This window comes from Antechinus flavipes, chromosome 3 (assembly GCF_016432865.1).
Source record: "Antechinus flavipes isolate AdamAnt ecotype Samford, QLD, Australia chromosome 3, AdamAnt_v2, whole genome shotgun sequence".
Lineage (NCBI taxonomy): Eukaryota > Metazoa > Chordata > Mammalia > Dasyuromorphia > Dasyuridae > Antechinus > Antechinus flavipes.
Genome location: NC_067400.1, coordinates 432,875,238 through 433,163,595, shown reverse-complemented (window position 1 = coordinate 433,163,595; position 288,358 = coordinate 432,875,238). Strand labels below are relative to the sequence as shown.

General features: G+C 33.9%; 1 protein-coding gene across 8 annotated transcripts; it reads left to right on the top strand.

The window, feature by feature from the left end:
• The first annotated feature begins 184,341 nt into the window (after nt 1–184,341).
• Nucleotides 184,342–269,917, top strand: TANK (TRAF family member associated NFKB activator). Of its 8 annotated transcripts, none has more exons than XM_051986284.1 (9): nt 184,342–184,457; nt 227,186–227,332; nt 242,283–242,394; nt 243,799–243,929; nt 256,488–256,553; nt 259,247–259,320; nt 259,930–260,081; nt 265,299–265,888; nt 269,652–269,917. In XM_051986284.1, exons 2-9 carry the CDS (start codon nt 227,234–227,236, stop codon nt 269,826–269,828), a joined length of 1,401 nt encoding a protein of 466 aa, XP_051842244.1. In that variant the 5' UTR covers nt 184,342–184,457; nt 227,186–227,233; the 3' UTR covers nt 269,829–269,917. The 8 variants fall into 8 exon arrangements, with proteins under 8 accessions (XP_051842244.1, XP_051842243.1, XP_051842236.1 ...); XM_051986283.1 differs by lacking the exon at nt 184,342–184,457 and adding an exon at nt 193,251–193,342; XM_051986276.1 differs by lacking the exon at nt 184,342–184,457 and adding an exon at nt 193,423–193,609.
• Nucleotides 269,918–288,358: the final 18,441 nt, after the last annotated feature.

Below are 288,358 nucleotides of genomic sequence, written 5' to 3'. Positions count from 1 at the left end.
TGTTTTCCTCAGTTTCCTCATCTGTAAAGTGAACTGGAAAAGGAAATGGCAAACCACTCCAGTTCTTGGCTAAGAAAACCTTAAATGGGATCACAGAGAGTCAGATATGACAGAAACAACTCATCAACAACAATGTTTATGCATAAATACTGCAAAAAAGAGGGAAATGGTTCAACATTTGATAAGGCAGAAGATACCATGGAATGTGAAAACATGGAGTGACAAGACATTGCTTCTAAGTGGGGCAAAAGAGAAATGAAAATTGCCCATAGAAATTATGGCCCACATATCAAAAATAATAAGCAAAAAAAATTGGGATCTACAATGGCAAGTGTCATCAAAGGAAAAAAAAGAATGTATGATATATTGGAATGAAAATATGCAAAAGTAAATAATAACTAAGAAGAAGAAAAGAACAAAAAACAATAATATCAAAAGACAATATATTCTCTATCCAAGAAAAACATGCCAATTTGGTTAAGTCACTTAACCACAACTGCCTCCAAAAAAAAACAAAACCCATGTGGAATACAGAGAACAGACAGTGAGTAGATGGTTTTAGGAAGCAGGTAGGTGGCACAGATGATAAAGTGTTGAGTCTGGAGTCAGAAGAACTAATTTTCCTAAGTTCAAATCTGGCATTAAATATTTATCAAGTATGTGACCCTAGGCAAATCACTTAACGCTGTTTGCCTCAGTTTCCTCATCTGTAAAATGAACTAGAAAAGGAAATGCTTATAGGTAAAATACTGGGGAGAAGGGAAAGGAGAAAAGGAAGGAGAAAAGTATAATTTGGAGAAAATAAATGGCAGGAATCCAGAATTAGTCGTTTTAACCATAAATGTGAATGGGGTGAACTCTTCCATAAAGCAGAAGTGGATAGCAGACTGGATGAAAAGCAAGAATCCCACAATATTTTGTTTACAAGAAACACTTTTAAAACAGAGTGATACATACAGAGTAAAGGTAAAAGGCTGAAGCAGAATCTATTATGCTTCAGGTGAAGTAAAACAACAAAAGCAGTAATAAGGGGAAATTTTATATCTCTAGATGCTTACTTGCATAAAATAGAGAAAGAGATCAATGAATTGGGCTTGCAACTAAAAAAGCTAGAAAAAGAACAAATTAAAAACCCCCAATAAAATATCAAATTTGAAATTCTAAAAGGAGAGATTAATAAAATTGAAAGTAAAAAAAAAAAAAACCTTTGAATTAATGAATAAAACTAAGTTGGTTTTATGGGGAAAATCAACAAGACAGATAAACCTTGTTAATTTAATTAGAAAAATGAAAGAGGAATATCAAAAATGAAAAGGGAGAACTTTCCACCAATAAAGAGAAAATTAGAGCAATAATTAGCAGTTATTTTTGCCCAACTTTATGCCAATAAATTTAATAACCTAACTGAAATAGAGTAATACCTACAAAAATATAGATGCCCAGATTAACAAAAGAGGAAATAAATTACTTAAATAGCCCGTTTTGGAAAAAGAAACAGAACAAGCTATTAATCAACTTCCAAGGAAAAAGTCTCCAGGGCCAGATGGATTTACATGTGAATTCTACCAAACATTTAAAGAACAATTAACTCCAGTACTATGTAAACATTTTGAAAAATAGAGAAAGAAGGACTCCTACCAAATTCATTTTATGACACAGACATAATACTGATATGTAAACCAGGTAGGATGAAAAAAGAGAAAGAAAATTATAGACCAATTTCCCTAATGATTATTGTTGTAAAAATCTTTTTTAAAATATTAGCAAAGATATAATAGAAAGTCATCCCCAGGATAATACATGATGACCAAGTAGGATTTATACCAGGAATACAGGGCTGGTTCAATATCAGGAAAACTATTAGCATAATTGACTATATCAATAACCATATTAACAAAAACCCTATGATAATCTCAATAGATGTAGAAAAAGCATTTGATAAAGTCCAACATCCATTCCTATTAAAAACAGTACAGAGTATAGGAATAAATGGACTTTTCCTTAAAATAATCAGTAGCATTTATTTCAAACCATCAGCAAGCATCATATGTAATGGGGATAGTAAAGTTGCCTACTATCACCATTACTATTCAATATTATATTAGAAATGCTAGCTTTGGCAATAAGAGAAGAGAAAGAGATTAAAGGAATTAGAGTAGGTGATGAGGAAACCAAATTATTACTCTTTGCAGATGATATGATGCTATACTTAGAGAATCAACTAAAAAACTATGAGAAATAATCCACAACTTTAAAAAAGTTGCAGAATACAAAACAAATACACATAAATCATTAGCATTTTTATACATCACTAACAATATCCAACAGCAAGAGATACAAAGAGAAATTCCATTTAAAATAACTGTTGATAGTATAAAATATTTGGGAATCTATCTGCCAAGGGAAAGTCAGAAAATATATGAGCAAACTACAAAACACTTTACATACAAATAGAGACAAAACTAAACAAATGGAAAATTTTAAGTGCTCTTTGGTAGGTCAAGCAGATATAATAAAGATGACAATACTCCTAAACTAATCTATTTATTTAGTGCTATACCAATCAAACTCCCAAGAAACTATTTTACTGACCTAAAAAAATAACAATAGAATTCATCTGGAAGAACTAAAGGTCAAGAATTTCAAGGAAATTAGTGAAGAGAAAAGCAACTGAAGGTGGCTAGCTGTACAAGATCTAAAACTAAATTATAAAGCAGCAGTCATCAAAACCATTTGGTACTGGCTAGTTGATCAGTGGAATAGGTTAGGTTCACAGAACAAAATAGTCAATGACTATAGTAATCTAGTGTTTGACAAACCCAAAGACCCTAGCTCTTAAGATAAGAATTTACTATTAGACAAAAACTGCTGGGAAAATTGAAAACTAGTATGACACAAACTAGGCATTGACCCACACCTAACACTGTTCACCAAGATAAGGTGGAAATTGATTCATAATCTAGACATAAAGAATGATATTATAAACAAATTAGAAGGAACATAGGATGGTTTACCTCTCAGATCAGTGGAGGAGGAAGGAATTTGTGACCAAAGAAGAATTTGAGATCATTATTGATCACAAAATAGATAATTTTGATTATATTGTTAAAAAGTTTTTGTACAAACAAAATTAATGCAAACAAGATTAGAAAAGAAGCAATACACTAGGGAAACATTTTTAAATTCAAAGGTTCTGATAAAGGCCTCATTTCTAAATATATAGAGAGAATTGACTCAGATTTATAAGAATTCAAGCCATTCTCCAATTGATAAATGGTCCAAGAATATGAACAGACAATTTTCAGATGAAGAAATTGAAACTATCTCTAGTCATATGAAAAGGTGCTCTAAATCACTATTGATCAGAGAAATGCAAATTAAGACAACTGTGAAACCACTACACACTTCTCAGATTGGCTAAGATGACAGGAAAAGATAATGACGAATGTTGGAGGGGATGTGGGGAGAATGGGACATTATTGGGGGAACTGCGAATGAATCTGACCATTCTGGAGAGCAGTTTGGAACTATGCTCAAAAAGTTATCAAACTGTGCATAGCCTTTGATCCAGCAGTGTTTCTACTGGGCTTATATCTCAAAGAGATCTTAAAGGAGCAAAATGTGCAAAAATGTAGTGGCAAGAAACTGGAAATTGAATGGTTGTCCATTAATTACAGACTGGCTGAATAAATTATGGTATTTGAATGTTATGTAATATTATTGTTCTGTAAGAAATGACCTGTAAGATTTCAGACAGTCCTGGAGAGACTTACATGAACTGATACTAAGTGAAATGAGCAGAACCAGGAGATCATTATACACAGCAACAACAAAATTATACAATGATCAATTCTGATGGATGTGGCTCTCTTCAACAATGAGATGATTCAAACCAGTTCTAATTGTTCAGTGATGAAGAGAGCCATCTACACCCAGAGAGAGGACTGTGGGAATTGAATGTGGTTCATAGAATTTTCACTTTTTTTGTTGTTGCTTGCATTTTATTTTGCTTTTTTTTTTTTTTACTGGTTTGACTTGATTTTTTTGTGCAGCAAAATAATTGTATAAATATATATGCATATATTAGATTTAACGTATATTTCTACCATATATAACATATATTGAACTAGTTGCCATTTAGGGGAGGGAAAGGGAAGGAAAATTGGAACACAAGGTTTTGCAAGGACTAATGTTGAAGAATTGTCTATGCATATGTTTTGAAAAATAAAAACTTTTAATAATAAAAAAGAGTTGGACACACTGACTGAACAAGATAAGTCATGAATCAGAAACGGAAGTCTAGAGTAGAAGAAAAAGGGGAAGGATAATTAAGAGAGTAAGAGAAATTCTTTCTGGAAATCTGTACCAAAAAACTTTTAAAAAACTTAATGAATTAAATGAAGGGGAAGAGAAAAAGGAGGAATCTCCTTGACTGAGAAGAAAAGGAGAGAAGAAATCTATAAGAGAGAAAATTTAACTAATGATCAAAATACCAAAGGGAAAGGGGTAAATGAGTGGATCAGGGATGAAAGGAAGAGGGCCTGGGGAAACAGTCACCTTTAAAAAGATTAAGATAAAGTAACTGAAGAAATATAGTAATGTGTTTCCATCAGAAGAGGGGGAAAAAACAGTATTAGAGACAGAAGAAAATATAAATCCCAGTTTCATAACTTTAAAAGTAAATAGGTTAAACAATACAATAAAATAGAAAAGTGTTAGACTGGATAAGAAAATAAAATACCACAATCTGTTGATTACAAGAAATACACATTAAAACTGAGCAGAAGGAAAAAATGTTTGCTGAGCATTAAGTGAGTCAAAACAACAGCAGGAATTATAATAATGCTTTTGACAAAGTAAAAACACTCAAAAAATTTTAAAAAGGAAAACAAGGAAATTATATTACATCAGAAGTAACCATAGTCAATAAATCAATGTCAGTAATAAGCATACATTCCAAATGTTTTTATATCGAAATTCATAAAAGAAACATCTGAGTTACAAGAAGACATAGACAATAACACAATAGTGACAGAAGATTTTATATCCCTCTTTCAGTTTCAGAGATGTCTATCAGAAAAATAAACAAAAGGAGAAATATGGAACTGAATAAATTGCTAGAAAAAGTAAAATTAAAAGATATCTTTTAAATAGGAAAGCAAAAGAATATTCTTAGTTCTTAGGAACATATGGAACTTGTTAAATTGAAAAACTCTTAGCTAATCTGATTTTTAAAAAGAAAAAAATCAAATCAATAAAATTGCAAATGACCAAAGTGAAATCACAGCAATTCCAGAAGAAATAAAAACAATGATTATGACATGCTATGTATCTATATGACAACAAAGCTGAGAACACAAAAGAATAGAGGAATGCTTTTAAAAATATAAAATACCCAAACTATCAGAAGATTAGATAGCATACATAACCTGATTTCAGAAAATTATATAACTCTAGCTGTAAATGAGTTAACAAAAGAAAAAAAAATTCTGGTAGTGAAGAATTCACAGGAGAATTCTATCAAATTAAAAATAATTGTTTCTGTATGTCACAAATTAATCTCAAAAAATGACAAAGAAAATGCTTTCTAGTTTTAACACTTAAATTATAGAAAGATAAATCCCCAAAAGAAAACTATAAATGATTATCATTAATGAATAATGATTCAAAAATTTTAAGTAAAATCCTGTCCAAAAGACTACAATCTTTTAATCCAAGAAATCATACATTATGACCTACTGAGGTTTATACAAGGACAGTTCAATATTAGGAAAACAAAATACCTAATCATATTAAAATCTAAAATATCAAAAACTACACCATCCTCTCAATTGATGCAAAAGAAGCTTTTGACCAAAAAAAAAAATTCTTTCATGCTAAAAACCATACAAAATATACCATAAAAAGCATTTAACTAAAACTAAAAGTAAACATCATATACAATGAGGAATCTTTTCCACTAAATATAGGAAAGCAAGCATGCCTATCCTTGATGTTATTACTTGATATAATTATGGAAATACTAGAAAGAGCAATAAAACAAAAGAAATAAGTCAAGGATACAAAAATGGGTAAAGAAATAAAACTATCCTGATTTACTGATGACATAGTAGCATACTTGGAAAATTTAAGAAAATCATTAAAGATACTAATTGATACAATAGCTTCAGAAAAATCACAGGCTCAAATAAACCCTCAAAGAACAATAGCATTTAGAAATCTCATTCTAAATAATTACATAATGCATGAAATATCCGGTTATCAATCAACCAAAGCTGGCAAAAGACATATAGATTCAATTAGAAAATGTTCCTTTAAAAAATTAAGAGCAACTTAAATAGCTGAAGAAATATGTTGGAATCCTTACTAACTGCTAACTAATTAGAGTTGATCTAATCTTACAAGAAGATGTTTTGGCCAGAACCTGAAACAAGGTACTAAGTAGAACTAATCAATACAAGGCTTGTGTTCACACCTTTACTCATTGGAGTCCACAAGAATGCTAGCTTCACAAAGTACACTTTCTAACTTCAAGGGAGTCCACACCTCCCTTAAAGCTCATTGGGCCAGAGAGCACTATGGGAGAAAACCCATAATCCCATTCTCTCAGAAGAGGCAGATAAAAGGCCAGCGATGAGGGATCTATGGCAGAATACATTTTTTCCTCTTGGCTGGCTGATCGCACTGGACTCGAGAGGAATGATTCTGGTGCAGAGAACACTTTGACGGATTTCAGTGGAGCTACGCCAGAAGCCCTCTCTCCGCGGCAAGTTGGTGGCTGGGCTCCCCAGAAGGAGATAAGAGAGACCTTCCATCTCTGTCTTGGTTGGAGGCAGAAGAAAGCAGAGTCAGAGGCTGAAGGACAGAACCTTTGGATTTGGAGACATCCGAAGGGCTCTAAGCCTCTAAACTGGCTTTGCCTTGAGAAGAACAGGAACTCCAAGATTTGAACTCATAACAGAAATATCTAGTGCTTATACCTAGACCATGCTGACATAATAAAAATGATAATACTACCAAAATTGATTTACACTTTTATACAATTCTGATCAAATTGCTAATAGCTCAATTTGAGAGAACCTGAGAAAATAATAACAAAATTCATTTGGAAAAACAAAAATTGTAGAATATCAAAATAAATGATGAAAAGTGGTAGGGACAAAAGGGGAACAGTACTTCTACCCTTCAAATTATATTATAAAACAGCAGTAATAAAAAACTATTTGGTACTGGTCAAAAACCAAAGATAGATCAATGGAACAGAATAGACAAAAGAGATTTCAAAATAATAAAACTCAATAACTCAGCGTTTGATGAAGGTAAAAAACCTAAATTATCTATGAAAAAGCTCCTTATAGGATTAAAAAAAACTTCTGAGAAAAAAGGAAAGCAGTCTGGCTAAAATTAAACTTAGTCAAACACACATCTTATTCCACAATACATTCTAAATGAGTACATGACCTTAATATTAATGATAATTATATTAAAAAGCAGAAGGGAAATAAATCATATTTTTCTCACACTCATGAGTAGGAGATGTATTCTGAAATAGTAGATAGATGCAATTACAAAAGATAAAATAGATGACTGATTATTTGAAACCTGAAAAGTTTCTGTACAGACAAAATTAATGTACTTGAGAGGTAGTAAAATGGTAAAAAAAAAAAAAAAATTCTTATATTAGAGTAGGGGTGTTACATGTGTTTGGGGAAGACTAAGTATCTTTGGTATGAGAACTACTTTCCATCTTTGGTATCAACTTGATCTACCTAACTTACCTATGGCTAAAAAAAAGTAGCATGCACAACAACCACAGCCTGGTAAACCATTTCAATAGCTGTGTTAAACCAGATTAAGGTTAACCCATCAGGCAGTTAGAAGGGTTTCTACCCCAGCATGTGAAAACTTCCCCTGCTGGAATGGGCAGATGAAAACAATTTATTCTAATAGCAATGCAGGCAGCTGAAGCAGCATTATGAAGTGCTTAGAATTTGGTTAGACATTGAAGACAACAAGGTTATCCACTGCATCTTGAGCCATTATCTGCTGTCTTGACTCTATCTCATGATTAGACTTTGATGGCTCTGGAAAACAGAGTGATACTGACAACTTCACACAACTCTGTCTCACTAAAATCCAATTTATTTATCAATCAAAAGACATCACCCATACCATTTTACCATTTTTACCTTTCTCAAAATTTTTAGGCAACAGGCAAATGAGGAAATAGTGGGCGCAGATACACTAGAAGCTACAGTTAAAAACCCTGTACACAAGTAGATCACAAGGTTGTCCCTCTCACTGGAAACAGTAGTGTGATTCAGTAAACTCCTAGATATCTGAATAGCCTTTTAAAAACTGCACTACTTATCTCCTGATGTGAGAAAGGGCTAGAAAAGATGTCCTAAAAATTGTCTGCTTAACCAACCCTACCCTGATTACCATAATTGGTAGGGATTTTAACCCTGAAGTTAAAACACACAAAAAAATGTATAAAAACTTCTGCAAAAAATTATTCCACTCACAATTGGTACATGGAATATGTGCACACTTACAGACAACAGAAAGATAAACAGCTCTTTTTTGTGAGAGAACTCAGCAGGTACTGCATGCAAATAAGCAGCCTTAAGAGAAACAAAGCTGGCAATGAAGGTCACTTTACTGAAGTTGGAGCTAGATACGTGTTTTTGTGGAGTGGCCTCAGTGAAAGAAAGCACCATGAAGCTGGTATAGGTTTTGAAATCAAAACTAATCTAGTCAACAAATTTACATGTCTAGCAAAAGCTCATGACAATGTGATGGCTATGAGAAGGAAATACCACACTACCATTATCAGTGCTTATGCTTCTACCATGACAAACTCTGAAGAGGTCAAAAAAATTTTTATGAAGACCTGCAGGCTTTTATCATCAATGTGACAAAAGAGGACAAGCTTAAAATTCTGGGTGATTTTAATGTTCAAGGAGGCTCAGACTACCAAACATGGCTAGGAGTCCTTGGGAGGAATGGAGTTGGAAATAGTGTTGTGCCACAGTTCTCTTTTATTGTCCTGACTCAGCTTCCCTAATTGTCCTGACTCAGTTTCCCTAATTATCCTGACTCAGTTTCCCTAATTGTCCTGATTCAGTTTCCCTAAATTGTCCCTGAATTGTTCTGCCTCAATTGTTCTACTCAATCCTGCAAAACTACCCCTCCCTCTTAATCATCAGAATATTTGATAAGGATAAAACATTTTATATTTTAGAATATAAGAATGCCCCCCCCAATGTATCAGAATATCAGATACCGTCTAATCAAGATGCCTCCCCCCAATCCTGTCAGAACCAGATCCATAGTCCTGTTCCCGCTCTCAGCACTCTGACTCCACTCCTGCCTCGATCTACCCCCTGTATCTGAGCCACGTGTATATATGTCATTGAGAACTCACATCGTTGGCTGGATTCTTGGAGACAATAGTCTCATTCACTCCTGGGACTAAACTGTAGATCCATGTGGTCCCAGTAAATCTCTCCCTTTCAAATAAAATATTAAATACTCTCTAATCTTTATTTTGCCTCAGTTTCTCTAGCATTACAATAGTAATGATCACTTACTACTGAAGACTTGTGCATCTCATGATTTTTTCATTACCAACATTGTCTATTGCTTACCTAAACACAACAAAACTTCATGGATGCACCCTCACAGCAAATCCAACATTTAACAGACTATGTGATTTTAAGGAGAAAAGACAGTGAGAGTGATAAAGGAAATGTATCAGGACTGATCACCTCTCCAAACTAAATATTTGCATTCAACAAAAGTGGAGACCCCAAGACAAAATGACCATTAGAAGAATTAAAATGGATAGATTAGAATGTTTCTCTGTATGAGCACAGTCTGTTGCTAACTTAGAGGAAGAGTAGAGCCAACACAGTTGGCAATAGTGCACAGGAATGGGCAGCTTTCAGAAATTTGATATACAGCACCTCATTTTCTCATCTGGATCAGAACTCTCACAAACATCAAGACCTGGTATAACAAAAATGATAAGGAAATTCAGAAGCTCTAAATGAAAAACAAGAACTCCACAAGGTTTACCAGCAGGATGTTCATTCATCTGGAAATAATATTTAATCTCATCAAAAGTAAAGAATAAAGTTTAGAGAGATGCAGGATCCTTGGCTCAGCAGGAAGGCAGATGAAATTCAGTTTTATGCTGCTAGTAAGAATCCAAAACACTTTTATGATGCCCTGAAGGCTATTTATAGATCATCATCAATCAGTGCTGAAGACACTGACCATTTACCTCAGGTTGAACTTGAAGTTTCAATTGAAGAATAGGTTTTGAATACCAATAACTTCCTTTTGTGAGGCAAAGCACTTGGTTAAGATTCTATTCCAGTTGAGATTTATTAAGTGGGGGATCCATTGAAATTTTCCTGGTTATATGGCAAAAGGAGATTTCCCCCAGGAGTTCAAAGATGTATCCATTAAGGATCTCTACAAAGGCAAAGGAAATAGATTGTCCTGTAACAATCACAATGAGAAGAGAGAGCACTCATTAATCCTGGTGAGATTCTTGTCAGAGTCCTCCTTAAGTGTCTGATTCTTCACCTAGAAGATAGTTATTTACCTGAAAGCCATTGTGGCTTCAGAAAAGCTTGAAGAATGGTTGATAAGCTGTTTGTTACCTGACATCTTCAGGAAAAATTTCAGGAGCAAAACAGAGGTCTGTATACACCATCTATAGATCTGATCAAAACCTTTGATACTGTCAATAATGCGGGCTTATGGGAAATTATATCAAAATCAAAAGAAGTTCAATAATATTGTACCTCAATTTCAGGATGGCATGCTTGCCCAAATTTTGGATAATGGACAATGTTTTTGCATTTTCCTAGTCACCAACCTAGTGAACCAAGACTCTGTGCTTGCTCCCTGCTTTTTAGTATGATGTTTTTAGCCATGTTGTCAAATGCATTCAATAAGGATGAACACAGCATCAAAGTCAGCTGCTGTACTGAAGGTAAATTCTTCAACTTAAAAAAAAGCTGAGATGCAGCAAAGTATGGATTGATTCTCACTGATTATGCTAATTTTGGCCTAACAATTAATACCAAGAAAACACAGGTGCTCCATTGTCCAGCACCATACCATCCATGTGGAACCACTGGTTACAGCAAATGGAGGAATTCTGAAACTGTGGACAAGTTCACTTACCTTAGCAATATACTTTCCAGGAATATATACATTAATAATGAGATTAACACACATATTACCAGAACTAACTTGGTGTTTGGGAGGCTCAGAAGGAAAGTGTGGGGGAGAAGAGAGGTATTAGACTATCAAATCAAAGGTCTACAGAGTCATTGGGCTGAAAATTGTATGCCTTGAAACCTGGACAGCATTTCAGTGCTATGCCAACTGAATCATTTGCATTTGACTTCTCTAAGGAAGGTTCTGAAGATCATTTGGCAGTACAGGATATCAGACACTGATATCCTTTCTGAAATTAAACTACCAAACATTCAAACTCTACTGCAAAGAGTATAGTTCCAATGGGGAGATCACATTATTCAAATGTCTAATGTAGTATTGCCAAGAAAACCCAAAAGAACTCACATAGGACAAGCTTTCACATGGTGGTCAGAAAACATGATGCAAGGGCATTTTCAAAGTCTGTCTTTGGACTATTTTATCCAATCTGTGGTAGAGCATTCTGAATTGTATTGGTCTAATCAGTCACAGATACACTGTAATTTGACTATAACATAGTGATGTCATTTTGGTACTTTTAAAGAACGAAGGACAACTACTAACCATGTATATGTGTGTGAGAATACATTATATATATATATATATATATATATATATATATATACACATATATACGTATATATGTATATATGTACATATATATAATAAATATGCATATATTTATTACAAATAGCCATAGAAAAATGATCAAAGTTTATCAACAAACAGTTCTCCTCAAAAATTTATACAACTTGAACAAATACTCAAAATCACTGGTCTTAAGAGAAAAGCACATCAAAATAAACCTGACGTTTCACCTTATACTAAGCAAATGATTTTTTTTTTAAATAGCAATAGTCAATGTTGTAGAGATTAGGGAATGACAGATTGTTTTCTTGGTGGAGCTGTGAAATGGTACAACCATTTTGGAAAGGTATTTAGAGTTATGCAAATAAAGTGTGTTTGAGAGAGAGATTCTTTTTGAATCAGAGATTGATTACCACTATTAAGTTGATACCTCAACAATGCCATAATAAGAAAAGTCCCCATATAATCCAAAACATTTATGGTAGCATTTTTTTCTGGTAGCTAAAATTGGAAACAAAGTAAATGTCCATCAATTGGGAATGGCTAAAAAAAAAAAAATAGTAGTACATGAATGTAATGGAATATCACTGTGTTAAAAGAAATTATGTGTGTTATTAATACAAAGGAGCATGGAATTATATAAATGAACTGATGCAGAATGAAATAAACAGTGATGAAAAATAATATACACAATCACTATAATAATGTAAATAAAAAGAAATACACACACAAACAACCAACAACCATGAATAACAAAATGATAAAAATCAGACAGGATTAGAATGAAAACCAGTAAGAGAATATTCTCAACCAGTAGAGCTAAGTAAGTCTACAGGGATTATACAATGTACATGTTTTTAGATTTATTCAGTGTGTTGATCAATTTTGCTGTTTTTTTTTCCTCTATAAAAAACATACTATTTGTCATATAGGATAGCTTTCTGAGAGGGGAAAGAGAGAGATAATTGGGATAACTGTTGATGTAAGAAACAGAAGCTACCAATAAAAACTTATTAAGAGAAAATATATAATTTTTGTTCTTTAGTAAAAATATTAGCAAAAGAAGTGGTCCATAGACTTTACCAGATTTCCAATAGGGTCCATGACATAAAAAGGGTTAAGAACGCCTTTAAAGTTCTAACATCTCTTCTCCCTCCCACTTCAATAATATCTTTCCTAATTAGAGTAATCTAAAAATCTAAAAATCAGAGATGGTAATGGCTTTGATTTCAGTGGGACAAAGCAATGGAATTTTGCAATGATTTTTAACAACACAGACTTAATGAAGCTACAGATGGTCAAACACTATATCCCCACTCAGTCTAAGCTTGACTGGAAAGAGGGATAAAGGCACTGTGATTACCTAAACCTCAGTTGGCCTACACTTGAATTACTCTATTCCTAGAAATATGATTAGCCCTTGGCAAAACTGTGAAGTTTGGGAATGGCGAAAGGTTTGGGAGAGGAGTGTCCATGTTTCCTTTCTAGACTCTTCACAAATAGTGAACAAAGATCAATATGGTCTCACATGCCCTGAAGAGGGGTTGGGTGTAGCTATGGAGGTTTTGGAGCTGTAATGGTTATGTCCAATTAATCTCCAAATTAGAATTTCTGAGATAATGAGTTCTTTTATACATACACACAAATTCACCCTGTCTTTCTTTCTCTCTGTCTCTGTCTCTTTCTCTACTCCTTTCTCTCTTTTTCTCCCTCTCTCTCCCTTTCTCTCCCTCTCTTTTTTTTCCTCCCTCCTTCACTCCCTCCCTCTTCAAACTTTCTTCTCTTCTTTTAATATAAATTCAAGCAATATTTGTTAAATAGCTACTATGTGTCTAGCACTGAGTTGTAGAAAAAATATAGCTCCTGCTTTAGGAATGTTCTACTTTGTAAAACGACACAAAACTAGCATCTATAGAATAGAGAATATGACATAACATACCATGAAGTGTTGAACTGAACTTCATTATTTCTTGTTGCTAATAGTTTCTTTTCCTATGTCAAAATGTATGCTAAGGAGGTGTTGTGGGTGGCTTGCCAAGGGTTTGATCAGTATTGAGCTAAATGATGAAAAATTTCCTGGTAAAGTTTGATTTGGACATCCAATGGGCCTAGGAGTAGGGGTAAGATCTGAAAAAATGGAAGGGGATTGGGGTAGAGATATTCCTGACAGATTTAAGAGGAAGGTGTTTTTCTCTCTTCTCTAATATCTTTAACAGGTATCTGGCTGCCCCCCTCTGGATCCTAAGTAAGGACTCAGTATTTACGCCATTTTTTCCTCTTAATCAGAACCTGATGGCCAGATGCTAAAAATGTGGAAAGTTAGTGGGTGGGTCTATCCATCTCGAGTCACAAGCCCATAGCTCTTAACCTCCCCTTTTTCTGCTTCATTCCACCTCCCCCACACTAAAGACATTCCAGATCAGGCTGTCCTGCTGCGTATGTGTTGTTACCCCTTTCCCAGCCTGCACCTCTTCAAAACGCTAACTTTGTCGGAAAAGAAAGAGTATTTTAGGAAATAGGGATGGTCAAGGGTCCAGTGCAAGCAAACACTCTGATCCTTGGCTCAAGCTTGACTACAGCAGAAAAGTTATGGCCCATGTCAGGGCCTCATGAAAATTAGCTTCTTTCTGAGCTTAGACGAGCACTTCCTGGTTAGCACTGATATGATCATGACCTTTTGCAATCTTTCCATTTCTGGTCCCTGCTGAAGTCAGGAAACGCTCAGGGAACAGTTCAAAACAAAAGCAAAGAACTAAAAGAGATAACCAGGGTCCCCTAGGGTTCACCAAGGGTGTGTGTTTAGTTTTAGGAAGACATGTTCACTAAGATTTGTTGGTTCCTTCCTTATTTTTTACTATTCCCATTTAAAAGGGGAGCATGCATGCTAAATTGCACACCAGTGCCATCTACTGGGAAAGCAGTGGAAGTTTCCAAGGGTCAGATAAATCAGCTCAGAAATGCCTCATTTAAATATAATCAGATGGTTAAAAATTTGACAGCAGACAGACTGGAACAGATTTTTCCTCTGTTTTCAGTGTTTGGGAAGTCAATAGACGCAGCTTTTTGTGGTGTATGCATATTTTTAAAAAATATTTGTAGATTGAAAAGCCATTTACAATAAATAGGAAAATTAAAATAGCTCATACTACATTGCCAAATGATGGAGTAACACAGTACAAACATATTGTTCTGAAAAAAATGCCTTAAAAAGAAAAGTATGAATTGATTCATTTACTAAAGTACTGTTTGAACAGATGGTGTGATTAACAACTAGTATGTTAGCCATCTCAGGAGCTTACAGAAAAGTAAACATGAAGGGGGAAAGGGGGAAAAAAATTACTTTATTCCTGCAAAGGTTTCTTTCATTCATTCTACCAGGAAAATTTGAAAGTCTATGTTTTGAGGGCTAGATTTCCTTGGGGAAAATTAGGAAGAAAGAGTGAGGAAAGTCTTTTTGGTGGGAAACCGTATCATCATAAGTATGAGCTCTTCTACTACTATATCTATGTTGGGATAAGGGCAGGAAAACCAGGAAGAAATGGAAAACTCATGATGATTAAAAAAAAAAGTTAGGTTCTCAAATATAGATACACATACATGTACATATGTAATTGTGGCAAAAGAAGGACTTAAAACATGTCTAAATAGATATACATAATAGCCAAACCAATCATTTGATACCAGGATAGAACGCCCAGTATGGAAACTATTTCCATCAATATGAATTGGCAATTCTCAATTCCTCCATAACTTATGTTCTAGTGCACTGAACATTTACATCACTTTCCACTGGTCACAGAGTTTGTCATGACATAGAATTTTTGTCCAAAGGTCTTATTTTTTTTTAAATAAAGAAATTGAAACTCAGGAAAATTCTAAAATTTATCCAAGGTTGCACAGATTATAAATGTCAGTGATGGATGTGAATCAAGGGTTTTTCCTATGGTAGCAAAGCCACATAAGACCGAGACAAGATGAATTCAGGTCTTCTGTACATCAAGGCTGTAATTCTTTATCCATTGCTCCAAAGAAAGCTATCTCTAGAACCAGTAAGACCTGAATTCAAGTCCTTTCTCTGATAGGAATTTATTCCATCAATTGGAAAATGTGAAAAAATTGGGAACTTGAAAAAAATGATATATGAATGAAATGAAATATTATTGAGACATGAGAAATCATAAACACAAGAAATTTAGATAAACATGAGAAGACATATGTATTGATACAGAATGAAGAAATCAAGACTGGAGACTGGAAAACAGATATAATGGCTATAATAATGTAAACAAAGATAACATTAAAAGACTACAGAAATCAAGATTGTATTCAGTGATTAATATTTGTCCCAAAGGAGATATGCTGGAGTACATTTCATACTAGCAAAGAAGTGTCTATGGGTGTGACACTTTGTATACCTTGTCAAATAAACTCTTTGTCACATATAGCTTCTTTTAGCTATTTTATTGTTAGTGCTCTCAGGCAGTGTTGTTTTATTTTTAATGCAGTAATATTGGTTTTTTTAATAATAAAAAATAAAGGAAATAAAAGAAAAGGGAAGAAGCATGCTCATTTCACTCACACTGGCAAGGTTCACTAATTGAGAATACTGAAATGAAATCATTCCTTTAGCTTTTTCTAGCAATTGTGGACCTCTACTAAGCTTACTTCATACTATGCTCTGTCAATGATTGTAGTGATCATTTTCACAGGCTTTCTACAATGTGTAAACATTGAGATAGTCCACATAAAGATGGAATCAGAAGTCTTAATATCTAAAGGGAAGAAATCCCTAGAAAAAGTCTCTATGGACCACAAATTGTTCTTTGACACTTTCCTCTTCTCTAATTATAACTCAGAATTTTGGCATTAAGGAAGGGGTAAAAAAATCTTTTGGAACACCCTTTGGGTCTGAAATCTCACTTCTTCATTTTTTTCAATGTAAATGATCATGATTAAGATTATACAGTAAAATGCCCATGCCTTAAAAGAAAAAGAAAAAAAGGAACCTCATTATGGCAAGTACCAAATAATATCATGAAACAAGTTAAATTACCATGTCTTAAGAGAAAAAAAATAACTGGTTTCTGATTTGGTAAACTTCCAAATAAATTATCTTCACTGTGAAATTATTAAAGCAAAGCTAGAAATCAACATCAAATTAGAAGAATAAATTAGATGTAGCATGCAATTAAAACAGTTCAAATCTGACTTTTTAAAATAAATAACACTGAAAAATGTGAAATGGATAAAGGAATAGACATCAACATGGACTATTTCTATATCCTACAGAAGCTTAATAAACATAAAATCATTACCATTAGTAAAGCCAAAAGATTATAGATACTACACAATTCAGCAAATATAATTTCAAGTAATTTCTCATTGGTCACCCTGACTTTCTAAAATAAAAATTGACAAAGGATTTTACAATCCCTAGTACTGATAAAATAATAAAAGAATATATACATACATACATACATACACATACACACACAAACACACACAAACACACAAGCACATACAAAATAAGAAGAGTTACCTGCCCACTTTCACACAGCTAATATATATATATATGTATGTATGTATGTATATATACCAGACTTAATATTTAAATTGAAGTTTCTCCTAATTCTAATTCCATCATTCTTTCCATCATATTATCAGTATATTACTATACTGAAAAAAATGCGGGATTGGAAAGTTAGAAGAACTAAATCCTAATTCTAATTCTATTATTAACTTAAAAAAAAAAAAAAGGACAGACTTCTCTATCTTTTTTTTTTTTTATCAGCAATTTCCCTCTCACTAGTGGTACCATCTCTCAAATTTACAAGTAAATACACTATGGCCTCTCCATACTAAAACTAAACAAATAATCAAAAAATACTTTCCCTTGACCTTGTCATCCTCTTAAGCAAAGTGGAGAACACTATTCCTTAATGCATGTTTTCAGCAAGGCCCCACGCCTTCATATGACTGAAGAGAACACTATCCAATATTACTACCAGACTATGCTTTGATTTCTACTCAGCAATATTTCAGTTGCAGTATCTGCCTTTACACCCTGGCCCTTCCCTCATTCGAACCTCCTATTGTGAGGAACAGTGAACTTTAACTTTGTCCAGTTAGTTATACATAGGTAGAGGAGGATAGAAATATATATTATTCATGGTAACTGTATTCTTCTTGAGAAGAAAAGAACAAAGGTATCTGGCCTTTAGCAGTTTTAGTCTATTTTCATTGTTTCCCTTTTGCCTACTTTTTAATTCTTTTCCCTTTACTGTTAAGTCCTCAGGAACTAGAGTTCAAATGATACCTCAGTCTTCTTCCACATTGGTAAATTCACTTATTATCAACCTCAGTTTCTGTTCCAAGTAATTTTTGAGGAGACAGAAATAGCCTCAATTGAATGGTAGTCCCATTTCCTTTGGGCTCCATACAGTCCCATATGCTAGTGCTCTGCCCAGATACCTCTGTTCTTTCCTTCTAGTATTCTCCACTGTTAATTAATAAATCCGTTACCTTTTTTGGCTAGTTGCTCTATTATGGAAGTTGGAATTGCTCTTCCTTTGATAGTGAATTGAGTGCAGTGAATTTTGATTTTTTTTATTAGAAGTTTAACAATAAATGCAAGAAGAGATATAGGATAGTTGCTTAACACTATTAGAAAGGGCCAAGAAGAATGAAACTTGAGAAAAGATTCATTGGTAACTTTAGGGAGAACAGTTTCAGTTGAATGGTGCGGTTAGAAACCAGACATTAGAGTAGAGGGAATCATGAGGAAAGAATGAGGATATACCAGTTGTAAACAGTCTTCTCAAGGAGTTTAGCCACAGAAGGGAGGAGATATATGTCATAAGAGCTAGCAGGGATAGATGGATCCATTTTTTAAAAAAATCTTTTCAAGGTACTGTTGAATTATTTTTGGCCACTTAATTTGTATCTTTTTGCATAATGTTCTTAACTTTTTATACCTGCCCAATCTTTTCATATTTAAACAAAATCTCTTTCCTTTATAGATGCTCGCATACCAATTCAAGTTTGGATGTTTTCCCCTACTTTTTCCTTTTAATGGGTAACATATAGTTAACATTCTTGAGTTTCTAGTGAGATATTCTTAAATAACCTATAGATTTTCTATAGTTTAATTAAACACTTCTTTTAATTCCTGTTTTTTTTTTAACTCATGCCCAAATCTTGTCAAAAACTGATGAACTCCTTTTCCCCACTCTGATAGAAGGTTAAATTTGCTATATATTGTGATCACAGAGGGATTCTCATTAGTTCATAGATATACCTTTGCACTACAAAGATCTAGGCTGAAGATAGATTGTTTATTGTATTGTTTTGTTGTGTTTTGTGTTATGTGTTCCAAAATTCATTCTACATGTAATTCGAAAGCCTGTACTCCACATCTCATCCTGAGGAGTTATTCCAACCATATATTTGTGGCTAGTTGAAGCCTCCATTATTTCTAGTTGGCCTACTTTTACAGTTTTTTGCTGTGAACTTATCCATATAATAGTAAAAACAACAACAATTCAATAACAGATTACAAAATCAGAGTAACAAGACATAGTCGGAAATATTAAATAAAATCATAACTATTATCAATAACAACAATCAATTATATTTATATACCTCTTAATAGTTAAAAAGTACTTTATATACATTGTCTTGTTTGATATAATCCTATTATATTTTTATTATTCAAGAATGGAATTTCCATTCACAGACATTCCATAGTATTTCCCTTGTCTAAGTTTTTTTTATACCATTACTATTCTCTGTTCACTTTATGTGTAGTACCCAAATAAAAGACTATGTTCTGATAATATGGTATCTTATTGATTATCCTTCTACCAAATTTCTAAGTCAAGTTTCTAAGTCAAGGTCCTCATATACCACATTCTAATTTATGATTTTATTTTTCAGGCTTCTGGCATTAAGGAAAAATATCTTGATATTTTAACCTGGCTTTCCAACTATTCCTCATAACTGTCAGTAGTCAACTTAGTTAGATTAGTCATCTTTCACATTCCCAAACACAATATCAAATTTACTCATGATCATTATAGAGCCGATTTTATTCTTAGTTTTGAACTCTTATGTTTTTCCAAAAATATAGTTTTAAAATTGTCTTAATCTTTAAAGATACAATTTTGTTTAGGCTTCCTTTATTAGTGACGCATGTTTCCCCAAGTCCCCTTGTTGCTAATGAACCTAGAATAATTGTTTCATCTACATATTAAGATCTTTTAACTCTGCTGGTCTTGTTAAATGCAGTCCCAGCCTTTTTCCCAGGAGTCTTAGAATTCACACTTATGTTTCCTTCTCTTCCTACAAGCCATGTAAATCTAATGAAGAAATAGAGCTGAGCAAGCCCAAGAATTTCCATAGTTTCTATTTTTTTCCTTGAATTCCCTTTTCAGGCCATCCTTTCAAGTTCTCAGGGTTTTCCCAATAGTTTTTTTTTTTTTTTTTTTTTTTTTTTTTTTTTCCCCCATCAAGAACCAGATTCCCTTTCCAAAGCTCTGTGTTATTCCTTGGGCTCATACCATTTATCCCTGCTTTCTAAATGAAGTTGTTTATTGATTTATTACTTTTTCAGTGTGGCAGCAAATCAATAAACCAGAAAGCAGTTTGTCAGATGACCCAAAGAATCCAGGGCAATTATTTTCTTGGGGAATGAATGCCAGCAATTCTTGCTTGAAGAACTCTGGGTGATCATAACTTTCCAGCTCTTCTTTTGTTCTAGAGAAGATAAAATTGATCTGATGATTACTTACATTACATTTCCAGCTTTGGAGTTCCCTGGGGCACTAACATTTTCTGGCACTCATAAAGATAATTCTCCTAGGGTTTAATTATAATTAATGTAACAGTTTGGGGCTAGCACCAAATTGAATTGTGGGTAAGGACATGGGGAGAAGGGAATCATTTATTTCAAGGCTGCATGTTTGAGAAACACAAAATTAATAACTTACATTTGGTGGCCTTTTTACTTCTGTTATTTGATTCTTGACAAGTAATTTTATTTATCACTTTCTGAATTAATCATGAAATCAAGTTGCTACTTGGCATCTCCTATGACTTCTTCAAATCATCTATCCAGCTACTGGCTGACAGTTCTGACATATACAGATAGCCATAGATTGTGAAATGCGAACCCAGGTTAATTTGAAATATTAGCATCATCTCCACTGACCCTTCAAATCTTGATGGCACCATATTCATTTTAGTATAAATTACTATTTCCTTAGCTACTTGAATTTTTTGTTTTGTCCCTCGAAGACTTTATCTTTTTTTCAGACCATCTTCCTAACAAGTGCCGCAGTTTTGAGACATTTTGAAATGTTACTATTGTATTAAAAAAAAAAAAAAAACACATCCAAACATACACCAGATCCTTTAACACAAATTCCTTAAAAATAGATTTATATCAAAGGTTGTTACCAAGTTAATCTTTAGCATACTCCTACTTCTGGAAAGAGCACTAAACTAGGATTTGGGAGATTTAGGTTCTAACTTCAACTGTCAATAGCTTTGCCATTGAGGAGTTTGAAACCTCTTAAAGTATTTTACTTGCTTTTAGGTTTTTCTTCTTTCCCTTTGAATTCTATTAGATTGCAATCCTCTGATATAAATTTATTTCACAAAATTATTTTCTATGCTCCTTGGATCTTTATTTTCTTTATGAATGTTGACCCTTTGTTCAAGGGTGAGAGTTTTCCCCCATCTTCTAGTTTGTAAAACAATTAGTTTTTCTAAACCAGTCTTCAAAGATCACAAAAATCTATCTACATATAAAATAGCTTGTCAGATTTTCAGCAACCTTTCTCCTGCCACAAGAAAAAGATGAATCCTTAGCAATAAGAATTAGTGAAAAAATGGAACAAGCTCTAATTTATTGAAATCCATCCTTAACAAAATGAGAAAGATGAGAAATTCTAAGAAGCTGGGAAATATTCAAAAGAACTGATACAGAGTGAAGTAAGCTGATTTAGGAGAACTATATATACAATTATTAAAATAACATAAAACATTAAAAACCAGCCACATGCTGATTGGTTTTTTTAATTTATTCATTTAGAATATTTAGAATATTCATTTAGAAAAAGATCTATGATTTCATTTATGTAGGGGGCTCCCAGTGAAAAATTCAGTTGTTCACCTTCTCTGTAATTTATAAATTACACCCTTAGCAAGCTGTCTGGGCACTAAGGTGTTTAAATGTGACTGGGGACACACAGACAATATGTGGTAGAGGTAGGAATTAAACCTAGGTCTTTCTCTTTTAAAAATAATTAATAATTAATTTTCCCCAATTACATTTTAAAACATTTATTTAACATTTGGGTGTTGTTGGGTTTTTTAAGTTTTGAGTTCCAAATTCTATTCTGACTTTTAAATTCAGCTCTTTGCCCTCTGCTTCACTGTGCTTCTCTGAACTCTCTGATTAATCATAAGGACTTATCTGAAGGCCAGAAAAGCAAAGAAAAAACTTCCCATTTCTTGGTAGAAAGGTTAAGTCCTACAAGTGTGAAATGTGTAAAGTATGATTGCTTGTCCCTTGGTTCTGCATAAGTATTTTTTTCTTTCTCAGAAAGTGGGATTCAACATGATGAGAGTTATATTAGGAAAAATTTATGGTCTTGTAACAAAAAAAAAAAAAAAACCACATGAAATTTTAAATAAAATAAAATTTACCTTTACCAACACTTTCACCCAATCACTGACAAATGTCTTAGATTCTAGAGACTTAGATAATCTTTACCATTCATTAGTCATCTAAAATATCTCAAAGGCAATGCAATGGATTGTGGTTTCTTCCCAATTTAAAGGAATATTGGAGATCAGTAGTCTTGATCTATATCTTGCCACTAGACAGAGAAGGCTCTGAAGGAGAAAAAGAGGCAGGTGATTTCCCTCACTTAAATCCAATTCACTTGCATACCATGGCATCATCTTTCTGATACCATGGTTCTTTTCAAGAATGAAAGACAAACAACAACAATTCCTAATTTCTCTTGTCTTTACACAGTACCTAGAACATAACAGATGCTTAATAAAACCTTGTTCTCCTTCCCTCCCCACTTTTTAAGATTTGCCACGTCTTTAGTTTTCAATAATCCATATTTATACAGTATTTAACCTAAATAAAAATTTAAGAATTCAGTCAAATCAGTCATCGAGGAGTTGTTCTAACACTCAATAAAACTTAACCTTTTAATTTTTGTGTCTACCAAAATAAAATATAATTTATATTCAACACCAATGATTTCAGGACAATTTAACAATGATTGCTTAGTAGCATCTCTCTAAGTAAAAATTTGTCTGAAAAATCAGGGTCATTTTTTGGGATGAAAACTCACCTTGTTTCTATTTTGGTTGGGATTTTAAAAGCACCCTAGCTTCTGTTTTTTTTTTAAGTTTATGTTTCTCATGTATAGGACTACCTGACATCTAGGGGAGGGGGTGGGGGGAATGAGGGGAAATTTTGGAACAGAAGGATTTGCAAGGGTCAATGTTGAAAAATTACCCATGTATATGTTTTGTAAATAAAAAGCTGTAATAAAAAATATAAGTTTGTTTCTTCACTCTGAATTTCATTATATAAGCCTCTGATTTGGATATGCTGAAGAAAACCATAGATGAGCCATATCTCATGATTTAGAGTCAAGATACTTTCAAATTTCACCTCCACAATTTGTGATGTGCCTTAGGCAAGTTCTTTAAGCTCTTTGAGCCTCAGTTTCTTTATCTGCAAATATAGAAATAATACTACCTATCTTGGTGACTTCATAGGATTGTAAAGGTCTAAGCAATGGATATGAAAGTACATTGTACACACAAGTTTTTTTTTTAAACTAATGCTAGTAATAAAAAGCTAATTGTTAATCAACTAACTAAAACAGTGAGAAAAACTGGTCACTTTTCCAAGTCTGAAAAATCTCAGGAGAGTCTGGTCTCATTGGTGATTTGGGGGTATAAAATTATAGTTTAAGCCAGTACATGCTTTCACTAAGGAAGCTGTCATGTCATTTCTTAAGAATTTTTCCTAAGGTGAAGGTCAGAAAGCTGTAATTAGGCGAACATATAGCCTAAAGAGGCAGTATCCACAGTGAGAGTGAGCCCTTTATAGCATAAAGATAGTAAGGATAGAGAACAAGCCATGAGGGAAACACATACAGTAGTATCCCAGAGCACACAGAGAGGTGGGAAACACAAGCTTTGGCAGCCTTCCAGTGTAGATGATTGAAATTGGCTGCAAGAATTCTTCAGAGACAGTACACCAAGTGCATCATTTCAGTTATCTTTAATAGCAATGAATTGGGACCAGTCCAGGACATGATGTATAACCACATCTCATGGTGGTATTAGAGTTATGGTCCTTTAATCATTGGGTATTAGTTGTATGGCTCACAGGTGGTCAGAGTATGGGAGAGGGAGAGGGTCAGTAAGATCAAATTTACACGAGAGAGAGTCCTGTGTTCACATTTTCTTGAAGGAAATGGTGCTCTGAGAAACTTCCCTAGTCATAATAATCCATGGATTGTAAGAGTGGCAGAATAATAGAGCCATTTACCATCAATAAAGAAACACCTGTGCTGAATGATTGATCCTAAATTCAGATGTATATCCTGTACCTGATAAGTCTTACTAACATATTTTCCCCCTCCTATTAAAAGGACAAGAGTAAGTTTATCCAACCATGAATGAATACTCTAAAGAGATTAATTAAATTATTTAATATGTCCACTAAAGCAATATTTAGTTTTCTACTATGCACACAGGTGCCAAATATCCAGCCATAACTAAAAAGCACAATTTTATTTTATTAGAACACAGACTAAGTCTCACAGTTAGGGCATACTGAAGGGCACTTAAACTGCTAATAAAATCATATGTCATACTAGACTTGGTGTGTGTGTGTGTGTGTAATTTGCCAAGAATTTGCCAAGTCCCTTTAAAGGATGCTTATTCAACTTTGGTATTAACCTGTCCCCCAACTTTCATCTATGGTTCTAATTACTTGTAGCATGTACAGCAGTCATAGCCCAGTAAAACTGTCTTAGTAGATGGGTTAAATCAGACTGAGAATAACCAATAGGCCTTAAACTCAGTCAGTGAAGTATGGGAAGACTTCCCTAAAATTGTGGGCAAATGAGAACAGTTTCTTCCAAAGGCCATGAAGTGCCTGAAGCAGGCACTGTGTGTACTTAGAGTGTAGTCAGACATCAAGATGCCAAGGACATTTACTGCATCTCAGGCCACCACCAGTCAGTTATCTTTTTTGTGGTGGTTGTTTTGCCACTGGACTTTGATGACTGGAAGAGAGAGTGTAACTCTACCTCACTTAAATCCAATTCACATATGAATCAAAATGTTATTGATCCTTTGAAAATGAAATATGATCAAATTATCAAATAGTTCTACCCACCTCACTGAGAGCAAGAATATGTTTACTTGTCAAAAATTCATACAAACTATAGTTGAACAAAACCAGGGTTAATATATTAGTGATACCTTAGTTTGTCTATGGTCCAAAAGAAGAAGGAGAGTATCAGAGTCATGATTTTAATTCCTGTCCAGGTCTTGCTCTGTTCTATGACCACAGATTTTATGCCATCTTTAGCTAACTCTTGAAAATTGATCATCAGAGAAACTGGGTAAAAGTATGCATGGGGCAACACATGTTTTTCACCACTACTCAATAGTTATAACAGCTACAATAGCTCATTAGTTATTATGTATATTCTACTTCTATATTAAAAAATGAATATTTTGGCTTTATCGCTTTTGCTACCCCTGCTCTAAAGTAACAGTATAAATATTTGCTTTTAAAAATCACTCTGTTTCAGAAGAGTACCTCCTTCCCTCCACTTCTCCCTTCTTCCCTCCCTTTTCTCTCTCTCTCTCTCTCTCTCTCTCTCTCTCTCTCTCTCTCTCTCTCTCTCTCTCTCTCTCTCTCTTTCTCTCCTTCTCTCTTCTCCCCCCTTCTCTCTCCCTCCCTCCCTGTTTCCCTCCATCCCTCTCTTTCTCTGTCTCTCTTTGTGTGTCTCTGTGTTCTCTCTTTCTCTGTCTCTCCCTCTCTGTCTGTCTCTGTGTGTGGGTGCATGTGCATGAGCACGTGTGTGTCTCTGTCTCTCTGTCACACAAACGCGTATACACACACACACACACACACACACACACACACACCCCTGAAGACAATCAGAACAAGCTGGAACATCTGTTTTGTCTAGGGATCCCAATGATTGAACTATGACTTCATTGTTAGGAAGTGGCAGAGTGAGAGTAGCACCCATTTTAATCTCATGGTGAAAGCTTCTCAAACTCTTGCTTGAATTTGACTATGTATAAAACATCCCCATTAAAAAGCTCCTTTTAGATAAACAAACCCAGTGAAATTCTACCTACCTTGAGACATAAGAGAAAATTCTTTAGAGAATGGAACCATTGTTTGGTTCAGTGATATCAGGGAAGGCATTGTTCATCTACTTGTCCAATGAACTATGTGTTATAAAACCTCATAACTTGAGATTCTTTATGACTTCCACCAAAAAAACTATTGATTTAATAGCCTATATCCAAAAGTAATAGAAATGGTGAGAAACAAATACTATATAAATGCTTGACCATCTATCTCAAATTTATCAGTTGATTTTTTTCCCCATTTCACTCATTTTAAATCAGTTGCAGTGGAAATTTTTTTTAAAGTAATGGCAATCAAGGAATTATTTTAAGTTTGATCTATATTGGTTTAATGTAGAATAAAAATTATATCCTGCCTCAGTTACAGCAGTACATAAACATTTACCCAAATACCTAAAGAAGTATCTAAGAAACCTTAACTAAGAGAACAGGATTTGAAAATGATTAATGTGGAGTATGAAAAATTCTATCTTAATATTTCACATCCTCCATGACTTTTCTGTTTTTCTATAAATCCTAGGTACAACCTCTCATTTCTCACTTATTTCATAGCATCTTTAAAAGTTCCATTTAATTTTCAGTGTTTTTAAAAAGTCCAGATTTATACTACTACTCTTTAATTAAAGCTTAGCCACAGTGGGTCTCAGAATCTAATGACCATCATCATCCCAGTGAAGGGAAAGTGATATGTAGGAAACAAGAAAATAAGCATTTATTAAGTGACTATGCTATGCATTTTACAAATATTATTTCATTTTATCTTCATAACAACTCTGAGACAGGTACTATTATTATTCCCATTTTTATATTTGAGGAAACTGAGACAAAGGTGAAAATTACTTAACCAGAGAGTCACACAGCTAGTAATTATCTGAGACTGGATTTGCTTAGGTCTTCCTGACTCCAGCCCAATGTTATTATCAATTGTTATCAATTGTTATTCTTAGCTCAATTCATGCAGTCTCGCAGAAAGAAAGCCCATTTGGGATTCAGATGACTTAGGTTAGTTTGCCACTAACTATCTTTGACATTGGGTAAGTCATACAATTGGCTTTAGTTTCTTCATCTATTTTACTTTTATTTGATGAGGCAATTAGGGTTAAGGGACTTGCCCAGGGTCACACAGCTAGAAAGTGAGAAGTGTCTAAGGCCATATTTGAACTCAAGTCCTCCTAACTTCAGGGCTGGTGTTCTATCCACTGCACTCTCTAGCTGCCCTAATTTCTTCATCTATATGTAACAGAAAGGGAGGGTACCTGATGCATGGAAGAGATTAGGGAGCCTGCTTCTAGAAAGGCATGATGATGTGTAAAGGAAACACCCTACTTATGCAGATATTCTATAACTAGACCAAGTAATGAAGAAGAACCTTCAAATTAGATGTGTAGCTGAGTACACTGTACAGGGACAGTCTTGTTTGTCTCTTCCTAGACTGACTGGTGTTGGAGAAGGCAAGAACTAAGTCCTTACTGGGAAGAGACATCTCAGGACTTTATCTCCCTATCATGCCATTGAACAAAGCTAAGAGTGCATGATGCTGCTTTTACTTCTTCTTTTGCTGTTGTGTCTATTATTCCTCATTTTAGGTGAAGGAGTTTGAAGATGGTTACAATTTTTGAACTTTGAAAGATCAGAAAAATAAACAATCACAAATCAGGAAGCCAGATTCTATAACTGGGATTTTCCCAGAAAACAAATAGCAAGAAATAAAGCCCCAGGTAACTGGCCAGCTTAGTCTAGCAATAGCAGACATATAGAATCATCAAGCCTTGTCAATGATGCATTTGGAAGTGAACTTGGTGGAAAAGTGCTATGTAGGAATGGTGTTAAGTCTGAACCCATTCTCCCCAGAAACCTAGGTGATATAGAGGAGAGTATACCACCAGATATATATGCTTCTTTTCTTGTTATATCTTTAGTTAATACTTTATAAAATATTATAAAGGCTTTATTTGTTTTTAGTTGATTAAATGGAATGAGGAATGGGGAGGGATGGGAACTTTAATTATTGGAAGTTAACAATGAACAAAAGACCACAAAATTGGGGACTTGAGCACATAGCATTGAAAAAAAAATTCCAATCCCTGGGATATAGCTAGCTCTGGGCTTTGATCTGGGAGTTTTGGATTAATAAGCCCTAGAATTAGCTATGAAGCACATCATAACATAATGTTTGAAATTGTTCAACCTAGGGTCTGAATATCTTCAAATAAAACAATGTCCCTAGATTCCTCTGGAAGAACAAGTCCAGGGTATGGCTCCATGAAAAATAAGGAAGTCTATATGACCTCTAATATCTCTTCCATGTCTAGATCTATGTTCCTATAAGCTTTCCTACTTCAAATCTGTTCAGTTAATCATTATGTGCCCCAAGCATCTCTCTAAAATTTTGTTGTTTGGTGGTTGTTGGTTGTTTTTTGCTGAGGAAATGGGGGTTAAGTGATTTGTCCAGGGTCACACAGCTAGGAAGTGTTAAGTGTCTGAGGCCAGATTTGAACTCAGGTTCTCCTGACTTCAGGACTGATGCTCTAGCCACTGTGCCACCTAGCTGCCTCCTTCTCTAAAATGTTAAGTTGTAAAACAGTTACCAGTCTGCTTTAATAGAAGGTATTTCCTCATTGGGGAGCTTTCTGCACCAGTGAAGTTACTCATTCCAGCAAAAATTTAAATTTAAAAAGACCCACCTACATTATAGCATTATAATGTGTAATGCAACAACAAGCTTTTAATGTTGATGTGTATGTGATGTGACTCTGTTATTGTTTTGTTGTTGTCGTCATTTTATCCAAAAGCACTAAATTCTCCATATCAACAAAAGTAAAAGTTATAATCCCTGGGGGGGAAGGGAATCTAGGGACATTGTCTTATTTGGAGATATTCAGACCCTAGGTTGAACAATTTCAAACATTATGTTATGATGTGCTTCATAGCTAATTCTAGGGCTTATTAATCCAAAACTCCCAGATCAAAGCCCAAGCAGGATCCATTTCCTTAATAATTTACTGCTACTCAAAAACCCTAGAACTTGTTGATGTCAGCCTAATTAATATCATAAAAATTATTTTATAAACAAAACTATTAACTGTGTGTAAAGAAAATGACATTTGTACAGAGAAATACTGCCCACAGACAATATCTAGTTATGTTATTAACTGGTTAAGACTCATTCATTTTGGATTTTGAATAAATTCAGAATTTTGACTTATGATTTTGGTGCCTCTTTTCATTGAACTCAGTTTCCTGAAGACTTGACATTTTCCCTAAGTGTTAATATGTTATTTATCTTAGTTCTTACTTCTAAAATGGACTCTTAAAACAAAAAAAAACCTACAACATATAAAGGCTTCATGAAAATTACACAAAAATATGGTAAGCAAACAGAAAGGTAAAGTAACATAAGGTAATGTTTTGGGGAAAGAGTCTGATAACATAAGGTAAACTTAAAAATGAACACAGAAGATACTTGGCAATGAATAGCATATGTTACATCAAACCTAAACCATCTGAAAAATCATTTCAGGCATTGAAGCTTGGCAGGACCAATTCTTCTCTAAGGGGCAGTTATTCTCAATTGTATAAAGAGGACCAATGTTTGGAATGAACTGGCATCTGGGAAAGTCTTAATAGCACCATACAATGAGCAGCACCATGAAAGGTCTAATTGTCCTGGCAACACTCAGATCCTCTTTTGGAAATTTATTTCTACAAAGAGGGATGAAAAGTTCTTTAAACAAAGGAATAGAAGTGAAAACTTCCACAGATAACATATATACATTCATGCTTTAGCATATTTTTAAGGGTAGTGTATCATATTGTAAAGTAAAGTTTTTGTTTGGGGAAATTGTTATGAGGTTTTCTGTTTGTCATGAGAATATAGACCCAAGACAGAATGACTTTCATAAGCAAAGGGAAGCTTCAGACAAATGATTTCATTGTTAATAACTTCCAAACCAAACTCAAAATAGCTTATCTTCAAAAGAATAATATCATAGTCTAATTCATTAAGAAACTTTCTAGAAAATTAAAATCAATGGATATTCACCAACTGTTTATTCAACGCAAAGCACTGTTCTATGAATTATAAGAAGTAATAGGGTGAATAATATAATTTCCTTCCCTCAAGGAGCTTATAATTTATTAGAAGAGATTAAACATTTGCACAAACAGCTATAATGCAAAATAGCATATGGTCAGCACATAAGAGAGGTACAGAGCTATGACTAGGAATTTTTGTATGTGGAGCACAGAACATATACCACATCTGGGGCAAGCATTGTAAAACATAATCTCATTGAGACAAACAGTTTTGGAACCATGGTGAGAAAAGAGACCCTATAATACTACAGTACTAGTTTAAAGTTTCACCAGAAGAGGGTGGTAGGAGATGGAGAGAAGCTTCTTGGTTCCCACCTGGGAGCTTCCTGTTTATTCTTCTTAACTGTATGTTAAGTTCTGTTGTTTCTAGCTATTAAAGAACTAATACTTAATTGAACACACTGAGGCAAAGCCCAAGCCACTCCGTAGATACCATCTTGGTTATAAACAGTGGTATGAGAGTTTAAATGAGAGAAAGATTCAACTTCTGACTTGGAGGTGAAGGAGAGATTTCATAATAGTATTCCAGGCACAGGAAAAAATCAACTAAGGCAAAAGCAAACATTATACTACAGGAGTGTTATGAAGGAAGATATAGAGATAAATGATTTAAAATATAAATACTTTAGAAATAATACAAAATAGTTTCTGTAAAAGAATATATGCTATCTTATTTCTATGGGGAAAAGGAAATCAACAAAATCCAGGGCAACGTAAGGTCGGGGAGAAAGAATTAATCCTTGGGAGTGGGAGAGAAGAGAAAGGAGAGTATTTGACTCTATAGAAAGGAAAGAAGGAAAAAAAGAAAGATGGGAAAGAGGGTAAAGAAAAAGGAAGAAGGAAGGGAAGAAGAAAGAAATGAAGGAAGAAAACAAAGAAGGAAAGAACTGAAAAAGGAAGAAGGAGGGGAGAAAGGAAAGAAGGCAATAAGCATTTAAGTGTTTGCTATGTGCCAGGCACTGTGAATGCTAAGTACTGAGAATACAAATATAAGTAAAAATAAAGAGATACTTTATTGCCAAGGAGCTTATATTCTAATGGAGGGAATACAACAATAACAACAACAAGAAGAAGAAGGAATTGAAGGGAAGTGGGGAAGGTCTCAAGACCAATCTGCACAGGTCAAAGCAAAGTACTATGAGAAATATGTGAAGGAAGAGATCATTTTCAGCTGTGGAAGTCAAAAAGGTATAATGGGGGGGGGGAGGGATAACACCAGGTTAGAGCCTTGATAGAAATAATAAATTTCAACTGAAAGAAATGAGTCTATTCTAGAAATGACAGGTCACATGAGTGACAAGAAAATGAGAGAGAGAAGAATGAGGACAGGGGTCACTGAATCAAATACTTTGGGTGAATTAGAGGAATATGAGATAAGGTTGGAAAAGTAGACTGGAGCTAGACTGCAGTCTCTGTAATGTTTTATTAAGCAGACAATAGAGATTTATTGAAATTTTTTGAGATAAAAAAAAAAAAAAGAAATTTTTTGAGATGACGGACATGACCAAAGAGATACATTTGGATGTTAAAATGGACAACAATATAAAAAATGGATTGCATAATGATAGATTGAAGGGTGGCATAAGAGTGATGTCATCATAATCGTCGAAGCAAAAAAAAAAAAAAGAAAGAAAGAACTTGAACTAGACAGAAAGGACAGTTTTGAGCAACACTACGAACACAACAACTTTGAGTTGATAGGGAAGGAAGAATCAAGAACATCTCTAAGGTTTTGAATTTAGATTATTTAGAAGATGATAGTGTCAACTTTCAGAAATAAAGATATGGGGAAGGGAAGAAGAAAAAGGATGAACAACTCAACAAACATTTATTAAGCACTACTACACAGCAAAGCACTGTGCTAACAGATAAAGGTTAAATAAAATTTGAAAATTAAGCAAAATAATAGTTTCACAAATAAAACACTTTCTCCTCTCTAGTCTTCTGTCCCATAGATTATATGCTGCTAGTCTAGGCACCTGCTTCAGTAAGATACTTATCCTTCCCGATTAATATATTCTTCTTTTTTTTTCACTAAGTTCCTTTTGCATCATATTATAACTACATACCCTTTAACAAGCTCTAGCTTGAGAAGGAATTTTTTTTGGCAGCTTTATACTACCTATCTCTCTTAAGCAGTAGTGCATTCAACTATTTTTACACTGTTCCAGCACCCAAATCATGCAGTCAGAGCAGTCCCACTAAGACATATTACAGTCCTCAGATGACTGCCTCCAGTCTTAAGAACAATGCGGCTTACTAGCTTTAAACTAGACTAGAAGACCTTTGCAAAGCATATTTCTACTATTAATTTCTTGAGAGGATATTTCAGAACTGAGACCTATAAGAACTGTTCAAGACTCCAGAAAAAAAAAAAAAAAAAGATAAAGTTATAATTCTTTCCTTGGATACTGGAGATGATATTTAGAGGGTAGTTGGGAAACATAAAACCAAAGAAAAAAATAGTCTCAGAAAAGTGTGTGTGTGTGTGTGTGTGTGTGTGTGTGTGTGTGTGTACAGGATGAAACAAAAATCACTATTCAAGCAAAAACCTTAACATAATAATGTGTTCAGTTCATGCCTACAGTTAAAAGAAATTACTTGTTTTATCCTTTCTATTTCAGTTTCTTTGTATTATTAATAGAAGTGGACAGCTATATAGTAATTTTTAGCTTACTCTGTGTGTGCCTGTGTCCATGAAAGGCTAAAATGTTATCCCATTAAAAATTCTGAAGGCAGCTCCCATACACTGCTCAGCATGAAAAAAGATTTTGTTTTCATAGCATACAAAACTTGCACGGTTAACCATCTATTTATGCTGGGTTTTTAATGTTATGCAAGACCTTTTCCTTCCTTTACTTACCACTGAGCAACTGTGCTGATTCAACACTTTATAGATGCATAAATTTTCCTTTAGAAGCTGTGCAGAGAATATGCGCCCCCCTGGGTCAGTTTCTTATTGAAATCAGATGAGACAGAATTTATAATCTCACATTCTAGTTATAGGCTGCCCCCTAGTGAAAATTCTCAGCCTCACCATCCATCTGAAAGCTTTGTTGTCATGAATACTTTAGAGACCTCTTTACATAAAGGAAAAATGCCTCATAGTAATAAAGGAACAATATATAGAATTTTGACATTTTAAGGATCATTTAGATATTTCTTTCCTACCTATTTCTCCTATTTCATTCAGTATCTGTTTATTTTTGCAGGATAATTTCAAGGTTTTCTGATTTTAAAATATTCATATTTATTATCTCCTGAGCCAGATGACACTAATATTGCTCTACAAAGACAGTATTTAAGATTATAAGGCTTAGAGCTGAAAGGGAGCTTAAGATCATTGAGTTACAGAAGCCCAATATCTCAAAGTTGAAAGGGAACTATTAAAAAAATTTGTCTAAACTTTGCCTGATCAACAATTCTTTTTACAAAGTTGTGGATATGGGGTAATACAATCTTTGCTTGAAGACCTTTACTCACTGGCAATCTAATATTTCTGAAGGCAGCCAATTCCACTGACAGACAGCTTTAATTGTTAGAATTTTATAGCAAGTCTCTTCATTTTACACATAAAGAACCTGAGGCTCAGAGAGATGAAAGGCATCCTATCAATTTGGTCTAAGAAATCATTATTTAGGTCATATATTCAATAAAGGAACACTAAATTTGGAATGAATTGTAGAGATCAACAAGTAAGTAGGGATCCACTAACTGTTGTTTTTAATATTTTGATGGTGTATTTCAATATGATTGGTTTCCTTTGTAATCCAATGAATTTCATCTTATAAATTTAAAAACAATTTTCTGAGAGTCACTAGTCTTGTGAAATTTTCACTCTTACCTAGAACGCTCTCCTTCTTCATCTCTGCCTTCTAGCATTCATGGACTTCTTCAAATCCCAGCTAAAATTCCACTTTTTACAGAAAATCTGTCCTAATCCCTCTTCACCTCCTTCTATTATTTCCTATTTATCCTGTATATGGCTTGTTTTTATATAGTGGTTTGTATGCTGTCTCCACTATCAGACTGTCTTTTACCTTTCTTTGCATTACCAATGCTTAGTAATGTCTGGCACATAGTAAGAGACTTAATTGTTATTGACTGGCTTACACAGATTACCAAAGGGATCCATTAAGCAAAAATGTTTAGAACTCTTGACTCCTAATCTAACCCCTTCATTTTACAAGTAAAGAAAATTATTTCATCAATTGTTAAATAGAAGTTTTATTAAAGCTTTTTGTGTGAAAACTAAGATTTGAATTGCTTATGTTTATTATTATTTTTAAATGGAAACAATACTTAGGATTACATATAAATGGTATTGTAAAGAAGTTCAAGTTATTTCAAAAACTTACTTTAGTAACCCCTTCCTCTCTCTTCTCTTTCCTATATGAAAAGGAATAGAATAGAAAATGGGCTATTGGCTTTATATCTCAAGTTGGCTTTTATCATACAACTTCGGAAGTTGAGCATGCCCTTGAGGGCAGTGAATTTTTTTTGCCCCTTTTTTTTTTTTTTTTTTTTTTGAATCCTTAAAGCTTAGCAGCTTAGCAGCTTGGCATCTATTAGATGATTTAAAATGCTTATTGGCTGACTACCCACAAAGTTTATTATAAGTAAAGAACCAAAAAATAGCAGCAGCCCAGAGTTTAGCCCAGTTATGCCCAGAATGAAAATTTGTGGAAAAGAGTAGAAAGAATGGAGAAATCATTCTGAAATCAGCTTGTTCATCATTTCTTATAGAACAATAATATTCCATTACTTTCATATAGTACAACATATTCAGCCATTCCCCAGTTGATGGGCATCCACTCAGTTTCCAGTTCCTTGCCACTACAAAAAGGACTGCTACAAATATTTTTGCACAGGTGGATCTTTTTTAAAGGTCTCTTTGGGATACAGACCCAGAAATGGCACTGCTGGATCAAAAGGTATGCAGAGTTTGATAGCTCTTTGGATATAGTTCCAAATTGCAAGGCACTAGTATTAAAGGAGATTGAAAAAGATTTCTTATAGAAGGTAGAATTTTAGTTGATAAAGTAAAAGGAAGCCAGGGAGAGCAGGAGTTAGAAATGAGGAGGGAGAGATTGTCAGGCATGAGGGACAGACAAAGAAAAAGTCTAGAGTTCCAAAATGGAGGAGTATCTTGTGAGGAAAATCAAGAGCACCAGGATAACTGGATTGAAGATTGTCTGAAAATGTGTAAGATGTAAGAAGATTGAAAATGTAGGATGTAACAGGTTTTAAAGGGCTTTAAAAACACCAAATACAGGATTTCATATTTGATAATTGAGGATGATGGGAAGCAGTCAGTGCTCTGACTTCAAATCTTGAGATCTTTCTAAAATATCAAATTCCCTCCATAATCTAATGTTTCTCTTTTTCTCCAATCTTACCTAACACTATTCCCCTCTCCTCTGCAATCTGTTATACTCAGGCAAACCAGATTACTTTGAATGAGGGGAATAGAGGGAATATTAGCAAAGCTTTTATTTATATATTTTGATTTTTATATAGCCTAGATTTTCCTTTGTTTTCATCCTCTCCCTTCCTATAGAGTCATTTCTTACAACAAACAAAAGAAGAAAAAAATTAAAAGAAAAAAAAAAAACAAGAAGGGGAAATTCAACAAAATTGATTGATACATAGAAAAAAAAATGTGATGTTGTATGTGATGTTTCATATCCTCAAATCTCTACAAAAAGGGAAATGGGGATTGGAGGAAAGTGTTTTTACATATATCTTCTTCATGACCAAGCAAATTAGGTAATATCTTCTCCCTCAAACTGGATTCATCATTTTTGCTCTTTTTTCTACCCCGCCATCTATCTCTCAAAATTCTAGCAGTCCCTAAATATCTAACTCAAAAACAACCTCTGAAAAAAAATGAACGAGATCCTTTTACTTGTACACCAACCTAACATTCTTTCCTCCAACCTAACATTTCAACTATTGTATTCTTTTGTGAATTCCATTCTATACTAGCTGTATTTTTTATTGCTATTTGACATTTTAGGCGTTTTTTCAAAACCTGTGATTTCATGAGCATACAATTTTTTCTGGTGCTTAACACAATGTTCAAGATGCCATTGAATAGTATGTAAGATTAAATATATAGAGAGAAAACAAATATTTCTGGAGGTATTAAAGGTTGCTCTTCACATTCTTAAATAGACTGATGAATTGGAGGAAAAGGAGGAAGAATGAATTTTTTGCCCATCACAATTAAATATCATGTAACAAATAGATTCTAGCTCACAGTCCTAGAGCCAGGAAGTTATATGTGCTCCTTAAGATGCTAGTGATAGCCTAAAGGCTTAAGAATGTGTCCATGTATGAAAAGATGCTCCAAATCATTATTAATCAAAGAAATGCACATTAAGATAACTCTGAGATACCACCACACACCTGTCAGATTGGCTAAGATGACAGGAAAAGAAAATGCGGAATGTTGACGGGGATGTGGGAAAACTGGGGCACTGATGCATTGTTGGTGGAGTTGTGAACGAATCCAACCATTCTGGAGAGCAATTTGGAACTATGCTCAAAAAGTTATCAAACTGTATATACCCTTTGATCCATTAGTGTTACTATTGGGCTTATACCCCAAAGAAATCTTAAAGAAGGGAAAGGGACCTGTATGTGCAAAAATGTTTGTGGCAATCCTTTTTGTATTGGCTAAAAACTAGAAATTGAATGGATGCCCATCAGTTGGAGAATGAATGAATAAGTTGTGGTATATGAATGTTATGGAATATTATTGTTCTGTAAGAAATGACCAGCAGAATGATTTCAGAAAGGCCTGGAGAGATGTACATTAATTGATGCTGAGTGAAATGAGCAGGACAAGGAGATCATTATATACTTCAACAACAATACTATATGAGGATCAATTCTGATGGACATGGCTCTCTTCAACAATGAGATGAACCAAATCAGTTCCATTTGTTTAATAATGAAGAGAATCAGCTATACCCAGCGAAAGAACTCTGGGAGATGAATATGAACCACAACATAGCATTTCTACTCCCTCTGTTTTTGTCCACTTACAATTTTTATTTCCTTCTCAGGTTATTTTTAGCTTATGTCTGAATCTGATTTTTTTTTTTTTTGTGCAGCAAAATAACTGTATGGACATGTGTGTGTGTGTATATATATATATATACACATATATATAATATTTAACATATACTTTAACATATTTAACATGTATGGGTCTGTCTGCCATCTAGGGGAGAAGGTGGGGAGAAGGAGGGGAAAAGTTGAAAAAGAGGATTTTGCAAGGATCAATGCTGAAAAATTACCCATGCACATATCTTGTAAGTAAAAAGCTATAATTTAAAAAAAAATAATGTTTCCAGTGCTATCAGCAAGAGCCTCAATCTGCAGTGTTCTCTTCATAGTTAGGGGCCAGTAACTAGCACCAAAGTTCTAAGTAACCACTTAATATCAATTATCTTTTACAAAGAGACATTTACTTTGTAGATATATCATAACAGAGATACTAATATCACCTTCTACACTTTGTAGATATACTTTTCCTTCATCCCTGGGGAGAGTGAATTTGCTCTAATCAATTTCTATATAACAATGGATTCACCAAAGTCTGTTTGGGTTTTCATCTCAACTGCCCCTGGGCTTGGTTCTGAATGACACTCTTGAAGGTTATTCCTTGACCAGCAGGAAATACAGAGAGGACTGGAGAGATTTACATGAACTGATGCTAAGTGAAATGAGCAGAACCAGGAGATCATTATATACCTCAACAATGAACTGTTTGAGGATGTATTCTGATGGAAGTGGATCTCTTCGATAAAGAGAGCTAATTCAGTTTCAATTGATCAAGGATGGACAGAAGCAGGTACACTCAAAGAAAGAACACTGGGAAATGAATATAAACTACTTGCATTTTTGTTTTTTTTTTCCCCAGGTTATTTATACCTTCTGAATCCAATTCTCCCTGTGCAACAAGAAAACTGTTCGGTTCTGCACACATATATTGTATCTAGAATATACTGTAACCTATTTAACATGTAAAGGACTGCTTGCCATCTGGGGGAGGGGGTGGAAGGAGGGAGGGGAAAAATCGGAACAGAAGTGAGTGCAAGGGATAATGCTGTAAAAAATTACCCTGGCATGAGTTCTGACAATAAAAAGTTATTTAAAAAAAAAAAAAAAGAAAAAAAGAAGGTTATTCCTTGCTTATCCTTTAGAATAGTGTTCCTGTACTGATTGTATAACCTGGATGGTAGAAAAGGAGGGAAACAAGCTAGGTCTGGATTCATGGGACCATATGGCCCCAGAGAGGAGAAGGCCAAAAGCTTCTTCCTTCACATTTCTCTCATTAAATTCTGTAAGTGAAGGAGTCAAACCAAAAGCTCATATTTTTTGAATGTCTTCATAGCCAATTAAACTGTCTCTTATTCACCACATGGTTAGCCAACTGAAACTAGTTACATCATGTCTATACATGTTCCCCAGTCTCTCCAAGGCATTTGCATTTTACATCATCAAGATTCCCCCAGGCAGGTTCTTCAGCCTTTCTACAAGGCAAGATACTATTAATGCAACCTCATTTTACAGAGGGGGAAACTGATATAAACAGAAAGTTTGCAACTTGCCCAGGTTAACACACAGCTGGTGAATGTCTGAGGTCAAATTTGAATTAAGGTTTGCCTGACTCCAGGCCCAACAGTCTGACTGCTGTACCACTCAACTATAGTTCAGTGGAAAAAAGCATTTTGACTAAGTATCAGATGTAAATTCTAATCCCAGATTACCATTAGCTACTTGTATAACACTGAGCAAGTCATTTCATCTCTCTCTCAGCCTTGGTTTCCCCATATGTAAATAAGATTATTATATTAGTCAAATATTAAGGTCTCCCTTCTAGCCCTAAAATTCTGTAGCCTTTGCACATTCTCTCTTTTCTACCAACTTATTCTTGATTAAAATATTCACAATCAAAATAATGCTTCTCTCCAACTTACATGTAATAATAAATTTTTATTATAGCTAACATTCATATAATGCTTACCTTGTATTAGGCATTATGCTAACTGTTTTACAATTATTATTTGATTTGATTTACTCTGGAAGATAGGTGCTATTATTATCCCAATTTTACATTTAAGGAAATTGAGACAGAGAGAGACTAAATGATTTGTCCAAGCTCAAGTGTGTAAGGCCAGTTTGGAACTCAGGTATTCCTGACTCTAAGCTCAGTTTAGGGTCTATATCCACCAAGCCACCTGGCTAAAGTACTCATCCCTATACCTACAATCTAGATAGTTCATAGACCTATAGAGTTGAAAACAATCTTGAAGACTATTTAATTTTATCTATCTTACTTTATAAATGAGAAAAGCAAGATCTAGAGAGAGGAACAGCCTACTCAAGGCTGTACAAGGAGTTAATAGTAGAACTGGAACTGGAACCCAGGTCTCTTGATTCTTAATTATAAATGTTAGCCTTGTGAAAAACTATCTCCTTACCTCTCTAGAGAGATGTCTAAAAGATGTCCTGAAAATGTTTAGGGTTATTCCCAAGACAAAAATGTAAAATTGACAAAGAAGAACACAAGAAACTTTTAGGATATCCTTTTGTTTATTGGATCCTATAAGCATATGCTGTTCTTTACTCATTTTCATAGAGAAAATTACTTTTGGAAGGAATGAAGGGCAATTAAGTACATAAGAATGTCATCGTTTTCCCACTAAGCCTGTTCAGATGTTTCAAATTAAGCAAAACTAGCCTGCTTGATCCTTGGAAATAGTGCATGAAAGCTAGCCCTGGAAAAGTGGCAGTACTAATGTCTCAATTCAACTATCTTCCTAAGTTTTTTCCCCATGAAAAAACTCTAAATGTGAAATTTGACAATCAGCTCAAGATATCACATCATATTGGAAGACAAGAGTACTTCATAGACACATTGCCACTAGTATATGGACTCATTCAAAAAATATCCTTAATGGTATTACTGTTTTGCAGAATTTTAAGGAAAACTTTCCCCTTGAATATTATCCATAATCTAATATTTAGAGTTGAGCCTAAAATGGCATAGTTAAAACTATATTGATAATATCCTTTTCTTCCCTAATTAACAGATGCTAGACTTTCTTGATTTTGTATCTATATTATTTAAAATGAAGATTTCTTTTTAGAAAAAATTATTTCCTTAAATGAAAATATTTAGGATCAGTTTACAGCATTAATAGTGATGATCCCTTTTGTAGCAACTCATGTTGGTTTATCAGAAAACTATACCACAATTAAGATACTTTTTGAGTTAGGATTTACACAAACTTCACTTGGTATGCCCCCAGAGATTTGTTTACTTTTATCAGTTAATCAGAGAACGTATTAGTGAAAAACAAAAGATTTTAGATCAATAATTGCAATAAAGTGACAAAAAGTTTTGTTACTCTCCTCTTCACCCCATACACATATGTAGCATAGTTTCTAGAACACCATTGGTGGAAGTATATAGTTAGAGAAAATGTGTGTCCAAGGAACATACGTGTAAGGAACAATGCGGCCAGATTATACCTGTTGTCAAATCAATCCATATCTCCAATATGGCAGGGATGTCGAATTTCTTGGGTAGTATCGTGAATATGCTTTCTTCTATTCTCCAATGTCTATATCATGTCTGAGCACATCTTCTGAATATATCATTTGTGTGAGAAGATGACTGAAGTACACTATATTTCTACTGAACATTATATTGTCTGTGTTGATTGTCTCCTTTGGTCATGTGGCCACAAAAGATGATCTACCCCTTTGGGGATTCAGTTACTCAGGGTCATTTGCTGAGATTTTGTGTTTCATCTGCTAATATTCAATTATCAAAAAAACTCTTTCCTGACAAAAAGATCAACAGTTCTTTAATTCATAGCCAAAACTATTAGCTACCATATTTAAGGGGATTATGAAACGTCCTACTGGGTGTATCCATATTTTGATTTAAAAATGATTATTTTCATTGCCTTTCTTGTTTTGATTCTAAGTTGTCTCAGACAACTATCTGACTTAGAGTTAGAAAATTCCCACTTAACTCAAAGAAAATCTTATACCTATTAAACTAATTTTGAAGGACTCTGTCAAATATATTGGAGTAGAATAGAGATGGGTTAAGAAGCCTACTTCAAGCCTCACATTTTATTTGATAAACATGCAAATAAAGTTGAACAAGAATGACAATCAAACAAAGAAGACAAAGTGTCATTCATTCTCCTGGCTTACATTACTGCTTTAATTAGGAAACTCCTCTAACAGTAACAAGATAGCTTGACCAAGGCAAAACCTTGTGGTTTCTCAATGTATAACGAGCCTAGACACCTAATGGAATTCTATCATTTAGGAATTCTATATCATTCCTTTTTTATAGTATACCTCATTCATCTAGTGATCATTTATCTGGCAACATCACACATTCTGAACATAAGTTAGAAATAGGAAGGCAACAAAATTTTAAAAGCCTCTTTGATGTCAAGGTTACACCCATATGCAAAAGCAAATATTCTTCTGATAAGAGAGCTCCTAAGCTCAGAACTTATTTACTTCTATTTTTAGACACCAATCTAACAAGCTATGATATAATGGGTAAGACATTAGGAACTATGAATCAGAAAACCTAGACTCTAGCTTTAGTTCTAACACTAATAACTATAATCTTGAGAAAGTTATTAAACCTCTCAGTCATATTCTGTAAAATTAATATTCTGGACTAGAATGTTCTTAAACTTTTTCTACTCATGATTGCTTTTCACCTGAGAAATTTTCCACAACTCTGGGTATGTAGGTATATAAAATAGGTATATAAATCAAATATTTGCTAATCATAAATCATAATTTCATGACCTTTACATTCACTTACACAACTCTATGCAGGGTTTGTGACCCACAGTTTAAGAAGTTTGGACTAGAGGATCTCTAACATTCCTTCCAGCTCTAAAACTCAATCATCTGTGATCTCCAAGATTATCAAGCTTCCCAATCCCAAGTAGATTCAATTCAATTCAACAAGCATTTTTTGAGTATCTAAAAAGAGCAAGGCACTTTTAGATCTTGGGGACCCAAAAACATAATGTGTGACCAGATGAATACAAAGAGATAGCTTTCTACAGATATCTATAAGTGTAAAGAATCATAAGTGTATATAAGAATTTCAAACAAAGAGATATTAAATCTAAGGTGGGGAGATTAATTCCTATCAAGAAGCAAAGAATACTTCCAATTAAAAAGTAGCAACTTAGAGGGGACAAGGACTCATCATTGTGTCATTATTATACTTACCTGTATATATGTTATTTCATTAATAGTAAGTTCATTGAGAGCATGTCACATTTTTTTGTCATATTTTATCCTTTCTTCTCCACTACCTAGTAAAACATTTTACACATACTAAATGTCCAATACATGACTGTTGAAATTAGTAATTATGTACTTAAAGAAGTCCTCAAGCATCACTGATTTTATACTGAGTATAATGATATATTTATGTGTATGTATGTGTATATACACATAAATATATATATATATATAAATATATATATATAATGATACAGTCATTAAGAGGATGTTATATTTGGTATATTTATTTTAAGAATACAAGAAAATGCATTATTTTTCAAATTTTTCATTAATTAGTTGTTTAAGTATTGGCACTTAAAGCGGTAAGCTTCAGGTATGGAGGAAATTTATTCATTTCATCAATCAATCATCAATCAAGATAGTTCTTGCCTTCAAGAAACTTATATCCAACTAAAGAGAAATAATATGTATATAGATTAGCAAATACAAATATGTATATATTAGTTATGAGAAGGAGAGAGAAACAGCAATGAGCAGGATCAGGATATGCTTCTTATAGCAGACAGCACCTGAGCTGAGACTGGAAAGGAACTAAGAGTTCCAAGATGTAAAATACAGGGAGGGATAACATTCTAGATATTCTGTTGATTTATATGGAACTCCTCATTTTCCAATGATGACAGAAAAATGAAGTACTGATCTATTTGTACTGTTGAAAGATGCTTTGCCCAGACCCAAGCAAGTCTATACTTAGAACTTCTTGGGTAGTTATTTATCCTGCTCTTTAAAAAATACAAAGATAATAACTTCCATTAGAATTATATTCAGAAATCTTATAACTTCTGTGAGCTCCAAACTTGAGAATATGATGACTCAAGTTACGGTATTACATTCTTCCTAAAGTTCCCTTTCATTTTTTTGTTAGAAAAATAAAAAACTATAGGTTAAGTTTATTTCTCTTCCATACCAGATGTCAGTGTGATTCAGTCAGGCTATTGTTTCCCACCTGTTTCTCTCTATCCTCCTGATATTAGAATGAAGTATCAGGAGTCAATTTTGCTTTTTATTATTCTGACTATGGTACATTAGCAACTATTAAACTTTTCCATTTCAGATATCTCTGAAGATTTCTGGAGAAAAAAATTATTTCCTACCTTAATTTCCCACTCCCAAAACAAGTCACTCAAAGCTTGTAGTTACTCTTTTAAAAAAAAATAGCTTTTAATTTTTCAAGTTACATGCAAAGATGGTTTTCACCATTCACCCTTGCAAAACCTTATGTTCCAAATTTTTTCTTCTCCCTTTTTCCCACTCCCCTAATCCAATATGGGTTAAAGATGTACAATTCATCTAAATATATTTCCATATTTGTCATGCTGTGCAAGAAAAATCAGATCAAAAAGGGAAAAAACATAAGAAAGGCAAAAATAAGCAAACAAACAATAACAACAATAAAAAGGTGAAAATACTATGATTTTTATCCACATTCAGTCTCCATAGTTCTCTCTCTGGATGCAGATGGCGCTCTCCATCACAAGTCTATTGGAATTTCCTTAAATCACTTAATTGTTGAAAAGAGTCAAGTCCATCACAGCTGGTCATGACATAATCTTGCTGTTCAATGTTCTCTTGGTTCTACTCATTTCACTTAGCATTAGTTTATTTAAGTCTTTTCAGGCCTTTCTGAAATCACCCTGCTCATCATTTCTTGTAGAACAATAATATTCCATTACATTTATATATCAAAACTTATTCAGCCATAACCCTTCTGATGGGCAGTTTTCAGTGACAGCTATTCTTTTAGGTGCTTCCATCAACAACAATGCTGGTCAGAGTTCCATGACTCCATTCTGGGAATCTTGGAATCACAGATGTCATTTTACTTGTCTGAGAAAGAGAACATACATTGAGTAAGAACAATGCTGTTAAGTTACTAAATAGTTGTGTCATACATGTATAAAGGAACACATATTTGTAAACATATGATAGTTTTCTGAGAGACATTGCCAAAAGAAAACCTTTCAAGAAAAGATAAATAAGATTATGAAAGACCTGGGAACCTAGAAACCATGTTCAATGAGGGCATGAGGCACAGATGAAGAAAGTAAGAAAGAATAATCTTTTCTGAAGAAGACTTTAACAAGGAGAGACAAGATTACCCTTCAGATTAAGGGCTGTTATTGGAAAAGGAATTAAACATATTCTGGATTGCTCCAAAGGACAAGATAAGAAATAGTTTTCCAACAAATAGAAGTATTAAAAAAAAAATAGAACATTTCCTGAAGTAGTGATCTCCCCTTATTAATGAAAGTGTTCAAAGACTAATGATATGACTGTTACATATGTTGTGATGAGATTTTCTTCCCTGGAGAAAAGATTGATTCAACTCTACATCTCCTTCCAAGTTTTAGATTCATCTTTTTGATTTGACACAGAAATCCTGTGATGCAGGTAGGACAGGATTATCACCATCATGTTCCAGATGGAGAAAATGAGACATAAAAGAGATGGAGAAAAATACTAATTCTTCTCATTCATATCATTCTCTATTCACATCTACCTGTGCCAGGATCATCACAACCTCCTGAGGATACCACCACTTGCAAAAAAACAACATCATAAATTGGTGACTCCAGCTTAAACTCTAAGGCATCCAATAAACATTTTGCAACAGGATTCTCCACATTTCTTTGTCCCCAGCAAAATTCTTACTTTTTATCTGGAAGAGATACATAGTACATAGAAAGAAACAAAGACCACATAATTTCAACTACTTGAAACTTCATTTTTATAATGAACATGAAAAAGTTCTTTTTAATGTCTTTGTATCTCAAAGTTGCAATCTTTAACCTTAAATATGAAATAGAAATCTCTAGATTTCTCTAGAGTCATCTCTAGAGAGGCCTTCTCGTCCTGAAATCCATAAGGCCAAGCATCTTTATATTAGTTTTAACATTTATACTAATTTATACTAATGAAATCAGACAGAATTTATATCATCTGGTTTGTGTCCTATGATGGCAGGTACAGCAGGGATATTTCAATACAAGCCATCATTTATGAGCAACACAAGGTTGGTTTTTTAATTTATAAAAAAAAAAAAATCCACACCTATATACTCATCTGTATGGGCAAAAAGGAGATGTGATTTGTACTGGGAAAATAATGGTTTATAGTATGAAAATGTCCCAGCAGCACATCTCTCTTCTAAGAGTATTGCTGACTCTGTAATCTTTAGCTGCTGAAGGGAGCTGATTCCATTCCTGGTGTGAGTTCATGCCTTTAACTTCCAACCCCATGCACTCTTTTAGGATAATCAGCAACTTTATATTCTAGTTATGGAGGCTTTCAGCTGCTCTGTCACACCCAAAGGCTGCTATTATACGGCTTTTCTCTCCATATGCAATTAATATTGAAGCTGTGAGAGCAGTAGATGACTGATTGTATTAAGCTTTTATGTTTTGGTCATGGACACAGTAAATAAATCACAAAATTTTCTGTTGCGCACTAAATCATAAGTCGTGTTAGGAGCTTCAGTCATCTAAAAATACATATATATATTTTGCAACAGCTGTTATATTTTACATGTTGCTTTTTTCTGCAAAGAGGAAAAAAACACTAGTGTGTCAGTAACAGAGTGAAATGAAAAACATATGTCCATGATTAATAGTATGCAAAAAGAACACTGCATAGCTCAAAAAAAAATTAAGATAACATAATCATTAATATTTGGCTTTATATGAATATTTTATCTCTAAAAGGTGTGAACTATGATTTAATAAAAAAGAAAGGAAAAACTTCTAGGAATGGTGTCCTCTTGCTTCTTAAAAAGTGTGAGAATCTAAACAGCTATTTATGTGTCATCTCTTATATTAACTACATTATGTTGCATACATATGCAGACCTAGTCTAGGTCTAGTCCAAGAACCCTAAATTCGCCTCTACCCACTTTCCTGCATGGATGGATAGATAACAGAATGTTAGTGCTGAAAGTTACCAAGTATTCTTAATCTTTATTTGTTTCATAGCTCCCTTTGATAATCTGGTAAAGCCTATAGACTTTATTAGATATAATATTTTTAGAATAATATTTTTAAATAATTGAAGGAAATAGAATAATATTTTAAATAATTGAAGTAAATGCTAAGTTTCAATTAGAAATTAGTGAAAATAAAAATATAATGTTTCCTCCAACATGAGTCCATGGATCCCCAGAAATGTAACCAGAGATCTTTTGGTGGGGACTCCATGGACCCTAATACAGTTCAATATTCTAATTTTATAAATAAGAAAACTGGGGTCAAAGCAATCCAAACAAATTTGCAATATGGCCTAGATCTGTTTGGGGATTGGACAGGAAAAGTAGAATTTTAAGAAATTGCTTAATAGGAAATAAAGCTGTATATGTCACAGAAGGATAATTTTCTTCTAGAATTAACCAAGAATGAAGTTTATATGTGTTCTGATTGAAAAGTAACTGAGACACTTTTTGGCAGCACCAGTTTGGTTTGGGTAAGAGACAATGGTATCAAAATTCTTAACATAGTAAAATTATCTGGACCAGAGATATTTTCACTTAAGATCAACTGGTCAACTTTATGCAACCATATAAAACTGCTAATTTTTCATCACTTTTTATTTAAATGTTAATTGTGCAGAGTGACCCCCATTTTCCCACAATAAAGAATTAATTTTCTCTAAAAGGCAACAAAGTTATCTCCTGGGTTTGATTGACCTGGATCTCCCTTAACATAATTTCTGGTCACCAGATGGCACAGAAAAGTCCCATCCACATGGATTGGGGCCACGTCAACTTGATCAGTATCATTAGCCTATAGAAATCATTGTGCCACCAACTTATAAGTAGGATTTGGTTCCATGTGGAGATACAGAAAATCATGTCTATAGAAGATAATCCCACTGTGTTCTTGTTGCATATCCTTATAGCATTTAAGGTAAAGTTACTCATGAGTGCCTCATGTCATCCAAATTCCAATCTAATTTAATGGCATAGACATATCTATAATAGCTATAATATCTAAAGAAATTAAGAAGTTTAAAAACTATTACTGGAAAGTGATTTCGAGCATACAATCTGATGTGTGAGAGATTTTATATAAACCCATTGCTCCAGATCAATCAGAAATTCACCAAATAAGCTAGAGGAAGAATTACATTATACTAAAAAGATTACAAAAAAGGAAATCCCAAAACAGAAGAAGGAGTAGGGATATTTTGAAAATAAGCAAGCAGAGAAAACTCTTTAATCTTTGTATTCTCTGTAATTATTAAAGGAAAAATCTCTTAAATATCTCCTAGCCCAACTAAGTAGAATGGCCACAAAGATGCCAAAATCTACTAGAAAGTGTAATAAAAGAATTGAAGAAATAGAGAAGACATGAAACAAGACTAAGTTAAAAGCAAAATTGATACCTAAAAGAGAAATTAGAAAAATTTGACAAAACAAGTCTAGAAAAAAGAATGGAGGAAGCAAAACTTAAAATTGTAAAACTACATCAAGAACTTATTAGAGCAAAATCAAAAGAAAGCAAAATTGAAAGAATGTAATAATAATTGATCTGGTAGCCAGGGTTCAGAGATTTAATCTAAGAACTACTTCTATACTTTATATAATCCTAATACTCAAATTAGGAAAATATAAAGCAGAAAAAGAAAATTATAGATCAATGTCTTTAGTGAATATTAATGCAAATATAATAAATAGAATATTGGCAAAAAGGGCACTGAAATATAGTGCAAAATTATTTATTATTACCAAATTGAATTTATAACAGGAATACAAAGATGATCCAATATTATAAAACTATAATTACAATCAATTATAAAAATGTAATCAGTACAAATTAGAGTACAGTGATAGAAATTGTAAAAGTTTTTAGTATTAATTTATGTTGAAAATACTAAAAAAAGGAATGAAATTATTTTTCCTTAAAAAAATCAATACACAAATATAGATATGTATATAATTTGTGTCTGTGTGTATACTTGAAGCTTAACATTATTTGTAATGGAAAAACACTGTAAGCTTTCCCAAAAAGAGCCGAAGGGAATATGATGATTTTTGTCTACTCTATAGTGCTACAAATACTAGTTATGACTATAAGACAATAAAAAAGGCAAAAATATCTAACTGAAGATAATGATAGTTTACTTAGAAAAACCTAGTGAATTAATAAGATTAAGCAAAAAAATTTTCAATGAAGTATTAGGATACCAAGAAAAAAATCCATGAAAAACATCATTAGCTTTGCTATGTACTACTAGAAAACACCCAAAAGCAGAAAAAGGATGAGAGACTATACTTAATGCATTAAATATTTGAGAATTAATTAACCAAGACATATGTTGAACTTACATAAATATGACTACAAAATAATTTTTGCAGAAGTTATTTAATTGGAAAGATATTTGACTTGCATAATAGGGCTATGCCAACAATGTTGAAATGATTCTACTGACTTAGTGCTATGCAAATTAAATGACTAAATAGATGGTTTAAAGAATTAGACTAAATAATAAAATTTATCTGAAGAAATTGGAATTCAGGAAAATAAAAAATATGTAATAAAAATAGAAAATACAAGAGGCGTGGTACCATCAAATCTCAAATTATACTTAAAAGTAGCAATTATTAAAACTATCTGGTACTGAGCAAAAATAGAAAAGCAAGTCAGTGTTTTAGACTAATAAATCAATGTCTACATGCAAATATACACAAAAGACAGTGTTTCTAAAACTCAAGAACACAAACTAATGGCTGAAAGAAATCTGTTAACAATTTCCAAATGGATAAATTATAAAACTTAAAAGATGATTCCATAAAAAAGAGAATAAAAAGTTACAGAAAAAAATTCACAATTAGAAATAAGAGAGAAGAGATGAGAAAGAACAAAATAGGTTAATATTGATTATATATTCTTTTTGAAATTTTGTACAAATAAAATACTGTAAAATCCAAAGAATAAATATGGAATGGTGTGAAGTCTTTAAATTAAACAGACTGATATATATATAAAATATGTAGGAAATTGAAGTAAATCTATCAAGATTAAGATCCAATTTGCTAATAGATATTTGTTAAAGAATATGAATAAACTTTTTCAAAAGAACATAAATTGAAAAATGTTTAAAATCAAAAATGCAAATTTTAAAACCCAGAAGCATTACATCATATCATCAAGATAAAAAAGATGCTAAAAGACTGGAAATTTATTATAGGAACTATGGTCAAAAAAGGCACACCAATTCAGTACTGTTAAGAATTGTCAATTGGTTCAGCTGTTTTAGGGAAGAAAGTGAAATTATGCAAAAAGTGATACAAAAATATTCATGTCTTTTGACTTAAAATTCCATTACTAGGACAATGTCCTAATAAGATCATTGGCATCATTGGCACAATAAAAAATCCATATGAATAAAAATATCCATAGCATTATCAGTTGTGATGGCAAAATGTTGGAAACAAAGCATGTTTCTAACAATTAAGCAATAACAATAAATTATATGAATGTAATATAATATTACTGTACCATATGGAATGACAAAAATGAAGAATTTAGACACATTCAAAGATTAGTATGAGGCAATGCAGAGTGAAGAAAGCTGAAACAAAAGAATAATATATATAATCACTGCAGCAATGCAAAGAATATCAGTATTAAAAGACAAAACCTCTAGTTTAATGTAGTCAATGTTAGCACCCATCATATTGTTAAAGTTGTTTTGGAGAAAATATACTACGTAGAGGTAGTTGATTATTTTAGAGAAATATCCATTATGTCAAAGCAAAAAATATAGCAATATATTTAAAAGAACAAAAAATAATAACTAAAAAAAATTGAAGTGGTCCCTCTTCACTTCTCTATTATTATCATTATTTATTTGTTTAACAAGGCAATTGGGATTAAGTGACTTGACTAGGGTCACACAATTAGGAGGTGTTAAATGTCTCAGGCCAGATTTGAAGTCTTGATTCCTATTGATTTCAGGACCAGTGCTCTATCTACTATGCCATCTAGCTGCCTCAATTACTTTTCTATAAAGACTATCTTAAAGCTGTCAATTTCTTCAACCTGATTCAATTGCTCAATTCATCATATATTTCATCTTAGCAATAAAAATAATATTTACATTTTCATATTTCTTCATAAATATTCTTTCTTCAGATAAATATCACAATGTGCTCCTCAAATTATCTTTCTGGTGTTGTCACCAATCAATCAATAAATATCAATTAAACAAACTCCTTTGTTCCTACACTAGGTGCTGGGCATGCAAAGACAAAAGCAAAACAGTTTTTACCTTTAAGGAGTGCCATTCTAAGTACCACCTTATTATTCTTCTCTAAATCCCATTGTTCCTCATTAAATCTCAATGAGATATTTGTCAACAGTATTACAGCTAGAAAAAAAATTGCAGCATAGGGAAAATTATTTTATTGAATCTATCTAAATTTCAATGTCCAGAATTTAAAAGAAAATGCTATATGTAATCTATTGTACACTTCTAAATGTACCAGGAGTCAAAGGACATGAACAGATGATGCAGAAAATACAACCTGTGAGATGAATAGCCATGTTGGCCAAGTAAAAAGAGGTATTATAGTCAGTCTTCCCCACAACTACTCCACAAATATCAAGAAAATACATCAGACTGAGAGTACTCAAGAAATCCAAGGAGAAAAAACAACAAATATTGGGTCATTTTTCCACCTTAAGATGACATAGAGAGACAGAGTAATGGTTCTACTGATACTGGAAATAGATCTATCCTTACAAGATCTCTCCTTTTTAGGGATTTTTCCTGTAGCACCAAAGAAAATAATAGATTTCAAATATGTCACAGAATAGCTTGACATTATTCTGGGAGTAATAATTGTTACCGGACAACTCTGTTATTTACTACACACTGCTGAATCACAAATCCAATATATTTTAACACAGGGAAAGACTTGTGTCTAGCTGGTTCAGATCAAAGAATAGCACAGGACATAAGCTGTGTACAGATAGAAAACCATGTAGAGAAGCAAGCAGTAGCTGTGTGACTCTGGCACTGGGAGCAAAGCCCCTAGTTGAATGTAATTCTACAAAAGAATAGACAGGGCTGGAAGCCCAGACCAATGGTAAGCCTACGTACATTCAATATGCAGAGGCTTCAAGCTGACAGAAAATGAATGACTCCAATAGCAATTGATTGGAGCTCTAACAAGGGGCAAAGCAATAGTTGAATTGCTCAGAACCAAAGATAAAAAATGTGCAGTGTTCAGATGAGGAAAGAAGTGCTCAAATTTCATTTTGGAACAGAGTGCTTTGGGCACCCAGAAAGCTTGTGTATACCCAACCTAAGGTGATTTTGAGATCCTGGAATAACACAACAATCAGTAGAATAAGAAAACAACAAGAGGATCCAAAAGACAGAAAACAGAACTGATCCCTAAAGAAATATTCCCTTAAGAAGAGTACTAAGTCAGAAATCATAAAGTTGTGCTGGAAGAATAAGTAAGCAAAAAGAGAATCCATAAAGAAAAGCTAATGTGATAACAACAATGCTCAAGACACAAACCAGAAAACAATGTCTCCAAAACATCTATAAGTAAATCCTTAAAGAAAAAAAAAACTTCTTTGGAATAAGTTCAACTAAAGTTCCTGGAAGAAATAAAACAAAACTTTTATTTTTAAAGGTAAAAAAGATTTTTATAAATGAAATGATAGCATATTTGAAAAAGAAACATGAATGCTAGTGGAGAAAAAATAGAGAAAAAATAAAAGATGTAGCCTGACTACCAAGACAAATCCAGGAACTATATAATTGAAATACAATATTACTGTCCTATAAGAAATAATGAGCAGGATAACTTCAAAAAACCCTGGAAAGATTTACACAAATTGTTGCAAAGTAAAATGAACAAAACCAGCATACTATACACAGTATCTGCAATATTGTAAGATGACTAATTATGATTGACTCATCTATTTTTAGCAATACAATAATCCAAAGGACTCCTTATGAAAAATACTATCCATATCCAATAAAGAACTAATGGAATCTGAATCTGAATCAAAGAAAGCATACTATTTTTCACTTTTGTTTTTATGTTTTCCCCCCTTGGTTTCTGACTTCTATTACAACATAATTAATATATAAATATGTTTTGCATGATTGCACATATATAATCTCTATCAAATTTCATACTGTCTTAAGAAAGAGGAGAGAAGGAAAAACTTAATGAATGTTAAAAATTGTTTTTACATGTATTTGGGAAAATAAAATATTTTAAAGTTGAAAAAAAGAATGAGAGCTATGAAAGAAAGAATTAGAAAAAAATTAATAGCTTGGCATCAGAAGCAAAAGAAACAAAATATTCTCCTTAAAAATTACTCTAGACCAAGGACAAGTTAATGAGTTTATGAGACAATAAGAAATGTTAAAACAAAAATAAAAGAAAGAATAAAGTATCTCATATCAAAAACAAATGACTTAGAAAAAAGATCAAGAAGAGATCAATTAAGAATAAGAATTACCTAAAAGTCAAAATCAACAAAAAGTGCCTACATTTAATATTTCAAGATTAAAAAAAAACACCATACAGTATCTTAGAACAGAGTGAAGAAAGAAAGACAAAAGTAAAAACAGAATGAATCCATTAGTCACTTCCTAAAAGAAAATCCAAAATAAAACTCCCAGAAATATTTCAATCAAAATATATCCTCCAGAAATTCTAGGGGAAAGAAAAATACTGAAAGCAAGTGGAAATTAAAAAAAAAGATTTAACTACCAAGGAGACAGTCAGATTCACACAATATTTAATAGCCACCAGATGGAAAGGGATAGCTTAGAATTTCAGAAAGCAAAAAATATTCTAATAAAAAATTATTGACCCAGAAAAACTTAGTATAATTCTATAGGAGGGAAAATGGAACTTTGATAGAATAAAGAACTTTTAAGTATTCATGATTAAAAGACCAGAGGTGCATAGAAACTTTGAAATAAAAATACAAAGATCAATATCATCTCTTGATATTCTGATAAAGGGAAATGATTTATGTATTTTCTTTGAATCTTATAATCAGGGTTCATGGAGAAAATCTAATGAGATGGAAGACCCAGAAGTAGTTTTGTTTTATTTTAATTATTTCAAGAGGAAAAATTAAGGGGAAATGGAATACATTGGGGGGACAAGTAGGAAGGAAAAGATGGGGGAAATTATCTTACATATTTGTATTGTGCAAATATATAATTATAAGCAAGGAGGGAGGAGTTGGGGAAGCAGGCAACATTAGAACCCCACTCTGGTGAACTAGTCAAAGGAGGGAAGAATGGAAATGTATAGAGGGGTTCAGAAGTATATTTCACTTAACAAGGAAACAAGAAGGAAGAGAAGGAAGAGGGAGAAAAAGAAAGTGGGTAGATTGAGGAAGGGATTAATCCTAAGTAAAAAAAAAAAAAATCTTATGTTGAAGAGTAGATTATGAAATAGCATTAAATAGAAGAAAAGGATAAAATAAGAAACTGTTCAGAAATTCTGGACAAGGGAAAGAGGAGATGGGCAGAGAAGCAAAAGTGGATTGAACTAAAGTAGAGGACTAATGCAGACCACATTTGTCTTTCACCATCCTCCTCTTCTGGATAAAGGAGAGAGGGGCCAAAAAAGAACTCTGGACATGATGTCAAGACAAGTTGAATGTATTTTGTACTAGAACAGGAAAAATGGAAAGGGATGAAGATAAAATTCAGGAATGGAAAAAATATGAGAAATAATCATTGTAATTCACTGCCCAGTGGAATTCTAAATTGATACAAACATCTGGGGAAACAAAATATCAACATGCAATAAAAATCACAAGGGAAGGGTGATTTCTGATCAAACATTTAGGCTCAGCTATTTTATTGCTACTATTCTATCCTGAAAACATCATAGAAAGGGAAAAAAAATCAGAGTTGCTATATTCTTACTACCAAGAAAAATCAGAAATAAAATCAGAAATAGTATGTATCTTATAAAAAAGAATGATAAAAATTATGGCATATTAATGCAAAGAAATTCAATGGTTCTATAACAAAAAAAGGATAAATATCAGAACAAAGAAAGAAACATTTAAAGGCTTTTATGAAGTGATGCTTAGTAAAATCAACAGAACCAGAATTTTACATACCAAGCACAATTAAATTAAAAAAGAATTTAAAAAAGGAAGAAATACAGGGCCAGAGATGGTAGAAATTTAATCTAGCCTAGAAGAAAACACACAAACACACAATTTGGCAATTATTTGTTATTTAGTTTGATTCTCCCTTGTTAAATACTAAAGCTTTTGATAATGATTTTGTCCTATTTTTTGGTGTGTTTGTTTGCTTGTTTGAGGTGATGATTTAAGTTTAAACTTTTTTTAAAAAATTCAAAGGAAAAAATAAAGGTAGATTGTGTTGAATTTCATAGTGAAACAGAACTGTCTCATTATGGCAGAGAACAAAATTTGTTTCCCTATTATGATCATCTCCCTAGGTTTCATTTTCAGTCCATCATTCAACCAAACCAAGTTGCTTCACAAGTATCTAGGTCACAAGCCTAAGGAAATGGGAGGATGATATTGCCTTTTATAATATCAAGAAAGGTAGGAGGTCTAAGAAGCTTCAAGGGAAAAGATAATGAATTGTTTTAGACAATTTTGAGTGTAAAATGTTTACTGGAAATCTAGCTTGAGATGTCTGAAAGGCAGTTGAAGATATGAGATTGAAAGTCAGGAGAGAGACTGGCACATATAAGGTAGATTTGAGAATCATCAACATAAAGATGGTAATGACATTTATGAAACTGATTGAGATCACCAAGAGAAGAAGTTCAGAAGTGGTATAGAACAGTGATATCAAAATCATTTAGGAAGAGTTCTCTCCAGGTAGCATGTTGACAGAAAAACCACAAATTCACTTTATCTGGGTTGTATTGAATTTTTTTTAATTAAAAAAAAAAAACATTTCCCAGTTATATTTTAACTTAGTTCAAGTTGTGATTTTAATAATTCTCTCCTAAAATATTATCCATACCACAAGACTGAGCTCTTAGGGACTTGATCATACATTATTATTGTTTGTCTCATATGTGTTGGTCATCTTTTGCCATGAGATGAAGAGCTTCACCAATACTGAAAACATAGCATATATTTTTGTGGACTCCACAGAACTGAACATAGCATGTACTCTCAACTTCTTTATCATTAATTGATATGCATTAGTAATGTTCAGGTAGGCTGAAACGCAAAAGATCATGAATCAAACCCCATCATTTTGCATACAAACTGAGATCCAATGAAGGCAAATGACTTGTCTAAGATCATTCAGGTAATAATAATAATTCCCATTTACATAAATGCTTTAAGGTTTGTAAGAAGCACAATCTAGTGAGGTACATTGTACAAGTATTACTGAGAAATTAAGTAACATGCTCATGATTGCACAATTTCTGATGTGGGTTTCAAACCCTGTTCTCCTGAATCCAACTCCAACATTGTTTCTATTAGATCAGAGATCATGTGTGTATTTACATGATAGTAAACATGTAATAATAAATATGTAAATTTTTTAAATAGTAAATAGTATAGATAGTAAAATATGAAATATTCTCCCTTGGGATAGTCTGAGAGTCAGAAAATCTGGATTTGAGCCCTACCTCAACTATTTATAATATTTATGACCTTGGAAAACAAGTCACTTAATCTCACTGAGCCTCGGTTTCTTTATCTATAAAATGGGATTTGAACTTATAACTTCACAGGGTTGTTGAGAGACTCAAATGAAATAATGTATACAAAAGCACTTTTAAAGTTCCTATAACAAAGATTAATTATCCATAATCCTTGAATCAGAAGTGCTCACATAATATGAAAAACAAGCCCATTCTTGGGTAAATTTTTCACCAACCCCAGTTTGTTGATCCAGCCCCCTAAATCTAGGATCCTCACAATGTGACACTCCTCTATGTGTTGTCACCAACCCATTTTACAAAGATAGAATTAGAAAAAGTTCATTTACTAATTCAAAAAAATCAACAAACTATTTATATTAATACCTAGAAAATACTGACTTTTACCAATGAGTAAGTGGCATCTAAAGATCTAAATTTCCCCCAACTGAATGAAGCCTGCCACCAATCCCAGCCATTAATGTGGGTTATCATCTCCCATATCCCTCATCCTTGATCCCCAATCATATAGTTCCTCTTCACTAGGCCTACAATTCTCATCAATTCTTGGCAATTGGTTGTCTAACATTTTATCCAGAATAAAAGCCTCTCTTTTATCAGGATTGTTTCATCGTGGCAGAGTATAGAATTTCAGTTTCCCTATCATAATAGAGCTGCTTGTCCAGAAGTCAGAAACACAAACTCAGTGTTCTTACCTTCATATATTTATCTGCTATAGACATTAAATTGGGTAAAGATAAGTTCACAGTCTTTCCCTTGCCTCCTGGAAAATATTTTTTCTCCTGTCAAAATGTTCCTATAAATATAGAGGCTTAGCCAACTATATCAGTTTTTTTCCACTTCTCTCTCTAGCCCAAAGAATCCACCTATGGGTAACTGGTTAAAGTTTTTCAAAATATCCAGGACTATTTTTCAATCCAGAGTTGGAGGATGATGGGGAAATACTGTTCACATAACTAAAATGTAGAAAAAAGAGAACAAAAACTATTAATTTCATCTCTTTTAGCCTATCCTATCTTTTCCATTGTACACTGTCTACAGGTGTCTGTCTACAAATCCACAAAGAAACCTAAGGAAGTAGAGGGAGAGGGATGATAAGGAGAGCTTTGTTATCTTTATGGGAGGAGGGGAGAAGGGAAGAAATCTGAACCTTGCCTCTTGCCAACTTTACTAATGCTGTGAGTTACTCCAGTGGTACAGATTCAAGGTGAATGGATAATATTTATTTAGCAGTCCTCCCAAAATATCTTAACCTTCAGAGAAAGGGAAAGGAGATCTATTTGTATGCTTTATGTCTCTATATTTGTTTATGGTCTCATGAGTTGTTCACACTCATGAATTTTCTGTAGTAGGTGGTATACAACTGTTCCATACCCAAAACTTATATTGTACATTAGTGAAGATTCTGTTATCCATATTTGGGGAAACAGACATAAGCCTTCAGGTAAAATAAAACCTTTGGAAAATGAAGATGCCACAAGAGATAACACAGAAAGTTGATGGTTCTAGAGATGCCAAGTAGATTGTGTGAAATTTACAATAAATCTTTCTGGTGACTCTATAGTTTGAATGTAATTTTTTAAAATCAAATTTCATAAAAATACAGAAATATAAATTTTGCCTAAGCTTTCTTTGGGAGAGGACATGATCCTGAATTAACTTAGTAGGGTTGGGGAGTGATGTGCCAAAGATAGGACCTGAACCTTTTTGGCTCAAGTATCCAGGATTGGATCCAAATCCAGAATCCTCTGAGGGGATTTGGACCATGAGTCACAAAGTTCAGTCATGTCCAACTCTTCATGACCTCATTTAGGATTTTATTGATAAAAATGCTGGAGTGGTTTGCCATTTCTTTTTCCAGCTCATTTTACAAATGAGGAAACTGAGACAAAAACCATTAAGCAAATTATCTAGGATCATATAGTTGTTAAGTGTCTGAGGCCAGAATTGAACTCAGCAAGATGAGCTTTTCTGACTCCAGGCCAGGTACTCTATCCACTGTACTACCTAGCTGCCCCATAAGTCACAAACAAAACTGATTGAAGTTATTGCCAAATATTTTGGTGCCTCAGTTGTGTAAAACCGCCTACTTAAAAAACAGAACGAGAGAGAAAGGGGGGGGGGGAGGGAACAGAAAGAGAGAGAGAGAAAGAGAGAGAGAGAGAGAGAGCAGAGAAAGTTTTTCTCTAGCTATCACTCAGATAAAATTTCCCGAGTCTCTTGAAATGATTGCCAGTGCTTCACTTCAAAACCTTCTGACATCTTAATGACCACTCTTCATTTCAGTCTCAAATAGATTGGACCCAATGCCCCTGAGATCCAAGGTTGCAGAGATTGCAGTGCAGTCATGTGTGTGGCATCTTTAGTGCCCAAGTACTGGGAAAGAGTTACAATGGGAATGCCATAATAAAGAATGTCTGGAGCAATTACCCAAATGAAACCTGAGAAGAATGTGAAACAAAGAAAACTAAGCCCTGCGCATTAGGCAAAAAGTTTTCTAAAATGCTTGTTCATTTGAACAACCAAAAAGGTTCATGAGTTGTTTAAAAGAGAAATGAGAAAGCACTGGCTTCAAAATCAACCAGTATTTATGAAGCACTTTTTTTTGTTTTTATTAAATCATTTCAGTCATACTAGACTCTTTGTGGGTCCAATTAGGGTTTTCTTGGCAAAGATACTTAAGAGTGGTTTGCCATTTTCTTCTCTAGCTCATTTTACAAATGAAATAGCTGAGGCAAATAGGGTTAAGTGACTTGCTCTGGATTATACAACTAGGAAGTATTTGAAGTCAAATTTGAATTCTGTCACTTTGCCTACTGAACCACCTAGCTGCTATTAAATACTTTACTATATATATTCCTAAAATTTTAGGATAAAAAAGTGCACAGAAAAAAAAGAAGCAAAATCATGCTATCTCTCAATGATATCAAATGCAAACTAGCAATAATATCTGTACAAGACAATTTAAAAGGAAGATGCCCTTTATAAGCCCAACTAATCTATGCATGTTCTAAACTCTTCAGTCTTTAGAGGTAAAAGCCACAATTCTACTATTTTGGAAACCATCCATTATTGTGAAGACATAAAGAAATGTGTTAATGAAACTAATCCAAGTTTTGTTTTCAGCCTCTATGTTAACAGGTTAAGTAATAAAAATTGGTATAGTATTTTTTAAATAAAGGAAGATGATTAAAAAAAAAGATGATAAATAAATAATACAGAAAGGGATCTAATCATATTTTTCTTCTGACTCAAACTTTTAATATATCTAAGAAAATACAAGGCTGACTGGCCCACCTAGCTACTACTTAGCAGTACAGCCATGAAGAGAGTAGAGTAAGTAACAAATTCCCTTAGAAACTTAGAGCAAATGATCTGGCTATCACTGGAACAAGAATGGAATAATTTAATTGATATTACTAAGGACTATTTTTCAGAGTAATACCAATTACAATGCTGGATGGGGCTGGGATAGGAAGTAAAGAAGGTTATTTGGAGAGATTGTTCAATGGATGGCAATGAGCATTGAACTAGACATCTAAAGTCATTTGATTTTTTTATGATTCGATAATATCATGCTCTATTATGTTTTCCTATACAATTATGTATAGAAGTCATTTTGTTGGTATTCTCTCTTCTACATTATGTGTTTCTTGAAAGCTAGGACTAAGTCTCATTTATCTTTTACCTCCCCAAGCATCTAGCACAGTGCTCTGCATATAAAAGATACATAATTAGCATTTGTTGAATTTAATTAAAGTGAAGTCATTTGTTTCTGGAGGTGTAGAATTTTGGCTAAAAGCTAAAAAGTCATGTGAGTCCTGCTAACTATGACCAATGAGTAGATGAGAGTCTTAAATCCTCTAGTGGTATAGTTAAACAGCTCTTAAGAATATCTTAGGGAGTAAACCCAACAGCAAACTGGGAAAGCACATGAACACCACACACTTTATTCATTTGGGGCAGTTAATGCCACCAATGTCTAATTAGGCTTGGAAGTGAACACCATATTAAAATGACTAAGGGGAGGTTGAGTTCTCCTTGGTACCATTTCACAACATTTGGCAATAGATTCAGCATGGTAATTAGTTGATAATATTCCATATCATTTCCTTTATATGAAACTAAAGAAACATAAGCCTTGCTAAATTTACATAAGAATGCTAATTTATTTTTTTTGTTCAATATTACTGGCATTGTTTTGGGGTTTGAGGTTTGGAGTTTTTTGTTGTTTTTTTTGTGGTGTGTGTGTGTGTGTGTGTGTGTGTGTGTGTGTGTGTATAAACTGAAAGTTCTCAAACATCTAATTGACTTTACTAACTAATCTGGTTAATGCCTGCCTCCCTCAATATACAATTAGGTTCCTTAGGTTTTAACATTGAGAATTAGCTTTCTATTAATCAAATATCTCATATTCAGGCTAGGGATTTAATTTCAGTACTGAACTAATTGTTGTGGGACAATAAGTCATGCCCCTACTGTTTAAGTTACTGCAATCATTAGCACTATGGTTTTGGGGCCTTTATTATGGAAAGATCATGTGTGCATTTGTTGTTGCTGTATTAGTTTCTCTAGCATTTTAATTGCTTCCAAAAGCAAAATTACTGACAATGCTTAACCTGCTCCAATTTTCTCACCTGCTATTTTCCATCACCACTCACTACTATAAACTTTGTGAAGATGACTTTATAATCATCTTTTGCCATCTGCCAAATTCTACATGGCATTTCCGATCATGCTAGGGTTTACTGAACCATTTATCACAACAGTTTTCTTTTGCTTTTCCTAAACTAAGCTCTGAAAAGATGGGGAAAACAGGATGATAAATAGGGATGATATTGTGACTGAATATCCCATGTACATTGCTTTTTTGGGGTGTCAGTCTATCAAGAAGCATTTACTGATAACCCCCCCAATAATAGTGGGTAGTATGAACCAACAACCCCACTGCAATGGACCAATGATCCATTTTTTTTTTCTTTCCTCCACCAGCATACATTGAAACCCCTCTGCACCTTGTTATCCTTCATGATTCTTGTTCATATCTTTCCTTAATTAAGTCCCCATTGAGGATCCAGTAAACCACTGAATACTTTCCTTTGATTCCATTTATATCTTGAGGGTATCAACAAGTCAAGAAGTTTCAGTCTTCCTTCTAATACAAATGCACTGTACTTCTTAATTGAACAATATTACTTTTTTGAATTTTCCATTCCCATGCATGTATATAATACATATATATACTTCTCAAAATTAAATAATCTGTGTATCAAGACTGACTGCTTTCTTCTGTGATTCATTTCCCCCTTTTCCATATGCTCTCTGCCTACATAAATACCTTTAGCCTGTTCATTAATTCCTTGATAAATGTATTCAAATCTTCCCTCTGTTCCTTTTTTCCAACACTCCAGTTGCTTTTTAGAAGTTTTAGCTCTAACCTTATGCTCTCTGTCTCTCTAGCCCTGCAGTGATTGTCACTATCTTTCTGTGTTTCTCCTTCCTCAAAGTCTTGTAAAATATAACATACTGCAAAGCAGTGGTGTTCCTGGGATTTAGCATTTGGGGTGGCAGATGGGGTGGTAAAGAATCTGCTTGTGGGGGTTGGGTACAGCCCCTAGTACTCTCAACCCATTGCATACATTTAGAGTCTTAAAAATATTAAGGATAATGGAATTGGAAACATTTTGAAATGACATTCAATCTATTTAGTATCGTATGAAAATAAATTATTTATTAATATTTATTATAATTTATGCAGCTATATTAAACAGGTATGACAAATTTTTTAAAAGCCTATTCTTTCTACCTAAGTGGAAAAGATAGAGATATCAGTAAGTATTATACCTAAAACTAAGAAAGTTCAGCTCAGTTGCCAAACATGTTTCAATTAAACTATCTTTTCACATCATCTTCATGAGTTCAAATCTAGCCTCAGAATCTTACTAGTTATAAGACCCTGGTAAGTCATTTAATCCCATTTGTCTCAGTTTCTCATCTGTAAAAGGACCTAGAGAAGAAAGTGGCAAACCATTCTAGTACCCAAAAAATCACAAATGAGGTCATGAAGAGTCAGAATGGACTGAAATGATTGAATATTATCTTCCCACATTCTCTTCATTCACCACTATTCTCTCTGAGACAAACTAGGAACAATTCCCAGAGAAAGTTGATACAAGATGTTCTGTTATTAGGGAAATAACCAAAGACAAATTCTTCTTACGATTAATTTTCAAGAACAATTTATGGTCTTAATAAAAATTATCCAGGATTCCAATATGATTTTGATCTTTATAAAGTGCTCAACAAATGTATTTTTATTGTGATATTATAAGATCATAGAAAAACAAGTGAAAATACAGAAAAGGTAAAGATATAGCTGCAGCTAAAAGTTAAATTGATAAAAAAATTCTTAGTGGCTAATGAAGACTTAGTAATAACAGCCATCTGTTGCTTAGCTCTCTAGTGTTTTTAAATACTAATGTCCACACCTAAAGAAATTGTGAATCAAAAGCAAAATTGATTATCAGTTATCATTTATTTAAGTGCTTCCTGAATACAGAACCCCGTGATTTATAACTATTACCAAGATTTGTGTCAGATGGGATTCACAACAGGACTCTGGTAATGGAAGGGTATGTCTTATATATATTAAAAAAAAAAAAGATATGATATAAACTGTTGGAAATGGAACTATATATTAAAAAGATACATAGCTACATAGAAATCTACAAAACCTGAGGATAAAAAGAGAAAATAAAATAAAGTAATGGATTATGGATATTATTATTATTATGGATTATTGGATAATAATCCATATTATGGATAATATTATTATGGATATGGATTATTATGGATAATAACTATCTATTCAAGTGGATAAAAATAAATGATAAATTCATGATATAGATTACAACACTGTTGTAGAAGCAATATAAATTATGATAAATGCCTTTTACTTGAGTTATTACTTGAAGATATCCAAAATATTTATTGGCAAAGTAATTTCATTAAAAGAAGAATGTTTGATAAATTCTTTGTGATGTGGTTCAGTGATTGTGGAAAGTAATTTGAAAAAATGTCCCAAAAGGCATTAAACAGAATTTCTTTTCACCTAGTGACACCAATAATAGTATTATATATAGTCTATATACATATATATGTATGTATGTGTGTGTTTGTGTGGGTATATATCTGTGTGTGTGTGTAGTAATAAAGTAATAAGTAATTTAAAAAGTAAAGTTATAATAATAAAGGATTTCAATGTACTCTTCCTCTTTCAGACTTAAATCTAACAACAAAAAAAAACAAAACCAAGAAAGAAGTTAACAACTTTAAAACATTTTTTTTAAATTAAATATGGTCAATCTCCGGCTAATTGCTAACCAGAATAAGAAAGAATAAGCATGTTCTCAGTACTGCATACCTCTTTAAAAAAAAAAAAAGAACTAACTATATAGTAAAACATAAAAAACTCACAAATGTAAGAAGCAAATTAAGTTTATCCTTATTAATCACAATAGAAAAAAATTTAATAAACATTAATTAGAGATTGAGTAACATAATCCTAAACAATCAATGGGTCCAAGAACAATCACAAGAGTAATAGATAGTTTCATCAAAAAAGAGGAAAATCAAACTATTAGTGTCAAAATGAAAAAAAGGAGAATTCACAACAAATAAAAAATAAATAAATTATTAGAAACTCTTTGCCCAACTATGTGCCAATAAAAATTCATAATGAAATTTGGTGGGTGATTTATAAAAATATAAAAATACCTATATTCACATGTTAAAACTCAGAAATATAATTTGAATAAATCATAAGTGAGCTCTGAGAGAAAAAAAATAGGTCCTAAAAGGATTTACACAATAATTCTATCAAATATTTGGAATAATTATCCATAATTTACATAAGGAATAATTATCAATAATTTACAAAAATCAGAAAAAATGAGATCCTATTAAATTCTATGATAGAAATGTAATCTTAATACCAAAATTAAGAAGAGAAAAAAAATCAAAGTTCAAAACAATATCCTTAATAATGATTGACACAAAATATAAATAAAAATTTGGCAAAGACTACATGTCAAAAATATCTTATACTATTACAAAGTTGGATCTATAGCAAGAATGATGTGGTTCAATGTTAGTAAGATTATAAACATAACAAACTACATCAATAACAAGAATTTAAAAATCATTATTATATGAACATATACAGGAAAAAAAAAGCTTTTCACAAATTCAAACATCCATTTGTAAGGGGTAAAAGGAGGCAGGTAAAGAAATAAATAGACTTTTCCTTAATTTCAGACTATTAAGTAACCCAGTAAGTAGAGCTCGCAGCCTGGTGTCAAATCCTGCCTCAGATACTGGCTGTGTGAACCTGGTGAAGTCACTTAATTTCTTTTGATTGTCTCCTCAACTGTGAAATGGGAATGGCAACATCATCTATCTCACCGATCTATTGTGAGGAACAAATAATATTATATTTGTAAAATGCTCAGCACAGTATCTGGCACAGAGCAGACACTATATACATACTTATTCTCTTCTCCATTTCAGAAATTCCATTTTTCAATGAATTAGTTTCTTTTTCCATTTCATCAAATCTATTTTGTAAGAAATTATATGCTTTTTTCATTTCTCTACAGCTATTTTTAAGGTAATTTTTTTCAGATAATTTCCATGTTTCTTTTTCAAACTCTTCTGCAAAGTTCTTTTTCTTTTCCCATTTTTCTTCTAACTTTTTTTTTTTTTTTTTTTGCTGAGGCAATTGGGGTTAAGTGACTTGACTAGGGTCACAGCTAGGAAGTGTTCAGTGTTTGAGATCAGATTTGAACTCAGGTTCTCCTGACTTCAGAGCAGGTGCTCTATCCACTGTGCCATCTAGCTGCCCCCAACCCCTTTTAAAAATCCTTTTTGAATTCTTCCAAGAAAGCCTTGTGTTATGGAGACCAACTTATATTACCCTTAGGGCTTTCATCTGAAGATGATTTGCCTTTAATATTCTCAGAATTTGAATCTATTCTTCTCTGTCGCCATAAAAGCTCTCTATGATCAGAGGGTTTTTTGCTTTTTTTGTTCATTTAAAGATTGAAGTCTGTTCTAGACAGTACACAAGATATGTCACTAACTGTAATCTGGCCAACTTAATCATTTATAGATAATAGTTGGCCATATATAAACATATATAGATTAAAGAGGTCCTTGAAGGGGCATCAAGTTCAAACAGAGGGTCTACAAAGTAAGAGGTAATCAATCAGAGGCTATATAATCATGTATAGGAATATTGCAGAAGGGACTATGTATGAACTAAAGAACTAGGTCAGTGGAACATCTAGATGTACTATGGATAGAGCACCAGCCCTGAAGTCAGCTTGATTAGAGTTCAAATTTGATTTCAGACATTTATTAGGTGTCTGAACTCAGGAAGGTCACTTAACCTCCAAAAGGTCTTAAAAATTAAAAATAAAAAAGAATTAGCCTAGCCAGAAATGGAGCTATGAACTTCCTTCCAACTCTGGTATCCCATCATCTACTTCTCTAAGGTACTGTAGGATTTAAAAAACATAAAAAACAGATTTTCTTTCAGATCCAGTGGAGTGGAGTTTATAGATTATTAAAAGTGGAGGAAAAAAACTGGAGGAAAAAATATGAGATCCTCTGGGACAACCTCATTTTGTAGATGAGGAAACAGAGACTTAGAAAAATGAATTAGCCCAAATGACAAAGTGCACACTAGAACTCATGTCTCAGAGGCCTCAGTTCAGTGCCTTTTCTTGTCTTCTTTTTCTTCATTTCAATTGCACACCATTCAACTTCCTAGAGAATGTTTCAGGTGCTCTATGTATATAGGAAGATGCTAAATGGCTCAATGAATAGAGTGCTACTCCCAGAGTCAGGAAGACCTGAGTTAAAATAGGACCCCAGATACTCCATAGCTGTGTGACAGTGGACAAGTCACTTAACCTCTGCTTTAATCCATTGGAAAAGGAAATGGCAAACCACTCCAGTATCTTTGCCAAAAAAAGCCCCATAAAGGATCATGAAGAATCAAATAGAATTGAACAACAGAATTTGTTCTCTTTAATTGAATTATCCCTTTTAAAAAATACCAAATACTAACATGTATTGGTCAACCTGCCATCTGGTGGAGGGGATGGGGGGAAAAAGGGGAAAAATTGGAACAAAAGGTTTAAATTGTCAATGCTGTAAAATTACCCATACATATAACTTGTAAATAAAAAGCTATAATAAAAAAAAGTAAGTCAAACCACATTTTTCCTTTCAAAATATTAAAAAATACCAAATACTTAGTTACATTAATTGCTTCTCTGGCTGGTTCTTCTCCAGCTCTTTACCACCACCATGCCTACAGATCTATTTCTTGGAGACTAGGCTCCCAACTTCAAGGCAGAGATCAGCCTATCTGTTTCAATAACTTCCCCCAGAATTATTCTAGGGATATTTTCTTCTCTTACCCTTGACATTTTACTCTAGTATGCACAACAGAGCTGGGCTGGGCTGCAAAGCTGGCCCCAGAATTTGCCAAGTGGGATTTAAGATGATTGTCCTTTCTATTGACTCTGATCAAAACCATCCTGTTTGAAGTAAGAATATCAATAAATAGACTGGAGATGAGTTTATAGAAAAGCTGCTCTTCCATCATCATAGATGATCATAAATGGGACCTTGACATCAATTTGGGCATGTTAAATATAAACAGGATAGGTAGTGCATGGCTGTGATATTCCTATGGTATTATATTTCCCCCAATAAGAAATTGAAGTTTTCTGTCATCTATTCAGCAACTACTGATAGGAACTTTGACTCAGAGTGATTGATTCTTTTTAATAGGCAGCATACAAGAAGATTGATGCTCATGTTGATTGGAAATATGGAGATAGTGTTATGGTTATTTCAATTACCTCTAAAGGGGAGGCCAAAAAACTCCTAAAGGCATCCTCACCAAAGAGCTCCTTTAACTTAGTTTACTAAAGCAATAACATGCTGGGATCTGGCTAGAGTTTCCTTGAAGATCTCTACTAGAATAGATACCAGCCTGCTAATTTCTTCTTCCCACATTAATTGTTAAAACAGGAGTCTTTGGACTGCTCTATTAATAGATTGATAAATGAAAAATGGCACTAACAGTCTCCTTGTATTTTTACTAGCATTTCACTTAGATCATTGAACTCTCTTGGGATTTTGTTGGCTATCATTGGGATAGCACTGTTTGGGACAAAAATCCTCGTGAGATCTGTTGCAGATCCATTATCAGCCAGCCAATCTACTACCATCAGCATTTGGGAAAGGGACTACTTAACACTGCAGGAGGACTTCTTTAATTGACCTAATAAACAAATCATCTTATTTTTCTGATTATCCACTTGAGGAAGGAGAAAATTAAACATCTAGTTTTGAGCTTCACCTCCCTAAGTTTATAACCCAAGAACTTGTAATAATTTAGATGTTTCAGATAGTTTTTTTTCCTCTCAAATGTTGAGTGTTTGAACCACAGTTAAGAAAAACTTGAAGACTCATCTTTTCAGGGAAGCAGAATACAACTTTAAAATATTTTGTTAAATTGAGCAAAAGAGCTTTCTAATTATGTTACGGTATGTGGTTGAGACTACAGAGAAACTACACAATACCTGCTAAAGATGTATAGAATGATGGAGGGTCACAATTATGGGTGCCTTTTTAAACACATCTTGTATTTAGACATAGAAAATTGTTCTTAAATGTTCATAATAAGATGAAACCATACATTAATATATAAGGAAGGAATAAAGATACTATTTCTTTACTACAAAATGTTGTCTGGGTAGTGAATAGTTTTCCATTTTCTGATATTTTGCCTTAAGGGGAGCCACAAAAAATGCTTTTGAAATTTGGGGGAGAAGGGGAAGAATATACAACCCTGCTGTCTCAACAAGATAAGTCTTTCATTAATAGAACTTTTCATTTTAACTAGTTACTTCTGAGTAATTTTTAAATAATAAAGGAAACAGGAAAAAAAATTCTATTATTGATGAAACAAGAAAAGGCATTTTTATTATACACTTTTCCTTTAAAGAAATCCCCCAAGGAATTTCTTCTAAAGTTGAGGCAAATAAGCACACACAAACACATCCATCTACAGTCTCCTTGGAAACTAGGCTTGCTGGCCAATTCAGACAGCAAGCAGCAAAATGTTTCCTCCAGGTTTACTTTTAGGAGGGAAAGAAATTGTGAAAAAATGCTACAGATTGATAGATATTGAGTTTCAGTATTTTCTCTACAATCTTGAAGAGGGGCTTCAGTTGTCTGGGCATCAGAAAGCCAGCTGGTTTATGTCATATTTGCATGGTGACATTCCAAAATGCAACAGCTAACATTTTGTTGGGATCCTTTTTTTTCTGTCTTCAATTTATTTTCATAGCATCTTTTGTTTTTAGTAGCACCTTTATTTATGAGTATATCCTTTCCCTTCAATTTCCTCAGAAAGCCATACCTTGTAACAAAGAATTAAAAAGATAAAGGGGAGTAGAAAAGCAGTTCAGCAAAACCATTCAACAATCAATTATCTGACAGTGCTGTGCAATATTCTATACCCATAGTCCCTTACCTCTGTGCAGAAGGCAAAAAGGTGTATTTACCAGGTTTGGTTGTTATAACTACACAGCATTTAGTTTTTCTTTGTTTTATTCTTACAATTTCTACTATTATATTCTTTATCTATTTAAGATATATATATATATATAATTACCCATGTAGATAATGTGAATTCTACATGGGTCTATCCATATAACATGGATTTTGTGTTCATATTTCTTCTGGCTCCTCCATCATTTTATATCAATTCATATAAGGCTTCCATGCTTCTCTGAAAGTTGCCTACTGTGTTTATTTAAATGTGTATCCCTTGGTTCACCACCCTTATAGCTGTGCCTTTAGGTAGACATTTCCATCAGTTTCAATAAACAAGATAAACTGGTCAACTTGGTTGGCATAAGTGAAATAAGCATAGAGAGAGGAAGCTGTCTTATTAAAATACCCCTCTTTGGAAAAATCAGTTTCTATCATCAGCTTCAGACCTTCCTTGGATACATTCAAGAAGGAAGTACAGCTCCTTTAAGGATTATGTCAGGACAATTTCCTTAAAGAAATGGAAAAATGCCTTTCCCTAAAAGTGCCCACAAACCTTAGAGGACATGTCTAGGAAGGAGGGCAAAAATAGTCTATCCTTGGCATCATCCTCACTCTGCCTACTCAGCAGTCTGCTGGAAAGGTATGGCTGTCCAGGTTATTCCTGTTCAGTTAAAAGTTAAATTAAAAGATTTCTCACTTCCATTCTAACTCTGAGATTGTGGGATCCCTAGGTTCTGAGGAAGGGTTCAAGGAAAGATATGTTAATGTATGGCAATAAGTAAAGCCATAATAATGCCAGTAAAATTAAGACATTACTTCAGGATTACTTTAGAGGGTGTTTTATAAAGCTTGTAATTCTTTAGTATCATGGAAACAATGAAGCTAAAATCTACTATAAAAAGTAAGAATTAGATAAAATATTAATCCATCAGACAGTGTGTTGGAATATTGGGGACATATTATGGGCTCTTCCCAATCAGCCATAAGATTACTTCTCAGAATTTCCCCAGATGCGAAGGGGGGGGGGGGAGCATTTGATGCCTCTTTCTTTTTTTCTTTCAATAGCACATGTATATTGTGGGTATATATATATATATATATATATATATATATATATATACACCTATGTATGAACATATACACATGTGTTGCATATTATAAGCGTGTATATGTGTGTATACATATCTATATATTTGCATGTATGTGTATACACACATATAGCACCTAACTACTTGGTTAATTACATTTCAGATAATGAGTTGCTTCCCAAGGCAAAACTGGGAGATTTCAGGGTATGATCCCAAATGAGATAAAGGGGGATTAAGGAACTGAAACACAGAAAAGGGGAAGGGAGATTGGGAAGCAACCAGTTTAGAGACAATAGTGAGTAAAGTGTCTTGAGAGGAACAAGGAACAACAATAGCCAAAACTGCTATGGGTACAACTGGTGTCTTTTAACTATTGTGACATTTTGCTCAAGAGAATACACTCCTCTCTGTCGTCTTTTTTAATAAAGAATTGTATTTTCACTGGTAGGGTTGTTGTCAGAGGTCTCAAGTGGGATGGGAGGAGAGCATCTGTGGTAATAATGTTTTTTTCCAAGGTAATGTTGAATGGTCACAACCACTTTGGGAAATAATTCCTGGTTGTTCCATATCTTTGATCTCCTGTGATTCATGTTTCACTTTCTAGATTAATCTGTATTATGGTATATGAAAGAATCAAGAAAAAGATGATTCTTTTTTGTCCTAATTCTAGATGGACAAGAAGCTGAAAACGAACACTGACACAGACATACAAATGGGAAGAGCAGATTTGTTTTGACAATCTATTATGCTACAAAAATATTTCTGAATGTAAGCTACATCAAAGTGTCTTGGCTTCCAAAGGTACACAGCCCACAGGCCACGGAGACTGGAGGAAGGTGCAAAGCATCTTCACTAAATGAAAATGCACTTGGACCAAAGGAAGGATCTAGAAAACTCTAATGACTCAATTTCCTATGAATTGTGCTTCTTCAAATGTACTCTTCACAAAAGGCTACTATTTTTTCACATCCACTGTTAAGTGACCACCCTTTATTTTGCAATCAGACAGTAGAGCTGGCAGAACTGGAGTGGCTTGGCAGCTGTAGAGATGAAACTGAGCTGAACAAACAGATTCATAAGTGATGCTTAGATGGAAGAACTTGGAAAAGATTCAGGTTTTTTTTTTAATCTATTTAAATGTGTGATTGAATCCTGCTTGTTATCGTCTCAGCAGCATATTATATGTTCTTCTTTATTATATAGCAGTGTTGAAAGTGAATAAGAAGAAAGATACAAAATTATCAACTCTCCTTGTTATAAAAGAGCAGCTTTGTTTGTGTCATAAACAATAGTCAATAAATGCGTATAACAAATTCAAACATTCACGGCAATGTACACCCAGAACTTGAGAACATACTGCTTCCTGCTTTGGTCCAAATTTTCAGAGGCAAATAATTCCTCTCTCATGAATTGGAATTTCTGTAGGGTAATCAGCCTGACAGTTTGAGAGCAGAGAGCTGGGTAGAAATCTATTATTGGAATTTCTAAAGACTGTGTCAAAATGTAACCTGTTGCTAGATAACTTTTCTACAATCCTATTTCCTCATATAACTTTGTATTTAATTTTTTGAAATTTACATAACATTTTATTTTCCTAAAATTTTGAGCTCCAAATTCTATCCTTTCCTGCCTCCCTCCCACCCCCAAGATGGTAAGCAATATGATTTAATTTATATTTGTGCAAGCATAGAAAATCAATTTCTATAATTTAATTTTTTAAAAGGAGGAAATTACCTAGTAGCTACCTACCACTAATTTCTTCTTGTCCTTACTGATGGCTTCTCAACCATCCCATGGCTATTTCTTTAAAATCCTACATTTAGAAGCCTCTAATGTCTCCTTATTACTTCTTGGATCACCTCCCAAATTCATTAGTCTAATATTTAAGACCTCCATAATCTGAAAGATGAAACTTTCACTCCAGATTCCATCAATGACGTGGTTGTTGCTTTTATCCACCCTGGTGCTTATGCTTGTGTTTTTCTTCCTACTCAATCTTCAGGTTATGGTTCAAGCTCTAAATCCTGAATGCCTTCTCTAACCAGCCCATTACATGCCGACTATTGCTTCTTGTACATCCTACAGAATTTAATCATACAATTCAAGGTTTAATTGAGTCCTAAAATGTAGATTTAGACAAGAATTAAAACAAGAATTTTGAGATTAAAATAAAATGCAAAAGAATAAATTTAAAGATCTTTTCATATGAGGTGATCCTACAGAACTTTAAATAACTAATAAATATTAGTCTTTTTACATGCATATGTATACATATATACATATATTGTATGTGTGTATGTTGAGATGATTAAGTATTGTAAAGTAACATGAGCAAATATATCATTAACTGGTTTTCCTTCTCTTTTTTTAGGTATATGATAGGACTAGCTTTTCCCAACTCCTTTATCCACATCTCTGAAAAGAACTTATGAATTGTTCTACTTTGTTGCAATTTTTTAATGTCTTTTAGACTTAATTTATAATAAGAATTTCAATCTGGATACTGTTCTTGCAACATAACTTCCGGTTTCATACTTTTCAAAAGTAATAACTGTAACATTTATAAAGAGCTTTACAATTTGTAAGGTGCTTTTTATATATTATCTCATTTGTTTCAAGACCACACAATCTGCAGAGCTCATCAACCTTTTATCTATATAAACCTGTCTTAAATTAAATAGTAATATTTGTAAAGAATTTTGTTATTTTAGTCACATTGTGTCAGTGACTATTAATATACTTGACCAATAATTCATGTTGTAATCCTATACCTGAGGTTGCTTTTCTGGACAATGACCTAAGAAATTATTTCATTAGTATCTGAGCTCTACAGATTTCCTTGGAGATAAATGTCAAGCATTTCTGAAAATATAAATAATCTGGATTAATAGGAGACACATAATATTTCAACATAAAATTGAATTTTTAATGCAAATGAAAGAAGTTAAAATAGATGAGTAAAATACACTGTCAAGTTCTAAATATAAAATTAGGTTATGTATGTGCACGAATGTTTGTGGCAGGTCTCTTTGTAGTGGCCATAAACTGGAAACTGAGTAGATGCCCATCAATTGGAGAATGGCTGAATAAATTGTGATATATGAATAATATGTAATATAATTGTTCAGTAAGAAATGACCAACAGGATGAATACAGAGAGGCTTGGAAAGACTTACATGAACTGATGCTAAGTGAAATGAGCAGGACCAAGAGATCATTATATACTTCAACAACAATACTATATGATGATCAATTCTGATGGATCTGACCATCTTCAGCAATAAGATGAACCAAATCAGTTCTAATGGAGCTGTAATGAACTGAACCAACTACACCCAGTGAAAGAACTCTGGGAGATAACTAAGAACCATTATATCAAATACCCAATCCCTATATTTTTGCCTGCCTACATTTTTTATTTCCTTCACAGGTTAACTGTACAACATTTCAGAGTATAATTCTTTTTGTACAGAAAAATAACGGTTTGGATATGTATACTTATTTTGTATTTAATTTATACTCTAATATATTTAATATGTATTGGTCATCCTGCCATCTAGGGGAGGTAGTGGGGGGAAGGAGGGGAAAATTTGGAACAAAAGGTTTGGCAATTGTCAATGCTGTAAAATTGCCCATGCATATAAATTGTAAATAAAAAACTATTAAAAAAGAAAAGAAAAGAAAAGAAATAAAATTAGGTTTGAGTTAAACTATTGATGAAAAGAAGGTATTACTTCTCCCCATATGAGACATCTTTCTTTTCATTTCTTTCTTCTTTTTCTTATTCACCATCCTTTCTCCCAAAATGAGAAAGTTGAATTCAATGACCTCTGAGATACCTTGCATCTTTGAAATCAAATAATCCTATTATCAATCTCAATTCCCTTAATCTCTTGCTTCCATGTTTCTCCCATGTTCCCAAAAGTATTAACTATTGCTAGTTTTTACCAGGACTAAAAAGATTATTGATCTATATCTTAGTCAAAAGTCTCGATTCCTTTCCCATCAAAATGTTCTCCCATCAAAGTGTTTTTTAAGATCAACAAAACTACTAAATTTAATAAAGTTGACAAGTTTCCAGCTTCTTATCTTTTTATTCTTCCCTTCCTTTGTGCCATTATACCTTAAACACTAATAAACAATAAATGACAAAAAAGATGACTAGCAAAAGGAAAAGTATTAAAAACGAAGGGCTTGAATCATTCAATCAACAAATATTTCTTGCTACATATAAGCCCATGTGAATATAAAAATAGATATTTAAGGTTTGTGGGATTTAAGTTGTTAGATATTTATACAAATTACCAAAATGAGGTAGCATGTGCTAATTGTCATATAAACCAAAAAGTGTCACATGAAATCAGAGTAATAGGAGTTCACATCTCTATGAATATAGATGGTTTCATCAAGGATATGGGATCTGTTCTGAATCTTAAAGACCACTAGGTCAGGAATATATCTAAAGATTAGGTGCAAAAAGAAATAAGATAGTTATTTCTAGTTAGATAATTCAAATTTTGTTTGTGATTTGGCTCCTGATTGCTTATGGCTCATTTATGGTATCAAAGATAATATCAGTTAAAAGTAGTTCAGGAGAATGTGCCAAGAAGCCTAGAAATTCACTTAATAAATTAAATCTTTCTTAGAAAAATCTAGTTACTAAATCCTCAGAATAGCAAGCCAAAATAGCAAAAGATTTACAGACTGAATAGAAAATATCAGTTAGCAACAGGAGTTAGCTAAAGGACCTATCAGAAAGAAGACAAGTTCTTTTTGCCTTTCTTCATATCTCCAGGACCTAGCACAGAGCTAGGAATAGGAACATATGGTATTTAATAAATGCTTCTTATGTTTACTTGTTGAATTGAAGAGCTGGCAAGAGAATGGTTTTTATTAATGAAGAGATTGTTTAGGGGGCAAAAAAAAAAAAAAAGTGTGCTGGATTTAGAGTCAGTGATCCTGAGGTCATATCCTGCGTCTGATATCTACTACCTATGGGAGCTTGTTTTTTTATTGTCATTTCTTTTAAAGTTAACCTCTACAAGTCTGTTTTTTCATGTATAAGATTAGAAAGCTAGACTGAATAATCTTTAGATCCCTTCCAATTCTATATTTCCTTTGGTAGAATCTGAACAGAATTTAGAATTGTGGGCCCTCAGGTAAGAGACAGGATATTCACAAAATGAGCTGCTAAAACATATATTTAACTGAAATCTTGCAATTCTAATAAAAAAAAAAACCTTTTAGAATCACAAGTAAGGGAAGAGAACAGGAAGAAAAAAATAGCCCACATAGAAATGACAAGCCAAAGGACCAGGAGATCATTATATACTTGAACAACAATACTATATGATGATCAATTCTGATGGACCTGGCCATCTTCAGGAATAAGATGAATCAAATTAGTTCCAGGGAATTCCCAATCCCTATATTTTTGCCTGCCTGTATTTTTTTTAATATTTTATTTTATTTTATTTAATAATAACTTTATATTGACAGAATCCATGCCAGGGTGATTTTTTTACAACATTATCCCTTGCACTCGTTTCTGTTCTGATTTTCCCCTCCCTCCCTCCACCCTTTCCCCTAGATGGCAAGCAGTACTATATAGATATGTTGCAGTATATCCTAGATACAATATATGTTTGCAGAACCGAACAGTTCTCTTGTTGCACAGGGAGAATTGGATTCAGAAGGTAAAAATAACCCGGGAAGAAAAACAAAAATGCAGATAGTTCACATTCGTTTCCCAGTGTTCTTTCTTTGGGTGTAGTGGCTTCTGTCCATTATTTATCAATTGAAACTGAGTTAGGTCTCTTTGTCAAAGAAATCCACTTCTATCAGAATACATCCTCATACAATATCGTTGTCGAAGTGTATAATGATCTCCTGGTTCTGCTCATTTCACTTAGCATCAGTTCATGTATGTCTCTCCAAGCTCTCTGTACTCATCCTGCTGGTCATTTCTTACAGAACAATAATATTCCATAACATTCATATACCGCAATTTACCCAGCCATTCTCCAATTGATGGGCATCCATTCAATTTCCAGTTTCTAGCCACTACAAACAGGACTGCCACAAACATTTTGGCACATACAGGTCCCTTTCCCTTCTTTAGTATTTCTTTGGGATATAAGCCCAATAGAAACACTGTTGGCTCAAAGAGTATGCACAATTTGATAACTTTTTGGGCATAATTCCAGATTGCTCTCGAGAATGGTTGGATTTGTTTACAACTCCACCAACCATTGCATCAGTGTCCCAGTTTTCCCTCATCCCCTCCAACATTCATCATTATTTTTTCCTGTCATCTTAGCCAATCTGACAGGTGTGTAGTGGTATCTCAGAGTTGTCTTAATTTGCCTTTCTCTGATCAATAATGATTTGGAACACTCTTTCATATGAGTGGTAATAGTTTCAATTTCATCCTCTGAAAATTGTTTGTTCATATCCTTTGACCATTTATCAATTGGAGAATGGCTTGATTTCTTATAGGTTAGAGTCAGTTCTCTATATATTTTGGAAATGAGGCCTTTATCAGAACCTTTAACTGTGAAGATGTTTTCCCAGTTTGTTGCTTCCCTTCTAATCTTGTTTGCATTAGTTTTGTTTGTACAAAGGCTTTTTAATTTGATGTAATCAAAATTTTCTATTTTGTGATCGGTAATGGTCTCTAGTTCATCTTTGGTCACAAATTTCTTTCTCCTCCATAAGTCTGAGAGATAAACTATCCTATGTTCCTCTAATTTATTTATAATCTCATTCTTTATGCCTAGGTCATGGACCCATTTTGATCTTATCTTGGTATATGGTGTTAAGTGTGGGTCCATGCCTAATTTCTGCCATACTAATTTCCAGTTATCCCAGAAGTTTTTATCAAATAATGAATTCTTATCCTAAAAGTTAGGATCTTTGGGTTTGTCAAACACTAGATTGCTATAGTTGACTATTCTGTTTTGTGAACCTAACCTTTTCCACTGATCAACTAATCTATTTCTTAGCCAATACCAAAGGGTTTTGGTGACTGCTGCTTTATAATATAATTTTAGATCAGGTACAGCAAGGCCACCTTCATTTGATTTTTTTTCCATTAATTCCCTTGAGATTCTCGACTTTTTATTGTTCCATATGAATTTTGTTGTTATTTTTTCTAGATCATTAAAATATTTGCTTGAAAGTCTGATTGGTATAGCACTAAATAAATAGATTAGTTTAGGGAGTATTGTCATCTTTATTATATTCGCTTGGCCTATCCAAGAGCACTTAATATTTTTCCAATTATTTGAGTCTGACTTTATTTGTGTGGAAACTTTTTTGTAATTTTGCTCATATAATTCATGACTTTCCTTTGGTAGATAGATTCCCAAATATTTTATGCTATCAACAGTTATTCTGAATAGAATTTCTCTTTGTATCTCTTGCTGTTGGATTTTGTTGGTGATGTATAAAAATGCTGAGGATTTATGGGGATTTATTTTGTATCCAGCTACTTTGCTAAAATTATGAATTATTTCTAGTAGTTTTATAGTAGAATCTCTGGGGTTCTCAAGGTATGCCATCATATCATCTGCAAAGAGAGATAGTTTGGTTTCCTCATTGCCTACTTTAATTCCTTTAATATCTTTCTTGACTCTTATTGCCGAGGCTAGTGTTTCTAATACGATATTGAATAATAATGGTGATAGTGGGCAACCTTGCTTCACTCCAGATCTTATTGGGAAAGGTTCCAGTTTTTCCCCATTGCATATGATGCTTACTGATGGTTTTAAATATATGCTCCTGACTATTTTAAGGAAAAGTCCATTTATTCCACTGCTCTCAAGTGTTTTTATTAGGAATGGATGTTGGATTTTATCAAATGCTTTTTCTGCATCTATTGAGATGATCATATGGTTTTTGTTTGTTTGGTTATTGATATAGTCAATTATGCTAATAGTTTTCCTAATATTGAACCAGCCCTGCATTCCTGGTATAAATCCTACTTGGTCATAGTGTATTATTCTGGGGATGATTTTCTGTAATCTTTTTGCTAATATTTTATTTAAGATTTTAGCATCAATATTCATTTGGGAGATTGGTCTATAATTTTCTTTCTCTGTTTTCAGCCTACCTGGTTTAGGTATCAGTACCATGTCTGTGTCATAAAAGGAGTTTGGTAGGACTCCTTCAATCCCTATTTTTTCAAATAGTTTATTTAGCACTGGAGTTAATTGTTCTTTAAATGTTTGATAGAATTTACATGTAAATCCATCTGGTCCTGGGGATTTTTTCTTAGGGAGTTGATTGATAGTTTGTTCTATTTCTTTTTCTGAGATGGGACTGTTTAAGATATTTGCTTCTTCCTCTGTTAGTTTGGGCAAGCTATATTTTTGGAGATATTCTTCTATTTCATTTAAGTTGTCGAATTTATTGGCATAAAGTTGGGCAAAGTAACTCCTAATTATTGCTCTAATTTCCTCTTCGTTAGTGGCAAGTTCTCCCTTTTCATTTTTAAGACTAACAATTTGATTTTCTTCTTTCCTTTTTTTAATCAGATTTACTAAGGGTTTGTCTGTTTTGTTGGTTTTTTCATAGAACCAACTCTTAGTTTTATTAATTAATTCAATAGTTTTTTTACTTTCAATTTTATTGATCTCTCCTTTTATTTTTAGAATTTCAAGTTTAGTGTTTGACTGGGGGGTTTTAATTTGTTCCTTTTCTAGCATTTTTAGTTGCAAGCCCAATTCATTGACCTTCTCTTTATTTTATACAAATAGGCCTCTAGAGATATGAAATTTCCCCTTATTACCACTTTGGCTGCATCCCATACATTTTGGTATGATGTCTCATTATTATTGTTTTCTTGGGTGAAATTATTAATTATGTCTATGATTTGCTGTTTCACCCAATCATTCTTTAGTATGAGATTATTTAGTTTCCAATTATTTTTTGGTCTACTTTCCCCTGGCTTTTTGTTGAATGTAATTTTCATTGCATCGTGGTCTGAAAAGGATGCATTTACTATTTCTGCCTTACTTCATTTGAGTTTGAGGTTTTTATGTCCTAATATATGGTCAATTTTTGTATAGGTTCCATGAACTGCTGAAAAGAAAGTGTACTCCTTTCTGTCTCTGTTACATTTTCTCCAGAGATCTATCATATCTAATTTTTCTAGTATTCTATTTACCTCTTTGACTTCTTTCTTATTTATTTTATGGTTTGATTTATCTAATTCTGAGAGTGCAATAATCTCCCACTATTATAGTTTTACTGTCTATTTCTTCTTGCAGCTCTCTTAATTTCTCTTTTAAGAATTTAGATGCTGCACCACTTGGTGCATATATGTTTAATATTGATATTGCTTCATTATCCATGCTACCCTTTAGCAAGATATAGGGCCCTTCATTATCTCTTTTAATTAGATCAATTTTTGCTTTAGCTTGATCTGAGATCAGGATGGCTACCCCTGCTTTTTTGACTTCACCTGAAGCATAGTAGATTTTGCTCCAACCTTTTACCTTTAACCTGCATGTATCTCCCTGCTTCAGGTGTGTTTTCTGTAAACAACATATTGTAGGATTCTGGCTTTTAATCCATTCTGCTAACCGCTTCCTCTTTATGGGGGAGTTTACCCCGTTCACATTTATGGTTAAAATGACCAATTCTGTATTACTTGCCATCTTGTTAACCCCAGTTTATGCTTTTCTCCCTTCTTTCCCCCTTACCCTCCTTCCCAGTATTAAGCTTGTGAGCACCACTTGCTTCTCACAGCCCTCCCTTTTTAGTATCCCTCCCCCTGCCTTAGAGTTCCTCCCCCTATCTTACCCCTTTCCCTCCCAGTTTCCGTATTCCTTTCCACTTAGCTTATTCCTTCCCTTTTCCCTTCTCACTTTTCAATGAGGTGGGAGAAGTTTCACCATAAATTGAATATGTCTAAAATTTTTCTCTTAAAGCCAATTCTGAAGGCAGTAAGATACCCACTATATTCATCCCCCTCCATTCTTTCTCTCGAATATAATAGGTTTCCTTTGCCTCTTCATGAGATGTAGTACCCCAACTTTACCCTTTTTCTGGTACAATGTCCTTTCCACATCTAGTTTCTAGAACAAGGTATACATGTATTCTTTATACATCTTTATAGCCAAAATATAGTTCCCAAGATTAATCTTTACCTTTTTAGATTTCTCTTGAGTTCTATATTTGTAGATCAAACGTTTTGTTAAGTTCTGGCTTTTTCATCAAAAATAGGTGAAATTCACTTACTTTGTTGAATGTCCATCTTCTTCCCTGGAAAAAGATGCTCATTCTAGCTGGGTAAGTTATTTTTGGTTGCATACCAAGTTCCTTAGCCTTTCGGAATATCATATTCCAGGCCCTTCGATCCTTTAACGTGGTTGCTGCTAGATCCTGGGTGATCCTTATTGTGGCTCCTTGATACTTGAATTGGGTTTTTCTAGCTGCTTGCAATATTTTTTCCTTTGTCTGAGGGTTCTGGCATTTGGCCACTATATTTCTTGGTGTTTTGATTTTAGGATCCCTTTCAGTAGGGGATCGATGAATTCTTTCAATGGCTATTTTACCCTCTGTTTCTATGACTTCTGGGCAGTTCTCTTTGATAATTTCCTGGAAAATAGTGTCCAGGCTCTTTTTTTCATCATACTTTTCTGGGAGTCCGATGATTCTCAGATTGTCTCTCCTGGATCTGTTTTCCAGGTCTGTTGTTTTCCCCAGAAGGTATTTCACATTCTTTTCCATTGTTTGATTTTTTTGGATTTGCTTGACTGATTCTTCTTGTCTCCTCGAGTCATTCAATTCCATTTGTTCGAACCTAATTTTCAATGAAGTATTTTCTTCACTCACTTTTTAAAAATCTTTTTCTAATTGTCCAATTGAATTCTTTTGTTCTATGGATTTTTTTTTTTCCATTTTGCCAATTTTGTTTTTTTAGAGAGCTATTTTCTGTTTCCAGTTCACTAATCCTATTTTTCAAGGATTTTATTTCTTTATCCACTCTGTCTTTAAATGAGTGTGATGACTTCTCTAGACTCTCTTGCCAAGCCTCCCTCTCCTTTTCCCATTTTTCTTCTAGCTCTCTTGTGAGAGTCTTTTTAATTTCTTCTATGAGATTCGTCTGTGCTGAGGAACAGATGATCTCCTCCTTTGAGGATTCACCTGGAGACAGTCTGTTTTTAGTCTCCTCAGGGTTTAGAGTCTGCTCTCTACCTGTATAGAAGCTGTCAAGGGTTAAAGTCCTCTTCAATTTTTTGCTCATTTTGTCAAAGAATCAAAGACAAACTAGCAAAGAAAAAAAAGAAAAAACCCTAAACGGAGTCTGCTTTTTTGGAGGGAGGGGCTGGATAGTGTTACCGAGCTTCCTCTACAGACTGCAGGGGTAGCAGCAAGGCACTAGCCAGACTGTGCTGCGCCTGCACTCTTGAGATCCGAGAGCATGCTGAGACACTGTGGGGGAGGGGTGGCCAGGTCCCGAGAGACTCCAGCTGTTTGGGGTTGTATTCTTCACCCCCGGTGTTTTTAGCTTCTTTGTTGGGCTGCTGGCTTGCTGCCAGGGCAAAGTCTCCAATCCTGTAGCAAAGCTCTCCCCACAGAGACTGCTGTGATCACATCCCATCCCCTCTCCATTCTGCTCCCATGCTCTTGCTGCCGCTGCCCTCAGCCTGCACCCAATCTAAAACCATCCCCACTCTCGAGCAAAAACAGACCTTCCTTGGCGAGTTTCAAGGATGTCTTCTCTTGGTAACTATTTGTGGGGTTTTTTCAGTCAAGCATTAATTCAGAGGCTTGTAATGAAATGGATAGTGAGAGAAAACACAGAGCTTACACAGCTGTGTGCCTCCTCTCCACCATCTTGGCTGGAAGTCCGCTTGCCTGTATTTTTGATTTCCTTCACAGGCTAATTGTACACTATTTCAGAGTCCGATTCTTTTTGTACAGCAAAATAACTGTATGGACATGTATACATATGTTGCATTTAATTTATACTTTAACATATTTAACATGTATTGGTCATCCTGCCATCTAGGGGAGGGGGTTGAGGGAAGGAGGGGAAAAATTGGAACAAAAGGTTTGGCAATTGTCAATGCTGAAAAATTACCCATGCATATATCTTAAAAAAAAAAAAAGAAATGACAAACCAATTACCATAAAGTAGCAGATATATCAATATAAGAAGAACAAAAGAAAAGAATTATGGTTTTTTGAAGACTATATCCAGAAAAAGAAGAGGGAAATCAGTGATCTCATAAATCTACTAATTAGGTGATAGATAAGCATTTATTAATATCCTCCTATGTCCAGGCATAGTAACAGGCACAAGAAATACACAAACAAAAATATAAAAGAATCCCTGACTTAAGGAACTTATATTTTAAGTATTACATTATTAACTAGTATCTTAATAAGAGTTTGATCGGTAAACAAAAAGCTACTGCACTTACTCCTCCATAGAGGATTTTAATCCATTCTTTTCACTCCTAAATCCACCCTAAAATGTTGTTGCTGTTATTTGTCCTTTATTCTAGAAGAGGATTGGTGATATCAGGGAAGTTATGCCATTATATGCAAATGAGTTGTATTTAAATGAGGAAAGACTATGCAGTCTCCAGTCTTACTTTTTCTTCCAGAGACATCTGAATCCAATGGCAAGATATAGATCAGGATGACTAAAAATGGCCCTGGATGCAGTGGGAGACCTTCACCTTTTTAAGTTAAGGTGTTTATCAGGTCTCAATTTCACTGTGTATCTTAATAAACGTTTAATAAGTAAACAAAATGATACTGCACTTTCTCTTCCACAGAAGACTTTAATCCATTCTCTTTATGTTAAAATTCACCCCAAAATTATATAGGATCAAAAATTATTTAAGGAGATTTCTGTAATATGGCTGAGGGAGTATTTGAGTCTAAACTCCTCACAATTTCTATAGAGAAAGAAATGTAAAATTAGTATGGCAGAAATTAGGCATGGACCCACACTTAACACCATATACCAAGATAAGATCAAAATGGGTCTATGACCTAGGCATAAAGAACGAGATTATAAATAAATTAGAGGAACATAGAATAGTTTATCTCTCAGACTTGTGGAGGAGAAAGAAATTTGTGACCAAAGATGAACTAGAGACCATTACTGATCACAAAATAGAAAATTTCGATTACATCAAATTAAAAAGCCTTTGTACAAATAAAACTAATGCAAACAAGATTAGAAGGGAAGCAACAAACTGGGAAAACATTTTCACAGTTAAAGGTTCTGATAAAGGCCTCATTTCCAAAATATATAGAGAACTGACTCAAATTTATAAGAAATCAAGCCATTCTCCAATTGATAAATGGTCAAAGGATATGAACAGACAATTTTCAGAGGATGAAATTGAAACTATTACCACTCATATGAAAGAGTGTTCCAAATCATTATTGATCAGAGAAATGCAAATTAAGACAACTCTGAGATACCACTACACACCTGTCAGATTGGCTAAGATGACAGGAAAAAATAATGATGAATGTTGGAGGGGATGCGGGAAAACTGGGACACTATTGCATTGTTGGTGGAGTTGTGAACGAATCCAACCATTCTGGAGAGCAATCTGGAATTATGCCCAAAAAATTATCAAATTGTGCATACCCTTTGATCCAGCAGTGTTTCTATTGGGCTTATATCCCAAAGAAATACTAAAGAAGGGAAAGGGACCTGTATGTGCCAAAATGTTTGTGGCAGCCCTGTTTGTAGTGGCTAGAAACTGGAAAATGAATGGATGCCCATCAATTGGAGAATGGCTGGGTAAATTATGGTATATGAATGTTATGGAATATTATTGTTCTGTAAGAAATGACCAGCAGGATGAATACAGAGAGGACTGGCGAGACTTACATGAACTGATGCTAAGTGAAATGAGCAGAACCAGGAGATCATTATACACTTCGACAACGATATTGTATGAGGACATATTTTGATGGAAGGGGATTTCTTTGACAAAGAGATCTGAGTTTCAATTGATAAATGACGGACAAAAGCAGCTACATCCAAAGAAAGAACACTGGGAAACGAATGTGAACTATCTGCATTTTTGTTTTTCTTCCCGGGTTATTTATACCTTCTGAATCCAATTCTCCCTATGCAACAAGAGAACTGTTCGGTTCTGCAAACATATATTGTATCTAGGATATACTGCAACATATCCAACATATAAAGGACTGCTTGCCATCTAGGGGAGGGGGTGGAGGGAGGGAGGGAAAAAAAATTGGAACAGAAATGAGTGTCAATATAAAGTAATTATTAAATAAAAATTAAAAAAAAAAAGAGAAAGAAATGTACCCTAATAGAGTAACCACTCTTCTCTTTTACCCCCTCCATTCACATATGAAGACTAGGAGGGCAACAGTTTCCCAAAAAGTAACTCCTACAGATGAAAACAACAGGAGAACATGTTGTTGGCTTACCATTCCTAGTTCTATACAATAGTCCTTTCTCATCTTTCATCACACCAAGCCGCCCCAAACTCCACAGAACTGTGGTGACATCTATCATTGCCTCTCATAATCTCCCCTCAGAAATGATCCAGTTGATTTCTCTCATCTTACCACAGTTTTTGTTGGCTAAGGTCCATGAATTTGCACAATTCCAGTGATTTTTGTTTAGAAAGAAGAAAAAGAAAAGTCATGGATGGGGGAGGGGTAATGCAGTTTAAGCTATATTGACATGATATTATTTGAAACAGAAAGGATATGGCTTTCAAGAAGGAGGACAATGAACAATTGGTTTTAAAAAAAAAACTATCCCATCCTTGGTAACCTCAAACAATAAAGATGATGTCATATAAACAAAGGGGGGGAGAGGGGGAGAATAACAGCAACAACTAAAGGAGGGAGAAGGAGGGATATTTCTGCCAAGATGGCTGAGTGAGGAGTCATGGTGAGTTCCAAATCTTCTCCATCATATTAAAAATAACAATAATTTCATCAAATAGAATAAAATAACAAGAAGAAACAACAAAAAAGGGATGAGGAAAGAAACTCACTACAGGAAAAAAAACTCATAGGAAAAATCAGTAGATTTTGAGCAAAAAAAAATTTTTTTGTAAATATTAGACTGAAATAAAACAATTCAAAAATCCATAATAAAAGATAAAGCACCACAGCAACTATCACAACCCTCCCCTCCCCCTGCAATGATGACAGAATAACTAATAAGAGTCTTCAGCATCATTTAGGAAAGAGAACCTAAAGAAATCCTAAAGAAAACCTAAAAATCAACCAATAGACACTTATTAAGATCCAGCTATGTACCTGGCATTGTATATGGAGAGCAGGGTAGAATTTAAAGCTCTTGAAGAAGAAATTCAAAGAACAAAAAAATAAAAATAAAAATAGAGTATTTTAAGCAGTTCACTGGAAAAACCTCTCTAAAACATAACATAATTTGTTTTTAAAAAAAAAAGAGCAACAGGCTTAGAATTTTATAATACAAAGGAGGAATGAAAAATGGCAAGACAAAAATCAAATAACAAAATTGGAAGAAATAGGACTTTTTTTAAACTGAGTTTAAAAATAAACTATGAAATGTTCATATGAATATTATAAATGTCCCAGAAAATCATGGTGAAATAAAAAGCCTAAAAAAAGCATGTAACAACTTGTACAGAAGTATTTGAAAGAGAAATCAGGGTCTTATACCCTGACATAGAGGAATTTGAAGTTTAATTTGATCAGTGCCTACCATAGAGTTAGTATTTTATAAATACATAGTCAATGAACAAAGATTATGTAAATATTTTATTTAAAAAGTAAAAAAGTGATCAAATTTCAATCTCTCTTCAATCTCTCTCTTAAAGAGAGAGAAATGAGGAAATTATACTGTGCTTAATGACATATCTTTAAGTAGTAAATAATTTTATTAAGTGTCTGTATACACACACACACACACACACACACACACACACACACAGACACACACACACTCATGTACCAAATAGCATAACTTCTATGTTCTTAAAAAGGCAAAGCCAAAACAAAAGATTATACGATGAATAACTCTCATGGATGTGGATCTCTTCAACAATGAGATGATTCAAACCAGTTCCAATTGTTCAGTAAAGAAGAAAATCAACTCACTCAGAGAGAGAACTATGGGAAATGAGTGTGGACCACAACATAGCATTTCTACTCTTTTTGTATTTCTTTACTTGCATTTTTATTTTCCTTCTCAGGTTTTTTCTTTCTTTCTAGATCCAATTTTTCTTGTGCAGCAAGATAACTGTATAAATATATTGGATTTGACATATACTTTAACATATTTAACATGTACTACCTGCCATATAAGGAGGGAGGGAAAAGTTGGAACAGAAGGTTTTTCAAGGGTAAATGTTGAAAAATTACCCCTGCATATGTTTTGTAAATAAAATATTTTGTATAATATATATTTGTTGTTATATAATTATGCATTATAATTATATTATAATATAATAATATATGTTTTGTATAATAATAAAATAAAAAAGGAATTTATGCCAATAAATTTGACAACTTAAGTGAAATGGAGGTATACCTACAAAAATATAGATTGCCCAGATTAACAGAAAAGGAAATACATTAGTTAGTCCCATTTTAGAAAAAGAATTAGAACAAGCTATTAATCAACTCCCTAAGAAAAAATCCCCAGGACCAGATGGATTTACATGTGAATTCTACCAAATATTTAAAGAACAATTTATTCCAATACCATATAAACTATTTGTAAAATAAGGAAGGACTCCTATCAAATTCCTTATATGACACAGACATGATACTGATACCTAAACTAGGTAGGATGAAAACAGGGAAAGAAAATGTAAAAATCTTAAATAAAATATTAGCAAAGAGATTACAGATAATCATCCCTAGGGTAATATACCACGACCAAGTAGGATTTATACCAGCAATGCAGGGCTGGTTCAATATTAGGAAAACTATTAACATAATTGACTATACCAATAACCAAATTAACACCTGCTATTCAATATTGTATTAGAAATGCTAGCCTTGATAATAAGAGAAGAAAAAGAGATTAAAGAAATTATCACTCTTTGCAGATGATATGATGGTATACTTAGAGAACTCCTGAGAATCAACTAAAAAACTATTAGAAATAATCCACAACTTGAGCAAAGTTGCAGGATACAAAATAAATCCAGCATTCTTATACATCACTAACAAAATCCAACAGCAGGAGATACAAAGAGAAATTCCATTTAAAATAATTGTAAATAATATAAAATACTTGGGAATTTATCTGCCAAGCTAAAGTTAAGAACTATATAAGCAAAATTACTTTCTAATTGGAAAAATATCAAGTGCTCATGGATAGGTGGAGCAAATATAATAAAGATGACAATACTCCCTAAATTAATCTGTTTATTTAGTGCTATCCCAATCAAACTCCCAAGAAATTATTTTACTGAACTAGAAAAAAATAACAACAAAATTCATCTAGAAGAACAATAGGTCAAGAATTTCAAAGGAATTAATGAAGAGAAGAGCAAATGAAGGTGGCCTAGCTGTACCAGATCTAAAACTATACTATAAAGCAGTAGTTATCAAAACCATTTGATACTGGCTAAGAAATAGACTAGCTGATCAGTGGAATAGGTTAGGTTCACAAAATAAAATAGCCAATGACTATAACAATCTAGTAGTTGAACAAATCGAAAGGCCCCACCTTTTGGGATAAGAACTCACTATTTGATAAAAATTGCTGGAAAAACTGGAAACTAGTATGGCAGAAAGTAGGTATAGACTACACTATATTCCAAGATAAGGTCAAAATGGGTTTATGATCTAGACATAAAGAATGATACTATAAATAAATTAGAAGAACATAGGATAGTTTACCCCTCAGATTTGTGGAAAAGGAAGGAATTTGTGACCAAAGAAGAACTAGGGTTCATTATTGATCATAAAATAGATAATTCTGATTATATTAAGTTAAAAAGGTTTTGTACAAACAAAACTAATACAGACAAAATTAAAAAGGAAGTAATAAACTGGGAAAAAACTTTTACATCCAAAGGATTTGATAAAGGCCTCATTTTAAAATATATAGAGAATTGACTCAAATTTATAATAGTTCAAACTATTCTCCAATTGATAAATAGTCAAAGGATATGAACAGACAATTTTCAGATGAAGAAATTGAAACTATTTTTAGCCACATGAAAAGGTCTCCAAATTACTATTGATCAAAGAAATGCAAATTAAGACAACTCTAAGATACCACTACCCACTCTCAGATTGGCTAAAATGACAGGAAAAGATAATGACAAATGTTGGAGGGAATGTGGGGAAAATGGGACACATACATCATTGGTATGAATGGATCCAACCATTCTGGAAAGCAATTTGGAACTATGTTTAAAGGATTATCAAACTGTGCATACCCTTTGATCCAGCAGTATTTTTACAGAGATTATATCCCAACAAGATCTTAAAGGAGGGAAAGGGACCCACATGTGCAAGAATGTTTGTGGCAGCCCTTTTTGTAGTAACTAGAAACTGGAAAGTGAGTGGATTCCCATCAATTGGAGAATGGCTGAATAAATTATAGCATATGAATGTTGTGGAATATTATTGTTCTGTAAGAAATGATCAGCAGAATGATTTCAGAGAGGCTTGGAGAAACCAACATGAACTGATGCAAAGTGAAATGAGCAAAACCAGGAAATCACTATACATGGCAACAACAGGACTATATGATGATCCATTCTGATGGACATGGCTTTCTTCAACATTGAGATGATTCAAACCACTTCCACTTGTCCAGTGATGAAGAGAGTCATCTACACCCAAAGAGAGAACGACTGGAACAGAGTGTGGAATACAACATAACATTCTCACTTTTTCTGTTGTTATTTGCTTGCATTCTGTTTTTTTTCCCTCAGTTTTTCTTTTTCTTCCTTCTTGATCTGATTTTTCTTATGCAACAAGATAACTGTATGAATATGTATATACATATTGGATTTAACATGTATTTCAACATATTTAATATGTATTAGACTATCTGTCAGCTAGGGGAGAGGGGAAGGGGAAGAATGGGAAAATTTGCAACAAAAGGTTATGCAAGGGTCAGTGTTGGAAAAATTACCCATGCATATGCTTTGTAAATTAAAAGCTTTAATAAAAAAAATTTTAAAAGAAAAAAAAGGAAAAGCTGAATTGCAAAAACATATTGATAACAATACAATGATTAAGTCTATTTTAATGTTCCTCTTTCAAAGCAAAATAAATCTAACAAAAAGAAATAAGAAAAATGGAGAGATCAATGACTTGTAGAAAAAATGAAATTATATTTAGAAGACCTAAAAGAAGTTTCCCAATGGGAATATTAAAGAGTAAACATATTTCTGGTCATGGTATTAAAATAAAAGTCATCAATAAAACTTTTTTTTAAAAGAACTCATCTAATTAAGGTGTTACCTCTAATCATTAGGCAACAGCTTTACTTTGGAGGAGGCGGAGAGTAATGAAGATGTGCTTATAATTTTTCAAAACAGTGATGCTCTTACTGAAGTAGATATATTAAACAGAAGAGAATAAGCTACCCAATATATCCCGTGGGTTCCTCTGGGGAGGACATGGCCAAGATTGGCATATGTTGTGGAAGCCTATTCAGCTACCATCTATACTACTGGACCAGCATGACCTACAATTTTGATTATTCTGAGCTGCAAGTATTCTATTATTTGAAATCCCATGACATCATGAGAAGAATATTGGTGTTCATAGTATTTTTATGAATATGACCTGTTTTAAGAAAATTGTCATGTAAGAGGAACCTCCCCTACTGAAATGATCTGGTCTATTCTAGTAAAGTTAAGTATTCGTAGAACCAAAGCATTTTTTTTCTAGATTATTAGCAATCAAGACAAGAATTCAAATTTCAGGGAGGAATGTCTCTTCAATGAAGGTATATAATTGTTCTTTTTCAATGCCTATGAGATTCTGGTATTACAACATATTACAGGCATCAAAACCACAAACAGTAGAATTGACAATATTAAAAGCAATATGAACATTTGAGATCCTGTAGTATTAATAATGGGAGGCGAGAGAGGAGGAAGATTTTAAATTAATAATGCATTTTCTTTGTGGAAATAATAACAGCTGGAGGAGAAGGAACAAATGGATCATTAATGTGCTTAATATCATTAGGGTCCACAGTGAAAGAGAGATCATGCAATTTTCTCAGTCCACACTTTTGCTAACAAGGTCTGTGAGGAAAGAAGTATCTTTCTAACAGAAGGAAGAGGAAAGTTTTAAGTCTGGTTTTTATTTTATTTCTTTTTGGGACTTGGGATTGTTTGTTTTTATTTTTTATTGTTTTATTTATTTATTTATTTATTTATTTTGTGGTGGTGGTTGTTTTTTGCAAGGAAGAAAGCACATGTTTTCTTCTCCACTATTTTAAAGCCTCTTTTTCATAAGTTGGGGAATATTCTTTTTTTTTTCATTTTTGAAGATTAGCCCCTCTCCCTCACGCCCCCCCCCCAAAAAAAAACAAACAAACAAAAAAAAAAAAAAAACAAGAGCTGAACATACAGATTTGGGAAGTATCTTTAAAAAGTACTGTCATGACAACAGCAATATTATACAATGATCAATTCTGATGAATATTGCTCTTGTCCACAATGAGATGAGTCAGACCATTTCCAATGGTCTTGTGATGAAGAGAGCTATATCCACCCAGAGAGAGGATTATGGGAATTGAGTGTCAATTACTAAATAGTATTTTCATTCTTTTTTTGTTATTTGCTTGCATTTTATTTTCTTTCTCATTTTTTTGATCTGATTTTTCTTGTGCAGCATGATAAATGTGAAAATATATATAAATTATTCATATAAATATATGTTGAATTACTTGCTATCTAGAGAAAGAAGTGGAGAAAAGGGAGGTAAAACTTTGGAACACAAGCTTTTGCAAAGGTGAATTTTAAAAATTATCTATGCATATGTTTTGAAAATAAAAAGCTTTAATAAAAAATATCTTTAAAAGTACTGTCAAATTTTAAAACCCTCCACTAAGATGTTTATTTTAGGAAAGTAAAAATTACAGGAGAAAAAATGTAGCCTCCCAAAAAAAGGAAGATTAACATAGCTTTAATCAGATTGAAACAAGTGACGCACAAGCCTCAGGCATGCAAACTTGAGAGGTAAGTAAAATAAAATATGAGGTATCAAGCATACTATGCTATTAGGATTTGCTGTCATTGTTCAATTGTATCCAACTCTTCATGCCCTCATTTGGGATATTTTTGCCAAAGATGCTGGAATGGTTATTTCCTTTTCCAGCCTCTTTTACAGATAAGGAAACTAAGGCAAAAAAAATCTCTTGCTCAGGGTCACATAACTAGTAAGGTTCTGAGGCCGGAGTCACAAAAATGAGTCTTTCTTACTCTAGGTCCTGCAATATATCATATTCACTGTGCCACTAAGTTGGCAGAGCCATTAGGATAGAAAATTTTGTATTCTTGACTAAAATTCAAAATTTGCTAGTAATGGTGGTGAAGTCAGGAAATTAAAATAAAGGTAGGAAAAAACACATAAACTCCTAAATCATCAAAATTAGAGAAATGAGAAAGATTTTTTTAAAAACGTAATGTAGTTGAATCCTGTTTTGGGTAATAAAAGAGGATCCTGGAAATAATACAAATTAATTTTAAAATAAAATCACATTTTAAATATATTCAGACCATAATATTAAAGGAATTTACGGTGAATCCTTTTATAAAGCAAAGAATCCAGCCTTTATTTGAATGTGTTATATTCTCTCTAACACTTATGTTATATACTAGAAACAGGAGGAAACATAGAGCTCTTTATTTCTCATCATCAACCACCATAGCTCATAATCTGATCATCTTGGAGTAGTCTCATGAATCCTTCCTCCCTCACATTCATAGACACTTACACAGCAATTATATAAGTAAGAGGCTCCACGTGTAAAGTGAGGCCCATATGTAGCAAAGGGCTGTCCTTGAAAAAAGGGAGAATAGACTTGTCTACTTTCTTTTTGCTCCATCTTTCTCTAAAGAAGATTTCATCCCTACCAAGAGAAGAAGCAGGAATATGGAAACATGACCACTCCACTGGCCTCAAAAATAAAAGGTACTAGGGCTAAAATTTTATCTGTTTGTTCTGTTAAATGTTGTTAATCTAAGAGATATATATATGATTGAGTTCCATTTAACTTTAAATCACTTTGTCACTGCTTGGGGGCTAAGATAATCCCAAGCCCTACACCAAGATTTGACTTCTTTCTCACCAAATATCACTTCCACAGTAAACACATATGTAAAGAACAAAAAAAAAAAAAAAAAAAAAAAAAAAAAAAAAAGTCAAATCACAACAGAAATCAGAGAAAGTATGCATGGAAGAATGTATGCCAGACAAGACAGAGTGAAGAAGCTCTCCCACTGGAGATGAGATAACTCAGCTCAACTAAGAGAGAGTCCTTGATCTCACCCTAAGAGAAACTCCCCAAAGTCTCCAGAGTGGCAAGGGGGATATGTGGACATAAAGGAGACTGCTAGATCCTCTCATGTTTTCCCAGAAACATTTCCTTCAACAATTTGAATTGGGGCTTACCTCTTCCATCTTCTCTCTCAAAACTAGAAGCCAGGTGTATTCAAAGCAACTGAAAAATTGAAAAAAACTTGAAGCTTGAAGAATCCCCCAAAGCGGGGCACTTGAAGCTCTGTCTTGAGCCAATAACTTCCTGGCTCATCACCTAGGGAAGGGCCTTCATCTCCATCAATAAGGAGAGAGTCCCATCCTAATGGATTTGGGGACAATGGTCATATGGAATTGTTGGCCTCCAGGAGCATGAGATATGAGTCCCTGTGTCATTGTTAAGGACTCCATTGTTAAGGATGGAGACATACAAATTCACACAAAGGACAAGATGAAAAAGAAATACCAGACCCATCAGAGATAGAATTCCTCAGAGTTCAAGGAAATACATTAAGCATTACATAGAGGTTTCCCCCTGCAATAATATTTCCCAGAAAGCTCAGAAAGGTGTATCTGGAGGCAAGAGCAGGGAGAGGAAAGGAATAGAGGGGAATATTTCCAGCATAAAAGGATTTTTTTTTTTTTTTTTTTTGGCTAAGGCAATTGGGATTAAGTGACTTGCCTAGGGTCACACAACTAGGAAGTGTTAAGTGTCTAAGGCCAGATTTGAACTCCAGTCCTCCTGACTTATAGCTGCTCCATAAAAGGATTTTTTAATGATGGTAAATACAGAACAAAACTGACTACTTCCATTGTAGGCAACTGTAGATGAAAATGGTTTGCTATCTGTGCCATATGTGAGACTAATCTAAAACAGCTGTATACTTGCATCTTTGTTCTAAAACTTACCCTAATGACACTGAACCTGCTAAAGTCTAGAAAGACCTACCTAGGAAAATTCTGTTTGGCTTCCCTTGTAAGGGAGGAACAGGATGAGAACCCTTTCTCTCTTTTTTAAGTTCACATATTCTGGCCAGATCAAGGGGTTTTTTTAAGGGTATCCATTTTCTTGGGAAATATATAGGCTAGTCAGGAATGTGTGCAAGTATTCTTACTTGTTATCAATATCATGGTGGAGCCTTCCTTTCCCAGGACAGAGACAATTGCCAGACTGACTTCCTAATGCACAGGTCTGATCTGACACCTCCTCAACTCAGTGAACTTCAGTGGTTCTCTATTAGGATCAAATAAAAACTCCTTGTTTGGCATTTAAAGCTCTTCGCAGCCTAACTTTAATTTTTCTTTCCCCTTCATTATTCTCCTTCATTCACTACAACCAAACTAACCTTCTTTTTCTTCCTCACACATATCCTTTATTTCTTCTCTATGTCTTCATATGGGCTGGTCCAAATTTGTAATGGACTCATTCACCATCTCTTAAAGCCCTAAGTTTTCCTTCAAAGTTCAATTCAAGCATCACTTTCTAGTGAGGCCTTTCCTGTTTCCCCAGCTGCTAATGCCTTAACCTGAAAATGATCTTCCATCTGTTTCATTCATATTTTATATACACATATAGGTGTGTGTGGATATATATATATATATATTAAATGCACATTTTCTCTCCCCCTCCCTATTCAAATGTAAGTGCCTCACTGGTGTCATTTGATTTTTTGCCTTTGTATCTTTAACAATTGATTGATACAAGAAGTGTTCAATACCCCTTTTATGTGATCACCAAATACTTAAACTGAAGTAAATAGCTAAATCTTCCTATCGATATCACATTACCACTCTGGGAAAGTTTATGGGGTGTTAGGCTTTTCTAGTAGCCCTATAGCAAGTTCTATGATCTGAGAAAACACATTTGCATTTCCCTTTCCTCTACATTCTCTTCTAAAATTCAGTGGCTCTAGCAACTTACTTGGGGCAACCAAGTGGTTTAGTGGATAGAGTACCAGATCTGGAGTCAGGAAGCCCTGATTTCACATCTGGCCTCAGACACTTAATAGCTGAGTCACTCTGGACAAGTCGCTTAATCCCTGTTAGCCCCAGTTTCCTTATCTGTAAAATGAGCTAGAGAAGGAAATGGCAAATCACTCTAATATCTTTGCCAAGAAAACCCTGAATAGGTTCCCAAAACATCAGACATAATAAAACAACAACAAAAACAATTTTTTTGCCTTCATGGAGAAGATCAGAGATTCATTAAAATATTCCTTTCTTTCTCTGAGCTCCTTGGAAGAAAGACTCCACAGGAAAGGCTGTAAGAAGATAATCACAGCAAAAATACGACATGGAAGATTGTCCAGAACCAATACTCTATTCCATCTCGAGAGAAGAGCAAAATGTAACTTTGAAATTCACTAGTAAAGATAACAACAAATAGCAGCCCAAATTTTGTTTTTCTTTCTGTTCTGAATATTTGTCATGCTATTTCTGCCAGCAGGTGAGTGCTGAATGTTACTAATGAAAAGCACCTGTTCTCTCAAATCACATAGCCAATGATAAGCCAAGAGTCCCAGATTCTCACAGCTCTCCCCATCCCCCCAGAGTCTTTGTCAAGGAGGCACTGTTTTTCCCTGAATACTGGAATACCATATTAAGAACACACTAGGCATTTCACAGATGTTTAGAAGATTTTTTCTCCCTAAGAATGGATTCAAAGTAAATGATCTGGTACATTCCAGGGAGAGCTCTCTTTTTCATATCCAACACATTCAGCTTTTTTCATCTCCTTCTAAACTGATTTTTTCTCTTTCACCCCAAATCCATTAGTCCTTAGTTCTCATCCTCAAACCCCTTTCCTCCAATTCTATGAATCTAAATGCCACTTGGGAAAAAGGACTGAATACTTTCAATCCCAAGGACTCTGCTGGAAGAAGCTGTTAGTTGGACTCTCACATACCTTTTTTCCCAAGAGAGACAATTTTCCACCTCTCTTTATTTATTTCATCAGAGAGCTAGCTTTAAAGCCAAGATGACCTGGATTTCAATTCTTGCCTCTGTCACATTCTGGCTGTGTGTCCATGATCACAGGGCTCTAAATCACTCTACAAGACTAATTTTGGAAACAATGCTAACCTGCATCGATAGAAGCAGTTTCCTCATACTGTTCTAAAATCATTTCTAGTCCTTTATCATAACCTACCTATATTTCTGCTTCCCTCTTTCCTTCTCCTAATAACCAATTCAATTATGCAACTCTATTGAACACCCATTCCAACATTATGATAGAGTGATGACTCTAGTCTCTTATGGGTCTACATCAGTAGAGTAAAAAATCTGGTAAGATCTACTAGCATGGGTTGGAAATCAAGGACCCAATAATAAACTGTATGTTTGTCATTAAATTATTAACATAGTGAATAAAGCATCAGGTTGCTGTAAGGAAGATCTGAGTTCAAATCCTGCCTCGTGCACTTATTAGCTTTATGACCTGAGAAAATCACTTAATTTCTTTCAGCCTTAGTTTCCTGTTTTGTAAAAATCTACCTGATAGGATTGTTGAGAAGATCAAATAAGTTTAATACATGTAAAGAACTTTGCAAATTTTAATGTGCCATATAAATCTTAGCTTCTTTTCTTTTTGGTTATCTGAATTTGGGGTTTATTGGCTAGATAGCTTTCTTATGAACCATGCCTTAAAACAAAACCATCCTCATTCTCATTGCTTGGCCACCAATAGATCCCAAGTCAAGCGCCATTTAGTCATTGTTTGGATTCTGATTGACTCAGATTGCATATGATAGCAACTTGTAAAATAATAGTAGCACATATCTCAAAGAGTTATTGTGAGAATTGAATAAACTAATATATGTAAAAATGTTTTGCAAATTTCATGGGACTATACAAATATTAGCTATTATTTTTATTATTATTTATTCTGTTTATACATATATCTGTACATATATCCATATATTCTGTTTATACATATATATACATAAGGGTTTGATACTCTCTGTGGACAGAGGAGAGGAAGCAAGGAGGAAAGAAAGGATGGGAGGAGAAAAAAGGAAGGAAAGAGGAAAGGAAAGTAGGAAGGTAGGAAGGAAAAAAGGGGGGAAATCTAAATAATAGCTTACCCTCTCAGATTTATTTATTTATTTCGATTTTTTTTTTGACTAGGTGAAAGAGAAGATCTTTGCCTCAATTGCTACTTAATCTTAATCACTAAATTAAGTCAATCAAACTGAGATCATTTGAAGACCTTAGCTTAAAAAGAACAAGGTCTCCCATTCCATCCAGAGCCATTTCTAGTCATCCTGATCTATATCTGGCCACTGGACCCAGACAGTTCTGGAAGGGAAAATGAGGCATATGACATTGTACAGTCTTCCCTCGTTTAAATCAAATTCACTTGCACATCATGACTTCACTCCCTGATGGCATGGTCCTCTTCAAGAACAAAGGGCAAACAACAACAGCAATAGCTATTACTATTGTTGTTGCTATTAAAAGATTGGCCACTGCTATTCATGAAGACCAACTACTTAGGCAGAGAGGAGTTATCTGCTGAGATTAGGGGGGGAAAATACCCATAACAATGCAATTGGGCTCCTTGCAATGAGTACCTGGGAGTTATTTACTATATATGCACCGATAAAGATCTGTGGAATTAATGATATAGGTCCAACAAGGCTTTCAGAAAAACTTCATCATCAGAATAGGTGTAGATTTATAGAAAACATCATCCTTCAGACAAGACTTTCAGGAAAGACAGAAAGTAAACAAGAGCAAAAAATTTAAAGTGTTTTTCTCAAACTCCTATAAGATAATGATGAGTCTCAGAGTTGAACAAAAACAGCAACATCCCTTCCTACCACCCCAATCCCTAGTCACATTTCTTTCCCACAAAAATCAATTACAAACTCCAAGAGCAATTATGTCTGAGGTGATGTCAAAATATAAGTATATGCTCTCCTTGGGTCTCTTATTTATGTTTTTAGGGTGTTTCTTCGTCTTAAAAAAAAATGATTTCAGAACTAGTATTTCCCTTGAGATTTACAAAGAATCTTAAATCTTGAATCAGTATAGTACTAGTAAAATGACTTCCTTTTATTATGAGTAATACCAGCATGAATACTCCCTATCATGGATAATATAACTATTTTCATTCCTGTCAACAATAGCAATTTGAAGCCAACTTTTTTAATGTTAACAGGTGCTCTTTCTATCTAAGAAAGCATTCCAAAGAATAAGGACAGTATCATATTTCTAGTGGATTAAAGTGGAGGTGGCAAGGGAGGGGGAGGTGGAATCCCAATAAAACAACCAAGAAAAACAACCCAGCCAGCCCTAATGAGGCTCATCAACTTCTTTCTATCCCTTTATCTAATTATAAACATGTTCACTAACTGACTCCAAGATCTCCTGAATTCTAATTGACCTCAAATGCAATCCAATGAAAGATGGTCAGAACTGCTAAACTAATGTCAAGAAGAATAAGCCATAAGTGGTTATTTAACTCTTATTTTACTGCTTTTTTGGCTTGCTATTAAGTCTTTTTAATTGAGCAACTTGGTTTCCGGCTATTTAATGGTCTCATTTAGAGGACTGGCCATTCTCTTATAAGGTCTCTTGGTCAACTGGAGATTGAACCCAAAGGCCAAGTTTCAGGAATATTGGACTTGTCTGAGCACTCATTTTCTAACTAACATTATGCAAATAAAAAATGAGCAGTATGGTATCTCATTTAGAATGAAGTTCAAGGTGCTGAATAAAGGGCATAATAGAAAGTTTGTCAGTCAAGTGCTTCTAATACTTTGGTTTACAGATACTTCTTGCTTGCATTGAGACAAAAAATTTGACTCTTTCCAGATGCTGCCTGATTTCAGGCCAGGTATTGAATCCAGACAAAGTAGAGTTACTATGCTCTGCATTTTAGCAAGCCAGCTCTGTAGGAATCATGGATAAGGATGCACCATAATAAAGGAAAATATACATGAGCATCTCGTATGTCACTACAATTATTTTCTAGGCTTCTAACATATTCTTATGTGAATGAGATACCTTCACCCCCTTGTCATTTGTATGTGTAAAATCTGGCAACTAAATCCATAATTAAGTCATTTGAAGAGGTAATTAACATACTTTTGGTCTCCATTCATTTTGACCTGTTTGTGCTCAAGATTTTAACTCCAGGGTTGCCATCTTTAAAAAAAAAAAAAATTCTGGATTTGGTCCTCTAAGAGTAGCCTAAACTAGACCTCCTCCTCATACACATAATGTTTCTCTGCTTTCCAGCTGAGAGGGCATCATGTCCCTAGCAGGAGGTATCATCTGGTATTCTGAAATCCATTCAGAACCTTTACTTCAACAAGGGAAATGTCCCATCTTGTGGTGGTTGCTGCATATTACAGTCGGAGCATGGAAGCTGTAATATGCCCCACCACTCCAAATATGAAGTCTTGGGAGAGGGGCTCAGAGAGACACCTGCTATGCAGATAATGGTATATAAACAACAGAGTGTTGAACAGGCACTAAATAAAATGGCTTTTTTCAATCTCTGAATGTGAGAACCTTGTATTTAGTAAGCACAGCATTACCTTTTTCAAGATGTATTAAATGATTAAAGGATGTATTAAATGACAAAGGTTGATTACTAATTGTACCATACTTTTAGCTAAACCCCATTTTAAAAAATTGCTCAGAAAGGAAATCCTGTCTATTACTCAGAGTACAGGGGACTTTTTTACCATACATACAAAATACAACATTGACTTTTGAAGTTTCCTCTTTGTAGATGATAAGTAACTACCTGAATCCTCAGTGTCATCTGGGAAAAGGAAGACTCTGATATACTAGAAATTGAATATATGGTTTTCTGATAGCCTAGGAGATACTCTCAGATTTAGATTTTCATCCAGTCGTTTGATAAATTTGTCAACAGAACACAGACATTGATTAGATAGCTAGAACCCTGAATTTAGAAGACAAATTAGATAGGATATAGATTAGGATGTGTCTAAAACATCTTTTAGGCCACACTTGCCATTTTCTGTATAAGGAAACTAAGAGAAGTAAATGTCTTTTCTAAAATCACAATGAGTTTATGATATAATCATGCCTTTTACTGTGATGATTCTCTTTTCACTACACTTTGTGGCCATCTATTCTATTAGAGTATACAGTGTTTCAGGGAGTAGACTTATTTTTTTTTATCTGTTTAGCTTTCCCTATGTCTATCAGAATGTCTTGTATATGTTGGATTCTTAATAAATATTTCTAAATTAAATCATACTGTCACTCTGCCATTGGATCTCTCTATTACTTTTGAACTATGAGCATTTAAAACTCTATCATTGCTTGATAATGAGAAGTTGCCAAAAAGAGGAGCTGTAGGATGCCAAAAAGTCAACCTCACTCAGGACAATTCTTGCTGTTTTGCTTTGCTTTGGAAAAAGACATGCTGCCACCATCATAGGCAACCAAATCTCCTCAATTGATAAGACCATGCATATCCAAAAAGCGTATGATAATGGAAAAAATCTTGGATTTTGAGTCAGAGGACCAGAGTTTGAATATCAATTAACCAGAATATGATCTTAAGCAAACTACCTCAGTTTATTTATAAAATAAGATAACAATGCCAACCCTAATAAACTTTACAAGATGATAAAATCATAGTTCTTGATCTAAAAGGAAAGTTGGATGATAAATAAGTCAACCACATCATTCTGCACATGAGGAAACTGAGACCAAAGCTAAGTGATTTGTCCAGGCTCCCAGAGTTACTGACCAAAGGACAGAATTTGAATCTAGGTCATTTGATTCAAGAACCAGTGGGCCTTCTAACTCACTACATAGGAGTGTTATGAGAACAAAAGAGCTAATGCTTTGAAAATTTATATATGAATTTATCTCTGGTGAATCAAATGGAATATCTGAGGAAACTATCAGCATATATTTTTTATTCTAAAATATTTAAATCTAATATTACAAGTGTCCTACTCTCTTGTTCTGGTTTCATTTTAAAAGAATTTAGAGCATTTAAAAGGTTGGGAATATAATTCTTGTATAAATGCCATTTCCTTTTTACATTTTCAGTAGTATTTACTTTGCCAATCTAGTTTAAAAAGAATCATCTTTCATATTTAGTTAAATTAAACAGTAAAAGTATTGGGACAAGTAAGGATTTGAAAAGGCTGCATGTTTTTGTGTTCTTTTCCATATTTGAAAAACTTGAGGTTTTTTCTTTGATTAGACATTTGTATAAAATTGATTAATGTTCTAATAGTCTAAGACTTTAACAAGAGAAAAAGAAATATATGATCTTTCTCTATTCCACAATTACATTTCCACCTCTTTCCATTCCCTCTTTGACAGTACATCACTTTCTTACCATATCCCTGGCCTAAACATTATTCAAACATAAAACTTTTCTTCAGAACTCAAGACTGCATTTATCAAGAAGTATTGAGATAATATCTATCAAAGATGTGCAGAATTAATAGATTTTTTTCCAATATTAATATTTCTAGCCTCAATCTAACAGTTTAATTACTGGAAGCTCCTGGGTACATACAGTGTCTGTATCAAAGTGTGGACCTAATAGTCCACACCTAATAAATGCATATGGATTAATTAATTAATCATTAAGTTCAACAATCTGGAAATCATAGAAGTCTGCATATGTGGAGAGTTGTTCTCATGCTACAATTTTCAGGAATGGAAGTCACAAGTGGTCTCTAATGGCATGCCCCAGGAATCTATGCTACGGACTATAGTGTGTAACATTTTTGTTAATGGCTTGGATCAATATATAGATGGCATACCTTATTCAGTTTATAAATGGCACAGAACTCTAAGAGATAGTAAAAATACTGGATGAGAGAATCAGAATCCAAAAATATCTTCAAAGACTAGAGTATTAGGGTAAGTCAAATAAAACAACATTTAATAAGAATAAATGTAAAGCCTCATATTTAAGTTAAAAGACAAAGCTCTTGCCTTTTCTCCATCATCTTGGCTCTACTACTCCAACAATGCTCTTTATAATATGATCCAACCATTTCTCCCCAGACTAATTTTATTTTTCTTCCTCTTATATATTATGTTTTCTTCAAGCTGACCTACTTTCTGTTCACTGAACCTGACTTTCTAGCTGCTACCTCCAAGATTGCTGTCCTACATGCTTGGAATTCTCTCCCTTCTCTAGTCTTTCTCTTAAAATCCTTAGATCTATTTAAAGACACATTCTTTTGACACCTTCTACAGGATGATTTTATTGTACCCTAAATTGCTAATACTCTGTCAATTTCTTAAATTATTTTATATCTGCTTTGTATACATTATTTATCTATCTATATTTTTATATATATGCATTTCATATATTGTTTCCCCTCAGTAGAATATTATCTTAGTTTTTTTTTTCCTTCCTCCCACATTTTCTTAAGTTTCCACTTTTCTCGTTGTGCATAGTTCCTTGTACACAGTAGGTACTCAACAAATACTCAATGAAAAATTCATTGAAGGGTACTTTGGCTAAAATGAAAACATGTGGGAATTTTGCTGAACTACAACCTCACTTTAAGATAATTATGTGATAAAATATATACTTCATTATACTTATACTTCATTAGGAGATATAGTTAGCATAAAGACACATTGTGTGGGAGGGTAGTAGTAGTCTCAATGGACTCTGTCCTAGTAAGACCGTAAATGGAATATTATATTTTGTAAGGATATGAATAAATATAGAAAGTATCCTAAGGAAGAAAAGCAGAATCCTGGAAGGAACTGAAGATGTTTCCCTAGGAGAAGAAAAGGCTTAAGATGATGGCTGTCTTCCAGTATATGAAGCTATGAGAAAGGGATTAGATCATTCTTCTTGATCTCCGGGAACAGAAACATGAACATCATGTGGAGAATGCAGAGGCATATTTAAGCTTGATGAAAAGAAAAAGTTTCCAAAAATTAAAACAATCTCAAAGTGGAATGGGCTACTTTGGTGGTAGTGAGTTTCCCCTCCCTGGAGGTCTTCCAACTGTTGTTAGGCATATTATGGAAAAGACTGTTATTCAGATATAGGTTAAATTGGTCTTTAGATCCTTTCCAACTTCGAGGTTCTGTGGTATAGGAACTTATTTTACAAGGTATAGAGATATTTAAATGTATCTGTATAGGTAAAGTGTCCCTATAATCTCAAGTGGCTCAGCACACTTAAAAGAATAAAATGCTAGATCTTAGTTTATAAGTCTCATGCTTAGAATTCTTTTTCATAATTCTACTTCAGCTGGGAGACTCTATAATAAAGGGGAACACGAACGTCAAATGTGGTAGCAGAAAGTAAGAAGCTTTCATTTAGAAACAAAAAAAAAAAAAAAAAAAAAAAAAAAGGGACTATGGGAAGCATTTGTTTGTTAGACCCTAGGATGTTTTAAGCACATACCTAATGCTTTTTACACATGCTGAATAACCAGGCTAATTAAAAAGCCCATACAGCTCTTGTTAAAATCTGTTCAAATTTTTTGGAGCACCTGTTATAACAGAATGCCCACAGACTTGATAGTTTAGAGCCAAGACACCTGCTACCTTATGTCTCGCAGTATGTTCAGTTTTAATACTGTTAGCAAAAAAAAAAAATAATAAACACTTTTTGACATTTAGCAATCTTATACAAGTGATATGAAATAAATCAGGGAGAAGTGATAGTTTAACCCTTCCTTTAACTGCTTAGTGCCACACCCATTTATTTTGGGGGAAGAAAAGGCTGTACAATATTATGCCATGAGTTTTTTTCATTGTTCTCTTGATGGTGCCATAATTATGTAGAGTTTGGTGCAGAATTTGAGCCTTAGATAGAAAATATAGGTATGTTGTGAGGCTTGGACACAGGTTTTCTGTGAGTTTTTTTATATTTGTCCATTTTGAGAATAAATTCTTATGTTTTTAGTAACACATAAATAGTATGTTCTGGGTAAATGACATTATCATTTTATATGCTAAAATCCTATATATAACTGACTTAAGGTTACTCTAAAAAATTTTAAATGTTTGCTTATCATAATTATTTCAATATGAAATTTTGAAGTTTTAAGAAAGAATATTCTAAGACATACATATTTAGCATTTAATTTTCCCAGTTTTTGAACATTCTATTTAATACATTTGAAAAAGTTACATAAATTTCTACAATGGCAACCATTTTATAAATAGCCATTTTATATATTGATCCCTGGGAAACTATACCTGAAATCATAAGCATTTCAAGGAAAATGTGACTTTGGGTGAAATCATGTTGCAGGAAACAGATAATTCCATAGCAACAACATCAAATGAAACAAACACTTCTGGGCAATCAAAATTTGGATAATAAAAAGCTTAAGATCAATCTTTATAAAGAACTAAGACTATAATAGGAATGTCCTGGGATGTGAGGAGTCAGAGGGGTATGGGTGACTAGAGGACAGGAAGCATTGATTTTAGCAGTGTTCTGGAAGGAAGATGAGAAGGACTAGTGCTTTTCTCGTCAAGAATATGCTAATCTCTAGTTTAAGATCTAATTAGTGATGACATCTCTCAAATGAGATTGAACTTTTTTTCTCCAAAAATAAACAAGTAAAAGTACAACTGAGAAGAATATAATATTTCTTCCCTGAAGAACAAAAATGAAAAGTATTCAATTTAAATGCAGTTTAGGTATAGAGGTAAACTGATTAATGCTTGAGTCTGAGGATGAAAGAACCTCTGAATTCCCTTTATTCAAAAGACTGGAAGAGAAGGGTCATCAATTGTACAATCACTTTAAACTTGCAGAAGTTGAACTAAATATTTGAAACACCTCAAATTTTTTCCTCATTTATCTTACATTCCATGAACTCCAATGTGTGGACATTAATTTGTTATTCAGAATTGCTACTGATAAGGGCATAGTCCTTAAGAAGGAACTGTTTACATAGTAATTATATTCCTTCTATAATATTTGCCAAGTAAAGAACAAAGATTCAAATGGAGAACCAAGTATAAGCAAAGTAGCTATTCATTCACAGCATCTACTGGGTGCCAGGTACTGCGCTGCAAATATCTCATTGAGCCTTATAATATCCCTGCAAGGTAGGTGCTATTATTATTCTCATTTTATAGTTAAGAAAACTGAGGCAGAGTTTAAATGACTTGCCCAGTCACATAGTTAGGAAGTGGCTATAGCTGGATTTGAATTCAGGTCTTGCTGACTCCAGAGACTCCAAGCCCAGCTCACAATCCATTGTGCCAATTAACTGCCTATGATCATACTATCCATACTATTCCTTGGTTATTTCCAAATCAGTCCTTAACAATACTAATCACAATTTAACATCCATTCACCTAAAAATATCGAATATTAATTATGTACATATCAATGTACATATATATAATATTGCATATAGCAAATCCATATTATATTTACAAAACACATAACAGATGTATACATATATATGATATACATATTAATATATGTGTAGCTTAACATCAGGCAGCCTTGCTCTGCTTTGCCTAGAATACACTCAATAGAATGATGAGTTTCCAAAGAAGTCATTTTCTGGGAAACATGTAGCTCAACCCAGAAAGGATTCACATTTTGATATGATGATGCAAACTTTGAATGTCCCACCAGTTCTCCTCACCATCCCTACTCCCCAGAGTGGTAAGAGACATTTGATAAGGAGAAACACCTCCCGATTTACCCTTCCTATGTGTTTCTGCAAGTACAGCAAGAATCTCTCTGACACTGGCCTTCCCATGAGGAGGGGGATGAGGGTCAGTTTAACCACACCCTTACCCCAGCAACACAGATTAGCAACCAAAATGGGAACTTGTGTAAGTGAGCTGGATCTCTTGCTGGCTTTTCTATGTTGTGTTTCCTCTCTGAACATAAATCCCAAGATGGACATGCTCATCCTTGGAGAGAACCTTGTGACTTCAAGAGTCCAGAGTTCCTCAGTCAAAGCTGACCAGCAGTGTGAATGTCTGCATCAGAAAAGATGGCCACCAACAGAAAGGCGAACCTACTCTCAGATCAGTTTTGACAGAAGACACAGCCATTGAATTTAAATAGTGTAGAATCAAGTCAAATGTGAAATGACAATAAAACTGTTCCACAAAATGCCACAAATCCTGATGTTTCAGTCCCAACCTATCTGGAAAGTACAAGTATAGTTTTCAGTAACTGTTTCTTGCTTAAGTTTCCCATCAATATGTTCTTCTCTTTTGTGGTTAGAATAGTTTTGGTAGATAGAGGAGATAATTATGTCTTATACCCTACTTATTTTGCACAATGAGAAAATTACATTTTCTCCCTCTTTACAGAGACTTCAGACATGACTCCAAATTACGACTTAAATCATTTTCCCCAGAGCTTTGTGGCAGATATATAAAAAGCCAGATAGTTCAAGAAAAAACATGACCCCTCTCTTTTAAGGACCAATTTCTCCCAGGACTGAATCTTGTCTTTACATATGTGGCTTGAAGACTGAGAAAGGCCAGTAGAGAAGATAGAGGGAAAGTACCCCAGAGTCCACATAGCAGCAGTGTTTGTAATTGTTACACATATTTTCCTAACTGATTTGGAAATAATTCTTTGCAAAAAAAATTGTTATCAGCACATAGTTAAACTAATAGAAAAGCAATATTAAACTCACATACATTGATATAAAATTATAATTAAATACAAGAAAATATAATTATAAAATGAGAAGATATAAAATTTATGTTCTCTAAGTAAAACATCACCTATATCATTAATGGATTCTATATTTATAATGTATCTTCAGAATAGCTAGCCTGTATACAATTTGTAATGAAATGCTCCTTATACTCAAAATCAGACAAAGTATAAGGAAGAAGAAGGATGAAGAAAGAGAAAAGAGAGGGAAAGGAGAAAAGGAAGGAAAGGGTAGGGGAAGAGGAAAGAGAAAGGAAAAAGGGAAGAAGAGGAGTTTATAAAATGGGGTACCTATCTCCTAGGATGGTTAAAAAGATAAAATGAGGTAATATTTGTAAGGCACTTTGAAAAGTTCAAAGCACAGCTTGTTTTTTTTCTTTCTGAATTTTCCTTTTGATCTGATTTTTCTTGTGCAGCATGATAAATGTGGAATTATGTTTAGAAAAATTGCACATATTTAACCTATATTGAATCACTTGCTATCTAGGGGAGGAAGGAAGTGGAGAAGGAGAGAGAAAATTTTGCAACACAAGATTTTGCAAGGGTGAAAACTATGTTTGCATATATTTGGAAAAATAAAAAGCTATTATTATTTTTAAAAGGAAGAAAACTTCAAACCACTAGGTAAATTCTAGCCGTTGCTACTATCTGCCTTCGAGGAGTTTACCTTCTATCTGGGAAAACAGCATACAATGTGTGCAAGATACATACAATACCAATGAGAAGTCACCTCAGAAGAAAGGATCTAGACAATGGCAGTAGAAAGGACCAAGAAGGACCTCCTGAAGAAGGTGGGGTTTGAATTTAATAAACAAAGAAAGCCTGGAAAACCAAGCAGCAGAGGTAAATAAAGAGCAAAGAACTAGAGTCAGGAGATAGACTATCCTGTTTGAGGAATAGCAGAGAGGGTAGTGTAGGTGGATTCTAGAATGCAAGGAGATGAATAAAGTATAAAAAGAACACAGATAGGAAAATTATAAATGCCAAACAGAGCATTCTATATTTTATATTTTGCTCTTGGAGTCAGTAAGAAGTCATTGGAATTTATTGAATAGGGAAGGAAGAGGAAGACATAATTAGACCTGTACTTCAGGAAAATTACTCTGGCATACTGAGCAGAAGATGGATTGCGTTGGGAAAACAAAAGAACAATGAGAAGACTATCTCCATTATCCAACTGTGAAGAGATGAGGGCCAGTGCCAAGACTCTAAATGAGTGTATATAAGGAAGAGAATATGTACAAAAAAGATGTTGTGACAGTGAAAATGACAAGACTGGAAATAGACTGGATATGCAGAGTAAATTTTAAAAAGGAGTTCAAAATGACCTGAATTTATGAGACTAAATGACTGGGAGGATGTTGGTTTGATAATAATAGAGAAGTTTGGAAAAGGGAAAATTTGGAGGAAAATCATGTGTTCTGTTTTGAATATGCTGAGTTTGAAATATTTACAGGATATCCCAACCAAACCAAGAGAAACAGCATAAAAGAAGAAGAATATTAAGAACAGATCCTTGGGGCACAACCATGGTTACTGGGCATGACATCAATGAGATTCAAGCAAAGAAGTGTGAGAAAGAATAGTCAAACAAAGTGATGAACACCCAAAAGAGGTGAAAGTATTCAGAAGTAAAAGATGATCAACAGTATCAAAGACTATAGAAGGATTAGATTTGGCAATTAATGTATCCTTGTGTTGAGGTTTAGCTTTGGGGTACCTAAATGAAATTAGGGTTAAGGTCTAGTGGCAGGTTTGGGGTACAGATTCGGCGCAAGGTGGTCTAGTAGCGGTGCGAGTTCCCAATAAAAGCATTTATTGGCCCAGAGAGCTAGATTGATAAAAGAGGTTTATTATTAGATAAGCAAAGTTAAAGTATAGGCGAAGGTAGAGATAAGGAGGGCACTGGACAGAGGGTCCAGTGGACAGAGGGTCCTCACATGGTAGCCATGTTTGGAATCTCTGCCAAGAGGGGTTCCCAGCGTGGCCTTTTTATAATAGGAGACTTAGCTCGAGGGGCTTTCGGGTGTAGCCCCAAAGTTGGCTCATATCCGGGTGGGGCTGGGAACAGGTCAGATCTTCTATTGGAATTCAAAAGGACCAGGATTTGTGAGTTAAAGGGCAATTTACATTATTAACTAGGAGAGGGTGGGAATCTAGAAAGCAAGCTTTCCCGCATCACTTGATGACTTTGGACAGAGCAATTTCAGATGAGTGCAAAAGTCTGATTTCAGAAGTTTAGAATTGAGAGAATAGAAGCAATGAGGGTACGCAGAATTTTCAGGGAGTTTAACTAAGAAAGGAAGGAGAAATAAAGGATGACATCTAGCTGGAATGGTAAGAAAGGAAGTATATTTTTTTAAGGATGTAGGTTAGAAGGTAAAGCAGAAGTTAGTAGTTAGACATTGAGATTTAGAAGGTACAGATAATATAGGTTATAATCTAGGCAAGATGAATTGGATGGGATCACTTTGAGGATGTAGAAGGTTTACTTAGGCAAGAAGGGCCAACACTTAATATGAGACAGGAATGAAGGAGATAGAGATAATAAGGGAAGTCATTTGAATGATATTAGATCAGTAAGAGGGGGGGAAGAAGATCTTGGTGAATGGATTCAATTTTTTCAGTGAAGTGTAAGGTAATATCCTTAGCCAAGAGAATGGGGAGATGGGATTTTATGGGAGGCTCAAGAAGAATTGTAAAGTTTGGTAAGAGAGTGAATTGATTAAAGAGGTATAAAAGGTTTATATTATTGTAGTGATAACCCAGTTGAAATTATGTAACATAAATATGTAGTGGATCCAATCAGATTAGTTTCATGACTTTCCCCATCTCTTTTTAATATTAGATAAATAAGAGAAAAAGTGGAAGATAGTGGGAATGATCCAAGGTTGTAGCTTTCCAATGCATGATTATCAATTGAATATGGGAAAAAGGGAATTAAATATGATCATATAAAGTTGAACTATTTCAAAAAGAGTTCAAGACTGGAAAAGGAAGGGAATTTAGTTAGTGGAAGGATTGTGAATTGCAAAAAAAAAAAAAAAAAAAAAACCAAAACCTGAGGGAGGAAGTTATAGCAAAAAGGAAGTTAAAGTGAAAAGATACAGGGAAAGATGGAATAATAAAAGATTATGATTTGATAAGGGAATTTAGGAGTTTATCAACATTATCCTAGAAACTAAAACTCAAAAAACTAAGTCTTCTGACTATACCCCCAACTCCATCCCCAACTCCCACTAGTTCTTAACACTGCATGATGCTTCTCAGAAACTTTTAAGGTAATCATGCCCAAATAATTCAAAATAGCCTGAATTTTCACAGGTAAAATAGTTGCTGTTGATCTGTCTTTTTTCTATAGGAAGACCTGGTCTAGTTTAGGTCACGTAAAAAGCTCCTGAAGAGGCACTAGGAAGGTACCACCCCCACCTGCTGGCCTTAGTCTGAAACGTTTCTAATAGATTCCGTGAGAATGGAAGCTAGAATACAGATAACTCTTGGAAAAGATAAGATATTGATTGTAATTCTCCTTAAGTTTAAATGACTAATATCAGATAATTGTTTAAGTACTGGTTTTTGATGGGGAGGGGGAAACAAGAATGAAAATATTCTTCACTAGTTTTACACAGGACTATGAACTCCATAGAATTAACTGTAGATGGGGGTAGCTGTGTGGCACTAGGCCTGGAGACAGGAATATTCATCTTTGTGAATTCAAATGTGGCCTCAGACACTTACTATCTGTAGGACCCTGCATGAATCACTTTAAAGAAGAAAATGGCAACAATCTCAAGAGAGTTTTCCTGGCAGAAATACTAAAGCACAAAAATTTATTAACCACAATAATGACATTAAATCATCTCCCCAAAATAAAATTAGGTTGATACTCTTTAAGATAATAGCTAAATATGTTGTACAGCTGGATAGTTTAGTAGATGGAAAGCTGTACTTAGAGTTAGGAAGACTTGAATACAAATGTGACCTCAGATAGTTCCTAGCTGTTTGATCTAGAACAAATTAATTAAATTCTGTTGGCCTCATCTTCCTCATGTATAAAGTATAGAAAATAATAGCCCCAAGAAATAGATTAATTGATCAGTGGATTAGGTTAGGTTCACAAGACAAAATAGTCAATAACTATAGCAATCTAGTGTTTGACAAACCCAAAGATCTTAACTTTTGGGATAAGAATTCATTATTTGACAAAAACTTCTGGGAAAACTGGAAATTAATATGGCAGAAATTAGGCATGGACCCACACTTAACACCAAACACTAAGACAAGATCAAAATGGGGCCATGATTTAGGCATAAAGAACGAGATCATAAATAAATTAGAGGAACTTAGTATAATTTACCTCTCTGACTTGTGGAGGAGGAAGGAATTTGTGACCAAAGAAGAGCTAGAGAGCATTATTGATCACAAATAGAAATTTTTGATTACATCAAAATAAAAAGCCTTTGTACAAACAAAACTAATGCAAACAAGATTAGAAGGGAAGCAACAAACTGGAAAAACATTTTCACAGTTAAAGGTTCTGGTAAAGGCCTCATTTCCAAAATATATAGAGAATTGACTCTAATTTATAAAAAATCAAGCCATTCTCCAATTGGTAAATGGTCAAAGGATATGAATAGACAATTTTCAGATGATGAATTTGAAACTATTTCCACTCATATGAAAGACTGTGCCAAATCACTATTGATCAGAGAAATGCAAATTAAGACAACTCTGAGATACCACTACACACCTGTCAGATTGGCCAAGATAATAGGAAAAGATAATAACGAATGTTGGAGGGGATGCGAGAAAACTGGGATATTGACGCATTGTTGGTGGAGTTGTGAATGAATCCAGCCATTCTGGAGAGCAATCTGGAATTATGCCCAAAAAGTTATCAAACTGTGCATACCCTTTGATCCAGCAGTGTTTCTATTGGGCTTATATCCCAAAGAGATACTAAAGAAGGGAAAGGGACCTGTATGTGCCAAAATGTTTGTGGCAGTCCTGTTTGTAGTGGCTAGAAACTGGAAAATGAATGGATGCCCATCAATTGGAGAATGGTTGGGTAAAATGTGGTATATGAATGTTATGGAATATTATTGTTCTGTAAGAAATGACCAGCAGGATGAATACAGAAAAGCTTGGAGAGACTTACATGAACTGATGCTAAGTGAAATGAGCAGAACCAAGAGATCATTATATACCTCAACAATGATACTGTATGAGGATGTATTCTGACGGAAATGGATATCTTCAGTTCCAATTGATAAATGATGGACAGTATTAGCTACACCCAGAGAAGGAACACTGGGAAATGAGTATAAATTGTTTGCATTTTTGTTTTTCTTCCCAGGTTATTTTTATCTTTTGAATCCAATTCTTCCTGTGCAACAAGAGAACTGTTTGGTCCTGCACACATATATTGTATCTAGATTATACTATAACATATTTAACATGGATAAGACTGCTTGCCATCTAGGGGAGGGGGTAGAAGGAGGGAAGGGGAAAATCGGAACAGAAGTGAGTGCAAGGGATAATAATGTAAAAAATTACCTATGCATATGTACTGTCAATAAAAAGTTATAATTATTTTAAAAAAATGTGTCTCTGGGCAAAGGTACAGCAATTAAAAAGTTGCAAGCTAAAAAAAAAAGAAAAGAAAATAATAGCCCCTACTTGACAGGGTTGTAGATTAAATGAGATAATACTTAGTACAGAAGCTGATACATAGTAAGTACTTAATAAATGTTTATTGTCTTTCCTCTCCTTTACTCCCCAATTTAAAAAATATTCAAAATTATTAAATTTTTAAAAAATTATTAGTGTCTAAAGAGATTTTTGTGTTAACAGGAAAAGTCACCTATGTGATATACTTGTAGCTAGATAAATGAAACATTACCACCACAAACTGGGAGAAGGGAAGGGAGAGCTATAAAGGACAAGAATATGAATATATATCAAGAGAGGGACAGAAGAGTTGAGAAGGGACTGAAAGAGGGAAAGATATATGACTTTTCTACTTCTCATTTTGTGCTTACCATTAAAACTGCTTTAGCTAATGGCTATCTACCTAGTGTCAGTAAAGGTATCTAGAAGAGCAGGCTGAATTAGACACTAAGATTCTATTAAAACAATAAAAAGTCATTTATCATCTGCTATGGGAAAAGCATTGTCCTAGGCACTTAAGGTATAAGTTTATAAAGAAACAGTCATCTCTAGAGGAAGAAAAATAAGGAGGATAGAGTATAAACTCTGGAATGTGATGATGAGTACAAAACCTGTTTATATGACCCTTAACCTCCCTCAGTTCCAGTTTCCTCACCTGAAATGAAGGTAGGGGTTTAACCTAGACGGCCTCTAAAGTCCCTTCCAGTTCTAGATCTATGAACCTATAATCCTAGGACCTCTATAGAACTAGGGTAATGTAGGATGAACTAAGAAAGGGGGTGGGAAGGGTAATTGGCAGTGTGATGGTATCATTAGCTAAATATTATGTGTCATGAGCAAAAATCAAACACTTCATTATATCTCTTTTAAAAATTTTTCTTTTACTTCTGGAAAAAAATCTTTGTATTAATTCTATTATAAAGTTTATAACTTTAGATCTTGTTGACTTGAAGCAAGGTCATTCATGATAATGGCCCTATTCTGCTCCAGAATCCATTTGGCCATTAAGACACTAAAAAATATTAAATGTGTTTTTCTTCTCTTTAATTATTTATTTCAAGTCAAAGAACATATGCACCAATTTTCATTTGGGTATATATATATATGTATATATATATATATATATATATATATACATATATATATATAAGGAAAGAAGAAAGAGAGAGAGAAAGATTATAAACTACAGAAGACTATATCATTGTTTCATCTTTTCATCCAATTTTAGCTGAATGTCTTGCACAGTAGGCACTTTATAAATGTCTATTGGGTAAAAGTGAATGAAAAAAGATCGATGATTGTTCTCAGATAATAGGAGGAGTGGTTTTTAACTTAAAAGGCTAATTGTTTGAAGTAAAGGTATTGAAAGAAGCATTGAGAAAGTATATAAGATCTAATTAATCAGAAAAATGAATCATATTACAGATTTAATGAATAAGTAACCTTTTAAAAACAATTTTTCATTAATGACAGAAAATAAAAATGTTCACGATTTTGATATGTTTATTATTTAGTATACTACTGGTGAAGTAGTTAGAGCACTGGGCCTGGATTTCAAATGTGACCTCAGCTACTTCTTAGCAGTGTGATCATGGGCAAGTTACTTAACCTCTGTTTCTTCAATCATAAAGTGGGGATAATAATAATACCCACCTTGTAGAGTTATTGTGAGAACAAATGAGATAATATTTTTAAGTACCTGACACATAGCAACCAGTTGCCACTGCAGTATTTTTCTAATACTAAATGGTGTCACAGAGGTATCACTGAATACCTCTGGAACAATCTCTGGTAGCTCCTACCAAGTTAAAAAGATTTAAGTTCAGGTTCAGTCTGTTGTAGACTGAAGGAGAATATTGTTTTCACCTTCCTTTCTTAGTAAGACTCCTTCTATCTACTGATACCCTGTCTTATTCCCAATCCATCGTTAGAAAACTCTCACCTTCTGCTTGTTGTTTTCAATTGTATCCCCTAGAACTTCCCTTCTACAATCAACAAACTACATTTCATTTTATTTTTCTAAACATGGTAAAAATATATGTAAATCCAATATAGGTATACATATTTAAACAATTATCATGCTGCACAAGAAAAAAAACAGATCAAAAAAGGAAAAAAAAATGAGAAACAAAATAAAATTCAAACAACAAAAGGAGTGAAAAATCTCTGTTGGGACCCACACTCGGTTCCCACAAACCTCTCTCTGGGTGTAGATGGCTCTCATCATCATAAGATCATTGGAACTGGCCTGAATCATCTCATTGTTGAGAACCATATTTATCAGAATTGATCATTGCATAATTTGGCATTAGAGAAGTGGATTTGATATTCATTCTTAAAATTTGGCAGATGTGAAGAGTAAATCAAGATGGGAATTTTCTAACCAGGGATTGAGAATAAGGTCTAAAATGAAATGTAGTTCACATGTGCAAAAATATTTGTGGCAGCCCTTTTTATAGTGGCAAGAAACTGGAAACTGGATGGCCATCAATTGGAGAATGACTGAATAAGTTATGGTATATAATGATGTTCCTTCAAATAATTTGATCTCCATCTTCCTCAGTCTACTCAACTGCACAGAGGGAGGGTCATAAAATTGATCTTACAATCACCTACCACTTCCATGACCAATTACTCTCAGATTCATTTAATTGCTCACAACAGACTAGAATTCTATTTCTCCTCATGCCTTTTTTCTCCCTTTTTTTCTCCTTCATTCTTACAATGACCTTACATAATTCAAAATACCTCTATATTTTGCCAAGCTATCACACCTATTCTGGCTTTGCTATGCCCTCCTACCTTCCCATTCTCAATCCCTTAGTGAAATAGTTCCACTCTACACTATCACCTAAAATCAAATTCTTTGCTACCTTGCCCTATAATGTTCATACCTTGCCAAAACCCAATATTCCACCATCTGCCTCCTCTCTACTATACTAGTACTGATCAGTGCAGAAGAAAGCCACCCAACTGTGCTGGGTTTACTACAAATTTGTTACCTAATCACAACTTGGCCCTGACTGTACTCTTTTGTTCCTTCATAACTGTATCTCTATGCCACTCTCCATAATGATTATTCTAAAGCTTTCCTTTCTCTTTAAGTTTCCTACACACATTCTTAGCTGAAATCCTCACCTCATACTTTAATGGGGGAGAGACAGACAGACAGCAGAGGCAGTCAGAGACAGAGAAAGAGAAAGATAACATTCTAGGAGTATGCTGGAGCCAACTCAAATGGGCTCTGGAGAATCAATTAAATTTTCAGTGTAAGCATTTACAGTTGAAAATCAACCAACACTACAAATCATTATTTGAGTTTTGTTTTGTTTTGTTTTTTTTGATAGTCTAGAATTAAGAAAGTAATGGAGAAAATGTTTAACAACCCCAAAGGTTTTTATTTGTTAAACAAACTGGATTGGTCACCTTGAAGAGAACATTTTCAATTGATTGAAGAGGTCAGAAGTCAAATTTGAAGGGATATAAAAAGAGTAAGAGAGATCAATGATTTCATAATTGCAACAAAATTTAATGGTCTATTCTCAATCCTTCTTCTCTTGATAGTATTTGACATTGCTAATTATCTTCTCCTATACAATATTCTTTCCTGAGTTATCATGACATTACTTTTTCTTGATTCTGTACCTACTTGTCTGGTTACTCCTCGGCCTTCTTTACTGATGTCATGCCCATTAACTGTAGGTGAACCCTAAGTCTTTGTCCTGCTTCTTCTTCTTCTCTTTTCTCTCTATGCTCTTTCACTTGGAGACCTCATTAGCAATAAGGGCACTTTATTATATTGTCAAGGAGATTAACTATCCTTCCAGTTACCCAGGCTCACAATTTCAGTATCCACTTCACCTCCCAAATCTCCTCACCTAACATATCCAATCATTTTTCATATTTTGCAGTTTCTATCTCTACATCTGTCACATATGTTCCCTCTTCTCTATTCACACAGACCTAATATGAGCCCTTAGGTAAGGCCCTCATTACCTCTTGCCTGGACTATTCTCTTAACCTCTGATTTGGTCTCCTTGCATCAAACCTCTCTACACTCCAAATCATCAGTCATTAAAATGATTCCCCTAAAGCAGGGGTCCTCAAACTACAGCCCGCGGGCCAGATGCAGCAGCTGAGGATGTTTATCCCCTTCACCCAGGGCTATAGTTTCTTTATTTAAAAGCCCACAAAACAAAGGTTTTGTTTTTACTATAGTGCAGCCCCCCCAATAGTCTGAAGGACAGTGAATTGGCCCCCTATTTAAAAAGTTTGAGGACCCCTGCTAAAGCATGTGATCATGTCTCAAGTCCCTTTGCTAAAATACAGTGGCTCCCTATTACTTTCCAGGATGGGTACTTTATGTGTAGTCCCCTCAGTAATATGGGGGGACTCCTGGATGAAGAAATTCAGTTTATGGAAGACAGCACTTTTTTTGCAACTTATAGCCTTAGAGATTTGCTTAGAGCATGAGAAATTAAGCAATTTATCCAATCAGTATGTGTGGAAACTCTAAACCCCTAGCTTTGGGGCCAGATTTCTATCAACTACACTGCTTCTAGAATTAAATAGAAACTCCTAAGTTTGATATATAAATCTCTTTATAATAACTTCCTTTTCTATTCTCCCATCTTTCTTATGCAACACTATCCTCCAAATACAGAGCAATCCATCCACACTGACCAATTCACTGTTCACCATGAACAATAATTTTCATATCTTTATGCCTTTGTGTTAGTAGTTTCCCAAATCTCAAAATCATTCCTTCTTTACTCCTAAAATCCCTAGTTTCCTTCCATAATCAGCTTAAGTGCCATCATCTATATGAAACATTTATCTTCTAAATGTTAGTACAGTCTTTCCCAAAACTACATATGCATACATACCCTCATTGAATTGCAAACTTGCCAACGCAAGTATTGTTTCTCTTTTGTCATTATATCCTGAGAGCTTAGCAAAATGCCTGGTACATAAAAAAATACTTGATAAATGCTTATTAATTGATTGTTAATGGACCAGGTTGTCTCTAGAAAAATAACTGTGGGAATTTGTGAAATTATCTAGTGAGAGCTAGAAGGGACTTTAGAAATCATGTTCACATTTGAATGAACTGAGACCCAAAGATTTAAAGTGACTTTTACAAAGTCAAGAAGGAGTAAGGTATAGGACTGAGATTTGAATTCAAGTTCCTCTACTACAGTTCCAGCAATCCTTTGCCTTCACAATCCTGTTCTAATAGACAAGTTACAATCATCAATGGGGAGATTTTTTCCCATTGAAGAAATAATGTGTTTTTCACAGTTTTAAAGTATATGTGGAGTGGGAGGTAAGGCAGTGAATAAAACACTGGGCTAAAATCAAGAGGATTCATCTCCATGCATTCCAATATTATCCCAGACACTTATTAGCTGTTTGATCCTAGACAAGTCAATTAACTCTGTTTGCCTCAGTTTCCTCATCTGTAAAATAAACTGGAAAAGGAAATAGCAAACCACTCCAGTATCTTTGCCAAAAAAGACCCTAAATGGGATCACGAAGAATTGGACATGACTAAACAACAACATTTATGTATGGACAGTCATATAAATAGGTAAATAATTTATAACATATGTATATTTTATTTAGTATATAATGACTTTCTTCTATTTCCCCTTACTAACTCCTATCTGGTACCATTTTTTCATCTTGACAAAAGCCTGCAAAAAATATATATGTATGTGTGTGTGTGTGTGTGTGTGTGTGTGTATGTATATATATATATTTACATATATATACATATATATGCACAGATATAAACTAATACTAAAAGATTTTCTTTGGAAAAAAACTTTATTGTGTCTCAAAAAACCTTAGTATTTTGACATATTTCATTGCTAAATAAAACTGTTTTAATTTAAGCTGGGATAACTAATTGGTATCAGATACTAAAAGTTCTTGTAAGTTGTTGAAAGTGTTAGTTCTGGGAATAGCATTTTTTATATTCTGCGTATTGATTTGCCTTTGAGACAAACTGCAACAAGGAAGCAGGTGATAAGCCTTTGTTAATGCCTCTGGGAGAAAATGCTGTAGCTACAGACTACTGTTGATAAACAGATTTTGAATTAATTAGTTCTGCATAATTATCTGAGCCATCAAGTCTCAAAACTGAATGCAATTGGTCTTATATTACATTTGTATTTCTCTTACCATCAGAGAAAGAAATGTTTTTTAATACCAAGAAGTAAATATATATGTATTCATGTATGGGGGGGTTATATATATATATATATATATTTCAATTAAGAAAATTATTCAAAGAAAAATCATTCCATTTATTTTATTCTTCTTTGGAGTCAAAATTAAATAAGGCTGGATATGTATCAGGGGACCATTAAATTTTTTTTACAAAATTGGGGAAGTAATACAACAACTTTGGTGATAACAGTCCATAGATGTAAATATAATAAAGATTCATATTTCTTTATAGTTTACAAAGCCCCATCCTCTCAACACCCTCATGAGGTAGTTACTACCATTATTATCATCCTTATATTACAAATGAGAAAAATGAAGGTCAGAAAGGAAAAGTGACTTGTTCAGAACCACATAATTATTCATCATTGGAGCCATTTAGATCCAAACTTCTTGACTTAAAAAAATCACATTATTATTGGATTTAGAGCAGGAAAGAAATTCAGAGTTCGTCTAATTTAACCCTTGAATTTTACAAACATGGAAACTGAGGCCCCAAAGATTAAATGACTTCTCCAAAGTCACACACTTAAAAAAGTATCAGAGCCAAAACCTAAACTACTGATTCCAGTATGCCCTTTCCATCATACCATGTTGTCAATAATCAGGACACCTCATGTGTATATAACTAAGTTATATCATGCAGATTTCCAGGCTGTTTTTATGATGTTGTCCTGTTATAATTTATTTCTAGTCACTGGCAATTACTTCACTTTATATTTATTTATCTGGATCTGTCATTACATGACACATTGTGAGCTCTGATCTGCAAAGTCCAATAATCAATGTGCTTGACATTTCTGTATTCTACTATATCACTGGCTGGTCCTGTCAAGTTTTTGACCTCCTGATTTATTACTTTGTGATCATGTGGATTCCATTGTGTAAGAATGTCTAACTCATTATTTTAAAATCCACAAGAGATATACATTCCTATGCAAGAAATAATGTCCTTGTTTTCTTTAGGTAGAGCCTATATACACAACTGTTAATTAGCCCAATAATAGTAAAGTGTTATTTGAGCAGACCTATGTTCTGGGAAAGAATTCATTGTTTCAGATCAGATTGCCTATTGAATTAAATCTGACTTAAATAATGTTTCTGAGCAGAACTAATCCTATCGCATCCTGCTTCCTTCCAATTGAAAGACATAAATTAAAAGGGAATCCTTTTTTAATTTTAAGGATTGTAAATTATTAGCTAAAACTCTGCCATTTGGTGGTGCTTTGGTTAGGTTTAGAAGGAATATTGTCATTATTATCTAGTAACATCTATTAAGAATGCTCATGCAAAGCCCATGAAACATTATTAATGATTGCCAGATTATTCAGTCATTTTATTTTCCACCTACATGATTTGAAAGACAGGATGAGAAAAAGTCAAAACTAGTGTTTTGCATTTTGACAATATTTAAACTAATAGATATTTTTATATTTTGTGTGAGAAAAGAGCTGTGGGCTAAAAATGAAACTGGTATTTAAAGACTGTAAATGAGAGAAAATCTAAGATGGAAATATGTAGCCTTAGGCAGCCAGGCTAATAGTTTAGGAAACAAGGTTATATCAGTCAATCAACAAGCAATTATTAAATAATTCCTGTGTATCAATCACTATCTTGAGATGCTCAGAGTGCAAATATAAAAATGAAATGGTCTTTGTCCCCAAGAAGCTTACATTCTATTAAATTCTAATATCATTCTACATTTTGTTTCATTCACAGTTTGTCATACTTCAACACACTTTGTGTGCTGTGTTCCAAGTTGTGCTTCACACATCTTTATACTGGAATTCTTCCTTTAATTCTAAGTTACAGTTGGCTAGTTCAACCAACTGCACAGAATTTTTCCTAAAGATTTTCTAATATCTAGATTATATTTATTCTTTAGAATAGTTTTTCTGGCACAGCCACTATGTCCATTCTCCTCCTTTCCCTTACTCCTCCCCGGCTCCAACTCCTATTGTACAAACAAGACATATACAGGATAAATTGATGATAATTAATAGAAGGAAGGAACTACCATAAAGAGAATTTTTAAAAAGATTTCTCATAGAAAATAGGATTTTTTTTAAAGCTAGAGAGAATTCCAGGTAGGGGGAATAGTTAGTAAAGATGGAGGGTTTCCTTTGGAAATCTACTCAACATATTGGAGGCTTTCTTTCATTTTCTTATTTTTAAATACCTAAAAAGGACAACATAGCACTGAGCCTTGTCTTCCTATCAAACTTCAATTCCTATTACATACATCTTGTAGGCCAATTATTACATATGAATGATCTTTGACTTTTTTTTAATGTTTTTACCTGATTATACCTACCATATAACTTTCCAGAGCCTTTGTGGGTTTTTTTTTTTCCCTGAGGAAACTTTCTGAGGTCAAGGTATTCTAGGATCAACAATCATACATTAAAATATTGGAATTAAATAAATGACATTTTATATCAGTGGAATATTCAAATCACTGTTATTTTCTAACTGTATTCCTACCTATTTTCATTCTCTTTTATCCAGTTCATTGTTATCTTGTTTCTTTTTAAAATATTCAATCATAGAAATATATATAGAAGCATTATCATTTATTTCTTGACTTGTATTCAATATCAATTCATCTATTTCTTTAAACAATAAAATCCTGATCATGAGTCTTAGTTTGGCTTTTCAATAAGGCCCTTCACTTTTGCATTCTCAATGAGAAAAAGTTTGGACCATCAAAACAACAATTTTGTTGTTGTTTTATTGTTTTGATGCCAAATTCTATATCTAACAATAGACCCATAAAATGATGCTGGCAGAGGGCAATACAAGTTTCCATTTATGCATTAGTCTTTCCCAAGTGGATTTTCTTTGAAAGATTATATTGGCCAGCACTCTACATTACAACAGGGGTGGGAATGATTATGCCACAAATACTATGAAATAATTTATTAAGGCAACTGCAGGCAATGATGAGCTGAAAACTAGATACAACAATCTCCCACTGCTTGAGTTCTGTGAGTTCATAATTTTGTATGGCTCGTGAATGATGTTATAAATATCCAAAATAGTCTTTTGGGGGTAGAGACAGATGGCAGAAAGGAGACACATTTTTATCTGAGCTCTCCCTGATGTCACTCAGATCAACACCAAATAAAGCCTCTGAACTGGTTTTAGAATGACAAAATCCACAAATATTTGGAGTGTAACAAATTTCCAGCAGAACATATTTTGGAAGAACTTCAGAAAAGGTCTGTTTCAATCAAGTGGGAGGAAAGTGGGGGAGGGGGAAGTAGTAGAGGAGGCAAGTGAGTGCAGGTGCAGTGCAGAAACCCAGGGCAGTGTGGGGTCCCCATCACAGGGGAATCAACCAGGAGGACACTACAACAGTATTGGCTATGCTCTCCTGGTTGCAAGCCAATGGATCACCAGATTACCTGTGATACATCCAATACAAATACAAGAGACAAATAGTGAGCCCCTGAACCTCAGAATAACTCGGGACTTGACCATATCCATACAGTACCAGAAGTCAGCAGCACAACCCAGCACAGCTACTGTCACCTGTAGAGGAAGCTTGGACAATCTCCTGCTCTAAAAGCAGACCTCAAACTTTTTTTTTAAATGAACGAAAAGGCAAAAAGAACTCTGACCATGGATAGTTTTTTTGGAGAAAGAGAAAAAGAGACCTCAAACCCCGAGAACAGTAAAAGTAAATCATCTCCAGATGAAGCCCCAAAGGACAATATGAGTTGTTTCCCATCTCACAAGGCTCTCTGGAAAGAATTCAAAAAGGATCTTAAAAGAGAGTCAGAGGAAAAATGGGAAAAGGAAATGAGAACATTGCAGAAGAATTTGGAAAAGTAAACACAGAAATTATCTGAAGAAAACTCCTTATAAAATAGATTTAGTGAAATGGAAAAAGCATATAACTCCTTACAAAATAGATTTGACAAAATGGAAAAAGAAAACAATTCCTTGAAAAACAGAATTTGTGAAATGGGGGGAAAAAATCAATTGAACAAAACAATTCATTTAAAAATTCAATTGGCCAAATATGAAAGGAGTTTAAAAAGTTTGCTGAAGAAAATAATTCACTAAAAATTAAATTGAACCAATGGAAATGAATGACTCAATGAGACATCAAGAATCAGTCAATTGTCCAAAAAATGAAAAAATAGAAGAAAATGTAAAATACCTTATTCAAAAAACAACTGACCTGGAAAAATAGATCTAGAATTGACAATCTAGGGATTATTGGACTTCTTGAAAACCATGATGAAAAAAAGAGCGAAAACATCATCTTTCAGGTTATCATCAAGGAAAACTGCCCTGATATCCTAGAATCAGAAGGTAAAATAGCCCTTGAAAGAATTCAGCTTCTGAAAGAGACCCCAAAATGAAAACTGCAAGGAATATTGTAGGTAAATTTCAGAATTATCATATCAAGAAGAAAATATTGCAAGCAGCCAAAAAGAATTCAAATATCAAGGATTGCCCAGGAACTAATACCTTCCACCTTAAAGGATCAAAAGGGCTGAAATCTGAAATTCCAAAAGGCAAAGGAACTTGGATTACAGCCAAGAATCAACTATCCAGAAAAACTGAGTATTATCTTTCTGGGAAGAGGATGGACACTCAATGATATGGGTGAATGTTATTTATTTCTTAAAAAAAAAAACACAGAGCTAAACAGAAAATTTGATCTCCAAATACAGAATTCAAGAGGAGCATAAAAAGGTAATAAGGAAAGAACTCCTGAGAACTATATCTCTGTTATGGGTATACTTAGAGGATGCAAGTATATAATTTGATTTTTATTGTGATAATATAAAAAGGAATTAGATATAGAAAGGTGATTGTAGTCTTGTAACATTAATATTATGTAATACATTTTTATGTAAAAAATTTAATACTGGGATAGTACACAAATCAAAATTTGCTAACTAATAGTAAAACTTTTGTGATGAGTTGCAGGATTTGGCTCAAAGAGAGAATATCAGACATATTTAACTTCACAGAGAAACTTGTCTCACCCTATAGGAAAGTGGGAGGGGAAAAAGAAAAGTAAAGGGCGAGGCTAATAGAAGGAAAACAGAAGTAAAAGGGGAAAAGTATAAGAAAACAGGAGGGTATAAGTTTCAGGGATGTAATGGTCATAAGCAAAATACTGGGGAAGAGGGAAAGGGGAAAAGAAGAGAGAAAAGTATAACTTGAGGAAAAATAAGAGAGTGGGAAATACATAATTAGTCATTTTAACTGTGACTGTGAATGGGATAAACTCTCCCATAAAAGGAAATGGACAGCAGACTGGATTAAAAGCCAGAATCCTACAATATATTGTTTACAAAATAGCCTTTGGCAGAAAAAAAAGCTTCCCCATTCCTGCTCTACAACATCCAGAGACCTTAGAGCTGTGAAGGGTGTAAAATGAATTCCAATCTCTAATTTTTTTTTAATTTTTAAAAAATAACAGCTTTTTATTTTTAAAATACATGCAAAGGTAGTTTTCATCATTCATGCTTGTAAAACCTTGTGTTCCAAATATTTCTCCCTCTCTCCCCATTTATCTCTCCCCTAGAGATATAATCCATATAGATTAAACATTAAGAAACATTCTAAACATATTTCCACATTTATCATATTGCACAAGAAACAGCAGATCAAAAAGGGGAGGGGGGAATGAGGGAAAAAAGCAAACAAACAATAAAAAAGGTGAAAACATTTTGATTTGGTGATCCACATTCAGTCCCTATAGTCCTCTTTCTGGGTGTAGATGATTCTCTTCATCACAAGTCTATTGGAATTGGACCAAATCATCCCATTGTTGAAAAGAACCATGCCCATCACAATTAATCATCACATTATCTTCTTGCTGCTGTGTACAGGGTTCTTTTGGTTCTACTCATTTCATTTAGCATCAGTTCATGTAAGTCTCTACAAGCCTTTTTGAAATCATCCTGCTGATCTTTTCTTATACAAAAATATTATTCCATTACATTCTCATATCATAACTTATTCAGCCATTCCCCCACTAATGGGCATTCACTCATTTTCCAGTTCCTTGTCACTACAAAAAGGGCTGCTACAAACATTCTTGCACATGTGATTCTTTTTTACTTCTTTATGATCTTTTTAGGATACAAACTCAATAGAGACACTCCTGGATCAAAGAGTATGTACAGTTTGAAAGCCTTTTGGGCATAGTTCCAAATTGCTCTTATGAATGGTTGGATCAGTTCACAATTCCACCAACAATGTATTAGTGTCTCAGTTTTTCCACATCCTCTCCAACATTTGTCATTAAGTTTTTCTATCATTTTAGCCAATCTGAGAAGTGTGTTTGTATTTCTCTAATCAGTAGTGATTATAGCATTTTTTCATATGACTAGAAATAGCTTTAATTTCTTTGCCAAAAAAATTGTCTGTTTATATCCTTTGACCATTTATCAATTGGAGAATGAAAGCTCTAAAAAAATTTTTTTAATGATGTCCAGAAGGGTCAAGTGACTTGCTTATAGTTAGCTACATATGAAGTTATTAACAAAAGTGAATTCAATCCCAAATTCTATGATTACAAATTCCAATATATTAATCCAATCAATATGTCTCTCATATGTCAAATTTGCTACTCATCCTTAAGAAGTTGTATCAGCTGTTTATTAGACTAAGAATGTATGTTTTATCTACTATATTGGATCCCACAGTTCTAGAACTGGAACTAGCAATCTCAGGAATATAGGTGATGGATTCTCATATAGCTGATACTAAGAGTCAGTTCAAATTTTATGTATAGAGCTTGAATAAGAATCAAATAATGGTCTAGTAAGGATTATAATATGGTCTATTGTTGGTAAATATCATGGTTAGTCAGTTGTGACAGTGGAGTTGGGGACTAGTTTAAATGTCAGAAGATACAAAGAAGGATAAAACATAAGCAATTGAGAGTTATTGCAAGGTCTCTAAAATCTAAGCTATATAGGTCTTCTACATCAATTCTCTTTCTGCTTTGCTAAACTACTTCATTTACTCAACAACATCCCTCTAAGTAGATCAGAAAGCTTAGTTAATTCTGGTCTAATAAATAGGCTCCGTAAACAATAGCCTATGTGAAGTTCCCTGAGTGGATTTCTTGAATTCTTATAATTCTTTCTTTTCTGAAAATTCCCTAAGAAAAAACAAATTCCCATTTGAAAGGTTTATATTTCAAGTCTTTATGAATTCACATATTAATTATCACTTGCTTAATAGGATGGGTATAAGCATTAGGATTAAGAATACAGGGTTCAGATCAAATGGAACTACATATGATAAATTTTTGTGGTTCAGTCATTCAGTTGTGTCTAACTTTTCATGACCCTGTGAACCATACTATCCATGGGGTTTTCTTAGCAAATATACTGAATTGGTTTGCCATTTCCTTCTCCAGTGGATTAAGGTAAACAGAGTTAAGTGATTTTTCAGGATCACACAATTAGTAAGTGTCTGAAACCAAATTTGAACTTAGGTCTTCCTGACTTCAAGTCCAGCTTTCATCCATTGAGCTATCTAGTTAACTCATGATAAATTAAATTAAACCTTTGAAAAATTAGACTTTTCATTCATAAAATTCTAAATTTGAAAAATACATTAGAGATTAACTAAACTATTTTACAGAAGAGTAAATTCAGATCCGGATGGATTAAGTGACTTACCCAAAATCACAAAGCAATTTAGTATTAGATCTAGGACTTTAATACTGATCTACTTTTGCAAGTTAAACTTACTTCTTTCCATTGCACTATGGTAATACTTTGGAGGCTTCACCAAAAAGGTACTACAGTAAGTCAACAGACTTTAAATAAAAAGCCCGTTCCTTCCTTTCCTTTCCCTTTATGACAACACATGATACATCTTTAGCTACTTCTCTTTAAATTAGCTTCATTAAAAGCTTATAAACCTATATCACTTAAGCCTGAGGAATAATATCTCTATACAGAATCAAAGATATTTTTACCATATTGTGGTGACAGGTTTTATTCAAAAGATATTTATTTCCTAAGGCAATGTATTTTTAATATTTAAAAAATTGTATTGGCAAAGTATCCAAATGATAAAACAAACTCCTCATCACCTTACAGAATATAATACAATATTGTTTTTCATACCTAATTGCTTAGGCCTTGCTCATTTTCTCATTGTAATGGAGTAAGTAAACAGCTGTAAATCTGGCAAGTCTTAAGGAGTAGCCAAACACTGTATACACATTATGTACGTGTGTGTGTGTGTGTGTGTTTGGGGTGGCAAAATGTATTAAAGGAGAAAGGAAAGAATAATGTTATTCTTAGATTCCTAAGAATAAATAACAGACATAATGGTGTCATATGCTGCCATCCATTTAGAATTGATAACTGAATTCTTTGACATGCTATTATAAAACATTAAGGACTTCATTTAAAAAAAAGGTAAACTTCCATATTTTTCTATAAGCTGAATTCATAAGACAGTAATGTTACATTTAGTTTTTGTGTTCCAAGGGATAATAGCAATAAAGCACAGTAAGTTTATATACATAAAGAATATGGAACTCAAAGTACTATGTACAGTTGAAGCATAGACATTCCTTAGGATATCTGCAACATGAATCTTTTATATTTTTATAAAGCAAGTGTGATATCCTAACTCTGACACAAGTCAGTAACGGGTATAGTGACATAAGTGATCCCTTCTCTTCAGAGTTATGACAGAATAAGAATTCATCTTCCAAGTCATGTCTGCCCATTCTAAGGTTCAGGGAATTTTCCTAGAATAATTCCTGGTGTTTAAAGATCAACTACAATTCTCTCAGAGATTTACAGCTATGAGAATTGTAGTTCAAATAAAGCATACATTTGTTGCCTTATTTCCTATCTGAATTTCTCATGTCTTTCTTTCTACACACCTTTTGTCTAAATTTTGTGGTAAAATATGCCCATGATATTCAAGTTAATATTATTTCAACCTATTGTGTTAATTTGTTCAGTTTTATTATCTTCAGGACTGCCATTGTATTTACATAGCTATGTCTAGATGAGATTACAGTTTAATGCAGATTTCAACAACAGGGAAAAGGCTTTGCAGGGTATGTTCACAAGTAAGAATGCCATATGTTACACTAAAGAAAAAACATGCTAATTACCAAGTAAAAAGGAGATAAAACGACAGAGAATGTCTGCAGACCTACTAAGGCAGCAAACAAAGCACTTTGGGAAGTAAAAAAAATAGGGCCTTTTGCCCAGAAACTAAAAGTTCCTTTGTATGTTTGCTCAGTATTTGTTCCAGAGAGACAAATACATCAAACACTCAGATTCAACTAATAAAAGTAAAGAAGGGAAGATTAGCTAGCTTCCATTTATTTTAGGTTTTATCCATTATTAAAATCATATTATTTAAGTTCCTCTCAAAAATGTTCTGGAGGCAGTATTTTGCCTCATGTTGGTAAAGCAAACAAAAAAAAAAGCTTTTCTTCACTTGACTTTAAGTACTATAAAGGGTATGGGGACATATGGGGAGTTCAGGAGGACTAGGACCTCTGGTATGAGGGCTTGCCAAGACATTTCCAGAGCTGCCATCCACTTTTGATGTCTAACCTGTCACCCAGTTCTCACCTGTGACTCCAAGTAGCTATACCATGTACAATGGCCACACCCTGGTAAAACTACTTAGCAAACAGGCTAAACCAGGTTGAGGGTACCCGAGAGACCTAAAACCTGTTAGTGAATTGCAGAGATGTCTACCCCAAACATTAAAAGACTTTACCCAGAAGAATAGACAGATGAGAACAACTTGTTTCAAAGGTTATGAAGCAGGTACTGGGAAATGCTTAATGCTTGGTCAGACATCAGAGAGGACAAGATAATTCTCTGCATCCACATCAACAATTATCTTGACTTTTGTTCTTCAGTGACTCGGGGAGAATCAGGCTGATGACTTTGTGTAACTCTGCCTCACTTAAATGCAATTCCCATGCAAGTCAGGACATCACCTGTGATATCACTGATCATCTTTGAATATGAAGGATATGCAACATGTTTCTTAAACTCAGTGAGTCATTAAAGATTAATCTCCATAGTGGAACTGTACAGATAGAATTAGGCTTTGCTCTAGGGTAACTACATGGAGGGTATGTTTCCTTCCCCCATCTTCTTATGTACTAAAAGCTCTCTATAGAGAGCTGTCCCCAAAGGATTTTGGATGAGGTAAGTTGCCTCCTCCCTCCATCCCTATGATGCAATGTATAATTGTCCCTCTGCAACAATTCCCAGATTAACCAACAAACGCACTCCAACTTTACCTACAGGAAATTTTGGCTATTTAACAGACTCTGATCTTTCTGCAGAAACGTTTGGAGAGAAAAGATTCAGGTATGAAGTTAATGAAACAACCATTGTTATAATAATTTGATATATTATTTAATAATTATGGTCATTTGAAAATAACTGATTGGTTGATGAAATTCAACTACTTACCAATTCCCCTAAGCCTCATTACTTTGATACAAAGAAAACTATATTTCTTCTCCCCCCTTCAATATCATATGTAAATTTCTGGGTTAAGCTAGTCTTAAAGCAGAATTTTAATGGTAAGATACTCCCTCAAAGAAGAAGGAGGAGGAGAAGGAAGAGGAGAAGAAGAAGAGGAAAAAGAGAAGAAGAAAGAAGAAGAAATAGATGAAGAAGAAGAAGAAGAAGAAGAAGAAGAAGAAGAGAAGAAAAAGAAGAAGAAGAAGAAAAGAAGAAGAAGAAGAAGAAGAAGAAGAAGAAGAAAGAAGAAGAAGAAGAAGAAAAAGAAGAAGAAGAAGAAGAAAGAAGAAGAAAAAGAAGAAGAAGAAGAAGAAGAAGAAGAAGAAGAAGAAGAAGAAGAAGAAGAAGAAGAAGAAGAAGAAAGAAGAGGAGGAGGGAAAACTATGACACAACAATAATAACAAAGGCAAGAACAAGAACAAGGACAAGAAGAAAAAGAGGGAGGGGATATTATCCTGTCCCAGTACCCTGGATTTAAATTTCTCTCATTTAAAGCAATGGATATAAGCCCTGCCAGTGCCAATTAAGGTACTCAGGGCTCAATGTGTCTTCAAATTAAGATTAGTGATGATGCTAAAATATTTGTGATTAAAACAATAATAGGGCAGAAGCAGCTACACCCAAAGAAAGAATACTGGGAGATGAATATAAACTGTTTGCATTTTTGTTTTTCTTCCTAGATTATTTATACCTTCTGAATTCAATTCTCCCGTGTAACAAGAAAACTGTTCGGTTCTGCACACGTATATTGTATCCAGAATATACTGTAACCTATTCAACATGTAAAGGACTGCTTGCCATCTGGGGGAGGGGGTAGAGGGAGGGAGGGGAAAAATCGGAACAGAAGTGAATGCAAGGGATAATGTTGTAAAAAATTACCCTGGCATGAGTTCTATCAATAAAAAGTTATTAAAAAAATAAATTTAAAAAAACCAATAATAAACAAAGTTATGGAATAAGAAAATAAAAATAAAAATTACCTCTTCTCCACTCTCTAACCAACCTTGTCTCTTACCTCATTCTTAACTTATTTTAGATATTTATCAAGTTGAGAAATACTCTTGTCAAAATCTCTTCCCTCCCTTCCCATTACCAAAATGATTTTCAAAGACTTAAGGTCCAAATGCTCTTGGGATTCTTTAAAAGCATCTCAAATTTTCAAAACTTAAAGACGTGAACCTCCTAATGGTTTAATTTCAGGCATTACAACAAGCAAATAAATAGATGAGATATCTGGGGACAAAAGGGCCAGTCCAGCAAGATACAAACTATTTGTGAGGACAACATTGAAAGAATATGGTATATAGAATTCATCAAAACTATTAACTTCTCACTGCCATAGGATATTTGGATTAAGGAGGAGACTGAAAAGTATACATTGATCATTTCACTTCTGATTTCACATTAAAGCCCCAAAGTGAACTTTTTTTTATCTTCCTTCTAAAAGCTACTAATCCCTTTGCCTCCAGTAATTCATTCTCCCCATCACTTGCTCTCTCTCCTCACTATAATTTTTTTTAGATTCAAAATGTTCTAATTTCTTAATCACCTGGTCTGGCATGATCCCCGTTTCCTTCAGTTTTCCTTCTTTCTCCCCTGAGAGATATACAGTACATCTATTTCTGGCAGCTAGCCCATATCTTTCATTGTGAACACTGAAACAAAGGATTAGCTAGGTCTGCTATTTCTGAGAGTGAAATTATCCTGGGTCTAAATGAGGTTTTTTTCCTGAGGTCTTTGCAAAAATCTGCTACTTTTTTTTACAGCTATAATCATTACTTTTTTGAAGGTATCTGTTTTTCCAATCCCATTTCCTCGATCTGCACAATTTTTAACATTCAAAAAACAGGGAAGAATTTATCACTCTTGAACAATTAGAAACAAATGCATTTTCAGTGTCCCATGTCAAGATAACTCATTTTTTTCACTCATTCAGTAATATTTATTGGTATCTATTATACCCCATATGACTTTGTAGAGTACAAAATCACATTAGAAGAAACTTACTTCTCAAATTCTTTATGGCCAATTCTTGAACTAGACTTCCTGGCCCTCTAAATTCCGAGTTTAACTATTCAACTATTCCAAGTTTATTGTTCTTGTTGTATCTACACTAGATTGCCTTTGAATTTTGGATCCCAGAGACAATGCTGGTTAGACTTAGAATTGCTTAGAAAACCTTCGTGGGCTTTCTTTTTGTGGTTTTCTTTCTTTTGTTAGCTGTACTGGGGTTTATTTTGTGCTAATCATTGATTAAGGGAAGTCTCTGTTCTTATTACTGACTCAACGGATTACATCAAATGCAGAAATATAGGCTTGGTTATTGTGAAAGTCTACTTTCTTTTCATCCAATCCATTTCCATAGTGCCCAAGAAGGTCAAATCAGTTCCCACAACTTCTGCTCAGGAAAAGCTGCAGAAAACTTGGCGTGAAAGGAATTTAAGTCACTAAAATAAATGAGTTTTATTTTAGAAATGGAAAACATTTCTATTTGTTTTGAAAAGGGGGGGAAAAAGAGCATTCTTGAAGTAAATTTTGTAAATCTGTTCAATGATAATAAATTGTTAATCAGGGCCAAGAGATCACTTTCAAAAAAAAACTGAGCTCTATGAAATTCATGAATATAAAACAAGAAGACAAAATTTCAAATTGCTACTGCCATCTGGAAAGCAAAATAAAGAGGTCAAGGACATCTATGGACTAGAGAAATGTAGATGAGCAGATAAGATGAATAGCTGCTCCTTTTTTTAAGGCTGTTGAGTTTGCTTAAAATCACACAATTCTGGACCTCTTGTGGAATGTCTTATTGATCATTATTGATAATATCATGTGACAAAAGGCTAAATACACAAATGATTTGAAGTATAAAGGGAAAATGCTAAACTTTTAAAATATACTCTAAGCAAAAATAAATGAAATAATTCATTTGGACACACAAAACTAATAGCATACTATATATGTATATATAATAAAAATATAAAGTCTCACAATCTCTTTTATATAACAAATACTACCCAGATTTTGATAGTCCTAATAACAATCTCTTTTATATAACAACTACTACCCAGATTTTGATAGTCCTAATACAATAAAACTGAAAATATGTATAATTGTTTATCCTTTATGATCAGTTGTTTATCCCGTGTTAAACAAATATTGTGGAAAGAATAGATTGGAACAGTCTTCAAAACTCTTCCTTGGATGATCATCAACAGAAACAGAGAGAGAGAGACAGCAGAGCTCAGAACTTGGACAGATAAAACCCAACAGAAAAACCAAAAGAAACTGACTAGAATTTTAAATCTTTTAACAATGAACAGCAGAGCTGTGGGATTATTTCTATAAATGCAAACCTGATGCTGCAAAAAAAAAAAAAAAAAAAAAAAAAAGCCTTAAAAGTTTTCATTCCAAAAAATAAATATATCGACCTGCCTTCTAGGGAGATCCTTAATGATACATGTGTCAGAATAATATATGCATGGATATATGCATATATATATATATATATCATTCTTGTTGGAAAAAAAAAAAAAAGCAAGGGGGAAAGCATGAAGAACATATAACATATGGCATTCCCTATCGCCTCAGCTGGTGTTTGCCATTTTCTGCTTGAAACTTTCTTAATTTTACATCTTCTTTTCAGTCTCAATATACTAGACATTTTAATCAGCTTTCAAGTTGGCTGTCTCGATTCCTACATTTGCTGCCTTTGCCCCCTGATAATCCTTTTCATTATGTTACTATACTTTCTCATATTAAAGAAGAGCTAATAATGACAATATCCAAGGTGACTTCATGAATTAACAATAATGACTACGTTGTGAATATCTGACAGGGTAGTTAGGCTCAAATGCAAAAGGCAATAAAATAAAATGAAACTCTTCCTAATGTTTTAATCATGTTGATATACACAATAGGAAAGAGAGAGAAAGAGAGTTCATTAAATGGAATGGAGATAGGGATATGCTGGAGCCAGCTCTAACCTACTCACTAGAGCCAATTGTTTAAATTCTCAGTGTGAGCATTTAGTCCAATTTTAGCAAACTCTACAAATCATGATTTCATTTATTATTTAGTTGATCGTTTAGACTTAAAATTATGGAGTAACTGTAATAATACAGAATAAACTTTTAAAATGAATTAAAGGTAAATATTTTTAAAGAAGTAGTTATTTTAAGAAGAGGGAAAAATCATTCTAATTCATATAATGAATATATTGTTTGTTATTTGAAAAAATAAAGCAAAGTTTTCACTTTTTTTTTTTTTTTTTTAGTACTTTAGGAAGTAGGGCTTTAGATTAGTCCTTCCCTTTCCCCTCCTTTCTCCCCCCACCCATCTCTAAAAGATAATTGTAAAAGTTGTTATGGTTATAATGAGCCACATAATAGTAATTACTTCCCCTTTTCAGGTTCATATGTGTTGAGCAGCTTGATGATAAATAAGGTTGGATGATCTCCATAAAGCTCCCTGGTAAAGTAATGTGTTATTCTTTCTCTAAGTAATATTACCTTCTATCCTAATTCTCAATTGTAAGAGTATCAAGAGAACTACTTATAAATAGGGTAGCTAAGTGGCATAATGGATAGAGTGTCGGAGTTGGAGTTAGGAAGACCTGAGTTTAAATCCAGTATTAGACACTTACTAGCTATGTGACCCTGGGTAGATCACTTTATCCTGTTTGCTTCAGTCTCCTCATCTATTAAATGGCTTGTAGAAGGAAATGGCAAACCATTCCAGTATCTTTGTGAAGAAAATGCCAAATGGAATCACAAAGAATGAGAAACAATTGAACAACAATGCCTATCATACAGGCAATGTATAATATAATGTCTCTAATATCTACTATTTTGGAGTCAGAATTAAAAGTAAGAAAAGAGTGATTTTTTTTTGATACTCCTCATCTCTTCTTAGTTCATAGAAGCACTTAATCACTTGCATTCACTCATAATGCTTTATGTTCAGAATATCCTTTCATAAACATTAGCTCGTTTTATCCTTACAACAAGCTCATGAAATAGCCAGGGTGTAGATTAAGTATTCTCATTTTGCAGATGGAGAAGCATCCAATCAAATTCCTTCCAGTTCAATGCTATTTCAACTATCACACATTGCCCAAAACAATGTCCCTACAAAGTTCCAAGTTCAGTCATTCTTCATCTCTCTGGCAGCTACTGCCTAACAGGAGTAATAATATATTTTAAATATGCTAATATATTAATCATCTCAGTAATAGCAAATCAATAACATACTAATTTATTAATCACATCAATAATACCATGTTAACATGACTTAATAGAATTAATGTAAATAGAAGGTAGAGCTAACTGTTCAACTCTCACAAAACAAAGAGGTTCTTCAGGAAAGCAATAAGGTTTGTTTCCATACTCCACTAACTAGGCTGAGAATTGGAGAGCAAAGACCCCAGCATTTTTCTGGCTTCTTTAGCACATGTACTTGAAAATTCACCTTTTAGTTTCTCTCCAGCAACACCTTAAGGACATCTCTTCCAATAAGTATAGATCATTTCTGCATCTTGAAAGTACTCTGTTTCCCTATGGAGATTTTATAGACAGCAATATATTTCTTTGGAATATAAAAGAGATCCCAAGAGAGACAAAACAGATACAGACATTAAAATGTACTACATGCATGTCCTCTGGCAAATCAGGCTAAGTGTTGTAATAGACAGGAGAGTAAATCAGTCACCCAGCTTTCTCGCTCTAAAAGTCCTCAGGCATTGACATGCAACTCAGAATTCAACCAGGATTTCAATATGAGAGTAAAAATCCATGAGAAAGCGAGGAAGTGTTGTCCAGAGGAATGATGGAGGAGATATCCAAGAATTCACAATCTAGTTTCAATTCTGTCCTTAGATCTCTTTAAAAGTCTCATTGGAAATCTTTACCAGTTTACATTTATAACCTAAATATTGCCAGCATTTATTACAACTATAAATCTTCCAGCCAAGCAAATAGCATAGTGGTGAGGAAACAATCAAAGAAAGCTAAAATATTTCTAGCTCATTTTCAAAACTATCCAATTTGGATTTTAAAAGAAAATATTCATAAGAAAAGAGCAGTCTTATTACTCACAAACTTTTGTCAATGAAAAATTCATTTTTCCACAAAAGAAAACCAATGGAGATAATATTCAAATTTGTAACAGCCGTCAGATTTGGAGGCATCAGAATAAAATCAGTAAGCATAAGAATTTGAAAGCTGTATAAATTCATTGGTATTAAGAATGCTGATTAACAAATGAAATATGCATTGTAAAGACAAAAAGTCTTTATGATGAAAAAAATGACTTGTACTCACATAAAATTCTGCCGTTTTTTCTTAATTGCCATTGAGTTAAGTTGCCCCAGAGAATTATCAAGAAACCAAAATTTAAATAATTAGAGACTACAGTCTATAACACTTGACAGAAAATTATTGTAAGAGAAGTATTTTCAAAAATCTAAGAAGGAAATTCCACGATGAAAGTCTACAGCATTGGAGTGAGGAGAGCAGAGTAGAGAAAGAAGCAGTGAAGTTAGATGTCAAAATATGTATTTTGAATTTCATAAAATTTATTGACCTTATGGAAAAGAAAGTATTTAGTAGCTAGACAGCAATCTGAATAGACGTCTGTAACCCTTGAGAACTTTACAACTCTTTTTACTATAATATTATTTAACATATATTAGGTACTATATATACTAGATTAAATTATATATATATATAGTATACCATAGTAATATATATTATATGTAGTATAGTACAGTGTATATATAAATATACTAATAATAGTAAATTATAATGTATAGTATAATATGTGATATATATATATTAAATAATAACTGTAAATAAATGTGTAACATAGTTCATTTACATTTAGTAGTATATTTGTGCTTATACTATATATGTTATATTACATATATTACTATAGGATACTATAGTAATATATGTAATATAACATATATAGTATAAGCACAAATGATATATATAGTATTTATAGTATACTATGCAGAATATAGTATCCTATATTTTGCATAGTATACTATAAATACTATATATCATTATAGTATATTATATTATTATATATAGTAAATATACTATAATATTATTTGGTATAATAATACTATAATATGATTTCTATTCAGTATTTCCTCCCAATATTATTATTATTGCTGTATTACTGATTAAAGGAATAACAAATAGAGCAGTAGGATTGGATAACTCATATATATACACATATATATAACTGTAGTTGATACCTTAAGATTTACCAGTGATACCTGGTGCTGGGCCCCTTCTAGTGATACATGTTCCCTGACCCTTTCTGTTGTAATCTAGTTAGTTCTCTTGCATCTCCTCTTATACCTCTTCCTTAAGTCACAGCCTGGGTATACCAGAGTATTCAACACAGAGGGGGAAAAAGCTGCCCACCAGTAGGTTTAAAAAGAGAAACAACTGTGATTATGCTCAATCCTATTAAGGATATTGAGTCTTTTGGGCTTCTTCCTAGAATTTTCATGATGAAATTCATCCCCTTTCTCCACCTATCCTTCATCTCACCAGTTATAGCAGCTGCTCACACATGGCAGCAAAAACATTTACCTATCTAACCAAGTCTCAGACTATAACTCAAGCCCAAGATTGTCTCTTCTATTTTGAGTTTCTTCCCCTAAGCATAGGTTACTGAAAAACAATCTTATAAGGAATATTCCCACCCTTGGTAGCAAACTTCTGGTTGGAGAGATCAGGAAAAAGAAGGTTGGCTTTCTTTGATTAAACTTCTCAGAAGAGATGACCACTACTAGGAGAATGAGTCAAAGCCATTTCCTGGTTTGCCAAAAGATATGAGTTGCTTGGATAGTATATAGAGTTGAGGTGAAGATAAAATGCCAGCTCACCAGCCCCAGGAGTATTTACCATTTTAATGTTTTAATTATCAAGCACCTAGAAGACTGAAATGGGAGTAGGAGGCTACCGTTTCATATTTTAGCACATTTATGAGTCTGTGTAGTACTGAAGCATAAATAGCTGTCCTATACCTGATCTACATTATATAAATTTTAAAAGACATTGTTAATCCATTTTGAGAAATTCTAAATATGAACCAAATTAAACTTTAAGTGATTTATACCAGGATGACAGGCAAGAGGCATATTGAGTCAGAGAGTACAAAAAGAGACTGATTCGTTGGGGCAAGGATTGGCCCAGAATGAAACCTGGTCCCACAGAACCCTAGGGGTAGGCTTCTTCCATGGAAAAGGATGTCTTCATCACTCTGAATTTACATGGAGATAAAAAAGAATGCTAATTTTGGGATATTCTATTTTTCCAAACCCAAATCTCAAGCCTAATCTGGGTATACCTATCAGATAGAAGGGAAACGATTGAAAACTGCTCTGTCCTCTGTATGTACATTTCCATGAGAAAACTTAGTAGAGGATCTCACTACCTCTTGCCTAAAGTATTATAATACCCTGCCCCCAAGTAGTTTTTCTCATTCTATTTTAATTTAATAAACATTTAAGCCTCAATCATGCACTCACTATACACTAGGAATATTAAAATGGGAAACAATATAATCCCTGATGTAAATGAGCTCATGGCCCATTACTGAGAAATTTGACATGTACATTTAATAAATATAATAGAAAGTAGAATATGGCACAGGGTCAAAAGAATAGTCCAGACAAAGTACTCTAGTTAAATGGCAGGATAGAGTGACTGCTTTCAACTTAGCAGAAGTAAAGGTAGGAAGAAGAGAAGTTAATAGAAGACTTCACACAATCAAGGATTGAAAGTAACTTTAGAGGCCATCTAGTTCAATCTTTATCTATATGAGTATCTCTACCATAATAACCCAATTAAGTTGTGAGCCATCTTTTATTTAAATTCTATAAATCTAGTGAAAGATCACAAAAAAGCCCAGAGGAAAAATATAATGGATACCTTTCAAATCTAGAATTAATTAAAAGCTTCATAAGGTAACAAACTACAAAATAATTTTAGGCAAAATATAAAGGCTTTTTCACAAACAAAAATAATGCAGTCTCTTAATTGAAAAAAATATTTGCCTCAAACAACTCTAATAAAAGTTAGATTGACACAAATATATAAAATCAAGAGGCACTTTTCAATACATAAGAATTCCAAGGCAATTAATGGTTTTCAAATGAAGAGATAGAAATAATCAGTAAGCATAATAAAAAGTTCCAAATCACTAATAATAGAAATAAAAATCAAGATAAATCTGTGTTTTCTTATTTTGTGCATCAAATTATCTAAGATAATAAAAATTTAGAAACATTCTAGGTTAGAGAAGTGATGAAAAAGGAACATTACTATATTAGAAGTGGGACTGGAAATTGGCCCAATCAAACTTGAAAATTATTTGAAACTATGCAGAAAAGCCACATATTATTTATGTTCTTTGACTCCATTATCTCACTAGTAGAAGAATATGCCAAGAAAGTCAATTCCAGAAAAACAGAATGAAGCAGAAATGTTGACACTCTTTATAGTAGCTATAAGAAATAATAAATGTGAAGAATTCAGAGAAAAAAAGTTTGATAAAAGAAGAAGCAGAAGAATAGTATGAATAATAATTACTATAAAATAAGTAAATTCAATATGGAAAGGAAAACTTTGGTGAATGTGCTGGTCAGTATTGATATTATTCTTTCAAAGTATACACCTCTCCTTTCTATTAACAATCCATGAAGTATTTTCAAGAAATATACTTTGTAGAAAAGTTTATTTGGGTATTGGACAAAATGTAGCAAAAAATTTGAAATAAAACCAAACTAAACAAACAAAAACAGACTCTGGAAACAGCATAATGCACTGGAGAGAACTATATAGACCCAATTTCTAGTCTAGATTCTGCTCCTAACTCATTCATTATATGGGCAAGTCATCCTACATTGCTCAACTTCAGTTTTCATCAATTGGCAGAAGCTAAGAATTACAGACTGAAATATTTCAATAAGTGGAGAAAAAAGAGGAAGTAGTTTCTAAATAGTGAGAAGAGGAAATTCATTTAGAGAATATGAAGAGGAATAATGTGAAATCAGGTAGAGTGGAGACAAATTTCCATATGGCAAGACTTTCACATTAGGAAGTTCACTGAAGAGAGCACTGTTCTGTTTCTTCTTTATATCCCTAATGTCTGATCTATAGCAGATAGATATAGCATCTATACTATGCAATAAATGCTGAATTGAATTTTCTCCTTGACAATAAAAATGAAAGAATGCAATAGAAAATAATAAAAACAAATCTTCCTTCAGCCTTTTTTTGGTTGTTGCTGTTTGATTTGGGTTTTTTTGTTTGTCTTGCTTTATTTTAAGTGGGGAAATGCCTATGATAACAGGATAGTGTCAACACTGGGCCTCTTTCATGTAAAATGACAATGTTATATCGTTATCTTGGTGTACTCAAAAAGAAAATAGTATCCATGTCCACTCTTCTTGTATATTCAAGGAACTGAAGAATTTTTCATAGGAAAGACAGCTCTTTCTACTACAGTTACTTGAGGTGAAGGAGCAGATTGTAATATTATACACCAGCCAGGTCTTGGAGGTGGAGAAGAATCATCTTTTGAATAGTGTAAAGGGAGTTTTTAAAACTATGCCAGATTAACCCAGTCCACAAGAGTTTGTTTTGGAAGCTAATATCTTCTGTTCCACTTCCTACCATATGTTTCATTCCCTGCTGGCTCAGCACTGAAGAAAAATTCCATCACTGTGGTCATGTGAAAACTAAAGTTACCTACTCAGGTGTTCCAGCTGTTACCTGCAATATCCTATGTGATGATGGACTGAAACAGATTTTGTTTAAAAAATGATCAAATGAAAGTCAGTGCACAGAAGTGACACATTACAAATTGATGGAGAAGTACATCTGGCCCAGAAAAATGAGTCACTACAGGTGCCATTGATGAAATGACAGATCAAAAAAAAACAAGAAATTACTTTATTAACTAGTAATGTAAAGTTTCCAGATAACACTAACTATATATATATAAGAGGCTAAAAATACATTCATTCAATTGGTCAATCTAGAAAAATAAGTTTAAAAAAATCATTATATGTAACTGACTTTTAAAAAAAGATAGCTTTTTGTTTTCAAAATATATGCAAAGAAATCTTCACCATTCACCCTTGCAAAACCTTGTATGCCAAATTTTTCTCCCTTTCTTCCCCCACTTCCCATAGAGAACAAGTAATCCAAAATATATTAAACAGGTGCAGTTCTTTTATATATATTTCCATATTTATCGTGCTACACAAGAAAATCAGATCAAAAGAAAAATGAAAAAGAAAACAAAAAGCAAGTAAACAATAACAAAAAGGTGAAAATACTATGTTGTGATCTACATACTGACTTTTTAAAATTAAACCAACTAAATGAATTAATACAATCATATAGAAAAGTTAGTGATTATGTAATTATTAATTTCAAAATAATTAGAAATTAGGCAGGAATTATATAATAATTAGTTAGAAAGGTTAGTAATTATGTAATAATATCTTAAATTTATAAATATTTTTACATTATTCAAAGAGTTTTCACATAATACCTTAAATATTAAAAATTAAAAGGAGGAGATACAGAAAATGTTTTAGTAAAATATGACAGGATCCTTGCCATGTAGGCAGAATTAGTGTTTCCCAATGTCCTGACACATGCTGTTAGGGTTTTTTTCTTCATAGATATCAAGGAAAGACAGTAACTGATCAACACAAAGAAAGAAAAAGAAAAGAAAAAGGAAAGGAAGGAAAGAAGGAAGGAAGGAAGAAGGAAGGAAGGAAGGAAGAGAGGGAGGGAGGGAGGGAGGGAGGAAGGAAGGAAGGAAGGAAAGAAGGAAAGAAGAAAGGAAGGAAGGAAGGAAGGAAGGAAGGAAGGAAGGAAGGAAGGAAGGAAGGAAGGAAGGAAGGAAGGAAGGAGAGAGGGAAGGAGGAAGGGAGGAAAGAAGGAGGGGAGGAGGAAGGGAGGGGAGGAAGAAGGGAGGAAAGAAGGGAGGGAGGAAGGAAAGAAGAGAGGGAGGAAGGAAGGAGAGAAGGGAGAAAGGAAGGAAGGAGAGAAGGGAGGGAGGAAGGAAGGAGAGAAGGGAGGGAGGAAGGAAGGAGAGAAGGGAGGGAGGGAGGAGGGAATGAAGAGAGGAGAGAGGAAAGAAGGGAGAGAAGGAGAGAATAAAGAAAGAAGGGAGGAAAAAAGAAAAGAAGAGAGGGAGAAAGAAGAGGGAGGGAGGGAGGAAGGAAAGGAAAAAGGAAGGAGGGAAGGAGAGAGAAATACATCTTAAAATACAGTGAACGTAGAAGATCTAAAAACATATCTGCTCCAATTTACCTATATTCCTATCCTACCATTTATGTATGAAATGAAAGGCAGTGTGTCCCCACTTTAAGAAAACTCAAAATAATAAAATCCCAAGCTGTAGAGTTCTTTTCTCTAAAATATATTCATTCTCTGGGAGCAGATTTCTTAGGGGGCTTCTGGAGGCAACCTTAGTTTCAGTCCAGTTCAATAATCACCTCAAATGCAGCCAGGAATTAAAATCCAGTCCTTTATTGTCTCTTCCAAAATAGCCTAGTAAGCTTTCCTTGGTTCCAAGAGCTCTTGTTAGTCCTTTGCCTCTTCCAACTTCAGCCTCCAGATCTCTCTGAATCCTGGCTCTGAATCTCTCTAGTGGGCTCCTGCTTTAATATGCTCTTTTAGAGGTGTGAACTCAAAGGTTGACTCCTCCTCCAAGAGTAGGATTGTGGGAGCTGTGATTTGTGAATCTCCTCCACTGAACTTGCGAATCTCCTGGACTTGTGAATCTTGTAGAACTCCAATGAGTGCTAAATACATTAGTGAGCTAGAGAATTTGTTAAGTACCATGCTAAATTAGACAACCAACTTATCACTTTGTAAGAATCCTAACATCTCCTGCTTTCTTTTGATTTAGAACATAAGGTGGTCATGACCACCCTGACTCTTCAAGTAGATGAGAACCCCAAAAAAGAAGGTGATCACGCCTTCCCTGACTGCTCAAAAAAGAAGTGAAAACACCATAAAAAGGAGGTGGTCACACCCTCACTGACTTTCAGAAAGAGAGATGAAAACACCAAAGGAAATGGGAAATCAAATCTGATTAGTCGGTTTCTGAAGGGGCTCACTTGAAACGGATATACATAAATCCATCAATATGGGAGGTGTTACACATAATTACATAAATTACATAAGCACATAGTAACATAACACAGGCTAGAAGTGATGTAACAAATAACATGAATCAACATGAGAATTTATACATGTCCATAAGTCCTAGAAATAGTCCAAAAGGAACATGTCCTAGCTATGGATTTCCAATCACTCAGGGTTAAGATTTCATAACCTAAACTATCTACTAACATTTTAACATAAGATGATGTAGCTCCATAAAGAGTGCAACCCTTTTTCAAATTCTTAATTTTTTCCAAATCAAAAGGAGTGTATCTTCTCCTTTTTTGACCTGAAGAATCATGCTCTTCAATCACAGGGTATGCATTTATAAAATCAGATACATCCTGTCCTTCATTTTTTGCCTTAAATCAATATCTTTTCTAATATTGTCATAGACTGCTTAATAGGTGATTCTGATTGCGTTACTGCCTTTCCCCCTCCTCCTTCTCCCTCCATCCATGAAGAATTAATTAAGGTGGGGGGGGGGGGGGGAGGGTTAGGGTCATGAGATGTGGAATGATCTAATTTCTCCTACTGTGAATTCCCCCTCCTGCTCTTTCTTCTTTTTCCTTATTCTAACACTTATATAATTTCTTAAAGCCAATTTATTAAATTATATGTATTAAGTGTGTTTTTGGAAATTGAGTCAGGTCCATTTTTATTGTAGAATTGACAAAGTTATACTCCTACTAATTTCCATTCCTCTAGATCCAATTCTTTTTTCATAGAGAACCAAGGAGATATGTAGTGTATAGTTTCTAAAAGTTCAGTGATCTGCTCCCAAATTATAATCAAAACTTGGCTTTTCATAACTTTGACAATGCTCTCTACACATTTTCCTTGAAGAGAAGGCTGTTTTCTAAACATCTGTCCCATTTTAACTGAAGCACTAGTTTAGCCCTTTAACAAAAGTTTCCTTGTCTGTTTTTGTATTCACCCTAATTTCTGGGTCAAGGAGACTTTTCCACTGGAATCAGAATCAGAGGCTTTTCCACTGGAATCAGGATTGTGTCTGTCCCTTGGGCACCAAAATGTGATGTTCTCTTCTGTAAAATATGATCGTTCTCTGGGAGCAGATTTCTTGTGGGGCTTCTGGAGGCAGCCTTAGTTTCATTTCCATGTTAATAATCACCTCAAATGCAGCCAGCTGTTAAAAGTTCAGATCCTTTATTGTCTCCTTCCAAATAACCCGGTTAGCTTTCTTAAAAGCCTATGCCTCTCCTTGGTTCCGAGAGCTCTTGTTGCTAGTCCTTTGCCTCTGCCAGCTTCAGCCTCCAACTCTCTCTGAATCCTGACTCTGAATCTCCTCTAGTGGGTTCCTCCTTTTATATTCTCTTTTAGAGGTGTGAACTCAAAGGTTGATTCCTCCTCCAAGAATGGGATTGTGGGAGCTGTGACTTATGAATCTCCTCCACTGAACTTGTGAATCTCCTGGACTTGTGAATCTTGTAGAACTCCAATGAGTGTTAAATACATTAGTGAGCTAGAGAACTTGTTAAGTACCATGCTAAATTAGACAACCAAGTTATCACTTTGTAAGAATCCTAACACCAAGCTATAAAACAGACAGATTAATAGGTTTTTCACCTTAAACTCTTCACTTTACAATAGGATTTAGAGTCAGCTTGTCTTAGTACATATATGATATTATTCAATAATAAAATTTTGATTAGGTTCATTTTGCAGGAACTATTTTTGTAAAGATTGTGGTATTCTTGTATCAGTAGCCTGCAGGGCAATTTTCAAAAGAAGAAATCAAAACTAACAATAGTCACATGAAAAAATATTCTAACTTACTATTGATTAGAGAAATGCAAATAAAAACAAACTACTGGGAAACGACTTTATACCTCTCAGATTGCTAATATAGAAAAGAAAAATGACAAATGCTGGAAGGAATATGGAAAAACTGGGACACTAATGAATTATTGCTGGAGTTGTGAACTAATCCAACTATTCTGAGGAATAATTTGGAACTATACCCAAAGGTTTATAAAACTCTGCATAACCTCTAACCCAGAAATACCACTAGTATATCTGCATCCTAGGGAGATAAAAGAAAAAGGAAAGGACATATTTGCACAAAAGTATTTATGACAGCTTTTTTTGTGGTGGCAAAGAATTATAAATCAAGGGGATATCCCTCAATTGGGAAATGTCTGAACAACTTGTGGTATATGATTGTGATGGAATACTAAAAGAAATGAAGAACAGGCTGGTTTCAGAAAATCTTGGGAAAACATATAAACTCATGCAAAGTAAAATGAGCAGAACCAGAAAAACACTGTAATCAGTAAAATCAATATTATAAGGATGAACTACTTTAAAAGATTTAACTACTCTGATCAAGACAATCCCAAGCACCCATTATGAAAAATGTTATCTACCTCCAGAAAGAAAGCTGATAAACTCTGAATACAGATTGAAGCATTCTTATAAATTCTGTTTTTATTGTTTTATTTTGTTTGTTTTCTTCTGAAACATAGCTAATGGAAATATGTTTTGCATGACTTCTTATGAATAAATCAATATCAAATGTTGTGCATTCTCAAGAAGGGAAGAGGAGTGGGAAGGAGGAAGAGAATTTGGCACTGAGATTTAAAAAAAGATTGTTTAAAAACAGTTTTTTTATAATTGGAAAATATTTAATAAATTAAGTATAATTTTTAAATAAATACCTAATAGGATTCTTCCATTTGTATCTAGATTTCAAAATAACATTGCTCAAAAAAGGTCATTTATGTTTTTATCAAGTTTGAGGGAGCTCTTAACTCACTGGTACACTGTAATCCTCAGGGGTTAAGAGCCACTCCCCAAGCAGTTAGAGAAGTATCTATATGAATAATAGGATCTGACATTTATATAGCACTTTTAAGTTGTCTATCTGCTTTGCATACATTATTTTGACCTTCATAGCAATCCTGTGGAATAGGAAAGACAGTTATTTGGAAATCCATTTTATTAGACCTGAGAACTTTGATGCTTAAGGAGATTTTCCCATGGTCAGTTATGTATTAGATCTCCTCTCACTCTAAGATCATCATTCTTACCATTGTGAGGTATCCACCATTATGGATTTCATTAGCCTAAGTGTAGATGACTGGTATAGTACCTGGCACATAGCAGGTTCTTAATAAATGTTTATTTATTGATTGATTTGAATAATGACTAGAACATTAGATCTGGAATCAAGTGACCTGGTTTCAAATCTTGGCACAGACAATTCTCAGCTCTATAATTATTTAGCCTCTCAAATATTCAGTGTTTTGGTTTTGTTTAAATCTCTAAAATTGGAGACTTTATTATTGTTCTGTGGGAAATGATGAGTAGGATGCTCTCAGAAAAACCTGGAAAATCCTCCATGAATTCAAAGTGAAATATATTATGTACAAAGTAATAGTAAGGTTGATGTAATATGATTTTGTGGTTCCCTGATTTTAGGAGGGGCTTCTGTTCTGGCAGTTAATCAGGAAATCTTGAGTCTTTTGGTTTGGGAGTCTGCCTCAGGAAACTCCCACACCCAATCTGTCTGATTCTGAATAGACTATTTCTCAGTTCATTGTTGACTAATGATCTATGATAGAAACTGGATAAAATGACCCTCCTTGCTTCTGTTTCTTCACTGAATTACCTTACAATTCAATGTGCTTTATAATGGCACTACCATTACTTTCAATAAAGCTTTGTTCCTTGATTGGGAGATGGATTCAAGCCTACAAATTCTTTTGAGACATCTTATGACACGAGTCTGGGACTCCAAACTTTTGGGGTCTCCCCCTTTCCCAACCTCAACAAGGTTGTGGGATGATCAGCTATGAATGACTGCTATTCTCAGAATATATGATCCATGACTGCTCTGAAGGACTTATGATGAAAAATGTTATCTATACCCAGAGAAAGAACTGATTGTGTCTTATACCCAGAGAAAGAACTGATTGTGTCTGCGTACAGATTGAATCATATCCTTTTTTTTTTACTTTATTTTTCATGAGGGTTTTTTTGGGGGGAAAGAGGAGAAAAGCTATGTTTTCTTTCACAATATAATGTTTATGGAAATGTTTTGCATAATTTCACATGTATCTTCTTAAAGAGAGTAGGGGTGGGGAGGAAGAGGGAGAATCTTGAACTCAAAGCAAATGTAAAAAAATGTTTAACATGTAACTAAGGAAAATAAAACCATTAAATATATAAACAACTGGAGATAGTTGAGCTAATTACATCACAAGACTATTGTGGGGGAAATACTTTGCAAAAAAAAAAAAAAAATTCTTCACATACAACATAAACGTGAGTTGTCACCATAAATATTACCTCTCACTTCCCCCTGACTCTTTTTTTTCATAGTAAATAAAATATAAGTAGAATCCTAGATTAAAAGATATAGAGTTTTACTGTCAGAATTGAAATGCGTGTTTTTAGTGAATCTGGTATTATTGTACATGAATAAAGAATAGTTTCTGTTTACCTTTAGACTTTATGGAATCTGATGGGTTTTTACTTTTGTTCTTTTGTTCAATTTATTAAATATAAAAATATTCCTATGGATTTTGAAAATTAGTACATCCAAGAAATCCAGACAATCAAAAAATAAAAACAAAAACAACAACAGAATATACCATTTTCCACTTGCTATTTAGATGCCTCATCATAGAATAACAAGAAGCCTAAGTTTCTATAGCATTTGGATGAAGGAGATCCCCACTTTCTCAACCTATGGCTGGTGGTGTTCTAGAGAAAAAAAAAAAGGATACAGTTTCTGTCTATCTTTAGAGCTTGTGAATCCTATGAATATTCAGCAACACATATATAAATAGACATTATATAAACAATGCTTTTCTTATATGATTTAATTTTTGGTTTTGTTTTTTTCAACTTATTAATGCAAAAGTATTCCTGTGGTCTTCAAAACTGAACAAATCCAAGAAATCTAGCCACTAAATAGATAAAACAGAAGATTGCACTATTATTCACTGAAGTTCCTCTCAGATATTTCATCATAACATAGAAATAATCCTGGGTTCCTGGACGACACAACAGTGGAGTGTATCTGACAGACCTTATCAAGATGGAAATGCTTTGAATTCAGATGCTAGAAGAGACTCCTCATAAGTGTAGTGGTCTAGCTAAATATGGAGGAACTTACCAATCAGAAACTGGGCCACAAGATGATTGCCCACGGCAGTTCATCATGAAGGGAGGGGTTGTGATTCCAATGAAATCAGATAACTTTGTAGCTAAAACATAGAAATTCTGCCACAAATGAGACTATTTTATTTGTTGAAATACTAAACCTTGCTTTAATATTAAAAAGACCATTAACATCCCTATATGAAGCATCATTTTTGGTAAGCATTGTGATATTGCCTAAGGCTGTGTTTATTATAGACGTAAAAGAAAGATTTTTCTCTCTTTTAAAGATGGTACATTACCCCAGACACTGAGAAAGCCTGCTGAAGTTGTGTCTAATAAGGCTGGCAGCACTTCATTAAATATTTATCACTGACCAGATTTACTGCTGCTTTTTCCCCAAAAATACATTCTAATAATAGTATCTCTTCCTGATGGGCATACTCAGGGACTCAGATTTGACCAACACATCAAAAAGAAGAATGCCATTTAAAGGACAGCTGTGAAAGCACAGCCACTTTATTTATCAGAACACAGTCAATTTGATAAAAAGAGAATTTTCAAACTCTAAACTGGCCTTTAAAGTTGATCAATCAGTCCTCAAGAAGGATTTAAATAACTAACTGGATATCCAATACTATGCTAGGTACTGAAGGGGTTACAACAGAAGTAAAAAACATAGGCCTTGACCACAAGGAATTTACAATCTAGAATGTATTTATGACACCTGAAATAAAACAGCACTGTGCAGTGCCAGGGGAAAGAGAGGTGTTCAACTTAGGATCCATGAAGTTCCTTATTTACTATATTAATATTTTTCCCTTATAATTTTGTGTATTATATTCTATGTATTTAAAAACACCCTGAGGAGTCCAAAGATTTCCCTCAACTGTCAAAGGAATATATATATATTATATATATAAATTGGCAAATTCTACAGCTCAGGGCTTGATTTATTATTTCATTGATTTCTAGACAATAAATTGAGTAGAGAATGTCAATGATGGGATTAAACCTAAAAGTGTACCACATATACATTTTGTTTTCTGGAGAATTAGTTGTTAAATATTTACAGCCCATCCTGGGGTCCATGGCACAGAAAAGGGATTAAGAATTCCTGTTCCACAAAAAGAGAGAAGTGGTGTTGGAATCACAAGACCTGGGTTTGATATGGAGTTCTTTTGATTTAGAACTCTGAGACTTGGGGCAAGTCACCTAACTCTGAGCTTCTATTTCCTTTTCTTCCAATTAGGGATAATAATATTTCATTACCAGTCTCTTAGGGTTACATGAAGATCAAATGAAATAATTTATGAAAGGAGTTTTATAAACTGAGAGTCCTGGCTCTGGAATGGAAGGCATAGGTTCAAATCCTGTCTTTGATATTTCCCTCTTATATGACATTAGCCAAGTCACAATCTCCCTGGGTGGCTTCTGAGGTCACCTTGATGAACCCCATCTACATCTAGATTCTAAGGGCTACATACATGTAAGATACTATTATTATTCCTATAGAGATGTGGTGATATGGGGTGATTCATCTGGTGACTAGTACATTTGTTTCTAGTTCCGTTTTTACCTTTTCCTTAATCTTGGACAAATCTTTAATCTTTATGCCATAGTTTTCCTGATTATAAATTGTAAATAAATAATGCCAGTCTTATTTATCTGCTCCAGTAGGTTGCTATAAGTAGAGACAAATTGATGATAAATCTCCGTGAAGAAAAGGTGTTATTAAAATTCAAAGAACTATTATTAGGACTCCATGCAGTTTTTTCAGAGGATGGACTAAGCAACAGATGGGGCCTAAAAAACTCACATGAATTATTGTTATTTCCCTGAATTTTTCCTCCTCCCACCTCTCTTGTTTATTATTTATTAAAATTATAGCTCTAACCTACATAACAAGCACACCAGAAGGCGTCTGTGCTTGGGCTGCATTTTCTAAGAGACAATTTGATGCTAGCATTTCAGATTTTATAATCTGGCTGCTTCTGAAAACATGGTGGGTGCTTACCAACAAGGCCGTGGCTACACATGGACAGAGTCACCTGTGTGATATACTTTGAGGGACACCCAAAAATAACATCTTTTCCCCACCAACCTGCCACTATCCCTAAAATGTCTACCATATGTCCATCCTTGGAATGAAGGCATCAGTGACTACATTTAAATGCAAACATTATCTAGAAATATGAAATCTACAAATCATCATAATCTAAGTTAACACCTTATCATAAATGAGTTTATCATTAACTAATCCCCTAGCATAAAACTAGACATATTTTTACGGAACAGGTCAGGAAAAGTTCGGAGAATATGATGATGGCTGGGAATGGGGTGTGGACACTGGGAAAAGTGGAAGTGTGCTATAAAAGTGGTAGAAAGAAGACAAGAAAGAAGGATAACAAAAGTAGTGAAAGGATAAGAGAGTGAAAACAAGGACTATTTCCTGGCTTCTTGTTGCTAACCAGGCTTATTTCTTTAACTTTCTCAGAAAAACAATTATGCTTTCCTAGACAAAACAATTGCATTTTTCACTGTATATGTGCCTTGACAGCCAATTCACCACTCTGAAGCAGCTTTACATTTAAAGAAAAAAACTTAAGATTTAAAGGAAGGGAAATGTCAAGACACTTTTACTTGAATTGATATTCCCTAGGCCTGAGAGGGAAATGCTGCTTGCAAGGCAAATATCTGAAGAACTCACTGTTGCTGGGCAGAATGCAAGAGCCAGCCTGGAACACTTCGTGCCTGTTTGTTGCTGCTTTTTTGTTGTTCCCAAATAAATGGATGCTAATTGAGAGAGAGTGTGGTTTCATATTTTATGACACTCTGGGTACATGCTCGGAAGTCTCATGAGAGCTGCTTTAAATTAAAGCTAATGTTAAACTCTGCTTAATTAGCATTGCGGTAGCTGATTTCACTTTTTCCTGTTAGAAGGAAGAATGTGCTATGTTACAGTTTCCCTATTTTAAAATGCTAAAATATATGATGGAGGTGAGGAAGTGATTTCGTAACTGAATGACTTGCTGGCAAGAGGGAATCAGGCAGAATGGCATTTCACTAATTAAGAAGCATTCGGGACTAACCAGATGGGAGGAATGCATAGTAGAACTCTCTCTCTCTCTCTCTCTCTCTCTCTCTCTCTCTCTCTCTCTCTCTCTCTCTCTCTCTCTCTCTCTCTCTCTCTCTCTCTCTCTCTTTCTCTGTTTCTCTGTCTCTCTCTGTCTTTCGCTCTCTCTCATTCTTGCTTGCTCTCACTCTCTAGCTCTCTCGCTTTCTCTCTATTTCTGTCTGTCTCTCTCAACTCAAGACAATGGAAAGAAATTCTCCAAAGGACACTATCTTAGGAACCTTTATAAATTAGATGAGTTGGCATTTAGTGGCAACTTTCAAAAAAGAGTGAATCAACCACTCAAACCCTCAAGGGCTTAAATTAAAGAAGGGTAAGAGCTAGAATCAGTATGGCATGGGTTTACAGGAATGGCACTACATTGGCTCTGATGGAAACTGCTGAGAGGTTTGTAGCCACTGATTTTTCTTCAACTATTTCTGACAATTGGTTGCTATGGCCATCCATTCCCAATTGGCCAGCCTTAAAGGGATAATAAGCCTTTTTCATATTTAATGAAATTGGCCCTTGAATATTTTGATCAGTCAACCCATAAACATTAAATGAGTGCTTAGTATATGCTAGATCTTGTACTAAGTGCTAGGAATGAAAGAGAAGGCAAAAACATGGTCTTTGCTTTCAAGGAAGTCCCAATTTAATGTGTATGAGGTACATGCAAACTATTATATACATACAATCAATATATACAGTATAAATGGAAGCCAATTTCTGAAAGAAGAAGTGTAAAGAAGAAATTTGGAAAAGTCTCCTGGAGAAAGTAGAATTGAACTGAGTGTTTAAAAAAAAAAAAAAAAAACAGGAGACAGAGATGTGGAGATAGAGCATTCCAGGCACAGAAAATAAGTCAATAAAAAGAAAATGTCAAGAGATGGAGTCTCACATGCAAAGAACAGCAAAAAGATCATTGTCACTAAATTTTAAAGGGGATTAAAGTATAAAAGGACTGGAAAGATAGAAAACATCTAGGTTGTGAAAGACTTTGAATACTAAATAAAGGATTTTTCTATTTGATCCTGGATATAATAGGGAGCCACTGAAGTATATCAAATAGAAGGGTTACATAGTCAAACTTAGTTTAGGATACTCAGGCAGAAAGGACAATCCAAAGACTACGATAAGAGTACAAGCATAAGGTGATAAAGGCCTGCACCAGATTTTTGGCTTTGCAAGTAGAGAAAAGAGGGCATATACAAAAGATGTTATAAAGGTAAAAACCACAAAACTTGGCAATAGATTAGATAAATGGAGTTAGTAAAAGAGAGCCTGTATGACTGAAGACATGGTAGTTCCACTAACAATTTTAGGGAAATTTAGAAGAGAAAGGAAGGCTTGGCAGGGGGGTTGGCTGGGGAAGGCAGGGGGGGAGGGGAAGGGGAGGAGAGAAGAGGGGGGAGATAATGGGGGAGTGAGGTGATAAGTTCTGTTTTGAACATGTTAGGTTTGATATCTAATTTGAAATATGCAAAGGTCATTGAAAATATAAAATTTAAAACTGGGAAAACATTTTTACATTCAAAGGTTCTGATAAAGGCCTCATTTCCAATTGACTCAAATTTATAAAATTTTAAAAATTTTATTTAAAAAATCAAGCCATTCTCCAATTGATAAATGGTCAAAGAATAGAAATAGACAATTTTCAAGTGAAGAAATTGAAACTATTTTTACTCATATGAAAAGATGTTCCAAATCAGTATTGATCAGAAAAATGCAAATTAAGACAACCCTGAGATACCACTACATACCTGTCAGATTGGCTAAAAGGACAGGAAAAGATAATGACAAATGTTGGAGGGGGATGTGGGAAAACTGGGACACTGATACATTGTTGGTAGAGCTGTGAACAGATACAACCATTCTGGAGAGTGATTTGGAACTATGCTCAAAAAGTTGTCAAACTGTACATACCCTTTGACCCAGCAGTGTTTCTACTGGGTTTATATCCCAAAGAGATCTCAAAGAAGGGAAAGGGACCCATGTGTGCAAAAATGTTTGTAGCGGCCCTTTTTATAGTGGCTAGAAACTGGAAACCGAATGGATGTTCATCAATTGAAGAATGGCTGAGTAAAATGGCATATAAATGTTATGGAAAATTAATGTTCTTTAAGAAATGACCAGCAAGATGATTTTAGAGAGGCCTAAAGAGACTTATATGAACTGAAGCTAAGTGAAATGAGCAGAACCAGGAGATCATCATATACTTCAACAATAATAATATATCCTGATCAATTCTGAAGGATGTCGCTCTCTTCAACAATGAAATGATTCAAATCCGTTCCTGATTCAAATCCATTCCAACTGTTCAGCAATGAAGAAAATCAGCTACACCCAGAGAGAGAACTATGGGAAATGAGTGTGAACCACAACATAGCATTCCTATTTTTTTCTGTTGTTGTTTGCTTGCATTTTTGTTTTCCTCAGATTTTTTTTTTTACTTTCCTTATAGATCCTGTTTTTCTTATGCACCAAAATAACTGTATAAATATGTATACATATATTGTGTTTAACATATACTTTAACATATTTAACCTGTATTGAACTACCTACCATCTAGGAGAGGGTGGGGGGAAGGAGAGGAAAAGTTGGAACAGAAGGTTTTGCAAGGATCAATGTTGAAAAATTACCAATGCATATGTTTTGTAAATAAAAAGCTATAATAAAAAAAGAAAATATAAAATTGAAACTCAGAAAAGAGTTTAGGGCTAGAACAAAATAGATCAGGGCAACATCTTCAAAGAAATAATAACTGAAATAGTATAGAGGGAAAAAAGGAACCAGCAGAGAATAAAGTCTTAGGAAACACAACAATTAGCGGAAATGATAAAGATGAAAATCAAGTCAAAGAGCTATTGGGAAGTTAGGTAAACAAACAAGCAAGAGCAGAGTTCTGAAATCCAGGAAAGAAGAGAGTATCTGGGAAGAAAAGGTGATCAATAATGTCAAAGGGCATTATAGCAAGGTCAAAGGTAAGAACTGAAAAAAGGTCATTAGACTTGGTGTGGGTAATTTTTGGAGAGAGCTGTTTCAATTTAATGCTGAGATGAGAGATCAAATATAGATAATAGAGGATGGCTACTGGTTTGTGTTTATATTTATGTTGCACTGCAACATGTATATACATAGCAAAGATGAGCAAATATCATCTATTTATAACAATGTGAACCCCCTACTTCAAGTGGTTGAAATAAAAGAGAAGTTTAAGCAATACAAGAGTGATGTCCTGGAACAGCATATATACAACATCACTGGAATCAGATCTGAAGTCTTTCAATTTGGTAGTGGTTCCCAGAAGTTCTGTTTATATCCTTGAAATCCAGTGTTACTTTGGAAACATTATGAAATATTGAAAGGTTTTGTGGATTTCATACATATGAAGGAAAAATCCTTGATAATAATACCATACAGGACTTTTTTTGTTTCCCTTAAGCTCATGCCTTCTCCTTTAATTTTGCTTACATGCTTCCTTCCTTCCTTCCTGAGCACTGTGTAAATGTCATTCCTTTGGTGCAATCACTCTTTCTATCATTAATTCTGGTGCTATTATTTGTACCACTAGCTTGACTCCTATTCAGGAGTCTCTCTGTGTATATACAACAAACTAGTAATGACAATAATATTTACAGAGTGCTTTAAATTTTGCCTACTATTTTACATATATCATCTCAATTAAGTCAAATAGCTTAATGCAGCATTAAAAGTGTTGGATTTAGAGTTAGAGGACCTTAGTTTGAATCCTGGCCCTCCATTTGCCACTTATGTGTCTTTAGATGCCATTTACCTCTCAGGGCTCAGGCTCCTCACTTATAAAATAATGAAGGAGAACCAAATGACCTCTGAGGTCACTTCTAACTCTAAATCAGTGACTGTAATCTTGCTATCTATGCCATATCAGTTAAGATAAACCTTTTAAGGATTATTATACCCATTTTACTTCTGAAGAAACTGAGGATCCAAGAAATTATGTGACTTATGATCAGAACACAGATTTCTCCTGATTCCAAGACCATATCCTTCTCTTACCTAAAACAAAAAAAATAGTTTTTAGACTAGCCCCCAGATACCATAAACTCTTCATACTCTAACACGTGGCTAGATAAACATTATAGGTTCACTACAGGTTCATCATTATCTAGAATGGCTAGACAAACATTATAGGTTCATACTTGTATCAGGAACACCAAAGAATAAGAAAAGAAAAACTTTGCAGATAGTTTAAATAAGAGGCCATGCTCACAAACAAAAGAGGCTCTGAGGTTGGCCATAGTTCCCCTGAATACTTCTCCCAAGCAATGTCATTGTCATCCCAGAATAATCAGAGGATTATTCAGCTCTCAGATACAAGTCAAAATATACTTGGATCTCTTACTCACAAGGAGCCAACAGAAAATGGGTACAGAGTTGGGAGAACAGGTGTGTTTTCACTTGGAGGAAGCAGCGAGGGATATGAAAATGACTTAGCAGCTGGTGAAAAGAAGATTGAAGTTGTGCCAGGCAAAGGGTGGTGTTTTTCCCCCTAATTATGCAAAAGCCTTCATTTCATTGATCACGTTGTTCTCTTCTTTCTCCCGCTAACAGAATATGAAATCTGTATAACATCATTTGGGAAGTCCAGGCAGATTACCAAGGCATTTTAGTAAAAGATGGTACATCCCTCTTTAAAAACTAATTTTGCCATTTTTTCAGGATTTGTGAACCATGGGAACCTAAGGGATTTTGTTTTTGTTTTTGCTTTTTTTTTTAATGAAACAAAAACTGAGATGAGATAATTAATGAATAATTATTCTTTAAATTTTGCTCTAGTATCACTGTAATAGTCAAGTGTCTTAGACTTAAAGGTAAAATCTATATAAGTGAACAGGGGTTGAAAAACTATGTTTTATAAATATGTTACAATAGAATAATTGGCCTAGAAGTATAACTCAGAAATTAAAGGGTTGTTGAAGAGTGGATATTTTGTAGGCCTATATAATACTCAAGTAACTTTGTACTTTTATATTATCTACAAATCTAAATTTATTTGCATTACTTTGAACTTCAATTTCCCTAAAGCAAGAATCCAAACTTCAAAATAAAGCTGACAAAGGAGATAAATCAAATTCAAATTCCCCCTACACATCTTGGGACTTTGTAGGGCAATATGCCAGGATAATTGTTGCCTCTTGCCAGCATGGTGGTCTACTTGCCTATCTGTAACCCATTCATTGTACTCTCTGTCATAACAAAATAAGTTGTAAAGGAAAAATGAAATTTCCAATGCAAAAGAAAAAAAAAGAGCAACTGTCTGAAAATATATTAGTGATATCACTGGCCTCTCCATCAATCTCCTCCCACTCAGCAAGGCACAGACTGCTAAGGGGTGCCCCAGCCTTCAGGAAGAGAGGTTACCTTCTGACTTTGCAGTTTCTGGTTGTGAACCAACATTACACATCTCGAAACATTGTCAGAAGCTATATCAGCACTGGAAGCTGGGAACAGCAGCAGCAGCAAGAAGCTTCCGTATCTCCCTGTTTGACTTTGAAAACGTCAATCATTGTATAGTCTCAAATACATTGACTTGCACACTGTTTGGTAACATTGCTATGACAATGTGTTTTAAATATATGCTTAGAAGGACAATTTAAATATGACAGCAGTGAGAGTCAAGACAGACCATATTTTCCTTGCTGAATTGAGTATGCAAGGAAATTCTCACACACTGCCAGTGTTTTATTGTCATTTCTGTAGTCTTCTACGGCACAAGAGTTCAATGGTGTATTAAATTGACATTGCAAGTCAAGTCATTTGCTACTGAATTTGTCCTTGAGAAACATGCATCCAGGCTTGTTGCATTGCTTAAAGAATAAATCCTAGTAGCAGGAAAAGATGAGAAAAGGTTATCTCCTAACTGACCAAGTAACAAACTTCTCTGTTTTATGGCTTCCTCTCTACTATTTATTCCACCTACACTAAATGATTCTCTTTAAATCAATTTACTCTGAAGTATTACAAAGAGCACCTAGCTTACTTAACCAATTATCTGCTATATATACAAATATCTGTTCAAAACATAATTAATAAACATTTATTATCCCAGCTATTCCACCACCTTTGGACTATTGTATCCCCTAGCCAAGATCCCACTCAGCTCCCTCTGTGATAGGTCAGCTTTTGTACATTTTGCTGGGCTCAGGCTCCCATACTGCTTTTTTCCTTTTCTAGGCATGTCTCTTTGCAACTCATTCCACCCCTACTCTCTCTAGTTTCCATTTCCCCTCATATGTAATCTTCATTCATTAGAATGTGAGTAACCAGAGGGCAGGGACTGTTTTGCTTCTATTTTAATCCCTAGAGTTTAGCCCTAATGTCTCTCTCATAATAAGCTCTAGTTATCTATACCTTTCTTGTTTATCTCTCAAGTAGAAACTATTTGTACTGCTTCTTTATTTAGGTATATACCACATGCCCTTGGGATACCTGAGACAAATACTAAAAGACAAAAACACTATGTTAGAGATATCACTTAACTATTACATGATTAAAGGAACATCACTTAGCTCTCTATGAAGTCTTTCATGTGCTTATGAAATAGAAATAATAATGCTTATATACTCCTTACTTATTTCAGCAGCCAGATGGCGTGGATACAATGTTGGGCCTAAAATCAAAAAGACCTGAATTCAAATCCAGAATTCAGTATCAGATAGTCACTAGCTATGTGATTTTAGGCACTGTCTAGCTTAGTTTTCTCAATTAAAAAAAATGGAATTACTAATATCACCTGCTTTCCAGATCAAAAAAAAAAAAAAAATCACCAGATTTCCAAATCTGTATCAAATATCCAGATATTTATAAAAGTATTTAGTACAGTGTCCTGCATATAATTAGGCACTATATAAATACAAATTCAATCTTTTCTTCATGGAGAAATTTTGAAAATTAAAGGAAAAGGAATACTTTGAAAAATACTTTGAACTTTTAGATGATTTAGATGACTATTTAAAATATGCTTTTAAAAAAGTAGTGATCTTCTATGTGTTCTAAGCCTTTATTAATTGATATCTTTAGGGAGGGATCATTAGACCTACAAAAGTTAAGGTATATGTAGATATTGAAATGTTGTTACGTTGAATAAAGCAATGAAACCAATTCTATCTATCTATCTATAGAATAATAGCACCTATATTGCCGAACTCACAGAGATGTGAGAACCAAATAAGCTAATAAATGCAAATTATGTTATAACTGTAAAAATAATATGTAAATTAAAAAAACCTTGATTACTAAACCTCTAGATTTGTTTAATATGAATAGTTAATATTATTTTAAAAATAATGATCACTTTTTCACATAATCTTTGAGCAGTATTTCTAAAGGAATTCAATAAAACTGTTCATTTTGTGCCACTTATTGGATGAATGGGACCTCAACTCATGGCTTCCTGCTTTATCTCCTCCTTCTTACTAAGTAGTGTTAATGGGAAATAAAAAGTTTGTTCATGACAAAGAAAATCTTTCATTCATTACTAGCATAGTATTTGCAGCATTAAAGTTCCTTTAAAAAAAAAAAATGGCCTTAACCCAGAAATGTGCTAGAGCCAGCTAGAACTAATTTTCAAGAGCTGATTGTTAAATTTTCAGTATGAGCATTTGTATTTCATAAATCAGAAAACTTTACAAATCAGCATTTGATTTACTGTTTTATTGTTAACAATGAAGATTCAACCTAAAAGAGTATGCCCTATAGCAGAGCCTAGGATTGAAAATTTCTGCTCATGTGTAGCCAGTCTACTAATTAGAATTTCTATGTTATAAAAGCCAGAATTGTTAAGACAGCATGATTCAGCAGAAATAGTACCAATATTGGAGTCAGAAGACCACTACCTATATGATGTTGGCCTTAATTTCCTTAAGCTTCAGTTTCCTTATTTGCAAAAACAAAAGGGTTGTACTAGAAAGTCTCTGAGGGCCCTATCATTCTAAGAAATAAGCAGTTGTTGAGAGGGATGGTTTAATTTGTACATTTGTTGTCTAGAGAGAGGGACAGAGAAAAAAGAGGTAGAAAATTTTGGAACACAAGCTTTTGCAAGGTTCAATGTTGAAAACTATATTTGTATTTTGGAAATAAAAAACTATTGTTAAAAAAAAAAAATAAGAATCCTCAGACAATACAGAAGGCTTGGTAATCATGTCCTTTGACAGCTTTTTATGTTCCCTGTCTAGATCTCTATAGTCTATTAAAAGTTCAGTTGGACTCTCCAGTTCTGGCAACTGTACACCAGGGACATGCTGAGAGATTTTTAAAAGTAAGCTAGCAAGGAAGGGTGAGATGAAATGTAGCACATTTCATTTTTAGTTTAATATTCATTATTAAATTTTTTTGCCATCACTTCCTTAAGCCTAGACAATTAAAAAAAAATAAAGCTAGTTCTGTTTTTATCACTTTTATGGATTTCTAAGGTATAGATGCTCACAATGAAAATTTAATGATTAACTTTGGAGGGCTGGTTTGATGGCAACATCACGTGAAGATTCTCTTGACAGATGTGGTAATTTAAAAAGTTCAAGAGACAAAATTTCTAGGTAATTTAATAATTTTATTAATAATGCCAGCATTTTAATCAAAAGGTGATCATTTGGCAGTCTCTATTAGACCAAATACAATCATGATAGGGTTACAAATACAATCATCATGGCTTAAATATCCTTTTCGAAAAGGTAAGTTCATCTGGGCAGATTGATGATCAGTTAATGAGCAAATGAATATTACAATGATGGACTAAGAGTGACATAATATCACTTTTGGGCAGAGAGACTATTTCTATAACCAGACCACCCCCAAGGTTGGGCAATTTAGACAAAAGTATCTATCTCCACCCAAGTTTGATTGAATGGAATTCACCTTAGACTAGAAATTCCTTGCAAAGTTGAGTGGGATCAAATAGAAGAGAAGATTAATTCAACCTTCAGAGACTAAGGTCTTGGGGAAAAAATCATTCCCTATTAAATAAACATTTCTCTCACAGAAGAGAAAACATTGAGTTATTTGATCCATCTTTCATAGTCTGGATATTTGTATCTTTTTAGATTTTCATGAAAAATAGAAAAATCCTGTTGAAAATCTTAGATTGATTAAAAGTCACATGTATACTTACCTGCTCAAACATTTTCCTCACTTATTTTTGCATAGTCAAGTTTTGTTAGATATTGAGTTTATCTGGTAAAACACACACACACACACACACACACACAAACAAACAAAAAAGATGTTTTTATCTCTCTGCTTTGTCTCAGAAAATGCCTTCACAAAAGCATTTACTTGATTTAGTGAATAGACAATTATAGTTAGCCTCCCACTAGAGCTCAGTCTTACAACCTTGACTGGACAAATACAGAGAGAACTGAAGAAGAAAGGGAAGTTCTCTCTCACTTAGGACAGGTATACATTTAAGTGAAAAAATATGATACAATTTTTACTTAAACCGTCAAAATTAAACCTCTATCTAATGAAATTCTACTGAGAGCAAAAACAGCTCTCACAAGATAAACTCCACAAAAATTTTAAAGGTCAACAACAATTTCATTTACTGTAGATGGACAGTTTGTGTCAACATTTTATCTGGATTTTTTTTTCAGGTCAAATAAAGAAAATAACCCCATATTTGAAATGGAATATGCTTTTAATTGTATTAGCATAGGCCTCAAGAACATACACACATACATACACATGAACACACATGAACACACCTACACAAAATGTATGCTATATTCTCATTCTAATTAAGGCAATCCTATACTAAGCTGATATTAGTTTAATAACACATATTCTAAGCACAATTCTTACATGGTTATGCTTTTTTTTTAATGATACTAGTGGCCTTGGATATGACAAAGCTCCCTCCAGGATAGAGAAAAGGGCTTCTATTAAGATAATAACCAAGCATCCTCCACCTTCCCTGTAAATTAACTTTCTCTTTCTGTTTCTCTCTGTTCTTCTCTTTTTTCTCAGCTGACAAGAAAGAGTCAAGTCTGAAGTTGGAGATGGGAGAATTCCAAGATCATGAACCTAGCAGGTCTCAAACAGACTACATATTCTATCTGACTGCTTCCTATGTCTCTTATGCTTATCCAGCCTTGGAATGGAAAACATAGTCAATGATAATTATATCCCTCTGGTGTTTATACAGTTGTTTTGTAGAAAAACATTGCCTTTTTAATTCCTAAACCTTTTGTATAAACAAATATTTTCCTTTTGCAAATGTTATTAGGAATAAACATTCAAAAACTTTCTAACCTGGTAAGGAACAACAATTTCAGCATAATATTAATAATAGATTATATTCCCCCTACTGCTTTTATCCTTTACGTCTAATAAGGCATTTTACATATTTTGTTCCATTTGATCCTCATATCCACTTTATGAAATAGGTAGTTAAAATGTTCCATAGAGATGAATATAAACTTTTTGCATTTTTGTTTTTCTTCCCAGATTATTTATACCTTCTGAATTCAATTCTCCCTGTGCAACAAGAAAACTGTTCGTTCTGCACACATATATTGTATCCAGGATATACTGTAACCTATTCAACACGTAAAGGACTGCTTGCCATCTGGGGGAGGGGGTGGAGGGAGGGAGGGGAAAAATCGGAACAGAAATGAATGCAAGGGATAATGCTGTAAAAAAATTACCCTGGCATGAGTTCTATCAATAAAAAGTTATTAAAAAAATGTTCCATATCCCTTTGAACTATGGCAAAACTATGGCCAAGAGGTTAGGTCACCATTAATCCTTTATCTTTCAAGTGGATATTATTCATGATAAAGAAATAAATAAATGATTCCCAATATAAAACATACTTTTTAATGTACATGGGTTTTATTCAATCTTACTGTTTAAGAAGCTTTTCTTCTTATTGACATAACATGATATTAAGCTAGTAATTACCAAGTAATTACATGAACAACCTTCTTAATATTATATATTGTTTCCATAAATTCCCTGCAATATATAATACATAATTCTTTATTTAAGAGGGAAACAACAGTGTAATGGAAACAGACAACTCGGATCTAACTTCTGGTTCCACAAATTACTCACTAGAGATTTGAATCATGGGCAAGTCATTTGGTTTCTCAGGGCCATGGTTATTAAACAAAAGGCTACTGATGCTTCAGTTTCTTAAATCATGGCTTTTACCTCTCTTAATAGTAGTTGCATCACTGACATCATTTGATTATCTTACTATCATCTATTACCTATTTACCCAACTAGTGAAATTAGCTACCCAAGACTTTGATGCCAATTGGTAAGGGAAACTCTATGTCCTATAACTCTGCTGAAATCCACTCTTTTCCTTCAAGCAAGAGCTTAGGCCTGAAGTCTTACCAATTCCTTCAAATGATTGTAATCTCTCCCTCCCCAGATTTTCTTTTGGTATTTTATGTAGATCTTTCCTTTGCTCTAAGTCTTATAATAATCTATCTTGTATCATATTTATTTATGTATATGTCTTACCTCTCTTACTAAATTGTAATCATCCTGAGTGACAGAACCATATTATTTTTCATAAGAAAAAATGTAAGAACATATGATGGAAAGAAACACATAATTAACAATTAACAATAATGGTGGTGAAGATAAGTGGAAATAGCTCAGCAATACATAAGTTAGTAGAATGATAGAAAGCAGAATCCAACCATATGATGTTTATAAGAAATACACTAAAAACATTAAAATTCACATAGAGTTAAAATGAGCGATACTCAAACCATTCTCCAATTGATAAATGGTCAAAGGATATGAACAGACAATTCTCAGATGAAGAAATTGAAACTATTTATAGACATATGAAAATATGCTCCAAATCATTATTAATCAGAGAAATGCAAATTAAGACAACTCTGAGATACCACTACACACCTGTCAGATTGGCTAGAGTGACAGGGAAAGATAATGCGGAATGTTGGAGGGGATGTGGGAAAACAGGGACACTGATACATTGTTGGTGGAATTGTGAACACATCCAGCCATTCTGGAGAGCAATTTGGAACTATGCTCAAAAAGTTATCAAACTGTGCATACCCTTTGATCCAGCAGTGTTTCTATTGGGCTCATACCCCAAAGAGATATGAAAGAAGGGAAAGGGACCTCTATGTGCCAAAATGTTTGTGGCAGCCCTGTTTGTAGTGGCTAGAAGCTGGAAAATGAATGGTTGCCCATTAATAGGAGAATGGTTGAGTAAATTGTGGTGTATGAATGTTATGGAATATTATTGTTCTGTAAGGAATACCAGCAAGATGAATACAGAGAGGCTTGGCGAGACTTACATGAACTGATGCTAAGTGAAATGAGTAGAACCAGGAGATCATTATATACCTCAACAACGATACTGTATGAGGATGTATTCTGATGGAAGTGGATCTCTTCGATAAAGAGAGCTAATTCAGTTTCAATTGATCAAGGATGGACAGAAGCAGCTACACTCAAAGAAAGAACACTGGGAAATGAATATAAACTGCTTGCATTTTTGTTTTTCTTCCTGGGTTATTTATACCTTCTGAATTCAATTCTCCCTGTACAACAAGAAAATTGTTCAGTTCTACACATATATACCGTATCCAGGATATACTGTAACCTATTCAACATGTAAAGGACTGCTTGCCATCTGGGGGAGGGGGTGGAGGGAGGGAGGGGAAAAATCAGAACAGAAGTAAGTGCAAGGGATAATGCTGTAAAAAATTACCCTGGCACGGGTTCTGTCAATAAAAAGTTATTAAAAAAAAAAAATGAGGGCTACTGTAGAATTGATTGTGCTTCATATAAACTCAAAAACACAAGAGTCAGCAATCATCTCAGATAAAGAAAGTATAAAAATAGTCATGGTTACCAAAAATCAATAAAGAAACAACATTATACTTCAATAACAATGAAATTATATCAGTATTTAATATATTCTGGAGAGCAATTTGGAACTATGCTCAAAAAGTTATCAAACTGTGCATATAGGGTAGCTAGACTATAATATTTGAAGATGTCAATGTGTCTTTCTGATTTATAGAAATATAAAAAATAATAGTAATAAGTTAAAGATCCAAATAGAATTTTAGAAAAGCTAAATATGACAAATCTGGTGATTTCAGTGTAGGAAAAGAAATTAATAAACATATTTTTCAACAACACATGTTACCTTTACAAAAATTGACCATATATTATGGTATAAAAAGCCCACAAATAAGTAAAGAAAAAAAAATATTAACGACATTCCTTACTGACCATAACACATTAAAAATTATACACAGTAAAGTGTCTTTGAAGCAAGGATTCAGACTTAAATCAATGGATTTAAAGTGATTTCTATCAAATATTCAAGGAATAATTATCCAATTTTATATGGATATTTGTTAAAATAAGAAAAAAATGTCTGAGCTTCTGTGAAATAAACATTGTCTTGGTACTTAAACTGGGGAAAGAAATGTCAGAACAAGAAAACCATAAATCCAATATACCTGAGATATTTTAATGCAAAAATGTTTTTAAAATATTAACAAAGAGGCTATGACAACATGTTATAAATATTATACAAAATGATCAGGCTAGATTCATACCAGAAATGTACAGATGATTCAATATTAGGAAAACTATAAATATAACAGGCCATGTTACAAATAATCGCCAAAAAAATGAAATAATATCAATAGATATAAAAAAAACTTTTTAACAAAATACAGCAAACTTTTATATTCTAAAAACAGAAAACATAAGTATAAATAAGCCTTTTCTTAAAATGACAAATAATATCTATATAAAACCAAGAGTTAGCTTCAACTTAATAGAAACCCATTAGATACCCTTTCAGTAAGGTCACTGGCATAGCAAAGATATTTTGCTATTATTTAATATAATTCTAGCTGCAACGATATGAGAACAACAAAATTATTAGTTTTATAAATATATGACTTTATTTAGTGAATCCTAATAATTCAATTTAAAACACTTAATAACCAGTAAAATAGCAGAAAATAAAATAAACTTACCAAAAAAAAAAAATCTTCTGTATTTATACATATTAACAGTAAACCCAGCAAAAAAATATTGAAGAGTAGTATATCTTCAAAATTACTATAGAATACATAAGGTACCTCAAAGTCTACTTATCAAAATATATAGAAATTATATGTATACAACCATGAAATTCTATTTACAGAAATTAAGGAAAACAAATAGGAATTATTTGCTCATATCCAAGATGTGCCAATGTAATAAAAATGGCAATACTATTCAAATTAATTTTCAGATTAAATTCCATAACAATCAAACTACCAAAAGGTTACTTTATAGAAATACACAAAATAATAATAAAAAATTAACTGAAGAAACACAAAGGTCAAGAATCTCAAGACAAATGATGAAAAAAGTAGAAAGGACAAGTATGTAGAAGTAACATAGCTCAACTGTTCAGTAATTATCACAAAATAGTAATCAGCAAAACTATTTGATGCTGTTTTTTAAAAAAGGAATAAATTTATCAACAGAACAGATTAGGTATCTAAGAATCAGAAGTAGTTGAGCATAGTAGAACAAATGGAATAAAGACTCACTACTCAACAAAGATTGCTCAGAAAATTAGAAACCATTGTGGGAGAAATCGAACTTGAATCAACAATTCATGCAACATGTCACACTAAGTTCAATATATATATGTTCTAAATATCAAAAAGTTATATCATAAACAAATTAGGAACATTTAAAGAGTTATCTTTCACAACTATGGATGTAGGAAGAGTTGTTGATCAGCATGGGATAAAGAAATAGACATTTCAAATAGATAGGTTTCTTCTAGGAATATGGATACTATACCTCTAGGTTTATATATGTTTAGCATTGATACTACTTCATTATCTATGGTATGCTTTAGCAATATGTAGTTTCCTTAGTATCTCTTTTAATTAGATCTATTGTTTGCTTTTATACTTGAGACAGACCTTTTCTGAAGTCCGTCTAAGATATCGTAAGCTGGAAAATTATTACACCCCCCCCAAATTTGTGGGTTCTGTCACTCCAAAATTCATTCAGAGACTCAATATAGTATTGATTCTGAGAGAAGTTGGGGAGAGCTCAAGTAATATCCTGTCTACTCTCTACCATCTTGGCTCCACCCCCAAATAGTTTTTAATAACCTGAAATTGTAAGGTTTTTACACAAACAAAAGCAAAATAGTTAGAATTAGAAGGGAAATAATTAGCTAGGTAGCTTCTTTTCAGCACAATTCTCTGATAAAGGTAGGATATCAGAGTTATACAAGGACACTAGTTCAATATAATAACAGCAACAACAACTATAGCAATTCTTCAATAGATAACTGGCCAAAGGATATAACTAAGTATTTTCAAGAAAAAGAAATTCAAGATGGGGTAAAACTAAGGTGACAGATTAGCAACAACCCATCTGAATTCTCTTAACAATTCCCTCTAAACAAAATTTAAAATAATTTAAAATAATGCTTCAAATCAAATTTTAGAGAAATAGAGTCAATAAAAGATTGAGGTGAGAATTTTTTTCCAGACTAAGAAAACTTAAGAATTTTGCAGGACAAAGTTTGTGGCCCTAGGATAGAAGAAAAGAATCCACACATTCCACAGCAGCAGTGGCTTTAGGAGCTCTCAATCTACAAGGAGTCAAAGAGTCAGAAGACTAGTCAGACAAAGAATATAGGGGATCTTTTGTAAGCACTGGATATAGCTAGCTCTGACTGCCAACTCCACTGCACATTGGCAGTGGTACCTCATTCCAGAGAGGAGAAAAGTGCTAAGAATCAATAACAATGGAATAGGGGCCTTGATCAAAGTTCCAAGGCAAAGAGAATGCTAGCACTTGCAGCTTCAGGAGACCAGGCATTCTTCGTGGGTAAAGACCAGATTGCAGACCATATAGAACATAGATAACTTTTATGGAGACAGAGAAGAATACACTTCAAACTCTAAAGACTCTTGGCAAATCATCTCCAGATGAAGCCCCAAAGGATGATATGAGTTGGTCTCCATCTCACAAAGCTCTCATGGAAGAATTCAAAAAGAATCTTTAAAAAAAATTAGAAGAAAAGTAGGAAAAGGAAATGAGAACTTTGCAGGAGGGTTTGGAAAAGGAAACACAGAAATTACCTGAAGAAAACTCCTTACAAAATAGATTTAGAAAAATAGAAAAAGAAACCGATTTGTTAAAAAACAGAATTTGTGAAATGGAAAAAAAACACTAATGAACAAAGTAATTTAATGTTTAAAATAAATTAATCATATATTGAAGAAAAGATTTTAAAAGAAAAGCAATCCAAGCTATTAATAACAACATAGAAAATGCTTCATGCTGTAATATTAGAGAAATGAAAAATTCTTTTAATTTTCATACTTCATGGTTTTACTTCATACTCATCAAGTTGATAAAGATGACAAAAAAGAAAATATATATAGAGAGAGAGCTGAAAATTGGCAAAGCCATTTTGAAAAGCAATTCTAACTATACCTCAGCCAGTCACTGAACTGTGTAATATCTTTTGACCTAGTGATAACACTACTGGATATATATCCCCAAATAGGTTAAGACCCATTTGCAAAAATATATTTATAGCAGGTATTTTTTATTACAGCAAAGAACTGTCTCCCTCCTCAAATTATCATACACACACACACACACACACACACACACACACACACGTATATATTTATCCATTTACATATAAGTTTAATAAAACTGTGATCCTTAAGGACAAAGTATGCTTATCATTTTGTCTTGTTTATATTGTAAAACCTTGCTGAATTGAATTGAATTTGGTTAATCTTGTATGGATATATTAATCTAACCTAAAAGCATAAAAAAGCAATTAAAATACTTTTTATAACATGCCTGAATTAGTACTTTACCTCCTTTTCTCTATGTTATAGTAATGCTAGGCTACAGACAAATGGAGCTTTAAATTTATTCCACTAGTCATTCTAGCATTTAGACAGGTAGCTTTCCGTTAGGTTGGCACATCCAGTTTTAAATTGCTTAGATTGCCTTTATAGACCTGTATTCAGCAACTAAAATAGATATAGGTTTTTAAAGTCTCTGTAAAGAATTTTATTCTTCCATCATTTGTAAGAAATTATGTTGTTGACTTTTGACAGAGTGCAAAAATATGCTTTATTCCATGCTTTTAAAATTGGCTGTATTGTCAGTGCTGATAAAATCAGAGGAAAGGGCTTAGGAAGTAAGTTGTACACTGATTGGCTCCTGAATCTTTGATTGTCTAAGAGTTACAGTAGGTCCTTGAAAGATGAAAATACTGCAGGAAGGTAGTATTTCAAGCTCAGTCCTTTCTTCAGAGTTACTATGACTGGAGTAGTCTTAACTTTTGTCTAGGTTAAAGAATGTCAAAACTCAAATATCAAGCAAGGGATCAATCAGGAATTAGAATCAGGTTATCAAACTGAGATTAGAAACATAAAAACCAGGTTCTAAAGTGAAACAGAGGTAACAAACATGAAGTCAGAAGCACAAGAAAGGAAAAGGAAGGAAATAAGCATTATATAACTTCTACTATATGCCAGGCCTTGTGTTAAATGCTTTACAAATAGTATCTCATTTTATCTTCACAACAGCTCTAGGAGGTAGGTGCTATTATTATCTTCCTTTTACAGTTGAGAAGATCATACAGTTATTAAATATCTGCAGCTAAATTTGAACTCAGCTCAAACTCAAAAAAAAGGTCTGAGTCAGTTTGCTAAACTACAGTCTGAATCATAAGATCATAGATTTGGAACTGGAAGTAAGCACTGAGGATATCTATTCCAACACCCTCATTTAACAGATGAAAGAACTAAGGCCCAGGTAGCTTATATAACTTACCTGATGTCAGACAGATAGTAGTAACTAATTGAACTAGATTTTAAACCCAGGTTTTCTGACTTCCAAAACAGTGATTTTCTCACTATATGAACCACACTGCCCCTCAAAAAACAAAGTCTAGAGGTTAAGGTCTAGAAGGCAGTGTGCCTGGCAGTCCAAAATACCAGTGATAGCTGGTGCTACTTGCCAAAGGAGTCTTGATAGTATATTAAAATATAGGACTATTTCTCTTTTATTGTTACTCACCCACATAACTGACTCAATTACTTGACTGTATTATTTGATTTATTAGGAAAATTAACAGACAAATCAATCTATAACTTGATTGACAAAAGTTATAAGTTCAGAGACAACCTGAATCTAGTTGTCGGATTATTTTATGTGGAATTATTTTATATTTCCAGTGTAACTAGAAATTACAATAAAAGTTTTCATGTAAAAAATAAAATATATCAGAGAAAATGAAATTCTAATTAAGTTTTGTGATTTCAAAATGGAATATCTTATTGTTCCTAAAAGATTCTTTAAACAAAATTGTGTTTAATGTATTTCTATACATGCACATGTACATATACACATACACATAGCATAGAAGAAATAGTTAATAAGTCATTCATGCATTCATTTCCAGCTGAGTGATTTTTCCCATTCTTAATTCCATTTCTTAGCATGAGAAATTCAAAGGAAAAACAAGGTCCCCAAATTAGGAGATTAGGAAAACTTGTTGATCTTTTAAATTTCAATTTCCACTGTGTAGTGTGGGTTGCCATGGATTAAGGAATAAATAACTACTGAGGAAATGGAGACATAAGGTACAGAACATTCAAGAATTTTGTCAGTAAAGAAGTTCTCTACCTATTTCTTATCTAGTCTTAATCACTGATTGTTGTTGCCCCAGATAAACTGAGACCTATTAAAGACCTTAGCTTAAAAAAGTTAAGGTATTCCACTACATACATGGCTATGTCCAGTTGCTCTAATCTACATTTTGTCACTGAACCCAGCACTTTGGAGGAGTAAGAAAGTCTGTTGACTTTGGACAGCCCTTCCTTACACAAATCCAATTCATTGCATGTCATAGTATCACTTCCCAGATGTCATGGTACTCACGGAAAATGAAGGAGAAACAACAATTCTTTTATAATAATCCTTCTTTTAGCTACCATCCCTCTAACTTCCTTTCTTCCTTCTTCCTTTTCCCTTCCTATTTCCCTGTTGAGTAAAATGTATTCCTATACCCTAACACAAGCTAAAATCCTATCTGGGATAGTAAATATAGTGACCATTATTATATAGTTTTTAAGGAAGATTGCTGATTTGTAGATAATATAATTTCCTATACACTCTGATATAATCTCTTTTAATGTTATTTAACTTGTAAATAAATTACTCATTCTTTTGGTCTTTAAATTATATGTTTGCAAGGGGAAGTGTTTAAAACATAATGGGTTGTAGCAGACAGGAAACTTTCAGATTCTCAGAGTGATGGCAGTATACAAAAAAAAAAAAAAAAAGTAAGAAGTCCCCCAAATTGTACCTAAGCCCTTCATAGCAAGAGAAAGATTATGATACAAGGGTAATATTTGACTTGGGACAAGTTGATTAGGTTTATTCAAATTACCTAGGGGAGTACATGCAAAGCCACTAGGTGACATGTGTCAAACAAGTCAAACCCAGTTTCTAGGTGTTACTGCAGAATGAGGTTTTATATGTAATATTTATTACATATAAAAGGGCCAGTTTCAATATGGAAAAGTCTAAAGGCGGAGGAAAATTTTTTCAAAACATTAGTTTCTGAAACTAAAGTAGTCAGAAGAACTAAAGAGATGGTTTGACTTTCTGCCAAGATAAACAATTGCCAATGAGCCTGATGTCTTAGTTGCAATCAAATGAGACAGGAAAAAGCAGTAAATGCTCAAATTCTAGAGAAACAGATTTTCATTTTGAACCTGCTTCAAATAAACCTCAAAGAACCTAAAAATTCAAAAGTAGATTTGCTGGAGCTGTAATCAACAAGCAAATTCCAACACAGTTGTGCACAAGCTAAAGTGCCCAATGAAGGTTTATGTTTTAGTTTTCTAACTCAAGAAGTAAGTTTGTCTTGAAAAAGGGAATAAAGACAAAGGGTGGATGAAGTTCCTTGTCTATTATTCACATGGCAGAGAGTTTAATTGAGTTGTTACATTTTTGAGAATTGGCAATTTAAAAGAAGTTACACATCCTGTATTTACAAATTATAAGGATGGTGTCAAATTATCTGATACAAGTAGTTTTTTCAAAGTCCTGAAAATTTGGCAAAAACTAAATTTCAACTTATACTATATATCCCAGCTTCTTAAACTTTGGTTCACTATATGGGATCTCAGGACAATGTGGGAGCTGGGAAATAATGATTATCAATAAATGTTTGATTTGTATACCTATTTTACATATCTATATACCCTGGGCCACATAAAAATGTCTTGGATGGTAAGAAGTTGCGAGTAGAAAATGTTTAAGAAATCTACTTTTAAAAGGATATCCAACCTAAAAATAAAAAGTCATATCATAAAAAAAAGATCCCTTTCAGAATTTTAAGGATAAATTCAACCAAGTAAGGTATAGAAATAACTATAAAATAAAAAGCAAACAATTTTGATTACCTAAAATTGAAAAGATCTTGCTCAAATTAAATAAATGAATATAGAATATAAGAAACTATTGAGTGGGAGAAATGTCTTTACATAAAATGTCTCTGACATGGCATAGTAAAGCAGCATGGCATAGTAAAAGGTAAGCTGACCTTGAAGCCAGGAGACCTGGGTTCAAGTCATACATCTTACATTTATTGATTATGATTTAATGCTGGTAAATCATATTTTAATGCATTAAGCCAAAGGTGTCAAATAGACTACCTGGGGGTTGTACGCACAATACTCCCAAGTACCACAGAACATTAAAATTCAATAAATATTTAACAAAATAAAAATATAATAAAAGCAGATTAATGTGTGGTTTTCTAAGTAAAAAAAAATCCCACAAAGATCTTTATGGATGGTTTAGCATTCCCTGTTTCTATTTTGAATTTGATAGCATTGTTTTAGGCAACGCAATAAAAGTATAATTTACAAAGAAGGTACTGGCTTATTTCCCTTTATCAATGAAACCTCAGATTCAGACCCTGCCCTATCTCAGATTAATGTCTGCCATCCAAAATTCCAAGGGAAAAAATAATACTATAAAAATAACAAAAATATAGAAGACCAAGGGCTATGTCCTAATAAATAAGTGGTCCAAGGATATACACAGTATTAAAAAGAAGAAATGCCAATGATCAAAAACAGGTGCTAAAACACAATTGCCCCCTTTCCATAAAAAAAGATGAGAAATAAAAGAAAAAAAAAGATGGGTAAAGTTGTAGATGCATAATGTTACATCCTCTGTCAGACACAATTTCTGTGTTGGCAACTTTTGTTCATGTTCTCTTTGTTACAAAGTTCATTGGGGGAATAGGAGTATGCTATAAACTAACTGTGATATTAAAAAAAAAAAAGTAATAACACAACTATTTTTTTAAATGGACAAAACACAGGCAACATTTACAGTATGAGCACTGCAACAAGGAAAATTTATGATAACAAAATGTAATAAAGCAATGTACTTTACAGTTGTTAAGTTCATCGGCAAAAAAATTAAAAATTGATTAGTAAATCTAGACTTTATTTCTGACTTTATGATGACTTGTGTTTTCTTTATTCAAAGCATTTATTTTTTGTCTCTTTTTTTTTTTGAAAGTAAGATAAAGTTAATAATTCTCATAGTACCTCTTTACAGGAATTCAGTAAGCAGTGATAGGAAAAACAAAAATTAAGCTACTTTGAGTTTCACTGAACTCCTTTTGCGGACTTGGATGTTGGAGTAGGTCTTGAATGTTTTTGTTGAGATGTCAATTGAACTTCTATAACATAGGTATGAGGATAAATAACTTTTAGGCAGTTGACTCTAGGTTGACATTGTTATTGGGAAGGGGACTGGTTATATGAAATAGGCCCAAAGTGAAAATAAAAGATAAGAAAAAAATTAATAAAAACAAAAACAGGGAACCATGAAACAAGTGGGCAGGGTGAGGAAAGGTCAAAGGTATTCTACTGAGCAATAGACAATTGTTGAGATTCACACTTACATACATACAAGTGCCTGAGAATATAGCAGCAATTTTTTTTCCTTTTTAAAATAATATTTAAAGTTATTATTTATTTAAAACATTCTTTTCTTTTTAAATTTTGAGTTCCAAATTCTTTTTCTTCCTTCTACTCTTTCTCCTACCAACTGAGAAGACAAACAATATATCATTTATACATGTAAAATAACACAAAATAAATTTCCATATTGGTTAGCCATATTTCAAAAAAAAAAAAAAAGAAAGAGAAAGTGAGAATTATATTTCAATTTACATTCAGAATATATCTATTCATTTTCTGGAGATAAATAGCATTTTTCCCATCATTTCTACCTTTGAAAATATCTTAGATCATTGTATTGATCAGAGCAGCAATCTTTAACAGTTGATCATTACAACATTGTACACAATGATGTCATTTCACTTTCATTATTCTTCCCCCTTCCTCTTATCTGCTTTCCTCCTATTTCCCTACTGGGTAAGATACATTTCTGTATGCACACACACATATATGCATACACATATATGCATGTATGTATACTGTTCTCTTTGAACTAATCCTGATGAGAGTAAAGTTTAAACATTGCCTGCCACCTCTCCCCACCCTATTTTCCCCTTCCCTGTAAGTTTGTTCTGCACACCTCTTTTATATGAGAAAATTTTCCTTATTCTTCCTCTCCTTTCCCCTTTCTCTGTGTATCCCTCATTCTTATCTCTTCAGTTTTTTAAAGATCATTCCAATATAATATACTCACATTCATGCCCTCTGTCCATGCACACTCCTTTTAACTGCCCTAATAATGAAGTTATTAGAAGTTACATATATCATCTTTCAATATATGAGTATAAACATTTTAATTTTATTAAATTATGATTATTATTTACCTTTTTATCCTTCTCTTGAATACTGTGTTTTGATATCAAATTCATCAGAAATTCTTGAAAATGCCCTGTTTTATTAAATATCAATTTCTTCCTTTAAAAGATCACACTCAGGAGAAAAAAGTAATTTGTGAATACATGTATGAAATGTAAAAAAAAATGTAAAAATGGAAGCAGAAAACTGGGAGGCAGGGGGGGAGTAAATATATAGAGAGAACTGACTCAAATTTATAAGAATACAAGCCATTCTCCAACTGATAAATGGTCAAAAGATATGAACAGACAATTTTCAGACAAAGAAATTAAAACCATTTCTAGTAATACGAAAAAATGCTCTAAATTATTATTGATCAGAGAAATGCAAATTAAGACAACTCTGAGATAGATACTACTACATAACTTCCAGACTGACTGAGATGATAGGAAAAGATAATGGTGAATGTTGGAAAGGATATAGGAAAATTGGGACAGTAATACATTGTTAGTGGAATTGTAAATTGATCCAACCATTCTGTTAAGCAATATAGAACTATGTCCAAAGAACTATCAAACTGTGCATACCCTTTGATCCAGCAGTGTCTCTATTGGATCTGTATCCCAAAGAGATCATAAAAAAGGAAAAAAGAGTTGCATGTGCAAAAATGTTTATGGCAGCCTTTTTGTAGTATCTATGAACTAAGTGGATGCCCATCAATTGGAGAATGACTGACTAAGTTATGGTATATGAATATAATGGAATAGTATTATTCTATAAGAAACGATCACCAGGATGATTTTAGAAAGGCTTGACTTACATGAACTGATGCTAAGTGAAGTGAGTAGAACGAAGAGAACAGGAGAGGTCGTGGAGATCCTGCATCTATCAAATTCACTTCTACCCATAAAGACCAAGGACTTTTGCTTATCCTGACTCCACTGATTCTAAAGTATCCAGGGTGCTAACTCAGTTTTTACTTTTATGATGGACTGATCCATCTACATACAGACAGAGGATTGTAGGGATTGAAGCACTGTATCACTGTAATGAGCTAACTCAGTGGAATTGATAAAATGGTTGGTTTAGCATGGTGCTTAAAAGTTCTCTAGTTTAGTACATGTACTTATACTTAATATAGTTCTACAAGATTCATACCTATGATAAGAGAGCATATAAGCTTAGACAAACTCAGCCAGATTCAGAGGCAGAGAAGACAAGAGAACTGGAGGCAGGAACTTAAGCTCTCAGAACCAAAGAGAGAGATTCACTTCGATCTTCAGTCAGCCTCCTAGTGGCAGGCTCTCCTCCTTCATATTCTCCACTGAAATCAAGACTCTGGAAGGCCTCTAAGAAAGCTGCCCAACCCTGGGCAAGGAGACAATAAAGGACTTTATTTAACACTTGGCTGTTCTTGTGGTGATTACTGAGCTGAAACCAAGGCTGTTCCCAAAACTTCAGGAACCCCAAGAAAACCGAACAGAGAACATTACATATCACAACATAGTGTTTTTTACCTTTTCGTTGTTGTTTGCTTGCTTTTTATTTTCTTTCTTTTTTTTTTCTTTTTGATTTTTCTTATACAGCATGATAATTGTGGAAATATGTATAAAAGAATTGCATGTGCTTAACATATAGTGGATTACTTGCTGTCTAAGGGAAGGGGTAGGGGTAAGGGAGGGGGGAAAATTGAAAGATGAGGTTTTGTAAGGGTGAATGCTGAAAACTATGCATATATTTTGAAAATAAAAAGCTTATAAAAATAAAAGATTACACTCAGTTTTGATGGATAGATCATTTTTGGTTGTAATAATATTGTCTTTGATCTCTGGAATATCATATTATAAGCTCTATACTCTTTTTAATATGGAAGGCACTAAATCTTTGATGATCCTGACCTGTATCTACACAACGATAATTTTTTTTTCTTTCTGTCTATTTGCAATATTTTCTTTGTCATGGAAGCTCTAGAATTTTGCCAAATATTCCTGGGAGATTTCACTTGAGGATCTCTTTCAGGAGGTGATTGATAGATCCTTTCAATGTCTGTTTTACCCTCTGGACCTAAAATATAGGAGCAGTTTTGCTTGATAATTTATTGAAATATGCCTAGGCTCTTTCTTTGATGATGACTTTCAGATAACTAAATAATTCTTAAATTATCTCTTTTGTCTATATTCCAGCCAGTTGTTTTTCCAGTAAGATATTTCATATTTTCTTCTTCCTTTTTTCATTCTTTTGATTTTGATTTTATTGTTTCTTGATGTCTTGTGGAATCATTAGTTTCTACTTGCCCAAATCTGATTTTTAAGGAATTATTTTCTTTAGTGAGATTTTGTAACTCTATTTCATTTGGCTAATTCTGTTTTTTACAGAATTCTTTTCTTCAAAAAATTTTTGTGCTTCCTTTTCCATTTGGCCAATTCTGCTTTTTAAGTAATTTTTCTCTTCAATGAAATATTTACCTACATTTCCATTTGTCCAATTTTGCTTTTAAAGATGTTATTTTCTTCGGTATTTTTGTGCCTCTTTTACCAAGCTGATAGTTTTCTTTTCATCATTTCTTTCATGATTCTCATTTCTTTTCCTCATTTTTCTCTCCCATTCCTTTAACACCCAATTCTTGTTGGGTTCAGATCCAATTGGCATTTTTCTCGGAGAGAGAAAACATTGGTGTTTTCTTCTAAGTTTATTCTTGGTCTTCCCAGCCATTTATAATAGCTTTTTATGATCTAATTATTATTTTTTTGTTATTTGCTCATTTTCCAGCCTATTTTTCTTGCTTTGAACTTCACAAGTGAATTTACTGTTAACTTTGGGGTGGGAAAGCATTGTGCCAAGTTGTAGGCTTTTTTGTGCTGCTGTTTTCAGAGCTAGTTCTGGGGTTTTGCAAGTTTTTGGTATTCCCATATGATGTGATCTAGGGAGAGGTATGGTCACTACTCTCAGGGTCAACTGTGATCTTTAACCAGGTAGGATGTCTGGTCCCATGTAAACAAGTGCTGCAACTGCCAGCATTCTTCTTTGCTTTGGTATTGTGACAAACCTTTCTTTGTGACCAACATTCAGTACTTCTCTCCATCCTAGAACTGCAAGTGGACAATGGAGTTGCCAATCAGTGCTAGCTATACCCAGAGCTAGCAAAAAGGTCCCCTGCAATCTCTTTCTGACCAGTTGTCTGATCCCCTGAAGATCTCCAGGGTTAGAGCTCCCAAAGCTGTTGATGCAGCTTTTGTTGCTGCTAGATGTATGGGATCAGTACAGATATATAAACTAGTACCACAAACCTCCTGCTGACCTCTTAAGTTTCTTAGACCAGAAAAATGTTTCACCTCAACTATATGCTGGCTTTTTTACTCCAAAGTTTTATTTGAGTGTTATTTTTAAATTATTTGAAGGGAATGTTGGGAGAGATCAGTTAGATAACTGTCCCTAATTGATCATCTTGGCTTGAAATCTAGCAATAATTATCAAGGCATGAGAAAGTTAGATTTAGCCAATTAGCAATTTCTTTCCATAAAATCACTCTATAACATGTGCAATTTTTTTTTTCAAAATTTTAACAAAGAAACTCTGTTTCTTTTAGAGTCTAGTCCTACACTGTGGAATTTTAGGTACTGAAATTCGGAATGTAAACAATCCTCTATCTGTAAGTTCCCAGAGCTATCTCTGTATTTGCTATGAGAAAAGAGAAAATTTTTCAGCCATCATCAAGAAGGGAACAATAAGGAATAGGGTTATGATGTCACCTAAAAGCAATCTTCCCTTGTTTTGAAAGAAACCTTATTCCTGTAACTTGGCAGATGAGTTTCTTGTGGAAATGTTTGTCAATATCAAATATAGAAAAGAACCTGTGGATTACCAAACAGTAATTTGTCCAGGATTTTAGGCTAGTAATAAAAATGAACAATCACAGAGTATCTGTTGCATCTGTTCAGCTCAGAAGGAAAAATTGGAGGTTATAAGCCCTGACTCCCTATTCTCCCAACTGGTCTTGGAGAATCTCTGTCTTCAAAAGTGATAGGGAATGGGGCAGTATAAGCTGTCAGAAGCATATCCCTTTTGGAGCCACAAGGATGATCTTCCATTATTCAAGATATCACCATATGAAGAAAAATGTAAGGTTTAGTGAGATTAAACAATTTGCTCAAGGTCACATAGTCAGTTAAGTGTCAGTAAGCTTCAAGCTGAAACCTCTCAATCTAAAATTCAATTTTGCTTTCATTCTATAACAGTGGTCACAGTAGGTAATTAATATTTGTTGAACAATGAATGTAATGCCCTCTTGTTCTGATTTTCCTTCAGCTCTAGGGTAAGAAAGGATGTCAAATATTATATTTCCACATGCTATTAAGGTTTAAATAAGATCATAAATTTAGATTTTTGAAGAGATTTTGAAGCTCACGGAGTCCAACCCTCCTATTTTACAGAGAAAGAAAAAAAAGAATCTTAGAAGAGATAAAAGTGATTCCCTCCAGATCACAGACTTGGCAAAGACTAAATTTGAATTCAGGTCTCCTAACTCCAAATCAAGAGTTGTATAGATAATAATCTCTAATGTACCTCTCAAGTCTAAGATGCTATGATTCTAAGAAGAGAATTAAAGTCATCATATTTTCCCTAGAACTGTTATTTGAGAATTCAAAATGATTGCTATCTATATCCAATTTTATCCTCATAGATATCTGAGAGAAAGATAATGGACCAGAATAATGTTTTATAAAATATTCATTCTACAGATTCAAATCTAAAGATCTTCTTTTCCTTCTCCTCCTTCTTTTTTTCCTCCTCTTCCCTTCCTCCTTTTCCTCCTTCTTTCTGTTTCTTCTCTTCCTCTTCTTTTTCTTCTTCCTTCTTCTTCTTCTTCTTCTTCTTCTTCTTCTTATTATTATTATTATTATTATTAATTGCTATGGAATGGAATTAAAAAACAATGTCTTTGGTAAAAACCATCCAATGTCACTCTGCATAAAGTTCCTAAAGTGAAAAGACAGAACACTGACAAAATTGGTGCCTAGAATCCAAAGGATTTCACAACTTTTGGTATGAGGGGAAGATTATTGTACAATATCCTTCCTCCCAAATAATTTATGAGGAAAGTATAAATAGGAGAAATCCAGGAAGAAACAAGTTCTCAGCAAACTGACAATGCCCTCTGTAAAACTGTTTTTGCACTCTCAGGAGAATTGTATCATCAATGAAAACAGAGATAGTACATGAGATATATCCCCAGAAATCCTGTTCTTGTCAGAGTGGATAGAATGCTGAGTCTGAAGTCAAAAATTTCTGCGTTTAAGTCCTGCCTCAGATACTTCTTAAATAGACAAATTCTTTAACCTCTATCTACTTCAGTTTCCTCTTTTGTAAAATATCATCTACATCCTTCTTCCTTTTCCCCCCATTACCGGGAAAATAAAATGAGACAATTATGAAATGCTTTACAAATCTTAAAATGCATATAAATGCTAGTCATTATTATTATTCAGCCAAAGGAAGTATCTACTCTCCTAAAGTCCTGAAAATTCACTAAGTTAGTGCTTAACACATCATCAGAACTTGGCAAAAATATTCATTCCTTGACTGACTAAATAACAAGATGAAAAGGAAAGTCAGAACTGAGATTTTTTTTTCTGGTTCAGGAATGATGTGAAACCACTATCGAATAAAAAAGGAAGAAAAAGGAGGGGAGCATAAATTGTTGTCTCATACACAGTCATTACAATCATTTCATTACTCTTATCTAGCTTGCAAATCCTAACATTCTCTGTGCTCCAACACAGACCTATACATACACAAATACTCATCTAACACTACTTGAATTCATTCACTCCTATAAAAAGCAAATTGTGATTTAATTTGGGATCCATGACAAAGAGAAATTCTTCATGTGTTCTGGTTTTTCTGAATCTTTTCTTACCCTTGAGTTGGGACTTTTCTGGAATATTCTAAAAACTGATCCAATTAAAGACTTAGCTGCTGAACCTATGGCAAATAGAATACCTGCAAGTCTTAACAATTCTCTTAAAAAACATAACCAAACTTTAGAACTAAACTGATCAGTTTCCATTAGAATTAACATGGCCAAAATATTCAACAATCTTCCCAACATTCCAGAAAAAAAAGTTGATTTCAAAACCAAGATTAGGAATGAACTATTTCTCCAAATCATCTTCTCTTCCCTCTTCTTTCCCCCACACCAATTTCTTCTCTCAGATTTCTCTATCTTGCTTTTATTGTCTCTAAAAGGTAAGGGGTAAACCTAATTTTGTTTCTCATTCTTTCATTCCTAGAGAATTATTTAGCCACTATACTAATCCTGCTAATATTAAAAACTGTGCCAGCACTAAGTTACAGTGTTCTGTTTTTCTTTCTGAGACAGGAAATGATTGCGTCTCACAGCAGTTTGAGTTTCAAAAACTTGCTGTGCTGAAATAAATATCTCCCAACTAATGCAGATTTGTTTTCAACCACATAAGAATTGTGGAGTACCATGAAAGAAGCCAGATCATTTCTATTTCCCTCATGTGAGATCCAAACCACTTTGTTGGATCTCAGAGTTCAGAGAGAATATGCCTGCCAGACTCATTCTTTTGGTTAGTGCCTCTCATTAACCTGAAGACAGAAGGAATTTCCAGTACATAGATCAAAGTAAGAGGATTATTTGGCAGTAAACTAAATGTATTGCCACCTTAGCCTCCACACACAAAGGTAAAATATATAATGCCCAAATGTACTTTTTCTATGGGTACAAAAAAATCTACCTTTCTATGGTAGATTGAAATCATCCCCTGATTAATTCTTTCACCTTAAAAAAGTTTTATAAGGAATTAGATGGTTATTTGCACCCTAAAGAAAAATAGCAAGAATAATCGTATGAGTCTTACAATTCTATATATTATAAATGAGAAAATAAGGAAAATTTGAAAGATGAGTAAATTAGAAGGAAACGAAATATGCAGTCATCCTTCTTTAAATAATAGTAGAGAATAAGGTACAAGGTCAGACTTTCCCCCCCACTTAGTTCTTAAGGCAGAAAATAAACCATGCTTACATTTCTAATTCTATTTCTTCTACTTCCTATAAGAGAAACTTTCTTTTCGCCCTCTCTTTCCTCCCCTTCACTCCTATAATTCTTTTAGTTGGCCCCATCTCCTTGACACACACAATTAAAGTAGTAAAAGAGAAGAATGGGACCCAAAGTATGGGGTGAGGGTAGAACAAAAAAAGATATAGTTGGGGAAGCACCACAATGAAGGGGGTTTAGAAAATGGTTAAGAAAAGTAAATCTTGAATCTTCCCTTTCTCTCAGACCCTATAATCCATCAATTCCAAAATTTGTCCTTAACTTCATAATATCTAGCCCATCAGCCCTTTTTACTTTTTGTACACTGCCATGACTCTGATTCAGGCCTTCATAACTTTTTTACCTGGATTATCACCTCCTAATTGATGTTCCTGCCTCCAATCTCTCCTATCTCCAATCTATCCTCCAAATGTGTTTTCTGGCAAATTATCTCATAACCATACATCAAAAGTATTTAAGAACATACCTTCCAATCAGTATTATCAGGCAAGACATAAAAGATGAAGCCACATATTTACTAAAGGTATGTGTTACTATAATAAAGAAAATTTAGCACATAGTCTATTGAAGAGAGATTGTTTTATATATATTGAGGCTTTATAGAGGCTTCTGTTTGAAGATGATTTTGCTTCTTGCTTTAAGCCCTGAAATATTGCAGAGCTTCTGAAAGACATATATAATCACTAGGAAAAGGGTGGTTTAACCATTCATAAGATAAAACAAATGACAAATATATACCTAATATTCATATTTACTAGTTGTAGTAGTTGACCCTGGTCAAGTCACTTAACTGTTTACCTTAGTTTTCTCATGTGTAAAATGAACTGAAGAAGTAAACAGCAAGCCACTCCAACATCTTTACCAAAAAAAATCTCAAAGGGGGTCACAAAGAGTTGTTTAGTCACAAAAGTTGTTTACAACTGAAAAATGAGTGAACAACTTCCAAAACTGTTGTGAAGATCAAATAAGTATTTTTTTGTATTTGTAAAATATAAATATTTGTAAAGTGTTTAGTACAGGACCTGACAAATAGGAGGCTTAATAAATACGTGTTTCCTTCCTTTTTTTTTTCCATACTTCATAAATGCTTGTTGACTGACTAAGAAATGATACCAAGGGTGTATGAGGAAAAGTCTCAGACTTTATTAATATCAAAAAAGGCAAATACATGGACATTAACAACTATCAAATTATATACTGTCTTCCCCACTTATATATAATATTTTATGAAAATAATTTATTCAAGGCATCATCAAGGCATTATCTCGCAATAGGCAAGTTTTTTAAAGCAATGTTATAAAACAGACCACATGTTCATCATTACATAACTCATCAAAGGATACAGAGAATAAAAGATCTCACTGTCCTTATTTTTCAGTTGATTATAAAGAAGTATTCAATCTGGTAAAGCAAAATGATGCCTTGCTGATTCTTTTCTGACAAAATATCTCATAACTATATATCAAAAGTAGTTAAAATAATACCCTCCAATCATTACTATCAGACAAGATATTAAAAACGAAGCCACATATTTACTAAAGGCATGTTCTACTATAATAGAGAAAATCTAGCCCTTCTTGCTTTAAGTTCTGGAATACTGCAGAGCTTCCTGGAAGACATACATAATCACCTGAAAAACGTTGGTTTAACCCATTCATAGGATAAAACAAATGACAAATACATATCTAATGTTCACATTATGACATGTAACTAAAAGAACAATTTATAGAAAAAGTCTGTGTCTCTGTGTGTGTGTGCATGCGTGCGTGCGCGCGTGCGTGTGTGTGTGTTTGCCATCAGAAACAGGGCTTCTACAATCAATCAACTAGCATTTATTAAATATTTACCGTGTGAAAGCTATTGTATTTGGCACTGGAATACAGAGAAGAAAATAATCCTTACGTGCAGGCAGCTTACATTCAAATGGAGAATTATAAACTGATATGTGTAACAGGAAGACTGGTCAACAACAGCTGGGTCCTTAAAGCATGTTCAGATGTTCTATTCAAAGGTTCAGTCCTTAAGTCAGGTGTAGATATTTTTCTGCCTAGTTTTAGTATAAGCAGCCATGTGAAAGGTTGGGGAGAATCTATTTCCAGTCATGTGTAATTGAGAAGCCAGTACCATGTCCTGATGAAGAGGCTAATTAGCTGAGGAGTAGGAAGAATGACTCAGAAAGTGCTGAGTTGGAACTGATTTCTCATACAGAAGGAATAACCTAAATTATCTCTGTCTCTTTTCCTTCCTTGTGGCAAGAGCTGCCAGGTTGGGGGTTGGGAAGAGAGGAGGGGGCTACCTCCTCCCTCTAACTACTGTGTGTCTGTGAGTATATGCAAGTTCTATTTCTTTTATTTGTTGTACCTGAACTTGTGTAAATAACTACACTGAGATTAAATTATCCAGGCAGCAACTTGTAAGTTCAAGAGATCCTGCCTGAAGTTCTACCAAAGATTCTAGGGTTGATCAGAGTTAGCAGAAGAGTCTATTAAAGTAATAGTGACTGATATACAGAGGAAGCATCTACCGAAAAATATGGAAAGACCTCGTCACCAGAGCACAGTGACTTCAAGGACTGTGATCCATTGTGATGGAGAAAAATGTCAGCTATGGACTCTAGAAAGGAAAGCCACAGAGCCCACCAGAGAGCTACACTAAAGGGAGTCCTTCTATAAAGAAAGAAAAGGATTCCTGGTGAACACGAGTATTACCCATTTGTGTGCCTCAGTATCTTTGTACTTTAGGTTTGAACTCTTCTCCCTTCCTTGGGATATTATGTATACAAATGGAAAGGTATACTTTAAAATAAGGAACCCATGGCACACTTTTAAATTTATTTTGTATTGTTATTATTTTCAGTTGTCACTTTAAGTGTGGACAATGAGCATATCAAACCCTGATTTGTAGTGTTTACCAGTTTCTAAGGTGAATATGTTCACACTGAAAATCTATCAGTTTCAGCAGAGTAATCATAAGCAGGCTCTAGCACATGTAAGTCTTTATATCAGTCTTTGTGTATACATGTGAAATGTGTCCAAAAGTTTTATGTGCAATTTAAAGATTTAACATCTTAAAATTGCACTAAGACTTTTGGAATATCCCATATATATGTACTTATGTGTTATACATATAGAATCTTGTACAGGCACTGAATACACTTTGAACCCAGAATCAGGAGGAAAGCAAAATTGTACTGCAGAAATTGTGGTTCCTTTAGTTTCTCCTAACTTGTCTTTCTTTTTAATAACAGTATTCCACTGGTGGTATATATAGTCCTCAAACATGGACCACTAAAGTCTTTGAGGAATAACTGTTCAGAGGACAACAGAGAAGGAAATACTAGATGTGAAAAGTCTGTAAGATAAATTACATAGAATTAAAAAATGCCAACAACAACAACAAAATCTATAATTGAAAATAAAGATGAGCTGGTGTCTGAGGATTTAGCCAGGAGACAATCTTGATGCTACACAATGTTTTCTTAATGTCAGTAGAAAGTAAGGAAGGCATGAAACCCAGAAAATGAAAGCAAGAGGTGAACAAGATGCCCAGTGATCTACATCATTGAAGGGAATATCTACATCAGAAAGCTCAGTTGAATAGTTGAATTCAAAGTTATAGTCTAGATTTTGGTAATAAATCCCATAGTCATTCTTAAGGTGTATGCCAGTAGGACAAGAGAAGACAAAGTCAGCTTACTCCTTTTCAAGGAGACATTAATGTCCAAATAAAGTCTCAAGAGAAAGGTTATTCTCCATGTAGGTAGGTATCTCCAAAGCCAGAAGAAAGATCAACTAAACTTTTAATGCCTCTTAAGAAACTGATCTCTACCAGGCTTCCAATGGATATATTTTCAACATCAAGGATAAAGGAACAAAAGTTCAAGACAATTTTTATTAATATCAATCATTGCTAATTAGTTTTTTTCTGTTTTGAATGCTGAATTCACTATTTCTCAGATTAAATGGCTTAGAACTGATTAAAAATGGTATTTAATTTTAAAATGTTTTGATTTGCAACTTTTTTGAAATTTTGTGAAATGTCCTAATTATACAAAAATACATTTTATTCATGATATGTCTTTTGAATTGAAGAAGGAAGTCAGCTAGAGCTACAGGCAGGGTGGTTTGCAAAATATCTTCTGGTAGACTTTGTTCATTTCAATATTTTGCAGGGATTGGCTGTTGGTAGCTGCAAATAAGGAAGTCTTCAAGTTAGGGGATTTCTCGGTGGAAGTTCCCAGATAAGAGAATTAGACTCAGGGCAGTTTCACTGTGGGCTGCATTTTGAAAACCTGGTGACAAAGTTTTCAGAGTACATAATTATCTAAATATTTAAAGAAGAATAATCTATGACTCAGAAGTAATCAAGAAGTTTCTAATAAGGTAATGAAAAGCTTTTGTGCCTGTTGATTGTCAATTAATAAATTAGTATATAAAATTAAATTACAGGATATCCATTTTTAACTTCTCTCTCTCTCTCTCTCTCTCTCTCTCTCTCTCTCTCTCTCTTTCTCATTAAAAGCATAATGTACAGCCTAAATCTATAATCCTTCATTTTTGACAGATTCCCTTGCCATCAAAGGGAATTTGGATAGTATAAGGAATTAAAGATGAAAGTAAAGAGAGATTATTTTTTAAAACAGTTCTTTCTAACTTTCTGATGAGTAAAATCATGAGAATCTATGGTCCTATTTAAAACTATTTCTCTTTAGCTCAGCTTTGGAATGTAGGCCTTTTCTATTATTAAAATTTATTATAAAATATCTCAGGACAAAAATCCAAATACACATAAGATTTGTACATTAGTTGATTAGACTGATGTTTTTTCTTGAGATAATAAACTCTGTATGGTCTGCAGTTTTTCCTTTTCTTTTCTGTTTTTTTGTTTTTGTTTTTGTTTTTTACTGAAATTTGATGGATTAATTCTAAACTGATGTAGAACTACCATTACATTTTGAGCTTGGTTTTGGTAGTTTCCATTTTATAAGCTTGTCAATTTTACTTTACAGGATTAACACAATAGTCAGCCAAACTCTTTTTAATTCTTGTCTTAGATTATTTTAATTTACTTCATTGTAGTACACTAGCCTGATTCTGGTAAAGTTCGCCTTTAAGTCTTCATTTATGCCACAGGTTATACTAGAAACTTGGAAATAATGCTGGAACAAGTTGATGGATCAGGAAAGGAAGTATTAGATGTAGGCCACCTAGTGCTGGAAGACATGACTACTATAAGAGATCAGAAATATCTGGCTTTTTTTTAAGTATCGTTCATTATTTTATACTAACAAGTGATTATAGAAGTAAGACTTGCTGATTTTAACATTACCTTTTCTAAATCACTTACAGCTTCAAAGCATGAATGATTTTGATATTTTATTATTTAGTACTTTACTATATATAGTACCACATTATCCACAAAGAGCTCAAAATAGATTGACTGATGATGAATGGCCAAAAGGCTTAGTTAACACTTCTTTATCTTCTTTTTATACAATTAAATTTCCCCTAGATGTTTCTGGGAAAAATTAGCAGGGGTTGGATTAATATTACAAATTACATGCTACTGTTATCTAGAAGACAATATAAAGATGAAATTGGTAAATAATAGCTCAACAAAGAATAGAGGGCTTTTCTTAGAGAGTATGGTATGTGCTTGCTTTGGTAGCACATAACATTGGAGAGATAGATGTTTATCACAGGAAGGCAGAGTTGGTTAATGAAGGGAGGAGAGAATGATACAAAGGAGCTTTAGAAAAGCAAGACACTCAAACAAGAATCCCGTCTTTCCTGTATCCCCTAAAATAAGTTCACCTGAAGCTTTGATAGCAAATCATAAGCAATACACAATTGTATGATTTGCTAAAGCATTCACCGTGAATAATAAGTAAAAATGAGAGGACTTTAAATTACACAGGGGCAATTGTCTCATTTTTTAGAACAAGGGACAGAAATCTGAATTTAGAAAACAACAGCCAAAAAAACAAAATAATATAAAAACTGGGGAAGTGGGTACTCATTAATATAATAAAAGGAGTCTTCACTTTAGGAAATTATTTATCAGAGCATTACTGTGTGTTGATCTATATACATATATATGTATATGTGGACATCATCTATCTATCTGTCTTTTCATATATATATATATATATATGTACATACACACACACACACATACACAAAACAACAACAAAAAAAGTAAACTGTTAAGGCCTACAAAAGGCATATACAAAGTACCCAAACAAAAAACAAAGAAGAAAATATTCCCACTTAAAGGGATGGGAGAAGAAGATTGAAGGAGATCAAAAAACTTGGAAGCCTTTACTTTAAAAAAAAAAAAAAATGAACTTAGACTAAAACATCAACTGAAATTATAAGGAAAGTAATAGTCAAACATAATTTCACTTGCAAAAAAAATAGCAAATACCATTTTTTCAGGAGAATAAATAGAATATAGATAGATCCCTTGAGGATGGTATTTTACACATGACAACTGATTTCTCCTTGTCTCCAAACTTACCTTGAGATCACTAAATAAATTATCAATTAGTCTTGTAAATGAGTATCTTCCCCCAAAATTATCAGCCCAAGTATTATTTTAAAAGGCCTGAAGTTATTGCAGAAAACATAGTAATTTTATTCACTAATCTGATTAGGACTGTATAGTGGAAACCAGATATATTTCTAAGTCATCAGGAATGTCTTCAGGTAAGAAAGAACTCGTAATCCAATCCTGTGGTACAACATCAATTATGAGAAAGCTGGATTTTTAATTGTAACCTTTTTATGAAGGAATCTTTTTAAAAAATGTTTTAAAATACTGGCTCCCAGATGATGACCTCACTAGCCCAAATCCTAGCATAGTAAGGAATAACATCTATGAATATCTCATGAAGGGGTCGACTCCATTTTTTAAAGGGATTGATTAGACTGAAAATATCCATACTTGAAAGACCTCTGGAGATCTGTGGAGGAGTTGGTTTTAGGCTTAAGACATTTTTTAAAACTGTTGTATAATATATTACATCATCATGGAAGGAGAAGGGAAATTTTATTTGAGAATAATTTCCACTACTCCAATATTACTTAATATTCTACAATTACTCAAGAGCAGAGGTGTGTTGGTAAATGTTTAATAACCAGCTGTGGGAGATGAGAAAGGAAAGAGAACCATAAACCCAAAACACTTTTAATCTGCATTGTTAACACTTTCTTAAGTCTAGAACTAATAAACAAAACAAGGAATCAAGCCCTAGTTTGTAGCAATTTGTGGATTTCTGAAGTGTAAATGCTCACCAAAAAAATAACAACTGGTTTGCAGTTCTCTGGAACTAGCTAGAATTGGCTTCAACATAACCATGCCCAAAAAGTTTGCTTTGCCAAGGATGATCCATTTAAATAGGTCACTTAATAATAGAGATATGAGAAAGCTGTTATTTTACATTCTGTAGGTAAAATATAAAATCTTTAAGAGGACTTCATCATAACCTAATGCAGTGTCAAACACGTAATTCTTAATATATATGGCTTGAATTGTTCAAAATATATTCAACATTTTACATATATATTATATATATATTATATATAATATATATGTAAAATGTTGAATCTAAGATACCTTTAAATTTTTTTTAAGTTTTGCCTGATTTTAGGCAAAAGATTAAAAAAAAAAAAGACTCAATTGAAACGCAAATAACCAAACAAGAAATGATGGGAAAAGTTGTAGACAGGATTGCATAGAATTAAGTAGAGAAAACTGAAAAATAAAGAGATAGGAGGCAATTTCTAGCAAGGTCATTCTCATTTTATTGAGAAAAAAAAGTTGTTATGGAAAAAAAAGAGTCTGGGCTGTCTCCTGCAAGAATCACTATCTCTGAGGTGGAAGATATTTCCCAGAGAGGCCAACTTGGCCCAAGGATCAAACTGACAATAAAAGAAGGTGGGCAGGAGCTTTTCAATCTGAAGAGTTAAACAAAAACATTGCTTTAGTGCCTCTTCAAATCTCCTCAGCAAAAGAGGGAGATTTGTATCTTAAAATAGTGCTTTTTGCATTGGAATGCTAACCACTAAGAATTTTGCACTGTTTACACTGAACAATATGAGTGAATGTTGCTCTGAAAATGAAAAGTCGCATTTTATACGTGATGAAACTGAAACCCAGCCAAGTTAAGGGACTTGCGGAATGTCACATAAGATGTAAGTAGTTGAGTGATAATTTGACCCCAGATCTCTGAGGAGGGGGAAGTAATACACTTTAGGATTGCACTTAAACTGAGAAAGGGAAACTCCAAAAAGTCAGTAAACAAAGGAAAGGATAAATTTTCAGGCAAGCTCTTCCAGTTAGAGTTTCCAGCTATACTGATCCAAATTCTTTCTTAATGTGACCATTATATTAATTTAAACACTAAGTAACTTCTTAACCCATTTAGTATTTATCCTTTTTTCAACAGAGAAATAAAAGGTGGTACCAAGATAATTTCCAGAGGTGTAAAAACTATTTCTACTACTTAGCAAAATGAAAAGTAGATGGATGTCTCCTACATGCTTTCTGTAATAATCTTTTGGCTCGTCCCCATAATTTATCAGATTTTTCCATTTTAGTGCTTAACCTGGCACTACCGTTCCCAAACCACTCCCGATTCCAAATCACCTCACTATCCTCATATATTCACACATACATATACACACACACACACACACACACACACACCCCACACACACTGCCACCACCACTTCCTACTATCCAGTTTTCTAAATAAGCTAATTTTTATTGTTGTCCCTGAACAATAACTTAAGCTTCTCAATGTTTTTTATTTTAAAAGAAATTGTTAATCTGGACGAATTTCTAATTGATCTAACAGAACCAAAAATTCCAGGTTTTAGTCCCAACTAGAGACAAGAACTCTGTCATTAACCAGCTTTGTGACTGTGGTAAATCATAAAATTGCTTTGGGCCTCAATTGAATCATCTGTGAAATGAAGGAGCTAAACTAGATCAAGGGTTCTTAGTCTTTTAGCATGTCATAGATTCCACTGGCAGTCTAGTGAAACTCCATGGATTATAGAATGTTTTTAATTACACAAAATGAAATATGTGAGAGTACAAAAGAAACCAATTACATTGAAATGTAGTTAATCAAACTTTTAAAAAAGTTCATGGACCTTATATTAATAATCCTGGCTGTTGTTCAGTCATGTCCAAATCTTCATGGCCATATTTGGAGTTTTCTTGGCAAAGGTACTGCAGTGATTTGCCATTTCCTTCTCTAGCTCATTCTGTAGATAAGGAAGTTGAAGCAAAGAGAGCTTTAGTGACTTGTTCAAAAAGCTAAGAAATATCTGAGGCTGGATTTGTAAATTTGTAAATAATAGTAAATTTGTAAATTTTCCCTGATTCAAGGCCCTTTGCACTATCTATTTCACCATCTAGAAGCCTAAATGAGCTCTAAGGCTTCTTGAAACTGTACATTCAATGATGTTTTGAATGTGATGGTCATCAAAGCCTTTTGTATATATTTTGTTATTTTACTCTGTACTTCCAAGGTTCAGAAAGGGTATCTTACCTAATGTTATACAGATGATAGGTGACAAGGAAAGGGATACAAAAAATCAGATCCTTGATTCCAATTGTTTTTTGGTTTCGTTCCCCCTTTCCACCATACCATGCTGCCTCTCTCTACAGGGAATAAAAAAAAAAAAAAAGAGTTCACAAGGAAAGGCTCCTCTACCCCTTAGACTAAGAGTTCCAGACAATTTCTAGACAACATTATTAAATAGCCTCTTTTCTATGTCTCCTCATGTTGATTTCTGTCCTCCCTAATCCTTCTGTCCTAATGCTTCTGCTTTAATTTTGAATAAATGTTTTCATAAGATTATTAAATTCCATCACAGTTGCTCCATTTGAGGGAGGACCCAAACCAATCTCACTCCTTCAATCAATCTTCTCTCAGGTCTGCTCTGAATTCTCAGGATATCTTCACCCTAAGTCTCAGACTTTTCTGCTCCCTTTTATGTGCTGTATTCTCCCATTATAAAAGCCTCTTAAAGTCAAAGTCCATCTCTCCTTTTGTTTGTACAGTGTTTCAAAAGTCTTAAAAGCTTAATAACCAATGTTCGATCTATCTACAATACTTTGTACATAAGAAGCTATTTTTAAGGAATAAAAATCTTGATCATTAAGTCCCCTATGCTCAAAATTTATATAAAGTATAATAAGTGAAATGATTCAGTTTTCCTAATGTTTTTCAGTATGGTCTGCTTTATAGCACGATATATTTATGAGAAAATTATCTTAAAATGATTTGATATAATTAATACTTACCATAATCAATATATATTTATATATTAAGTGTATCATGCAAGAAACACTGTGCCCAGTAATTTAAGGAAGAAAAAGTAGAATTTCTCATTTCTTTCCATCCTACTCTTACAACAATTTAATTTAGTTTTACACAAAAATAGTTACAAAACTATCTAGATTTCTTCTTGTTGTTGTTGGTCAAATACAGTAAGAATTTTTTTTTTGGGGGGGGGAGCTGAATAGATCAACAAAACTTTCTGGAGAAAATGGAATTTGAAATGAGTCTTGAAGAATCAGCAGGATTTGAATAAGCAAAAAAGAGCAAGGGACTTTTAAAGTCAGATATTTACATTTAAAAAACAGCCAGCACTACATAATCTCTTTGAAGGTATAATAGTCTCTCCAAATAACAAGTTTTGTGTGAAATGTATGTTTAGTAAAAGAGTTCGTTCTAGCAACAACAGAGAAGAAAGCAATTGTCCTTTGTAACACCAGATGACCCACTAGTTTTTCCATTTTCCTGAAGCAAAACTAAGGCAAAAAATGAAAGTGGGCCTAGTTGGGAGTCACCTGGATAGAATGCAGTATCTACTGCTCAGGCAGCTTAGAATTAAAGATATAAGACCCATCTTCCTCAAGGGAATGAATTCCTCTCCTCATAACTCTAAAATCAAAAAAAATTCACATTTATTTGATAATTTATGGCTTACAAAGTATTTTTCACATATCTGTTCATTTGATCTTTCTGCTTACATTGACATTGTGAGATGAGTAGTATAGATAATATTATCTCTATTTCTAGGATGAGAAATCTCAAAAGGTTTCTGCTTTTAATTAATAATAATAATATTCCATTACATTTGTATACCATAACTTATTCAGCCATTCCCCAATTGATAGGCATTCACTCAGTTTCCAGTTCCTGGCCACTACAAAAAAAGTTACTACTAAGATTTTTACACCTGTGAGTTCTTTTCACTTTTTTATGATCCAGTAGTGGCACTGCTGGCTCAAAGGGTATGCACAGTTTTATAGCCCTTTAGGCATAGTTTCAAATTGCTTTCCAGAATGGTTGGATCATTTCACAACTCCATCAGCAATGTACTAGTCTCCCAGTTTTCCCACATCCCTTCCAACAAGATCACATAACTAGCTAGAATTTACATTTCTTACTTCTTTATATTCCAATTTTCCTTCCACCTTGGCTCTTATAGCCTATAGAGGTGTTCAAAAGATCATTCAGTAGTAGAATGAAATCAGTTGCCTCCCATTCTCACTATAAATGTTTTGAATGTATATATTTATTTGAATTTTTGCCTCTGCCTTCAGACTGTAAGATCCTTGTTAGCAAAGGCACGCTCTTTGCACTTCTTTGAATCCTCAGGGCTTCCACAAATGTGGCACATAATGATTAGCAAAGGCTTTTTGACTTTCTACAGGTAATTGACACGCTGTCTTCACAGAGTAAAAACCATTCTGCTTGTGAAAACTGTTCTAGTCAGAGTCATAGAGGACAAAGCTGTTTTGTCATCAAAAGTATTACAGGCTGCAAAATCTGTAAGATACCAAGTAATTTCAAATTGCCCTAACTTGGGATAGTTTTCTTTTTCTTTGCTAATAATAATAGCTTTTAATTTTTCAAAATATATGCAAAGATAGTTTTCACCATTTATCCTTTCAATACCTTGTGTTCCAAATTTTTCTCCCTCCTCTCCCCCTCATCTAGACAGCGAGTAATCTAATATTGCTTAAACTTGTGCAAGTCTAAATATATTTCCACATCTGTCATGCTGTGTGAGAAAAATCAGATGAAAAGGGGGAAAAAAAATTAAACTATAGCAACAAAAAGATGAAAATACTATGCTTTTATCCACATTTAATCTCCATAATCCCCTCTCTGATTTGAATCTCTTCACTGTTGAAAAGAGTTAAGTCTATCACAGTTGATCATCACAAAATCTTTTTGTTGTTGTGTATAATGTTTTCTTGGTTTTACTCATTCACTTACCATCAGTTCATGTAAGTCTTTCCAGACTTTTCTGAAATAAGTCTGCTCATCATTTCGTAAAGAACAACAATATTCCATAACAATCACATACCATGACTTATTCAGCCATTCTCCAGCTGATGGGCATCCACTCAGAGTCCAGTTTCTGGCCACTACAAAAAGAGCTGCTACAAAGATTTTTACACCTATGAGTCCTTTTCCCTTTTTTATGATCCAGTAGCGGCACAGCTGGCTCAAAGGGTGAGGATAGTTTTATAGCCCTTGGGCATAGTTCCAAATTGTTTTCCAGAATGGTTGGCTCAGTTGACAACTCCACCAACAATGTATTAGTGTCCCAGTTTTCCCACATCCCCTCTAACATCTATCATTGTCTCTTCAAAGCTGTCTTAATTTGCATTTCTCTATCCAATAGTGAATTAGAGCATTTTTTCATAGGACTAAAAATGGTTTCAATTTCTCTGAAAGTTGTTTATTTTCTTTTGACTATTTATCAATTGGGGAATGGCTTGTATGGGATATTTTCCCATAAATCTACAAAAACCTTTAAGAATGCTAAAAAGGGTCTTAGTTTGTATTTCTCATTAGTTTGAAATTCTCCTTCGCCATTTACAACTTGTGTGAACTTGAACAAATTAGTAAAAGAAAACCTGACTGGGCCTCAACTTTCCTTCTCCGTAAAACGAGGTGGGTTGGACTCTGAAGTCCTTCTGGTCCTACATCTTTGGTCCTAGTAAACTTAGGGCTTGGGTTGACCGCTGCCTTGCCTCTTATCAACAAGAAAAGCTGTGTTAGCGGTGGTTTTCCTGGACTCCTCGTAGAGAGAAAAGAAATGCTCACAAGGGGTTAATGATTCCGCTCGCAGGAGTTGCCCTCTGAACTGGAACCGAAAGCCACTTCCGGTTATAGTCCCGGTTTGGGTGCTGCCAAGCTGATAAAGTTGGGGCTCAGAATTCCTGGACTGTGAGTAACCACAGGCGTTCCTCCCGGAATGGTGGGCCGGCCGTCCCTGCGCCGTCCCTGCCGGGGGTCTGGGCTAGTGTGATGGGGGATGGGCTCGAGCTGGGGACCTCGCAAAAGAGGAGAGGGCTGGGGCGGAGCCCAAGGGGAGCCTGGAGTTTGTCTACAAGTCAGCACAGCTCGCCCTTGCTCTGCGTGGGGAAGAGCCAAGTGATTGCACCTCCCGGCCGGCGAGCGCGCACACGCACACGCGCGCACACATCCGCACAAGTATGGGCGCGCACGTTATCTCACCCTTTCTCATACTATCACATCATCATCTCACACATACTTTCAAATACTTAGTCTCACACACTAACGTCTCACTCATACTCCAATCTTCCATCTACTGTCAATTCTCTATCACACACTTTCTTGCACACTTACTGCCTCATGCGCTCACTCTACCACCCTCATTCTCACACACCATCTCATTCGCTAACACTGCAACACATATCACACATTACTTTCACACTGCCACAGTATCGCACATCAGTTTACACACTCACTTTCTTGCACTCTAATGCAGTCACTGACTTTCTCACACTATATATCACACGAATTCTGTCATATACACACTAACTCAAGCCTTCTCACACAATATCATAGTTTTTCACACGTTGTTTCTCACACACATAGAGCAAGAAAGGGGAAGGGATTTTCTAATTAAACTTTAAGCAGATCACTCTCCTAACCTCTCTTCCTTAGTTTTTCATCTGGGCAATGGACATAAGAATGACTTATAAGAACAATAAGGCCCATCAATTATTACTTCTCCTGGCTTCCTTTAGTGACAATGGAGGCATAAGAATAGCAAATTATTGTTGAAATAGAGATGTGGTTTAATAATTTAGTGTCTGATTTTATTTAATAGCATCTACCTCACAGAGTCGTTTTGATGATGAAATGAGATAGGATTTGTAAAAATACTTAGCACAGTACCTAGTACATAGTGGTATGATGTAAATACTTCTTTCTGCCACCCAGCCTTTAATATTAAATGTGATTTTAAAGTTAAAGAAATTACTGTTACAGAAGATTTCAAATATGAGTATACAAGTTTCCAAGTATTCTGAGGAGCAGTTAAGGATAGGAGATAGACCTGTGATTTAATTGATATAGGAAATTCCCTGATGAAGAACTCTTCCAATGCTATTGGGCATGCACTTTGAAGACAATTTAGTGTAAGAGAATTGCCTAGAGTAGAGATGTAAAGCATGTTGAAAGAACAAATTAAAGTGTAACTGAGAAATAGTTAACAAAATAAATAATACAATAGAACATAGATAATGTTAATGTGTAGTTTTCTAAATTAATATGTTCAGTCCATAGGCGTCTTTATGGATTGGATTTAGTGATCCCCATTTTAATTTGAGTTTGAATCCCCTAGCCTATTCAGTGAAAGATGATTATAGAGCTATTCTTTGTCAGAGTTGGGAACTTGAACAGAGATTCCTGACTCCTAGGAAAGCTCTTTATCCACTATACCTTGCCAATCCTCTGCAGTTAATATACTCTGAATCTTAATAGGCTTTAAGATAGTGTAAATAGGAAACCACTAGAATCTCAAAACATCAGTGTTAACTGTTCCATAATATTGCCAACTTGGTTCTGTTAACTTAGAATTTAACCTTTTTAATTTAACTTTAATTAACTTTCATTTAACTTAATTTAATTTAACTGTAAAAGCAGTACTAGTCAAGGTTTAAAGAAATCTGTGAATATAATTAAGTTGAAGAAAAATTAACTGCTCCTATAATGGCATATTTTAATTACCAAAAAGTACAAAAACATAGCTACTTAAAAGTTTCCTTTATCTCATAGGAGATTTTGACAGTATGTTACATGTAAGGAAGTAATAAGTGTCAAATAAAATTTACAATGAGGAAGAATAAGATGGTTCCCCTCAGCACAGATCAGAGATTTCAAGGGTGAAATGATAAGATAGAATTCTCATTAAGACACAGAAAAATTATTTATCAAAAAACATGAACACAATTTTTTAAAAGGACACAAAATTCTCTGGAATAAATCCAAATTAATGAGGAAATGATTCTCATGGTACAGTGGTAGTGGACTAACAGCAAGAAATATATCAAAGTCTGGGTCATTTTCATTCCTCTTGAGGATGAAAGGGAAAGAATGTTATTGAGAAAGAAGGTAATTCTTGCTAAATAGTCTTTCTTTTCTTTCTTTAGCAACATTATAAAAATATAGCTTCTGCCAAGAATCGTTCTTCTATGTTACAGTATGACCCAAAAAAACCCAAGAATGAAACTTCTGGTGAAAACATCAGTTTCATTCTTTTGTCACTTGCTTCACAACATTATAAGGGAAATTTTATCATAGAAATCATTGCTAAGACTTTCCACCCTAGCAGTAATATCTTACATCCTCCATGGCATCTTAACATTATTCTGAAACATTTAGGTAGAACTGGGAATTGAACAAAAGTATCCAATTAGGACAATTTTTCTTCTTTCAAAAGAATGAAAACTTATTGAGGACAGAAACTAGTTGCTTTTGTTTCCATATCCCCTCCCCCAAGGACATAATAAAGGCTTACTAAAAGCTTGATTGATTAACTAACATTTATAAAGCAATTGCATTGTATCAATCATTGTGCTGAGAGTTGTCTTCAAGGAGCTCCCATTAGAACTTGTTGAACTTTAATTTGGTTTTGTATTGGAGGAAAACATATTTTGGGAAGAGGAAATTTGTGAGAAAATTTCCTTTTGACTTTTACAGATGATCAATCCAACAATTTTTGCATACTTTGAAACTGATGTCCTGAAACAGGTTCCATAATTCAGCAAATAATATCTCCAATGAATTGTGGAGTATAATATAAAATGATGTCAGAATAAAATATTGACTACAGAAAGTGAATAGCTATTATTATTCATGTGACTGAATATTAGCTAAAAGAAGTTGAGTTTGGCTAAGCAGATCATTTGGATAGTTTTCTTTATGGTGTAGCAATATAATGCATAGCTTTCGGTGACATGACTGAATGGCTATGCTCTTATAAAAAAGAATTATCTATTTTTCTTTTACTTTTCACCACAGGTATTATTAATCATAATTGAATGTAAAGATGGATGTGCATAGTAAAAAAACCTATTATCCAAACTTGACTTCTAAAACCTCTCACTTGTTCCCATTCTAATTCCTTCCATGTGGATTTATTGGGAATGATTTTGTTTTTGCTTTTGTTTTCTAACTTAAACTTGCAGAATTCAGAGCTGGAAGGGACCTTAGAAACCATTTCTTTTACAAATGAGGAAACTGAGATACCACTCAAAACTATTATGAAGAAAATCCTTTATTAAAGCACTAAATGAAAGTGAATTGTCTTTGTTATCTGGATTGGTTGTCAAAGGACTAAATTCAGTATCCTCTTTATCTGCTTAAATACTTTTTGAATAAATACCTTTTTGAAGATGGTTTTAAAGAGTGTTAGTTGTAGAAGAAATCTAATTCTTCACCAACATTTGACTTAATTGCTTCTCATAAAGGAAATATTTCTTGGTAAAAGTTGAAGTGATGGTATTTGTTTGATTTTTGTAGTAATCATATTTTCAGCCCACTAGTGGGCACTTTGATAAGAAGTGAAGTTATTTGGTTTAGGAAGATTTTCCATAAAGAGGGAAATAGGTTTTGGGAAAGGTATGATGTAATAGCAGGTCAATAGGCATTAAGCATCTACTATGTGCCAGGTATTATGAGTGAATGAATCACTTATTTAGCATAACGATAGGTAAAACATAGTATTAAATTTGGGGGTGAAAGAAATGTAACACACAACCTCAAGTAGCTCACAGTCTAATAGGAAAGAAAATTTATAGAAGATTCAGCAAGTCAGATAGAAAAGTCTCATGATCCTTAGGATACAATGACAAAAGAGATGGTTGCTTGTTTTCCTTTTGTTCTCCAAGAGGATCAAAGTGACATCACTATGTTAGAGTTAAATTACAGTGAATCCACCTATGGCTGATCAGACTACTAGTTCAAACTCGGAATGCTCTGCTACAGGTTAGACACAAATAGTCCATATGAACATTTGGAGTAGCTTCTCTAATTTTGCGCATCTTATGTTTTCTCTGAGCTAATTGAATTAATTGTGCTTTGCTCATAGAGCATAGTACTTTCTCTGATGAGGACACGGCATGCTGGGTGGTCCTGTGCCAGTGTCTCCCGTGTCATACAATCGATTTTAAAGTTCTTAAGAGATACCTTGAGAGTGTCCTTGTATTGCTTTTTCTGACCACCTTGTGAGTGCCTGCCTGTGTGAGTTCTTCACAAAATAATTTCTTTTGGCATGTGTACATATGGTATTTGAAGAGTGTGGCCAGCCCAATGGAGTTGTGCTCTCTGCAGTAGAGTTGAAGTGCTTGGCAGTTTATTTTGAGAAAGGACCTCAGTGTCTGACATCTTGTCCTGCCAGTTGATCTTCAGAATCTTTTTTGAGTGAAAGCAGATGGTAATGCCATCTTAATGTCATTTCCACTGATAAAATCAGTTCAGTTTCTAATACTGAACCAATTGACAGTGTCAAAAGACTTCAGTGACATCTCCACAGATATATTCTGGCAATACTATTCTGTACCTTCCTTTTCCCCACTAAACTTTATGTCTTTTGTTTTAAATATTTTATACATTTATATATTACTCTCACTCTATGAGGAATCTTTTGTAACATAAAACAGTTAAATAAAACAAATGATACAGTGGCCTCATTTGAAATTTCACTCCCCCTCACATACATACCTCTTTATTTTTAAAAGTTAACAGAACTCTTCCCTTCCAAGAAAAGGAAAACTAATTTCTTTTTTAACAATTTCCACAGTGACTGCACACAAAAACATATATGTCTCATTTTATACCCTAAATCTGTTACATCTTTATAAAAGATGGCATATTTCATCATTGGTTCTCTGCAGTCATGAGTGGTCAATCTATTGATCATGGTTCTTGTCCTGGTTCTGCTTATTTCATTCTTAAATAGTTTATAAAAGTCCTCTATGTTATAATATATTTCACATATACAAATATATATTACAAAAATACACACACACACACATATATATATATGCATAAATATACATATACATGGTGAGGTAGTAGTGGTGATATTCAGCCAAGTCCAACTCTTCCTGCCAACAGTATTCAGAAATATGCTCGGGTCTTTTTGATTCCAGACCCAGTGCTATGTCCATTACAACAACACCACCACCACCACCACCACACACACACACACCACACACACACACACACACACACACACACACACACACACTTTTACTCTAATCTATTTTAGTTGTGGGACAGGCTACTCCCTGAAGCAAAAAGAGAGGAGCACTGATTATCTTGACCTTTTGGTTTTATTTGGGCCTATTGTTGCCTTTCTGGAACTTTCTTTAAAGTTCACACACCTTGATTAAGGTCTCTGGTTGAATTCTTTGCATTGATAAAAACTTCATAACTACACAATTATTGAATCCAATCAGAAAACCAAGATATATGATGCCAACTCCTAAGATTATTTACTCCCTATAAAAATCCTATCTGTATCCTCTTTCCTTGCCAAAAACCCTATAAGAATTTACCTCGCAGCTTAGCAGCATAATAAATCTTTGCCTCTTAAAGATCTGAGCCTACAAATTCTTTTGAGATACCTCAAGACATTGATCTGAAACCCCATTATACCTTTGGGGCCAACAGAAACTCTTGAACCTCAATAGGAGATTATCCAAATGTGGTCTAGTTGGGTCAAAGGGCACATAGCTTAGTAACTTAATGTATATAATTCCAAATCACTTTCCACATGGAAAAGGTCCATTCTCAGATTCACCAACAGTTTATCAATGTGCCTGTTTTCCCACAGTCTCTCCAACATTTATAATTTTCTTAACTTGTCATTGTTTTTTTTTTTTTTTCCCTTTTTGGGTGTGAGGTAGAATTTTAGAATTGTTAATTTGCATTTTTCTAATCAGTAGTGATTTGGAATATTTTTTTTCATGATAATCGATAGCCTGAATTTCTTCCCTTGAGAACTATATGTTCTTGTCCTTATATAACTTACTAATTGAATAATAGCCCCTTTTCTTGTACATTTGTTTCATTATTTTTTTTATCATTCCTAGCAGTTTTTTTTTTAAAACAAATAACAAATCCTTATCTCAGTAAGGGATTTTGTTGTTGTTGTTTGTTTGGTTTTTTGCAGAGGCAATTGGGGTTAAGTGACTTGTCCAGAATCTTGCAGCTGAGAAGTTGTTAAGTGTCTGAGCTCAGATTTGAACTAAGGTCCTCCTGATTCTGACTTCAGGGCTGGTGCTCTATCCACTGCTACATCTAGCTGCCCTTACAATCTTTGTTTTTATCAAATATTATACTAGTCTTTACTTGTAGCTACATTTGCTTCTGTATGTTCCACTGATCAATCTATTTTTTTTTTTCACCAATATCAAAATGGTTTTTTAAAATTACAACTTTGAAATCTAGTTTGAGCTCTGGCACTTGGGTCCCTTTTGTTCCAATATCTTTTCATTTTTTCTTTTGAAATTCCTGATCATTTTTTTCCTCCATGTAAATTATATTTTTTGTTTGTATTATGAAATCCTTTACCAAACTATGGTATTGAAAATTAAATTAACTTAAATAGCATTGTCATTTTATTATATTGGTTTTAGCGTGAGCAGTTAATGGTTTTTCAGTTATTTCTGTTTCTGAAAAGTTATATATAATTGTATTTATATAGTTTTGTGTCTCTTGAAATGAAGATCCCAAATATTTTAACATTTTGTAGTAATTTCCAATACAGTTTCTCTTTTTGTTTCTTCTTGTTAGGTTTTTATTGGTATTATATATAAGTATTGGTGATTTGTGGATTAATTTTAAGTCCTGCAAGTTTATTGTTACTGTTGCACTTGATTTTTAATTGCATTCTTAGAATTCTTTAAGTATACCATCATATCTTCTGGAAGAAATGATAATTTTGTTTCTTCTTTACCTATATTTATCTAAGGATGATGCCAGAGTGCATTTGTTTGGAAACATTGTTATTTCCAAGACTCTTAAATTCATGGTCCTGGGCTCTTTCTGTTGGGATCAGAAAAGAAATAGTGGTCAAGGTTGGAGAGGTGACTTGAGCTGCCCAGTACCCTCTCTGCCCAGACTTGTCTTGCTGTTTAAGTTATTTTGGCTTCTCTGCCCCTTGAGTGATAGTTAGTAGGCAGTTGATAAAGTTGGCTAACTCCCTTCTATACTATGAGTCAGGGATACAAGGAAAGGCAGAAACAGGCCCTGTTCTAACAGAACTTAAAATTTAATAGGAGACAGCATGCAAACAACTGTGCACAAGTTGTGTGTCTGTGTATTTGGAAAGAGCAACAGTAACTGATGTGTGTGTGTGTGTGTGTGTGTGTGTGTGTGTGTGTGTCTGTAAAGAGTAATAGTAACATATATATATGTGTGTGTGTGTGTGTGTATTTGTACATACACACATATGTATATATAGAATACTAGAATTCTTTGGTGTGGTGCTTGAGAAGATTCTTATGAGAGCAGGTGGAATTAGTAATTTCTCATGGCCCTAACTGTCATTAGTTTCTTAACTCTTGTTGCTTGCAGTGACTTTCCCCACCTACACAGCAGGTGTTCTTTGCAACCCCTTCCTACTTGGACCACCAGTCTGATTTTCAGATACATAAAGAAAAAAGACAAGATGCAGATTCTTCTCAAAACAATATAAGCAGCTACTAAAATGAGCCTTCATTAGACTTTAAAAATTATGTTAATTTTACACAATATAGAACTCATTTTAAAAAATAAAGTATGATTATTCCATAGAGGGAAGTCCTATATTTGTATATTTCAGTCATGCATAATAGAAATTATAATATCTTGTTCCAAGGTATCTGGGAGAAATTAATGAAAGGCACATTTTTACATAGTAATTATAGAAAAAGAATACATTTTTTACTTTGAACCATACTCTACTTATAGTATTTTTCAGTCCTTTTCTCCTCAAAATAATCTTACAAGTGAACTAACCTGTCAGTAAAGTGAAGAAAATCTACCTGCTCCAAATCAGTAAAATTCCCATTTGTTTTCATTTACATCTGATTTCAACTAATTGTAATAATGTCTTAAATGGTTTCCCCATTTCAGTCTTCAATCCACCCTAAACTCAGATGCAAAAAAAAAAAAAAAATATGGTTCAGAAATGGTGAGGTCTCACCATTTAATAAAAAAAAAGCTGGAGAGATCTCTAGAAGCAAAGCAAAGTTTATTATACATTCTCGAGAGAAGGGTGTCCCACCCTTCAAGCAGACAGTCAAAGGGAGGAAGCACCCTCGGGGGCAGGGTCAACACTTTTAATCCCTAACGCAAATACCCCCCTCCCACCACTGACCCTCATCCTTATTGGCTGAGGATCTTACATTCTAAACACGGGAACTACCCAAGAAATTGAAATTGACCATAAGTACATAGTTGCCCATATTTGACTGAAACAGGGAGACACTGATGTCATGGAAGGATAGCAGGAAGGGGACTTCGGTATGCCCTTAACTCAATCTTCAAAGTTCCTTAGGCTTACTCAAACTCTGAAGTAGATGAAGCCTTACTCAATTTTCACAACTGTCTTGAAAGATCTCACCTCATCTCATTCAAAAACAAACAAACAAAAAAAACCTTCCTACAGCACAGGAATTACTGTGTCATGTACCTTTTACAATGTTTTGCTATTAGTAGATGTTTAATAAATTTTGTGGACAGAATTGAATAAAGAGAAATCGTGATTAAGATTTGAAGACCTAGGCCTAGAGCCTCCTGGAAGATTCAGTGACCAATGACAGACTGACTCTTAAAGAAACAATCTGCAATATGAATAGTTGAAGTAAGAGCCAAAAAAGGGAATCTCTGCAGAGGGATTAAGAAAAAAATTCTCAGGATCATTTACATTTATGTGTACCCGCATCTTGTCCTTCCAGCTTTCCAAGTTCCTGCCTTCCTTCCCCACCCCCACCATCACTTCCTCCTTTAAATTCTTTATGGACGATGGTACCATTTTTGTATCTATAGCTCTCTCTCCCTAGATACTAACACAGTCTTATACATAATAAATGTTTCATTACTGTTAGATGAAGAAATATTTGTTGAACCAGATTCAAGGGAGGAACACTAGCACAGTTAATGGAGATAGCTGCATTACAGTTTTGTCCAAAAATCAAAGAAAGTGTGTCTGGGACCCCAAAGAAAAGGATCTCAGAAACTAAAGGAGAAACGGTAAGGGCAAAAAAACAGATTGACTTTGTGCAGACTGTATGTTAGAAATAGAGTGGATCAACTAGAAGTTGGTGCCAATTTTTCTTTTTCAAGGTTTAGAAACTGAAGGAAGAGTCTGCTGAAGGATATGGAATTGGGGGGTGGGGGAAGAGTGACAACAATTCCGGATAAGTGAGAACAGAGGTCAGCAGCACTATGTGCCTATGTTTTAAGAGAAACTCATCGTGAAGAATACTAACTACTTCCTGAAAAAAAGAGGTGATGGGTTCGGAGTGCAGAATAAGATATATATATATATATATATATGACATAGTGCATTTCTTTTGCTCGACTAAGAATATTTGTAACAAGACTTTGATTGGGGTTTTTTGTTTATTTTTAGCCCATTAGGATAGGAATTGGAAAGAAAATTGATTTGTTTAATAAATTTTTAAAAAATTTAAAAAGTAAATGAGGTCCATATGTATAGAATGCTACATGTAATATATCTTTCTAATATGTTACTTTTGTGAAACCTTTTTCTTTTTGCCTCTTAAAATTTTTTTATTATAAAGTATTTTTTTGATTATAGCAATTTTTTATTATAAAGTTTTTTTATAGGGAGTAGGGGAAAGGATATATGGAAAATGTGATATGAAAACATGTCAATAAAATTTATTTTTAAAAATAACTATACCTGGAAGACACTGTCTGATGTTTCAGACTTCTATGCTAACTGTGCAACACGAGACTATTATAATTGTCCTCAATTACATATACATTAATAAATAGATCCTCCAAATGCTTTTCAAGTCTAGCAATATTTCTATATCTGCTGTTGTTATGCCACAGTTCTCAGTTTCCATAATTTTCCTGATCTTGTCCTGACTCAGTTTCCCTGCTTCTCAAAGCTCAGTCCTGCAAAACCTCCCCTCCCTCTTTATCAGAATATTTGTTAAGGATAAAAGATCTTATGTTTGAAAATGCCTCTCCCCATCTTAACAAGATGCCTCTCTCCGTCTTTTGGGTTCCTCCCCTCATGCCTCCCTTCACCCTGTCAGAACCAGATTGTCAGAGTCCTGTTCCCGCTCTCAGTGCCCTGACTCCACCCCCACCTCAGTCTATCCCCTGATATATATGTCATTGAGAACTCTTATTGTTTGCTGGATTCTTGGAGACAATAGTCTCTCATTCAATCCTGGGACCAAACCATGGATCCATTTGGTCCCAGTAAATCTCTCCCATTTAACAAATTACTAAATACTCTCTAATGTCTATCTTGCTCAGTTTCTCTGGCATTACACTATAGATGTCAGAAAAGAATACTGTTGGAGAATAGTAGGAAGTCAGGCAAAGTTACTATCCTGAATTTGTTTTTTGATGTTTGTAATTTTCCTCCTTTTAATCTTTTGGTACTAGCACAGAGAAGCTAATTCCTCCAGTAATCCAGGGAGTGGAAAAGCTTTTAATCCATACTAGTGGTTCTCAAACTTTTCTTCTTAGTGTCTTTATACTGTTAAAAATTACTGGGGATCTGTATAAAGAGTTTTTGTATATGTTAGCTACATTTTATAGCTATTTATATATTAGAAATAAAAACTAATTTTGAATTTGTAGACTGTGTGAAAGGATTTCAGACACCCCTAGAATTCTCTGGACCACACTTTGAGAATCACTTGTCTATACCGTCATTTTCCTGTGTTGTGACATAACCTATAAGAATTCTAATCCACACATTGTTTGATCTTTTATTTTAAAAGTCCTGTTATTATGTATATCAGATCAGGACATACTCAGTACAAAATGAAGTACAACTTTGTTGTTTCTTTATTCACAATGAAAGATGCAGCTAGAAGAAATGGAACATAATATGCTGAGCCTGGAATCAGAAAGACCTGAATTCAAATCTGCCCTCAGATGTTGTCTAACCTCTGTCTGCTTCAATTTGCTCATCTCTAAAATGGGGTAATAATAGGACCTACTATACAGAGTTGTTGTAAGAATCAAATGAAATCATATTTATAAAGTGCTTAGGACATGCCTAGCATATAGTTGGCACTTAATAACGCTTGTTCCCTTCCTCCCTTCACTATCCTAAAAATTAAAGTATTGGCTGTCATTTAGAGAGTTAGTTGTGTCATAGAACACTTAAGAACAGATGATGATATACACATGGTGGAGAAATGGAAGAATACAGGTGCAGTCTGTTGCCAATGTTACCGGCTGCAGTGAATATATCAATATGAGGAGAGAGATATCAGGAAATGACTGGTGTAAAATTCAAAATGCATTGGTAAAAAAAAAAAAATTGAAACTACATTGAGCTTGCTTTGGCAATTAAAAAAAAAATATTCTCCAAAGTAGAAGTTTATCAGAAGTAAGTGTTCAAAATGACTCTAATTTCTGTTCATAAATAAGAAAGAAAAGTTTTTTGTTTTTTTTTTTTTAATTTGTCTGTGTAAGAGTGAGAGAGGGGTGTGTCTTTCAAAACTGGGACTAGAGTTTGAAAATTCAGCATGGACTGGAATCACATTGAAAACAGCATTCAGTTTGGTCATTTGGACTTTTGTCTCTTGAAAAGTAATCAGAACCTACTACTACTAATTTAATAATAATAATGGACATTTGAAAGGCAGTGTCTTTCAAACAAAGGATTGTTGATAAATGACTGGCCTAGCCCCCTGAAACTATAAGTTATTGACAAGATGATGATCTGCTTTGTTAGGGGAGTTTCTTTACTGGGAGTTCCTTACAGAAATGAATTTATGAGTTAGAAACAACTTACTTCCCTCCTTAAAAAAAAAAAAAAATCATTGTCATTATATATGTAGATATACATTATATATTATGATGCTTTAAGGTTTAAAGTTTTACATTTATTATCTCATTTGAACTACATAATAACCCTGTGAAATAGGTACTCCAAGTATTATTCCCATTTTATAGATGAGGAAATGGAGATTCAGAGATGTTGAATTTGCTCATTGTCACATAACTAGTACAAGGTGACAGGATTTGAATCAATGTCTTTATGATCAAATTTAGCCTCATTCATAACAAGCACTCATAAGTAAGAAAAAGCAATACAAGTACACTCTCAAGAGCTTTAGAATTGATTTTATGATTTGGGAGATACTGGCACATGATTACCCAGAATTGTGTGCTCTCAGAGAAGGGCCTGGGCTCTGTAGGTAAAGCAGAATTGAATTAGCTCAGAATGTAATGCCGGAGAAACTGAGGCAATAAAGATTAGAGAGTTTTTAATAATTTATTTGAAAGGGAGAGATTTACTGGGACCAACCAAATGGATGCATGGTTTGGTCCCAGGCCTGAATGAGACTATCATCTCCAAGAATCCAGCAAACAATGTGAGTTCTCAATGACATATATACATACATATATACATATATATATATATATATATATATATATATATATATATATACACACACACACACACACACACACACACATACATACACATATGGCTCCATATATAGGGGTAGACTGAGGCAGGGGTGGGGTCAGAGTGCTAAGAGCAGGAATGAGACTCTGACAGGGTGGGGGGAGGCACCAGACATTCTGGGATTGGGAGAGGCATTTTGATAAATAGGGAAGGGCTAGGGTCATGATGTCTAAGATAGAAGGTCTTTCTCCTTATCTGGATCATCATGATTAGGAGGGAGGGGTGATTTTGCGTGATTGAGCAGAACAATTAGAAACTGAGGCAGTACAATTCAGGGAAACTGAGGCATGACAATAAAAGAGAACTGTGGCGCAACATTCCACTCTCTTCTGAATATTCAAATCATTGAATTACCTTCCTCTAGGTACCTAGGAAAATCTTAGTACCATAATTTTGACTAGCCCTATGTAAAACAAATAAACCAAAATAAAACTAGAAAAATGCAAGGACTTATGGCAAGGACAAGTCTCTCTCTGATAACCCCAGAGTTAATCAGCAATACACAGGCTCCCTGTTGCAAGCATGTCAGGTCCTTTGCAGTTGGGGCACCATCTTAGCCAGAGAATCCAGTTTGAAATAGACAGTTCACTGTGAGTTAGATCTGTGGTCATTTGTTCATTTACCTCAGCCTTTGCTTATATAGGGAGTAGCAGTGCTCAAGATAGTCATGCTGCCCATCCTAAGAGGGGCACTTCAAGTCTGTCAGTGACTCCAAAAGGGGAAAAAATGGGGCCTGGAGTAGCTCCACCTGTCTTCTTTCAATAGAACAGGAGCTATCTACTAAGATCCAGATTTCTGAGCAGATTATGCAGTTAGACCAAGGCAGGCAACCCCGAACTATTAGGCCTGATACCAAACTGCAAGGTCCTTTTAGAATGCTGAAATACTAATTAAGGAACTGGGGTTACAGGAGTGGAGAAACAGATCAGAGAGACTGCCAGTCCCAAGACAGGTGTTTGATTTCTGGTTATTTCTAAAAAATAATCCTAAAAACTGAGTCTGCCAGGGCAATTCCAGCAGAATAAGGGATTTCAAAGTTAAAGCATAACTAGCAAATCATAGTCCAGTAAATTTAAGCAAGGAGTAAAAACAAAAAGGACTGTTTAAAGAATTTCTAATTTAATCTGAACTAGTGAGATAGGGAGTGGGGCAGAAGTGCCTAAGGCAAAATGAATAGGAATTGTTCCCATTCTTTCAGGTATTTTGAGAAAAATACACCAGTTTCCCCAATTTCCTATCTCTTCCTCCCTTTTTTTTTTTTCTCATGGAAAGGAATTATCAAATAACCATTCCACATATAAATCCTGAGTGAATCAAAATTCTTATACATAACAGACTAGTACAGTTTTAACAATTTCCATCCCAAATATTCCCTATCTCAGTCCACACTACAGTAAGAGCAGGGACAATGGTCTCTCAAAAACTGCTTCATGCTGAGGATGGATCCAGAGGGTCTGACTGTGCTGCCTGCTACCAAAGCTTTAGATGGGCTGATCCATGTCTCAGACGTGGTTCAATAATCTATAATCTGACCAAAATCTAGAATAAAAAAAAAAAACCCACAAATCTAACAAATAAAGATTAGAACAGTCTGAGGTAGAAAGACTTGGTTCACCAGACTGCTGCAAAATGTGAAGAGCCAGAAGCTTCCTATGTGAAGAGATGAGTTTGCTTAACAGGACAGGCAAATGGCTGTCAGCTATAGTCCCAAATAAATAGCATTAGGTCTCACTCTGCTAATTGTCCTCTCATTATTTAGAAACCTTTAAAAACCTGAATATCCACAGACACAATATCCAGTAACAGATAGATGACCAGACTAAATACTTATTTGCCCAAGTATTTAGGATATAATGATTACATATAACCAGATTGGAAACAGCAAGATATGACATAATTGAGTTACATTAATAGTTTCTATTGACCATTTCTCTGATCATAGAAATCAGTCACAAGAGGAAAAAAAATGCAGAGACACAACTATAACATAATATAAGCAGTTAAAACTCAACTTTAAGCACATATAGGATAAAATTGCTTTAATTCATTTTTACTCCAGTTAATTGTCCCACTGTCAGAGGGTGGAACTTTAAAACTCCCAAATAGCATTAACTATAAGCCCAAGAAATTTTATTTCCAATAACAAATCCCATTAACCAAAGTTTCAGATAAATCCTAAACAGATATTTACCATAACCTTATATTGATAATAGTAAAAAATTTGTCTTAGTAAGTTCACTTCTTTCATATTTAAGTAGACAGTTTCATAAGTGAACATTATACATACAAATCAGTTTGCTTTTAAAATACCCAATACATAGACAAATATCCCAAATTGCATATTGTCCATAGCAGAAACAGTTTCAAAAGGACAAAGGAAAAAAAAAAACTATTATTTTCAGAGACTCTTTAAATGATGGGCATAACCTCAGGATAAAATCAATACAATCAAGTAAAATTTATACAGAATATTCTAATTCCACATAAAAGAATCCAAGAGGTTCTTAAACATATTAAACTTTTAGAAATAATCCTACCAAAGTATGGCTCACACTTATGACCATAGTCCTTAACCAAGGAAACCATTATATATCAAAAGAAACAAATATTCAGTCAGTTAACTTAAAAGTGGGCCTCTCTCTTGAAATCATTTGCCAAAGCCAAGCCAGAACATACTTGGGGGGGTGGGGAGTGAAGGAGAGGGATGAGAGGATTTCACATGGCCACCCTTCCATAATTGGAGGAAGGGGGTTTCACATGGCCTCCCTTCTGCCTTTTCTCATTCTACATGGCATTTCTCCTAATTCCACCATGCTTCCCAACTCTCTACTCAACTTCCTCTTTCCTTCTTGCTACATACTTTAACCAGTTCCCAACCCTACAACCTTTAAAATAGCAGAAAGCAGTTGGAGGTGAGTTTTATCTTCACTTTTGAAGACAAAACTTCCCATTTCTCCCTACCCCACCCAACCTTTTTTTTCCACAAGCAAATTTTCTTTCTAGTCTCTCCTGAATCTTCTTCATTCTCTTTTCCTTCAAAACTTAAGATTAAAGCAATACAGTGAATAGCTAAATGATTCCATAAAACTCACATGTCCAAAATATAACAAATTACCCTACATGTTTTAGAAAGTAACAAACTCTAAACCAAACTAATACAGCTTTTTTTTAAAGTTTTTTTTTTTTTCTTCTGCCTGAGTGTTCTTCTGACAATTAGCATCTTTCTTATCTCTAGAGATTCATTGTCCAGCCTAGGCTAAACTTGAATTTTATTGCTCTTTCCCTTTAATCCTACTAGCAGGCTGCTCCTCAAAATTTTTCTGCCATTCCTAAAATAGACAAGTTTTTTTCTTTTTCCTCTTTAGTAATAAAAGTTTCAATATTCAAACAAATTCCAAGATCTTATACTCAGAATAAACAAATCTTGCATGCACAGGCAACAGTAAAATTATTTCCCATAATTTCAGAATCATCCTAAAATTCCTATTCAAATGTTTTCTCCTGCCAGAGTTTCAATCAGATAAGGTTTTATTGCCTTTTACTGTAGCAGGCTTTGAAAACCTTCTCCAAAGAAAAAAAATCAACCATTTTAAAATACTTACAAATTAGTATAACAAGTTAAAAGTTTAAAATCACAAGCAAATTTTATACCAAGTACAGTTGCAACATTGAAATAACCAGTTCCCAAATTTCTTAATCATTGTTCTTAAACCTTTAGCAGAGCTCTTAATCAATAGAAGAGACAGATGAGTCACACAGAACACAAATCACACAGACATAGACTGCACAAAAACATTTAACTCATATAATCAGGTAGTGCCCAAAAAGGTACTCAAAATCAGATCAGACCAGATGTGTCGTAGAAGACAACCAAACCAGAGGGGATCATCCAGTGTCCTAGAATGATATCCTTCTCCAGACATTCTGGGTTTGGGAGAGGCATTCTGATAAGTAGGAAAGGGCTGGGGTTCATGATGTCTAAGATAGAAGATCTTTCTCCTTATCTGGATCATCATGATTAGAAGGAAGGGGTGGTTTTGCAGGATTGAGCAGAACAATTAGAAACTGAGGCAGAACAATTCAGGGAAACTGAGGCAGGACAATTTAGGGAAACTGAGTCAGGACAATAAAAGAGAACTGTGGCATAACAAGAAGAAATGCAAGGTTCGTAAGTTAGAGAAACTACCCTAAATGTGCATAGGGACTCTTTGTGTCCAATCTGTGGCAGAGCGTTCTAAACTCATATTGGTCTCATCAGCCATAGTCAGACACACTGTAACTCAACTCTAACATAGTGATGTCATTTTAGCCCCTTTTGAGAACAAAAAACAACAACCAATGACCAAGTCTATCCAACACCACTCTTCCTTTTTACCTTGTAATAAATTAATACCTAAGAGAAGTTTTAGAGTGAACATTTCTTTAAAATAACAAAAACATATTTTTTTCTTTCCTTAATCCCCCCCGGAGGGGGAGAGGGGGAGGGAATCTTGCAACATATTCATAATGATAGTAAGTTCCTATGCTGACTATGTTTTTTAAAAAAAGTCTCATTCACCATATTGTTCTCTCAGGAAGTAGGTAACATTCATCATAAATACTCTGGAATCATGGTTAGTCATTGTCTTGATCAGATTGCTTAAGTCTTTACAATGATATTGTTCTTGTGTAAATTGTTGTCTTAGTTTTGCTCACTTGATTAACTCTGTATCTGTATTCATACAAATCTTCCAAGATATCCTTAAACCACCCTTTTCCTCATCTCTTACAGCACAATAGTATTCCGTGATATTGATATATGATAATTTATTCAGCCATTTCCTAATGAATATTTCCTTAGTTTAGAGTTCTTTTCCACCACTATCATCACCACCACCAGTACCAAAAAAAAAAAAAAAAAAAAAGCTACAATTTTTTTAAAAAGTACTCCTTCCTTCCTTTCTTTCTTTCTTTCTCTTTTTTCTTCCTTCCTTCCTTTGTTCATTTCTTTCTTTCCTACTTTCCTTCTTTCCTTCCTTCCTTTCTTTTTTTCCTTTCATCCTCTTTCTTTCTTCTTTCTCTCTCTCTGTCTCATTGTCTCTCTCTCTCTCTCTCTCTCTCTCTCTCTCTCTCTTTTTCTCTTCCTCTTTGTCTCTGTCTCTCTCCCTCTCTCCCTCCCTCCCTCTCTGTTTCCTTCCCTCCTTTTCATACACTTAGCCCTATCAGTGGTATAGCTTAGTCAAAGAACATGGACAATTTAGTGACATTAGGACACAGTTGCAAATTGTTCTCCAGAATGACTAAATCAGTTCATAATTTCACTTATAGTACATCAATGTGCCTATTTTCCCACATCCCTCTAACATTTTCCATTTTTCTGTTGTCATCTTTGTCAGTCTAATGAATATGAAGTAGAAACTCAAAGTGAAATTAATTTTATTTCTATAATTATTAGTGATTTGGAACATTTTTTCATGTAACTAATGATTAGGAAGTAGCTCTTATTCTTACAAATTTGAATTGGTTCCTTAAATATCTTGGAAAGTAGATATTTTTAGAGAAATTTGCTACAAAGATTTCATTGGTATATAGCACAACCATTGTTAAAACTTCCTCTAAAAATGCAGATCAGCATCTTGTCCATAACTTAAAGTTTTAGAGAATTTGAAAAGCATTTATTCACTATACTACATTGTCTTTCAAGTGTGCTATGAAGATAGTAAAAATAGCAGTGAGTTCTGATTAATTCTCCAAAGACAAAATTCTCACATAATATTATTATCTTGTTAAAATTAACTCTGATCATATTATTAGATAAAGCATAAAACAGAGAGATGTCTATTTGTTGGAGATGCTCTTCACTGTCATAGAAAAGATCCAGTGCAGTGTCCAAGTTAAAGTGACATTTTATATAGCTAGTGAGTCTATATACAGATAACATGCTAATTACATCAAGCTCTGAAATTCTCTAGAGCCTCCTGGATAAAATCTATATCTATCTGTATATTATAGGTGATTATCTGTAATCTAGACCTTCATATGAAACTGGATAATCTACAGGATGCATTATTAGAGATATTATGAAATATTACTGCAAATAATTGGTGAGCGGCTCAAAACTGGAGAAAGAAAGAGATCAGCTTGGATTCTTTTTTTTTTTTTTTTTTTTTTTTGGAGATACTGCAAAGTTATTTTGGAAATAAATACTTATCTTGGAAATAAAGGCTTGTCTTTTTTCATACCGATATTCTACCAATATTTTATTGACCTAAGACATAGAACACTATAGTCTTTGAAAAATTAAAAGTAAGGAACAATCAGAAGGCAGTAAAGAGCCACATGGTCAATGAGAACACAGACTAAAAGATGCCATCATAGATATCACACATGTATGTTCAAAAAATATGTCATCATAATAAGGAAAGTTTTAGTGTTCCAATGGTATCTTTATTGAAAGCCTCTGACACAGTAAGTGGGTATCCATTTACCTTTACCTAACTATGGATTATAATCTACATTTCTAAAGGGTGTTCATATTATCCAAATGACAGATTCTTGAGAGTATGAGTCCTTCTGCCGTTGATGTTTCAAGATGTTTCATAGCACACTTGAAAGACAATGTGGTATAGTGAATAAATGCTTTTCAAATTCTCTAAAACTTTAAGTTATGGACAAGATGCTGATCTGCATTTTTAGAGGAGTCTGGAGATCATACAGAAAACAGCTAAGCACAAGATGTTTCACTACTCTGGGCCTCAGTACTTGGTACTTGGGTACTTGGAAGGGATGACAATGAGATTCTTTCCAGTTCTAACATTCCCTTTTTGTTTAATTTTCATGTTAATAGGTGTTTATAAAAAATTTAATACATATCAGGTCAAGGCTGATACTTAGATTCTCTTAATAACCTAGAGTGTAGTAGTATAAAAAATGTAGTAATATCTGGGAAGCCAGTGCTTTGGAGAAAGCACATTTTCATTGGAAACATCAGTGGGTCAGTCAGTCAGTAGACTTTTATTTAGTGCCTACTATTAGATGATGAGGATTGAGAAAAGATTATAGAATTTGGCAATTAAGAGCTCATTGATAACTTGGAGAGGGCAGTTTCAGTAGAATGATGAGGTTGGAAATTGGGCTGAAAGAGATTAAGAAGAGAATAAGAGGAGAGAAAGGCATAGCATCTATGGTATCTGACCTTTAAAAGGAGTTTAACCACTAAGGGCAGAAATGATATGGGTCATAGGAGGGATGGAAGGATCAACATAGGGTTTGTTGAAGATATGGAAGATATAGGCATGTTTGTGGACAGTAGGGAAGGAGCCAGTAGAGAGAAATTTAAGCATGGTTATAATAGAAGGCCAATCTGCAGAAAAAGATTTGTTGTGCAGCAGCAGAGTTAAGCTTTGTTACCTCTTTGTATGTGAATTGGGGTGAAAAAGGAGATAGTGGCATAAAGCATCTGAGTTAATATGAAATGAGGAAAAGGGAGGAGGAAGCTCAAGGCAAATGATCTCAATGTTTTCTATGAAATGTTCTCACTTTGAGAAGAGCCACGTGAAGAATGGGATAGAGAGTTGATAAGGAAGGTGTTGCAGGATTACCTAAGGGTAGTGAAGGCCTAGTTGATTGTACAATATACATTTGTTGTGGACCCAATCAGAATGGTTGCATGATTTTCTCTACTTTGTTTCAATAATACATGGGTAGTGGGCAGCTAGATGGCACAGTGGATGCAGAGCACTGGTTCTGGAGTTGAGGACCTGAGTTCAAATTTGGCCTCAGTTCCTCATTAGCTTTGTGACCCTGGCAAGCCACTTTAACACTGATTATCCCCCAAAAAACAAACAAAAATATACATGTAGGAGCAAAAGTGATAGAATTGGGAGTGATTCAGAACTGAGTAGGGCAAAATTATGTATATGGGGAGGAGGACCCAAGAATAGAGGATAGCATAAAGTTGAACTGGTTCACCAAAGGATTAAGATAAGTAAAGAGTGGCTATGCAGGGGTGATGGCCTAAGAGAGAACTGAAGTATTGAGGGATTAAAGTTCTAAGTGTAAATAAAGAGTAGGATTTGGTACAAAATAGAAGAAGGAAAAGCAAAAAGCCAGTACAGTATATTATTGGTTAGATAAGGGGATTTTGGAATTCTTCAGCACAGAGGTGATGTATTTGTGGGTGGTTACCATTTTTGTATATGTCTGAGGTTGGGTGGAGGAGTAGAACATGGGAAGTTAGTAGGTGGAGGAAGTGAGTGGTTAGGGTGTTTAAGAGAGAATTAATATGTATGTCAAAGTTCCTGGTATGAGAGCAAGAGTTGTGAGGAGGAGAGAAAATTTTGAGCCATGTATTTAACTCAGTAAGAAAAGATAGAAAGTGACATGGAGGTCTTTAGATAACACCTACCAGAATTAATTGGCTGGAAGATATGAATAATATGAAACTCAAAGGTGTCACCTCAAAAGTGACTGAGGCCAGGACTGAAAATGGCAATGAGAGCATTGCCCTCACCTCCACTCACCTCCCTCACCTCAAACAGTAGCTGAGGAGAGTGAGTGAAGATGCAGCCAGTACAATAAAGGATGCCAAAGGAGGCTGCATCGAGAGCCCAGGTCTCAGTGACTACTAGATGTAGGAAATGAAAAGATTTTGGATGAAGGAACCTTTTTTTTTGTCTGGAACCAGTATTCCAGAGGGTACAGTGAAAGGGCTGTATAGTATTTGCTGTGGACTTTGGGATGGGAAGGTTGAGGGGAATAGGAATTATGAATCAGCTGGTGGGATTAGGAGGTGGGGAATGGGGTTTAGATGATGACCTACAAAATTTCAGAATCACTTGGGTGTGTAAGATATGAACTAGATGTTCATCTGTGAGTAGAAAGAGATACTCTTCTTTCCAGAGGAGTCTGGAGATCATACAGAAAACAGCTAAGCACAAGGTAGAAGGCACAGAGTCAGATGGCAGGGGGCATTTCACTCGTCTTCCCTCCAAAACGAGGAGACAGAATTTAAACCTCACTTCTGGAAAAGGAAGTCCTGCTCTTTACCAATCTTCCTCTTCCCTCAGGGCCCAGGTGTAGTACAGCACAAGTGGAAAGCCTAAAGTCATAAGCAGATTAATAAAAGGAAAACAAAAACAGTTCCTACCCTCTGCCCTGACTCAAAAAGGGTGACCTTTTATATCTTAACTCACTTAAGGAACCAAGAATGGTTATTATTTTGAGGTAGAAGAAGTCCCTTGAACAGCTTCCAGAATCAGGCCCTGGGTAGAATTTATATCTCCATTTATATAGTTTTACTACTTTCTGGCTTTTAAGCCTTAATTATAATTCAAATCCTCATTATGCTGATATCTTAAACTGAAAGTTTTTATCTTAATGAAGAGATTTATTATTGACATAATGCTGTAAGGACAGCAGGATGGTTTCATAGATAGAGCACCAGGCTTGGATTCAAGAAGACTGAAAGTTCAGATCTGGCTTCTGACATTTCCTAGCTGTATGACTGGGCAAGGCCTCTGCTTGCCTCAGTTTCCTCATCTGTAAAGTCAGCTGGATAGGGAAATGACAAATCACTATATATCTTTGCTAAGAAAATCTCAAATAGAATCACAAAAAGTCAGAAATGACTGAATAAGAGCAATGAAAGTATAGAAAAGGGGAGGTGTGGTCAAAGGTAATAGAAGGAAAGGAAAAGGAGCCTGTGTTGGGAGGACATGACAGATTTTAACTTGTTTTCACCTTTGCTAAGGGCTACTAGTTACAATTAGCTAATACCTAGAATACTGCCAGACTCCCCTTCTGTCAAAATACTCTTAGTGTATGTCTTCTTGAATTTTGTTTTAGTGGTTAGTGTAATAAAGAATTAAACTGGGTTTACTCTTTCAAACTGGATCTCACTGGCCATCTGCCTTTAATTAAGAGACTTGTCCTTTGGCTTTGAAAACTGAACTTTCTCCCTCCTTACTTCCCTTCCTTCTTTTTTTCCTTCCTTCCTTCTCTTCTCTTTCTTCCTCCACAGGTGATAAAACTCTGGAATTATAGACAGATTAGTCAAATTCACTGGAGACTTAGAAACAAGTTTGCTCTCTTATGACAGATCCCATTTTTGGTCTATACTTGGACCAGTCATCTGTACAGCAGATTCCAACCTGGGAAAGGGTCAACTTAAGACCACATAATAGAACCAAAGGTGGCATGCTAATTGAGTACAGAATTACAGCTAAGAGAGCTGGCTCTTACCAAAGACTGTTTCTGTCAAACTGCTATATCCTGAACTGGCCCTTTCCCCTCCAGGCATAGAAATTTTTTAGTCCTTTGGAACTGTTGTACCCTTCTCCTATGGGATGCCTCATTCTTTAGCAGACACATTTTCTTCAGCTGCCCTTTTGGACTCAGAAACTAAAAGGTGACAGTCTGATTTGTCATTGTAATATCACTTGTCATTTAAGTATTAAAAATTTCCATCATTTGATCACCAAGCATTTATTAACCATTTACTGTGTGCCAAACAATAAGCTAGTCTAAGTACAAAGAATGAAACAATACTTTCTTACAAGGAGGTTACATTCTAATGGAAGGGACAATACATACACACACAAATATATATTATATGAACATACATAATAACAATAGCTAACATTTATATAATACTTATTCTGTGCCAAGCACTGTGCTAAGTGCTTTATAGTTATTATCATGTTATATCCTTACAATGACCCTGGAGATAGGTGCTATCATTATTATCCCCATTTTACAGATGAGGAAATTGAGTTGCTCAGGTTCATACATTTAGGAAGTATCTGAGGCCACACTTGAATTCAGGTCTTCTTGACTCCAAGTCCAATGCTCACCATCACCAAGTAGATAAGCAAAAGATAATTTGGGAGCAGCACTGGCAGAGAGTTCAAAAGGGGCTTCATGCAGAAGATGATACTTGAACTAAGTCTTGAAGAAGGATTCTCTTCAACTGAGGTGAGGAAGAAGTGTAATAATACAGTTATAATTTGGGGTAGTGGCTTCCTGAAGTGGCTTTGGATTCTTATCTCTAAAGGAAGTTGCTCTTTTGAATCTCTGAGTTCCATCTAATACTCAGGACTTAAGTTTTATTGTATAGAAGTCCCAAGAGTCTAAGAAGGATGGAGATGATTGGGAAAGTTAAATTGAGAAAATTGCTGCTTCTCTGAGGATACAAGTAAATTATGTTAACTTTCTTTCCATTATACACTAAAAACATTTTTCATAAAAAGAATGAGTGTGTTCCATAGACAAATTGAAGACAAATATTTTGTATCAGATGATAAATTGTATATCATTCATTATAACTAAACCAACAAGATACAATTACTGTGGGCCATCTTCTGGGATATGAAAATAGCCTTCTTTTAGTGATATTTTTTCTGGGCAATCTAATGGATCTCATGGTTTCTAACTTCTGTATGCTACTTTAGTAACAATGCAAGATTTTACTTCTTTGTTATAATACATTATGATACTAAAATAATTTTTTTAGTTTGTTTTATAATTTTGACATTTATATTTTATAAGATTTTGATTTCCATTTTTTCTCCCTTTACCCAGACCCTAAATGACAGTCGGTCTTATATAAATTATACATGTTTGGTGATTTTACACATTTACACATTAGTCATGCTGTGAAAGAAGAATCAAGCAAAAGGAAAAAAAATATATAAAATATATAAGGAAGAAAACAATAACAAAAAAAAGAATAGTGTGCTTCAGTATGTATTAGACTCATAATTCTTTCTCTGGATGTGGATAGCATTTTCCATTACGAGTTAAAAGAAACTCTTCTTTTTGGCATTAGTGAAGGTAGACCACTTACCACCCCTATGAAGCTCACATTAAATATTCTTTTATACTTCCTGTCATGTCCTATGATTGAAGTGCCCTCCTAAAAATTCTTACATATTTGTAGTTCCATACAAATGCCATTTTACTTCATTTTGGCCTTATTATTCTATACTACAATTTATAGGATCACAGTTTTAGGTCAGGAAGAAATCAGAGAGGTCATACTATACATGAGGAAACTGGGAAGTTTAGTGAGATAGCTAGGAGGCATAGTTGATAAAACTTTGGACTTGGGAGGAAGCCTTCAGTTAAAATAATGCCTCAAGTCAAACAAAATAATACTTTTTAAAATGCTTTGCATTTTTACATATTACATTATTATATAACTACTAGGAGATTCTATTTTCCTAGTACTTCTAGCAGATAGCATTTAATAAATATTAGTTGATTTGAATTGTTAGTGATATAGCAAGAACTTTCTTTAAAACAATAGTTAACATACACATTGTACTTTAAGGTTCACAAAGTAAAGCTTAGCACAATGTGTAGCATAGCTCTTAATATTTTTTGATGGATTATTTGAATTCACTTTACATTTAATCTCATTTAATCACCATCACAATTTAGTGAAGTAGATGCTATTATTGGATAATAAGTTTACAAATAAGAAAGGTGAGAGAGGATAAGGAACTTACCTTGAATCATAGTAATTTAAATTGAGTCAGGATTCAAACTTGGATTTTCTTATTGTCTTTGTGCAGTTGATTTTCATACTTATCTGTCCAACTCTTAACATCTGTCCTGACTTTCAGTCTCTCATTTTCAACTGCATATAAGGCATTTCATATTAAATGTCTGGTAGTCATCTTAAACTTAACATGTTGAAAGCTAAACTCATTTTCTGTTTATTCCCTGAGTCCTTCCTTACTTCCCTGTTATTGTTGAAGGGTATCACCATCCTCACAGCCATCTAAGTTCAGTACCTTAGATGTCATGCTAGATTCTTCACTCTCCTCCTCTAATCATTTGTCAAGTCTTGTCATTTCTACCTTAAGAACATATGCCAAATGTATCCTTTTCTCTTCTAACCTTGCTGCCACCTTGGTATAGGGGGGCCCTTATTATCTTATCTCTTCATCTTATTTCAGTAGCTTGCTGGTTGGTCTCCCTGGTCTCAAGTCTCTTCCAATTCCAGTTCATCCTCCATTTAGTTCTCAGAATGATGTTACTAAAATGCACTTGTGGCTGTTTCACCACCACTATCCCCATTCAAAAAAATTCCTCTACGATCAAATATAAAATCCTGTTTTCTTTTAAAGTCCTTTATAACCTGGTCACTACCCCGCTTTCCAGTCTTCTTATTCTGTACTCTTCGCCCCAGTAACACTGGCTTCCTTGCTGTTTCTCACACAAAACACTTCATGTCTCCACTCCTTAGGGATTTTCACTGACTTGTCTTCTGTGCTTGGAATTCTTTCCCTCATTATTTCTGCCATCACCTTCTCTGGCTTTCTTTATGTCTCAGCTAAAGACTGACTTTCTACCTTCTTTCTAAAATTATCTCCTATTTAATCCTGTATGTATCTTCTTTGTGAGTAGTTAAATGATACAGTGGATAGAGGAATGTTGAATCTAGAGACAAGAAGACTTAAGTTCAAATCCAGCCTCTAACATTTATTTACTGTGTGACCCCTGGGCAAGTCACTTAATCCTGTTTGCCTTAGTTCTTCATTTGGGAAATGAAGTAGAGAAGGAAATGGCAAATCATTCCAATATCTTTGTCAAGAAAACCCCAAATGGGGTCATGAAGAATCAAGCAGGGCTGAAATGACACAGTAACAATATCTTCTTTGTACTTAGTTGTTCTCATGTCATTTCCCTTTTATATTTGTGAATTCCTTAAGAACAAGGATAGTTGAGGGGTTTGTTTTGGTTTGGTTTGGTTTGGGTTTTGCCTTTCTTTATATCTCCAGTGCTTAACAGTGCCTGGCACATAGTAGGCATGTAATAAATGTTTGTTGATGACTTCCAGATTTCAAAAGCACTGAACCATCTACTATACCAGCTTTCACTTTTTAAATATCATTTTAATAGTTCAGGGATATGTTAAAATATAAAATGAACTCTTAATGCCAAATTCCCTTTCAAGAGACTGAGTAAAATTCAACGGATCTCTAAGTTTAAGAAACTCTCCAATTTCCACTGTTAAAAGGGATAATTGCTATTTGCTAGAAGAACAATAGAACTATGACTAGCTCAGCTTGAATTTTCATAGCTTTTTGTCATAATAATGGATATGAATTAGAGAATGATTTTGGCCTTTGACATAGGCCTCCTAAGAAGAAATATCTACTATATTATTTCAAATATTTAATACCATAAGTAACTTATTTAGCATAGCAGTAAAATTATATCTGATTTTTGAAATTTTGTTAAAAACAAAGTTTGTTAAATATTAAACATCTTTGTTGGAAATGGAGCTGTGGATGTCTTGGAAACCTCATTTACTCTCTCATTGGATTCATCACAATTACTTTTAATGAAACGAGTTGTAACTTGAAAACATTTTCCTAACAGCCTATAGGTGTCCTCAGGGAAATTAAAAACAGGACTATAAGAAACAACTTCACAGTACTATGCCAGCGGATCAGAGTACATAGTACATCTTCATAATTATGCAGGATTTTGCTGGTTCCCATTTATAGCTGGAAAGATTCACAAGGCTAAATGACTGCTCAGCAATTTTAAACTGTAACTTAAAGCTGTTCTGTGGAAATCTCCCCCTGGCTTCTGTCTGTCCCTCTTCCTCTCTCTAATCAGCTTCTCTTTACAAACACACTTTTTTTCTCCTCCTCTAGCATCTATTGCCTCTGAGAGGTTAAAACAAAACAAAACAAAACAAACTTGCTAGGATTTGAGAGGACAAAAATTGCAGCTACTTTAATTTCAGTATCAGGGTTTCACAAGTTAAGAGCTGAGAAGACTTTAAAAGATCATGTAATCCAACCTCTCATTTTACTCATAAAGAAACTGAGGTCATCTACGCCAGGATTTTAAAAACAACATAAAGACCATTTTTGATAAATGCTTATACCATTTCCAGCACTACTTTTTTTCTGTCCCCCAAATTATAAGTAGGTCTAGCCCTTTGTGTGATTTCTGATATCTGAAGAATAAAAGGGAAGGACACCCTGTGACAGTGGATAGTGAGACGATGAGAATTTAATTTCCTTTTTTTAAGTTGCGTGTTTTTGCATTTATTGCTGAAAGATTTGGAGGAATTTTGCCAAAGTTAAAGATCCTCTTGAATTCATTCAGTGTTAGTAATAATAAATAGCTAACATTTATATAGTGCCTACTTTGTGGTGTGCTAAGTGCTTTACAATTATCTCATATGATCTTCACCATCGTCCTAGAAGACAGGTGCTAATCATTCCCTACATTTTACACCAGAGGAAACTGAGGCAAACAGTTTTTAAGTGTCTTGTCCAGGCTCACACAGCTAGTAAATGTATGAGGCCAGATTGCAATCCAGGTCTTTCTGACTCCAGGTTCACCTGCTTCACCTAATTGCTCAGCATATGCTATTCCCTCTAGTTATTTCTGTTTATCTTCCCAACTAGACTATAAACTATTGGAGCATAGAGTCTAAATATCATGCCTCTTTATATACCAGGGCTTAAGAAAACATACTGTCTATACAGGTGCGCAATAAATATTTGATTATTGTGAATTTAGCCCATTGGTAGAACCTGCAAGAAAAAGCAGCAGTATTAAGGATACCTTTTGATCCATGTTTTGCCTATGGATTGTAAACTACTTCCTACACTAAGATTAGAATCTCTAACCCTAGTTGACCACCTACCTGGATCAGCTTCTTACAAATAAGCTGTCACTATTAGTTTCTATACCCATAAATAGACTACTTGAAATGAAATCCTAACCTCCCTACAGTGACCATAAATCTGTACTATGCAGGAGTGGGAATATAACTCTGTAATGCCCATCAGGGTATTTGACCCAGTGTGAGTAGAGAGCAGCAGCATATTTATCAGTAGTGTTTCAAATAGAAATGGTGGCCACTAATCCATACATGAGGATCCTTGTAGGCCACTTATTGTTTTAGATATAAAATCCAACACCATCTGTATTTTGTTATATTTTATTAAATGTTTTCTAATTATGTCTTAATTTGGTTCCAGTCACACCCAGGAATGTTGTGGGCTCGGAGCCCTGGAAGCTTCATTCAAACGTTGGTTTTGCCATTTTCTACTTTCCAGTTTTACCTATTGGGATCTCAATTTCCTTGACTAGAAAAGGAGAGAGATTGAACCAGATGATCTTTAAAGTTCCTTTCAGTTTCAAATTTATGCTCCGATGTTTCTAAGGAAATCCTTCTGGACCCTTCCCTCTCACCTTCTTTGAAGATCTGCTGTTGTTCCCTTTCAATTGGGAAAAGACAAAATAATTTTGAAGATGAAACTAAATAAATTTAAAAGAAGTGAAAATGAGTTGTTAATCTTCCTATGATTGTTATGGGAAATGATGCATCTTCACCATTTGTAAAACAAGAATGCACTTTCTATTTCTTTTTAGAGATTCCACATGAGATTTTTTTTTTTAAAACATAGCCACTGGTTTTATTATCTAATTATTTCTATAGCAACCATAATTGTTGTACTTAAGTACTTTCACATTGCTAGCTTGTCATGAACAATAAAATCGAGGATACTATATATTCATACTTTGTCTAGTATGTAAGACATGCGCCTTTCCCCCTCCCCCCAAGTCCAAGGCTCCAGTCCTCACGAGGGGAACATTTGAAAGACCTGGATTTGATGTGACTTTCTAAAAAAAAACTTTTCTTCCCCTATGGTAAATATGTTCTTAAGTTTATTCAAAATATAATAAATTATTGCTTTCTGTTAGGAAATTACACTTAGTCTTTAGTTCTAGTCTACTTAACCCTCCACTTAAAAATCAGACACTTCAAATTCAAAAAATAGAACTGTATAGTAGAAACAGTAGTTGCACTGGGAATTAGGAAACCTGGGTTCAGTTCCCCACTCTGTCACTTATTAGATGAATGAATTTCAGTAGGTTACTTCATCTTTCTGGGCTGAAACCTGTTCTGTAAAAAAAATTATTCCATGCCCTTCCTTTAATAAAATTTTAAGGTGTTGGCAGTAGCTAGCCATAATAAGACTTGATATACTAACAATAATAGGTAGCACTTATATAATGCTTTAAGGTTAACAAAGATCCTTACAAAAATTATCTTCATAACAACCTTGTGAAATAGATACTATTATTATTCAGATTTAACAGATGAAAAAGGAGAGGTAGAGTTTTAGTGATTTTCTCGGGATCACATTGCTGGTTTGTGACTGATGTGACATCCTCTTCCTTAGATTAAAAATATACTTTTAATGGCCTGTGGAATTTAACCCAAATTTCTCCTTCAGATGTAGTAATAGAGCAGTGATTTGATGATCAAGAGAATTAGGATTAGTTGGTTTCTCAACGGGCTTGTGTAAAATTGGGCATTAAAATGTTGCTTTTCTGGGTTCCAGTTCTTCATCTGATACTAGAAGGAGATTGGCCCTTCTCAGGCCATAGGGATGATAGCAAAGGGGAAGTTTTTCATTAATTTTAGCAGCTTCTTGCTAGTCGTGTCATTGCAGTGACACCCAATGACAGATAAGTAGCAGAAAATTCCACTTTGTATTTAGAATTAAAGATCTTTACTCTTCACTTTGGGGGAGACAGATTAGTGCTGTCAATGGCAGGCACTCAGGATTTAGATTTGGAGGATCCCAATTGATTCGGAATTTGGGCAAGCCCCTCACTATCTTCTCTGGATCGAATTTTTTTCTCTTCCATAAAATTTGGGAATTGCACAATAGGATCTCTGAGGTCTCTTCTTGCTCTAAATCTGTGATTTCATGCCAGTGTTTTTGTTATAAATCAAGAGCATCTTGCCATTTAGAGTCATACAGTAACTTAGAGATTTCTAGTGCAAATCTCCACCCACCCTATCTCAGAGTTCAGGAAAGGAAAGCCCAGATGTCCTTTCCTCAAATCTCAGGCATAGGGGTGCTCTGTCTACTTATGAAAGACCTTCAATCTTAAATGATAAATGAGAATGAGCTCCTGCACCATTGAATTTTTGCTTCAAAAATAAAACTAAATGAAGGAGCACCAACACCCCGGGTCAGGAGAAATACATGGAGAGGCTGGCCCAGAGAGCTGATAGACCCGTTTTAATGTGTCTAGAAAACCTTGCAGAAGAGGATCGAGTAATGGGATGCGATTGGCTTCCTCAGCAGAGAGGGCCTAACATAGAATGGGGAGAGAAGTTCCATTCTTCGACTCCCTCTCGGAATACTGAATTGCAGACTTCAGTGCCTCTTCTCAGCTTCGCTGGGTTTCCTTTTAAAGCTGGTGTAGGGAAAGCGGAAGCCCCAGAGTGACCAGATGCGGGTGGGTCGGAGGCGGGTATTTTCCTTGAGCTTCCTCTTCGGCTCACCTGTTGCTGCTGGGGAAACCGAGCAGGCTGGCGGCCTCCCGCCGCATCCTCCCCGGGCGGCCGGGCTCCGCGCCAGCTGGCCCAGATCCAGAGCCCGCCCTTCCCCGCGCTGCTGGAGGTTAGGGAAGTCCAACCGGCCACCCGAGAGTCCACAGCCCTCACTGCGCTCTCTGCCTACCCCTTCGAGTAAGAGAAGCAGTCACAGCCTAAGAGACAGGGAGGATTTGCTGTCTTTTCCTAGCCCGGATGGGAAGAGAGGGGTCACTGCTTCTGTCGGGTCCGAGGGTCCGGATCTAGAACCTGAAAGTGCGGCTCCAGCCTAAAGCCAGTTGCTTTTTTCGTGCTTGGGCCCGTCCTCAGTCAGATACTGCTCACCGGTTCCCAGTAAAAATTAAAGCCTCCGAGGATCTCCTTTCTAGGGGAGAAGGGAGAACCAGCAAACCGCGAACGTGTGAATGAATGTGAACAGCAAGTGACTTTTAAAGAAAAGAAAAAAATTGGTGATTTAAGAAAGAGTAAAGCCACATTCTGGCCTGTGACTCTCAGAGCATCTTTATCTGGCGAAGGAAACAAGAGTTCAATTTTCCTGGGCATTGAAAGGCAAATGCCCGATTGAGCCTTTCAAAGTGTGGGAAAAACTGACTAAAACGCAGTGGAAATATATTTCTTAAATTGTGAAATTAGTTTTACACTTAGCAAATGCAAAACCCAAAGGAAGAACCCATGGCATTAAAGTTCAGGGTGTTAATATTTGAAATCTGTCCAATTTAATTAGCTACATCCTGGAGACAATTTCCTTTTTCATATGGTCAGTGTCACTGATATAACATCCAATTCTTTTCTCTGGAATGAGATAAGGATTAAATATATGATCTTTTTAGTTGCATTAACCTTAAGTTTGTGTTTACAGCATTTTCTCCCTCTCCCCTATTTGGAGAAATGGGATGTATTTATGAGGAAATTGTTTTTTCTTGAAGTGGCATTTGATTGATAAAGTTCAAAGACCATCTATCCCAAATCCCCCTAGAATATTCTTATGGAGAATTTGTTAGTTTTTAATACAGTGCTTTGACTTTTATAGTGAATGTGAACTTTACTTAAGGGGTGACTGAATTTTTTAGTTTGATATGTAACATTGAAACGTATGTATTTCAATCAGTATCACATATGTGGTAATTTTTAGACCAAACAGTGGGTATTTGTTTTTCACATGCAACTTGTCCCTTCACAGGACCTTTATTATATAAGATGTTGTAGGACAGGTAATAAATACTAAGGGGCTCTTTAGAGTAATTATCACAGATTTTGCTTTAGAAACCTAAGAATCCACATTCATGTAGATAAAAATAGCTAGTATTCCATAGTGCTTTAAAGTTTGCAAAATTTACAAATGTTATCTTACTTTATTCTCAGTGCTATCCTAAGAGGCAGGTGCTACTATTATCTCCATTCTACAAATGAGAAAACTGAGATCGAGGTTAAGTGATATATTGGAGATCACACACTCTGTAGGATTAGAACTTGGATTTGCAGGATTCTAGGTACATCATTCTTATCCACTGTGCAACCAATAGATGTTTTAAGATTTTCAAAAATACAGCTTGACTCTGCTAAAGACAATCATTCTTGAAATGTTTGTTAAAAAGAGCTACTTCTGTGAATCATTAGATTAACAGGATAAATTAGTTGATATTAAGGATTCTTTAATTAGTTGGGTGGAGAATGAAATCATAATAAGGATGTATATATCTTAATCTTATTGCTGTTTTGAAATAGCTGATTGGTCACTTAACTGTTTTTGATACTTTTGATAAGATGATTTTTTTTTCCCCTAGGACTGAAAAGTATTTACAGAGGACTGATATTAGGATAAAATAGAAATTCTTGTACCCTATCAGAACCTGAGATAATGCAAGGTTCCTAAAGAAGGAAAAGAATTTGATAATGACAGGAATGATTAACAAAGGTCTCCTTCCTCCTCATTGTGCCCTTCCCAACTAGAAAGGAGAATCCAAATCATTAGATAGGCCTTTACCAAGGAAGGTAGACCGATGGAGCTGTTGTACAGAGTTATAGTACAAAACAAGGCCATTCTCAAATTACCTCTACTAACCATATAACCTATAGTTCAGAAGCAGCAGGGAGGTTGGAGAGCTAGTGTGGGAAGAGGACTGAAAAGATGTGTTTTTTTTTTTTTTTTTTTAATGTACTATCTGACAACAGCCCTCCCTAGGTTTTGTGCTAAAATAAGAGCATTTTCACACATTTTAATTGCTCTGAGATAACAACAGTATGAACTCCCATCTACAAACATTTATTATCTATTTAATTTTGCTCCAATTTCGATGTAGCACGAATTCACCTTGTAAGTGGAAGTAACTGTCCGTTTAGTAAGAGATATCCCTCCCCACATTGCTGCTGCTGTTGTGCTTTTTTTTTTTTCCACTTCTATTGGAAAGCATAGTGTAGAGCAATATGAATAAAATTAGCCCAACACATTTCTGTAGGTTCAGGTGGCCTGGTCAGTTACCATTTCAAAAGTGATATCTTTGTGAATTTAGATGTCCCTGGTTTCTTGGCCATTTGTGAAGAATGTTAGGAAATTGTGAAAATATATGGTTGGCCAGATTTCTAGATCATTACTACATACTATGGAATACTCAATAAGCCTTATTAGAGAGGTTTATAAAGTGCACAATAAGATTGTATTTAATAATGATGCAATTCTTTCTTTATTTGCTCCTTCTAGGTCTTTGTCATTGACATTCTTTTCAGTGATGCTACAAGACAGAGAGGAATGGATAAAAACATGGGAGAACAGCTCAATAAAGCTTATGAAGCTTTCCGTCAGGCATGCATGGACAGAGATTCCGCTGTAAAAGAACTACAACAAAAGGTATGTAATGCTAGTTTGGAAATTTACCTCTTAGAAATCGTGGTATCCTATTTGTGGCTGAATTATTGGTACAAATGGCAATGACTGGGAAGTATAGTTTGAAATATCAGAGGTACATTAATTAATCAAGGCATACTTTTTGTATTGACATACTTTGACATACTTAATTTGACATACTTTTTTGCATGGTATATTAAAAAAAATTGAATCACGTGGAATGTTTGTGGGTTAATAAGGGTTACATGTTTGTGAATGACCAAAAATATGGACTCTCTCAAATCTAGAAATAAAAATGTCAGTATTCCCATCTTATATGCAACATAGATGAATTGTAAAACAAGAGGATTTTTTTAAAATGAGGAAGTCAAGAAGTATTGGTGCCTTAACTGACTTTTTATTTGTTTACATTGTTATTTGTTTGACAGAAAGACCATGCAAACCTTAAAATAACATGTTGCTTAATTTATTATGATTATAATAATCAGTTGGAAACAAGTTCTATACCATTGACAATATAATCAGGGTAAACTGCTTAAATTTTTATGAATTTCTTTTTATAGAAAGATACACAATCAGTTTCCAACAAGTTCTATTCTAATGAAATATAATAAGGGTCATCTGCTTAAGGGGACACTTGAATAATTAATGAAAGTTTAGGTGTTTTAGCTTCTCTCAAGTATTCTACTAAGAGTTTGGGAGGTCACATTCTTCAAAACATTTACCAAAAAGGCATTGTGTTGTTGTGGAAGAAGCTTTTAAACAATAGGGACAAAAGACCTGGGTTCTAGCCTAAAACTGTCAAACAAACTATTTTTAGTGGCTTGAAGGCCAATTCACCTCCCAGGGCCTCAGTTTTGCTATCTGTCTAATGAAGGATATATGAAAACCTGTCCCTTCCAACTCTGATAAATATTCCTTTCTCCTGATATTTTCACTATAAAATGGAGTACTTTAGTCTGCTGCCTATCACCCATTAGTAATCTTTGAAATGAACAGTCAGTAGCAAAATTAATTGGAATTAACATCTTATAACATTTCTTCCTAACATTTCTAATTTTCCTCATTCTTGGGTGTCATGTAAGAAGGAAAACGTGGGCTCTAAGAGAAAGAAAAAAGGAGATTATTTGTAAAATGATTGAAAGATGAAGTTTATATTTTAAATTTGCATCTTAAACACTTTTGCTTTTAGGAAAGAATATTCCACCTACTATTGTCACACCCACTCACACATTCCACCCCCTTCCTGCTTTTGACTTGCCCTAAAGTTGCATGAATTTTAAGAAATCTGATAGCCTGGTCTTGATTTGGTAAAGTGAGCATAAGAAAAAATAAGAAAGGTGGGTAAAGTTGAATCAAATAGAGGAGTTAGTTTTCCGGACTTTCTTTGCCTGGTGAACAGTAGTAAGCACTCCTTTATTCCTTTAATTTATTCCCTTCCTTACCCAGAAATAAGCCTGTAATAACATCAATATTAAGTTTCAGTCCTAAAAAGTTCTTTAAGTCAAGAGGCTATTTTTGAATACTGGCTTCTACACTTAAAACTTATATGACCACCAATAAACCTCTTTGAGTGTTATTTTCCTGTATGTAAAATAGAAATATTTTCATGACCTACCCTCAAAGTGCTGTGATAAGCAATTTGTAAGTGTTTCATAAACCTTAAAGTATAAAAGTGAGCTGCTTTCAGTAGATACTGTTTCAGAAAGGGAAGGAGGAAGATAAAATAAGTGGGAAAAAAGCTTCTTTTTTTTTCAGATTTTTTTCTGAAAACTGGGGTGGTATCAAATACTCAAATTTGTAATAAAGAAAATTAAGTAAATTTAATATTATTCATTATTTTTTATCATCTTACAGCACTAGCATTTAAAATACCTGCTAACACATTTGGTAGTCTTATAGCTGTTCAACATATTGCCTATGTTAATTTTCAGTCTTTCACCTAACAAAATTTCTCTCATTGCTTTTCATGTGTTATGCCCTCATAGTCATTAGGTATTCTTATGGAATTTTTTGTTCTGTTGTAAAAGAAAAAGATTTTTTAGGGTCTTTTTGTTATATTTTCTTAGATTTTGATTTTAATCAATACACGGCTGTTGCAGGGGTAATAGAATTGAAGTAACCAAATTTTAATCACTGAGTTTTCATTAAAACTTTGGAAAACAAATAAAGCATTGACTGAGAAATATCAAAATCAATACTTATTTCACTACAGATAACCTTTAAAAAAAACAGTATAGGAAAGAGGAGAATGTGTAATAACTCACATTTGTAGAGTTGATCAAATCTTCTGTACCACTTTCTGTCTTAAATCAGATTTAGTGGCAAATAAAAATAGCTATTTTAAAGTTATTTTACATTAAAAAATAGTGCCATACTTCAGAGTATGCTTTTTGGATTCATTATAGATTGTTAAGATTTTATAATATATAAGATTTTAATAGCTATTTTGGGCAACACAAAAAAGATATAACACAGGCTTTGCCCTTTGGGAACTTGATATCTCCTTAGAGAGAGATAAGACAGACTCCAATCATAGTAAAACCAGATGTTCTTTTTATCCCTCTCTGAGATATACTTATTTTTAAAGGTGGTTCCTTAAAAAAAAAAATCTTATATAAATCCGGAGACCATTATGTTGTTTTCTCCAATCTGGTAAAGAATGTTTTCTTTATTGGTTTTTTCTTGCTTGAATTGTTAACTTTGAAAAACTATTACTGTCTCTAAGACTGAATTTTTAAAAGTTTTATAATTATATATTACTTGTTGAGAGCTTAAAAAAAGAAGCATAAGCAAGTTTATTTAGTTACTGATTCTTAGCCTTTTGTGTGTGTGACTGGACTTTTTCATCAATGAAGGTTTTGGATACTATTTTCAAAAGCATCAAATACAGTTTATAGAATTGCAAAAGAAGCAAATATTGAAATACAATTGTCAAATTAAAAAAAAAAAAGAATTCACAAACCCATCGAACTCTGGTTATGACCATTGAGAGTCCATGGAACTCAGATTAAGAATCCCTGCTAATATCTGCCTCAATTACTATAAAGCCCTATGGCTTAGTTGGCTTCCTGTGCCAGAGGCAATGCTGAAATATCTTGTTGAAAATAAGGAAAGCAAGCTAAACTAAATCAGGAGACCCAAATTCAAATCTAACATCCAAAAATTTAATAGCATTAACTCTAGAACCTGAGTCTTTGTTTCCTTATCTGTCAAATGGGGGTAACATTCCCCATTACACTTGATTGTAGTAGGAAGAGCTCTTTGTAAATGTTAAGGAACAATAAAAATGTAAATTATTAATGATATTAGATTAATATCTTATCTAAAAGTGATTAATAACTGTATGTGGAACTTTATTAGTGGTCCTGTCCACTGGATATGCCCAAGAACCTTATTTTCTTGATTTGTCAAATGAAAAGGTTGAACTAAATCAATTAACAAGAGTTTATTAAAGTACTTACTATGTGACAAGCACTGTTCAAAAAAATTGTGTGGGTCAGAAACCATTAATAAAACAACTGGATAGATCTCTGGAAGCAAAGCAAAGTTTATTTACGTTCTGGAGAACGGGCATCCCACCAATCGAGCAGACAATCGAAGGGAGGAGGCACCGTAGGGGGTAGGGTCGGCGCTTTTATCCCTAACGCAAATTCCCCCTCCCACCACTGACCCTCATCCTTATTGTCTGAGGATCTTACATTCTAAACGCGGGAACTATCCAAGAAATTGAACTTGACCAACAAGTACATAGTTGCCCATATTTGGCTGAAATAGGGAGGATAACAAGAAGGGGACTTAAGTATGCCCTTAGTGGTCTAACTGGGAGGGGATTGCAGGGACACTTTAAGTATGTCCTTAAGATAGCAGGGAGGAGACACTTTGCAGGGAGGAGACACTAAGTATGCCCTTGACCTTAAAGTCCTTCAGGCCTACTCAAACTTTGAAATAGATGAAGCCTTACTCGATTTTCACAACTGTCTTGAAAGATCTCATTTTATCTCATTCAAAATGATGATGCAAATGCAAAATAAAATAATTTCTACTCTTAAAGAATTTAGATCTTGTAAGTATAGAAAAACATATACAAAATACATCCAAAGTAATTTTGGAGGGGACACATAAGGAGATCAAGAAAGGCCTCATATAGGGTTAGGCAATGTAAATTGAAATTTGAAGGAAACTAGAAATTCTAAGAGGTAGGGATAAGGTGGATTATGAGAGGACAGCTTATATACAAATTCGTAAAGATAAAAGCTAGAGTATGTGTAAAGAATAAAAAGAAGGCCAATTTGGTGGCTAATGTCTATCGAGGAGCAAAGTAATAATCATACAGTCCCCATCCAGCTCTAAATCTATGATATCATGATCTCTGTTCTTTGTGTTGTGGCATTAGTTAGTATGAATCAAGGAAAGTAGGGGTATGTGTTGGCCTGCATATTGGCCAAATGAACCAGGCTTAGCGTGTCTGAAATATTGCCAGGAGGATTGATTCTGAATTCCATTTGATAATACAACAGATTTAGAAGACAAATGACAACCTCTCTGGGCTTCACTTTCCTCATTTCTAAGACTCCTAGTTTTTTTAGTTGTCTTATACTGTGACGTGGTTTATTGCACAGAGAATAGGATTTGGAATCCTGTACTAAATTCATTTTCTTTCATCCAAACTTTTAGCTTTTCCGAATTTCCCTATTTCTCTTGAGTACCTCTGTCTTTCCAGTTACACTGGCTCACAAATTTGGTATCCTTGATTTCTCATTTTTCATTCCTTACCATATCCAATGATTTGCCAAGTCTTGCTATCTCTTTTCATATCTTTTCTTTTTTCTTCTGATACTACTACTATCTTGGTACAAGCATTCTAAATCAGGCTGGAGAGTTGTAATAATTGGTCACTGCCTCTCCCTCTTTATTCCTTCTCCCCACCCCACCCTACACTACCTCTCTCCTACTCAACTATCAAACTTATCTTCCTAAAGTTTAGACATGACAATGTCACCTCCTTAGTCTGTAAACTCCTTATTACATCAAATATAAAATCCTCTCAGCTCTCAATCCTAGTGTTTACCCTCTGAGATTACCTCTAATTTATTCTGTTTATGTCTTGTTTGTACATAGTTGTTTACATATTGTGTCTCTTCCCTCTCATTAGACTGTGAGTTCCTTGGGAAGAAGGCCTGCTTTATTTCTTGTCTTTCTTTGTGTCCCCAGTTTAGCACAGTGTCTGGTGCAAAGTTAATGCCAATTGTCTTGATTTGGCAGACCTCTGACGCTTGCCAACTGTGTGATCTTGAGAAAGTCATTTAATCTCACAGCTCTCAGTTTCCTCATCAGTAAAAGTGGGAATTGGAATAGTTGGTCTCTAAAGGTTCTTTCTAACTCCAGAAATATGATACTGTGACTCCTAGTGAGCTTTCCCAAATCTTTTACAGATGAACTGCAATCCAGCCATGGCTTCACCATCTTGACTTAATTAGTGTTATACTGGCAAAAACAAATTCCTTCAGCATAAGTGTAAGGCTATTTATCCTTATTCAATTACAAATTATTAGATCATTTTTGATACTGATTCTGTTTTGCTTTATATTCATTTATGCTTAGAGTCATATCCAGATTTGGAAGAATACTAGCTATATCTTTATCCTAGCCTCGGATAAAAATATCTGGCCAAGGGCAAATCCCAGCATGCAGTCTCCTAGAAGAGACTTTATAAGCTGACATTTAATCATTAATTTTTATTCTTTTGGACTCACCATTTAACCAAACCCAAATCTACTTCATTGTACTATTGACTAGCCCGTGTCTATAAAAAGGCATATTTGCTCTGATTTATTGCAACCTTGGGGGACAGGAGCATTTTGTTTCCTCATAGTAGCCTGGATTGGGAGGATAGTGGCAAGAGCAACTGTAATAGAGAAGACAGAAAGAAGGGATGGCTTGGGGGGGGGGGGGGAGATAACCTTTTGGACATTTTGAGTTTAAAATGTCTTTGGGATATCCAATTTGAGGAAGTCCAGAAAGCATTTGGAAATGCAAGCCTATGGTCTAGGAAAAAAGGTTAGATATATGAAAATGATCTATATTTGGACTTCTGAATATGTGAGAATCGATAAGATCATCAAGTGAGAAGACACAGAAGGAAAAGAGAAGAAAGCTCAAGATAAGGCCTTAGACTCTGTGGGTAGGAGGAAGAGACAGCAGAAGAGACTGAGAAGAAATGATTGGTGTCAGGAAGATAGGAGGAGAATGAGGAGAGAGAAGTTATATGAAACCCTAGAGAGGAAAGAATATCTAGAAAAGGATGATCAATAGCATCAAAGATTGTAGAGAGTTCCAAGATGAGGATTGAGATGAGGTCATCAGATTTGATATTAAAAAGATATTGTTAACTTTGGAGAGAACAGGGTTAGTTAAATGATAATGACAAAAGCCAGATTGTTGAAGGTTTAGAACCAAGCAGGAGAGAAAGTGAAAGCAGTGAATATAAATCAGAGAAGAGGAGGAGAAATGATAGATAATGTGGATAGATCAAGTGAATATTTTTAATGATGAGGAGACATTCATATTCTGTTTACAACAAGGAAATAGTTATTAGGGAGAAATTGAATAGTGGTAAGAAAGTAAAATTGATAGGGTAATTTGCTGGATGAAACAGGATAGAATGTGACTGCTTGGCCTTGGAAAGATGGTCACTTCTTCCTGTGAGAGAAGGGTGAAAGCGGAGATAATGAAGGAAGTAAGCAGAAGGCTTAATAACATAAAACATAAGAATTCTTGCTTTTTTCCCCCTTATGCCATTCTTTTCATTAATTTGGGGAAAAACAATTGAGAAAAATCCTATTGCCTCTTTCTTATATTTTTTTGGCAGTGGAATCAGGGACCCAAAGGGGAAAAAACTCAAATCCTAAAATAACAGCCCATGTTTCCAAAGGATACAATTAGCATTTTAGAGGTTCACATCCAACAGAAACATAGGTTGCTTGGTAAAGCAAAAAGGCTGTATTTTTTAAAAAATAGAAGAGTTTGACAGTTTAAAGAGAGATACTCATAGCTATTACTCTCTCTCTCTCTCTCTCTTTCTTTCTCTCTCTTTCTCGCATACATACACCACACAATTGCCCAATGACCTTCCTTATAATAAAGATAAAACCAAAGAACTTTCGTCAAGTTTTCTAACATAGCTTTAGTTAGACATATTATTCCATATATTCACTTCTCAATCCTATTTGGCTCCTTTCTCCAAGCTTTGAATTCCATATTTTTTTGATGGAATACTCTGTGTTAAGTGAAGGGTATCACACTTTAAACAAAGACTTCTGGATCTCAAATTTCACTAAACTAGAGAGAGGTGACTAGGAAAAGATAGGGTATAAAGTGGGGACAATCTGAAAGTGCAAAACTAGAAGGACTTTATCTGTCAGTGGGTAGTAATCAATTTTTGTTGAGCACTCATAACATTTATTATCTAGAATAGAAATGATAATTGATGCTGCATGAATAATAAAATTATTAAAATTAATTATTGAAATTAATTGAAACTAAATTATTGAAACTTAGAATTAATTAGAAACTTATTTGTAACATAAAAATAGTTTGTCAGAATACCAATTTGGCATGCTGAGAAAGTGTGATCACTGTAATATTATAAAAGGTAGTTTGTGATCAAATTTCAGGTATTTTCTCAAGTAATTTCCCAAACTATCTTCCATACAGCTTCCATAGTGAGTTTTCTAAAGCACAGGACTGGCCTTGTTACTTCCCTGGTCAAAAAACTTTAGCAGCTTCTAGTTATTGCTAGAATCAAATGTGGACAACTCTATTTGACATTTAAAACCTTTCTCAACCTGGCTCCAGCCTCCCTTTCCAACCTTGTACTCTCCTTCACACTCTCTGTAGTCCAGCCAAAATAACATTCTTGCTGTTGCTGCTCGATGCTATCCCCATCTTCCATTCCCATGGCTTGACATAGCTGCTCCCTGCCCCTTTAGATTCTCAGAATCCCCAATTTACCTCAAAGTTCAGTTAGAGTTATTTTCTTTATGAAACCTTTTTTGATTACTCTAGCTGCTAGTACCTCCCCCTCTAAAAAAAATTACCTTATGCTTATTGTATGTCTACATATGTGTGTGGGTGTGTGTGGGTGTGAGTGTGTGTGGGTGTGGGGGGTGTAAATATAGGTGTTCACTCTTTGAAATGGATTATTTAATTTTTATTTTTAATCTTTTATCCACAGTACCTGGCACTTTTTTTAAAATCAGACTTGTATTGATCCAGGGATCTTCCACTGAGGAAATTGCCTCTACCAATGAAAATCAGTATCTGCTATGCAATTTAGTCTTAGAGAAGTAGTTGCGTAGTAGATTGAGAGAAGTTAAGTGCGTTGCCTGGGGTTATGGGGATAGTAACTATCAGAAACAGTACTTGAACATAAGTTTTCCTAATTCTGAATCTAGCTCATTATCTGTTATAAAACACTGCCTCTCATCTCTCAAATAGAAGGGACTTAATAAATGCTTATTGATATACTAAGGATACCTTGGTGATGCAGTGGATAGAATGCCCAACTTAGAGTCGGGAAAACTCATCTTCCTGAGTTCAAATTTAGCCTCAGATACTTATTAGCTGTGTGACCCTAGGCAAGTTACTTAATCCTGTTTGCCTCAGTTTCCTCATCTACAACATTATCTAAAGAAAGAAATGACAACTTCAATATCCTTGCCAAGAAAACTCCTAATAAAGCATAAAGAGTTAGACATGATTGAAAAATGACTGAACAACAACTGATATTGATGTTTTGAGTAACAGGAGAGGAGCGTAATAAGAAACTGAAAATAATTGTCTATTGTAGACCTAGCCAGAAGCACTAGAGTAATAATTCTAGTTTGGACGAACCCTTACCATTTTTCTTCTCTTCAGTTTGCTCATCTGTAAAATTGAACATGATACTTAGCTCACTGAAGTGTCACAATGAGAGTTAGTTAATTAGTTGGTATGTCTTACGTGCTATGAAATAAGATAATTACTATTTAATTATATTCCTTCATGTACCATCAAGCTTCATATTGTAAGGCTCTGTAATAGCTAAACAAATCTTATTCAGCTCCCTTTGTTAATGGGTAGTCAGATTTGTAATAATTTAAAGGATTCTGAAATTTAATATTAGTTTTGAGAGGGAGGAAATGATGAAGAGAGAAATTGCTTGATTTGTGATATGGTTTCTTTTATAATATTGAAGATCTCGTATCTTTCAAAAATAAAATTTTAAAATATAAATTTTAAAGTTTTTGTTTTAGAGAGGATAAAAAAGTGAAAGCTGGTTCATTATCCCAGAGAGGAAACTTTCACTTTGTAGAACATGCCATCGGTTTAATTTTATTTGTATTCAGCAGTGCTTGTGCAGCTGTGATTCCAAAATTATGTGGCAGTTTAGAGTATGCTGTCCTAGAATCTTGGATGTGAACTAGAACCTCTTATTAAGATAAGCTTTTTGGTCCATTTAGGAAAGCTTAATTTATGTATAAAATACTGTCATTATGGAAATTTGAGACATGTCCACTGTCCCTTGTCATTAAGAATTACCCCTGAACTTTGTATACAATTCAGTATTCATTATAGCTTTAGCATATAAGTCCATTCTCTCCCTTAAAAAAAAAAAACAATTTTGAAAGAATTTAAACAGAAATAAAGTAAGAAGGAAGCTCATAACCACATAAGAATTATTTGCTTTTTCAGTCTACTTTGTAACAAACCAACAACAGTAACTTATTGATTCAAATCTCTCCTACATCTGTATGCATATAAAGTTTTTTATATTTCTTTTTATAATCATAGTAAATATACATGCTTTTCTTCTGCTTCTGGGGTCTTTTTGCATAATTTCATATGTCTTTCCATATTTCTTTATATTCCTCAAACTTGTCATTTTGAATGGTACAGTAATATTCCATCACACTGTTGTGCCAGTCACCCAAATCCATTTTGTACCAAGACTTTGTAATACCTGTTTACTTCTTCAGCTGCGGGTGGACCACTTGTTTTGCTAGTCTTCAGCATTGGGAGGCGTGTCAAATACACAGAAGCCGGAGTCATCTTGGCCAGATGGTGTTTGATACAGATGGATGGTTAGTTGTCATGCAGATCTTCTAGTTGGTAACTTGTTGCTGCCATCTGACTCAAAGAATCATTCACACACCCTGGCTGTCAAAAGCATCTTCTCTTCTGTCTGTTTTAGCTGTCATGTCTGTGCTCTGTACAGAAGTGTTGACAAGACATTGCTGTTGTACATTTTCAATTTGGTTTAGTGATTTTTCTGCTTCATGGGGTCTTTGATAGTTGCTGGAGTATACTTACTCTGGGATTGCATTTTTAAAAAATATGTACTGACAGTGCAACAATTATTTGACCTGAGTATATTTTCAGGTTTTGTGTATGTTTTTTTAATCCATATAATAAGCATACTCATATAAATGACCACTTTTGTTGTTTTCCTCCAAATCATTTCTGTTTCATTGTTTCCAAATGTAGCAGAAGAACTAAATTCTACTGATGATTTTCCATTTAGGTATATTTTTATGGCCACTCCTCCTCCCAAATTCATGTCATCAGTCATCTTTTTTTTTTTTTTCTGAATCTTCCTCCCTCCTCTTGAATCTGATTTTTGAGTAGACATTATTAAGTATCTTGTTTTCTTCTTCAAAAAGCTTGATAATTGTATTTATATTTCAATTCTTATTTCATCAAACTTAATCATCTTCATTCACTCTTTGTGACTTTACATTTTTTTCCTACTTCCTCTTAGTAAATGAACTTCACTTTTACTTTTTCTTCAAATTTCTTTTGAAAATCTATTTTGTTGGCACATTCTGACTTTATCTAATACTTTTGTGTCTTAAAAGTGTTGGAAGAAGAATATTGTCCCAAAATTTTTATGTGATTATTCAGACCACCAAAACAAAATAGTAAGATTCTTCAATTTGTAGCACTCATTGACCCCTTTAACATTCTTCATTAAAACGTCATCCCTTTATATTTACATGTTATATACTTACATCCTGGAGAGTATTTTATGTCTAAATTATTTGATGAAGGCTTATTTTCTGCTTACTTAATGAAAGTAATATTGATTCTCTATCTTATTATGGTAGATTAATATTGACAGAGAGAAGTTTTAACAAGGTAAACTAGATTAAGAATTGGCCAAGACAGCCCTCTTTGTAGTGGCCAGAAACTGGAAACTGAGTAAATGCCCATCATTTGGAGAATGGCTGAATAAATTGTGGTATATGAATATTATGGAATATTATTGTTCGGTAAGAAATGACCAACAGGATGATTTCAGAAAGGCCTAGAGAGACTTACACGAACTGATACTGAGTGAAATGAGCAGAGCCAGGAGATCATTATATACTTCAACAACAATACTATATGATGATCAATTCTGATAGACCTGGCCATCTTCAGCAATGAGATGAATCAAATCAGTTCCAACAGAGCAGTAATGGACTGAACCAGCTACGCCCAGAGAAAGAACTCTGGGAGATGACTAAGAACCATTACATAGAATTCCCAATCCCTATATTTTTGCCTGTCTGCATCTTTGATTTCCTTCAGAAGCTAATTGTATAATATTTCTGAGTCCAATTCTTTTTGTACAGCAAAATAACGGTTTGGACATGTATACTTATTCTATATTTAATTCATTTAACATGTATTGGTCATCCTGCCATCTAGGGGAGGGGGTGGGGGGAAGAAGGGGAAAAATTGGAACAAAAGGTTTGTCAATTGTCAATGCTGTAAAATTACCCATGCATATAACTTGTAAATAAAAAGCTATTAAAAATTAAAAAAAAAAAAGAATTGGCCAAGATTTGAAAATATTTTGAGTCTTGGCCTTTATTACTGACCAAACTGAATTATTGTTTAACAAATCATTCAATAAACATTCATTTTTTGAAGTAGACACTATGTGCCAGAAAATAAATTAAGGCTCTAAGGGTACAGATACAAAGAATGAAATAATCCCTGTTCTCAAAAGGTTAAAAAAAAAAAATAGGATTTAGAGTTGTATAGGCCCCTAGGGATAATCTCAACTAGTCCCTTACTTTACAAAAGAATATGAGAAATTGATGGTGCTATCAGATGCAGGTCTTCTTTGTTCAAATTATACTTTTCTACCTTAAACCTATTGGCAGCTTTCTTATTAATATGCATATTTTCTTATCCTTTTAAGAAATAGCTGCTTAGAATTTCAAGCTTCTTTAGAACCTACTATTCTTTAAGCAGGAATAGAGTGGAAGATACAAGCTGCTGATTTTCCAGATGATAATGGCCCCACATATTCTCAGTGCTTTCAAAAAGATGATCATTTCCTCTAATTTACAGTTTTAGAACTCATACCTGTTCTGAGACCCACTGTGATGTGAATCTAGGTATCACTGGATAGTTTGGCCTTGAGTTTGACTAGATCATTTCTTAGGTTTAGACTTGGAGAAAACAAGCTGTTGGACAAACCAAATGGTCTCATGAATTTATTCCAGTATTCACCAGAATGAAAACTGCTTGAATGTTTTTGTGCCCTTTCATGCATTTAGTAAATATTTACTCAGTGCTTTCTATGTGTAAGGCACTGTGCTAGGCACTTGGAAGAAAATAAAGATGTATGATACAGTCTAGGATTAGATTCCTGAAGTAATATGCCACCAATGTAAAAGCCATAAATTATATCTTTGTAAAAATATACAGAATCTCAGGCTCATGGGTCTCAGAATATTAAAGCTTTGTTCAGTTTAGAGCTTAATTAGTAATGTTTACTATCTTTATAAAGATAGAATGAGCAGTGATCAGAAGTACATATTCACAATGATAACAATAACCCTTTTGAAGTAAATTCCATTATAATGTCATAGAAAAGACTGCACATTCAGCCAGCCTCCAATATATAAGTCATGAGATCACTGACAATCCAAGTGACCACTCAACACTTTTGTAACTAATTCTCATCACTATAAGTTTGTTCACTTTTACCATCTTATCTCTTGTTCACAAATAAAGATGGTTTTCTTGTAGAATTATATTATTTTTTACCTCATAGTGTGATTTCTTATACTAGTCAACATTGTTAACTTGAATTTGCCAGTATATCTTTCCCAATTAGTTTTTAAGATTTTGTCCAAAATTGATGGCTCTGATGCAGTATTTTCAGATATTGGGGCAGGATTTCAGAACCTCCCATAAAGCAATGACCATGTGTTCAATTTTCCATTGCTATTAAAAGGCAACAGGATTAATGAAAGTAAAACTATAGGGGAATATTATGAAGATACCATATGAATAACATAATAAATAGAATAGCAGAGACTAGCAATGACTTTTAGGACTTTCCCTTGAAACCTGAATTCCTTTAGAAAAGTTATGTGTTTATATCAAATTTTACTTTGTTAATTTGCTTTTTCATAACTTCTTAATTGTGCCTCTTGTATTTTGAAATTTTGCTCTGCATTTTTAGTCTTTTTGTAAATAGTAAGTAGATAGTAAATAGAAAAGGTCAAAGGGGCTTTTGCTAAAGCAGGGTTTTGTTTTGTTTTTAATTAACTTTGTATTTTGTTAAAAACTACTTTAGAGAATTTTTAGAAGTTATTTTTAATTAGTTCATGACTTCATATGGAAGAAGATTTATCAATAGAAAACTCACCAGGAGGATATAAATATGTGTAGTTATTCGAAAATATGTTGAATTTGTAGTTAGTTCAAATCCTGGTCCTGCCATTTGCCACCTTTGTAATTTTAGAGAAACATAAAATCTGTTTTTTTTTTTTTTCCATTTCTTGTCTACAAAATTTAAGGGATTGAACTAAATGACCTCAGTGGCCCAGAATGATGTAAATAGAGGAGTAGATTTAAAACTTGTATCCAGTCCTTTTATTTTGTAGATTAAGCCCCAGAAAAACAAATAATCTGTTCCAGGTCATACCAAACTAATGTGAATGAAGATCTCTGCCAAGCCCAGCCCCACCCTCCTTCCCTCATGTCACACCCCTTCCCTAGGAACTATTAGTAGAATTTGGCCAGTCTACCAGCATTTCTCATTTTTGCTGCTCCTTTGGGCTTAAATAGCAAGCAATGAATCTAAGGTAATTCTCTCCTCTTCTCCAAATTATTTTGTATCTAATTTAATTTTCTGTATATATGTTGTTTACCCACAAAAGAACAGAAGCTCTGAAAACAAAGACTGCTTCATTTTTGCTTCATAGTCACAGTGCCTAGCATAGTGTCTGGCAAGCAGTATGGACTAGATAAATACTTGAAGAGTGAGAGAAGGAAGGAATGAATGAAGAAAAATAAATAAACTTCCAGTTCTAAATCAAGGATCCTAATTCCATGAAGTTATGGTTTTGTTTTGTTTTGTTATATATATATTATATATATATATATTTGTGTGTGTGTGTGGTTATTTATTTTATGGATGTGGGAATAAAGATAGGGGATGAAGTGGACATACCAAGTCACATAAAGTACTTGCTAAGAAAGAGAAGTACTACAATCTGATTTGGCAGAGTGTTCCCACATTAATGAAAACAAGAATTCTTGAAGTAAATGAAAGCTTTGAATAAATCCTTATCACTAAGGAATAAATTTAGGCATTTCCAAATGTCTAGTACCAACTTTCAAGTACCAGTGAACCATATTTTGAACTCATCATGACTAAACTTGTATTTGAAATATTCTCATTCCTTTAAATGTGGGTGGCTTGCAATAACTTAGTCACAATTATGGGTGATGATTTCAGAGATGAGAGCAAGTGCTAGCTAGAAATATTAAATAAAATTCTAGGAAAATAAAAATTCAAAAAAGTAAACCATATCTAACTTCAAAATATTTGAGTAGACTCAGACCATTATATATGTTTTATTTAGCTGTCAGTAAATATCAGGCTAACTTTTTTTTATGTCAGCAGACTGAAGACTATGAACAGAGAATACGTGAGCAACAAGAACAGCTGTCACTTCAACAAAGTATTATTGACAAGCTAAAATCACAGTTACTTCTTGTGAATTCCAGCAGAGGTATGTCAATGTTAATTGTTTTTATATTTTTTTGACTCCTTAGAGAAAATAAAGGTGGAAGTTGTGATTTTTTTTATCTTAGTTTGTTACAAAGTTTTAATGACTATGATACAAAAATCTCCATATTTTTATTATTGTTAATTACTTACATTAAGAACAGAACATTTGAAGCTGTGATAGTGGATTTACCCAATCCACTATAAGTACATGTATTTATATATTTATATAAATTTGTTATACATATATAGCACATTCTCTGTCTCTTTTATGTTTTGAAACATTCATCTCCTTTTACTTGTCCAACCACTTTTCCCAGTCTTCTTTGGTGAATCATCATCTATGTTCCATGGTTTCCCTTCTTTCTCTCTATACTCTCTAGATGATCTCGTAACCTCCCAAAGCTTTCACATCTGTATGCAAATCTCTAGGTGTGGTCAATATGTGTGTATATGTGAGTGTACATGTATATATGTATGTATATGTGTGCATATATATTTATATATATGTAGAGATATAGATATGCATATGTATAAGGATATGTATATGTGTGTACATATATACATCTATGTAGAGGTATAGATATACATATATAAGGATATAGATATATACACACAAATGTTTATATATATGTATATACATGAAGACATGAATCTTTGCTATTCTAAATGGCTATTTTAATATACATGCATATATTTAATATAGATTGATATATATATTTAAAGTAAAATATTAAATATATGTGTATGTATATGTATAGCTTAGCATTTAAAGCCTAACATTAGATCTATTTCTCATCATACCAGACAGACTGAGTGCCTTCTTGCTGTTCCCCAAACTCAGTATTTCATCTCTTATCTCTGAGCCTTAGCCCAGGCTGTCCCTCATGCCAGGAATTTATTCCCTGTCCACCTTCTTCTTTTCCAGTATTTAACTTCATTCAAGGCTCAGCTCAGGATCCTCTTCTTATGGGGATCCATTTCTGTTCCTCCTTGTTGTTAGTGCACTCTCTCATCAAATTATCTTGCATTTACTTTTATGAATATATCTTATATCATATACTCTTTCCACTTCCTCTCCAGTATAAATTTTCTGAGGGTAAAGACTAGATTTTATTTTGGTTTTTTGTGAGTCCACAGGTTATAAACAAATGCTTATTGGAATGGGTTGTTTCTATATAAACTTGGATCTTTAAGTGATTACGTTAATTTTTAACAACTTCTATAAAAATAAGAATCTCCAAAATGTAATTGATTCATTTAAATGTTTTATAAATATCTTAAAATTTTAAAGTATTTTTTTTTAATCTAGTCAGAATTATTATTTTTTTTTGGGGGGGGGGGTTCAGGATTTTACCCTTTCATACAGTTTTATGCTAATACCTGAGAGGTTGTTTTTGTTTTTCAGATAATGTCCATGGCTATGTTCCTATGCTGGAAGAAAGTGAAAAAAGGAAAAATGACATACCTCTTAATGTTACCTTTGATCACCCCCATGACAAAGTGAAATCAGGAATATCAAGAGAAAAACATTCAAAGGTAGTCTTCCCTGCCTTCATGTGGAATTTTAGGTTTATGCCCTAATAGGAACTTAAAAAGAGAAATCCAGTTTGAGAGTCTTCTAGAATGGTTCACTTAAAAAAAGAAAACAACAATAAAAGAAACCCTTATGTAGTGATTTGAAATTTCTTCCAATCTCCAAATTACTTCAGCAAAGCTGAAAGTCAAGTACAGCTATGTAATAAGTCAGTGTATTTTTTTTTAATGACATTCACCCAAGAATATTAAGGAGGTCTTTGCATGCATTTTCATTTTATTTGTATGTTCTTATCTTGACTACATTCTATTGTCCTGAAGCTTTCAAATTAAATTATTATGGTTAAGACTGATATTTCACCTCCTCCAATTTTATTTTCACTGTCATTTATCTAGGTGTATATATTAAAAGCTACATCCGAGAAGGTAAAGATGAAGTCAAGTTAAGAATGGTGCCATTAAATAACAGACAGCAAAATGTTTGCCTGCCAGAGTTGGTTATTAAGCTATTGTTCTAGCTTTTTTTTTCCCTATGACTGCTTTGACTTTAAAATTTTTTTTTCAGTAAAGTAAATTAGTCTTGGAAGGAACCTAAGCATAAATATTTTCTTTTTCATATTTTCAAGTTCCCTATATTAAGGTATATTAAAGATTTCATTTCAATTATTTGCTAATTACAATTAAATTATCCTCCCATATTTCAATTTTCTTCTTAGCAGAACCAATGGAAAACTTTTTTTTCTGGGGGAATGGAAAGTTATAGCCATGATTCTATCCATCCAATTTGAAAGATCTTTTTGGATTGATTTTCCTTACAGAGAACTATGACAATTAATTTATTAGAAGAATCACGGAGTTTATTTGTATGAATTTGTAAGGCCCTTATCACTTATCACTACTATAATAGAAGGAAAGTATTAAGGGACATATGTTGTTTTGGATAACTGAATATTGAGGGTTATTTGGTGGTGGGTTTTTTTTTTTTCCATTAAATCTGTAATACTTCTCTGATCAAGGTCTTGTATATCAGAGATATTGGCATTTAAAGATGGCCCCCAGATTCAGGTTTTAACAAACTACAAAAGTTCATAAATCTTAAAACTTAATTCCTGTATTTATTCACTTATTGCTAAATTTGAACCATGAATACAGTTGTCTTGCATTTCTGTGAACTAAGTAAATTATATCCAGAAGTGTTAATTTGAAAATGATTTTATCATATTAGTGACAAATGCTGATTACCTTGAAGAAACCCAATTTGGAGCTTTAAATTCTCTGTACATATCTATAACTTATTTATATGAGAAAATTTAAGAAGAAATAATCCTTTGGTAGTTTGCAAGGTTTCCCCCCTAATAAAACATTCATTGAAATCTCCCCTCCTCTGAGTTTCCATTAATAATTGTGTTTTCTAGTTCTGTCTAACTCTTCCTGACCCATTTGGGGTTTTCTTGGCAAAAATACTGGAGTGGTTTGCCATTTCCTTCTCCAGCTTACTTTATAGATAGGAAATAGAGGCAAATAGGGTTAAATGACTTGCCCAGGGAACCACTAACTAGTTAGGTAGTAAGATAGGTAGCACTTTTAGATTGGAAAGTTCTACATATATATAATGTCATTCAATTCTCAGAACAATTCTGCAGGATAGATATTATTGTTATTTCCATATTATAGACAAGGAAACCAAAACAGAATAGTATAAGTGGCTTGCCCACAGTCACATAGTATTAACTATCTGTTGCAGGAATCTGAATTTGGGTCCTGATTCGAGGCCCAGTGCTATCCACTAGATCATCTAGCTGCTACAAATAATGTGCTAGTAATTAACTACTAGTAATTATATGAGCGCAAAATGAGGAGATGCAATGTGGCATAAAGGACAAAGTACTGCCTCTGCAATCAGAGGATCTGGTTTCCTATTTGGTGTGAATACGGACATCATCTAATTTCTTGTCTCAATTTCATTAGTAAAATGAAGTCCCTTCTGGCTCTTATTAAATTGGTTTTCATAAAAAATAATTTAACAACAATGATCCTTCCAGAATGAAATTCTTTGTGACTGTTTCATATGTTTGTACTTTAAAGCCCATGATGATGTCTGTAGAATGCCCTTTTTTATACTTGTTCCTTGAATAAATCATGGGTGGAAATTAGATATTGAAATAGAATACTGTCCTTAACAGCAGCTGGGTGGTATAGTGGATAAAGTGCTGGGGTTAGAGTTAGGGAGATTCATCTTTCTGAGTTTAAATCTGGCCTCAGACACTTACTAGCTGTGTGTCCCAGGGCATGTCCCCTACTCTCTGCCCTAATCCACTGGGGAAGGAAATGGCAAACCAATCCAGTATCTTTGCCAAGAAAACCCCTTACAGGTCATGAAGAGTCAAACATAGCTAAATGACTGAACAGTAAAAAGCTGTCCTCATGTTATCTGAATAATTACAAATGCTCTTATTTGTTATTAGATAGCAGTTGGCAAAATTCTCTCTCCTTAGTTGCAGCATCTCTTTGAAGAAACTCCTCAGGTAAGGGGAGAAAATTCAGCCAGCTTGAGGTGTCAAGGAGCATTTGAGGAAATGAGAATTTGGCTTAGAACCAAAATGGAATATGTTCAGTCACTGAAGAGCCAAGCTAAATGTTCTATGTTATCTTCACCAGCTCAACTTGATTTAAAAAAAAAAAAAAAAGAAGTTTGTAAAATTATTAGGTTACCCATGTAAGCTTAGTGGTTTATTTTTTCTTCAAAAGAAAGTATTTAAAAGGATATATATATATATATAAAATGTTGTAAAAATCTTCTTTTATATATATTTAAATACTGTTTAATATGTTAACATAACAATATGTTTCTTTTGGGGGAGATCTAAGGAAAATATCTTTTTTTTCTACTTAATAGTATTTTATTTTTTCCTATTACATGTAAATATAGTTTTCAACATTAATCTTTAGGAGATTTTGACCTCCAAATTTTTCTCCTTTCCCTTCCCTCCCTTCCCCTCTCCCCAAGAAAGAAAAAATCTGAAAAAGGTTATACACATACAATCATGTTAAACATATTTCCACAGGAGTCATGTTGCAAAAGAAAACTTAGAATAAAAGGGAAAAAGGAAAATTTGAGAAAAAAAAAAAAGAAGTGAGAACAATATGCTTCAATTTGCATTCAGATTCCATAATTCTTTCTGTGGATGTGATCAGTATTTTCTATCATGAGTCTCTTGGAATTGTCTTGGATCCTTGCATTGTTGAGAAGAACTAAATCTTTCATTGTAGAGCACAATATTGCTCAAAACAATATTTTCTTTTAACTTTCAAAAATTAGTAACAGCATCCCTACACTAAGAATAACACTCTCTGAAAAGTAATTATAAGTAGCATATTTCCAAATTGAAATTATTTTATAAATTATAACTACAAGTAAAAGTAGTTAATAAGAAAAGTTTAGGAAAAAGATAAAGATTTTCCAGTTGAGCCAACTTTTTAATCATCTTTATTATGACTAGTGAAAAGACTGGTATGGAAAGAATGACTTATTTACTTTCCATATAGATTAGGATTATTAGATGAGAAGAGCCAGATTTTATGCTGATAGTCCTAGATTCTGGTGTTATCTCCTCTTAGTTAGTGATCATTTTTGGAAAGCAAATTCCACAATCTTAGAAACAAGCTTAGGATTGAAAAGTTGATAAGGAAGCATCAAATCTGAGAATGTGTTCTGGTCATCAAAAAAAAATGAATGTAGGAACTTAATAAATAATCATTTATAATGAAGAAGTGATCAAGACTATGTCTTCATACTTCATCTCATCTGGGAATGTATATGTTAGATATACTGGCTTATATTTATAATATGGACATAATCATGTCTATAGTTTTGCAGTCAAGTATTTTGTAGTCATAGTAATATATATCCCAAACTGCATTGTAGAATTTACTTTTTAAAAGAAGTAACTTTTTGCTTGTTCTCTTACTATAAAATAAGAATTACAGTAATAATTCTGTCAGGATAAATTTAATCATTCACACTGAAAGCCAGCTTTTATACTTAGAGCCTAACTAAAATATATATATATGTGTGTGTTCATCTATACTATCCATGGGCCATTTTTATTAAACCCTTTGTTTATATAGGATACTGCTAAATATATTTGGGTAGCATATCATTATTATTCATTTCCCCAGGTTTAGTTGGCTCTTTTGGAAATACAATAAAAATAACAATAATAATAAGAGCTAGCATTTATATAATATGTTAAGATTTGCAAAGAGCTTTATAAATATCTCATTTGATTCTTACAACATCCTTAGATAGGGTGAGGATAGATCCTCATTTTATAGATGAAGAAACTGAAGTTGGTAGAAATTAAGTGGTTTGCTCAATGTCAAATCAGTCAAAAGTGTCTGAGGATAGATTTAAACTTATTCCTTTCTGACTCCATTGTGCCACCTAGCTGATTTACAGATTCATGGCCCAAGTCACTTTTTAATCCATTCTCTTTTGTCAAGTAAGAGATAGAAAAACATTTAATTAAGACGCAAAGCAGCGAGAAAGGAGAACCAAGAGGTAAATAATTCTCTCTATATATAAATGGATGTCATTTATTACAATTCCAAGGGAATTTCTATTTTGTACATATTCCCCAGTGAGTTCCCAGCATAGGATGGTCACTTCAGAACTATCACATGATAATAAACTTAAGGTTCAGTACCTTTTGCCTCTGAAGTTTTGGATTTGTTCATCTATTGGGTACTTCTCACCCTCCACCCCAGAAGTCTCCCAGGGCCAGATGAGAACCACTAAAACTTCTTGCTTTGCCCTGGAAGTATTGAATGCAACTAGAACTCCTCCCATGTTTCCCTTCTGTTTTTCTCTCAGTTCACAATCCAAATGCTTGTCTTTAGGACTCAAAGTGCTCCCTACACCTTTGGAAACCTTCCTTTTTAGACCCCTGCCTTGCAGAGTACCACACCTCCCCACTTCCCACCCCCAACCTGTTGACATTGTAGCTGGATATAATGCTTTTCAAGAAAGGTAGTCCATTTAATTTTTCCCAGTAAACAGTGTGCTCAAGGTCCCCAGGCATTGTGGGAAATGAAGTCCAAGTCATGCCCTCTGTATTCAGATCAGGCAAATATTTAAGAATAATATGGGGAATTATAAAAGAAGATAGTGAATAGTGGAGGCTAAAAGAATGGAATTCATAATTGTGGGTTAAGTCAATGAAATTTAGCAGAGAGATTTTTTAATATTATAAAGAAACTGAAACAAACTATACAAAATAAACACTGAATGAGTTCTACTACCTTTAGTATCATTTAAACAAACTTTTAATTAGATTAATACAGTTATATTATTTCATGCATTTTTCTCTTTTTTGATTTGTCTAGAACTTCTTTCTTTTTTTTTTTTACTGAGGCAATTGCCCAAGGTCACACAGCTAAGAAGTGTTAAGTTCAGATTTGAACTCAGGTCCTCCTGACTTCAGGGCTGGTATTCTATCCACTGAACCACCTAGTTACCCCTAGAATTTCTTGAATTTGTTCCTTCTGTGTGCATTTTGTCTGCTCAAACTTTTTTTTTTAATTTGGTTGTACTAAAATTCTAAAAATAGAAAGAATTTGTATGAAAATATATACTTGAATTGCTAAAGGAGAAGAATTGGACAGTTTGCAAACATCCATTATAATAATAGTGTCATTGCCAGTAGAAACATAGCTCACTACCATGTTATCTAGAGCTTCAACATAGCATATAAGATTTGGACTCGTTGTTATGAGTTCAGACTTTGCCCAGTGTCTTAGATGCTGTAATTCAAGGAATGTTGAATTTATTTGGCTTCAGGAAGAGCAAGTTCAAATTCTACCTCGGATACTTGAAAAAAACAAAGCTATTTATTTAACTTCTATCATCCTCCATTTCCTTAAATCTAAAAAAAGGAGGATGATAATAGCACCTTCTTCCAAGGGTGGTTGTGGGGATCAAATAAAACAAAATATGTGAAATACTTTGCAGACCTTAAAGCACCATATAATTGTCAGCTAATATTATGTCATAGACAAAATCTAATCCTTCACCAGAATTCCTTCACTTTGGGTTCAGAGGGAATGCAGCAAAATGAATGACCAGTTTAGTGTTCAAGGCTTTAGCAAATTGGATGGTAGCTCAAAGTATCAAAAATCAGTATATCTTAAAGAAATGGTCTGTGTCAAAACAGATCTTTATTAAGTGCCATAAAACCTACAAGAGTTGAAAGTCAATTGAGGGCATTCTAATCTAAATTTCATATGTCCCTAGAAACTAGTTCAGTGCTTTGCAACTTGCAGGTCTTAGTAGATTGAGGTGTCCCAAAAAAACCTTAAGTATACTGTTAAGCATTAAGTATACTGTAGCTTTAAACTACACTAAGACTTTAGGATACCTTGTATCTAAATGAATAAATAAATGAATAATATTTAGGGCTGACTCTTTCCCTAGAAGTATTAAAAAGTTATTTTTATCTTTTTAAGCCTTCAGGCTGTATTCTCATTGGTTTTGTTATTTTTGCTAAATCATGTGACCTCTATAAGCCTCAATATTCTCACCTGGGAAATAAAGGGATTTGACTATTTGAGCTGCTAGGTTTTTTACAGACAATCTGAAGGGGCACGAAGGATTTTATTTGAACCAGAAAACATCGGATGTGCTGTGTTTTCCATTTATACTAAATATAAAAGCTGAATGCATTTGAAGAATCTGATATCTAAAAACTTACTAATAAGTCAGTTCATATTTATTGAATACTAATGATATACCCATATTTGTTAGGTCCTACAAGGGAGATAAAAAGTTTCCATATCCTAAAGAGAAAGATGGTGATGCCCAAAATACACTTAAAACTTTGTTGATGACTGTTTTTTTGTTTGCTTTTCAATGACTACTCTCATATTTCAAGTATTTTTCTACTATGGGTCTATTTCTTGTATTATTCAGGATATTAGTTTTAATCTTTTGCCTTATGATTTTGCTCTTAAGAGCATTTGAGATGAAGGCAGCCAGGTGGCACAGTAGATAGAGCACCAGCTCCTAAATCCGGAGGATCTGAATTCAAATCTGGTCTCAGACGCTTAACACTGCCAGCTGTGTGACCCTGGGCAAGTCACTTAACCCCATTTGCCTCAGCAAAAAAAAAGTTTGAGATGGGAGAAAATCATGGAGTGGTGCTAATTTGTGGCCTTAATTTCATTTTCTTCTTGTGTAAGTGCTATTTAAAATTGCAGAGATTTCATTTTCATGTACAGTCTAGAATACTTAGAGAGTCATTAAATGTCAGAACTAGTTGATTCTCACCTAGTAATTTTAATGATGAAGAAACTGATACCTTCCTACCACCTTTTTTTTTTCCTTTTCTTTGCCTCATGTCTTCTTTTTTATTTCCTCCTGCTTTCTCTTAAAAATCAACATGTTATATTGATTATTTTTAGTGAAGAGACTGCATGGAGAGAGTAAGTTGAAGCAACCAATGGCTAGGTTTGGAAAGAGTATTTATCCCTTCAATCTAATATTCTAGAATTTGATGAATGGTTGATTCTCCTTTTGATAGATTTTTGGCTAAAATTACCTTTCTAAGCCATGATCTTTCTATACTAAAATCCTAATCTTTTCAGTCTCCTGTCCACTTGATGAATATATTTGCTTTTTTTTTTATTCTAGATTCCCTTTTTCTAGATGTTACCCTGCATTTAGTAGGCCTTTCTAGCCACTAAAATGCATATGGCCATTACCTTCAGACAATCTACAGTGACTCCCAAGTCTCTTTTCTGTGTCCTGGATATATCATTTAGGCTACTTTTCACTTATATTTTTAAAAACAGCCCCATTGAAGCTCATTTAGTTTTTCTATTTAACCTTAAAAGATCTTGGCATTTCATTAATTGTAAGAACTTAGTGTTATTTAAAACCTTGAGATTTTATTATGTATTCTCCCTTCTAGATTATTGATTAAACTTTATGTATCATAAACAATTTATGTATCACTTTGTTATTGTTCAACTATGTCTGGAGATCACAGCTAGTACATGTCTAAGGCCAGATTTGAACTCAGGAAAAGAATCTTCCTGATTCTAATCTCGTCAGTCTATCCACTGTACCACCTAGCTACCTTACTATTTCATCATTATACCTCCTAGCTGACCTATTAATTCATAGACACACACACATATACACAAACCCACATATACATAGATATGTACATATTCCTTTGTATCTATATTTCATTCTTATTAAATATAATATCAGCGAGGCAAAAAAGCATATACTGACCAGTTATTCTTTGACAGTTCACTTCAGAAACCACTATTTTGATCAAATGCTTCCACTACTCTACGTCAGAAGACATTTTAACAAACATTGATTAAATATTGATCTCGGCTAACTACCGAGGATCCAAAGAAAAATTCCAGGGGATCTCTAAATTTAAAAGTGTACCTATCTTTTTTTAATGAGGACCCACTTCAATATGTGTATATTTACTTATTTATATGCATTTTATACTATACTAATAATTAAGTTTTTTTTTTTATTATGGCTTTTTATTTACAAGATATATGCATGGGTAATTTTTCAGCATTGACAATTGCAAAACCTTTTGTTCCAATTTTTCACCTCCTTCTCCCCACTTCCTCCCCTCCACCTCCTCCCCTAGATGGCAAGTTGACCAATATGTTAAAGTATAAATTAAATACAATATATGTATATATGTCTATACAGTTATTTTGCTATATAAAAAGAATCAGACTTTGAAATAGTGTACAATTAACCTGTGAAGGAAATCCAAAAATGCAGGCGGACAAAAATTAGAAGGATTGGGAATTCAATGTAGTGGTTCATACTCATTTCCCAGAGTTTTTTCGCCGGGTGTAGCTGGTTCATTCATTGCTGCTTTATTGAAACTGATTTGGTTCATCTCATTGTTGAAGAGGGTCACATCCATCAGGATTGATCATCATATAGTATTGTTGTTGAAGTATAGAATGATCAAGAATGGCTTGATTTCTTATAAATTAGAGTCAATTCTCTATATATTTTGGAAATGAGGCCTTTATCAGAACCTTTGACTGTAAAAATGTTTTCCCAGTTTTTTGCTTCCCTTCTAATCTTGTCTGCATTAGTTTTGTTTGTACAAAAACTTTTCAATTTGATATAATCAAAATTTTAAGTTATATAACTTTTTGATCCTAGAGTGAACATGTAACTAATTAATATTGTTGAGTAGGAAGGGACATGAATCTGTATTTTGACATCTGTTTGGAGAATGAATTGAGGAGGGAGACATTTGAAGCAGGAAAATAAATTAAGAGGTTATTTGCACCAGTAACATGTGAGTAATGATGGGGGCCTAAACCAAGATGCTATGTGAGTAGCAAGAAGGGGACAAATGTAAGAGATGTTGTGGTTGTAAAAGTGATTACATTTGGCAACTTATTGTTTACTTGGGGTAAGAGTGAAAAATCAAAAGTGATACTGAGGTTGTGACCATAATGACTGGGAGGGCAGTGGTATCTTCAGCAGATTCAGAATTTAAAAGAAAAAGAGGTTTGGAGGAAAGATAAATGAAGTGAGATCTTGTCACAACCATTTATTTTTGCTCATTCTGGGGAGGCTCACAAAATTCTATCTAAAATGAAAAAAAAAAAAAAAAAAGGTGGAAAGTTGGGAAGGGCGTTTACACACTAGGCAGTGCCCTGGATGCTTCCTGCTAAAGGGCAGCTACTGGCTAATCTGTGGGACAGGGCATAGGTCTGCTGTGCTATTGAGGGAGGGGATTTTTCTAATGGCACCTGTAAAACTATTTCTCTAGGTATCTATTGCTGATGAGGAGATGCCCAAGTAGAGAGGAGTGACAAAGTGAAGGCAGCACTGGGTTAGATATCATTAGAATTTCAGAGCATACAGAGGGATAGGATATATTAGAGAGAAGCCCCCTGGCTTCTATAAACTGGAAAGGTTTATATAACTGACTGAATGTGTCCTTAAACTCTAAAGCTATAAAGAAAGTAAAATAAGCTGCTAGTATAGTGCCTGGCACATAATAAGCTCTTGATGAATTGATTTGAAAAGACAGTAGGGATATGGAAGTGATTTCATGGAAGAATAACATCTTGAATACCATGTTTGAAGAAAGTTAACCTGCCTGTGTGCAGGATGATAGTACAGATTGGAAAGGAATAGTTGGAAAGGGGCAGCTAGATGGTGTGATGGATTGAGCCTTGGTCCAGAGTTCAAATCTGCCCTCAAATACTGCCAAGCTTTGTGAACCTGGGCAAGTTGCATGACTGCCTTCAAAAAAACAAACAAGCCAGTTGTGGCAAAATGATGTAGGCCTGGATTAGAGTAAAATCAGAAGGAAGCAACACTGAATTGAGGGGAGGAAAAAACTATATTGGTGACAGAGTTTTAAGCCTAGCTAAATGGGAGAAAAAGCCTAGCTAAGAATTAATTAAGGAATTTGGGAGAAGTGGGGAATTTATTGACTTTTGGTTTTAGCATGTTTCAGTTGAAATAAAATCATTTCAAACAAGTTAGTTGAATGTGAAAGTCTAAATTTTTTTTTTTAAGTTATAGATTTGTGAAATTTCCACATAATAGGAATGATAGTTGAAGTTGTGATCATGGATAAAGTCTCTCAGATTAAGAGAAAGAGTAAGACATGGCAAGAGTCAAACTTTGAACAATGCTTGTTTTAGGAATGAAAATGATAATATTATTGGCATTTATATAACAATTTTGTTACAAATAAGTGTTATCATATTAAATCTTCACAATGATCCTGTGAGATAAATATTACAAGTGTTATCATCCTATTTTTAATGATTAGGAAACTGAAGTCTTGTAGAAGTTATGTTATATGTACACAGCCACACAGAAAATCAGTTTTGGGAATGAGAGTCAAACCTCACTCCTATTTTCAAACCTTTTTCTCTTTCCATTATCCCATGATGCTGGCAGCAAAAGAGACAGAGAATATATATGGTCAAGGAGGATGAAGAAGAGTAGGATAATTTAGTGTGTCATGAATACCAAGAAAGAAGTGTTTCAACGAGAGTACTGCTGTCTTTAGAAAGGGCCATAAAATTTTGGTGATTATGTCACTAGCAACAGAGGGCACATTTTCACTATGAGAGTAAAAATCAGGTCATAGGAACCTCAATACTGAATAGGCGATAAGGAAGTGGAGGCAGCCAATTTAAACAATTTGTTTTCAAATATTGTTTTTAAAGTGGTTAGAATTCTGGCATGGAAGTAATGACCAAATTTCCCTTTGGCTGTAATTTCAAATATGGTGATATCAACATTGAACTGATTTCTACAGCATATGAATAGATTTACATTGGATATTTTGGAGTTAAATTTTCTGCTTGATTATAATAAACCATAAAAAAGCTTACTAATTAATTAGTAAGAAGCCTGTAAATATCAAGCTTTGTATTGATCACTAATTCTAACTTTCTCATAAATAATCATTTTTTCAGGTTCAGTGGTAAACAAGAAAGTTTTAGACATTGGAAATTTTTTAATTAATGCACATTGGTATGATCAATAATTTTTACTCTTTCTGTGACCTTCCTTATTGGATTGGCATGTATACATCCACAAATCTGTTGCTGTCTGACCTTATTAATATTTTTTGTTTGCTTTTATTTTGGAGCAGGAGAGGAAAGGCCTATGATTTTAAAAGTATAAGGAATTTCTATTATAGAAACTCCCTCTTCTCTTGCATTCTTGGCAACTCTAAGGCTGACTGTCTTCTATATCAAATGCTCTATTAAAATCATATCCAAACAAACAACCATAACAGGGAGAAATAATCTTTTTTCCAAGTGATTTCACTGAAGTGGTTGCCAAAGAGCAAAATGTTACTTGTTAAATTGGGCATGTAAGTTACCATATTTTCATTTTGTATGAAAAGACTTCTTAAAAAATGAAATCCAAGAAAATATCAAATATCCTTTGCTGCAAAGTATTATATTCTAAAACTAATGTTCCTAACACCCATTAGAAAGTAATAAACACTTTAATTTGGTTAACTATGAAAGGCTTAGAAAATTATTTGTAGCTTTAATTTTTAATCTCAGTATTATACTAATACAGACTTTTTTTTTTTAAGTCAAATCATCCCTCTGTAAAGAACTTGGAAGAAATTGGGGTGTTTAATTTTATTTCCTTATTGTTTATTTTCTTGCCACTTCCTTCAGAACTCTGGGATGTATCCCATTTTGTCCTGGAGTTGTTCCCACACTGACAGTAGGTTTGCCTAGCACACTGCTTTGAGACAGTGCTCCTGTGATTTGTGTTCCTCTTGCTTTGCTAGATTTTCAGGAATAGCAAGGAGCCTGTAATGAGACCTACAGATTGTATATGGTCTGAAATTCCTATAGATTAAATATAGCTTCCTAGTAACTTTTTTATTCAGCCTTCTGTTCTTTACTCTTTTGCTTTGCTTCGTCTTTGTGTTTACTCTTATCAAATCTCTTTCTGTAATTTTTCCAAATGTGCTTTCTTCTACTTTATTTTCTTCAATGTTGCAGCCCTTTCTACATTTTCTACTTTCTGGCTTCACCATAATGTCTTTGATCTCAACCTATCTAACACCGGTAAGAATATATTCAGTCTTGGTTCTTTTATTTATTTATTTGTTACTTTTTATTCTTAAATGTCAAAAATTTAATTGACAAATTAATCCAGATTCTATTTTTCTCTTATACTATGACCATTTTTCCATAACCTACCCAGCATTATTGAATAACCATTCCACAACTGATACTTTCTATGTTTTCCATTCCATTTTTCACACACACACACACACACACACACACACACACACACACACACACACCATATTTTCTTCCTTAATCTAAAAGAGAGTATTAATAACTTTCAATACTTTTTTCATATGACTTTTCTTTATGCACTTCACATACCACTGAGACTGATCCACTAGTTGTTGCCTGAATTGAGTATACTAAATCCCATATCTAAAATTTTATGCAGGCTTAGTGCCTACACCATCTCCAGAACTTAACTCTCTCCTCATCTTGGCCTTTTAGAACCTTCAAGCTCAGATTTTTAGAAATGGACCTTAAAGTTATTGAATAATAGCAATAACAATAATCGCAAAATTAGTATTTTAAAGAAAAAATTTAGATAACTCTGTTTGGACTTCTACAAAGAAAAATTCTATAATAGTACAGCCTTTTCTTATTTCTTCTCCCTCCTGATCCACCAACAAACACATATAACTTTCTGCCTCCAAATCAAATTTTAATTACTCTCCTGAAGTAACTCAAGCTAGTCATTTTAGCTAGCTATGGATCTGGAATAAAAAAGATTTAGGAAATACAGGCTGTGCCAAAGTCTTCATGCAGCTTTCTGCATGAAATTTTAAATTGCTTGGATTTCTAGGGGATACTACTGGGCTCATTAGTTTAATTAAAATTAACCAGACAAAATTGTATAGTTCTTTTGAACTTCAAAAAAAATAAGAGATAACTAGAGTATTTCAAAAATAAGACCAAAAATTTTTATCTTTTTTTTTGTTCTTTTCAGTTATCTTGACTGTTACTTCAAAATAATTTAAAAACCACTTCTCTTTGGTTCTTTTTATTTTTCATAGCATTTTTTCCCTAACAATGAGATAAACCACGTAGTTGTTTGGGGTTTTTTTTTTTTTTAAACAAAGGGGCAGATGAACACAATACATTCTGTTTTATTTATAGCACCAAACTTCCAAATGTTTTCTTATGTTTTTAGTAATTCATTCTTCTCATCTTTGTTTACAATCTTTAAAAATCAAAGAAATCATATTAGGATTTTCAGTTAAAGTACATTTGTTGTTTGTATTTATAACTTTTTGAATAGGTAGCTTACTATTAAATATAACTACTAATTTCCAGATCATTTCACTTTCTCTGATTTCCAAAGTAAGTCTTTGCAAACTTGATCACATTGTGATCAAGAAACTTTCTCTTCTAATCTGTTTGATGATTTTATCTTATAACCATAGTCTTATAACCAAAGAAAAACATTGTCTACCACTGTTAGAAACAAACATAATGAAAAAGATTTTCCAGTCTGGTTTTTTTTTTTTTTTGGTTGTTAATAAATTCAGCTGAAGCTTTTGAGTAATTGTATATAAGCAAATAATCTTGGTAAATATGTTTTACCAAGATAAATGTGTATCAGGCAGACAGCACTGAAGAGCAAATGGTTTTTATTTCACCTCCAGCTGATAATAATGTACTATATAAAGTTGAAATCATTTGAGTTGCCAAGATTTAATTCAACCTATCCATAACGTTTGCATAATGATATTCCTCCTCATTTAGAAATGTTCAACAATTCCTGTGTTATTTAAGGAACAGTTGGAAAATGGGAACAGTAAATTAGAACAAATTGAAGAGTTATCTAAAGAAAGAAGAACTTGAGTCAATTCCTGCCTTTAGGAAGAAATAAGACTTTTAAAAAATCAAGATTTAACAAAAAAGCAAGATTACTCGTATATGCTTTCAAATGATAAGAGGATAAGAAATGAATTAAAATTTCCTGTTTAAAAGCACTTAATAGCATACCTAAATGATGATTAGTATGCATAGAAATTTTTAAATATAAGTTGCCTATTTGTTTGAAAGCATGTTTGGTTTTTTATAACTATTGTCTTCATATATTAAACTTCACTTAAATAGTACTAAATATGTGATGTTCACTCTAGATTTCTAAGTTGTAGCATTTGATTGCCCTAGTTCATGGAAAAAGTTTTCAACTGATAGATCTTTAGAACATAATCAACTTTTGGATGTTCAAAATCTGTGTAATACCAATATAAGCCACAAGGTGGTAGTGAAAGGTAAGAACTGGTATGGAAGTAGTTTAAATACATAATAGGGCTATTTTTACAAATCTTTCAAATGCTTGTTAAATGCTAAGGAATCAGCTGCTTGGTTTTCTGGGTTTTCCCCTTTTCCCTTCCACAGCTGCATTTTTCAGCAAAGAAGTTGTAACTTAATACTCTAAGGGATTGATTTACATGTTTCATCTAACATTAGTGAGCACTAAAATAGAGAAAAAATTTCACAGGCAAGATGTCTGGTTCATTTCAATAACGCGGGCAATCAGAATTGGAATCTTGATCCGTAAAGACTCACAATTCAAGCTTCATGACTCCTTGAATTATCAGAGAAAAGAATACACAGAGTTTTTTAAAAATAGCTCACATTTTGTTAGCTTCATCTTATTGAAAATTAGAAGTACATTTAAGTAAAAATCATCATCTTTTTGTATCTTCTTTAAGGTAAAAAGACCAGAGTCTTCACCTAGACAGGAAAATCCTCCAGGGCATCCAAGTTTTTCTTTATTCAATAAAAGGTACATCTGCATTTAAAAATTTTTTTTTCCTCCAAATATTTACAATTGCTAAGAAATAGAACCATAGAGCAAGAAAATGATGCAGAAGTTTAGCAGTCATCTAGCATTACGTCTTTATTTTTAACAATGAGGAAACTGAGGCCTAGAGAAAGATTTGGTTATTTGTTTTATGACAGGCATAGTAAATTCCCAAACTGGAAAAAATTATTTCTCATCCTAAGCTCTTTCCATTGCAAATAATATATAGTTATTCTGTAAAACATGAAAAAGTCAATTTTACCTATATGTTAAATATAGACTTGCATTTTTTTCTTTTACATAATTTTGTGGAAAAGTAATATATACTTATGCTTCCCCTAACAGAAAGGTAAGAACCAGTCTTAACAACTTTAATGTTCTATATGAGTAAGTGAGAGATTGACCTTCTGTAATCCCAATACAAAACAAACTAATTTTGAAAGAGAACTTTTAATAAATTGACTGCTTTGATATTAGTTCTCAAACCAGCTTTTAAAAAAAAAAAACAGATTTGAATCATTTCTTTGGTACATGAAAACATGAAATATATATTGGAAATGTTTTATTAAATGTTATGTGCTGAAAAATCAGAATAATAGGTTTATATTCAACACACTGCACTTCCAGAGAAGAAATAGAGAAGATTTTCTATGAAATGAAAGAAGAATTCCGTAGGATATGCATGTTAGCAAGAGTACAAAGAGACTACTTAAACAGACTTAACATTCAAGAACCTATACCTGGTAAGATTAAATTTATTTTGCTACAATATTAATGCTTCAGGATTTAGAGTTTTTTTCTTAACAGTGTATATCTTATTCCATATAAAGTAGTTTCTCACTTCAATATCCAAATGCATAAAGTGTTAGTACAATTTCATCTTCCTTCACATCATACTGATATTATCTATGTACATAAAATTTAGTTGTATAAATACTTAGTGAATGCTTATTAGTCATTAGGGAACATAGCCTTAAATTATAATTTTCTGTTTTGGGTATTGCATAAATTACTAGCTTAATAGATCACTAAACTTCAGTGAAATTCCATCTACTATATAAGTGGAAAAAATATCAGATGCATGAATTTTGTACTTCTGTCTCTGAGATAAAGAAGAATTATTTAATATAAAAAGTTCAGCGAAAATATCTGCTTTGTGTAGCTGTGACAATGTGATCAAAAAGTCCCATCCATTCTGAAGACTCAGTTCTCAAAATTCCTGTACTGCCTCACTTACTCTAACATGACTTCTCTGTAGCACAGTGCTAATGGCAAAGTATAGGGAATGGAAACTGCCACTCAGGTACTACAAGGGGACAAAAGGAAGGTAAATTGATAGTAACTTAACATGCTAAATAAGAAACCTTTGTGATTTGGATATTCCAAAATGTCTTTCCAAAAAAAAATGTGATTTTCTTATCTCCTTTTGGAATTTACTAAAGCAGTGCTCTAGTATTTAACTCTATATGTAATAAATTATATAAAGGTCATTAGCCAATTCTAAATTTTATATCCTGATTATTTATATTTAAATGATTTCATAGTTAGACTTCATTTCAGAATTTTAACTATTTTATTTTCCAAAAAGTTGTAGATGAATTATCTGAAGTATTGGTGAGAAAAGCAACTTTAATAATCAGTGGTGCTTCCAAAAATAATTTTCTCTAGATCAGCTTTTTTTCAGATGTTTTTGGAGAGGTAACCTTTAATGTTTACCAATTATGCTTAGATATTTATAAACTAGAAATAATTATATTCATTTATATCAATATATTCAATAGCTGCAAATATGTGCTACCTAGAATCCATAGGCATTTTCTCCCAAACATCAGCATCCTGTTGAAACATTATAATGGTGTGATAATCTTTGTTACAAAGAGAATTTACCCCCATTATCAATGGCCTAATACTTTGACTATTTAAAAATTGCTCAGGTTTAAATCTGAGTATACATCTGTCAACCAGAATGCTGATTGTTTAACTTTATTTTTGCCCACAAAACTGCTTTTTAATACTACTTTCTTGCAGTATTCTAACTCTGCCGCAAGCAACAAACAACATTTTTTTTTAAGATAGAGGATAACCCTTGTGTTACAAAGTACAGTTTGTAGAATGTAAACAATAAACCGAAGTATTGAACATTATGCTTCTGGCACTAATGAATCGAATGAAAAGAAAACTACCAGAAATTTTGGAACAGATGCATAGGATTTATCAGATTAAAACTTCTAATCATACATATTATGTTCTATAAACTTGTGATGAAAATATTTAACATGCTATCTAAAGAATTACAAAAAAAAATTATACACATGAGAATTTCACTTGTATTTCTTGATTGTCATGTTATATAAACTTTAAAATTTTGTTATTTTCAAGCAAAGTAATTGCTATCCCGGAATAATTTGTAGATTGCTAAATTTTTGGTCTTCACATGTGATTTCTTCAGAATGGAGAACTCCAAGTGTGGAAGCTCCCTCTATCAATGCTGGTTTGCAGCTCATCTGTACCTAAGTCTATATTTAGAAAGTTCCTTGGAGAACTAAAATATTAAGTAACTTGCCCATGATCAGATGCTTGGGAGGGAGGGACCCCCATCTCCCATGCAGGCAGAACTTGAGCTTAGGTATTATCAACTACAGGATTGTAATGAGGCTACCAGTTCTCAGAGCTTCCTGCCAATATCATGTCCACTGCCAGAAGAAGGGGATACATTCTTGGAAGTCACTGGCCTTTGAGAGCTGCCAAGTTCAGAAAATTTAAGTTCGGTCCACTTTGTCTTGCTACCTCTAGAATTGTATGTATTCTTTCTCTTTTTCATTATTGCATATCTTCACCTTTCTCATTTCCCAAATGTGTTGTCATTTAAGGGAACATGCACATATGAGTAAATATGACAATAATAGCTATCTTAATAAAATGGGGATCAGTTCTGTAAAAGTAAGGAAAGAGGCTTAGAGTCAATAGCATGTAAATATTGAGGGTGTCTTTTTTCCTTTTTAAATATAAACAGATAGTAAAATGAAAAATAATTTGAACTTTCACCTGATTCTCATAGGTTGTTGTAATGTTCAAAAGTATTTGTTCATTGTACCTCTCCTTGCTTTCCAAAGTCAGTTTTAAAGTAAAATGGGCCAAAAAGAAATTTTACTGACTTGAAGAATGCAACTAAATATGGTATGAGCATAGTCAAATTATGTGATGGACCAGATTTGTCTCCTCATCTCGTCCAACCTCTTCATTTGACCAGTAAAGAAACTGAAGCTCTAATATAAATGACTTGCTATGGTCCCCAAAGAATTTAATAGAAGAGCATGAATTTGAACTCATATTCCCCCAGTGGGCAATTATATACTACCATTTTCTCTCATCATAACATTCAGTGCCACTGGCATGCTTGAGAGTTAGTGACTTTTAGGAGCTTCTAAGTTGTGAAAAATTAAGTAAAAAAAATTTAGTATATGGCTATACCATTTTTGCTATGTTAAAAAACTTATAGAATATCTGTACCATGCAGTCTACTAACAAAAGAAAAGTGATTCTTACCATTAACATTATAGTCTGATTGAGAAAATTTCCAAGCCACTTTAAATCTCAAATTTTGAAGCAAATTTTAGTTAGATCCAACAAACATATATTAACTATAATATATGATGTATTATGCTAGGCACTAGGTTTACAAAAACAATGTAAATGCCCTCATGAAACTTAAATTCTACTAGGAGAATGGAAAAAGAGAAAAAGATTAATATATGCATAATAATCTGAGGTAAGAGAGAGCATTAATTACCAGAATTAGGAAAGACTTCCTGTAGGAATTGATTCATGACTTGCTGAGCTTTGAAAGAAATAAGAATTTCAGATCCAATACTTACTCTTAAAATTTAATCCTAAATTGTACTTTTAGCCATCTATAAATAGAAATTATCAAAGGTACGTAAAGTACAAGTGTGAACTCTGCTTTGCAGTGGCATAAGAGAATAAAAACTAAAGCACCACATAGCTTCATTTGTCGGAGATTTTAAGAAAATGAAGATTCTGTTAGTGGGATTTCAGGATTATTAAAACCCTTTGAAGTGTCAATTTTTAAAAAAGTAACTATCTTTGATGGAAATGTTATCTAAAATGAATGGTACTTTGCTCTATTAAAGCCTACCCAAAACCATTTAATTCTTACTGAGGTTTGGGGAGAAGGAGTGTCATAAATATAGAAATCTTTTATTCTGCAATGCTACATATATAATTAAGTAATTCCCAATATTGAAATGGGTAGGACTATTGGACTCTGTATGGAATTATCTCAAAATGTCAGACTTTGAGTTCTTATTTTTAATTCTTACAATTTTTCTATTTTTTCATTTAAGTCATCATTTCTTAACTGCTTTAAGGATTTCTGCCACTACCATACTCCTGTAATTTTCTATTTTTATTGACTATACCTTAGAAAATCAGATAAAGGAAAGCCAGATATTAGTTTTGCCTAAAATAAGACAAGAAAATTAATCAGAATCTGAAGAGCTCTCCTGAATTAAGTTTATCAACTTTAGTTCATGGGCTTTGTCTGCCTAGAAGCTCATGCATACCTAGAGCAGAATCCTTACAGTGCTCAAAACATGAGCTTCTTCTTGACTCTTAAGTGGCTTCAAGACAGGTAAGGTGATGGAATGAGTGTTCTAAGTATAAGCGAAGTTTCTGTTACTGAACTTAAAGATCTGTAAGGGCAAGAACTATGTCCTATATAAGTGCTAATAGAATGACCTGCACACAGCAGGCATTTAACAAATATTTGTTGAATTTAAATAACTTTAAATGTCTTTCCCCCTATAGTATTCTGGATGAAATACAACTAACTATACACTTTTGACAATATTTTCAACTAAATAACAATAGACTTATTTTTAATTTTTTTTTAAATCTGAAGTTTGTAAATAATCCACAGTAACTAAAGATCATGATCCATGTAAAATCTTACTTTCAGGTTCAATTCAGTCAACACTTACAGTTGTTGATAGTAGTACATTATATATTTCAGTATCTCCTGTACTTCTATTGTGGAACATGTATCACAGTAGAGGACCCTTTAAGCAAAGGAAATTGTCTTAAATACAGTTTTTTTAAGATCAATTTATTTTAGGTTGCCTGACATTTTTGGAGCAGAGCTAAAGAGATTGGACTGCTTTCTAAATCTTCCTAAGTAAGGTCTTCACAGGATAGAATATTTTATTTTGTCATGTGAATTCCAAAATAAAGCATGGGAATATAGGTATGTTTCATTTTGGAATTCACATGACAAAATAAAACATTCTACCTTCTGAAGAACAAATTTGGGGAGATTTAGAAAGAAGTATTAGAAATCTTAAATCTTTTTCAACTATTTTGGGTTGTCACTGTATCTGCCTGTCAATTAACATTAATTGAGAAATGATTGTCAGTAACTTAGTAACACCTAGGAATAAGGCCATTAGTATGTATAAGTCTTTGACATATATATATATATACATACATACATATATATACCCTTTTGTGTTTTCTTCTAATGAATTTTTTTAGTAAATATATCAATAGTTGCTGCTTTGCTTACTGACAAAAAGTTTCAAGTACATATAAGATCATTGTTTTATGATGGTGTGGAGCACCATAATTGAACAAAACTGTGACTAGTGCTCCTACAAATAATGGATATTGTAATGTCTGTTGAATAAACATAAGAATATTAGGTGAAAGTGCAAGGGATGATAAAAGTTGTACAATGAGGTAGGCTACCTTTTAATTCACTTCCAGAAATGGGTTAATATTCCTGAGTAATGACAGTAGTAACTACAAACATTAAAAAAAAAAAAAAATTGTCGTGTCCTACCATCTTAAAAATTACTAAAACCTTGAGAGAACTCAGAACTTACTTGATTAAACAAAAATTTCAAAAATGAACTAAACTTGAATGTGATCCTTTTGCCCTGCAGAAATACAATTCTCTATGCCTATACAATGTACTGATAAAACTGATGAGCAACAACCAGAAGAACCTTTTAAGCCTCAAGTTAAGGATGTTATAAATAGAGGGTCATCACACATCACATCTGTTACACCGAGAGGACTGGGCCAAGAAGAGGAAAACAACTCTTTAGAGTCACTTTCCAAATTTAATGTCAAGTTTCCACCTACAGATAATGACTCCACTTTCTTGCACAGCACTCCAGACAAACCCCAAGTTATGGGTCTGGCCAGAACTGAGGCTGTGGGTCAGGATAAGTTTGAGAAGGACCTTAGGGATGATTCGGTGACTTTAGTGAAACCAGAAGGTGCTCTGTTCGAGCCTCATAGAATTGACCTCATAACTTCAGCAATGCAAAACATCACAACTTCTGACAAGACAAAACCTTCGAACTCTATCAATACATGTACCAAGACAGCTCTGGATAAAGCAGTGTGTCTGCCAGCTGGAGACCATGATATCATATATGTAAATAAGTTCCTTCAAGTTCAGGACAACCCAGGGGTACTATTTGCATCACCAGATTCCCCAGGAAGAGCTGTCCGAGGACCACAGCAGGTAATTGATTTTCATTGGTCAGTATTACATTATGTTTTGACACATTGATAATCGTATAATGACATATCTTTCTAATATTAAGTGAGTAATTAACCAAAGATAAGACTTGGTGCAGAAAATAGAGCTATTTCTACAATAATGCATAATTTATGTTTTTAAAATAGCCCCACATATCTTGACATTTTGTATGTAGACATTTGTATATATTAACCTCTGTGGAATCTATCTCTTGCTATAACTTCAAAAATTCATAATGTGATTATTATCTCTTTAGGTACTACTATTTGTAAATTGAGTTGTGTTTCTGTTTCACATATGACCTTGGAAATGTCACTGTATTTCTTCATCTGTAAAATGAGGGACCTGAACTAAAGGATCTTGAAGAGTCCCAAATCTAAGTTTGTGGCATTTTTTTAAAAGTTTTTTTTTTTTAAGAAAATCCAAATTCAGTGTGTTGACCCCATTCATTAATTATAATGTATTTTATGATAAGTAGTTACAGTATTTATATTTATCATAATACTGAAAATTTCTATTTTTTAAACTATGCCAGTTCTCAGGTACATAGTACTAGGCATTGTAGTGTGTTGGAATTTGAGGGGTTAGGGAGCAGTAAGGGAGCTTTCATTATTTCATATTCAGACTTAACCATTAACTATGTGTTTCTACTCTTTTTAAGTAGTTCCTGCACGTTTGAGATTTTAATCTCATGTTTCATTTAAATCTTTTAAAAAGCCTACATACATACTACTTAAACCCCTTTTCACCCTCCCTTTCAAATTTAGGTTCAGTCACAGAATGTTTCTTTTAAAAAAAAAAATATTCTAAAACTGCCTGGAGGCTATGACAATCTATAATTTCAAAAATAATAATAAACAGAAGCTCATGAAAATACAGATTGATGTGAATCTCTTTTAGAATACAGGCATTTGTTTAGTAAAATGGAGCCTAGTTTCTGTTTTCTGCTTTAAGAAATTTATTTTCAGAAAAGCTTGGCTAATGAATAAACCTCTGGCTTTACAGAACTTTAATGTTAGTGTATAAATTAGATTATGATACTATAAAATATTCAGAAAGTTGTGATGTATTTTACTTTCACAAGAATATTGCACTTAGCTGACTGATACTAATTACAAACTCACTTTAGTTCTCTACTTGTTCCATATTTTAGATCGTATCTCAGTTAATAGTTGTGACAGAATGAAATAAATTAAACAATTCCATTTATTACTAGTAGATTTCCTGTGGAGCTGTGAAGCACATCCATTCTACTCCTTGTTACTTTTCCCTTTTTCTCCATTATCTCGTCTGCTTGTTCTTTTACTAGTTAGTCTGTGCATACATTTTTTCAGTAGATGGCACCCTGCATTGTGCATTTGCTTTCTATACTACAGCAAGTGAAACAGCTGGTATGTGATTACAAGTTGATGGGGAAGTATGCAGCTTTTAAAAAATGTAGGAGAATTGGTGTTGAGCTGTCACAAGACATGGGGCATAAGGTTAGATAATTGATATTTTGGCAGGAAAGTAAGGAAATTATTTTTTTTGAGAGCCACATTAGAATATTTGAGTAAAATAATATTTCATCTCAATCTTTATATTAAAAATTAATTATTGCATTTGTACATAGGGAAATAATATTGGTCTATTTAAGTTGTATCTCTAAGTAGCAATCAATAAGAAATTTCTTTAAATCTTTTAAAAATTAATTTTATACTGAACAATGTAACATAAGTTAGACATTTTTATTGGCTAAATACGATCACAATACCAAATATTTGTACATATTGTTCCAGTAAATGAATTTATTTTCTTTATCTTATTCCTAGAGAGTCAAAAATATAGCTTCAAAAATGAGTTTAAATGTTAAAATAAATCCAACTTGTAGCTCCCTTAGCTTAGAGTACAATAACAAATGAATACTTTGAGAGCAAAGTAAAAAATCTAAGTTTGTTTCCCCAAGTCATCAATTATAATTTGTTAAGCGCCTACTATGTGCCAGACATTGTGTCAGGCACTAATAATATAACTCCAAAAGTAAGATAGTCTTTATTCTCAAGGCACTTACATTCTATAATTTCTAAGTCCTTCATTTTTTTCAGGGATCTGAATTCACACACCATATTTTAAAGTCTAATCCTTTTTTTCCTTCTAAACCCCTGTATTTTACTTTTAAATATTTTAATCAGTTACTCTTTTGAATTAAACTTGCATAATAAAGAACATATACATTTTGCCAAGTAGAATTAACCAGGTTTTTCCACTTGTGTGTCGTATAATCATAACAACTTTTCTCACAAAGAGAAATTTATTTTTAAAAATATTTTATCAAGGTAACTAAATAGTAACTTAGAAATTTCTGTCTCACTTCTTAGATAGATTTCATTTATTTATACTAATTGTTAGTAGAGGAGGATGCTGTAATATATAAAATTATCAATTAGTTCCCGAGAACTTTATTATGAGGATAGAGTGCTGACTAGACAAGGAGGACTGTGATTGTAAATCAGTTAAGGTCTTATGACACTCTAAACAAAGGTTGGTAATAAAGCCTAAATGATCTATTTAAATTGACTACCCTAACATCTTGGTATATAGCATATAATTCTCTCCTCAAAATACATGAGTTTAGGAATAATAGGCCCCCTCATATTGATAAAAATAAAAGAAAAACAACTGATGAAAATCTAACACAGAGATTCAGAAAATAAAGGAATTTGTTACCCTTTATAAGAGTTATAATATTTCTTCCCCTCCTAGTTACAAGAAGGATCTTTGTTACCCTTTATAAGAGTTATAGTATTTCTTCCCCTCCTAGTTACAAGAAGGATCTGTATGTTATTTATAGATGTGACTGTAGTTAAAAATAATCATTTTGAGAATATTACCTACATTTCTTCAATTGGAAGAAAATTAGTCATAGAAAAACTTTAAATTTTAATTCTGGGCCAGCTAAAGGTGAAAGAACAAGTGTGCTTTGCATGTAAGTAAGGAAATAGAGAAGCATTAATTACATTTAACAAAAATCAAACTAAGGCAGAATGAAGAGTGGCAGAAATATATATACTTTTATATAATGGATATCAACTTTTGCTGGATGATTGATTTAAATATTTTATATTACAAAATAAAAAGCCATTGACCAATGAGATTTTTAAAAATCTAATTTAACGAGGGGAAAAAAGATTAGATGGATTATTTTAAATTATACTTTTTTTAAATAAACTTGCTATTTAATTATTAAAGACAAAACTTGATTTACTTTGCCTTTGATACCCTAGAAAAATGTGTTATGTCCACTTTATCCAAATAGTATTAAAAGAACTGTAGCTTAAAGTTTCTGTAATCAAATAAGAAATGTGAAATTTTTAGAAAATTCCAAAATAACAGATTATCATCATTCGTCAAAAACTGATGCAATTATTTATAATAATAGGTGTGTTTTAAAAAGATTAGTAGTAAATCTAAGATTTCTAAATATATAAAGATAGGAATGAATATAGATATATATACATATATATATATATATATATATATATATATATACACACACATATATATATATTTCTTAAATGTTGTTGTCAATGTTTAGTTGTGTTTTTTTTTTTAAAGAAAATATAAGTTCAGATTTAATTCTTGTGCCTATTTTAACCCAAGAATAATTTGATTTTAGTACTGGTTGAAACATGTGCAGTTAACTTTATTCAAAATATGTCAGATTAATTTTTCAAAAAAGTAAAATAACTTTTTATTTTCCTTACAGCCCTTCTGGAAGCCTTACCCTAATCAAGAGAATGACTTATTTGCACTAAGTAGTACAGACTCAGAACTGCACATACCTCAAGTATGTGAATTCTGTCAAGCAGTTTTCCCACCATCAATTACTTCCACAGGGGATTTCCTTCGGCATCTTAATTCACACTTTAATGGAGAGTCTTAAGACATTTTTAAGACAGACTTGAATGTGGGATTTTATGCAATGATTTTTGGTTTGTAATCCAATAAATACTTGATTGTAAATTTTTACAATGGATGTTTATAATACAATTCTTGCTCTAGGGTGTAGATTGTTTTTCTAAACTTTATGTTATAATCATTTGAAAGATCATCTCATTAAAGAAAACCTTGTAATTTAGTATATTCATATTTAAGGTGTCATTACTAGAAGTCACTAATACTAAATTACATAAAGAGTGGTATAATCATAACCAAATGTAACCTCAAATATCTAAGCATATTGCTTGGATTACTAATTAGATATTTTTCATTTGAAAATGTCAGATATTTGTAAGAAATTCCATTTTTGTTAAAATACCTAAAATATTTATATTTATGGAATATCCTTTTCAGATAGTCCTACAGTAGATAAATAGGCATTATAAAAATCTAGAGTAAAAAGCCAGATTTAGACATTTGTTGGCTGGTGGTGAAAAATTTTACTTTGGTCTACTTGTACTATTATTTGATACATTTTTTCCTAATAGAAGTAATAACTTGATTAACTTTATTTTGGTAATCTGTAATTTATCTATACAGATTAATTTTATGATGCATATATATATTCTTGGTAGAAGTATGTTATTAAATATTAAATTTGTTACTTATACAATGCTTTATATTAACAAAAGAAATATGCATTTTGCTTCTATAGGAAACACTATTTGTAATGAAAGATTTTAGCTTTATCGTGAAGTTCGAAATACTTGTTTTCTTTCTGTTAACCAAATGAAGGGGTAATGATGAATCCGGGAAAAGTATCATCAATGCTATCCATTGCATTTTATTATGATATTTATTACTTGACATTTTAAAGATCACATTCATGCTAAAGGAATTTGAACTATTTTGAGTTTGATTTATTCTCAAAAGGACTGCCATAGCTTTCAGTATTTTAGCTGAGAACATTAACTGTTATATCCAAAGTATTCTCTCTGTATGGGTCTTGCAGCCTGATTCTTTGTCAGTTTTGAGACTTTCAGGAGAAAAACATGCATTACAGCACTTTAAAATGAAGCGTCCCTTAAGTTTACCTTCTCTAACATACTAGCCATTTTAACTTAATCTCCCTGCTCTCTTGTTTTAAGAGCTACATGGAGGATCTTTTCTCATTTTATCAAGTGAAAAAATAGATTTGTATCATGTAAGAAGAGGAGTTTCTTTGGCGACCTTGAAACTAGGTATCTTTAGAAAATATTTTAATTCTTTAACTTTGATTTTGAGGAATCTCAGCCTGGCACTGTGTATATAACAATAGAGAGTCTCATCTATATGATAGAATGGGAGAGCCCCTTTACTACTGAGAGGTGCCAATGAGATTGAATTGACATTTCCCTCACCTCCTTCAATTTAGGTTGATTATTACAGTATTTATGATGGAGGGGGAGGGGAGTTTGAAGCCTTCAGATATTTATTTCATTGCCAAAGGAATTGTGGAAATGCCTGGCTGTTATTATGGGCCATTTCCCCAACTTTCTCTGACATTCACCACTCTCCAAGTCTGTCTGCTTCCGAGCTAACTTGTTCCAGAAAAAAAGAATGGCATTCCTAATACACAGCTGACCCCCTACACACATACCTGTCTTTTCCTCAGAAGAGCAAAGACTTGGAGGTTGTTAATAACCTAATTAGACTCTTTTTTACCTTTTAGAGAAATTTTGCCCACTTATTTGGGTCATAATAAATTGATCCCCAGCTACCCCTTCTTGTCCCATCCCTTCAGAGATCCCAGTAAGAGGGTAGGGAAAGGAGGCTGAGAGGCAACTTTTTATTGACTCTTGTTCTCGGGCCCTGCAAGTGCACATTTACGCAGCACGAAGACCCACGCTTCCAAGGCGGGCTGGAAGCTCTGCATCTGCAGAGAGGTTAGTTGCAGGGTTTGGGGAGCAGCACGCTTGAGCAGAGGTGGCGGTGGCAGGAGCAGCAGCAGCAAGAGCAGCGTCGGGAAGGGGAGGAGTGGGTAACGTTCCAGATCTCTTCCTTCCTAACTGAGTCGTGCAGGGGATGCATCTTGGCATCTGCTGAGCGTGGCCGGGTAACAACCGCTCCCAGGTAAAAAAGATGCACTAGCCAAACGCTGAGTCTGAAAAAACCACCCCCGCCAAGGCGAGGTAATTGTGAGCGGGATGCCTGGGAAGTAGGAGGTGAATGTCCTCGGGAGGCACCCCCTCCCCCGACAGCTTTCCCTGGAGGCTAAGGCTGCTGCCAGCGGGGACATCTGCTTTCTTACACTTGAGCCTGGCTCACCCCGCCTCCTCAGCCCTGGGTTGGGTGGTTATTTTACCAACACGGGGGGTGGGGAGGGTGGGAGGTGGGGACAGGGGGTCGAGGTAGGGAAGAGGGATGGCTCAAGAGAATTTCCCACTCTCCCGCACCTCCCCTCCTTTTTTCTTCACGTCTTTTAACCTTCAAGGTAAGGAATTTTTAAAAAATGAAATAAACTCGGCTGCTGCCTATGTCAGGTCCGCCTTGGTGGTCTCCGAAGCTTTCCTGACCCCCCCGGGTCTGGGCCTTTCTTTCTCTCCACCCCGAAGTCCAGCCAGTCGGGCAGCCTTTGGCAGCTCGTTCCGCTGGGTGCAGGGGCTGGCGGTGGGGCCGGGCACAGCCCGTGGCGCCTTCTCTCCCTGGCTGCTGCCTCGACAGCTGCTTGTAGCTACGGTAATTAGACTGTCAATGCTCGTTAGAGGAGAGAGGGGAAAACACGCCTCTGACAGATTCCGAGACTCCCCAGTTTGTTAATTTCTAAGAGATCTTTAAAGCATTAATTGAGGTCTCTCCCCGGCTCTCCTCCGCTCCAGCCCCTCCCTTTCCCCCCCTCAAATCTCCTCGGCGGGAGAGGAGGGAAGTTCTCTCTTGAAAAACAAACTCTTACCCACCCCCCCATCACCATCAGCATCGCCACACGTACTACCCACCCATCGCCCCATTTTCTGTATCCTCTGTGTATTATCCATACATACACAGATAAATATATACAAGAAGGTTAACTCAGTGGAGGCTCCGACCAAATGGGAGCTCGGATTGCATTTAAAATAATAATAAATAATAAAAAAAAAATCTAAGAAGGGAAAGGGGGGAGGGAAGCAGAAGTCGGGAAAGAAAAGAGAAAAGCAGCAGGCTGATTACGAGGTGTCAAAACTGCCAGGAGCAAGAAGGTGATAGCAATCAGGGGTGAGAAGAGTGCGGCATTCGTGCGGGGCAACTAATTATCCGTCTCATTTGAGAAGAGCAGCATTTGAGGCAGCAGCGTTCGCCTGCTGAACGGTGACAGATTGGCGCGGAGGAGAGGGGAGGTGTTAAAACAATGGAGCCGGGCTTGCGAGCGCTGCTGCATGCTAATCAGCCCTCCCTCCGCCTGCCTACCGCGCTCCTTCCTTTCTCTCTCTCTCTCTCTCTCTCTCTCTCTCTCTCTCTCTCTCTCTCTCTCTCTCTCTCTCTCTCTCTCTCTCTCTCTCTCCTCCCTTCTCCCTCTCTTTCCTCTTTCTCCCTCTCTTCCCTTCCCTCTCCCTTCTCTCTCTCTCTCTCAATCTCTCTTCTCCTCTCCCGCTTCTTCTCTCCCTCTCCGCCTGTGATGCTCCCTCCTTCACCTCCCCCTCACAGCCACCCTCTCCTTTTTCCATCTCTCCTCCCCTTCACCATTCTTCCTTCCAGCCGATGGCAAAGGCGAACCCAAAGACCACTACCCATCTCTTTGGCCAAAATGCGCGCGCCTTCGCGCACACACACAGTCACTATTACCCTCTTCTAGCACACCCCACATATTTGGCACCTCCGCTGCGCCTCCCTACCACCTAGAGTTGGAGTTCGGTTCACAAGCAGCCTGAAAGGAGAAAGGCGCCTGCGGACCCCGCGGATTTCAAAGGGAGGGGGAACCTTCACTGTTTCCCCTTACAACATCTGAATTAATTTTGGTTTTTTTGAGGATTTTTTGGGGGGAGGAGAAGAGATAGTGGTCATGTGAAGGATACTAGTAACTAAATGTAATCTAAAAAAAAAAAAAAACAAGCTAAAATTCCTTTTTTCCTCCTACTCTCTACTGTTCTACTGCTGTTGAACACTTTCTTAGGACATATTGGGTAGAATAGGTTCATAAACGAATTTGCATTATAGCGAGTACTGGGAGATGGGGACTGCATTGGATCCAAAGGCCTTTTTTTTTTTTTTTTTCTACAAGTAGTGAAAGTGCATCATCCTTGGATTCATTGCTAACCAATTCTAGCCCCACCTCTAAATCTGTACGAACACCCAAACAATAGTGGCCTCTAATCTTGCTTTGGTGACAAATAACATCACGTTTCTGCCCTGGTAAATTTTTAGGAATGGGGTGAGAGTGGAGCATCATATAGATTCTAGGTAGTGTTGGGACAAGATCCTACACAATACTTTTGTACTAGATGTTCTTCTGAAATAACTTTCTGAAGGACAGCCAAAAATACAAACAACCTGATGATGAATGAGAGATACCTCTCTCTTCTAGGGCCCCAGGGATCCTCAGGGTCTGACCCCCCCAAACCCTGAGGGAAGTAGGGTTCCAGCAGCACACTTTCTCCCTTCCCCTCATCTCTAAAGGAAAAACTTAAAGGCTCTTTCATACCTTCAAAAAGGCCTTTGCCCTAAAGGGTTGGCTTATACAGATTTTGCTCTTCAACTTCAAATCTCACCAGTATAGTGGGAACCTTGGAAAGAGGCCATGATAAGGTAATTATGAAAGAAAGGAATTTTAAAGAGGTTCCTGCCTTCACCCTCCCAGGTTCATTCACTCACTCAATATCTTTTGCCCAGAGCAATATAGAACAGCTTCAAGAATGTGGACAGCTCTCTAGGAGAAGGAGGTCAAAAGACTGGGACCCTCAGCTGCCAGACAGCTAAACCTTTAAACATCTAACCTTCAAAAGTAGTATTTAACCAAGAAATCTTCAACTTTCATATATGTTACATGTTCCTCCTGTGAAGCAGGAAGCAGAGCTTTAGTCTGTTTACTGTCAAATGTTTCTCAGCTATTATCCCATTATTGCCCTTAAAGCTTTTTATTACTATATACTCTTCCCATTAATGTTTAAATATTGTTTAGTACTGTAAATTTACATAAACTGTCTTTAAGTTAAGAAAATTTTTTTTAAAATCATTTATTGGCTCTGTTGACTTAAATGCATTATCAGAACTGAATGTCCGAACAAGTTCAAGCCATAAAGTATGTAGAACAAAAAATGAAATTCCAAATTCCCTGTTCAGATCTATTCATAGTAGTTCACTGTTCCCTGGACAGATCAATTTCAAATTAAACAGTTAGATGGTATTTAGATAAGCAGGTATCTAAATTAGCATAACAAAACTATCTTCTCCTTTCCCCTTCCCCAACACTATCCTCTAACCCCATGCCAAGACTGAACATGGAAAAAACAATTCTTATTCTGCTGATTTTCTTATCAATCCCAGAAAAAAAATGTCAATAAAATTTGGACTGAGAGTTTGACAATAATATTTAATATGTGAAAAGCTATCCAATAAGAGGAGTGGATTCTTAAAACTTTAAATATACCAATGTATCATGAACATTTATAAAATATATAACAAACATGAGACTCACAAGTGGAAGGAACTGTAAAATCTGTTACAATAATGCAGAATGTGAGTCTCTTTAAATTTTGGATGTCTCCACAGAAATTTTTTTTGCCTAAATATATACTAATAAGTTTCCATTTTTTTATTTTAAGAAGACCTTTTACTCTGTTTAATATGTGTATATCTGTGTGAGTGTAAATAGATGTGCTGAGTTAGTTATTTGACAAACCCCTTGTTCCTGAATATATTAAAATAGCAATATTTCTAGAGTATAGAGTTTACATTGTACCAAACCCTGAGGGAAACTCAGAAACTTTTTAGTTCTCTGAATATAGTAACTCAATAATTTTTATCAGCCGTTTATTCACCAATGATATAAATATGACTATCTGAGTGTGTAATGTTTGAAAATGCCTAGTACTATACTAATGTTGTGTAATGTCCTTTTAATATTTCTTCAAATTTCAGTCTTAACAACAGCCTGGTTTCTTTGGGGCCTAACCTAATTTCTTTCAGGCCTATGGACTTTACTAATTTGCATGGTTGTTTTAATGGCATATTTACAGATGAGTTTTTATTTGCACATAAGGACAAAAAGGTGAAGTGAAATTTAGTCCCTAGTGGAAACCTGTTAGGTTCCCTGAACATATGGCTCATTGGGCTGTTACTTCCTTTCTGAGATAATATTCCAAGATTTTTTAATATATACATCACTTTGACACCACTTATAAAGAAAGGATTTTGGCTTTGAAGATAGCTCCACCTGGGGCATATCTCTTAATAACAAATTATGCAAACTCAAGCATACCTATGGCTTTATATATATTTCATGAATCTGGGAACAAGGCATAAACTGAAATCAAACAGAATTGGTCCTTGGCTAACATTGTTCTAGGAACAGTTATTTCCTTTAGGTTCTGTACACACTGCATTGAATTGGTTAATTCATTCTAGATGAACTGCCTAAGCTCTTTTGCAAAAGATTGTGCATTTGGAACCTACTAAATTGTAATCATCTCTCTCTCTCTCAGTATCTAAAGAGTGATGTTTGTCTCATTTGCTATAAGTGTGTAGTGCCAGTTTAAGACTTAAGGGGAAAAATTGCAGTACTTTGAAAAAAATGTAAATGCTTAAATGATTTAAAAAGGGGGGGGGAGAAAGGCTTGTTAAAATATGGGTCTATTTCCATTATGCTTAATTTACTATTCAAAACAAGTTTTTCCTAATAAGCTCTATTGTTTCTTTCTGTTTTGTAAAATTTAATATGTGTGAGACAAAAACCAGATTCAGAATGTGAATGAAGTCTGTTTAGCAATGGATCTTTATGGAGCTTATGGCTCAAGAAGACACCCCAAAACAAAAACTATAGTTTTAGGGAGCCACCCTAATGCAAAATAAGTTACTAATAGGTGTTTTAAGAATATGTTTTTGATAGAGCAAAATGCAGTGATATCTCTTGCTCTTTTCTTTCCTCTTTCTTTTTCACTTTTTTTGTAAAGGTAACTAAGCAATCTTCTCTAGGCCCAGTGTTGGTCACAAATCTATACAGTACAGGATTATATCAGATGTTTGAATGTATTGGTTGCTTGGGGAGAGGAGGAAGTTCACTTAGACAATACTACTTTCAGCTTCATCTTTATGTACCTCTTTTTATCTTGGGATGTCAGGTAGGTTCCATTCCAACAGAATGCCATGGCATTACTTAAATTCACAGGATTGTTATAATCTTACCTCTTGCCCATAAAATTATGCTTTCTCCAAGTTAAAAATAAAAGAAGCCATCAGTAGAATATTGGCTTGGCAATGGGTCTTTTCTGACATTCAACCAATAGCAAGAGAAAATTCTATTTTTTTTAGAAATCACCTTGGCTCAAATTCCAGGAGATTCCCTCTCTCTTTCCCCATCCCTTACCCCCAGCTTTCCTTTGGTAATAATAAACAAAAAAGAGTCATCACTTAAGCCAAGAAAAGCTATTACTTGCTTTGAAAAGTCTACCTGCAGTTTTTGTGAATGTCTTTGTCCTTCCCCACAAGGAGAGATAAAATTGTGATATCAAATACCTTGCAAAATATAGAGCCTGAAAAGATAAGGAAGAAATTCAGTTTTTCCATATGTCCCCCTAGTTAGAAATTTGGGGTTTTATAAAGGTCCTGTGCACTTATACTGAAAATGGCCAGTCCAATTATCTTTGCAAGTGAGAGATAATGCATATGAATGTGTTTAAGCACCTGGAGGCCATTTTCACCATTTATATTAAGTATAAGAAAGATGTATTTATATGCAGCAGCTCTCTGATAATATTTATCACAACAGTGAGTGCACAGACTTCTGGCACATCTTTTATAATAAGATTCCAGAACAGAGAACTGGATTAGCACAAAAGGGAATTCATTCTAGAGATAAGGAGGTATAGCTAATACTTGGGGTTGGAAATGAAAATAAAGAACAATAAATAACCTCCAGAATTAGGGGATATCTAATCAATGGGATATTGAGTCTCCTACAGTTTGCCTTTTAAAATAATCATCTTTATCAAGTTGTGTCTGGTGAAGAGTAAAACTTAGTTTAATAAAATTCCATCGTCTTATTTAGCTGTGGATATTTTCATACAAATATTTGTTTCATGCTGAGTGTTTTTCATAAGGACACCAGAGTTTGGGTAGGGAAAAAAAAGGCCAAAAGATTTAAAGCCTTAAAACTGAACCATAAATCAATTGAACTATTAACCAGACTCCAGAACAAAATATATGAATTTGTGGATTCTTGGACCCAATGAAAATGGCATTTTGATGGAACTGAAAACTCAACCAATATTGTTGAAAATAACAAATAAAATCATGGCAAATTAGTTCAAACATTAAGTGAAGCTACATGTTTTCTAAAAACCACTGAATCAGAATAAAATTTTTCTCTGAACCAATCCATTTGATCTTAGTAATTGATTTAAAGCAGTTCCATGTTAGTCTTACAGTTCAGGATAAGGCATATCATTATGCCATTTATTTTCTTCATCAAACTATTTAAGAAAAAAATCTTATAAAAACTATTATCACCAGACAAAACATTTTCGCCAAGAATTAAGTAGCGAAAGTGATAAAGGGACATCTTGCGCACCTAACTTCCAGGAATTTACTTAAATGAGAGAGGCTAGAACACTGGCATGACAAAGCTTGCTTAATAAAACGTTTTTGCATTTTTTTTTTTTTGGTTGTTGTTGTTATTGTTTTTAACCATATAAGAAACTTCAACAGCATGGGTCTTTCGAATGACAGCTTTGTGGTTCCATTACAGATATGTATACACACACACACACACCCATTGCATTGCTTGTTGTTTTCTTTATGGCTTTACTGTGGGCATTTTGTTTTTCTACCTCTATATTGCTAGAGTTCGCGGAGAACAGTTTCTCTCATGCTTTTAAAGTCACAATTTATTTCCAAATAAAGTAAATATAAATTAGAATTGTTATTTCATTGTGAATGTGCAGAACAGATATATTATGTTGACATGGAAATACTTGTTATAACTGATACCCTGTTTGCTGATGTGTTGTTGTAACACTCTTCTGTCAAGGAAAAACAAAACCTCTTCTTTGATTCCTTTTGTTTCTAAGGTCCAGTATGCCATTAGGAGAGTTCTTTAAAGCCTGGTTCATTTTCTAATAAAGAGTGTAAATTCTGTGCCATGAGATCTATACTGTCACCTGAAAATTATCAAGAAATTCCCATAGCTGCTTCAGAAATTTTTTCTGTAGCTTTCCTTCTGTTATGTGATCCTCTTTACATGTTTCTTCACTTTTGATAGGGTCCATCAAAATTTTCTGTTTGTTCCAACTTACCTATGCTTTTGCAGTTTTTTAGGTCAAGTGTGATTATATATCTTATAATCTTTTAGCTCACTGGCACGATTTTTTGGTACAACATATTTTTTCACATGTCTTCTCTCTTGCCAGTATTTTCTACCTTCTTTCTATATCCCTAGCCAACAATGATGTTTCCCTCCTCTGAACTCTCAGAGGAAGGATTGTCCCCTAAATGTTACACTTAACATATTGATTCCCTTCCTTTCTCCACTCACAAAAAACCTGGGAAAATACCTTGTGTTTACTTTGTGTATACTTTGTTTTTATCTATCTGTATATAAGTTCCCTTTCTTTACTGCCTCCCCTCACTCCCATATCATGAAAGCTCCTTGAGGGCAAGGATTATTTTTTGTTGTCTGCAACTTGCCTGGCATATGGTCAAAATGTAATGCTTTTTGATTGGTTGATTTTCTTGATGCCTGGGAGAGAAACTGATCTTTTGATTCCAAAGTTCCCAATAATTCCAGTGCTAAGAAAGGTAGTTGTGTTTAGTTTTGGAGGAGAATGAGGAGAAGTGGACAGAAGATGGAAGTTCTAATCCAAGGCATTTACAGAAGCTTCACTGAAAGATCCATAGAGAATGAAAAAATTTCACCTATAAAAGAAATTGAAAGTAGCGGAGATTGTGACAAAGAAGCTTTTTGTATTATTTCTTGGAAGGGGAGTTCTTGACCCTTCCCATCTGTTTTAGCCCAGGTCCAGTAAGCAATGATCATTTCCTCCTCGATAACCTTTCCCTAGGATTCAGGGCTGGCCTCCAGGGTAAATGGAGCTGCTAACACAAGGGACTGTTCTTGGAGGGGGAAGCAGGAGATCTGAAGGGTGACTGGGGCCAGAAGCCACCCAGCTGGACTTGTCTCCAGACCTCTTCCACTGGCTCACTTCAATGTGGCGATTTTTCCTCCTCATTTGTTGCATTGTTTGCATTAATATGAATATCTTGTTCTGTTTGTTTTGTCTCCTGGGAGCCAATAAAGCTGTGAGGTTTTTCTTTACACCAAATGCAGCTCTACGGGCGATCAATCAATGGGTAGTCTTTGGATAATCTGTGAGTGAGAAGTCTAATAAAGCAGATGACTAAAAAAAGAAAACAAAATCTATTTTCTGTTGGGTTAACTACGTCAGGATTACAGTGTTCCACCTCTGCTTTAGGGGTAAATGTAAATGTTTTTTATAAATGAAATTTCATTTTGAGAATCTAAGGGCCAGAAGATTAGAGGGGAGAGAACTGGAGTGAAGTTGTTTTAAGGAGCCTCTACACTATATATATATATATATATATATATATATATATATATATATATATATATATATATATGTATGTATGTATTGAGTTTATACATATACACTCCATGTTTGTAATTGTTGTTTGGTTCTTGCATGAAGAGAAAATATAATGCTTGCTGACCTCCCAAGCTGTTTCTGGATCATAATTAGATTTCTCTTTGGCACTAAGATTTTTTTCCTGCTCTTTTTCAGATATTTTCCCAAGTTCCCAATCAGCAGAGGAAAAAACTAATAAGTCAAAAGATTGAGTTTAAACACTTAAAATCATTGGTCCCCCTCTTCCCACCCCAAATGGTTTATTTCCTTCAGCCGTAGATGAAACTCTACATCAGATATTTAATACATTACCTTATATATGCACATATGTATATATATTACTTTATATATACATACACATATATTACTTTATATACACGCATATATGTATGTATGTATGTGTGTGATGTATATATAGATAGCACTCACATATGCACATATATGTAATGTGTGTAGATATGTATATATCTACATATACACATATATGAAACAGCTAGCGATGATACTCCCTGAGTTCTATGGATAAAAGAGAAAGAAGAGAGGAAGATCCTTCCTAGCTCAGTACTGCAGGCGACACTTCTCCTACCAGCACAATGCAGCCTAAATCATTTATAAACAGATCAAAATAACAATCTGAATTATCTAACATTAACAGCTGAACTGAAGAGCCCAAGATTATGTGATGAATTGTTAAATTGCAGTAGCATTGTTTTGGATTGCTAATTAAAAAAAATAAGCAAACCCCATGACTCTGGATATGACAACTGAAAATACCCACAAATTATTTAATAAATGAAGCGTCTAACAACTTTAACACTTCCTGGTCGCCTTGTTAATAAATGTAATTTGAGGTAGATTTAAAAAATCTTCAATCTAAACAGTGAATTCATTACGCGCCATTCAGATCTCTAGATGCCTATGGACTTCTTGGAATTAGGTGTTAAATAGACAAAAGTGAACCAAACTGCCTTTAAAAGCACAGCATGACCATGTAATTCTTTTTCCAGTTTGTGGTAAAAAATGATGAAACTTCTTTCCAAGTAGCTATCACCCAGATTTAGTGTGAAAAGTAGTGTAATTGTAATTCACGCCATCAGGGTCTATCGCTGATAGACTATCAGCTGTTCTGTAGTTAGGAAGAGGCTTTCTTTTCAAATAGGAAAGCTGCCAAGTGCTCTGCGATACCTCCAGCAAGCTTATCGGATTGAGTTCGGAGCCAAAACAGCAGCTGCACACATATGCAAATTGGCAATTAATAGTATAACATTCTGGGAAAAAAAATGTTTTTTTTTTAATTTAAAAAAATTTTTTTTATTAAGGAAAATAGAGATAAGCTACCTGAACATTAACCTTAACAGTTAACAGAGAACTTCTCATCTGAATGAGGATTAATTACCCTCTGGAGAGGACTTTCTCTTTATTACCTTTCCTCCTCCTACAGATCAAGTCTTTGTTGTCCTGCCGAGTTTTGTCTATTTAATAGAACACAACAGTGGGGTTTAAAAGAATTAAAAAAAAAAATCCACCTTATGTTTTATTTCCAGAAAAAGTGAGGAGATATGGGACACAGAGGGGGAAGAGGAAAAAAAAAAGATTGTTGTTTTCTTTTATTGTACTTTGTCTTTATAAAGCAAAAACTCCATTGCCTTTGAATAAAAGAACATTTTGTAGTAGATAGTAGATATAATATCTTTTTCTATTATAGCTCACATTATATATAAGCTTAGCATCCCAGGGGCTACTGACTGTATATCTCTCCATCTCTTTCCACAACTATCTCTTTCTCCGTGTATCTCCTCCCTCCCATTGACCTAGAGGCTATTTGTGAGTTTTAGACAGCGGTATGCAGAAATTCAGCAAGGTTTATGTCACCCAGCATGTATAAACACAGGATTCTCTGAGGGAGGGGAAAGGACCATAAGAATTTTCTAAATTCCATATATTTTAACATTTTTCTTCCTCTCCCTTATTTCCAGCTTCCACATGTATATACTCTATCCTCCTGCTGCAACAGTGATACAGTAGTGGTTGGGATGAGTTTGAAAGCTTAAGGCCCTGGGAAGGGCATTACGTTTTCTCAGCAGGCTTTCCCCAATGCTTCGCGCTTTCACTCTCCCTCTCCTTTTTCCTCTCTCTCTAGCACGGGGGTGGGGTGATTAGCAAATGTTTCAGATAATCTGTGAATTCTTAATAGTCATATTTTCACATATAAAGCTCTCCCTGTTTCTGGTATGTGGAAAAGCAGACAGATTCCAGAAACCTTGTTGATCTTTGGGGTAGATATTAATTATCCCAACTTTCCAAAATTTGAAAAATAGGTCATGACTTTTAGTCCTCACAGAATGAAGGAGTAAAATGTGTGTGTATGTGTGTGTGTGTGTGTGTGTGTGTGTGTGTATTTTTTTCTTTTCCTTTATTTTTCAGGAAGTTTGATGAAAATTTTTGTTGTATGATGGCATATATTCCAACAGTTCATACTTTTGACCCTTCATTTTCTCTCCCTTTATTCTCTTTGTTACCTGTGCTTCCAGTTACTAATTTCCATTTTAGTACTAATTAGTTGTATCTTTAATTGAAAAACTTTCTTTTTCCTTCACCAGTTTCACTTTTTTTAGTAGTATGAAACATGATTTGTTATGATGTTATTCAGTTGAAAGATAATGGTATTTTACCATCAATAATATAATAGACTTGGAATCTTGTATCTCTACTAAAAGGTCAGCTGGTTTCTTAAGATTAGAGTGCTAATTCAGTTATATTTACTTTTACTTTCTGAAAAACAAGGTCTCTTAAATTTTGGTTGAAAAAAAGTTTTCTTTATGATTCAGTCTCCATTTCCTGGCAAAGAATTCAAAGGCCCTGATTCCAAGAAAAAGGTCTTTCCTTCATATAATTAACTAACTTTAGGACAGCAGGTTGCATTTTCTAAATATTTATGATTCACAAAATTTTAGCAGAGAAGGGGAAAAACTCCAGAAATACTTTCCTTATTGCTAAAATCTTATTTTCTTGGTCCGATTCCAATGGGAGCATCTTGTGTTTTCCTGAAGATTATAAAGGTATGGAAGAAAAAAATGTCAAGCCCTCACAAGATTTGAAATTATATTTACAATAAAAATATTCCTATTCTTGCCTTGCATTTTAACTTGGATACATTGTTAGGCTTCCTCCCCTAGTTTTTAATTATGCCATTTTATATACATATATAGTTATAGATAGATATATAGAGATATGTCTATATACAGATATAGACATATAGAATCATACAATCAGAAAAGTGAAATTTTGGAGAAACACAAAGAAACAGGAAAACATAACTATTAATATTATTACAAAAACTTTTGTGGACAAACTTTAGGAAACAAAAGTTAGAAATAAGTTATGTTTACTTTTATGCTGCAATGGGCCATTTCTCCTTAGTTTGAGGAGTCCTGAGGATTTTGGTTTCAACATAAAAATATAATTATACTATATAGTAAGGTTTCTGTTACATCTTTGTGCATAAACTAGGAATTATATTTAGTTTTCTAAAATTGTTAGCTGCTAAGGTTGAAAATTACAATAGTATAATTATCTCTCTAAAAGACTTTCTGTCTTTAGATTATTTTGGTGCACTTGCAATTACAGCACATTCAAAATTCAAAAGCTCCTAAATTTAAATTTTCATAATCTCAGGTTGGTTTAGATTAATTCTAATTACTTCATTACAGAGTTTATCTTGTACATACATGTAAAAGCATGTAAACAATACATGAAAATAGATAGCACTTCTCAACTTTTACATGTTGTTCACCTTAAAAATTTCTAGAGAAACAAGTTTTGCTTCCTTTTTAGATTGTGAATCACCTTAAAACTTTCTGATGGATTTACAAGTACAGAATGTTAAATTACTATTGCACTATCAACCCTTCAATCCATCCCTTTATTCAAAAAGTATAATATTAATGCATTATGGAAACATTGTTGATTTTTACTAATCATACACTATTTGTTGACTGTCATAAGTATTGTTAATAGGAGAAAAAAGGATGATCAAAAGAGAGATTGTTATTTTCTTCATCACCCACTATAGGAAAGTTGTTGTTTTTTTAAAATCAGTTTACTTCTAAAATGGGGCAGTTATCTTAGTGCATTAGAACATGATGCTAATATGGTCAACATCAGTTGTTAGAATATCCATGGGGTTCACTTAACTTACCTAGAGAAAAACTTAGGTTTAAATTCATATTCTTAAGCCTGGCTACTGATCTCAAAAATTCTGCTCCTGCACACACAAAGAATTAAATTAAATGAAAATGTGGATGACAATACATAATCATCACACATACTGAAAAAAAAAGTCAAAGCATATTATTAGTGGAATACCTTATATATGCTGAGGATAGTGAATACTTCTAGGCAGGTTGGTGTCAAAATAGATAGTGTGCTTGGGGTTGAGAAGATCTGAATTCAAATTCTGTTCAAGTCTAGCATTTAATCCTGCACAAGTTATTTAACTTTAGCCTTAATTTCTTCTTCAGTAAAGTCTGGAATAATAATAGCATATATTTCCCAATGTTGTTAAGAGGTCTGCAAACCTTAAATGTTATCTATAAATGCTGACTATTATTATAGGGATGATTATTATTCTAAAGGAAACATAATTTTGAATTGGAAAGTATTTTTACTAAGAGATTACAAGATAAAATGACCAGAATGGTCAAATACAAAAATACTCAACTGTTTCCTAAATATCATTCACTATTTTACTCACAATACATGTAAACATCACAACAGTTATATAATAATGAGTATTATGTTTGACAGTTTTTAATCCTAGTATATTTCATGAATCCTAGAGTAAGTGTACTATCCCGAGGGGTACAGCTTACCATCGATTGATGCCTTCAGAAGTCATTATATTCACAAGTGCTGAGAATTTTATTTTAGCAGACAGTACTAGTTTTTAAAGAATTTATCTCAAAGATTTAAATCCTGGATAAAAGGAAACAGGTACTATATAGAATAAATTATTCCAGTTGGTATTTTAAGTACATTTTCTCATTGTTTGCTAGTGCAAGGATATTTGATTGGTCTATTTTGCAGAGGTGATGCCAAAATACAAATGAGATTTACTTACGAGAGGAATGTAGAAAGATAAGAATACATTTTATCTCTTTTTAAAATCTATTAACCTATTTTCCCCTTTCATCAAATTAAAAAGAGCAATTTGAGTGATGCAGCAGATTTAAAATATTGCCAAGAACCTTTTAGAATTGGAAGTAAAAGTTAGGGTAAAGGATATAGATGATCGGAAACCATACTGTCAATCTAGCTGTTCCCTGAGGACAGAGTTAAGGAAGATTTAATAAGCAGATGATAATGATATTCGGGATATATTGTCCTTTGATATATGTGTATGTATCATATATCTAAGTCAAATTTTCTCCCCTGCCTTTGTTTTCCTCATCTAGAAACTTCAGAAAACCCATGGGATTCAATGATTAAGTGGGACTAAACTCACTTTCATACATACAGATGCCAAAAGCTGCTCAGGCAAAACTGATAGCAAAAATAATTGAAGTATAAAACACAAATTCTTTCTTTGTAATAACATGTATAACTATGAAATTGAATAAATGCAATTTGTCTAGTCATTATATAAAGTTAAGAACAAAATGTCTTTCCTAAATTTTAGCCACAGCGCAAAGTAAAGCTAAAATTTCTTTGTGACCTCCTTTTAAAAAAATGGTAAGACAAAATGCTTGCCATACCCTAATTTAGCACTTGAAACATAGTTTATATGGACAGTTTTATCTGCATTGCTAAATGCAGACCCAAAAACTGCATTAAAAAAAAAAAAAAAAAAAAAGAGGAAACCCAGTTAAACTGGGCTGCAAATTTGGCCCTAATTTAGTGTAGCATTTGTGATGCATATAGGTTAGAGTGACATTTCTATAATGGTGTGAAATATGAGAAAGTTCCAATGCTAGACACAAAGACTTTTTAAAACTGCTTTTGCTTACTTTGGTTGGTTTAAGAAACAGGAGGAGGAATTTGATTTTTCAAGTGATGGAAGCCTTTAAGGATGTTGGAACACTATTCGGTCCCCTGGGGTTCTGCCTGCTGTACAATTTTAAATGTCTTTTAGCTAAAAAATTGGCCAACAAGGGAAACATAAAGATGAAATCTCTTCTTCTTTTGGGCAATGAGGTGCCTAACAAATCTGCTTCTGATAGTCAGGGCCTCTGGCACAGGGCAGAGAGTATTAAGCATTCCATCTAGTTGGGCTATATTTCCATAAACCCAAAATACTTGCCCATCAATTCAAATTTGCTATGAAAATTATCATCTCCCTACTCTTACAATGCTACAGGTTTAAGTATTAACTTAAACAATAGCACCAAGAAAATGAATAAATGAATCCAATAATTGTGCACAAAAAATACTATAATGTGTTACTCATAATTTGGCCAAATAAAATTAAAAAAAAATTTTTTTTAAGTCATGGAACCTGAAACTATTTTACTTTCTTAAGTGAAGACCACTGGAGGGCAGTGTCTTTCCCTTTGGCAATGTTCCCTTATATTAGCTGGTGAATGCACTGATATGTCAAAAATGTATCCCAATTGTATGAAATGCATTACACTTCTTAATTCAGGCTGTGCTTGGAATTCATCATATCCTGTGTTATATGTGGCTCAATTTGTTTTTGCCATAGTGATAGCCAAATTAGTAGGGTCTAAAATTAGATCCCGAATCTACAATCACCTAACATATTTCCTACTTTGAGTCTAGGTAAAAATTATTTGTTAATAAAACTTAAAGGGATAGCATAAGAACTATCCTATTGATATGTAGCTAAATTGAAAGACAAAAAATATTTGAGAATTACTAGTTAATTATGGTTAATTGTTTTGTACTTCAATGAGAGACCATGTCTTAGTCTTAAAATTCAAAGATTCTTTCCTTTTTTGACTTAAGATTATTTTCAGTTATGAACAATAATAACTCCTATACAAAATAACCAAAAGCAAAATCAAACAAAACCTTGTGAAGAAAACTGTTTACATTTTGAAAGATTATAGAGTTTTATAAAATAGCAGCAAAAATATTTATTCTGTGTCACTCTCTTATCCCTCCATCCATATTCTCATATGATTTTATGCCATATAATTGGAATTCACATTTAATAATCCACATATAATATTTTATATACTATTTTTAAACTCAAAAATAAGTTAATTTCTTTTTTTTATGTTTTAGTATTTTGCTATGGCAGAATAGATACTTCTAAAAAAAATCTACCTTTTAAAGTATATTCACTGAAAAACTGTCATACCAAGGAGGGATATATTCTTTATCTTTTAAATTTGAATATAATCATTGTGGTAAGCTCAGTAAAGAGAGAAATTTGAGAGTAAAGTAATTGGATGTATAATTTGTTGGGAAATACTTAGATATGCTGAATTTGAGGTGCTGGTAGAATATCCACCATATAGTTAAAGTAGGATTGGAATTTAGGTGAGGGATAAGGACAGATGATATTTATTTAGGAGTTATCTACTGATAATCAACTCCATTGGAGTCAATGTGATCACTAAGGGGGAGATTGTAGAATAAGAAAAGAATTCTGGGAGAAGATAACAGATAATGATTTGATAAGGAAAATTTAGAAACAGTGGGATAAGTAAAGGAGAGCTATGTTAAGGACACCTTGGGTGGAGAAGGGTTTAGAAGAAAGGAA

What these genes read in the sequence shown, in the direction of transcription:
- TANK (XM_051986276.1), top strand. Translation starts at nt 193,424, where the DNA reads ATGGGGGATGGGCTCGAGCTGGGGACCTCGCAAAAGAGGAGAGGGCTG. An exon ending in TTTTCTTTATTCAATAAAAG is followed by an intron (nt 259,321 to 259,929) that starts GTACATCTGCAT and finishes CTGAAAAATCAG; the next exon opens with AATAATAGGTTTATATTCAA. An exon ending in CTGTCCGAGGACCACAGCAG is followed by an intron (nt 265,889 to 269,651) that starts GTAATTGATTTT and finishes TTTTCCTTACAG; the next exon opens with CCCTTCTGGAAGCCTTACCC.